The sequence below is a fragment of the Grus americana genome, chromosome 4, assembly GCF_028858705.1.
Source record: "Grus americana isolate bGruAme1 chromosome 4, bGruAme1.mat, whole genome shotgun sequence".
Lineage (NCBI taxonomy): Eukaryota > Metazoa > Chordata > Aves > Gruiformes > Gruidae > Grus > Grus americana.
The window spans coordinates 80,635,766-80,840,129 of NC_072855.1; the positions used below are offsets into that span (position 1 = coordinate 80,635,766).

Sequence of the window (204,364 nt, forward strand, 5' to 3'; positions counted from 1 at the left end):
GGGTTTTTTTTTTTTGCGTTTCAGTCCTAAAAATTCATTTAGTGCTAAACCAAATATGAATGAAAGAAGTGCTGCTGGGTTTTCTCGTTTCTCTCGAAGGCTGTTTGCTCACACAGCAACCCTAGCAGAAAGGCATGGTCTCAAGCTGCAAATCACAGAGGAAAAAGCTGCCTGGCTCATACTATTTTTTTTTTTTTTTTTTTTTTACAGTGTAGAGGAACATTAACCCTTTTTTCTAATCCCACATCCTAATCTGGGCAGAGCTCTGCTGACACCCCCACATAGCCCAGCTGAGGGTGCTGAGCCCAGCCAGCTCCAGCTTTCCGCCATCTTGCAATACGCAAGGAGACAGCAGCTTTTTGCAAGTTTTTTTTAGTGCTAAGGCACAGCAAGCTACGCAACAGCCAGAGCTACAGCTGGACAGGTGGTGTTACTGCATGCAGATAAGGAACAGCATAAACTGTATGCCTATAAGGGTCTGGCAAACACCTCAGGACTTCTTGACGCCCTGCATTCAGCCTGTTTCTGCGGTTTGTATTGAAAAGGAACAGCGGAGTCTGGTGAGAGCAGGCAGGAAAGGACTGTGTCCTCGGTTCTGGCCACGTAAATGCATTCAGTTGTACAATACAAGTGATGTTTGTCAGTAATGCATTGCTAGAAAAACCCTGTAACGCACAAGAGGTGTATGACACTTGGTTTCCGTGCGGAGGCACGAGCACCAGTCCTGTAGGAACACAGCCGTAATGCCGTGCCACGCTCAGCATACATCCCCTCTGGAGGGGATATAAAGGAAGAAACAGCTCTTGTGTGAATTAAGTGCAGATATAAACACCGGCTTGGTGGAGGGTTGAGTAAGGAATGGAGAAACCTGGGGGTCGGGTCTCTAGATATGCCCCTCGTTTGCTCATACCAATTTAAAGCGTGGGCTCTCCCGTGAAAAGCTCGCTCCGTTTGCCATTTTGCAAATGACAAGTTACTGCTCGTGTTAATATTCAGCATTTGTGTGGAGTGAGTATGAAAAACTATCCCGTTTGATTTGCTTGCTTCTCTTAATTAACAATCTAAATGATCACGACCGTGGCTGGCTTGTAGAGATGATGGATCGGGCCTGATGTGTAAACTGTTCTGGTGCTCTGCGTTTGACCGATTTTATAGGTACCCTTCACAAAATAACTTGTGTATAAGCTTACAAACAACAGACCCTAGCATGTAAACACTCTTTACTAGATTTAGTATTGAGGAGAGCATCTGACGTGAATTCCTTGTCACCATCGATTGCCCAAGGGCTCTGATAAAAAAAAAAAAAAAAAAGGGCAAATTCTAAGTCAGATGACTAGATTTTCACGGCTCTTACATCACAGGGCATCACGGGCAGAGCCGACTGTAGGCGCAGCACGTTGCTAAAAGCATGTGAGGACTTACTGAGAGTTTAAAAGACCTGCTTTGATATCCCGCGCAATAGACAGCGTCACGGTGCAAGCGCATGCCTCCATCTTTTTCTGTTCCCCCGTGCTGGGTCTGGGTGCAATGACAGTGATGCAGCTTGATTCCTTTCAAAGCCCAGGAAAAGCGCACCCCGGCTCTCTAGTCCCAAGGCTACAGGCCGAGCAGGAGGCTGTGGAACGATGATTTATATCCGCCTTTTTCCTGAGAGGTCCCTCAGAAACTGGCTGAACGTGGAAGATAAGAATTTAAGGAATGCTGACTCAGGAAAAAATACAGTCCCACTCTCTTCCCTGTGCCTTTTCTGACTGGCCTCAAAGACAGAAGCCAGTAGCACTGGGTAAACTGGAAGTTTTCTCTGCAAGTGAGCTGTTGTTAACTAAGAGTGAGAATGGACATTGTGAGAAGACAGATAACACAGTAATATCCTTTAGTTGCAGAGGTGTGCAGAGAAAAGAAATAAGCAGAATAGAGATCCAGGTTCCCAAGCAAGTGAGAGAGTACTGGGAAAATGCTAAGTTCCCAACTGTACTGTGCAAACTCAGCGTAACACAGAAGGCAACGAGGCACCGCGTTGCTGTTGTACAACTGTTTTTCACTTTGAACTGGCAATGTATCTCAAAAGTGTAACTAACTGCTTTGTCCTTACTAGGATTTTTCCTCACACACTTCAGCCTGCGCTAGGCATCGACTGTGGCCAGCTGAACGGACCAGGTAGCTGTCGCAGCATCCTTTGACAGTCGATGGGACTTCTCTGGAGACCGCTTTGGAGAAGGTACTTGACTCAGGTACTCTGTACTGACGTGGGGAGGAGGTTCATCCGCTGTCGCCTACAGAGAGAGGCCACACAGGCTGGCCGGCAAACTCAGCGAGTGCCGCTGAGGGTGGGAGGTAGGGTATTCCATTCCTGTATCCCAAACAGATGTTTCACTTATAAAAATAAGGCTCATTTTTAGCAAAAATTCTCACCAGTTGAGAACCACTGTTTGTTGCAAGAGGTGTTTTGAGTAATTTGTTTTTGATGTGCTGTAATGTTTAGCCCCTGCTGCAGTTGTAAGGGGAAATACCCCAGCTCTGGGAGGCACAAGGCACTGGATTTTGAGGAAGGGGTAGCAATGCAAATCACGCTTGCTCTGTCCAGCTTAATGGCTTTCTCCACTGCAGCCACATAACTACAGGTTCAGATCTAAAAATATCATGTAGCCAGACCCTAAATTCAGATTTGTTTCAGTGAGTTTACAAGGATTAGACAGTAAGTGTAAAATGCTCTCCATGGTATTCCTGTCCCGTGAAATCATGTCATCGCTCTGGGAAATGAGTTTCCATTATACTCTAGTTTTAAAAACACAAGAGAAAAGCAAGGTGGGATAAGGAGCAATGAATAGGTTCCCCTTTTTGCCAAAGGCATCAAGAAGTAAATCTACTGGCTTGGCCAATGTTTTAATTACCTTTAACCTCATGTCAAGATGTGCTTCTACCAAACTCAGCAAACCTTGCGGTTAAGAGAGCAATTTTGGAACAAAGTAAATTGTGCAAAGACAGTTTCCCTAATGATAAACCTACCAGTGCTTACAACAGAAATATGGGCTTTAACTCATTTTTCACCTCAAGATCTAAGCGGTTATAAAAATGTAAGTAACTATTGCTTGCCTCATTAGCTGATGCTTGTGTGTACAGTGGGAGCACACGTAGGACTTTCATCATCAACCCCCAAACTTGCTGGACCGCAGAGCCGTGCCAAACATTTGAATTTCCTGGAAACCACCAGGAACCCTTAACCTCAAAACTTTTAGCTGGAAATCCGGCAAAAGAAACTGTTTTACACACTGTTTAATAAAGCCTTGTATACCACAAGGCTGGCAGACTGCCCGCCACTTGGAATCACTTGACTTGCAGCGTAACGCCAGCACGCAGAGTGACGATGGCCGTCAGTCGCGCATCCCGCCTCGGTGAAGGCAGCTGGACCTCGCAGCGCGCGCAGCCCGAGGCGCTCCTCCCGAAGTCAGTGCTGGTTCCTGGAGCAAACGGGCAGACCCCGCTTGGATGGGAGGCTCTTCCTGGCCTGAGGGAATGCCGCAGGACTTTCTTTTCCAGGAAAGAACTTACTAAATGGCAAGATCTCGAGCTGTTCACAAAAGCCTACCAGATTTGCCAAGTCTTTCTGATTTATTTTGGAAAGTGGAGGATGGAAGGGTGGCTGTAAAAAAAAAATCTAAATGAAAACAACTTTTAAATATGATAAACTCAAGTACTGTGTAGGATTATTTTTTTTTAGGACAAATTAAATGTTTTGATTGGCTTGAAACAGCTCCCCCCGCTGTTTTTCCTGAAACTCCACTCAAACAAATAATTATTCTTGAGTGACCCCAAAAATACTTCTCCCTCCAATGTTGTTTTTGATTCAAATATTAAGATATAAAAATCAGTTCCCCTGCTTAGGGTTCTCAGGAAACGGTCTACATGCCTAAGCAGCATTCAGGCTCAGAAGTAATGAAAAGGATACGTTCACTGTCATCACACGTAATTGGCTGGCTGCTTCAAAAAACATTACGAAACCGGGTAGATTTTTCTTTTGAGTATGGAGAATTGATGCTTGATATGACAGAAGGGCATTGGCGTTTTCTTTAGTCTGCCAAGCTGCCTGTGGAAGAGCTATGATGTGAGCTATTAAAAAAGAAAAGGGGCTTCAAAATGAGCACTGAAAGCAATGAATGTTGTAATTTTCAGTCACATGCTAGAGGTGAAATTCAAAACGAATGGACTTAAAATGGACATGACTAAAATCTCGGCTCTGGTCCTGGTGGCAAGATAGGATGGGATGAACCCTGGAGAAAGGAGAAGCTTGAATCAGAAGCTGCTGCAGCAGGAAATCTCTCCAAGGTTAGAAAAGAGATGACCCGAATCTGGCTCATCAGCCGTGATGGTGATGCGTGCAGCTTCTAGCCGTTTCATTTAAACGGCAATGCGGCTCGTTAGAGAGGAAAGCAGGTTCCATACAGAATAAATGAGTCTGCCCCAGTCTGCTGACTGCAAACTGGCAGCTATCCTCCAGCACTTGGTAAGTTGATACGGTAAAGTTCAGTCAGGGAAATTTAGTGATTCCAGGTTGCCCTGACTAGGAAATAATCCAACAGTCTGCACGGTAGGCTCTTGTCTATCTAACCAGGGTGCACAACATTATGATTACGTGTGCATGATTTCTGTGGGTAGGGAGAGAATATCACATTTCAAGCTAATGCCTCTTCTAGCCTGTAAAATAATTTCTGATGAAGTGGGTTCAGACAAATGAGGTAGTGCTGTAAGAAAAAAGTCCTAGCGTACATCATCCCTTCAGAGAAACCGGCCTGTAAATAACGTCATTAGAGATCCCTCTCACATCTCACGGAAATGCATTCAGGCTGCAGCGGTAACACGGATCACGAGATAGATTATTCAAAACAAAGACAGACTCCCCCCACGCTCCCGCAGAGCCCAGAACTGAGTTTGTTATTTCATGCTAACTTGGACTCCTCAGATGCAGGTTCTCACAGAAGTGTGTTTAAACTCCAGAATCAGAGGATCGCGAGATCCAGAAGAGGAAAGATTGTATTTTCCTGGCCAAAATCTCCTTCGCTAGGCCACTTAATTAGCGTGTGTTGGAACGGGTTGAAGCTTCTTCTGGTAGCCCTTTATTATATTAAAAAACAACAACAGCAACAAAACCACGAAGAGATGTTCCAAGCTAATGCATGACTATCTTTGGGGTTCCCTCTTTTTGTTAAGGTTTTCACAAATACAAAATTAAATGTCTTTTCTACATACAGAACAAAGTAGAATCAAGTAACTGATTAGAGTATGTACAAAAACTTACACATTCTGTCTTGTTCTTTAAAAATATAAATATCAATAATGTTCAGTAGAATGGGTTGGTTTTATTTTTAAGGCTTCATTCTTTTAGATCCTTCATTATTTAATGAGGTGCCAGGGAGGCAGGAAAGAGAGGGAAGGGAGGAGGTCATGTTTTTTATTAAAGGTAATGTGTTTAATTCTCGTGAGACTCTTCCTCATCTCTGGCAGGAGGAGATTTCCCTCTACATTGATTTCAGTTTCCAAGAAGCAGAGGTGGAAGGAAAGGAAAATAAAACCTTTATTATTGCTATTTTTTTCCTTCATTAAAATCTTGTTTTAAACCTGTCTCTGTTCATTGTCTTTGTAGACAACCATCTGCCAAGTACTTGGATTAGACTTGAGCAGCAGGACTGTACCCCGGGTCCACCTGGGAAAAGTTAGAGTGAGGAGGAGACTGCTGGAGGTGTTTTACCACCGGCACCGGCGGAGGTAGCAAGTGCTGCAGCTAGGGCAGCTGCTGCTGTTGCATCCCTGGGTGTGAAGTCTGTGGGGAGGCTTTCCATCAGGCACTTGAGCTGCTCCTGACCCAGTTTGATTTTATCGTCTAGCTCTCGCTGCTCTATGAGGAGCGCGGACTTCATCTTTACAAAGTGCTGGTAGTCCTGGAGCTGTTCCTCAGAGAGGTAGTTGCCCAGGATCTCCAAGACCACCCGTTCTCGACGGTCAAGGTTTTCCTTCAGTTCCCGGGCATCTTCGTGCTGGCCAGCCAGCAGTTTCCTCTTCTCGTTCAGTGAACTCTGCACACACCAGAGAGAGTGCTTCAGTATCAGCAGCACCAAACTCACTGATTCCCCCCCTCTCCTTCCCCCCGACACCATGTTTGCCACCTCTGGGGGAGGCGGGATGGCTGCTAAGCTCCCAGCCACACAGTCAAAAGCCTGGGGAAGGAGGACAGACTCCTCGTCGTGGATTGAACGTGAATCCCACTGAATCAGACTGCGAACGTTCTAGTCAATATGGGGCGGAAAGTGCTCCAAGAAAGTCAGTAAAACTGGCTCGAAAGCAACAACTACCAGGAATATCTGGCTTTCTCTTTCACAACCACCCAAAGAATGTTAAAAAGCGGCTTCAACTGTGGTAAAAGGCAGCGGGTTATTCCCCGATGCGCAACGCCATACGGCCTTTCCTCCAGCCGCAGGTGACAGACAGGCTGTCCCAAACACGGCCGTTCTGTTTCGAGACAAAAGCTGCAGGATCTGAGACGTTTATACAAACCGGGACCAAGATTCCCAGGGACAGAACTGCGTTTGCTACTGCTTATACGTAAGCGCTAAGAAATCTGCCTTCCTGTGAGCCTTTGGAGGTCCTAGCTCATACAGGCGTGTTCTTGTGACTGCTGCTGCCCCGCATACCAAAAAAGGATCTGAGACGCTATGGCTGTGCAGATACGTACCCGCTCTTCACTGTTGGCGTTTTCCCCCAGACTACTTAGAACGTTCTCTACGCGGGCCAGGCGTCCCGAGAGGGAGAGCAAGAGGTTCACCACCTTATCCAAATCGCCAATGAACATCTTGTACTTGTCAAACTCGTTAGGTTTGCATAGCTTGCTGATCAACAGCTCCACCTCCTCTCCAAGAGCATTGTTCATCTTAATGTCTGCAAGCAGGCCTTCCTTGGCTTCCTTCAGGATTTCCAGTTTGTGGGTCAAGCTCCCGATGAGCTCAGCCTGTCAGAAGGGAAACACATTGCCACATCGGTCATTACCATGATCACCCCGGTCATATGGATGACGACAACAACAGGATATGGCTACGGTTCCTGAGGAGCAGGGTCAATTCAGCAACAGCTGACAAAGACGACGTTAAGGAGGAAACAGAGAAAACACTGAAATTCCACATCTGGGTGATAATCTGAATACCTGATCAGGTCGCATGAAGATATATTTGTTCTGCTATCAACAAGGACTGAGAGCGCCATCTCATTTGGTGTACTACATTCTGATTCCCTGCTACCTACATCTGATAGATGGAGGTTCTTTAAAGTCTCCGAGTGAAAAGAGCTACAGCCACGTCTCCTGCCACGTATTGCCCACTCCCTGCCCCAGCCTGAGGTCTCTTGTTTGGATGCTGTATTTTTTATGACCCAGAACTGTACAAAACAACTGGCAGAAAAATGAATTTAAGCTGCATTAATGGCATGACAGGAGGCTGAGCTGACACTTACTAATTACATATGGCTTAGCAAGAAAGAAGGAATTGCTACATATTTCCCCCTCCTGTATTACCCCGAAACTACTGACTGCTCCTTGCTTGGCCGCCTCAGCGTTGAGGTGCAAGCCTCAAATTCGACTGTTAACCAAAACTCCCTGCCTGTGCAGGCACTGCCTCAGGCAGAGCGGCATCAAGCATTTACACCAAAGATGCTCTAAATTTACTTAGTGACTGAGCAAAGCCGTGGAGAGAACACACCCATTTTGTGAAAATGCTGGCAACTGTTCTCCTGCTGAAGAAAAGGAGGCCCCCGGGGTTCAAGTGACTCCAGAAACAGCAGTGCTGCACATGTGCCGCAGATCCTAATTTCTGTTAGGATTTAGGGGAAAGACATATGCAAAAGCAGCAGTCTATGGCCTGGGGCTTGCAATTCTTGCTTCCATTTACTCAGAACTGAGAGCACAGAGAGGAGGGAAAGCTCTTCGTAAGGGCTGGCTATTTTCAGTCTCCTCAGTTTATGCACCGCTGAGGCACCGTTACATGTACGTTAATCTACTCTGCATACAGATGCTGCAGGATCAAACAGAAGTAAAATACGAGGTTGCCTGAAAATACTCTCTCAAAGTCTTCTTTCCATTAAAACTGATGGTCATTTCAAGCAGGGAGGCAGTCTACTTCGAAGGAGAAAGGATCTTCCAAGCCAGGTCAGGCTGGGGGTTGCTCTGAATTGGCCCTTATCCCCCGGGGTGGCCTGCCAGAGCGGGGTTTCGCAGCAGGGAATTAACAGCACTGTTTAGCCAGACGCCACTAGATGGTACACTTTGCGTGCATCCTCTGGTCCGCGTGCTTTTGTGGCTGCACTACAGTCTGCTGTCAGCTTCCACGTATAGGCAAAGGCTGAATAAAATGCGAGTAATATTCCCTTAAAGCAAATGTCAGCTGGCAGGCTTATGCTGGAATGACTGCTAAGTCATGCTGTTTGTTAGCAGTGTAGTTCGGGAGGACAGGAGAGCAAAGGTGGTACCAAATCCCACCTGCTAGGGTAAGGGATAACCTAAACTCCTTTATGTGGACTCTCCCCTCAGTAGGGCAGGTAGCATCCAGAGACAAGAACCAACACTTGCCCTTCCCTGTGCCTATGATGCTAATGCCACCTTCAAAAGAAAAATCCGAGGTCCTTATCAGTTGATTGTTGGGCTAAATCCTGAGGAGCGAAAGAAGGAATCCATTTTCAATGATTATGATGCCGGTGGGAAGAACTATATAGCAGGACTGTACGGGCTGGACACAAAGTCTGGCATTAACCTCGACAGGTTTTCAGGAGGAGCGAGCTGCTCAGAACTGGCAGTTGTTCCTCCCTGCTCCGGGAGCTTTGCTCAAGGTGCACACCTGCCCTCCAACCGCAGCAGGAGGCTACGGGACTGCTGGGAGTGACGTACCTTTGTTCTGAAGGCACGGGAGCTGGACGGGGACTGTGAAATACTTGCTTTGTGTTCATTAGTCAGTGACTCTCCTGCGATCCCAAATGCCAACCAATATAGCTCCTTTGCATACTTACAATGGAAATGAGTTTGGTTTATCCAAATGACCTCTCAGAGTAGCTGCCTCCTCACATAATGCCTATGCAAATGTTCTTTGAGACAGACCATGAACAAACATGCCAGGCAGATCTTGCTGTCTTGGCCTGATCACTCCCCTCTATTTCTGTTTTTCCATGCAAATGTAACCTTTGAGGCCTGAGATTTGTCCTCCGTGGCAGGCTCACATCTACTTGCAAGCCTGTCAGATACTTGCAGCATGTCCCCCGACTCCTTGGAGCAGCACCCTTGTCCTGTTTAACCACTCCCTGCCTTTCACGTTGGTGTAAACAGGCAGCCGGGTTTGAAGTGAACAGCACCCCAAGAACCGATCGAATGCTACAGACGTGGCAGGGGCTGCGATCACCTTTGAAGCTGGGTGCTCTACAATCAATGGCTTGGGCCAGGAAATTAAAGCAGCAGACAAAGGCCTTAGGCAAATGCTTTTGATTAGCAACACACGCATGACCTGTCTGTGGAGACTTGCTACCCAGAATCTGTGTAGGACCACAGCAATAAGAGATGGCAGGCACAGCGAGTGTCTAACCCATTCCAGTGGCATGGTATGACAGCTCCTAAAGACTTGACGGGGTCCTGCCTGCGCCTCAAATGCTCCACAAAATAGGGCTCATCTACTCGCTTAGTACTTATAATCTGTGTTACAGAGCACTTCGATGGAGGTCCCATTCTAGCTGTCATCATATTAAAGCCTGGTGGGGAGCATATTTTGCTTAGCAGATAAAAGCTGAGAACAGAAACAGAAAGGCAATATGAAAAAGAGGGGTGACCTTTCAAAGTCAGGGCTGCAGGACAAATTGCATACTCGCAAACATCACTCAGCCTCGCATCTTCTCTCTGCTTTTTTACACTTGGTGTAGGGATGAGGACCCAGAGAGAAAATGTGAAGTCGTGCCAGAGACACAGGAATTCTCTGCGCTTTGACAGAGAGGCCGAGTTTGGGAGCCTTCCTTTAAATCCATGCCTGATTTCCGTGCAGGCAGAATTAAGTACGACATTTACAGCGTATGGGACTTGCACAAATATTTGTATCCTTCAGCATGTTTAAACTCTGCTGTTGTGCAAACAGCACGAAATATGGGCTGTGCTACTCTGTGCAGTGCAATGTAGGAAGTCTTAAATTTACAGGCAAGCAGGCACAGCTGCTTTTGACACGAAGGTAGGAGGTGTGTGAAGGGAGGCACAGACAGGCAAGTACCTGCCCGTGGCTCCTTGGGATTTGTGAGCTTTGCAACATGTCTGTAATTACCAGGTAACTGATGTCAGACAACCACAGGGGCAAATTAGAAGGCCCTGCAAAAGCCCTGGAAGACAGAGCACCCAAGCCTACAGCAAGAACTGCAGGGGCCATACCTTAGTGAAATGTAGCTGTAAGGAGAGAGGAATATGTTTCCTCCTCTCCCGCCCTGCTCTCCTCCCACCCAAGTCATTGCATCGAGGTTGTGCTGACTGAGCTGCTGAGGTCCACGTGGCTTTCGGCAGGTCAGTGAAACAATAAAGCGTGCGGGAAAAAGAGTAACTGATGTTTCTTTGGAGGCAGTGAGTGCAGACAGCAGGTAAAATGGGGAAATTGCCTTCACTGAAGCGGAGAATCCTAGGGCGAAACCTCACGTACCGAGACTGCACAGTCACCAGCTGGACTCTGTTCCTGTTTCTAACCCGAGCTGTCCTTGCTCCAGTCCCTTCACCTCTCCCTTTTCCTTCCGTGCTACGGGACAGGGACTGCCTCTTACAACCTGTACGCTCAGCGTTTGGCCTAATACAGGCCTGCCTCAGGGTCGTGCAAGATTTCTACTCACGTTTGCAGTGAGTACTCAGATTAGGGCTCTTGGTTCAATCTGGGTCGCCCTAACGAAGCTTCACAGGTGGCCTAAATGCACCTGGCCCCCATGCCAAAACCTGACATCAACTAGAAATGCACTTTACTTTAGGGGTTGTTACTACTGTTTGAGGAATGTAACCAGCAAATGGTGGTGTGTGCTGAATTTACCTTCTTCTCATTGATGTCCAGCAGCTCCTCTTCCTCACCTACTTCTTCTGGCAAGTCCTTGATTTTATTCAGCAGTTCTGCTTTGGGTGCCGAAACATTGTAATAAGCAGGACAGGTGACCAGGGTTACAGGAGCTTCCTTTTCTTCTCTCCTACACCACAGTGAAGAAAAAGGAGGAGTTCAGTCCGAGCCCGACTTTTTCCCATGCCCAGATGCACGGCTTTCCAGCAGGCCCTCTTTGGTACCTTCCCGGTGTTATTAACCATAAAGGAAAAGGCCGATTCCTGCCATCAGAGGGTGCATGTCAGCCGCTTTCCCATCTCTCCCCTGCGCAGAACAGCACAGCTGCTCTGGTAAAATGTTGACTGGTTAACAACTCTATAAGGATCAGATCCTGGCCGGAGGTAAATCAGCACAGCTCATATCTCTGTTACTGTGGATTACAAAGGTTAAGATAGCAAAATCAAGTAACATCTCCAGAGATGGTTTGTTCCCTGCCCTGTTACCAAGCTCAGCATCGTTTTCTACAGGGCCCAGAGAGGTGAGCTCCAAGACCGCACAGACAGCGGAGCTCATGAGAAAGGGCATTCAGAAATGCCCTGCCAGTCCTCATGCCTGGGAACTGAGAAACTTCCTATACAGATGCAGAAAAATTCAGCACAGGCTTGTCCTTAAAAGCAAGCAAGCAGCGAGTTCTGCTGCGACATAAGCCCACAACCCAAACAAGCAGTGCTTACGTGTCATCTTCAACTCCTGTCCTGCTAGCTTGCTTCTGCGTCATCTTCCTTTTCATGTTCTCCTTCAGCAAGCTGGCTCCACTGGGGAAAAGCCCTTCCATTAAGTCCATGGTTGTCTTCATTTTGGAATCGGGATCCAGGATATCAGCCAGAGACTTGTCTTTATGGACAATTTCTTTTGCTAGAGCTTCTGACTTAATATCCTCTGGGGTCTTTGTCTTTGTCTTCACTGGAGGTGCGGCGCTGAGCATCCCGGAGTCCAGGCTGCTGTTTTCTGACTCTCCGGTGATGACTGCTGGCTCTCTGTGGTCACCTTCGGGTGTAGTTACGGGATGTCTACCAGCACTGTGAGGCCCTTCAGAAGCAGCAGGTAACTGGTGCTGCTTATCCACAGCAGATGGAGAGCTAGTCCTCTTTGACGCAGGTGGCGAGAGGGGCAAATTATTTTCACCGATACTGGTGCCCAACCCTGTTATCTCCCTCTCGGCCAGGGCTTTGGGAAAGCTTTTGAAGCTGCTATGGACAGAAAAATTCCGTGAGATGAAGATAAACTTACCACACAGGACCATTGTGAACGCCACACGGGGAAGGCCTAAGACAAGTAAGTTTTCCTTCTCTCTGGCGTATTTTTGTGTCTTACTTCTCATTTCAACATGGAAAGGCCCACAGTATGAAGCTACTGGCACTAGAAGCGTATTGTCCCCTCAACCCAGACACTGCCGTTTTGTCATTCCAACACAGAAAGAACCAGTGAGCGACAACTCACTTTGTTTTCTGCTCACGGCTGGGGATGTTGCGTCTCACCACCTGGGAGTACCATCCTGAGCAGTCTGTACTCGCTTGTCCTTTTCATATTGGAAAGGTCAATCACTACGGCCAGATTCTTCCCAGATGGAAATCGGAGCAGCTCCTTGGGAGCAAGGGAAGCTGTGCCGAGTTAAACCAGCTGGGCACCTAGCCCAAAGTCCTATCCTTCAGGAAAAAATCACTATACAATGTGACCGTGACATATTTGTGTTGTCACTTCTTGGCAGATGGTCACTGTTTCATAACAGCATTATTTTGTGCCAGGTCTAAAATGTGTTCTGGGAAATTCTAACTGTTTGGAAAAACCATCGTGGATTTCCATAGTTCTCTCTCAAAAACCAGTAACTGGAAGGAGTCAGCAGCCATTTTAACTCTTCATGCTGGAGCGAGTAAGAAGCAACCCCATGGAAATCTATACGGTAACCGCAGGGAGAACGAGACCAGGACAGTTTCTCGCCCATAGCCCCCTTTGCCTTGCCGGCTAAGCACCTGTCAGCGCATCTGCCGATGGCCTGCAAAGCTTTTTGCCTTCTTGCTTTGTGCCCTGCCCTGCCCGCATCATTTGACAATCACGAGCGGCAGCGAGTCTGTCTGTCTGTCCCGCTCCCCGACAAGCCTCCCGCTCAGCTAGCAGCTGTGGGTGGGTCGTCGCGGCACGCGGGGCTGCGGAGGTCAGTCACATTTGTCTGGAGCCCCGCATATCTTACTGTATATGGCCCTACAACACCCGAGACGCTGCGTTACAGCCTCCCTTACCTCACTTTGGCCTCCTCTGCGAGCCTGGTGGATTTGTCTCCAGCTGCCCCGTTCCCCCCAAGCACCGCCGGTGGGGGAGGAGGTGGGAATTCTTCCGTGCTGTTCGCAGAAGTGCAAGAGCTCAGGTCAGGAAGAGGACGGGGTGGCAGTGGGGGTGAGAAGGGTGGAGCGACGACAGCGGGCTGGGAAGGCATGACAAAAACCTCGTCGTCTTCATCGTCCTGCAGCAATGTCGGGGGCGTGAGCTGCAGGCCCGACTCTGAGATCTGGAGATGGGTTGTCCCCTGGGGAGAAGGAGTCTCTGGGTCAGAAGAAGTGCTGCTCTGGGTCAGCAGGGACGGCCACCTCTGGGAGAACTTTGGCCCAGCTGCTGGAGGAGACACCATAGCCCTCGGGTAGCTGTTGTCTTTGACTGACTGAGCCCACACCACTTTGGGTGGGAGGGATCTGTGAAGCAGCCCGGCTTTCCTTTTCCACATCATTTCTTCTGTGGGAGTCTCGGGCGATCTATCCTGGATAGCATCCAAAGACTGTGCCTGAATATTACCATTGCCTTCAGGGGGAACAGCAGCTCGTTTGGTGTGGTGCTGTCTCAGAGCCTGGCCGTCACCTGCACTCTGGAAGTCTGAGGGAGTCTGGGTGGGCGTGTTAGAGGAGGACTGGCCAGATCCAGAAGGAGTAAGGTTAAGGAACAAGGGTTTAAAGCCTTGCATTTGCTCAGGATAGTGACTCCTTGCCTCTGTTGGCGACGGGACAAATGCAGAAGTCCTGCTATCTGGCCTGGAGAGTTCTGGGAGCTTGTGGTTCTCAGTCAGTGCGGTGGACCCGGTGACAACCTCGCTGCTGTGGAGAGGATGGGGATAATAACTTGTGAACGTCTTTTTTTCTGAGTGGCTTCTTTCTTTCTTGCTGCAAGACCTAAATACCAAGAGACAGACCATGGTAAGATTAATAATTAATCAATGAGCAAGAAAAGCTATTGTGTACCTCCTTAATGAGGAAATTATGCAACCGCATCAGAGGTCTGGGTCGGTGCCTGTTGATCTAGGTGAGATACAGTTGTACTTTGACATTGGGAATAAAATCCATTCTACAAATGCTAGGGACGCAGAGCCAGAACCATTCCCACCCACCCTCTCCCATCATTTCCAGTCTGTGCTAGACCACACACACATGTGCACACCTGTAGCAAGCATCACAGCAAAAACTTAATAGATAAAATTTTAGGAAAACTTAAGTGCCTGGCTTCCTTTCCAGCCTTGCTTTGGATTTTGTTTGTTACAGATGGGGCTAGTAGCAACTGCTCTAAGATAGACTACTTGACATTATCTACCATCAAACTCCATTCTCAATTGCTGATAATTTTAAGAATTTCAGCTTTATGGGCCAAAAATTCCCATAGCATTATCTGCTCCTTTTGGACAGGTGCCATTAAAATGATTCAACGGTCTCTGAGAACAAAGTGAGGCCAAAAAATGCACTATTTTGACTGCGGAGAAAAATAATAAAAAAAAAGAGTTCTTACAACCTTGGAATCCTGTTAGAAACAAGAGCTCCACTCAGACAGGCAGGTGTTACAAAACCCAAAGCCACTTCAACTGCAAATGGATGTTAAGGCTACAAAGCCAGCAGATTAAATTATTCCTTCCAGATCTTTTAAGATGTTCTCATGTGAGTCTGAGAAATAGTGTCTGGCCTTTGAAGCGAGGATCCTGCTCAGAATACATAGCCAAACCTACTTGCCTGTACGGCTGTTTAGCTGGAAAACAAAATGAGCGGTAATAATAGTGCTAGCAGATGCAAGAGAAGATGGCCTAAAAACATGAGGCCATACCATAAAACAATAAAATACAATAAAGCTCTACTGCCAGTATATTTTCTGTTCTTGAGGTGCGTTGTTCCAATAATCCAGTACTGCCAATATCTGTGATGTTTGAGACTTGGGCTCCAAATTTGCTCTCGGATGTACTGGTACAAATTAAGAATAACTCTGTGTCAAAGACATGGGTCGTTCTGGCTTTATTCTGGTGTAACTGAGAATAGAATTTGGCAGCCTTTGCCTGGGGGTGGGGAAACTTCCCAGACAGACTGCTCTTGATATTGTCTGTGGTTCCTGGACAGTAGCAATGTGTATTCTTTTCAGATGCTCAGTGTTTGTCAGAAACACCAGATGGTAATTCTCTAATTGAAAGATCTCTCCTACTGCGGAAGCAATTGTGGATTCTAAAACTGGTGGGACAACAACCGTTCCCAATGGCGCTTAGGAGACAGTTATTGTATGACACCTGGTCATATGTAAGAGCACGGAGCACATGTGACCGGGCCAAGTGATTGCTGGCCAGGGTTTCCCTAACTTCACCATTTGACAGTTTTCCTCCTTGAGCAAGCGGGGTGGTAGGGATGGTCCCATCTCCCCTCTAGCACATTAAGCAGCTGTGTCCCAAGGACAACTAGAAGCATAATTCCTACTGCTGTTGCCTTGCCTGAAGGGCCTGTGCGTGGAGTACGCTGCAGACAGCGATAGGATGGTGATGGTTAGACGTGAGAGGACCGGCTAGAAACCCGGCTGTTTTGGGCTGACTGTCACAGGACAGACAAAGACTGTGTCTCTTAAGGAATAGATTAAAGATGCTACAATAATCCCATACGAACCAGACTGTGAAACACTCACTCACACTGGGGCAGGGGAACATTCAACAGGATCCTAATAGTGGAACTCCTGTGAATCACTGACATGTGGGTAAGGTCCTAGTCTGCCTTTCAGTCTGTGGGGGATTCAGATCTCATTCTCACGGAGAGTTAAATGTAAAACTTCTGCCCGGTTCAGCAGTGCACGATCAGAACCCTCTGGCTTCCAAAACTGATGCCCATTCTCTTTCAGGTCATTTCAGCTGCAGTAACTTAAGAAAAAATCACTCTGCGGCTAACACTTGTAGGAAGCGATTTGCAGCCTGTCTAGTGGGACCCTGTGTCCTCAGAGCCAAGGGCTTTTTCCTGGCTTGTCCCATCCTTTCGTTCTATCTTTTGGGAAATCCAGCTCTGATCAAGAAGGGAAAGCAATCTCATCTCCCAGAAGAAATGTGCTTGCGAACATGCAGGATGCCTACGCAGCAGAAACATCATTAAACTGTTAAGTTAATACCAATAATCTTTGTGCAGTGAAGCATGAAAATGAGAAACCTACATTTCGTGCCCCAATAAACTTGTTTTCAGTCTGGGTGCTCAATCACATTACTTGGAAAATAGGTTGGGGAAACAAAAAAAAAAAAGGAGGCGGCCTCAAGTAGTTACAGAGAAGAATGATGAAATAGCATCTCTAGAAGAAACAAGGAGGCTGGATGAACTAAAACAGCTATACTGTTCTCTTAGGAAAAAAAATTGAAAAAGTTATTCCAAATCAAAGTAGATGGGTATGTTTTAAATAATCATAAAAGGATGTGCCTGAAGGCAGATTGAATCCCTCTAAAACAACATTTATGTCTTTTTAGGGGCAAAACCGGCAAGCCAGTCAGAAGTAAGATCCTGCTAGACTAGGAGCCTTCCTCTACTTCTAGCTGTTGCTCCCTGACTCAGAGCTGCATGGTGAAACCTTTGGAGACAGCAGTGTTAAATCCCACTGTGACAACAGAGTGGGTTGACATTTACTGGAGGTCTGTGAGAAACAGAGCTCCTTTGTGAATAATTCTTTTAGTGCCTCTTGATGGTTTTTACTGTAATATGAGTTAGCTGTTTGGGCACTCAGAGCTTAGGGCAAACATCTATTTATTATTTAAATGTAAATACAGCAAGATCAACTTCAGTTCTAGTTAACTTCAAAACAATCCACTGCTAAGGGGATAGTTACATAAGTCCTAACATTATGGGGTTTATGATTATACTTTTCTATTTTTAAAAACATATCTCTCTCCCCTGTTGCTGAGCAAAATATGCCGCCTGCACAAAGGAAAGCAGCCTAAACACAAGCTCCCAATTCAGCAAGATAAATGAAATCTCCTCGTTGGAGTCCACGCAAATGTTCACTTGCTTTTGGGGAGGCAGCATCCTGGACTGGAGAAAACCAGACAGAGTGGGACATCAAGGTATTTTTTCCTTTAGAATCTTTCAGTTATGATAGCATCTGAACGTGAGTTCTAGCAGCAGGTCAAATACATTTTGGAAGTTACGTAACTGGAAATTTGCTGCAGAGACATGCTCTGAGATGACACGAGGAGGACTTGATAGTGAATTAATGTCTATAGCGGGGAAAAAAAGCTCACAGCAACTTACTCATCCTCACTCTGCTGGGCAGAGCACACCCAGAACTGTGCCCATGCAGATGTTTTCTCTAGTTTGTCATGATCCATTGGTTTACACAGACAACGCGTGATAACTGCTGCTGGCAGCAGGATGGCAAGAGCTGATCCTGCAGTGACAAAGGGGACATTAACATACACCTACCTGGCTCCTGCGCTGACCACATAGAAAGGATCTCTCACCATGGGGCCAAATTCACTGCTTTCCCTTCTCAGCAGGTCCTGGAGTGCAGAGACAGAATTAGCAGCGAGCAGAAAGTAAAACAAAATAACAAAACGCTGATGCTTCCTATAAGAAGAGAGCACATTATGTTCCATGTACGGAAGGGAGGAAAACCCTAGCGGGGCGTACCTCTCTCCAGCACCCTACTCCTGTTTAGAGGACCTGTCTGCCTTTTTCTGGAGGGATTGTGGACCAACAAGCAGACTTAAAACATTTTTTTAAAGCCTCTCCTAAAAATATGCTCGGCCGTATCAGTGGGACCTAGGTGTTCACCTCTGTTTTACACGCAAGCAAGAAGCTGAGACATCACCGAAGCAGCCTTAACTGGGGAAGCTAGACAGCGAACGATCTGTGCCCAAGCCCAGTGCCAAAACAGGACTGAAACGCTCAGAGATGCTGAATGCCACAAAGGCTGGAAACTCCAGCCACAGGCAGAGGTGCTGAAAAACATCACAATGTCTGGCACTTGGTTCTTTTGAAAACCAAAGCTCAGGAATTACCTCCTCGTTAGGCATTTATGTCATCTAAAACCAGACACATTTTGCAGCTGACATACCTTTGTGAATCTGACTCTCTGCCCTAGAGCTCCCACTATAGGACACCGGGCTATTACAAGACATGAAGGCAAACGCTAAGCCTGCTTTTGAAGAGGTTGGTATTTTCTGCCGTACAATCTTTCCAGCAGAAAGCATTTCAGTGCCCTTTTCCCCACACCCTTAGTAATTTGCTTTTTTGGTCGGTGTTGCTGCAGAGGGAGAGCAAGTGCAGATCTTGATTTAGGAGTCTGGGAGCTGGGAGATATGCGGATTGAGACAGACTGAAAAAGCAGAGGAGAAGGAAGGCTGAGAATGCGTTCTGAGAGCTAGTAATTCCACACGGCTATCAATTTCTTCATATCTTTAAAGAAATTCCTGCAGTGACATTTCAATGTGATTTACATGCAGCCTGAAAGGAACATTAGACACTGTACACAAGGCCCTGAAAAACATACAGTGAGGCAGAGAAGTCTGCTGCTAAACTGGAAATAAACATTTCCCACAAAAAATCTGAAAAGGCCAAAAAAATTCTTACAGAAATCACCCTGTTGCTTTGGCTTTGTCCCCCACTTTTATAGCTGTGGTTTTGTATTGGAGACAGATCAGAAACAACCTAATTAAGAGAGCACTTAAACATAGACTTCCCTTTCAAACAGACACTTATGAATTGGTGCATATGTTGGAAGTCAACCATGCTTTCTTGAATTACAATTTAAGAACAGGATTTTCACAAGTGCCTTGCTGCCTCTGGGACTAAATCCTCATTCCAGAAGTGGATACAGCTAAATCTCTCTGGGAAACAGCAGCAAGGCCTGTCGCCTCTTCTACACTTGAACCAAGACCCTGTGAGCAGGTCTGCAGTGCTGTTGTCTTCCTCGAGTCACCTTCCAACAGGCAGAAACTCTGGTTTGGCTGCTGAACGTGTGCAAGATTAAAAATGAGCCAACAAGGGGGAAATAAAGATCTCAAGAACTACCCTGGATGTGCCCTGCCTGAGAGAACGGGCTGGGTAAAAACGAAGTAGGACTGCTTGTTGTCCAACCTGTCACTGAAAAGTACGTTTTAGTGATTTTTCTCTTTCTGGATGCCTGTTTTTGTTGCTGCTCTGAGTGTTCCGGGAAGCAGAGAAAGAGTCGCAGCTTGGCCTTCACCCTAACTCTTTCTTAAGGACCGTCCTCTTACTGAAGGCGAGACTTCATGATTGGCAAGTGTGACAAAATTGCACAGATGATCCTGATGCCTGGCTGGTGTGGAAAAATACCGATGATGAGATGAGACAGCAGTGGTTATGGAAATGCATTCCGGTCACTTGATATCCACAAGCTGCTTTTTTAATTCTCTCTATTTAAAAATGTAGCGTGGGATCTGAGGTCTGTCGAGGGAGAACATTTAGAATGAAGCACACAGCGAGTTTGGGAGGACGGCTCCTTCCCCTGCACCCCAGTTTGGCCTGTTTCCAAGATGCTGCCCAGCGTCCCTTTCGCCTCCTTTACGTTCCTTGACTCAGTACCACCTCGTGGTACCCAGATAATCTGTTCTGGGCCAGTAGCAAGTGCAAGAGTAGAAGGAGATGTCCTGGATCTCAGCTGCCCTATAAATATGCGAGACCGTGCAAACATTCAGACTATTTGGAGCAAGGAGCCTGTCCACACATTTTGGTTGTTTCCTCCCTCTCCCCGTGATGGAATGGAGCCTGGTGTGAAAGTGGGGATGGGGCAGCAGACCCACCACTGCTATAAATCCGCACGGCTCCATCAGTTGCCGTTACCCAAATAAGTCTGAACAAGCTTTCAGCCAGCTGAAGAGCTGGCCTGGGCAGTTGGTCTTTAAGAAGTTAGCCTGTTTCTACTATTTACCGTCATCAGAGTCAGTCAAATTCCCCATTTGTGACATCAGTGCAATGTTCCCAACCGCCAAGCAGGGGACATGGAAAGACTGGCCAGGGTCTCCGCTAAGTTTCCTCTGCAATGTTTCCCTCCAGGGCTGGAGGCAAAACATAATGGTTACTTGGCAGTGCCTCCGCCGAGCATTTCCCAGCACTGTCAGGCACAGTGGGAGCCAGGGCAATTTCGAGCAGCCTTTAATCTTCTCTACTTTGCAGCAGGAAAGCGGGCTAAGGCAGAACAGCAGCAACAGCGCATCATCGCCTTAATGGTACACCCCACCAGAAAGGTGCTCAGCGCTTCTCTGGCGATGCTGGCAGGTGAGAACAGGACACCTCAGATGGGATGTCAGGAGCAGCAAGAACACACGCACGCTGCCAGCATATGCACTGAAATCCCAGCATCTCTGAAATCCCTGAAGTAGCCCCAGCCGTAAGAAAGCTGAACAGAAGCAGTAAGCATTTAAAGCAGCATCCTGGTAATTTAAACACTATAAATAGTCTCTATCTCAACATGCGTTTAACCTCTCTCTAACCAACAGAGTAATTGCGAACACCGACTATCAGCTCGTACTCCGACATCCCCCTTCTTTCCCTGTTTCAGAGCACCCTGCTTGCCTGCACGCATGATCTCGTTTCCACATACCTGGTGTTTCTTATCGGCCGTGGGAGACGATCTGGAACGTATATGCACGGGGACTGTCTGATTGTCATACCTATCGAGCAAGTCTTCCACAGACACCGACTTCCCAGATTTCCTGGCAGAGGAGGGTGGTTCAAAGACCTGCTCCTGCTTCCCGTAGCAAGGCCGGCCCTGCGTGCCCAGAGGGTCTGTCTGCGTGCCTTTGGTGAGCTCTGTTTTGGCTCTGTAATCCCAGCACCTCTCTGTTTTCGATCGGCTCGTGACCGAGCTGTCCAGGCGCCCTTTCTTCTCATCTCCACTCGTGTCGAAGCAGCCCATCAGCCCAGGAGGAAGGGTAGAAGACATCTGCCCCGTCCTGGATATCCGCTCTACAGACTCTCTCCGGCGGTAAAGGTTCTGGTCCTGGAGGGAATTCATGCTGGAGGCGGAGGAAAGGCTCTGGCTGTCTGGGCCACCTGCCTGTAGGTAGGAGCTGTGAGAGCGCTCCTTCAGCAGTCCGACATCTTGCGAGGATGGCCGTCTCCCTGTTTTGCGTTCGATGTAGTCGGCGAGGGCGTTCTGCTGGAGTTGCTTGAGCTCTGGCTTGGAGAGGCTGGCTGTGGAAGAAGCTTTGCCATCCCTTTCGAAGATCTTACGCCGGTCAGCCACCGTATTCTCTGGGAAGACAAAGTGGATGCTCTTCTTCTGGAAGGAGAAGGGCGATGGCTCCCCATCAGAGATGCCCACCTCATTCATCTTCTCCGGCTCTGAGTAAGACCGCTTCTTCTGCTCTGCCGTCAGCCGCTTTCGGCCCCCGATGCGCAAGATGTGCTGTGTCTTGGCATAGTCCAGGGCAGAGAGGCTGCCTTCTGTTGGCGTGACGCTGTGCCTCTCCTTCGGGGTGTGGGGAGACGCTGCCGTGCTCCTCATGCCCACATGGGCTGAGGCAGGCCTCTGGGTTGCCCTCTTGGGCGTGCTGCCGAACGGGGGGCTGATGCGACGGAAGGAAGTGGCTCTCAGCACCCTGGACTGGGCATCTTTGATGCTGTTCCTGTAGGCCCTGTTAAACGGTGTGTCCAGCTGCGACCCGTGGGCATCCTGGACGTTATCCTTCCAGAGGATCTCCTTCTCGGGCTCACCTCCCAGCTGGAATGTGCTTTTACTCCTCGGTAGCTGAGCTGCCCTTATTTGCACCTCATTTTCAGGACACAGGCTGTAGTATTCGCTGAGTTTTGTCTGCTTCACCGAAGCCGCCATCTGCAGCTCTACAGGGCGCCAGTCAGCCTCTTCCAGCTTCCCGTTCCTGACGGAGGGGCTGGAGACCCTGCCTGGCTCGCTGGGCAGCTGGCCGGGCTCGCGGAGCTTGTTCCTCATGTCCTCCAGGTTGTTCACAGAGCACCTCGTGCTGGAGGGCTGGCTTGTCCTGCTCGGCCCGTAGTGCTGGCCGAAGCTGGGAATGCCAGCGCTCTGGGGCCGGTGAGTGCTTTGCTCCCGCTGCTCGAACTTGCTGACCTTCTCTAGCACTGAGCAGCGGGGCTTGCTGGCCTCTGGTTTGCCATAGGAAAAGCTTTGGGCGCTGCTAGAGCTGAGCCGGCTCCTCCCGAAATCAGAGGTCTTTGGGTGCTGCGGGGAAGAGGGCTCTTCGCACTTTGGCTCGGCAGCGTGGAAAGGAGTCACACTCGTGCTCTCCTCCTCCTCCTGCCTCGCAAAAGCCTGCGGATCCACATCACTCCACTGTTTGTGCCCCTGTCCCCTGTGATCCTTCTCTTTGCTGCTGCTGTTCAAGAAGGACAGTTTGCTGTTGGAATAACCCTCGCCTGGTTGCATCTCTTTTAGCTCGGAGCTGCTTTGCCTCCTGGAGCTCTCTGGGATGTTCTGCAAGGAGGAGAAGCCATACTGCTTGACCTTGCTGTGGCCCCAGTGGTGGTGAGCAGCAGCATCTCCTCTCTCGTTTATCTGTGCATTGCCATTTTTGTCCTCCTGGGATTCAGCCGTCCAGTCCTCTTTGGGCTGGTAATGGGTTTTTCTCTCACTAGCATCCCTCGGCTGAGGCTGTGGAGCTTGAAAACCGTGTTTGGAGGCCTGTGCAGTACTTGGGGTCTCTCGGTTGCCGTGTGCTACCTTGTAAGGGGGTGACAACTCCTCCTTCCTCGATGTGGTCAGGCAGACTTCTGGGCCTGCTGCACTAGGAGGTTTTTGCTGGAGAAGTTTTGCTGCAGCATCTTGTTTTCTCTCAGCTGCTGGGGGCTGGTAGAAGATGGTCGATCTGTTTGTAGTGCTTTGGTTTCCATTCTCATCAAAGCCCAGGGTGCTGCTGACTACGGCCTTGTCATAAGAGACTGGAAGAGGCGGAGAGTACCCACTTTCTTTGGCCAGAGCTGGATAAAGCATCCCATTATTGCTTGCAGAAGGCTGTGGCACCTGGGCATAGTGCGGCTCTGGGGAGGGTACTGGGTAGACACCAGTAGGCAGCAGGGGCTGTCCCGGCTGGGAATAGCTCTGCTTGGGCTTCATGGTGGGGCTGCTTTCTGGGCTCTTCTCCACCACAGTGTGCAGATGCCCTTCTCCAAAGGGGGTTTTCAGCGGCGGCCCCTGGGATAGGGTGCTGACAAGCAGAGGCCAGGTTCCTTTCAGCTGGGTTCGACCAGGCTTGTTCAGATCAAGGCCAGCGCATGAGCTGGGCCTCTCGTGATGCCGGATGGCTGCATAGCTGTCGCTGCGAGTGGGAGGCAAGGGAGGTCCCTTGGGGGGCTGGCTCTTGCTGTCCGAGGAGCCCTGGCCCGGCTGCGCCCAGGACGGAACTGCGTTGTGCCGGCTGAAGCTGTGGAACCTGCCGTGGCCGCGACCGTCCAGCGAGGCCCGGGCCTCGCAGCTTGGAAGCAAGGCGGAGGACTTCACCTCATACTCCTCCGAGATCCCTCGCTGGGCGTCGTAGACTGTCTTGACATACCTGATGTCAGCTTGCCTCATCCCCTCCTGCAGGCCGCCTCGGGAGTGCATGCTGTCCAGGGAGCAGGAGTGCTCCTTGCTGAACGGAGGAGCGGGATACTCAGGGATGCTAGAGTTGGTGGAGAAGGAGCTGTAGGCAGAGTCTCTCTTGCTGTGGAGGTGGGAGAGCTGGTCAATGCTGTTGGTGGATTTGGCCGAGGACAGGTGACAAGGGTGGTAGCCAGGGGAGGAGTGGTCCAAGCTCTCCATGCTGCCCCGGGAACTGTACTGGTCAGGACTTCTCCTCAGATAGCCATGCTCGTAGCCAGAGAGATCGCTGGTTGAGGAGCTGGGGAAGAGCGAGAGAAGAGTAAAAACCCACTGTCAGCAGAGGAGAGGCACAACAACTTATAAGTGAGCTCAGAAGCAAGATGTTTAGTTTTGAGAAGTGCAGATGAAAACCCATATTTGGGCCTTACTCCATCCCCTGTTTGCAGTCATCCCAGTTCACAAAGAGGAACTGCCTGACATTGCAACACATGGCTCTTATTTACCACAGAAGGGTGGGAGGGAAACGCAGACAGAAAGACAGTGCATCTCTGGAGCCAGGGAGGATCAACCCCACCCATCAAACCTATCCAAAGTACTTGGAAAGCTGAATGAGCACCGACGCCACTGAGGAGGAGGAGAGGAGCACGGGAGGCGTTCTGGGGGGGAATCTAATCTCTTTCCTTTTTTCCCATTTCATTTCTTTTTATGGAGACGAAGGCTATGTTCTGGCAGGCTGCCTGGAAATTCAGCTGTCCCGAGGCTAGTTTGTTTGCTGTGAGAAAACTAAACTGACAAGACAGAGAAGAGATGCATGTGTTTGTGCGTGGAGGCAAGTGGGGATGCAACAATAGAAGCAGTTTGAGAACGGTCCAGCAAGTCTTCACAGCCGCCTCCTCGTGTAGCTCAGCAGGTGCAGGTACACCGCAGCACCTGCTCCGAGATACGCGTGTGTCGAAAGAGGACTCGTGGCCGCCAGAAATGTCTTCAAAAAGAAGGATATTCAGAGACCTTTCTGTCAGCGGGAAGGGAGCTCCTTGTGCTGGCCACTGTTCTTTCTACACCTCACGAGGAGACATCACAAATTTATGTGGAGTTTCCCCTGGCTAATTTCTCCTCCCAGATTCAAGCAAATACACTGAGGATTTCACTTTTCTTCCCTCTGTTCCCAGCTCCCCTCCCTTAGATATCGCTTTCCCTCGTTCCCTGTGCAACTACATGCGCCGTCCTGGCAGAGCCACAGGAAAGCACCAGGAAAGGAAAGACTGCCGTCCCACGTGAAGGGCGGCAGGGCAAGGCTCAGAGCTGGAAACAGGAACAGAGAAGAGTCTGGGTTTGCCAGGGTGCAAGCCGCAGCCTCAACTTGCACAGGGAAAGGCAAGCTCCCTTTCTGCGTGCTGTGCTCCACTGGGATAACAAAACCAAACCATGCACTGGTGGAGCTGGGGATGCACAGCAACCCTGGGAATCAAGGAGGCAGCAGGTGTGTTTGGTAACCCTCTCCCTAACAAGCGTCTGCTGAAGAGCCTAAAGCTTGCTCCAGATCATATCACTTCCACCCTGCACGATTAACACTGACAAGCCTAAAGGACAGACAATGGGGGAAGAGGCTGCTAAGGATGGGGAAAGCAGAAGGAAGCCTGCCTGCAAGGGGAAAAAGCAGCAGGTCTGCAGAGAGATGCGGAGGAACACAGAGACAGGCAGGAAAGAGATACGGTAAATCTCAGGATAAAGCTGGTTTACTCATTTAAATGCACCACTCTATTTTAGTTTCAAATAAGTATCTCCCTGGCAATGCCCAGCCCTGGCCGGCTGGCCACTAGATGTTCCCCGTGCTCCTCTTCAAGCGCCCAGGAGACAGAGCCACGCTGCCAAAGGCTCTGCCAAGAGCTGCGGCTGGGAAGCAAAGCCCCTCGGTGGGAATGAATATGCTACGGCGTGACCTGTGCTGAAGGCCAGAGACAAACATACATTTTTTCTGCAACCACCTCCTCGTTTTTTTTAATGCTCTCTTTTCTTTCTCCTCAACTCTGCCAAGGCTCAGTCTTGCCTGTAGAAGAAATGATGTTTAAATCCTAGTAGGGCTATAAGGAGAGTTTCCTGCTCCTGAAACCCTTCTGCCTTTCCAGGGAAAATCCTCCAAGAGCAGAATTTAAACTTGTCCCCCCTCAAGCTGCCCCAGGGCTTACCACCAAGTACCTTTTGGGGTTGCTCAGGGTAGCTGAGGGGTACGTCTGCCCCGGGCAGCTCTCCTCCCCGTACTCACCACACCACGTGGCCTCACAGAAACAGCCCCAACTCGCTGGGACCACATGACTGCTTCCGATCTGCCTCGGCCACGGTCCGCGACCAAAACCAGAGGCGCCTCATACCACCTTCTTTTAACAGCGCTAAGGTTACTAGTTCAGTCTTTTGGGGACTGATAAACCACTGCACTAACTTCTTAGAGAAGCAGCCATGGACATACAGTTATGATAGAGCTGACCCCTGCAGAAAGTGATTGCCAAACCCAGGAAATCCCTTGCTGAACTTCTCACCCCGGGAGTATCATCGGCGACGCACCACTGTCGGCTGCTCCTCAGAGCGCCTCAGTTATGCTGATGGGCACAGTTGCCCTGCTACAGACACCCTTTTTGTCCTTATTTTTTAACAGGCTAATTTTGCTCTGGATTTCTTTTCCTTTGCTGGAGAACGATGCTGTGTTTCCACATGGGAGCACTCTGCAGGATGCAGAGCAGGACTCCAGCTCCTGCATCCTGATCCACAGAAAGCTGCGTTAACGTCCTGACAGTGGGCTCCCATCTTAGCGGGGCGGGGGATTTTTAAAGCAATTAATTTCCTAGCTGTTAATCACCTCACAGAGCACTTGAAGGAGGAAAACGTGGCCACTTTATCTGTGTAACCGAACAGGAACCGAAGCCTTCCTAACTCTAATCTTAACCCTGGCTGTTTGCAAACCTGTCCAGCTGTATGGAGGCAACTGGTAACGTTTTTCCACCACATCTTTTGTCCCCTTCCTTCACTCCTGTGCTGTAGATTTAGGCCTTGATCTTGCAGTCGGTACCATCAAGACACATCCTTGGGCATGAGGCAGAGCCTCCCTGAAGCCAGCATGACACAGAAAGGACACAGGACTGGGGGACGAGTTTAGAACCATGCTAGCTTGGGAGCCTGATTTCTCCACCCGTGGGAGACATGTGAAAACAGCGCAAATGATACTGAATTAAAAACGCACACAGCTTTACATCTCTGCCTACGCAGCACAGGACCACAGCTGTGTGGCGCTTACCTGGAGTGGTAGGACTGATGCCAAGGGGTGCCAAGTGTACCCTGAGATATTTGCATCATGCTGGGATCGGGTTGGTTCTCCGCAAGTTTGGTTGAATGCCAGGAGCGCGGTCGGCCTGCAGTTTCACTCCGCCTAGGTAAAAGCAGAAGGATTTTGCACATCAGCAACAGGCCAGCTCTTCCAAGGAAGATGTGAAGTAACACCAACAGCCACAGTTAAAATTGCTCGGGCTCACTTCTGTTTCGCAGCTATGTTCTTGTTTCTTCCAAGCAAATCCAGCAGTAATCACGCACCGTTCCTGACACTCACGCAACATGCTTCCCCCTCGTATTTGCAAGGCAACGGGCATGGGCAGACAAGCAGGTTATCACTGAATGCGGGGGGTCTTCCCCTCTACCTCCCAGCCAGAAGCCTTACCCCTCGGGGACGAGCCTGGGGCCCATTCACAGGGATCAGTTTACAGGCTGGGCTGCCTGTGGACTCCCACACGATGCACCGAGCAGGGCGGCTGCATGTGATTCTTACGGATGCTGAAGGAGCACTTTTCTCAAAAGGTTCCCTTCATTTTAAAGTGACGGCTGGCAAAGTCATCTAAAGAATCAAATACCGTGAGGGGGCGGAAGCCCGCACAATGCTGTTTTGATCTCTCCTCAGTGCTCATAAAAAAGCAGGAAGAGATGTGACAACCAAGTGCCAGCAATGTGCGTCCTTCGCATCCCCCGGGGCCTTGCAGCCGGCCAGCTGTCCCCCTGCAGCATGTGAGCCTGGGTGCGTCCCCAAGCACGGCACGGCTGGCCTTTGGGTGCTTCAGTCACCAACGCTAAGGAAGGTCTCCATCAGCTCTTAGGAGAAAAAAAACTCTGACAACCTTATTTCAAGCACATAATGGTGCAATGGAAAGTCAAAGCAGGCGATTAGCAATCAAGTAACAGCTACAGGCTGGGCGGACAGTACATTGAGAGCAGCCCTGAAAAGAAGGACTTGGGGGTGTTGGCTGATGAGAAGCTCAACGTGACCCAGCAATGTGCACTCGCACCCCAGAGAGCCAGCCGTGTCCTGGGCTGCATCCAAAGCAGCGTGACCGGCAGGTCACGGGAGGGGATTCTGCCCCTCTGCTCTCGTGAGACCCCCCCTGCAGTACTGCGTCCAGCTCGGGGGGTCCCCAGGACAAGAAGGACATGGAGCTGTTGGAGCGAGTCCAGAGGAGGCCACGGAGATGATCTGAGGGCTGGAGCACCTCTGCTATGGAGACCTCAGGCTGAGACAGTTGGGGTTGTTCAGCCTGGAGAAGAGAAGGCTCCGGGGAGACCTTAGAGCCCCTTCCAGTCCCTGAAGGGGCTCCAGGAAAGCTGGAGAGGGGCTGGTGCCAAGGGCAGGGAGTGACAGGACGAGGGGAAGGGCCTGAAGCTGCAGGAGGGGAGATGGAGATGGGATGTGAGGCAGAAATTCTTCCCTGTGAGGGTGCTGAGGCCCTGGCCCAGGTTGCCCAGAGAAGCTGTGGCTGCCCCTGGCTCCCTGGCAGTGTTCAAGGCCAGGTTGGATGGGGCTTTGGGCAACCTGGGCGAGTGGAGGGTGTCCCTGTCCGTGGCAGGGGTGGGACTGGATGGGCTTTGAGGTCCCTTCCAACCCAAACTGTTCTGTGATTCTATGTTTCTATGATTCTACGATTCTCAGTACCCAGAACATGCTGCACAGACTCTCCTTCACTTCAGTCTTTGGGCTTCTCCTTCATCCTGCCTCTGCTTTCCATGGAGGATCTCTCCCCCTGCTCTAGCACTAGTCTCCGCGGTTTCTAACTCTTCCTGTGAGAATGAGGAGCAGCACCGGACCTGTGTACCACTGAAGTCCCAAATGTGACAGCCTGCAGGACAACCTTGACTACATATAAAGCATAAATGCAAAAGAAGGATATCACGCATCTTTAAGTCTTAGTCTCTCTGAAAATTTCACAGCACAGCATGTGCTGAATAAGTTAGTATACAGATTAAAATGCCTCTGCAGATGTAAACTGGACACCGAAAGAGGACTCTCCTAGTTCTGCCTAAGATTGTAAAAAGAAACGATACAGGAAAATGTACAAGTAAAACATGATTGTTAGGATCAGATCCTTTACTAGCACAAGTTAACATTGGCACTGGCTGATGTTCCATGACATGGAAAAGCATTGGTAGAAAGTGAGAGGTAGAACCATTTCCCCGGTAGGTTTTCCATACAGACTTCAGAAGCACAGGTCATTCTCTCATCATCAGCTAAAAGAAGAAAGCAAAAGGGACATCCTTTTCCTACTAATATTTGTTGTGACGGGACTGTCTTAAGGAAAGCTGAACTGGAGGTTTACTGAGGGCGAGCTTAACCAAGCACCGTTTTACCATGACGTGTGTAGGTGTGTTTAAAACAGAGCTCTTTTGTTAAGCTGCTTGCCCAGAGAAACAAGGAAGCCGAACACTGCCGGATGGGAAGTTGACAAAAGTGTTTATTAAGAATAACCCGCATTCTTGCCTTTTCCGTTGCAGAGATTTAAAGACTCTCTTTGTACTTTCGAGTAGTACTAGCCCCCAGCATTAGTTTTTTGCTTGGGAAAGCACACTGAATGATCACAAGCAAAGCACCTTATCCCTTGATTCGATCAGTATAAAGCTGCAAGGGAGCTGCGTAGCCAATCTTCTGAGCCACAGGTATTTTAAACCCTTTTGGTTGATATCCTTGTAATAATACAACACGTGGACAACGAAGCTGTGAATTTAAGTCAGAAGACATGCCGTACCAGCTCAGTGCGGGATAACCTTGCATTGTTTCCACACCTACCTGATCCTGGAAATGTGGATTAAGGGTAACCGAATCTTAGCCGAGCTTAAGCCAAGAGAGGAAGCGCTGCGGTACACATGATCTCCAGCTCATGTTGCAGACTCACGCAGGTGATCTCCGAGGAGGCGGCAGGGTGGAAGTACGGAGGGTCTCTGCGCACACGCATGCACCAAAAGGCAAAGAACAGGGGGCCTGATCCAGTTCCCACTGAATCAACCAAAGACTCCTTGAGACAGAGCTCGACGGTTGTAAAAGACAGGCACAGCCGATGCTGCCTGTGCCTGCGTGTGGGCGTTCAGGGAACGCCAAGAAGTTCCTAGCTTCGTTCTTCTGTGACACCTGAAAATAGCACCTTGCTTCACCCTACTTCCTTAAGCTTAGTTTATAATTATTATTGCCTAATTAGGGAAAAGGACTGGAACTGGGGTGCAATATGACAGCGAGCACCACAGTGTCTACAGGAGAACAGCTATCTCCCATTACAGATGGAGGGGGAGCTGAACATGGTTAATCTGCAAATTTTGCAACAGCTTTTGGTTACACTTGCTTTTATTGCAGAGCACAACTTTCAGGAAGCAGTACAAAACAGTGCAAGATTAAACTCTCTGGGGCAAGTGTGGCAGAACTATTTTTGTAAAGCCCATGACATCAGATCCTGATTCATCCCAGACAAACTGGCTGAGTGATAAAACTTGCAAATGCAGCAGCTAATTCCTGACTTGAGTGAAGATAAAGAAATCATTAGATCTTTAACTTGTATAAATTTGGTGTAGCTCAGTTGCCTGGAACAAAACCTGGAGCAAGAGCTGATGCTTTGTTCCACAGGAAGTTGTAAGATTTCAAAATGCAGAACTGTAATAATAATAATAATAATAATAATAATAATAATAATAATAATAATAATACCAACAACAATAACAAGATGACCTCATCCCCTTATCCTTTATACTAGTTCCTCAAGGGCTGCACCTGGACCATACTTGTGAAAGCATCTGGACAATCTTATTAGTAAAAAATTCTCCACTTCAGATAATGGAGAAAGTGATCCCTCTGTTGTAAATGCCAAGGCTGGAAAAGAGACTCCCGGTTCCCCATGGACACCTCCAGTGATCAGATAACTTGGGCATCCAGGTCAGGCTCACATCACGACAAACGCCTCAGAGCAAAGATACCCGGAGAAGTCAGTGGACCTTGATGCAACGCTGGCATCTAAATAAGCTCCACGGCAGCTGTAACACCGATTGCATACCAGATACTGCCAAATTTACACTGTAAGCTGGAAAACCATAGGGAAAAGAATAGTCTTTAATCTTGTCCAGCTGCTGTTATCTGGGTGCTCCTTGTTGCTATACTAGTCACAGCATTTTCAGACAGAAACGTGAACAGCACGTTAGCAGTCTCCTCTAACGCAGTCTGGCGAAGGCTCGATGCAGTCTGGGCTGCGAGGAGCGTACCAACGTTTCTGAGGCCATTTACCATTAATAGCTCTGTAGCTCTCTCTTATTAGGAAAAGCTGAGCATGTTCTTCTTTGTAATCTCTGTAGATTATTTTTATGCTTTGTAGGCAAAACAGTAATGGAACTTTATAAAGATACCTTGGCACTAACTCTACAAATGAATCACCATCTAAAAAACAGCCATCCGACTCTTTCTTCACAGTATGACTGAAAGGTTGATATATCTTTTTCCCAGGTTACGAACTAAAACCATCGAGAACAACGTATTCAGTCTAATTTCCATTCTTTATGTACTATTCCTTACCGATGTCAGAGTACACGCACAACCTGAGCGCTTTGCATTTCAAATGTACTCCAGCCAGCGTCCTCCAAGAGTGCACAGATCCTTCTGTGTAAAAAGTCCCATCTTTAACCAAAGCAAACAACCTAGCTTCTTCAAATCGCCATTTTCTTTTTTTCTACATTACCCTAGAAAAGTTTCCCTCTTTCCTAAAACTCCAGGTGAAGCAGTTTTGGCAGAAAAGAAAAAGATGCTCAAATAACCCTGCAGACTCCTCTGCTCCAGGTTTCTGACAGCAGCCTCCCAGGTGCCAGCAGCACGCTTTGGCTGAGGTCAAGGACCACAGCAAACAGCAACACCGACCGCTGCTGCCGCGACAAGAACAACTGCAGGTGGATCCTTACACCCAACTTACAGGACCCTGGGATGCGAAGCAGGAAGGAAGCGGTTCCCTCCTCTCACACGCCACGTCCTGGTCTTTCACGGAGCAGGATCCTGGGGCACATCATGGGAGGAACTTGCTGTGCCGATTAGACGTAGCGTGAGAATATCAAAGCAAGCTGCTGAAGCTAGAAGAGAAGGATTTCGTAAGGAAAGCACCTTCTCTTAGGAAACGCAGAGTGAATTTTATCCTTGCAGATAGTAACAGGATGTAACTCAGCCTTTTAGAAAGCTAATGAGTGAAAGGCAGGGAGGGGATGTTCTGGCTGACCGATTAGCAACTCCGAGTCATCAATGCCCCGATAAACTGATCTATTTCTACTGCAACACCCCCACAGAGCTGGCGGGGAGTTAAGTTTTCATCAGCCTCGCATCCGGCAAACACATCATCCAAGATGGCTCAACAGAGACCAATTTGTGAACAGTTCTTTTACCACTGACCTTGTGCTCACTTTTTCTCTGTCCCAGCAAGCTTCAAAATCCTCCTCAGCAGAGACGGGGAACGCTGAACATAAAGGCAGCAAAACCTTTCAGGAAAAGCATCTCTCCCCAAGGAGCAGAATCCATCTGCTGACCCAGGCAGGAGCAGCAGTCACCGGGACACATTCTCCATGACCTGCAGGGATGGTTTTGACCAGCTGCTGGTGTTAATGTGCCCAAGAAAGATGGTTAGAAATAGAAGAGAGACCTAAGGCCAAGAGGGTCACTCTGTGCCATCGCAAACAACTGCAGTCCCTGTGGATCTGTTTTCCCCCTGCAGCCGTGTGGCCCAGGTGGCTGTGTGGGAGGGTGCTGGAGCTGGAAGGGATAGCCATGGCCTGGCCTGTTCCTCTGGGGAGGTGGAAAGGGATGGGGGCCCTGCAGCGGAGACCCTCCTCCCGCAGAAGAGAAGAAAGATTTGGATGCGAGTGCAAAGCTTGCGCCTCTCGGATCCAATCCCAGGCACTGAGTCCCAGGAGAGAAAGCCAAGGCGGCAGCTGCCCATCCTTACCACGTCATCCTCGCAGCGGGTAAGATTTCAAGCTAGCGATATTTCTAAACTAACAGAAAAGTATGTGGCAGAGGTAGTTCGTCCTGAGCCGTACCCCGCATGGTGCAGTAGGCCCTTTTTATACGGTGAGACTCCGATCATAGCGATCTGTGTGTACCCGCTCAGGGTGACTGCGTACCTGCATAAATGCGAAGCATAAAGAACAATTTCAATTTTCACCGCTGTGGACCTGTCTCCAAGATGCCCACATCTAAAAAGAGCGCTAGCGTAACATGGATACGTTCTACAGACATCCTAAAGCGCTGCTGCAGTCCCTGTGCCTAGCTATTAAGCAGGAGATGAAGGAAAAACTAAAGCACTCAGAAGCCTATTAGGATTTCGACAGAGCGAGGCCGCAATCTACTCAAAGCAATGTCGCTCTTAATTAAGGTTCAGTCATGGTTCTAAAAATAAGCATAACAGACGAGGCCAATTAGAAAGAAGTCGGACCATAATGGCGTCAGCTTGATGTGTCTTTCACTGAATCTGTCTTTTTAGGCTGACAGAGCCCTTCTGGTAAATTCTGGGGCAGGAGAGATCTGGAGTGAGCTCTGTCCCTTCACAATTTAGACTTAAAAGAAGGAGAACTCGTTAGAAAGACCTGAAGTATATGAAATGATACTTCATGTCACAGATCTCAGGCAAGAGTGTCTCCTCACCTATAAAGGAAAGGGCGAGTTGCACCCCCCACCCCACTTTATGCTCAGAGTAACACTTTCCCTAAGTAAAAAAAACACTGAAAAACCCCTCGCTTCAGAACACTTGGGTGAAATGTGTGAATAGTCTTATACCAGTACACAACCTTCTTTTCCACAATATGTTAATCTCTGCAACTTCTAGAGGACAACTCCCCACCCAGGGAATCCTGTCAGAGTATCTCACAGTTTTTAGCAGTCTAAGTCTTAAACAAAACAAAACAAAACCAAAAACAAAAAAAAAAGAAAAAACCTTGAGAAAAATACCCCAGCCGAGTTCAAGGCTCTGCCCCAGACCAGTCCAGCCTCCTTTCTCTCTCCGGCCCCTTTCCCAGCGGCACAGGCAGATGTCGTGCCTGTGAGTTGTTTCCAGTTGATATGTCAGACCCTATTTGTTTTCTCCCTTTGATGAGCATCACTTGGGATGTCTGGGTTGAATCAGACCAGGCCCTGAGTGCCACGTCGGAACTGGGACACAGGTACCTAAAGTCTCCCTGGGGTGAGGAAGCGGAGAATCAGAGGCTTTTGCTCAGATTTCCTACCATTACCATGGGCAACTCTGTGGGAAAAACTCCCCACCATACCACTGGAAAGAAAAGCCCTGCGTGAAAGCGGAGATGACAACCACGTACATGGATGTACATACAGATTTTTTTCTATCGTTCTTCTCAAGTCCACATGCAGGAAACAGCCTGTCTCTCCTCCTCCTCTTCTCTCCCTGGCACCAAAAGCAGGCAGAGAAAAATGGTGCAGAAAGATCATTTTGCGGATGGGAATGCCCAAGGGTGCCGCAATGTTCATCATGCTGCCTCTGGTTAAGGGACAAGGTGCGGATGGCTGAGGATACTTGAAAGCAGTCCCAGAGTTTGCAGGAGACCAAAGATGGCTTTTCTTGAAAGAAACGCTCTCCGCCCCAGGCTGCAGAAGGAAGTGCTGGGACCGCTGGGAGGTGATGGCAGCTGTGAGCAACGGTCGCTCCTTAGCTGAACTCAGGAACAGTCAAACATTGTAATTAATGATTATTGGTCTTGCATGTCACACCTCTGTGTTATCACATTTCTTTGGTAACCCCCAGGCTGTCTTATCCAAGAAAGGAGTATTTATCCATTCTCCAGAAAAGGAAACAAAGGCCTCAAGAGGTGAAGTGATGTACAGAAAATCACCCAACGGTCTACCGCAGAGTGCCGAGCTAGGAACTGAGCCGTGCGCCGCTGCTTCATCTTCCCTTTGCCCAAGCGTATGTCTGACAGGCAATATTTAGATTGAGGACTTTGCCCTACACAAAGAAAGGGTCCCACTGACATTCCCTGACACTAACCAGACAACAGGCTTGAATAGGAACAGCGGGGCTTTGGTTATTAGTGTGAGAGGGGATATACACAAGCTTCATTCTTGTTGATTACTGGATTCAAGGACTTTGTCCTACTGGGATCTTCTGACAGCTTCCTTTTTTAAAGAAAGCATTACCAAGCAACACGAGAAGTATGATTTAAATTGCAAAATAAGGAGTATTTCAGATCTCTATTTTGAGAAAGTACTTGCTGCCGGGATAGTGCGTCTGCACTGTTCACACAGGACTGTGGCTTAGACATGTGGAAGCCAAGACAGCCTCCTGCCTGGTACGTAGAGCGTGTGTATGGTAGAATGAGGAGCTGGTGAGCACTGGATTAAAGACCCTCTGCAACTTTCCTCTTCTTGCTACAATTTTACTCTGTTTCCTTTGCTGGCAAAATAGGAAAAAAAAACCCAGACATGGAAAAGAGACAGCTGACTAACTTAGAGTCTTTGAGAAGGACCCTTTTATTTCCTGTCTTCTCCAGGCTTTCACATCATCTCCCAGAGCACGGGCAGAAAATCTCAGCAGCCAGACCGTACAGTGGCTTACCCTGCCCGTGGCTTTGCAGAAGTCCCCGAGCTGCATTGATTTAACCGTATTGATGAATTGGCCCAACGGGCTTAATTCAAATAATTTTTCCTCATTCTTTTCCAGTCAGTAAATTAGTTAAAAAGACGGAAAAACAAGCATAGCTTAGATTCTTTCCCACCCTGGTATCAAACACACAGCAACTTGCAACAGGAGAGACTTAGAAACAATGGAAGGAATGTGTTTTCCCAGTCTCGTTCAGTGCTTAGGAGGAACTCGGTGGCTGGCAGCAGAAACGCTGCCCTGTGAGCCTGATTATCCAAACGTAACGTGGACAATGAGGCACGGCAGGTAACCAAGGGGATTTTCAGGGCAAGTGTTTCAGACAGTAGCCGGGTTCTCCTCTGAGTTACAGGGCTACAAATCACAGGCAACGCTAATAAACTCAACGCCAAAGTGCTAATGTAGAAATGACAGATGGGTGAGAAGAAGGTCCTTTAGGTGTGTGCGCTGAATGTATGTACATACATATATACACACACATACATTCATGTGTGTGGGGAAGGTATCTGTTCACAAACAGACTGCTTGCTGAGGTACTGCAAGGGGAAAAAAAAGGCATAGGGTACCAAGAGGAGTTTAAAATTTTAGCTAATCGGGTGAACTCATGATTTACTCTCAGCTGGGAATTCACCTTCCCACTGTTCCTGCAGGAGCGGGTGGGATACATGGCCGTCCTTGAGTATATCACTGGGACTCACACCGGTGGGGCGAGTGAAATAGCACATCTGCAGCGATCTAACACAATTCAAGCCACAGAACGGCTAACGAACCTGTCCTCTCCCTCGGGGGAACTTTAAATCGCTTTGGTAATAAACATTTTGTTGGTGAAAGACACCCCTGCATCTGGATTTCTAGACCTAATTCTTCCTTCCTCCTCATCTTAGATTGCCCTTTACTGACGGGTAGAGCTGTAGTAACGTGGCTGCACTGGCTGGCAACACCGCCCTGGCCTTGCTTACTTTGCACGGTGGAGGGAGCGAGGCAAGCTTCAGAGAGCAATCACGGGGCGTACGCTCAGGAGGGTGAACTGCAGACTGGTGCTGTGCTCCTCCTTTCCACACATGCTCGACTGCAACACCTGAGAAACCGGCCCTGAGCTCCGGATTTCCCCTTTGACTAAGGACATTCATTCATCACCCCAAATTTCAGAAACCGATGGGGACTGCTGACAGCCCGTCGCCTTGGTCGCCTAGGGTGAGTCTGCAGAAAGTAAACAAGCAGGGGAATTGCACCCAGTGCTCCAGCCAAAGCAGAGGTCGCCGAGTCTGAAATACCCTCCCACACTCAAATTCTTATACATTAAAGCAACTTCCTGTTTGTAACCAAAGCTTCAGCCCAGGTTAAATTGAGATATGCAGACACAACCTCCGACATTGCTGGAAAAGTGAAGCAAAACGTTGGCTCTGAAAGCCAAGAAAAATTAATCCGAGTGGAACACTAAACTTTGGAGCTTCTGCAAAGATCTGCTACTAGATTGACGGGCAAGCGGGATTTACAGAGGGCATATGCTGAATAACTCATTGCTGCAGGAAGGTGGTGGATCTATGGGAGCTTCTTTCACGAATGTGGGTCACATACCTCAGGAACTGCAGAGTCCCACACCCCAGTCAGAGATAAATCTCTCCCTGATAAAACTAGCTTGAGGAGAGATTCCAGTCTCTAAGATCTGCTCTATCCGAGAGAAATATAATTTATGGTGCAAATCCTCATCTGGAGGAAAGCAATACAAATTAGTGAGGTTACACACATGAACGCTGGCGGAAGAGCTGAGCCCTTTCTCCTCCTTTTGCAGCCACCCAGGCTGTGCAGGGTCGGCATCCGTAACTGTTTGCAGCGGCTAAAAGCTGGGGCAACTCCACTGAGGTCAGCGAGTTTGCTCCAGAAGTGCATCCTTGGCAGATGAGTTCAGAACGTGACTTCACGTGTCACATTCCCTTCTCAGCTGCTCAGTAACAGGCACCGGGCCACATTTCCTCCAGCTATAGGAAATCAGTGTAGCTTCTTGACTTTAAATAAGTCAAGGTCTGGCCTGAATGCAATGTTGCCAATAGAAGTCACTGCTTTGACTTCATGGTGCAAATCTCAGAAGACTGAGACACAAAAATCTATGAGGTCATCCAGATTACCATCTGACTGATGCAAGAGGCTCTTCTGATGCCAGCAAAAGCTTTGCCCGAGCGAACACTGTAGGATTTGGTCCTAAACTGCATGGACAAAGGAAGGAAATCAGGCTCTGCCACACCACTGGCTGATCCAGAGCAATTCAGGAAATTGACTGCTGAAGACGTTTAATCATTTAAAAACGCAGATAGGCACTCAGCAGGGTTCTCATGAATGCCAAATTCCCACTGAAACTCAGAGACTCAGAAGAAACGAGGTGGTTTTGGAAAGCCACGCACCTAAAACTGGGGAGCCACAGCAGGCTTACATCACTTCTGTGGAGATATTTTCGTCCAGCATCTCTGATGACCTTTACCACCACTGACAAAGTTTTTGAAGAGAAAGGACACCTCTTCCAGGACTCCTTCTCAGCGAGTCACCCTCAGGCAAACTGGCAGTCAAAGCAGTAAGCATTTTATACCCAGTCCTATGTATTACCAACATCCAGCAATGTTGATGCTTGACTCAAGGCCCGAAAGGTGAATTCATTTTCCTGGCACCAGGCTGAGTGCAAGGATGCCTTGGGAAAAGGTGGGCGTGAGGTTAAGAAACCGTCCTGGACCTCTTCCACCGCCTGATGCTGCAGACGCTGGGCATTCGTGCCGCTCTGCTCCAGCACTGCTGCCGCCCTCACTCCCACAGCAGGGAAGTGGAGCTTGCCAGCTGCTCTCCAAGAACAGCGGCCACAAAACACACGCGGCAGATGATAGGGACGCAGATACGCGCGTTCTCACCTGGTCTTCAGCCGTAACTTAACTCCTCCCGACCACGTGGTTTTGCTGGGCTGAAAGTCAGTGTTCACACAGTCTGGACTGAGCGGGTTGGGAGACAGGTCAGTGCATCCCTTCGCTGCGTGTGTGTCCCTGTCAAAAGAAACCAAGGCCATGTAAACACTGACACGCAAAAACCTCAGCCTTTGTATCCTACGTTTAACAAGGATTTTAGGAAAGAGGGCAGTAGACAGACCCAGGAGGCAAGGCAGGGGCATCAGTCTAGTTTTTTAGAAGTGGAAAGATGTCACAGAAAACCACGTGTGTCCCTTTCCTTCTCTACGTCGTTGCCCAAGCCGGCTAGAGGAGTGAGATTTTGCTCTCCTTTATACCTAGGCAGCGCTCAGCCCCTCTGAGTGCCCCTCACAAGCATTTTGGAAGAGCTGCACAATACCGCAGCGCTGCTTCTCAGCACGCAGGAGAGGGATCAGCTGCAGCATCCACGGCACAAAACCTCATTATCCTACATCTGCATTTTGGGACTCAAAATCCCCAAGCGTGGAGTTCAGGGGTTCCACTGCCTCTCCACACATGACCACCTTACGAGAGCTCAGGGAACGCTCTGAACACACGAGTAAAGCTAAGAGAAAGGTCCACATAGTGACAGCTAGAAAGAGAAGCCTGTCCCCCCCCCCCTACTGATATTTCCACAAAGTTAGCAAACAAATATTTACCCCGCTTCATCACACGCATGCAGAAGTCACACAAAACATGGTGTAACCATCACTTCAGCTCCTTCCTTCCCGCGGGCACAGGAGAGCCTGAAACGATCCGGTATTCCCACACGCTCCCATTTTTAGCACTGAAACGCGGGAGAGATTTGAAATTTCTGCTTGCTCAAGGAACCCCCACGCTGAATAAAAGCGCGTCTGAAAGGACCCCCTCCGTGCCTCCCTCGGCCTGCAGCGGGCCGTGGCCCGAGCTGTGCTGTAATTGCCTCTTGTTGTGTGCTTAGCAGGCTGCAGGCTGAGCGCACATGCCGGCATCTGGGGCTTTGGATAGCTGAGATGGCTTGGATGCCATTCCGGTGAGAGGCCAGCCGTCTTTGTGTCCGGCTGGGTCCTCCCCCACGCTCCCTCCCCAAGCCCCCACGTGCCAGGCAGGAATGTTAAGCCTCACATTGCGGATGAGATATACCAGGGAAGCGCAGCAGCACTTTCACCTAGATTAGGGAAAGCGACTGGTCCGGAACGGCCTTTTTGCTCGCCCTGCTTATCTCCATCCAAAGTTTACCCCAAATCCTGCCTTAGCTGCTTTTTCTTTCCGTGTGCCAAATCCCGTTCTGCTTTGTCTCTGCCAGCCCTCTCCTCTGAGATGATGTCAAGCCTCTCATCAGACTAGAAAGATCCCCCTCCCTGCTCCTGTACCAGCCTTGCTACATACTGGGAGCACAACCTCCTTTACTGCAGCCCTGGGAAGCGCCAATACCGCTAACTGCTACAATTCTCTTTGCTTACCAAGTGTACCATGAAAAATTACTAATTTTAAGAGGAGATTTCAATGCAAGCTAGAGAAAGGACAGAAGGCCTGCCCCAGATGAGGATTTAAAAGATTGTACATAAACAATTTATATATACAAATAGGTATGCAATTTTGTAAGCAAAATGTATTTACAGCTGTAGTGTTTAAAAAGTCCTCTGTTTAAAGCTTTGTATGGAAACACCGGAGAGATGGTCCCAGCCACAAAGAACTGTACTTCTGCCCCTATAGATTGCCCCCGAGAGATTTGTGTGACACGGGGCCCCACAAAGCCCCTGGGAGCGTTTAAGCACAGCTCAAACTCGTGGCGAGGCTTCTGAAGCCTAATGAGGTGTCTCGCTGGCAGGATCCCGTCAGAGGGGAAGGATCTCAGCAGCAGCACTTGTCTTAACTCTGGGGCAAATCCTGACCTCCCTACTCACGCTTCATTTCCCACACAGGGAACGACCATCCCTTATACCTCCTGGTTTGCTAACGGGGCTGTGAAGGGAAGATGCAGTTTACCTGAAGATCCTGCACAGGCGGTACCACGTAGGGGTGACACTACCTTAGTTTAAAGGGGAGAACAGGCACTGGGCTGTGACCGTACCTCACTGATTCGGGGTAACCCTTGTGCGAGTCAGAACTGGGGGGTCACTACTGGGGGCTGGCCTAGCAGCCTTAGTTGCAGAAGCACCGATGCTGGGGCTTCCGCTGATTTTGAGGGGCAATGCAGGTGCTGAGCCCTTTTGGAAAAGGCATCTGGATGTCCCAAAGTGCCGCCGACTGCCAGGGCGCTATAAACAATGCAACGCCGAAACACTTACAACGTCGAGGCGATTTCTTTGAGATACTTCTGAGAGTGGTGTTTCAACCTGTTTGAAAGCAGATACTGGCACAGTAGAAGATGGTCTTTGCCGTGTTCATAGGAGACGCCTTGGATCAGCAATGAACTTTCCCAACACACCTCCGGCAGTGCTCAGTTTTAACTTCCCTGTTCGTTTCCTAAACAGCAGATTTTGGCTCTCCCAGGCTACACAACAGCTGTACTCCTGCAGTGAGTAAAGCTGCTCATGTCTTCTCTCCGGTCAGCTATCTCCAAAGTAGCCAGTAACAATATTCAGGACTGGGAAATTGCCCCTGTGCCAAACACATTAAAAAGAGTAATCAGCAGCCTGAGAAACTGATATAAAGGAGTAAGTGCCTACAGCTTCCCAATCACCACAGCCTAGTGATCTTTCAGCACGTAAGGTCTTTTTTTTAAGAAAAAACAGCCTTCGAAACATGTGAAGAAAGGAAGAGACAACACAGACTCTAAACTCTGAGAGCAGAGCTTTCTGAGTAAGTAACTTCCAAGCGTTCCCATATGGATCCACACGGATCTGACCCTCACAATCAGCAGCTACAAGCAGTGGGAGGGTAAGCAGCTTGGGTGTTCCCCCTCACACAGTGAGAAACCCGTGCTTGCCAGCATGCATAACTTTGGGGTTTACCTCACAGAGACAAAGAAACGTTAATTAGTGTCTGCATGGGCTTGGGGGTTGTTGTTCGGGGTAAGAAGGAAATGCTACGGAGTTTTTCCCGAGCCTCTTAAAAAACTATAATTACTGAGCTCTGTGTGGAACGGCGGGCTCAATAAGACATTGAAAACTAATCAGCCAGTCTATAAATAACACCATTAATCAAGCCCAGTGGGGAACACAAGAGATGAGGATCCTTCCACCAGTGAAGCACACACACATCAGGGATGGAGCACAGCAGCTCTTCAGCAGCGGCCGTGGCCGAGTGCTTTGCCAGAGCGGAGGATGCCCATGCAGGGGTGCCTCCAGGAGAGCACAGCTGGCTGAGCAGGGAAATACCCGAGGCCAGCATCAGGGCTGCAGCTGCAGAGGTGGAGATCTCCCCAGACAGGACCCACCAACCCAGCACCTTTCCTCCTCTTGCAGCTTTCTGCCTCACGCTCAGTCAAGTGACCTGGCTGCTTATCCTGGAAGATTTTCTAAGGCATTTCTAAATCATTTTCTAAGGCAGCTCAGTCTAACGATCAGGAGCGTGCTAATCTCCATAAAGCTACTTCTTCAACCGCAACATGGAAACAGCCACCCTCGTGCAAAGATGTCAAGGGCCTACCGTGCATCTCGACTGTCGCCACTCACGCCTTCTCCTTAGAGTGACCGCTCTCCTAAAGCCCGAGCTGCCCCCAGGACGGCACGGCGTGATGGCTCTGCAACAGCACCCAGCCCGCTGGGATGCTCTTTAAGGTCGGGGCTGCATTTTATTTCGGGATGTTGCAAAGCGCCTCACAACTGCATAGCTAAAAAGTATCCCTGGCAAGGAGTGGCCTGCAGTTGTTCTTTTTGTTATCGTGCTGTTTCTAAAGCTCGCAAGTGGGAGACAGGAAACCTAGCGCAGTCTATTTAAAACTCCTTTACCTCCCACCTGAGGATGGCAGCTGCCTCTGAAATCTTTCCTTTTCTGCAAAGTTCGTGTTTAATTATGCATTGTTATTTATATTTGCTGCTTCCATGGTGCCTTTGGTATTTAATACCACACATGTGAATGAGTAGCTGTACAAAGACACTCTGCTCAGCTCTTCGCTCATCTAAAAATATAGCCTGCTAGGATTGTTTTCTTGATGCTTGCTCGACAGACAGCAAAAGAATACAGTACTACAGACTGAAGCCTTTTCCAAAGGAAAGCCTGCTCCTCAGAAGTTCCGTTGCCCCGCAGCTTGGCCGCCTCTGCCTTGCGCAGGGAGCGCCAGCTGCCAGAAGCAAGAGGCAGCGCCTCTCGACCCACGCGGCCGTATCTCCGCTGCGCATCCAGCACTGCCTTCTCTCAGGCAGACATCTGCGAAATGTTTCCCTATTTTTTACCACCCTCTTCAGAGCTCTTCAAGAAAGCATGGGTGGCCTTATTTTATATTAATCAACTCCCCACAAGACTGGTTTGCCTGTTGCTGCCATCTGATGTCTCATGTCCTTCCCAAGCCGCCACAATCCCTGCAGAACTCATTCACTGTTTTAGGGAGATCCCTTGCTTCTCACCATAGATGATTCTGACCTCCTCCGGCCGCCTTATCTGCCTCCTGCGCTGACCTCCCGTTACCTGCATACTTGAAATGTTTCATACCATTTATCGTAACCTTTTGGGCTCTTGGCTCTTCTTTCTCACTTTCTTCGGTCTTTGTTATCCTTATTTATAATCTTCACATTCCAGTACTGATTGGTTTCCTAAATCAAGCCTAGACAATAAGTGGGGGGTACGTGCCTCTGCCCAGCAGATCCCCCAACAATTACATCTGAACCAGCTGACCAATTTCAGCCAGGGTCTGCAGAGGTATTATTCTCAATGAATTAAACTCCACGTTTCATAAAAATAGTGCCCTGAGTAACGGAAGTAGCATAAATCATTGCTCTCATTGAGGAAACGCTGCGGTGTGAGCTCGGCTGCCTGGCTCCAACTCCCACAGAGGAGAGGGATTTTACACAGGGAAGCCATACAAAACCAAACTTCTGAAGTTTTGTCTGCTCAGAGCATTTGTTTCCCAGCACATCAGCCTTACACCTCTTCTGTCTGCGCTACCATCCTGTACGCTGCTTTTCTGCTTAGCTGTCTGTACTTCCAGGTATGAGTCTAGGATACAGCTGACATCATCCATAAACAGCACCTGGAACTATGTTTAAAAATGAATAAAGTTTTAAAAAAAAAATTTTCAAAATGGGTATTTTTCTAATGGTTCCACCTCTTGGAGTCATGAGTACTTACTTTAAACTAACGCCAGGTTTGCTGCTGTGGTAATAGAAGACCTAAGTCCCAGAGGATCAGACCCCCAAACGTTAATAGGTTTAGTAATTTTTAATGTCTCATTACTTCTAAGCCCAGTGTTACTCCTAGAAGAGAGGATGGAGCTTAAATTCTGATTTTTAAATCATTCAGGATCAACAGGAGTGTTTATAACCACTATCAGAATAAAAAGCTTCCCTAGAAAAATAACTGCTCGCACGTTGACGCTTCTGAAATTGAGATTAAAGCAAAGAACTCCCCTTCCAAGTTCTACAGCGATATGTAGGTGTGTCCTGCTATTTTTTGCCTTCATCTTAAATCAAAACTTAAGAGGCAACCCTTCTCCACTACAGAAACAGCCAACAGCACAGACACAAAAATAAGGAGAAGCACCAACAAAGCAGAACTTGGATCCGACAACCCTGCAAGGAGGGAGACGAAGGAGTTAAGGTTGCTGGTTTATCCTCATAGCACCCCCGCGTTATACAATGTCACAGGGCGTCCTGAGATCCCCAGGTCAGCCAAGTGACATAAGGAGAGTTGGGCAGCTTCACCTCTGGCTATCCTCATCCTGCAGGCTGCAGGCAAGCTCTCAGCAGCTGATGAGCTGGAATTATGTCTCCTTGTGAATGAAAACGTCCCCAATCTCTTGGCAAACAGTAAGCCTTCCTGCCTCCTCCATGCTCCGGGCTCCCCCCGGGCAGGGTTGCAGAAGAGGAGAGAGACCACGCTCATCCTGGGCACCGACCTTGCGCTCGCCAGTGGGCATGCTGCTTTGCAGATCCTCCCGCTGCGCCTGAAGTGAAAAGACTGGATTGCTTGCGTATTTCTTATTTTGTTACCTCCTGTGGCTGGTCCAGAAATAGCCCGTAATCCACATATCTGTCACGCTCACAGAATCTCCTTTAGCTGAAGTGGAAGTGCCCTGTGTGTCAGAGCACAAAGGCCCAGGTCCTCTCCTGGACAGAGCACATGTGGATCTCAGCTGGTAGCGGCGAGGTCTGCACAGGTTTGTTAGTCTGTGCTCACGGGACTCCCGAGCCAAACAAAGAGCCCGGACCAGCTGGAAATACGTGGACAAAACAATTTTTTCATCAGAACAATTCTCGTAAATTAAACTGAAACTGCTCCTTGGAGAGCATGCAGTTTGCACTAAAGCTTTTGCTGGGAAAAGTCTCTCAGTTCCTGGGTAAACTCTCAAGCCTGCCACTTAGGACACTCACCTGAGATGGGCAAGAGCAAGATTCAAGTCCACAGTCTAATAAGGCAGATAAGGAATTCAAGGCTGTTTCACAGACACCTCAAAATGCAACAGGTTCCACCTGTGAAACCCCCTGGGAGGGCTTTTTCATCCTAACACAGAGCAAGACAGGTTTTAAGATCTCAATAAGGCTCACTGAACACATGAATCTGGGGACCGAATTAGGTATTCTTCCCAGAGGTCTGCAGCAAGATCCAAGTCTCGAGTAGAAACAATAATATCCACATCTTGGATTCGGATGGGTCAGTAAAGCTCAGGGAAAAAAAACCACACAACCCAAAATAATTCAGAGTGCTGCTGGCTGCTGCTTCTAGGAAAAAGGACTATTTAATACAAATTTTTTTGTATGCATCACAGGCACATCCATGCTGATATCTGGTAAGACAGGATTACTAGCGCTGATCTTTGTGCCATAAGCCAATCACCAAAAGGGAAAAGAAGAAATTTTCCAGAAACAGTGCAGAGGCAGCTTGTGCTTTTCTAAATGCACAGGCCATTGCTTGAAGGCAAATCAAAGCGCTAAGAAATCATGGAGCTGTCTTGGGATGGCAAATTTTAGATGGATATATCTCACACTCAAGCATCCATCACACTCAATCTAATGGCTCCGACGCAGTCATGCCGAGCACGCAGTATTTCAGGGCAAAGAAACACAGAGGCCAAGAAGTCACTTGGAATTAATTCAGACTCACAGCTTTCCTTCTAGGAGGGTTCTTCACTTATACAACTCCAACTTAAACAACTTCAATGAGCACTGACCTTCAGGTCCACCGAGAAAAAATCTGGAGAAAGGAGACCGCATTTTGACTGTGCAATACCGCCTAGTCCTACTTGTCCAGTGTTTTTCTGGCTTTCCCTTTTCTCTGAGATTGGATGGGTTTTATTTGACCTGACCTCAATCCCACAATCTGGCTGCGCTGTGTTTGCACAATCCCACACAAACGCACAAACAAGCTGCTTCGGCGCCGTACCTGTTTGCAAGCAGAGATCTGAAAGCAGTATTCCCATTCATTTGGGTTCCTCACTTCATTTGGTATTGGCCAAAGGATCTTTGAGAAAATGAACTCCCTCTTTGTCTGTGAGAGAGACCTAATCCTCGTTTTGCCCTGGAGGATTACTGGGTACTTAGAAAGGCACTCACATGCACATTTTTGGTTTGTGCCAGCTGCATTTGGGTCCACAATATGTAGGGTTTGCTTTGGTCTTTAGGTTTGACAATAGGCATTCCACTGCACCCAGACCTCGACCCCAGAGACTGCCACCCTTTTAAAGACACCCTAAGTCGATGCTTTCTGAAATGTGGGCCTTCCCCTGCTTTGCATGAGTAGTTCGCCCACAGACAGCGCCTGTGAATTCAGCGTGCAGGCAGGCAGCTGGGCACGCAGCCCTGGAGACCAGAGTCTTTTCTTGTGCCGTCGAGCCAGTGGTTGGAGCGCACGGTTCCCTGCGTGGCCATGCCAGAAAGACCCGGACCCTAGCTGGAAGGAAGAACCCGTAGGTCTGAGAAATTAGCTTTTATCCCTAGTCGACTCCCGGCTTTTTGTAAGAGAAGTTTACAGTTATACTCAAATATAGCTTACTGTTTGTGACACGGTACCACCCAAAGAGCCTGTCTGTTCAGGCACTGGAGCCCACCATTCCTGGCTTGCACACACTGATATATAATAAAAGGTCATTCCTTTTATTACAGGAATAATAATTCCTATAATAATTCCATATGCTGCAGCACCAACTCTGTCCATAGCTGGGCTTTTACCTCTGTGTTGTTTGTGCACAAGGTGGGTTTGCTGCTGGCCATGATTTTGCTCTACCCATCAAGCTCAGGAGCCCTTACAGCCCACTGGTGTTCCCACACGGGTAAAGTGTGCTCTGTGTCGCTCTGGCCCAAATCTTTCTAGGATCGTGGCTTAATTCTGTAAAGTGGTAATTCAGGATGTAGTTCAATGGAAGTACAGGACTCTCATCTTCAGCTGGTGTAAATGAGTAGAGACTTGAGCAGCTCTCTGCCTGCTCAGGGGAGATCTCACCTTCTCAGGAGGTGAGACTCGAGAGGTTACAACTGTCTGGGTCTGGCAAATGGTACCGCCACAAAAAAGTGGAATGCAAGCCGCCCTACATCCCGACTCCACTTGTAAGTGAAATGCTTTCCTGCATCTTGTACCGAGAGAGTTTTAATCCCCTTAGAAAACAGGTCTACCTGCTTATTATGTCAAAACAAAAGTAAAAGTACAGAGAAATGACATTTTCATTCTGTTCTACCCCAGGACTAACAGGACTATCTACAGACTTGCTCTTGACCATCACTGAAAATCTCCTGAGGTCTTCCAGAGACATTAAGTCACACCAGCCTTTGGGGAAGCTGTGGGATTTGCTTGGGCAATCAGAGCGTCACCCTTCTTCGGGGGCTGTTCAGGACCAGGAAGTCACTAGGAACAATCTTTCAGACCTGGCCATAAAAGATTGGGATCAACTCTCTCTGAGGTGCAGAAGCACTCAGATCTGTCAGTCAGAGGTGCCTGAAATGAAGACGATGTAGCGCAGAGCTCACACAAGCAGAAGGACCATTAACATATCTGTCCCTTTAAGGACCATGATTGCCTCGCACAGGTAAAACAGTAACGTTATCTTTACAGGTTCTGGGTATCCCAACGCTGAATCATGCTGATCAAGAGTCATTCTGTATACATTACAAGATCTAACTGTTCTTACATAACACAAAAGAAAGCACAAGCTGGCTCCAAAGGACAAGTGTAAATGAAAAAAAAAAGTAACTGCAGCTCCTACAAAGGCAGGCAGGCATAAGAAGGAAGCAAAAGTCATACTCATATAAAATAATGACTGGTTTCCATCTCAGGATTACAGAATTAAAATGATTCCATAGGGAAAGACTACAAGCCTTCCAAGCTGAAAAAATAGTTATGTTCACAGAGAGAGATTCAATAAGCAGAAGATACTTTCCCAGAATTACTCTTTTTTACACTCACCCTTCAGACCAATGACATTTTCCAGACACAAAAGGGCCGTCCTAGGGAGAGGTCTGAATGTCAGGCAAGACGTGTCCCACCTGGGACCTGGCCACGGGGTGCAGACCCGAGACCTGAAAGGCAAGCCTAGCCCTCACCGGGAACCTTTTCCAACAGCACGTAGGAGCTGGGGCGAGACTCGATCTGCTGGTGCAGTGGTTTGCGTGAGCACTTCCTAATATGTTAAAGGCAAAACAAACTAGGTCAGTTCAGACCAACAATTTAAATGGTTTAAAGCTAAAGATTAAGGGAATGCTTACATGAACTGTTCCAGTGGCAGATGGATGAGGTCTCTGGCACTGATGAGCAAGCGAGGGCATTAATCTCTTCCGCCAGCACAGCTGGATCTCTCTGGCTTGCATACACACTGCACTTTAAGGAACACATCCTGAAATTTTACCCTAGCAGCTCTCCTTTGAAAATCTGGATGTTACTGAAGTGCTGGAACAGTAGCTCAGCTGTTTTTTGAAAAACTGGTCTCAGTGGTTGGTACTGAGCGAGTGACAATCTGAGCATCTGTTCAGAGGGGGCAGAAGAAAGCCTTATATTCACGTGTCACAGGCATGATGGACATTCAGCATCAAGAACCAACTCAAGTCTGCAGCTGAGCTCTCTCTCTGCTCTCTAACCTGATTATTTTGCAGTGTTTTCTGGCATGCCAGATTTTAATTGCAGTAACTTGATGGGTGGAGTGTATTTTACAAGCCTAAATCACCTTCATGGGTGTAGCAATGCCTAATCCCCAGAATATGAGCTACTTTGTATGAGCTGCTTCTCTATCCCAATTACCCACCTCTTCCTGGACAAATTCCTGAATCCCTTACTCAACACAGCATCCGTTTACTTCCTCAGGCCTTCAGCAAGAGACTTGCTCAAGTGAGAAATGAGTATAGACTGAGTAAAGAGATAAGGATTTTGTCAGCTGCTTTACAAAACACAGTCTCTGCAGCACCTGCAGCATCATTGTGCACAGAGTTCACAGACCTGTAGCTCTCAGGGACTGCAGTGTAGAAAAGCAAAGAGAAAATACTACAGTTGCTACGCCGGTTGTCCATCCATCCCTGAGGCAAGAAACGCTATCGTTGGTTCATCATACCTCCTCTGCACCACGTTCAAGGGACAGAACCAGTGGAAAACCAATGTACTGGTCCAGGGAGGGCACAAGAATAGCCTGGCAACAGCAGAAAGACTTGAGCTTTTCAGGTACCTACAGAGTCCACAGATAGGGTTATAAGCACAGAGCAAACAAAAGCCTGCTGAATACAGCAATCTGGCTGATCACCTCCTTGCATTTTTTTTTTTTAAAGAGTACAATGAGTTTGCTGTGGTTACTGTCCCCCTGCAGCAGTGATATCACAGCTTTTTTATAACATCAGCCATAAACACAGTTATAACTCAAAGTGGGCAGCAAAGCCCATTGATGTGAAGCCATTTAAGTTACAACAGCGTGCCCAAGCTAAGGCCCTGCCCTCTGAGCATTTTGTGATTCTCTGACTTTCGATGAGAGTGCCCAACGTGAGATATAGAAATGCTGGTTGCTAAGCTAAAAAATAAGTATCCGTTTGTCACTCAAATTATTTTTAGTATCTGCCAGTCCAGCAGAGATGCGAGCTACGTCTGACAAGAGTTTGGAAAAGGATGAGGACTGCAGCCATGACAAGACACATCAGATGAGAGACGGAACCCTTGGCCCCTCTCACCGGGCGCTATGCCTCAGTGCATCCCCACTGCGCTCACACAAACCACCTCAAAGGAGGAACCGGCCTTCCCGACTCCACTCCCTCCGGCAGCGATGGAGGCCCCCGGCACCTGCGGCTCCTCCAACAAAGGCAAGGGCCGGCCACCTACCCCTGCCCTGCCAAGCCAGCTGGAGTGCGGGGCGGTGGGGGGCCGGCCACCCCGAGCCCAGTGCCGGCGGTGAGGGAAAGGCGGCCCCGCCGCCCCACCGCACATTCCTGCTGCCAGCGGTAAGGGGCACGTTCGGGGAATGTGGACAAAGCAGCTAATTTTAAAAAAGAAGCAGGAGGGAGGTGAAGAATAGGGAGGACTGTAAGCGACAATAAAGCAATTATTCCAGTTTCAGCGGGCTGGGGAAGCTTTGTAAGGGTGGAAAAGACAAGTGGGCTCGAGTCTCATGATTAGCACTGAACAGAGATGGATGAGAAACTAACACCGGAGCCACAAAAACCTTCGCAGTTGCCAGCAGCCAGGTCTCATCTCGCGGTGGGACGCTGCCTGTCTTTGAATGGCACTGCTAAGTAAAGAGTTAACTTGTTGCCGTCTACATAATGAAGTCTTATACAGCCTACGTTAGAAACAGGATTAGTAACATCATCGCTGATATGTGAACAACTGCTAAGAGTAAAGAAGTCATGAACATTTTTCCTTCAATTGCAGGACTGGGGAACGTAGAAATTTCAGGCCATTTAGGACTAATCGCTATTGTTACGCAGCATAAATAGACCTCTACCTTCCTCCTGCTGAAAAGATACTACGAGCATCTTTCCTCTACGCAGCCTTATGTGTGGGAACTCTTCTGTGCACCCTGCCCACAGGAAAACTCTTCCCCATCACCCTGTCTACTGTGTTTTGATCCGACAAGCCTGAGTCCAGACACAAGTCATTCCTTGGGCTCAAAGCAAGGTCAAAGTTGGGACTTTGGATGTTCTACTGCATGAACTGCAGGGCTGGATTAGCACCCACGGAGGCTGGGGAAGCTCACACGCTCACCTGGATGAGGTCAGGGTCTTCCCCGGTGATGCTGTCCTTGAGTACCAATGGGGCAAAGCACCTCCAGGAACAGTTAAGGGAAATTACACTACAGATCAGCATATGGCTTTGATTTCTAGGGAAATGTCTCAAATCCTGCTGGGTTCCTGGGAACATGAAGGTGCTACTCTGTAGATAAAGAACCTTTCACAGCTCTTGGGAAACCCAGAAAACCCCACTTAGCCTAAATGCCTATCAGCTTTTAATGGGACACATCTTAAAAATCCACCCCAAACCACTCTATTTGAAACAGTATGAACTGCTTTTCATCAGAGCAGCTCCAAGCACATCAAGACAGCACGGAGGAGATGACCACCCACTGCAGTGCCAACCTGCAGTCTGACTTGAGGTCTTCCTCAGCTAAGCGGAAGACGACCATTTACGAGTTAACGAAAGACAGCTCACATGAAAAATTATTATTCCCCAGTGTGAACACCAGCACCCTCTCAAAGGAAGCCACATCTTTGCTAGGGGCACGCAGCAATCTGTTGTGACAGTCTGGAAATCTCTGCTCTGCAGTCAATAGGAAAAAGAGGAGCCCAATCTCAGCCTCTCCTCATACACAGGACATGCTGTGACCATCCTCGTTAAAAAAAAAACCCCTCCAAAATTAAGCGTTGGTGGAGCAAGTCCCAAACACAAATTGTCATTTCAGTCAGAAGTGCCAAACTCTTTCACAGAGCGAACAGCAAACCCAAATCCTATTAAGCAGCCATCAGTGTCAATATTTATTCCTCAGAAATCAGGGACAAGTAGCCTAATAAATGGTGTCAGACTGAGCCCGGTGAGATGGCAGCAGAAGGGGATAGCCTTGGGGAAAGGACATGACATTAATCAGCATCACCCCTGCAAAACCTTTGACAGAAACAAGGTAGTAAACTCATTAGCCACTTAGAAACTAAGCTCCTTTTTTGCTTTGCACAGTGATAGCCCACAGTTTCCAGCCTGAAGGTTTGGCATCCTTCACAACAAAGCCACCAGGCCCCATAAAACCTTTTCTTTTCAGTCTACCTCTCAGCACACACCTCTCTCTGGTCCGGAGAGGCTTTGCTGGCTTAACTGCTCTCTTCTCTGACACAGAGCAGCACCGTCCTGAGGTCTGGACTGCAGCGCATTAAGCACTCAAATTAGCACGGAGTTAGGAGAGCTCCCAGGCAAAAGATGTCTGCACAGGAAGACAAACAAACAGAGCGATGATTTCACAAGGCAAACTCCTCGGCCGCAAGAGCCACTTCAAATATCACAGCTTCTCCTTCTCCTCGCAGATCATTCCTACCCCTGGGTGGTGGCGTACGCTGTCTCGTCGGATGTGCTAACTGCACCATGCGTGCAGCCAAACTGCACATCAGGGAAGGGAACCAGCCCAGCTTAACTTCTGCCAGATGAGTCTGCTGAAGACGCCTGTGCCAGAGCCCGGAAAGAGACTCAGCTTTCCTCTGCATCATCCTCACTAAAAGGAGTTCACTTTGGGTGAAACACAATGATGGCACCAGGTCTTTTGACTGATGTAGCTCAGTGAAGATATTTGAATTTATATTTGCCTCTCGCTTGACACAGAGGCAAGATTTTGGTTTTGCTTATATGCTGTTGCTAGGCCTTCTCTTACCCCTGCATTTTCTTGTTACTCTTTAATGATTTCTACCCTATTCCCTGTCCTCTGCACCTGGGATCTAATAATCAGCCTGAGCAGTCAGGACCAATACATACCCTTAACAGACAAACTATTGGGAAATCTGCTTCGAAAGAACTTGTGAGCTGCGTAACAGTACGGTTTCCTTCTCCCTGCCTAGATGGGAAAACACAGTATAAAGACAAACCCACTCCAGGCTTGATCTTTCCATCAGGGCTGTAGCTGAGCTTTCAGAGCTGTGCCTTACAGCACATATTTGCTCCCATCTATCCAGGGAAACTTAAGCTGCCGTAGCACGATTAGGATGCAGCCATCTTGCACAGGGGGTCCTGTCCCCACTATAACTGTATGGTGCGCTGGCCATCAGTTATCATCACGTACTTTACTTAAATTAGTCTGAAATGGAGTCTGTCTCCAGCCTGGAGCCGGTTTGTAACTGCAAAGGAATCTGTGCCCTCCGTAACGCACGAGATGGGATCAGGGCACTGCTGGAGAGCACTTGGCCTGGCTATTTTTATTGTCTGCCCGAATATTTTTCTTCAACGCCGTTTTAAGTTGCTGAAAGAATAGTAAAGATGAGATTTTTTTTAAAAACAGAAACACTGGTAATCCATAGGAACTCTGCCCTTTTAACTTTTGCATGTTTCTCAAATTTTTGCCCTTGTTGCCAGGATGCTGAAGGTATTTTGAAGTCACAGCATGATGAAATCTAATCAGGGTGAAGTGGGTTGGTTTCATTTTCATCAGATTCCTCTTTCAAAGGCACAAATGTACGCTTCTCATCCTTCTCCCTACCACTAGAACTGAGCCGATACAGCAGTTACTGCTACATCAAAAAAAGCACCCAACCCTCTTCCATCAAGAACAACTGATGATTGAAATTCTTCATGTTTCTTTAAACCCAAAGGACAGTGACGCTAATTCAAGCACTGGTGCAACTAGAATGTAAAGGATTAGAGAAGGGGCTCTCATCTGAATACAGGCAAGCATGCATCACATCACGGTTAGCCAAGCTTTTCACTCAAGTTAAACTTGGCAACAGCCCTCCTAAATCATCGCTTTCAAACATACACAGTCTTTTCTTATGTCTCTCTTCTTTCCACTTGGGTATCACAAAATTTTAGATATTTATATCCTCTTGCAACTTTGGGTTCTTTGGAGTGAATCATCTATTTTCAACACAGCACATGCCAAGAAAAGGGAAATGCTTGCAAAGACGAGCATGCACATCGACGGTTTGCATCCTTCTCGGTCTCCTCCGCAGGACAGATCACCCTCGGGGAACATCCCTGTCGCATCCACAACAGGGAGAAGGACAGGAGAAGGATGACCCACCCTCTGCTTGATTGCCACTGTCAAAATGAGGGATGGTGCCATCCCGGAGGCTGTCAGACAGGATGGCTGAGACAGCGGGAAGCTGTGAAATCCTACTTTTGGAGTGGAGTCAGGGCTTCTCTAAAACCGGTACAAGAATTAGGGAAACACTGTCATTGTCTCTGCCCTGGTTTACAGGCATTTAGCCGAGCTCTAGGTATTGTTCCTTCAGGGCAATACAGTTTATCCCCACTGTGCGGCTTGCTTGTATGCCTGGTGATATAAAGGTCGTCTTTGTGTGGTGAGGCTCAAGATTCCCAACTGCACTCTTAGAAGAATCCCAAGCACAAATAAGCTTCCACTTGGGGACATTCATGAATAAGCATTTGTAATGGGCAATTAGTACTTAATTCCAAATGTCTGACCTGTCATAGATTTGGGCCTAGGTCTGCGGCGAGCAAAAATCAGCCTCGTTCCATTTCCAGGTCGATAACAGGTTTTCCTTACCAGCAACTCAAGCATCTGAAACGCCGATATCATACACAGTGTGGCCACAGCAGGCCTGATCCTGCTGACCATAAGCCATTCTCTCTACTCCCGCATCCATTAAAGTCAGCCACCTTGCCACTGTGAGCACAGAGAACTCATCACATTAGTTCTGCTGAAACCCGTGCTAAGAGTCAAGTCGGCCCACCCCAGGTTTAAAATTGAGTGTGTGTTGAATCGAGGCCCTCAAAACAGGGGTTCAGCCTTCACCCCTTCTCCTACGCCCATAACGCCATTCCAGAAGCAGAGGTACTGCAGTCTCCACCTGGATGTCCAAAGGCCGGACACTGAGCCACGGTTCCCAAACTCCAAGTGTCGACCATGATAACTCTTTGCCTAAACAAATGTTAGCCAAGCTAGAAATTCTGGTGGGAATCATGCAGGGCTAGGGAAGAGTGGCATTATAAAATACCCCGTTTGATATCACATCCTGCTTATTTATTTACTTATACCACCACTGAGGTGAGGAAGCCCAGGAATGGACCAGACCCCACCGTGCCAGATGGTCTGTAAACACCGCGGTGAAGGATGATTGCTCACCCAGAGGGTTTACCATTAAAGTAGGGTCCTCCCTAACTAAACAAACACGGGAAGGATGTTTTCCCCATCACTGCTGTTCCCTCAGCACCCATCTCAAGTCCATCTGCTCACTGACGCCAACTGCATCCTACTGCAAGGAGCACAGCTTTTCTCCCGTTGCTGCCAAGAGCTAGGCCATGACGCAGAGGGAGAAGGGCTCTCTTCACACCGCTTTTCTTCTCATAAAAACCCCAGGGTCTGTTTGTTTGCCATCTACTGAACACAGGGACATTTGACGAGGCTTTTGGCAGCTGCAGAATCACAGCTTGCCTATCTCCCAGGGGCAGAACTCCCACCTGCCGTGGTAGCAGCCATCTCCGCAGAGCGATGCCAAGGAGGCTGGAGCTGACTGGGTATGTAGTCATTGGCTTCTTAGCAATGTTTTATATCTAAACTTCTGGCCTGCTAATTTCTGGAAGAAAAGCCTCTGTGATTATTAATTGCAGCCTGAACTTTTCCATAAAAATTACAGTAATCCTTATTCCAGTCAAACCGAGCTTCCCTCTTCGATTTAAGAACCACAGGTGCCAAGCACCATTCAATATGGGCCAACAAGCTCTCAAACCTCTAAATGCCCATATTATGGACCTGCAGGAGCACCCCTCTCTCTCCCAAGTGTAAGCTGGCCTGGACTTCACCTTTCTTAGTCAAAGGAGTTTTAGGGCATTGATGTTCCCTAACATTGTTCCTGCTGGAGTTGAGGAAAACCTCGACAAGCACCTGGCAGGACCTGAGTCAGGCCTTCGCTGCTGAGAAAATACACCAGGCTGCTGAGATTCACCCCACTGCTTGCTGGGCAAAAGAGAGCAAAGCATGACTGAGGTTTGGGATGAAACATGCACGTGCTTCAACGGGTGCTGCTGGTGTCACCTAATGGGCAGGGAGCACTAAACCAGAACTTTAAGGCTGGGTGTAGGCTGATGAACATGCAGAGATCAGTCTTAAAAAGGCTTATAGCAGGGAATGAGAAAAACACATCTCTGGACCTTCTGGGCAGAAGAAACAGAGGAGAAAATTGGAATGAAGGCAAATGAGATCTGTGGGTCACATTCCTCCCAAATTTACAAAGAAAGATGCTGGCTGATAATGTTACATTTGAATACTTTTCTGTTCTGAGCCATTTTTAGAAGTCTGTGGGTCATTCCAACCTGGTGATAAAATTTCTCAGCTTCTGTCCCAGTATCTCATTGCAAGGTGCATGCCAGCAGAAGTACCTCCACGAACACTACACTACTTACTAAAACACGCGACAACCACACAGGGCGCACAGAGAAGAAACCTCCTGCTGTTCAGATGCCCACCAATTTCCTCTAGAGAAAGTGCTGTGAAGGGACGCTTCAAACACTGCAGCCCTCGCCCAGCTGCAGCGTGGACAGGACAGTTCATTGATGTGCTCCTGGGGGTGTGCGTGCAATCAGAGTAAAAAGGTGGTGTTTAAGTCACACCTGGAGGATCCCTCCGAGTAACGAGCTTTCACATGTGGACAGAGGGAAGCACGCCACGGCGGGGGCTGATCCTACACCCCTTCCCTCCCTGACGGCTCCATCCCTGCATCCAGATGCTCCAAAAAACACCAAACAAGAAGATAACACCTGGAACGGGAGGGGGCGGCCGGCCCCAACCGCCTTCTCCCGGGAGGCTCCGCCGGTGCCAGCCGGGCTCCGGGGCCGCCGCCCTTTGTTAGCCCGCCCTGCCCTGCCCTGCCCTGCCCTGCCCGCCCCCGGCGCCGGCTCCCCCTGCACCCCGGGCACCCCCTGCACGCCGGCTGCCGTGCAGCCCGGTCTCCGTCCGCCACACCGCCCCCACACCCCGCTCTCCGCTCACCGTGGCCGCCGTCCCCGTCCCCCGCCGCATCCCGGTCCCCGCGCATCCCCGGTCGCCGTGCAGCGCCCGTACCCCGGCTCGCCACGCACCCCGGCCGCCGTGCACCGCCCTCGCCACCGTGCATCCCCCGCCGCCAGCCCGGTGCCCCCACCCCGTCCCCCGCAGCCCGGTTCCCCGCCGGCAGCGGCCGCACTCACCGTGCCCCGGGGCGCCAACAGCTCCCGGCGGCGCCGCGCTCACAGCCCCGGGCGAGGGCGCCGGAGCCCGGCGACGGCGGCGGCGCCTGCGGCCGCCCCCGGCAGGTGCCGCGGCGGGCAGCCCGCCCCCAGCACCGCCCCGCCGGCCCGGGGGAGCCCGGCCGGTCCCGGGGCTACCCCGGGAGAAGCGGCCTTGCAGGGGAGGGTGGCAGAAAGGCTGCAGCCCGGAGCCCCCTGCAAGGTGTTGGTGCGGGGAGCCCCCCGCTGCTTCCCGCCTCCCCTCAGCACCCAGTGCGGGGTGCTGGGGCGAGGAACCAGGGCCGAAGGGCAGCCGGCGGCTCTGCCCGCCAAATCTTGCCACTGCACCCTACCACGGCTGCACAGCCCTGCCACCGGTCACCACAGCCTGTGCCAGATGCAGCCGAAACCCGCATCATCCCTCAATGGAGCGGTACCGACTCACGCTGCCTTGTGCTTTTTATGGCCGCGACAGCTGGGCAGAAAATCAGCAGTCGCACGCTGCAAAACTTGGCTGGGTACCGAGCTCTCCCTCCCCGCACAGCTCCGCTGGGGCTGTGCCACTAACGTGAACTCCGCCTGAGCTCCTGTCAGGCCGTGGTGTGAGACCTCGGAGAACCAAAGCACTGCCATCCTTTCCCTGACCTGTCCCAGTAAAAATCCAGTCCCACCATCCCATAAATCAGAGGCCGTTGGGCTGCATTGCAGGTGCTTCTGATGGCACGCTGATCCCGCTCTATCGCAACCCTGCGGTCCTTGAGAGCGAGTCTCACCAGCCACAGCAAGCCACATTAATGTAGGGATGGCTTTAACAGCATCTGCTGTCACCTACTAGGTTGGTTTGATACAAGACATTTAATCAGCAAATTAGCTATGTTAAATTAATTTAAAAGCTACACGAAGCTGAACTGTTGTATCTCATGAAGGAAGATGACAGGCAGAGACAAGATAAATAAAGCCTTCTCATTTCTCATATTTGCCGTGAATAATTTAAAAAAAACCAAAACCCTTTTGAGCCGTGGAATGATTTGTGTTAGGCACAGGGGAAGGAGTTAAGGTTTAAAGCAGGAATTTGTACTTCTAATGCCCTGTTCTTGGCTGGTATAAACCAAGCACAGTGCTATTACTGAGCCAAGCTGGTTTATGTGTAGGAATTAAAGTGGCCAGACTTCATGTCATGGGAGTCTTCCTGGCTGAAGACTGCAGGATTGCACTTTCCCTTTCCCCATGATGACAGATTTTGCAGGTGAGATGAAATCAGCTTCTGCTTTCCCTCCCTGCTACTCACCATCCACCTTCCTGTCCTTCTGATGCCTAACACCTTCCTCTCCCTTTCTGTCTTATATCCTCCTTTAGGACTCCTGGTTTTTTGTCTGATAGCTGTTTCCTCCCAAGAGGTTGCTCCACATTCACCCTCGTTCTTTGGTTTGGCACACAGATGCGAATACGGCAAGCGCTCCCGACACCACAGCCTTTAACACCAGAGAGCCGTGCAGAAGGACGGTGGCAAGTCCGCGGGGGAACGTGATGCATATGCGCTGAAGGAAAGAAAGTATCTTCTGACCCCAAAGAGGTGCCTGAAGGAGATGCTGGAAAAGCTGCTCTTCACAACATGAGCATCTGGCTGATAATAGATCTTTTATCCATTAATGTCCAAGGGCCATCCAAAAGTATCCATATTTTGTAGAGGAAGAAATTAATATTTTATAGAGGGAGGAAAAGGGATGTACCCTTAATTCGAGTGGGAAAGAATCCCACTCCTCAATGTGCTCTTCACAAGAAAGAGGCGCTGGCTTCCCTGAAGCCTTTTATTCACCCACCATTACGCTATCATAAAAGGTTTCATGGGTAATTTTATTTCAGTTCATAAGTAACTTACTCTGTCTTAGCTTAAAATGGTTCCTGTCGGTCTTACTTGAACTAAAATATTCTACTCCTCTAAAGGAATAAAAGCGGCTTAATGGCCTTTTGCACAGGTGCATCTATATCGGGTTAAATTATGCTCAGCCAGTACTACTTTTCATGCTGACATCTCTTTCTCTATTTACTAACTCATAATCACCAGCCTAAAATGCTTAATGTTTAACAAGATGCGTAAATCATGGAGCCTGTGATAAACTAGAATGCGAGATGTGGAACAAACAGTTAAGGTGACGTTATAAAGGCAGTAAGCATTATCTATGAGTCTTAATTATGAAACCCATCCTGAAGCAGCACCTCTCACAGCAGAGTAAGTACCATTTCCCATATTTTTTCCACTTGTGCTTCCTAGTGAAAAATACTTGTCTCTAAAATTTGGCCTGCTACCGCACACCTGGATACAGCCGCGATTTGTGACGACTTTGCGGACGCTACACAGTCAGCATAGCCATCACCGTCAGGTTTCCACTGGGGGACGACAATAACATACTCCTCCCGTGCACAAGCCTCAGAGCATGTGCCATCAAAACAGGTTAATCATTTCAACAGCTCTAAATCGCTGTCTTATGACATGAAAGGTCAGTTTTTGGAAACAGGATTGAACAGCCTGGTAATAATGGTGAGGATAGATCACTCAGGTGACGCCAGCCCTCCGGTTTGCTTTCCGGGCAAGGGTCTCTTTCTGAGCCGAACCAAACACACCCATCACCCAGCTAAAATCCCAATTGCTTTATCCAGAAGCAAGCGTGACTACTTGCTCCCAGCAGAGCTCCTGCTTGCAAACGTCATTCAGTTAAAGGCATGACTTTTGATATCACCTCTCCTGAGTGTTATTTCTTTCTCTGATTGGAAAGCTACGTGGAACGCTGTATTTTCCCACGCCAGCATGTGCAGTGTATGTCACCTGTTCAGGATCATTCCATTAGGAGCCAGATGGTGCCACAATAATTTGCTTCTTGAAATGATCCCAGATGGTTTTATTGAGAATTGAAAGACTCTGAAGTGTACTTTGCATCTTGGCCAGCAACTCTGACAGATACCGAGTGGTAAACAGTTTCTCAGAAGTTACCAGGCAATGAAACAAAGTCCTTTTTTGGGATGTGATCGTAAAAGCTCACGATCATTTGTCCTTCTGTGATAAAAACAACAAAAAAATTACCACCTGTAGCATGAACCTGAGGCTCCCCATAACCTTCGAGTATTTATTTAAGCATTATGTACTTACGATAGCACAGGTACTCACCCTGAGGCAGATGACAGGCAGCTAGTCCAAGTGGGAGTTACCTATGAGAGGTCATAACAAGCAGATACTGCTGACAAAAGGAAACCTTCAACAAAACTTCCAGCCATACTGCCCTGGAGCGATGACCACAGCTTCCCTTTAAACTAAACAGGCTTGAGTCCAGCAAACATCCATGCTGGGGAGTTGAGGTGGTGCAGGCAGCTCTGGTTGATGGACAGCCACATCTAGAAGGTGCTCAGTGTCCACAGCTCACCTTGTGTCTGTCCTGCATCAGCGAAACTACTCCTATTCTGGGTTAGACGGCAATATCTTTCTAAAACAGCTGGACCATTCTCCCACAGGATACAGCCAAGCTGTAGGGGAATGTGCTGACCCCCTGTACCATCATTTCTGGACCAGTACCCTGCTGGTGGTGGCGGCAGTGTCCTAGCTAGGATGCCTCACCAGCCTTACACAGCTAAACCCATTCTGCGCACATCTAAAGCCATGTTCACATCTTGCTGGATGATGCCTGATCGTCCTGCCAAGTGCCGGCTTGGAAAATTGCACTTTAGCCTTTGTGCAATTCTCCCCCGATCCTGCTTCAACAGAAAAGTGGTTTTTCACCGTTCGGCTGGAGCAGCCCTAGATGTCGTGCTGTCCTGTCTGTGCTTAAGCAGCTGCTGCGTTGTGCAGGCCAGCACACGGAGCAGGACCACCCTTCCAGCACAGCTTAGCTCCTACTCAGCTACCTCAGTAATTTTTTCCAGCAGGGACCAGGCTAAATGCTGAGCCTTTCAGTGCTTACTCTGGAAAGAAAAGCCCTTCCATGCAAAGAAATGAAAGAATATATATAACAAAGCATGATTCCTCCAAGGTATAACAAAGCATGATTTCCCCCCCAGATGACTCTTGACACCAGTATCAAATGATATATCCTGCAAGGAGTAAGAATCCAGGGGAGGACTCAGAGGGTTGTTTTTAAGATTTTTTGCAGAATTTAGGCTTCTTGCTTGGTGTTTGCTTCCTATGGCAGTTTAATCCTATTTAAGCGCAAGAGTAGAGGGCATATGTTCTCCCCCAATAAACTGCAGTCATCGATATAGCAGATTTTCCTCAGTACTTCTGGGGTTTTCATTGCCTTAGGAAATGTATGTCCTTTGACTTAAAAGAAAAGCTGAGGAAACTAGAGCCGGACTCTCCAGCACCCAGATGGCCTTCTGATGTGTTTCTCCCAACTGTTGCAAGTTGCATGAGAAGCTGAGTGAAATACAGCAGAGACAGATATGAATAAGGGTTCAACGGATGCAGTGAAGACCTTGCCCATCTCACTACCTGGCAACGGTGGGAGCCAGATCAAAAGCAGGCAGGCAATTTCATTTTAGCTCCCACGTCACAGCGAACAGCTAGTGTGTACGCTGCTGTCATCAGCCCTGGAGCCTGCCAGCTGGCTCGGGAGCAGGGGGAGATAGCCTAAGAAAAACGTGTGTACACACCACCTTGATGTGCATTTGTTATGTTTGCCTTTGGGAGTAGATGAAGACGCCCTAGGGCTACGTTTGCACCATTCTTGCAAATAATTGTTGCAAACCAGTTGCAGGAGCCACCACAACTAGAACTCTGGGCGGTAAGGGGAGAGCTGACCCGTGGCCGTGATGTTTTGAGGGTCAGGTTACAGCAGCCCACTTTGCGTGCCATAAATTTGTTCGCTCTCAGCGGCCACTTTGAAATAAAATCTAGCATTCTGGTCAGTGGACCACATAACACAAGCTGCACACCTTGTCAAATGCTGACTAGGGGCATTTCTGAGGGTCATGGGGGCTTTCAAGCTACTACCTGCTTCAGTTCACGTCACCGATGGACTTGGAAATGGAGTCAGAAGAATAAACACAGCATGTTTCCTCCATTGCATATTCCTGCGGCCATTGCATATTAGCAGGATCAATGCCTGTACCTGGTAAGTGGGTACAACTGCCCTAGACCTGCAAAGCACTCAAGCACATTTTTCAATTTGATGCCGTAACTCCCCATACCTCCCCTTCCCCATGTATTTCACCAGAGATGACAGGAATAACTGTGCTGTGGGGAAACAAAAGACTCATACTTTCATCTAGTTTTTTCTCCTTCGCTTTTTTCTAGTTGCCACAAAATTTCCTCCAAATCCCCAAGTGAACAGCAAAAAATCCAAAGGGAAATAAATATTAACAGATTCATCAGAGGACCAACAGCAAATTAAAGAAAGGTATAGGTTAACTGGCAGAATGAGAAAGCCCAGGTATCAGAGAGAACGTGAATGCTGGGTGCATTTTTAGGAGGCTGTATTCACCTTGATGCACCCAGGCCCTGCATCGCAGCAAGGGTCAACAGTGCCGGAGCCAGCGGGAGCCAGCGCTCCTGTTCTCCACCTCCCTGGCCCCAGGCTCCCTGGTGCCTGGATGCCAGGCACTGCCTTGCTTACGAACAGAACAGAGTGCTCCCAGGGCACTGGATAACCGAGAAAACTTCCTTCTTCCTGTTTAAATAAAGCTGCCATGTCTCCTGCGAGGTGGGGCAGCGCCGCATGCCTGTGCGCCCCCGGCGATGGCACTAGAAGAGCGGCATGGCATCGGAACGGCGCAGAGCCCCCGGATCCCTGTGCTCCCCCTCGTCTCGCACTCCCTTGCCTCCCTGTCTTCTTGTTTCTTGCAACACAAGCTGCTGGACACAGAGCCGGGCTACAGCTGGTTCACAGAAATGGAAAAAAGATCTTATTTGAAGGATGAAAGGACAACGTCAAACGCCCCAAAAGGAAACTGTCTTGTGCCTGTAATTTATGTCACTGGCTTGCTGGCCAATGCAGATGCCAGGCTACAGTAAGTTTGGACCGGTTTGTGCATTTGCTCAGGCAGCTGGTGTGAAATGCGAGACCTGTGTCACGTTTGCTGGTGGAGGAAGGGAAGGCGTGGGATGGACAGAGGAAATTAGTTTTTGAAATAAGACATGGGCTGCATCGAAGAAGGATGATTTCCTTTGAGGAGTTGTTTGCAACGCTGACCTATCCACAGACCATGAAGAGTGAGAGCAAGGAGGGGCTGGAGCCAGGGCTATCAATCAGAGGAGAGCAAAACTCCAGGGGAGGTTCAGATTTTGCAAAACACGCCCAGTCGCCTTTGGATTTTGCAAACCTGAACCACAAGTTGTTCAGAGCCAGGACCGTTTGAATCCAAGCCCATAAAGCTCAGGAAAGTTTAGAGAAACTCTCCATTTTGGTTCACCTCCAATCCAAATTAACTCCTGGAAGGTGAGGTGTTCAGCTCAATATCAGAAACCGCTCTCTGATGGGTTAAGGCCATTTTTTCCAGTGAACAAAAGTGATTTTTCTTGGCTCTCTCTTACACTGCATATGTCAGACTGAACTCAATTAAGAAAAAAAAAATTAAGAAGCGAGGAAGTCCAAACCCTGCAGCAATGAACAAAATAGATTATTAAATTTTCTCATGGAGACTTCTCCCAAATAAAACCAGTGAAAAATCGCTTTAAGATTGAAATGAATCTGAATGCAAGAGTTTTGTAAGGAAGTCTGCTGTTATGTCAAGAGGAATTCGGAAAGAAACTACATATTCACCTGAGCCAGCTCAGAAAAGTTAATTCTTAATGTTTTTATCCAGCTATCCCGTCCTCTGCACCAAATCTTTCTAGATTACGTCCCTAAGCTTTTCCCCGGTTCTTGGCACTGCAGTCACTGTGAGCACAACTCTGTGAGTGGAGATAACCCTAAGATATGAACGATGACAATGATGAATAGCATAAAGAGGAAATAGAGGAAGGCTCTTTAAACATAGCGAGGAGAGGAAAAGGGCAGAAAACAGATGTACGTCCACTTTAGCATCCTGGAGAGGTGAAGGGAAGACAGACAGAACGGCAGTTTTCTCTTGCTGTGAAAAAACCTCCTCTTTCCTTCTGAGCTACTGACAAGCAGATTTCGGGAAAAGAAGAGGAAAAAAGGACATTTGTACAGCGAAGAAAAAAGGAGGAGGCTTTGATGACCTAATTAACAGACTCTGTCCCAAGTCACTTCAGTTCAGCTGCATCACAAAAGTCTGACAGAGATCCACGGGACCACAACAACTTCCCTAAGAGAGTAAGACACTGTAAACAAAACCAGTCACTCCAAAAACTCACCCCCCTCCAAATTCGGGGGGCTGGGAAGGGGAGGAGGCTGCAACTGAAGGCCAGTTTTCCTGCTCACTAATAAATTTAGTTTACAGAACCTTTTGTGGGTCCCTTTTAAGGTTGTTTGTTGATTAAAGCGGCAAACAACAAACTTAGCTTTAATTTATGCTTCTTTTAACATTTCAAGCTTGGGGGGATGCTTTTTACAGGAGTTAATGAGGCAGAATAGGTTCTTTATGGGGAAGATATTTTCTCACCAAATTAAAACCTGTATTGAAAATAAAATAATGAGATGAAGGTGGCTTTTCTTTCAGAAGTAAATAAATCTCAGAGTAGGAAACTTCTCACGCACTTGGAACTGTCCTTATCGGAGAGATCTGAGAACAGCAGGTTCACAAGATGTTCTCTCTTTTTTCTTTTTTTTTTTTTATTTTTAATTTTGCCTTCCTCCTTTCACCAAGACAGTAATAAAGCATTATTTGCTGAAAACATGCTAACAGCCCCCACGCGTGAGAGCACAGAAGCACTGGGAGCTCAGCAAAAGAGAAAACACAAAGTTCCCCTTCGCTACAGCAGAGCCATGAAAGCCCACGGCAGGGACAACCACCCTAACCACAGGAGTGTCCCAGCCAGGGCAGAGAAATGGGCCACATCATGTCACCTTCCACACCCGTGCAAGTCTTAAAGTAGCAGAATCCCACGTAAGAGAGAATTTTCTAAATTAAAGCTTCCTTGTTGCCTCATATCTAGTACGTTCTGCCAGTTTGGTGTAGCAGCAAAATAAGCTACCTGAGTGGGCAGTACTGGAAGCTACTGTGTGACACCAGTAATCAGCACAGGATGTTATTAATTAGGGACAAAGAGCCAGAACAAGGTCCCTGTGTGATAGGAGAACATCAACCCTGGTTCCTCTTAGCAATGGGAAAGAAAGCCTTCCTTTCATTGCAGGCTACAAGCACACTCAAGATTGATAACCCTGTTTGTCTTCACCGGAAAGGCTGAATAAATGCAGGTCTCACGGCTGCAACGACGGGTTGGTGCAGGCTTTGCCATGTATGGTGCTGAACGTGCAACCACACTTTTGGGCTGTTCTGTTTTTAAATGAAATGTGAATATTTTCTCAGGAAAGAAGACCACCTTTTGGCTTATTTGTTACCAAAAGACATTTGGATTTTTTTTTTTTTTTTTTTTTTTGCTAAATCATCCCTACTTTATGGGTAAGAATGGGGCTAAGCCTGCTCTGGAGGGCAAATACTGTATTTTCCCTTCCATCTTTTTAAGTCTGTAGACGAGACACCCGTAAGAAGTCCGTAGTTTCCCCTAGGATGCCAGGAGCTTTGCAGCAGCGGCAGGAATGCTGTCCTTATCCTCCTGCCATTGGCAGGCTGGCCCAGGACAGATAAGTCCAGTGCACCTGCAGCCTGCGGAAAGCTGTGGCAGTGTCGGTTGCCTTATGCAATCGAGCAACAACCCACCTCAAATTTCAAAGCAGTTGAAAGACCGAGCACCGTCACAGAAGGGTATGAATGGGGCTGTTTTCATATCTCTTATGCAAATGTCTGTTAGCACAACAATGTTATCCGTTGTTACCCGCAAACAGCAGGATTTTATCCGGTGCTCAGTCTTAGTCCCTGATCATGGAAAATGTATACAAAGTATAGTCAAAGAAACTTGAGCTGACAGCCAGCCACTCCCTGTGAAACCGCACACTGCAGGAATGAGAGAAGGACCTGAACAGGCATCAAAAAGTCAACACCCAGGGAAATTCCAGCGTTTGGTAGTCGCTTGGGAAGATGAGCCCCTGCAAACCCAAAGGCTCTGTGTAGCTGAACTGCAAAGCAGCTGTGTGTGTGAGAGAGAAATCAGCCAGAGAATGAGAGCTGAAAAAATGATGCGCTCTCGGTCCATGAAAGCATAGCAATAGCGCACTGGCATTAGCTACAGACATGCAGCCACGAAGAGGCATGAAAGCACTTCAGAGGGAGGTGGGAAAGCAAGGAAAGCATCAGCGAATCTCTGCAGAGAAGTTCCCAAAGTCAGGCAGGGAGAAGACAGGGTATCAAAAGGGAACAGACTGGATTGAGCTGCGTAAGATGGCAGTATGTAAAATGTCCAGCAGAAAGATTTGCAGGCTGTGAGACCATACAAAGTGGCAGAGCAAGAGACGTGCAGGTGATGGAAAGATACTCCAAGGGCTAAAATCACATAAGCTGGACGAAGGCACATCTAGCAGTTTGGAGGGACAGGAGGCAAAGTTTCTTCATGAGTTTCCATCCTGCTCACTGTGCACACATCCACAAAGCGCAGTCTGAAATTCTCCAATACACCTGGAAATGTTTCCTGGGCTCTCCCGCTGGAAATGATCATCTAAATAAATGAAGATCCCTCTTCTCATGTGATGTGGACATGATGCCTGATCCAAGGCTGCTGAAATGAATGGAAGGCCTTATGCTGAGCACCTCTAGCTCCCCTCAGTTATGACTGCTCCAAAGAAGGATCCACAGCGCTTAGAATTTCCTTTCTAATTCAGAGCTATGAACTAGACTCCAAATCAGGCGGCATGAATCGGTGTAACTTCTTTTTATCCTCTATCTCTGGTGGTGCTGGAAGGGAAAAACCCTGTGCTGACCTTGCTGGGTAAAGTTCCAGTTGTCCCAGTCACAAGGGAGAGGCTGCACCTCATGGCAGATACAAACCGCAATAGCTGCGGCTGTGCTATGAGACAACAAAATTGGGCCCGCAGGCTTACCAGTTCATTCCTACTTCTCAAATAGACTCCCTTGCAGACACAGGTTCTTTGACCTTGAAATGGGATTGTAACTGTAGCTGGTCAAAAATTTACAACAGACACTGGTTCTGTTCAATGAAACGTCTGCAGGAAACGTCTACTGATTTACTTACAAGGTTAAAAATAAATTGAACTGTTTTCAGGTTTTTTGGAATGAAATCAGAATACTCCAGATCTCCCTCTCAGATGAAAATTTTTGTTGGTTTGTTTTTTGTCACTGAATCCTCTATTTCAGTCTTTCATTCACCGTCGGTTTTTTTTTACAACCCTCCACCTGTCACTTCCTCCAGCACATGTCCCAGTCTCTCCCAGTTCTCTCTTCTGTGGTCCTTCTAAACCCTCTCGTCTTCAAGAAAGGATGCAGCTTTTAAAATAAAAGATATTTTTATTTTTGGAATTGAAATGTAACATATTATCACCAGCGAATAAGGTGAAGCAAAATTGCTTTAACTTTTTCCTACCTGGGTTGGTTCTGCAGTGCTGAAAATTATTCAAAGAATTCATCATTTTATAATCTCTCATGCACAAGGCACACGCAGAAAGGTCACCGCACCGGCTCTGAGCTGCCACAATTCTGCTTCCAGGATAACTGCAGCTTTGCGTCTATGTGCCTTGGTATCTCTTGTGAAAAGGGAATCCCACCTTTAACCTACATCTTAAAAAGAGTGTTCTAAGCATCAGTCAGTATCTGGAATGAGGATGCAATCAGGTTGCTACAGGAGGAGAGAGGCTCTTGTTTTGGAGAGCAAGGAGCTGCTATTTAAATGAGAAACTGTAGTGCTGGAGGCCTCTAGTACAGCCCTCCACCTTGAGTAAATACCTGTTGTGTGTACAGTACTTTTGATTAGCTTAATAGGCCAATGGATGTCACTGTTGCTCTACATAAACCAAAATGGGAAAGCAAAAAAGATAATTAAAACAAAATAAGCTTATAGGGGAGAGTTCCCAAGGGCTTACATTTAATACTCTCCAACCTGGTGTGTGCCAGTTAGGTCAGACAACTTCTTCAGGGGCTTCCTAAGTGCCTGTCTAATGTATCATATTGTTAACTACAGAGATAAGGTCAGGCTAATAGCTATGTGTAAAAAGGAAGGCTATTAACCAAGGCTAACAAAGATGCAGAATGGAAATCGGAGACATCCGTGTACAGACAGACAGGGCTTGCATAGTAGGCAGGCTATCAACTTCTGCTCTACTCCACACTCCACCACTTCTGCAAGCTGCAGCCTAAGTGGGAGGAAACACTGAGAAATTGCCCCAAAGGCTAAAAAACAGGGTCCTTTTTAATTTGGATTTTGCGTCTTGAAAGCCAACAGTACACACTCCCTTGTAATATTTCTGTGGTTGGAAGAGCAACTGCAGAGCAGCTCTGGGATTAAACAACAGATACAAGGTCACATTTCCCAAAACATCCAGCAACTCGGGTGTTCACAATTTTAACGGGTCCTGTGCAATTTGGGCTGTGTCTGAAAACTGGGACTTGGTCATTCGAATCTGAAGCAGCTGTTCAGACATTTTGAACAACTTCACTCTCGACTGAATGATTCTTGCCTTTGAGGCTTATCTCAAGCCAGATTTTTCCAAGCAGTTAGAAGTTCCTCCCATTTTACCACTTCATTTGCAACCTCTCCAAAAGCTCAGTGGCAAGAAGCGTTTGTCGATTAGTTCACTAGGAAGGATTCACGCTTGTGCAGCATGATGCTCGCTGCTAGGAGAAACTAGGTCACCAAGAGGCTATTTTAGTGATTGCCAGAGATGCAGCTGCCCTATTTCTAGGTCAGTGGTCACTTCTACTTTAATGGCTTTATAAAGGTTTAAGAAACAAATGGAGTTTTTCCTTGCATTCTTATGTGCAAGTCAGTAGCCTAACATTTAATGAGAGGCGGCTTTCAGTTGATTCTCACTGTTTCAATGAGGGGTAATTTACACTGAATTACTGACAAAGCTCAGGGAAACCAATAGAGAAAGGCAGAGCCACCAGAGCACAGAGCATATGTCCCATCCTTATGCATTTGCCCTTAGAACATCTTCAAGGTGAGGAAGGATACAGGAAAGAAACAGCCCCCTCAAACACAGCACCCGGCCTCCAACTGTTTTAAGTTGCAGCTGCTTGTTTGGGGCAGTCACAGAGCGAGCTCCCGCAAGCAAAGCCGCCTCTTAAAAACCCTCTGCGAGTCCACGGCCTGCGTCCAGCTGCTGAAAACTTCTGAAACTTTAACCTATCTGCTACAGCCATCTTCTCAACTGCATCGCAACCTCTGTAGGCCGTTTCATATTTATTAGACACACCGTGTTGTGTTCCACCTGTAGCATGCCCTCTTGGTTTGCTCTGCCTAAGAGCTGTTCTACTTTATAAGCGTGTTTTTGCTGCTGCCACCTCTCCCGCCCTCTTCATCAAACTCACTGAGAGGTGTGTAATCTAACTTAAGAGCAAGTAAGGAGCACTGACTCTTATCACCTAGTAATTTGCAATTAAATACAGCTTGCGCAACTCTGATGTAAGCTCATGATGAGGTCCCCACCCCTGCTGTAGCTCTTGGCAGGATCCCAGCACCCTGACCACCAGGCCCGCTGGGTCACCATGAAGTCACCAAAAAACAGAGACGAAAGTTTTGAATGGTATGAGAGAAAACAAAGAAAAAGCCTTCGAAGGCTATCAGGAGTGTGAAGCTTCTGATCCAGATCTACTTCTGACAAAATGTGGGAGCTGGGATCTCAGTTGCCCCATGTCTACACAGACCCTACCTCTGCGACAAGGGCTCAAGTCAACTGGCGTTTGTTTCCTGAAAGGAAGAGTATTATTTAATCAAAAAGGGAAAGACAAGTGCCTGAGGCTTGCCCAAATTTAATAGGTCTGGATGCCAAAATAGACTTGGGATCCCTCAAAGTCTTGGTAAAAAGAATAATTCAATTTCTTTCACATGCTGTTTCACAAGTAACCACTATGCAAACCAGTAAAACCAAAAAGAGAACCTCAACTGCAAAATCATCACCAGGTTTGCAGGCCAAGTATATTTTTAAAAGAGATTTGACATGCCACTGGCCAACTGCACAGAACCACTGAAACACATTACTCCTGTCTGCTCTCCAGCAATTAACTTGGTCTCAGACATTTTCAAGATGTTGATGAAATTTACTCATTTGTTATCCTATGAGATCCCTTAGGGAAGTCTTCTTGCTCTGTCTCAGAATAGGCTGAGCTCATTTAAGTCTCTCCCAAGAACAGGAATCCTGTGGGTTGCCTATTTGTAATAAACAGGAACAAGCCTGTAGTAGAGACTGTGTCATGCTCTGCTGGTAGTTACTGTTTATGCCCACTCTGAGGACACCAGAGCTATTTCACAGAGCGATGACGCTGCTCTACCCTGTTATTAGTCCTCTATGAGACATCTTCCCAATTACTTCCTGAAACGAGAACTACACTTACCCTATATCTAAAGGCACACTTAATTAACCTTTTTTTTTTTTAATTTTCAAAACCTCCAGACTAAAATTTTAAGTCCCTACATTCCCTTTCACAGTTGGATAAAGTTTTGCTTCCCCTGTATGAGTCAAGTCACTATCTGCAAATCCACAGGTCTAAAAAACTTTCTCCTGTGCTTATGAATACCATAGCAGGTCTAAATCTTGTGGTTACACATTGGTGCTGAAAGTATGGAGAATTTGTTCAGCTGTTTCTCCAGACTGAGGGATGGAGAATTTTTCAAGTTCCACGTGTCACTTGCAACATATATATGTAAGGATCTATTTCTGCTCCTAATTAGGTCAGCAGTACTTGCCACAATGCTCACCTGCAATTAAGCTCCCAGTGTGATATGATGCTATTCTGATCTACTTGTCATCATCTGTAACAATACATTCAACAACGGAAACACACATTGTCGCAACATGGAGACCGTACAGAGCCTTTGCAGGGACTAAGTACGAGACAAATGAAGAAAGCAAACCAGCTCATTGATAGCACCATTTACAGGTTGCTGCTTGTGGCCCTGGGGTGAACTACTTCACAGAAAAATGCCATTTCCTACGCAGCGCTGGTTGTATCAGCACAACACATTCAACCGTGTTGACCTATATGCTTAAAAGAAGCCATGAAACAGAGTGAGAGGTGACAGCAAAATTCAGTGTCCCAGCTCACTGTGTCTCTGAGGGTCCAATCCATCACAAAACAAGACAGGCAAAACAAACAGCAGTGAATTGCCTTCAGCTGTCACCAAAGGGAGCAAAAGTTTTCACGATAGATGAGAAAGCCACAGCAAAAGGAATGCTTTGCAAAAGATCCGGTGTGCAATGCTTTGCAAAAGATCCGGTGTGCCCAAGTGGGGTGTAAAACGCCACATGGACTGTAAAAATCGCACAAGCTCATCAAACCCGCGGAGCTGGGGTACGCACCGTCGCGATGCGGTCCAGAAGGCCAGGATCTTCTTAAGTGCATGCAGATTGGAGTGCATCATGAGCTCTGCCAGGAGGCTATTCTCAGCGAGGAGGGTAAAGTACCTTCACCATCAGCGCTGCAGGTTGTGATGGGGAAGGCGAGGCAGCGCATGGGAAGGCAGGCCAGGGGCAGGAAGGGAGAAGGAGCCAGCCTTGCTCACCCTTTTAACAGGCAGGCAGTAATAATGACAGAGCTCCATTCGCCAGCAGTCAGCCAGCCATAGCTTGTTGTACGCTCACATTGCAGTAATTGCCGTTGCTGCAGGCACTGAGCTGATGAGACGACAGTAAAGGAGAGCAAGGTGACTAAAACAGGGAAGGAAAGGCTGAAGGGATGCAAGAGGGAGAAGCTGACTTGTTTGTTACCCCTTAGAAAAGCACTGCCATCTGCTACGAAGCTAATGGCAGGGCCCCATGTTCTAGGGATCCTGAGCTGACAAAGCCTAAACAGATCAGCGCTGCCTCAGAGACCTCCACAAAGGAGTGATGATTTATCCCAGCCCTATGCTGACACTTTCTTCAGAGCCTGAAATGTTCTTATAAATAACTATAAAAGCTCCTATTTCACAGAGGAGTCACGGCTCCTTGGGAAACGATAATAAAAAGAAAAAGAAGCAATACCAGCAGTTCTCATATCTTCCCTGGTTTTGATCAGTTACCCTGTGCGATCTCTAATACTCATGAAGAGAGATTAGAAACAAATTTTACTGCCAGTTTCACAACCACACCTACAGGTGCTCTCAACCCAGCCCTTACGTTGGGAACTAAAGCTGCGGTTGGGTAATAGCCTGGCCTTTCTCGGCTCAGGTACTGCCTCTTCCGATACTGCCTTTTCTCCTCTAGCAATGAGAACCAGTCCTGGGAACGTCCTTTGCTTCCCCAGACGGAGCGATACTGCAGGGCTGACGACTGGGGATAAGCTGTTGTCACACAGGTCCCTCTCCTCCTTCTCTGCTGCTGCTTCTCACCTGCCCCGGAGGGGAAGAGAAAGAGATGAAAAAGGCAGGGAGCGGTATGATGAAATTAATGAGGGAACCCAAAGAGAAATGACAGAGAAACCACACAGGAAAAGAAACCTAGAGGAAGGCAGACAAGGGAATCCTTATGAGAAAAGGAATCACACATGATAACATTTCTGTGCATATTTTGTACCATCCTATCAAATTAAAGCATTAACTTTCTCATAGAGGGTACTATAAAACATTTATGAAAAGGTTTTAATTGCTTATTATGTTCTGAAAGATAGTGGCTCAGGTCCATCACATACCCATCCACATTAAGTTAAACAAGATTTTCCTGTAAGATAAGGGCTTTCTTGCCCCACTCCCCCTGTTTCAGATCCTGAAGAAAGCAGGAATTATTTGACCTGTCATATAGATAGGGAAGCTGAAGCACTGCTAAATTTATAGATAAAGATCTTTAAAAAGCAGGTGCCTAAATTCATGGCCTGAGTTTCAATAGCACAGAGCGGTTTGCAGACCCCACTGACTTCAGAGAGTCCTGCTCAGCCATTCACAGTTTTGGAAAAGAAGGAAAAAGATAAGGAAAGATAAGGATCCCTTTTGATTGAAAGCTTTGGCTCGTAGGTCAAGGTTGGGATGGGAAACCGGGCTCAGCAAAATGAAGGCGCAAGCACGTTACAGGCCCATCGCAGGAGCTTGCTGTAATCCACCAGTTTATCAAAATCTTGCTCTAGGGGGAATGTGCTGATTTCCCAAGTGAGCTCTGCCCTGCCCTCTCGCTGGCCTGTACAGTGTGTATGTGCTAAATTTATGGTTATTTTCCTCTCCCCATACAAGGGGTCTGTGTCTTCTCACTATATCAGTAACAGGAGATCAGTCTACCTTGAGCTTCATTACTGATGTGCTGAAATTCAAAATGTTTTCTTTAAAGAGTACACAAGCAGCAGGGCAGTGCTCTCCTTTGATCTTCAACCTGCTCACATCGCTTCCTACTCTGCTCCTTCCCCAGTCACTTCTGATACTGAACTCCTCCGGATGTCCCAAAGAACATGCCACCATCAAACAGGAGGACCAGAAGCAAGTACCAATAATCTCACTCCAAACCCAATATATCCACTCAACATCTCTAATTACAGACAGCCAGGACAGATTCACAAGCCTTGTGCTGGAGACAGAAGTGTTTTTAATTACATTTGGTCACTAGACTGCCAGGTAGCCAATTGCTCTGGCAAATTATCCAAGTATGGTTCCTCCCTCCTCATCGTATACATCTCTGAAGCTGCTAATGCTGAAAGCAGCTACACCCTGGACTAAAAATCACCATGGGTGACAACCATGGCCTTGCTAATACTTTACAACAAGAAGGTTTGCTGGATGGGCTCGTCACACACTGTGGGTATTAAAAAGATTTTGCCTTAGAATTTGTCTCGATTGGATTCACATCGACCGTCCACGCACATGTGAGACCCCATAGGGTCTCTGTGTAGCACTCTAATTAAACAGTAAGACACGACGGGGCAGAAATGGAGGCGTATTCATTCATATCTCGTATCTTGAATATAAACCCTTGTCAACGGTACTCAGGACGGGGAAGTGAAATGTCCTCTAATTCTTGTTCTGTGGTCAGACTTTGCAAACTCCCATAAAATGTGGGAGGAAAAGCAAGATTTGTCTCTGCCGCTGGCTTCAGTTCAGGTAAACTGGCAGGGTGATGCTGATATCGGGCATTTCTGAGCACATGCCATTGTTCAAAATTCATCAACCCATCATTTCTATTACAGTAGAGAAACCCTTATGACATCAAGTAAGAAGCAGTTGCAAAGGTAACCGTGATGCTGAAAATAAAGTGTATATGCATCTTGATACACACGACATGACAAGGAAATGCATTGTGTGATTCCAAGGAATTAAATAAAGGCAGTTAATAATGACTGAAACAAAAGCACTCCAACGACAGGGAAGGCAGCAGAACATTTTAAGGCCATGTAAACTTCCTGTTACTGCAACATAAAAGCTGCATTTAGCTTCTTCGTCTGAATTATTCTGCCTGCAGAAAATATGGTCAGGCTCTGATTCAGACACTTCTCATGCTAAGAAAAAGAGACGATGCTCTCTTACAAATGTTGTGACATCTCTTTTTCAGAAGCACATCCTACTTAGGCACATGTATCAGTGAGCACCTTTATCGGTATTTTACACCCAGCTGAAACCTTTCTACTGCTTAATGGATAAAGCATTGGTTATTATAAATACTGATAGCATTGGAGTTACCTGACCAAACAGAAGACACAAATTGTTCAGAAACTCTGGCTAGCTGTGAAAAAGAAATCTGTGTTAATTAAAAAAACTTTTGGCCACCCCCTTACTTGTAATCCTAAAGCAAAAGGATTCTGAATACAGGGCAGACCACTGCCTGCAGACTGACAGCCAGCAGGTCTTGGGTGACCAGCTTCTTCCAGCTGGGCATAAGTCTGTCAGAAACGCCTTTCACCTTGGGCACATACATGGGACTCACCGCAGAAACGGCTCCTCTTGGAGGATTTCACCAAAGATACTGACTCAATGGCTTGATAAACAGAGAACTCGCAAGTAAACTCAAATTATGCAATTCGTGATAGTGGAGAACCTCCATATTTCTAAAGAAAAATGGGCATACTTATAACACAACTTTTCACTCAGTTATCCTACATGCAAAGTGGTTTACTCTCGACCAGCACTCAGGATCCTTGTGTAGATAAGTCCCATTTCTAATTTTGATGCAGCACAGAACAGGAGCATGATCTTTCTTATCAATCTCCTCTGACACCCTGTCACCCTGAACATGGAAAGAACTATCAGCGTCTACTTTCAAACCCTAATTCTGGAGGGTGCTTGAAGCCCGCGCTGGCTGTTGAGCACGTCCTTACATTCTGTGCACATGCTTAATTTGCAGCATGATCTGAAGTCCACTATAATAAGTCTCACACGCAGGCTCAGCATGACGGAGAGGCTTACGTGCTTTCCCAAATGAAGGCGGCTGAGGTGTCTGTCTGACTGAAAAGGACCGTGACCCAACTTTCTTTGTACAGGAATCCACTCAGCAAACTGGGTTCGGCAGCCTCACAAATCATAACCAGATGGAAAATTGTGTTTTTCCTTCCAAGAGAAAATTAAATGTTTGCTGAGAGGGCACAAAGATTCCCATCTAACATTCTACCTCCTTCCATCAGTGGCACAGAAAAATCCTGATTCTTTGGAGGCAAAATGACCTCTGAAAGGAGAGGATCTCAGTGGCAAGCAACTTGTTACTTCCAAAGATCAAAACCAGAGCTTTCCTTAGTCACTAGATCTGACAAAAATCTTTTCCGCTGCAGAACTGTCTACCTGGATGATGTATTTTGTTTAAAACAGTGATACTGATAGATCTCCGCAAGCTCCTTCAGCTCTTGGAGAGCTTTAATAATGAAATGTGAAGCTTCACAATGTCACATCACATAAGTTCTTCATCAGTTCATTGGATATCATAGTGTAAAACTCCTGCTAAGGTGGCTTTCTTCAGTCTGCCTTACTGCCATTGTGACAAAATTTATGCAGGAAAAGGTTCCAAGTTACCTGTCACAGCCAAGTTTTTTTATGCTTAAAGCAAGTTTGGGGAAAAATGAAGACAACTTGGCATTCATCACTTCCCAAACACAACAGAATAAAGCCCTTGTACTTATGTTAACCTGAAGTGCATGCCCAAGAGCTTTGCTTAAAGCAGTACCATGATTCCTTCTGCAAGTATTCATACATAACTGATGTTGCATTAAAATCCTGTCTCTTAATTTGGCATAATATTAGCTATGAAGCTTTCTGTTTCCTGACAGCAGAGATGCTACAGAATGGCCTTTGGCCACGCTGGCAGGAGCTACCAATGTGCCGGTAAGGTTCTCGAAAGGCAAAGTCAATGTGTATGACGGGGGCCTGGCTGCTAATTTATCCTGTTCCAAAGTTTTCATGTGTTTCTAAGAGGAAATGAATTTTCAAGCTGAAAAATAAATGCTTTGTTTTGAGCAGAAAATGATGATTACTTCCATGAAGAAAGCCAGTGCTATCCAACCACTGTCATGGGACTAGGAAATGACACCACACTGTCCTGTGAAGACTGCTATTCAGTTACCAGGTCTGGTCAGGCGACATCTCTCATGATGGCCTACCTCTTCTCTCCAGGCAGATAAACTGTGGTGAAAGGTGTGACATAGCATCCCATAATGAAGCCCAGGCTTCTAAGGAGAGTGGAAGAACGAGTCACCTAGAATGGGAATATTTTGGTTTTTAGTCATCAAAATTCCACATCTTTTTTTCTTTTTTTTTTTTTTCCCCTTCCAAAAAGGTTGAGGGGACATTTTTCACTAGGTCTGTCACAGAGATCCAGACAGGGTGTCTTGTTTTGCTGGCTGGGTTCTGGACTGCCAGACCCACCAATGTTACTCCTGATTTACAGTAGGTTCTAGGTAAATAATGCTTACAAAGATAAAGATGTGAAAATGCAAGTTCTCAGAGTCTCATCGAGGAAAACAGCCCATCTCCAAGTCTGAGGGTTTTCAGAACTAGGGCTTTGGTTCAGTTCCAGTATTTTATTTAAGCCGTTAAGGAAATGTTGGGGGTTTTTTTGAAAAGTTTGGACCTGTGACTATTTCCAAAGTTCAAAGCTGAAGCTTTTTCATTTCTACCAGAAGTGATGCTGGTCTTGTGAGCTGGGGCTGGGAGCGGAAATGCAGCACGTCATCACCGAAGCCGACGCCTCCATGCTAGCAGAAGATCCTTCTGCACAAGAAATGAGGTAAAAACTAGATAAAATGGCTGGAGCGTATTTGGAGTGGCCTGAATCTCTCTTTGCAAAGGCCAGACATTCAAGGTCTTACTGTTCCCTAGTATATACTATATAGACATGCGGTGCACACGATTATTTCCCATATACTACAGAATAAATGAGAACAGAATCAGACTCCAAAGTAGTTGCTTGAGGACTGTTAGTGAACTTTCTCTGTAAGTCTCTCTAAAGCTCTGAGCCACCCATCATGCATACAGTATTAATTTTAAGGGGATAAATAATGCAGAGCAAATTAAAAAAAATCCCATGCACTCAACCCGCAACATTCCAGAGCTATTTACTGGGTGGGGTTTTCTGTAATTTTATAGGGTTTTTAACAGTTTTAAGCACTGTCCTGCTTGATTCATTAGTTTGGTCTCCAGTGAATAATTGGAGGTTTTTACAAGTCTAGCAAACACTCCGCTATTATATTATTCTAACCCAAGATATAATAGTAGGGATCTGTGACAGTTTGATAGCTGCTATACATACAGAGCTGGGGCTTGGATTTTTTTCCTTTCCTCCTTTTTTTTCCTCTTTTTTCTTTTGGTGAGAGCCGGGGGAAGGCAGCGACAGCCAATCTTGTGACCTGCTGATTTGTTCTGCTGGTGTCTCTCACTCTCCAGCGTGTCAGATGTATTTTTCAGCATACACTAAAAAAACTAATCAAAACAATCCTGCGGCGTAAAAGGTGCAGGCAGCGACTTTCTGACACTTTTCAGGAATTGCCATCACTGGGAATTCTCATGCCCCACCACCCACCCTGAGTAACCTTCATAACAAAACAGGGCTGAATGCCTTCAGAAATTATTCAGGTCAGAGCAAATGTTGCTCATGTTTTATCACCCGGGAAACTCAGAAACTTTCCAAGAATGAAGTTATGGGAGCCGGGCAAGCCAGGGAGCTCTAATGTACTGTCTCTCGCAGACAACAAGGCCTCAGTGTCAAAGCAACAAGACCAAGGGCAGAGAAAGCGGTGAAGAAGGCTGCCCTGAGAACCTGCAGGACACTGGTTACAAACAGGTGGCTGAATACTAAGGAAAGAGACACAGAGAGAACAAGCAGCAAGACACAGGCATGAATGGAATATATTTTACAGCCTGGCATGAGGAATTTAAGGAATTAAGACAGTTCTTTTTTGTTTCCCAGCTTAGCAGAAATATTCAGGCTTTAATTATCACTCGTCTTGTTGATGGAACACAAATCCCCAAGAATCCCCTTCTGGGGCACTCTGCGGTCTTTGACTTACCTGACACCCAGAAAGAATTTGATTTTGTGCTTGACATCGCTGTCAGCAAATAAGAGAAACTGGTGTTAGAGGTTTTAGCCTCCTTTGTTGATCTCAGCTTGCACAGTTTGAGGACTTCAGGCAGATTGGCATTAAACAAAAAAAAGACCAATGTGCTTTTGCCCTAAATTCCAGGGTGCTACTCTGTGACAGGAGTGCCGGCAGTCACCTCGCTCCCTTCCCCCAGCACACGACCTCTCTATCCACGGGCTTGATCCTGCAAGGCTGTGCGTGCTGTCCTCACGCCAGTACGGGGGTAATCCAGATCATTTCAGTGGAACTACTCACATTCTTAAAGCTGATCATGATCTTAAAAGCTTTGCTGGATCAAACCAGAATATTTGGCAGTGCATGGGACTGAGTCACTCGGGAGCCACTTATTTTGGTGAACCTTCCTATCGGGTCTGCTGATCACCTTCACAGTAGCGCTGCATGCAAAAGGCATTTCTGCAGCGATCTGCCTGCACTTTGCATTGCAGGCAACTCCCGATTGCAGGCAACGTGCCCTTTTGCTCGAGCAGCCCGACAAACATCTCCAGTAAGTGACAAAGGCAATGAAATGATGAGTGCAGCAACTTCCAAACTCTGGGACAGGTCAGAGCCAGACTGAAGTGTAAATCATGCACTTTCGGCTTGCCTTTAGCTATGTCAGTACTTGTGAGTAAAGTGAGTAAAGAAAATTTCATGACCTCCAGGCCTGGAGCGCTCACTGAACTTACGGGGACTCACCATGAAAGGCATTTTGCGGGTCTGACCCCAAGGTGAGTATTAACATCTTTTTAAACTCAGGTTTCAAAGAAAATCTCTCTCTAATTCACCTTGTTTCTCGTAGAGCCCAAATGGGTTTAAAGACAATGTCAGGTGAAAGATCCGCAGGGAGTTAAAGCCCCTATTGTCTGGCAGCCTGACTTTAATCCCCCAGCCCTGCAGAATGTGTTTTGGTCTTTGCTCTGGAGCTCTTGCTATTCTAACCACATTGCACGGGCTGCATTCTGCCCCATTAGCTCAGCCAGTTTCCTCCACCGAGGTCACAGGAATGTGACTGAGAATAAATCTATCAGCTAGAGAGAAACCTCCTCTTTACAGCTCTAAGGCCTGATGCGCAGGATTTAAACGAATTCACTCCGTCGTTCCTGTGCCCTCTGGCAATCCACATTCAATGCAGGAGCCAGGTTTTATAGCATAAACACAGCAGGTTGCTAAATAATTGAGCTGACAAACTGGTTGGAATGGTTGTGGTTTCAATCTGGCAAAGAGGCAAGCTGGTCCCTTGACCTCAGGAACAAATGCTGCCCCTGCTTTTAGGGAACAGACATCACCACCGCCCTCGGTCCCACCAACTGTCAGGTGATAAAGGCAGGTGATCAGTATGTATGGCTCTTAGAGATTAGGCCCTGAGACATGAGGAATCCTGCTTGGCTTAACCTTAAAACATACAGGCTAGCAGTCAAGCAATTGCCTTTTTTGGGGGGGTTTGGTTTTGGTTTTTTATTCCTCTCTATTTCTCCAGAAGAATGAACTAGCAAGATGTTGGGTACCTGCCTAAAGGAGACGGAGGAGTCGCTAGAGCCAGTGGCGGAGCTCAGGAACTGGGAAGGGCACCACGGCTGCACACCATCACAGTGAAATCTTCCTAAAAGTAATCAGGGAATGCTTTTCCTCAAATACTCTTACAAACCTTACTCATTCCTGCCTTACAGAAACATAGCGATGTACGACCTCCCTCCAGCATGAACTATGACTGCTTTGTTCAGCCAGCAAGCAATCGCAGCAGCTATTATACTGTACTCTTCATTTCCCTCGAGGGAAGCTGAAATGGCAGCGACACTGAAAAATAAAAATCTTCTCATGAAGCAAATTTTATCCTTGCTGAATCCACCTTTGAAGGCTAGCCCCTAAGAGCAGACGTGGGTAAGGAACCTGAAATGCGACAGCATGAACTCAGAGTTGGCATAAGATTTACACTAGAGTCATTTTCATTAAAAAGATAAGATCCTTCAGAATTCTTAGGCAGCTTATGGTAACCATGAACCCTTATTCATTCTTTAAAAAAGCTGTTTGTTACAAACTCTCATAAGCCCCCAACCCCACCCCCGGGGTAAGTCAGATGAAAGATGTCTGCCTGTTAAGTTCCATGACAGAAAATATTTTAATGACTTTTTGAAATTAAACTGAGATCTTCTTACGTACACCTTAACTATGAAAAAATAATGCTTAGTTCTTAGGTCCTTTCTTTAGGAAAAGGTAAAGCCAAATCCAGTGCCACCCTGGAGATGAGTGGCAGAGCTGGCAGTGGAATGGGTCTCATGTGTCTGAACCTAATGGAAAGATGAATAATCACTGCATGGCAGAGGAAGGCTGCAAGGACGAGTACAGAACCACCTATGATAAGTACAGAACTGTAGCTACGGATGTTTGTCACCAAACAGCACACTTTTCGCAAAATTTCAATTTTCAGAACTGTTCTCAGTAACAGCTGCTGCTGTTTCAGGTCCTGCTGCTGGGAATGATTTCTCAAAAGGAATTACTGTTTTTCTGTAACACCAATCTGTTGATGCAGATGGGATTAAGAGAACGCAACTCAGTGCATAAATGCATAAGAAAGAAACCACATGACTTACTGCTACTCAGTGTGCTTTGAGAACTAACCTCACATACCTAATAGGCACAAATGACACCATACATTCAAAAAGAGCTGCACCCCTACTTAATGAGCTTGTTAAAATGGCATGTCTTCACTTATTTGTGAATTAGTTCTTTGGCAATGACATGAAAAGTGCAATCATCGCAAAAACATTCGAACATCACATTTGCTTCTTATCACGAAAGAGAAACAAGCAGGATGGAAAGCATTTGGCAAAGCTCATCTATTTCACAAGACAAATCTCTTGAAGAGTTCAAGACTGCAATGGCCTCTTTCAAAGCAGCTCTTGGACCAGCCACGCTGCCGTGCCACTCAGCGCTTGCCAAGCATAAAAACTTCATACCAAATGTCACTAATAAAACAAATGTGTTTGGGCCAAAGAACTCCACACTGTAACTTCATAGGCAATACGCTTCTGTCACAAATAAACGTGACCTGCCGAATCAGCCCTGCAGGTTGCAGTGCCAACGATGGCCGTAACACCCTTTGGGCTGATGAGGACTACCTGCTACCACAGGGCATGATTGGAGATTGCTGCCGCCCGAGGGCCTGACTCTGCCTTTCGCTCTGCCTTTATGGCAGCAAGCGCTGGTGCTTCCTAACCCGCAAGGAGGGCTCCTGTGAGATACAGCAATGTAGATAAGAATAACTAGATAGCAATAATTAGAAGCCCATGTCCTGATTCCAAGGCCAGCGCTGTATCAAGCATACCACACTGCCTCCAGCTCACATGTAGGGGACTGTTCGGTTATTTGAAAAATGTTTTGTCTTAATCCCCTCATTTCAGCTACCTCTTTTCAACAAAGCATTGCAGGACTAGACCTGATCCAAAGCATACACTGGATAGGAAGCAGGTTAGGAAGTTGACCGAGCCATTTATTAAAAAAAAAAAAAAAAAGATAAAGGACACTGCAAAGGAGCTGCTCCACCCTAGCATCTGCTAAAACAGAAATTCAGGATCAGTCATTAACGTCAAGTAAAGCCGACATTGCTGGACCTTCCTCCATTATCTGGATAGCACATTAGCTCCTCAGACTGTCCGTTCCTCAGATGCTGAGACAAAACTGGGACAAGGAACAAAGCACCTTTCACCCCAGAGCATGTTGAGGGTCAGAAGGTCGTAAGACAGCTCAAATTAACCTTGCAACTGCTGCTAAAAAGTTCAGGGCCCTGGAAAATACTCCTCTGCCCATCTCCCAGGGTGCAGTCAATGCTGGAAAGAACAAATGTGAGTGTGGGCAACACTTGGCAGTTCAGGTCTGCAAGCTTTTACTCACACGAGTAATCCTTATTGCCTGATTAGTCCCACTGCAGGTGCCCACGTAAACCTGCAGGAGGAGGAGAAGAGGCCTTCGCAATGGAAACTGTGCTGAGACATACATGGCGGTATTTTTGCAGCCCCTTCTTCTGTTGTGACTTTTCCACATTTCCCAGTCCATCCCTTTGTTTTTCCTCTTTCTTTTCCTTTAGTATTTGTCCTTGTCAGCGAGGCAAAAGCCCTTGAAAAGAACTGCCGGCGGTTTCCTGGTGGCCCACACACATCGCAGGCTGGATGCGCTGTGTAGCAATGTCATCATGTGGGATTGCGTCACATAGGTGCGCACATACATAGAAACACCCTTAGGAGAGGCTGGGAGCAACAATTATATTACAGGAAAACCTGTTTACAAGAGCTGTTCCAACTCAGTGCTGCAGATCCATCAGCTGCTCGGGCTGTTCAGTTCTGTTCAGCCCGTACAACTCCTCCAGCACTGGCTGCTCCCTCCTTAAACAAGCGTGTGTGGGAGAAGAGGTCCCGGCTTCACTACTTCCATCGAAGGACAAGTCTTCCCTGCAACCCTTCTTTAGTGACTAGCTGCACTTACGTATGTAAAGTACATAAAGAACAAAATATCCCAAAAGACATACGGACAATTTGCAGAGCAAAACTAAACTCCCTCTTGTTCCTCACCGTTTCTTTCCCAGCACGGTTCTCTTAAATGAGCGTGCAAAACAAATATGGCTTACTTTTGGTTTACTCTGAAGCAATGCGTGCGCCCACACCCACACACACCCATTCCCACACCATGAGCTGTAAAATGGCTTCCAGCCCTGTGGCTTGTGATTTATTTTCAACTTCAAACAAACAGAGATATACATAAAAGAAGGTACAATGCTGCGCTTTCCTGGGTTCTCCTCTGTTGCGCAACTGCTTTATGGTACCTCCTGTGCCTTGTCATGTGCTCTTCATTTCTAGTGAACCCTGTGAGAGCCGAAGCTCTACAGAATCCTCACGAGTAGGAAAATCTCAGAATTAGAAGCATAAAAGTGATTTTCAGCAGACATCCTGAGTTAGGAGGCAAGACTTTCAGCCAATATCATGACCTCCTGGGATGGCAGGGAGCAGACCACAGACGGTGTCAGCTTTACTTGTGAAATCCCATAGATTCTAACACTCTGGGAGAGCTACAGGTACCTGGGGTGCTCTGTTTATTACACATACTTTCAGAGGTACTGGAAGTACAAGCCAAGTTTGTAGCGCTCATGGCGCCAGCCCCTCCGCAAAGACAGAACGACCAGTTAGGCAATGGGGAAGAGGGGACGCAGAAAGGCAAAGGTCGTACACCGGCCCTGTGACCAGAGCCCCCATCTTCCAAGCGCTGGAGAGACATCACAGCTACCTGTCTGGTACTGCAATTGTGGCACCCTTCCAGCTACATGAAATTCAAATGCTCCTTCCCACCACCACCAGAAACATCCTGCCCGCCCTTCGCTGTAAACGGTGGATTCCTGCTCCTGGGCACGCGGGGCTGGATAGGCTTGGGGGTTCCCATAGGCTGGATGGGAGAATGATGAAGAATCTGTTTCTCTTTTTAGCTTCAAAAGGCTCATTCTTGGGTGATTGAGGCTGAGGAAGGCAATATTTTTCTTTTGCTAACAAGCAGTTCTCACCAGCTACTTAGCAGGAAAATCTCCTGGGCTGTGGTTACAGCAACCAAGTCAAAGTACAAAGACATTCTTCTGAAAATTAGAGAGAAAGACCTTATTTTTTTCCTTTCAATTGCCATTTCATACCTTCAGCGGTGCAATGTATTTTGCAAAGTGCTTTGCATGTAGTAATTAAGCCTCATAACATCCCTCACCTTAGGAAGGACTGTCACACACACTGCCCAGACAGAGAAATGCAAATACACAAAAGTAAACATCTTACCTCTCATCTCAGTGAACACGTGGCACAGGCAGAAATGAAACTCAGGCATCCTGGCCCCCTAATAATTGAGCTCATCTCTCCCCGACACCTCCAAATAAAGGGGAAAACTCTTCTCTGCTCAGCAGTGACAATCTGGTTCCTATTCTACTGCTCTCGTACCAGCCAGCGCTGCAAGCACAGAGGCTGAGAGCAGAGGACACCAAGACCAGACTGTCCCTTCAGCTCTGCAGGTGCTCCAGCCTAAACAAAGAGGATTCAGTAACACATTGCTAAAACATTCAGGCCGAGGTAAGACCTGTTCCATGGGGAGAAAGAGACTGTCAGTTTGCAGGCCAGCCAGCTCGCTGGGTAAGATACAGGTTTCTCTGCAACTCTAGGGCCCATTCATCATTAAAAGCCTGGTTATGTACTAAGCAATTGTTTTTCTGAGCAGTGGGTTCCTTTTCAGAGTAATGCAAGTTGACTGGGGCGTGATGGGAATTTTTACAGATCTCCTTCTTTCTTGAGGAGCCACCATTTATACTTGTCCCTCAGCAGTTTCACACACCCTGACAAAAAGACCAACAGGTAGTGCTTTCCTTCAGTGCTAAGCTTCTACGTTATTTTGATGAAAAACATGCGACAAAAGGGAGAACGCTGCCCAGCATTTTCTCTAGGTTAAATGGATATTGCTTCACCAAAGTCACAAGATTTCCATGCCATTTGCTACAGGGGGACCAGCCCAGTGGCATATCTTTGCATTGCTAATGTGTCTGTACTCCGTCTCTTTGCTTCTAGCCAATGCCTGCACAAAGCAAAACACCAAGTTGCACAAAATTGCCCCAAGAGGAAACAGTTACCCATCATTACAGCAATCCAACAAAAGCCTGAAATTGTACATCTAGTAATCAGACTTTATATAATCTAACTATAGGCCTTTATTTTAATGTTTTCTATGAGCAAAGAGGTATACTGGTGATTTTTTAGAGGTAGGTATTGGCTAATTATTCTTTCCTTAAGCTTCGAAGGGGATTAGAGCTGGGTAAACAGTAAAGAATAATACTAGCTAACTTACTCCCAAAATTAAAGTATGTATGTTCAGTGCTGACGGTTTGGGGTTTTGTTTGCCCCTAAACGGTCACATGAAGGTTTGCTCTCTCTTTGCAGAGCACCAGATATGCAAATATACTAAGACTGCTCCCAGGTCTTATTGAAGGGCTCGATTTCAGACACACCCAATGCTGGGGTAAGGTCACTCGCTGCCTTGACTCCAGGCCTGGAGCAACATCACTTGCTCTTGTCCTTAATGATATCACAAAGCTTGCGCCCTTAAAAGATTTCTTATCAGCAGCAGAAAAAAGAAATGCCTAGGAGGTTCCAAAAACTCATGTCTGAAGGCTTAATAGGTTGATTTATGAGTCTGGGTTCTCTCCCACTGTGGCTCAAAGTAAATGTTCAGTTACAATTTTGTCAAGGGCTGGCTGATCATTTCCTACTTTGTCAGCTTTACTAAAAGGAGCAGCCTCTCTTCCTCTTCCAGAAGCATAGCTTCTCTGATAAGAAAAACTTGAAAAAACAAGAGCAGTTCAAATTCCAAGAGCACTAATTCATCATTAGGCCCAAACTCCTTTTCATTAGACCATTTAAAAAGCCTATGCCAGGCAAGGCAGGGGACTTCTCAGGTATGCTAGCAGCTGAGGAAAAACATCAGGCACTTCTGAGGTTTTAGTACATGGAAGTGGCAAAATGCCTTGTGCTCTCTCTGAATTTCACAGCTCTATTTCCATGTGGTCATGCATGAATAGAATTTTTCCTACTCTCAGTTGGACACAATATATATGGGAGGCACGTCCTGGGATGGGACATTGATAGCAAACTAAAGGACAAGGCCACAAGCTCTAAATGGTTAAAGGGAGGTGTGGGAAGTGTCACCACGGCTGAGCCAGTACGTATTTTGCGCAAGATCTTTTAGCACAAAAGCTATGTTTTTAAAATGTCGCAGGGAACCTCAAGCATCCGTGAATTTACCAGCATCATCCAAGAGGCACTTAGACGTGTAAATAAAGTAGTTGGGCACTTAGTCCTGGCTCCCAGCATGTAACCCCTGTGCAGGAACAAACTTTGTCAGCTCTGATAAGGATACAGGCTGGTTACACAAAGGTGAGTGGCCCCACAGATGGCACGTTACGAACCAAAGAAACGCTTTAAATGCTTTAAGGGCACTAACCTTTTTGTACTAGATGGCAGATCTGAGGTGGGTAATCCAAGCCTAAAGCAACCCAAATCTACCATAATCCAAGGAGTTTTGGTCTGGATATGCTGGATGCACACATGGGTCTTTGGGGGGCACCTCATGTTGACTTTTAAGAATTCCTGCTAGTCAATACAGAAATGTCCTTAGAAATTGTTATGTTTAGTGCTCATCATGCAGAGAAGACCAGGCGAACATGTAGCCTCTGAAAAATAGAAGTGACATTGAACAAGTATTCCTTTAGGAATTACTGCAAAAACTGCATATCCCAACCAATTTAGGAACAAAAAACACAGCCAAAGTGATGCAAATAGAGCATGCTGAATACAAAAAGATGAATAAACTGAAGGACAAATGACCGCAGATAGAAGAGATGTGAAAGAGGCATGGAAAAAGGTACAGAGCAAGCTGGTATAGCTTTTGCTAACCTTTCCAAAGAGAAATCACTATAACTAAAATAAAATGGATGATGATATTGGGAAAACATCCTAAAAAATGCAAGACTGAAATAAGACTCAAAGTATCAGTGTCCAGGGTGTACTGTTTGCCAGGTACATTACTGAAAGGAGCGTATTCGATGTACTCTGAAGCTCCCTTTGTTAAGTGACACTAGAGACAAAACACTAGGTTAAAAGAAAGACTGATCTTCTTAGAAAGCGTCATTCATATGTTGCTAAAATACTATTAGCCTTCAAAATGGTTTGTATTTTAGAAGGTCTCTGTTATGCAAATTCAGCGAAGACATTTTTCAGGGCCAGGCCCAGTCCCAGGTTGTTTGAGATTAGTTAGTTGCTGTGTCGGGAAGAAACAAAGCCAGCAAGGGACGTGGGAAAGCAGGTACTAAGTGTTATCTGAAGGTGCCCCATGATAACTAACATCCAAGGTACCACAAAACCTGCTGTTCATCACCCGGGCTCCCCTACGAAGATAGGAGAAGTTCGGTGCAAACAGAGAACATGCCTTAGGGTGCCCGTACCTGTGGTGAGCACACCAAGGGGATGCCTGTGACCAGTGTGGTTGGTGCTCTGGAGAGCTGGGATCAGACACTGCATGGCTTCAGTGGCAAAGCTTAAATTGTTCCAGACGGTTAAAGTTATGAAGGTGAAAAAATCTCTAATCAATGCCATTGTATTCCCATTGACAGCCACTGCAGTATCTGACATAGACTGACAGCTTGAGGAGCAAGGACACGTTCCTTCAGCTCCCCTCCCAACAAAGAAGAGATGGTACCTAGGATCATGCTTTATATTTTTGCTAAATAGCATGCCATGAAATGTGCCATTTCCTGAGGCTACGCTCACCTCTTTAATGAAGTAATTTCACAAACAAATTTGTCCCCACATAGAAAATGTGGCACAATAAAAAGGGAACATTTACTCTGAGCCTACACCAACCTCAAATGATTCCTTGGAGTTGTGAGAGTGACTTGTCTGCTAATATCTTTCTTGGCGCATTAGAAAGATGAGGCTTCCAGAGCAGCAGTTTTTGTGAGCTACTTGTGCTTTGCTCTCTCAGGCTGCCCTCACTCACATGTTTGCATGTGTGCATCATGTTATTTTCTCTGGCCCAAAGATGCCTCCGGTGCAGGAGACACACTGCTAAGGTAGAACCTGCTGTGTTCCTTACTCCACACGGTCCTGCTGACCCTTACAGGAAAATATCATATGTTGCGCAATCACGCTAAGAAAGAGGATTAAAGATGCTACTGTGCAACTCCTGTGTCTCTGAAATTTGATCGGACATTTCTGCGAGCAGGTTTTGCTGGCCAGAACTGCTCACTCAGTCTACAGAAATCTGCAGAGTCATATGATCAAAGGGACCTTCCCCCCTAGAAGAATTTGGACTGCCAGAGCTGTCCTATTAAGGAAATACTAGTAAAAACAGAAAGTTGGGTGTGTCTGGGCAGCTATCTGCCTCTTTTCATGCTATCATGCCTGCACGTAAGTGAGAGACAAAGGGGAAATCTGCCAGTCCACAATGCAAGGATTAGACACTTTCTTTGCTAAGTCCAGAGCAGAAAAAAATTGGTGGAGAGACCGACTGCTGCTGATTGCTGAGTGCTGTACTGCCACAGGCTGCGCATGATCCATCTGTGTGGAATGAAATAGCAGCAGGGAGTAGAAAAGAGGGCAGAGAGGGAAAGAAGACATGCCACTTGTTAGCCTACAAGCTCTCACCCTTCTTAGTGATAACCGAGAACAAAATACACCTCTTTCCAAAACAGGTTAAAAATGAGATTTCTGCTGAAGCGTCAACATTTTTCCACATGGATAGCAGCTGGTTTTGCAGCACATTTTCTCTAAATGCTTCCTGCTCCTGTGGCGTGCGGGTAACTTCAAGCGTCACAGAGTTTGTATCGCTAACACACCTTCAGACAATGACATTTATTTCCCAGTGCGTTGTCTGATCCTGCCTAGGAGATGCCTAGACGCGTGGATAAAGACACTGGAGACTACTCCACGCTGCTAAGCTTACGGCAGGTAAACATTAGTTTTTTTGGAAAGGCTTGAGAAGAGTCCAGGCTAGCATATCTTACAGTGGCAGCTGTGAGCCCACAGCAACTTCACCTTGTTGGTTTTTATGCTCTCAAGGGACAGCTACAAAGACGAGAAAAGAGCTTACGAGCCCCAGGGCCCACGCCAAGATACCGCTCACTCTAGGATACAAAGAAACCAGCGTATGGTGCTCTCTCCCACTTCATCCTATGGGACATGGAATCACAGGCAATCTTCAAAAGCAGGCACTTGAGAAAACATTTTCAATTAAAGAGCACAAATGAATGGGCTCCCACAAAGATCAAGTCCCAGCGTTACTTGTCTGCTGTGTGTCAAAGCTCGTGCTGTACTCTGGAATTCTTTGTAATGCATAGAGCTGTTACAAGGGCATAATAAAACTGCAAGCAAGCTTATAATGCCAGATCCCAACTTTCATTAAAGCAGGAGTCGCCTACATTGATACTATGGGATGTAAGTCAGGCTGAAGAACTAGACCAATAGTGACACAGAGTGAGTTAATAGGTTTGGACACTAAAATTCACTTGGGGCTCACAGCAGCTCTCTAATATTCTTAGTTTGCCCCATCCCGCCAAATCTCAAAGCATCCATCATGCACTGGAAAAGCCAAGTTCTCGCTCGGGCTTTCCTGGCTGCAGCTGAAAGGGGAACATCACAGAGCTCTCCTCAAGGTGCTCCAGGGGAACTGGAAAAGCAGCAAAGAAATGGCAACATGAAATCAAAAGATGAGAATTATTCACACTAAATCGTCTCCCTTCAGTTGTCACCCCCAACCTCCTGCTCCAGCAAAGCAGAGTCAAAAACTGCACTGGAAACAAAGCCCTCCTTTTGTTCTCTAAAGACTAGAAGTCTTTTTATATTTAAATGAAAATCTGTCAAACTAATTAAGTGAATATGTAACGGTCTCATTTTGTACTCATTACAGAACATCGTAATGGCCATAAATTCCTCTGACGGAGCGTGTATGTGTGAACATGAATGTCTGGTAATGTCTCATAAACTTCAGGCTGGACTATGTCTTTTGTCTTTACGTTAGACCTTGTAAGACAAACAAAAGCCCCAGTATTGCTTAAATTAGATGCAAAGTGCTATGCTACAGCAATATTATAAGCATGATTCTTGTGCACACAAACCAGCCAGGGGACTGGAGTGATGGTTCCCACCGTGACTGCAATGTGGCCCTTGTGTAGGTCTGTAATGCCGTGCATTGTCCGAGATGATGTACAATTTTCTGCTTGAAGATATATGGGCAATACAGCTGTTGCCGTGGATTGCTCTGAATATACTGTCAGTATAACTTCAATGGGATGTGACATTCTTGGCATTTTTTGCTTTTTGATAGCCACAGATAAAAGGAAGAAAAAGAAATATGGACAAGCAGCACTGAAATAAATGTTTATATATTTTATCTCATTTATAATTCTCATTCTTTTTCACTTGTTTGTCTTTAGCAAATAAACTTTCCTCATGACTGATGATGGGTAACTTTTGAACTGGCAACTAACAGACCATGGTCCCCGATTGCTGAAACAATGTCTCTGGTCAGAAAGAAGAGACTAAAGATGAAGAGAGCATTGCAGAACCCACAAAAACACCCATACTGGCTCACTGAAGAAATAAGCACAACTAAAGACACCAAGTGCTTGATTTCAAGGACTGTTTTCTATGCCTTACTCCCCTAGTTCTTCTGCAGGTCATTTACTGTAAAGGAAAGGCTGCAAGAACATGGTTATGACCGAGTAAGCTCCTGATTAAAGCTAAAGCCCAAATCTCTTGTTGCAGAAGCATTGCCGTTTTCCCTGAATGAGATCAAAAGTAAAAGAAAAAACATAGGAGGAGGTGAAAGGCTAATGGCTCCTGAAAATAATTCGGTGGTGATAGGGCTGAGATTATTTCTTCAAACAACGTCCCTCTCATTAAAAGCAGGTAGGTATCAGATTTTAATGACTTGTTTTTTCCCATCTCAGTAGGACCAGAAAGACTTTACTTCCCTGTTCTCCACAGCAGTCTTGCAGAAGAAATGCTTTACCTGCCTTCTTATCACGGTTAAATGATACCTGCACTTGAAAGCAGGATTTTACCCTTCTCTACAACCTTAGGCAAATATACCTAGTTCTCAGAGAGCTGACAGGAAGGCAAATCACCTACTGCAAACTGACAGCTGTCAAGTGATAATAAATACCTGTAATGGGGAGAGTTTCATCCCCCTCAAGTACCTATCAGCTTTCACTGAAATGATACCCTCCTCCTTGTGATCAAGCTGCTATAGCTGTGTGCCCAGCTTCCAGCACAGCCTTGAGCACTGGGAGGGAGGTCTGCTGGTTTTCCTTCCCTCTCCTCTTGCATGACATCTCTTCGCAAATGGCATGAAACGTCTGAGACATTTGTTTTGGTTTGCAAGTTCCCTGACTCCCTTTTGTCTATGGGGGCTGCTCTTCAAATTTCTGTATTTATTGCAGGCATGGAAATACTAAAGAAATCAATATATTGTTTGGAAAAGTTAAATAGCCCTAAATTCTTAATGTCTGACCTCAAACCTCTTGAAACTCTCATGTAAAATTACAGCATACAATTCTTTGTCTTAAAGGCATTAGAACACTTGCTTAAAAACAATCTACTTTGCGGAGTCACAGCACGAGGTTGAGCAATTCGCAGGAATGAGGCCACAGTTACTTGACAGCAGGAAAAAAAGTTAAGGTGTGGGGAGAAAGGAAGTCTGCATTTCAGAAGTGAATTTCCAGGGGAAAGGAAGGAGTAAAATATTCACCCAGACAGACAGACAGTTCCTACTCCTGTTGCCTGAATAAAGGCTCTTTCAGCATTAACCCTTCCTGGCAGCATGCCGTCTCAACACTGCTGTCTGTAGGAGACAGAGTTCTTATGTGGCAAAATCTTCCCTGGCGTAAAAGTTTGCATCTCTCAGTAACACCAGTGATGCTGAGCTATCTATAACCTCCGAGAATCGGGTCCGAGAGGTGCTCAGGGGCCTGAGGACAACGATAGGCACAACAAGTCAATACATTGGGGTTATTTACACCAGTTATAACCTTGGCATCTGTAATAATAAGGCAGAAGTGGTCTCTGGTTTACCAAGAAGGACAACCGGGTGGCTACACATCCACTGGAGACTTTACTGAATATACCTCCTAGCAAATACAGATCCACTACTGATTTGAATAGAACGAGATTTTGGCAATTAACAATAAATTACACACATCGTCTCATGTTCCTAGAATGTCACAGCTCAGAAAGGAAAACGCCTCCCCAAACCAAATACAAGCTGAGCTCTAAAAGACCCTTTTCTCCTTTAGCACGCATCACTCTGTAGTGGGAATCCCAGCCCCGGTCCCGCTTATTCATGAGTATGCGTATGCAGGAGTGGGAAAGAGGGCAAGGAAGAATTTCTTTATGAAAAAAAAAAAAAAGCGGCAAAAAAGCAGCCCCATTCCTGAGACGCTGTTGCTATGGGCCTGCGGGGTTCACAACAGATGGCAGCGAGAGCCATCCCCGCGCCTCGCTCTGAAGCTGTCCACTCAAGCATACCATTCGCATTCCCTACATACCTCCGGCCCTGCAGCTTCGGCACAGGGCGGCCCGTCCCCCTCGACGCCCCACCGACCTCTCTCCTCGAGGTGCCCGCGCCGAGCCACAGGGCCGGGATGCAAGTGGCGGGCCGACATTCAGTCCTCCCACCCCCTCTGCCTTTTGCCATCCCTCTCCATCCCTACATTTTCCCACAACTGAGTTGTGATATGCAATTTCAATACTTTATACTTTGAGAGTTTGAATCACTGGGAGAAAGGAGTTTGTTAACTGGAGGCTCAGTCCTGGACACTGCCAATTCCTGCATCCTCACACTGGTCTGAATCAGGGTGAGAGATAAAACAGCCCCTTAGGGTCTGATCCAGACCAGGGCTGTGCATCTCCCTGATCCCTGGACAGAGGAGGCAGCAGCCTTCAGGATAACAGCTTGAGGTAAGGAAGGCTGGACCAAGGCAGAGACATCCTCTTTACTGCAGAGGATGTCATCACATCCAAAACACTTTAGAGGAGCACAGTTCAGAGCCAAGGTGATTGCCTAACGAGTGTTACTAACAGCTAAAAAGTGTGAGAGAAAGCGTGCAGAGGGAAAACAATGTAAAGATGGAGTAAGAAAAATACCAGGTGGGGAAAAGCATGATTTGAGCAGCAGAGATGTCCAGATCTATAGACACTAAAAGCAGCAAGCAACAAACTCCAGGCACAGCATTCTGCCTTGCTGGTCCATCTACTCTAGCGTAGGGCAAGATTACCTGCTAAAGCCCCTCAAATATGCAAAACCGTGTTGAGAAGTCCCCGCTGCTGGGGAGTTCATGGTCTCAGCCTTCCTCTCCGCACCCTGCAAAATCCTGCCTGGCAACCAAGGTATGCCTCCGACCCCACAGCAAAGCCTTCCCAGCCCCCAGGGCACAACTGGGCTAAAGAAAAGTCAATCCACCATCACTCCCGCACGCACGTTTGACACTTAATCGTACCGTTCTGGTCTCCTAAACCCAAACAACAGACATGTTGGCTCTGTAGTAAGGAATTTGAATGTGATTTGCCTGTTGCTTGCTGATCACACATAAGAGGTCTCTTTGGGGCTTATTTGCATTTGGCTGCTGGAGTCACTGGTTTTTTCTGTTTTTTTTTCAGGGAGGTTACAACAACGATGGAGACAAAGCAGCAGATGCTGTAGGCTAACCATGAAGAGCGGCACTGGAGGTGTGCAGCTGGCCATCTGCATTGTGCTGAGCTGCAGGGCTGCTTGGAGGCAGCCTGGGAAATGTGTTCGCTGCTTGTCAGCAGGTTCAACCAAAATCCTTCACCGCTCTTCTTTATGGCTGTGATTTGCCTGAATCTCCTAAATGTTGTCTTTCTAAAGGACTGGGGGATAAAGGTTTTTTCTGGTTTTTCTTCAGATGCCGACAAGGATCAAGCATTAAGTTTGAGAAAAGAGTATGACTTTTGCTAAAAGTTGGTTTGTGCGACTGCATGTGCAGTCTTTTCTGTGCAGGCATGCAGGAAATTTTCCCTCCCTCTCTCACACACAATGGTTTAGATTTGGTATTTATGAGCTTAAGTTAGAAATAAAGGAGGAATGAAGTTTCCAGGTGGCTCTTTCTTTCTTTAATCTTTCCTATGTTTCTCCCTTTCTCTCCCTCTCTTTTCTATCAGTCTTTAATCAAATTCCTGCTGTTACTTCTGTTGAACAAAGGAGATGCTGGCACAGCCTTGAAGTGCCTATGCACATGTGTTGCCCTATAACAGCCAAGTTGCTACGATTTATTGTTAAGTGGTCCCCACAGGCTGTAATTTCTAAAAAGCAAAAAGAAATGTCCAGGCTTTGGCAACTGAGGTAAATGTTAATATCTGGTATTTCTTCAGCCACTTGAGTTTCTATGAGATATTGCCTTTAAGCCCTTGGAGACTTCAGAAAGACTGTGACTATAAAACAGACCAGAGAAAACAGTAACATCACCCACAGATGACTTTTTCAATTCACTTGAAGGAGGTGATGATCAAATCTCTTTAATTCAGGCATCTCTTCAAATTTCAGATAATACATACATCACCTTTCTTCATATCATGTACTACAGAGCACTGAATCACTCTGCTCAAATTGTTCCCAGGAACAGAGAAGAAATATATGTCCGGCTCATCTGCAACTTGATATGAAGACCACAGGAGATGTCAGATCACTCAAGCAGGTACTGGATTAGGACCCAAGCTAATCCCTTGCCCGTATACAATTGTCCACACTAATTTATAGCTGAACGCTTCGTTTGCAATACTGCCTGCCTGCAGTCCCCCTCAGGAGAGAGTCACAGCACGCAAGAGATGCGAGCGGGGAAGAGCTGCTGTCGTCCTTTGCAGAGCTCCCTGCAGCCTCGCGGTGTATGTACGTGGGTCCTCCAGCAATGGACAGAAGGTTCCTCACATCACTGCAGCCTGGGAACATGCCCACCCATGCAGGCATCAGGCCATGCCTTAAGGCGATGGGATCTGTGCTGTAAAACAGCCTCTTCCTACATGCTGGGGATCTCTGTCAGCTCCACTGCCTCAGGAATCTCCAGGGCTACTCAACATGCCGAGTAGTTTTGCTCTTGATGACATGCTTAAGCAAATGCATGCTCCTGAGAGCAGGCAAATGTATGCAGGCAAGAGCATACACGTGCTCTCTGTGCACGTCTTCCTCAGATGGGAGAGGTGGCTTGTGAGAAGCCAGTGGCGTGCTCCAAGGACTGAAGCTGACCGCACATGGACAGTTTTCCCCGGCCAGATGCTTCTTTGAATTTGGTTTTAAAGAGCTGGCTCAGGCAAAGCAAAAGGAGGAAATATGGGGCAATCTAAAGTGACTGGGAATTTGCTACTGTAACCGGCTCTAGCTGTATTGTCAAAATCTCCCTGCTCTTTAAATTTTGGAATAATGAGTGCATATTAGGCAAGGCAGTGTGCTGCACTCACAAGTCATGGCTGCATCTGTACTTCAGAACAGGCTGTTTCAAGTTGATTTTCTTAAGCAGATAGTCCACAGCCAAAAAATACTTCATTTTACATAGACAGGGACACAGACCCCAATATTCCAGTAGCACCACTTCAACTTGCTTTCATGTGCACTGCTGACTTTCACTAAACGGACTGGATCACCGCATTGTAGAAAAAACAGTTACAACAATTTCAGCTGAAGTGCACGCAGCTAAAGGTTTGGCCCATATTCACAAAAAAACCCCCAAACACCCCAAAACAAAATGCAAACAAACCTAAAGTTAAAGATATCCTAATAGCAATGAAGCAGGGAATGAGTTTAAAGATTAGTTAATTGGCTTACTAAAGGAGTTGATGTCTCAGGAAATAATCAAAATCAAAGTTCAATGAACTTAGTTTTATGATTCACAACCGATCTGGCATATAGGTGTGTATAATATACGACAGGTCTTCAATGAATGTATATTAGTACATGCCCATACTGGAGCTATACTGATTGCCATCTCTTAAGAATCAGTCTCTTTCACATTCTCTACCTGCAATGTTATCGTATTAATCAAACAAGAATATATCCCAGCCTGTACGGCTAGCTCATCTGTATTAAACATCGATTACCAAGCGTTGGCCTGGTTTGACACCTACTTTAAACAACTCTCAACTTATAAAAGGTGAAGGCCAAAAAGAGTGCCACTTACTTGAGCAGAGACTCTTCCAGAGTATAAAACTGTAAAATACACCCAACACGTCATGGTGTGTACGTGAGTCAGATCCTTCACTCATGAGACTCAGTGTCCCAAGTGCATGACGTTATTATTAGCACCCTTTGACACCACGGGAGGGAATGGCCTTAAACATGCTGTACAACTCCGGAGGCTCTCAGAAGTTCACCTCTCCTGTGATCTTCTGGCACTTTTCTAGCCTAAAGCCCAACAGATTTGCTTACAGGGCTCAACAGCTTCACCAGTGACAGAACCTGAGCAGCGGTACAGCACTGGCTCCCTGTTTCCTGCAAGCTCACAACAGCAGCCGAAAAATCTCCCTTGGCACTGCCTGGACACTCATTTGCTCTGAAGTTTATGATGCTCGTGACATTTAGAACCAACACGGTCCTTAAGACTCCTGTCCTCCCTCTCCCAAAGCCCTGCCGCGAGGTCCGACAGCCGTGCCTGGGTTGCTTTGCTGTAGCTGGTGAGAGGCTGCTTACCTTTTGAGACACCAGACCAAGCCTCAGGTATTCCCATCCTTGCGGTGGAGGCAGCCTACCATTTGGCGAGCGCAGTCCTCGGAGGAGGGAATGGCATTACTGCCTCGGAAAGTGGAGAAACAGGAGCAGAGCAATTAAGATAACAAGTTGCAGATACAGGTGCTGTGCAGAGAGGCACCTCAGGACTAATCCCGCAGTAAAAAGCAGGAGGTTTGCTCCGCAGAGGCAGCTCAGATTACTGCCCTCCTACCAAGCAGTCGTCAGCAGGCCTGACAGACAGAAGCAGAGACCGTGAGGAAAGGGGAATTTTGCCGAGTGAAAGTGCCAGTCAGCTCTGTCTTGACCCCCAGGAGATCGGTGGTTGGCTCCCTCTTATAATTAACACTGGGATTTTGGGGGAGAGAGGAGAAAAGAAACGGAATTCAATAAAGAAGTGTTTTCAGCCAGCCAGGAATTATTTCTTGTTTCTCTTGAAACTCACCATTCAAAGTTCATTTGAAAAAAAGTATTTGGAAGTGAGAGTGGAGGATAAAAACCCACAGTGGCGGAGAGATGTAGCAGGGATATCAGTCTCTTTGCTCACTGGCCCACAAGTTAGGGCACAGTAATGTGACTGCAGGCTGAGGGTTGAAAAAAGAAGCCTGCAACAGTTCCCTTCTGCCAACCATCAGCTCTGTGGGTCCCGCTGCCTCTTTTCCTATGCCAAAGGACCAGGCCTGAGCCCTGGCAGAGGAGAAGGCTACGCGTACGTGGCTCTGTACGGAGTCCATGGAAATATCACAGAAAAGTATGTGGCCCTCAACACACTGGACCCATCCTGACACAGAGGATGTCAGTCTGATGCAACTAGGTAGGTTTAGTTACCCTCTACCCAGCCAGGCTGCCTCAGCATCCAAGTGAATGCTGAAAACATACATTAATTATATGTTACATATATTAAATTAGCCTGCTTTTCCTACAGGTAGCAAAATGTTTCATTTCAGGCCAAACGGAATACACAATTTCACTTCCATTTAACTCTAAATATTTTTTTTCCCAGTTTGGCTGTTAGACCAGAACATACGTTATTCACAATCTCACCCACACTTTTTACCATACGTTCTCCAATGTCAACATCCCCTTTACTTCAAGAGTCTGAATACATCATCCTCTTCAATGCAGTTAATTTCCCGACACCTTACTGGCAGGAGAGCTGTATCTCCTTTTTATAAGGGAGGCGGGTATAAGGAGTATTGGCACATAAAAATGTCTACCAGCAGGAGGAACTGAACCCAAGCCCCAGGCGCAACACCAGCGTACTGGAGGAGTTTCCTGTCTCCCCAAGACAGAGGATGGCACTTACTGCCTCTATTCTCCTCTTGCAATTTCATCTCACGATAGCAATAATTTTAAAAAGCCTGGTAAACACAGAAGACTAAGAGGTAACTCTGAGCTAACCGACTCTCTTCACTGTCTGAAAGATGTATTTTTTAACCAATATTTCTGATTCTAATGAGCTTAGGCATTCTTTAATAGGAAAAAAAAAAAAGTTACGGTGTACTTATGCAGGTATAACCTCCATGAAAACATTTTACATACATGTACTGAAGACCGACCCTGTCTCCCTTCTAATGACAAAGTCAAAGCAGGCAGAAAGCTGAGGAAAGGGGTATTGGGGAAAAAAAAAGTTCTATATTCTAGAGCTATTGGTGTAGCCAGTGTTTTGGCCAGGTGCATACACGTAAATACTCTTTGTCCACCTACATTTGTGTGAGTGAGTCAGGCTGCCTTTCGCTACAGACAGGAAGATTTGTGCATATAAAAGATCATTTGATACTGTCTGTGCAGTTTCTGCTCTTCATTATTCTTTTGACTGAGATATTCCATTTACCCAGCCACAGGGGAGAAACAATACCATGGCATTTGGATGACCCATAGAAGCCCATTCATGGAAAAATGTAAAGTAGTTACAGTGACCGCTTCGCCCTAACATCTGTTTTATTGAAGTAAATCAAGCAAACTCCATTTATATCAGGAGGATTACATTAGCATTCGTTAGCCTTTCCTGACCCCACCTCCCTTCCAAAGGACATCAAGCAGGAAAAGCACGGAAAAGTTTTTGAGAAATTGTTTTATATTCCTGGGTAACTACTGTATCTGAGTAAAATTAATATTTAACCCGGCCAAGGATATGTGTACATCAGCATATATTGACACCACACAGCTTCTGACCCCCTTATAAATCAATATTTATAGTCAGCTCTTGAAATTAAGGTAATGCAACTGGAGCTTCTTACAATAAAGATGACGTAATTCAGTTATTGCCAGTGCTCCCCCTGCAGCTGCCCCGTGAAGCTGCCATTCTGCAGTCCTTTGCACCTGTACAGGTAACCAGAACCTCGCGCAAGTCCAGGTATTTGCCCTATCGACTAAAGGTCAGCCGAAACACAATCACAGATAGAGAAGCAAGGCACAGATCACTCGGAGAACACATGCTTGTTTGTTCGAGTTTTCATACTATTGTGATCTGATCCAGCTCCAACTTAATCCTCAGGAAATTCCAAAAAGAAGGAGATTCACACCCTAAAAAGCACTTTGTATGGCACTGGCAGAGATTTCCCAGCTTTTCCAGTGTCACTTTCTGAAAAATCAAACCCCAGTTTGATTACTGCCCGAAGAAGGCAAACTAATCCAAATGCACTCGGTGAAAGAAGCAGCTAATGCAGAGTGGCAGTGGCTAGAAATCGCTGTGTTTCGAATGCAGTTTCAGGTGAGGGGTCAGTCTTTAATGTCTTATATAGGATAACACATTACGGTGGCTGGCATTTTTTTTTTCCAAGGCATTTTCCCACTGTCACCATCAGTGGCCTAATTTTTTTTTTTCCCTCAAAAACTGTATCTAGATTTTCTTCACATTTACTACTCACTGTGGGAAATTTCTTAAAAGCCTGGCAGTCCTAAGCTGTAGCTAATTAAATCCTAGACAGTAAGCCTGTTGCCAGTGATTTCAAAATTAAATTCTGTTCACCTCTTAGCTGTCTGCTGTCTTTCGCATTGACCCTTCCTAACAAGATAAGGAACTGCAAACATTTTGATGAATGCACAGAAAACTCCTCTAATGAAAATATTGATGCTTGAGATAGTTAAAGACCTAGCAGTTTGATCCAACATGCAAGCAAATTGTAAAGCCTTTACTTACCTGGAAACGGGCTGTAGAGACCTCGGAAATACTGTACAAACAATGGGTCGGACCCTGATGGGCTTTGGCTGGTCGCACCCGTTTGCATCAGCTGAGGAGCTGCCTCTTCGTGCAAGACTCCGACTGAAGGCTCATTTTTTTAGAGTGTTAAAGAGATACACTTTAAAAGACCCTCTCGTTGTCACAAGATCTCACGCAACAGAGCATCAGTGACACCTGGCAGACAGGGAGCTGAGAGCTGAGAAACAAGGAGGCATGACAAGGGCACACTGGGAAGCTGTAGAGGAGTTTACAACCGAACGTACAACAGTGCTAGTCACAAGACCACCCTGGAGCCCTCTGCCAGTGTTAATGCCAGCTTTCACCTCTCGGCTGTCAGTCTTAAAACTTCCATGTGCACGAAGCCTTCCTTTCTCCTGCTCCCCCCAGTCATCATCACCGAACAAAAAAATAACCGCACCACATAGCAGCTCTTTGGAAACATGCTCCTGCAGTACTACAGAGTGGAGTGTGAGTCAATGCCTATTCTAATTAATTTCATTCACAAAACTTGGATTTATTTGATGCAATTTTTTGGCACGCTGTCAAATACGACACAAAATTACATTAGTGTCATAAGAGGAAAGGATTAGCCAACAGAGTTCTTTGAAGAATTGTGTTGGCACTTGGCTTTTTGTAAAAATGCCAGCAGCTTCCCCTCTCTCTAGGAACAGCCCATTTTCTCCAGGTCAATGAGGGAAATCACTGCTCAGTGAGGGTCTGAGCCAAAGCCTTTCTGAGTCTGTGGGAATCTTTCCACCAATTTCCATGGGCTCGAATCAGCTCTGAGCCTCAGATGTCACCCGTACTGACATCTTCCTCCCACACTTTGACACTTCGATTGGGTCATTTATCAGGTAGAATGGAAGATATTTTTTTTCCTTTTTTTTTTAAAGCCTTAGTTATAGCAATTTGCTGTCGAAAGGACAACTTTGTAGCTATGGCATAGGTGTAAGTATTCAGGATGTCCGGGTTTAATTCCTGATCTTGCCACAGAGGTCTTTAAATGAGTTGCTTAGAACCAGATTTGCCTGAGAACATAACACTGGCCATGCTGTGGCAGAGCGGAGGCCCACGTAGCCCAGCATCTTCTCCCTGACAGCACCTCAAAGCAGACATGTCAAGAAGAGGCTAAGAGCAGAACTAATATACTCGCATGTCCAACATCTTCCCAGCCCCGGCAGTTTGCAGTGCAGCGCCCACGTAAGCGTGAGATGGCCCCTGGCACTTCGCATCAGGTTTTTGTCTGCCATGGGACTGGTGTTTCCAGGGGGTGTATCCCTTGGTGAATTCTCAGCCCGCTCAGCACCTGAATTGGCCAGCTTCTCTCTGACAGTGCTGGTCTCAGGACTGTAGCATAGTTCTCCTAGCATCTCCCCAGGTCTCATCGTTCAGACAAGGGGGCCTGGGGACAGGGATGTGCCAAGAGAATAAGCCGAATAACCCAAGTGACACAGGGAATCTGTAGGGAAGCATGAAAACAAACATGCAGATTACGGTTATAGCCAAGGATAAGCTTAATCCTTTCTTTTTGTACAGTTTTTAGCACAACAGGAAAATGAGGATAATGTTTTCTATCCCCACTCCTCCTTTATTTGACTTGTATTTTTAGGCCAAGGCTCTTTGAGATGGAAAAGAATTGCAGGCACTGCTAAGCTTGAGGCAGACCAACCACCAACACTGAAAACAGAAAATCAGCCGCCTTGAATGCTGATCTTTGCTATGTTTGTATCTATCTGCTTACTTACACCTCACTACGGAGCTGCCCCAGAAAGTGAGCGATGATACAGTCAAATATCCTTCGCTCTACATAAAACATACTATGAGAACTGGGCAACCACACACCTTTGGACAGGTAAAGCTGTTAGTAAAGCTGTAGTTGGTATCAGGAGCAGCAGTAGCCACGTACTTTAATTGCAGCATCTATCTAACGGTGATGGCTAGCACCAAGCGCAAAACATCAGATCCTCATTCAAGCTACTGCTGATTTGTACGAGTGGAGGATTCGCTCATGGGCGGCTTTGGAGAAGAACGAGGCTGAGGGGTGGCTTTTACTGCCATGGTCTCGGAAGCACTAAGCTTCTGTGCCTTGAGCTTCAAGAGTGCAACAAGATGTTAGGGCAACTATATGCTATCTGAACTGAATGTACTTCATCTTTGATATAATATTGTATATACCACATAAATAATACTTGAACAGGCTTCCTATGGTCACTCGTATCTGTATGATTGGATATATGCTAAGAACACACATGTTGCACGTCTTAGAGGTATGCAGTTTTGCTGTAAAACACAGGTCTTTTGAGAATCATACTCCATGCAGTCTCACTGGCTCTGCAAATGCAAGTGTCACCATCGGAGTCCCTCACATCCCAAGTCAGAAGCTATGTGCTGGCCTCAACCCTAAAAACAACAGCCCAGAAGAGCTCTGCAGGACATCTGCATGTCAGCGTGTACAGAGTAAGGGCCTAAACCATCAGTAATTCACTCCAGAAAATTTTTACTTGCTGTTCCACTAGCAAATTTTAATAGAGCTTTGCATTCATTAACCAAGACTGACGTTGGATCCAAGAGTTTAAAGAATCAAAGGACCAAATTCTGGCCTGAGGTAACTCATGTGAACTCCATTCAAGTCAACGGAGCTGCTTTCCACCCACCAAGAACATGGACCAAACTGCCCGTGGCAAGCTCACTGCACAACATACTGTCGCCTCAACAGGAATGACTTCATGTTTTCACCTCTGCCCTCCCTGCACCAGGCAACAGTGAATGCCACAGCAACTCTGAGGAATGGCTTGTAGGAGGCCTTAGTTCAAACAGTGTTTGTGTTAGAAAGGGTGTCTGAGAGTTGTTGTCCCTGTGACTGTGGTTCCCTTCAGCATGATATTCGCAGAACAGCTACATTTGCCATCATGCCTCAGTGATCTAATTGCTGCTGTTACCAACATGTTGAATGTAAAACTATGTAAACAGTGTGACGCTTTGACAACCATTCTTGCTTATTGACCTGTGGAAAAGTCTATTTTTGGCAACTGCTGTAGGCCAGTGTGGTTGCTGTAAAGCAGACAAGGCAATGCCCACACTTTGAGCCTTATCTTCAGCTGATACAATCATGCATAACACAATTAGATCGAACTGATACCACTGAAAAGGCCTGGCTCTTTTTTCAACTGCACTCAAGTCTGCTTAGATGCTGAAGTTGGAGAGGAAGAACGGAAAAAAACAAGTTGGAAAAAATAACCCATCTTTCACAATTAAACAACTAAGCTTCATTGCTGTGGCTTGTAGCTTTAGCTTTCAAACACTCAGTTTCCTCCAGCTGGTTAAAGATCAACTGAGTACCAAAAACTATGTAAGGTAGTTTGCTGAGGACAGTAGGCAAGCATCCCGCTACAAGGTGAAACAAACTGGTCTCTCCAGTTTCCCACAGTGATTCACACCTACTGTTCCCAAATTGGCAAATCGTGAGCAAAAATATCTCCTCAGCATCAGCCCGTGGATTCCTCAGACTTGATGGAACTGGTTCAGCTCATACCCACAGTGAGAGACATTTGTCACCAGCAGTGATACAGACACACTGAAGACTATCATGGGAAATACTTGTGGACACCTCTCTTCTGAGAGCCTAGCTTCTTGGCTCACTCCCATCGCCTGACACCAGTGGAGCAATACTTGTTTGTTCTTCCCTGTAGCGCAATGGTATCTTGTCTCTTTGCTCAGTGATAATTTTAAAGGCTCGCTCTCCTTACCTGTGGCAATTTGATCTGGCTAGCAGGACTGAACACTCAAGTAGCGGTGTGCTTTTTGCCTGATTGCTCAGGTATGAAATAAATCAGAATGAAATGAATGTGCTTTCCTCTGGGCCAGCAGAGGAAAGTGTCCTGAAAAGCCCTGTATTAAAAAGCAGGGGAGAAGAAAACAGGTAATTTTGTTGTACAATTCTAAATGTCTTAAGAATCAGATGGCAGAAAGAGCGCTAGAATGGACCACCAAGCTAAATCCACCTTGCCAGCAGCAAGCACACAAAAGACAGTAGCAGCAAGGTATGCGAGGCAGGAAATCGTAACTCAATTTAGCAGAGAGTGGAAAGTGCACCTAAGTAAGGTACGCTCAATAAGGCTTTGTAATTCCCTGACATAGAGAGCAGCTCTTTCTTTGGCTTGTTCTGGCTTCAGCACAATGAAGTGTGAAGTATCAGCAAGCTTCCTCATAGCACACCAGCTGCAGACCTGAGGTCTACAGGAATGAACAAATACATACATGTCTGAGTCTATTGTCCCAGAAATGAATGGGCAAAACCAGTACGGGGAGGAATGAGCAGAAAGAAAGGAAGTGGCTTTAGAAACAGCCTTTTAAACAGGTCAGATATGAGCGGCCCTGTTAAAGAAGCAGAGAAAGCTGAACATTTGAGCCATTCAGGGCTCCTGAGCTGAGGATGAGACAAACAAAATGCAGCTAGAAAGCATCCATGAAAAATCATTATCTCCCAAATAAGGATCGTCTTAGGGACTGGGCTCAGTATTTACTCAACGCTAGGGCTCATATGGTCATTCTCTGCCTCTGCCCTACTTTAAGTCCATGAGCAAGGAAGCAGAAAGCGTATAAATACACAACTTTACATGTCTCTCCTACTGCAAGTTCCTCCCTGATGTCAGCAGGACATTCGCACGGGAATGAACAGCAGACTGTGGTCCTCGTGTACTAACTGCTGTGGTACTGGTTATTTATTTATAACCATTCCTAATTATTAATCCTCGTGAGACAGGTAATTTTTCCCATCTCTATGTATTTTAGTCTTTCCTCTTATACTGAATTTTCTCTGATTTTCCCTTCACATTCCCTTCAGTGAAACTATTTCCACTTTTTTCCTCCATTAAACTGACAAATATCAGACTGATGAAGACTGACAATGATGCATCAGTACTGAGCTTTGCAGACAGCATTCCAAGGGAAATAACACATCACTGCATCAGCCTGTCTACAGACCTAGCAAGGTGCTGTAACATCAGTTTTTGCTTAGTACCACAAGTAGAGGATCACTCTGCTGCCACTGGTACTAAAAGCATACCTTTGTCCTACAATAAAAAACAAGATTAAATAGCAATCTGAGTATGCTACATGAGCTACACGAGTGTACAGAGCTGGTCGAATGTATTCTGTTGGTCCTCTGTTCGATGGTCTCACTACAATACATCTGAATAAAAAAATCTGCGCTTTCTGTCCATTGTGATGTCTGGTGTCACCATCACACTGCTATAGAGAGCTCCTGAGTTTTTAACTTGAAAAACAAACAAGCAAACCGTCAAAAACATGCTGACCTTGAATATGCTTTGGAAAGAACCAAAACCACATACACCAAGCAGACTTTGCTATTGTTTGCATATGACTTTTAAGGGGTAAAGTCCATGTCAGTGTGAATTTGTGTCACTCCTAAGCAAGAGCCCTCATGAATACTGAAATCACGGAGTAAAAATTCAGGTCACAAATTACTAGTCAGTGGGTTTTCAGACTGCTGGTATTTGCAGCAACCAACCCTAATCCACTTCAATTAAATCATTATGGCCAATTTACAAAAATCAGCAACTCAAGCACACCAAAAATAATTTATTTTCAGATGATGTAGTACTGCAAAACATCATCATCTTGTCCACACAACAAAGAACAACACTAGTGCTTCCTTTACCGGTCTTAATGGCTAAATTCATTACGTCTGGGGTAAAGATAATCGGCACATCCTTGGTGCTGTAGCTTTACCTCAAGGCTGACTTGCAAACCTTTGTTTGTTCACATTTCATCACACAGATATGCTGCCTGCCCAGCAGCATTCCCCTAACTGAGATGAAGGCTCCACATTGCTCAGGTTCTGTACCGAGCTGCTTTCCTTAATTTGTTTCTTTTACATCTTGCCTCATTTCATTTCATTTTGTTCATAATGTAAAAACTCACTTTCCCCTCGCTGCTTTCCTCTTTCTCACCATTCTCCTCTGGGATCCTTCTTTTATCCCTTCTCATCCACTTTCCCTCTAGCATGGGAGACAAAATCTTTGTCTTCTACCTTGTCACCAGCTGGCCAGAGTGCTGAGTCTTGCCACCTTTGGTGACGGAGAGAATTCAGAAAAGACTTGTGACCAACTGCCCACAAAGCAGTCAGGACCTCACATTTTGTTCTTTTGCTGCTTTCATGCCAGCACGGCAGGGTCAGCTGGGACTGTGTCAAATTACCTGAACCGAAGGCTGGGCTCTTAGCTCTTAATTGCAATTTTTCAGTTCTAAGTTTATGCATTGTCAGTGAGCTTTCAATGTGCACGAAGGGCTTAAAATACCTTGGCAAGGGAATAGTAGGTGAATGTAATACCTCTTAAAGTTAACATGCTTGATCTTTCTAGTGATGATGAAATGAAACCGTGAAAGGCTCAGAACCAAATTTTCTTCAAGTTCACTATAGTATTCCAAAGCAGGAAAACATCAAATACCCTTGCATACTCATTAAAAGGAAGAAGAAAAGGTGAAAAGGTCTTGGGAACTTAAAAATAATGGAAAGAGAAACTATTACGTTACACTGTGAAGTGTAATTTCGAAACATAAAACACTGCTGTCTGATTTTTGCAGAGGTGGATCACCTCCTCTTTCAATAGCTCATCATGGTAACGAGAACCATGTGATCGATGCCCACTGGGATTGCTCTGCCTCTCACGATTCCTACTGCATGGGAAAAACTAGTCAAGGAAATTAAAAAGTTGCTCATTTTCTCTTTTAGCTTGAAGAAAGAGGCCTCAAAGCTTTCTAAGAGACGTGGTCCTGTGATTCAGGCATCTCCCAGGAAAATAATAGGAACTGCTGAATTTTGGCCTGGCTATGACACTGCTGACCTTGAGTACATCACTTCTCCGTCTATAAAGACATATATACATACATACATATATACGCATGTATGCACATATGTATGTGTGTGCGCGCATACATATCCAGGCAGAAAGAGAGTGCTTATTCACTCCTGGTGTCCGGTTTGACACACACAGGAACCAATCTTCCCAACATACTTTTTCCACTCTGTAGGCTGCAAAAGGGCTTCTTACAACACGGGCAGGTTTTAGTCTCCACCAGAGAAATGCTGCTAATGAAAATATCTAAGGGAAGTGGAGAGGAAGAAGTTTGGAATGAAGCAACTGCAAGGGGACTCCAGGCTTTGCTTGTCTTTCCTTTTCTCTTTTCTTTTCTTCTTACCTGTTAGGTGGACAGATCAAACGCCAGAAACAATTCTCGATTTACACCAAACAGAACCAGTTATTTTACTAGTTCATCCCAGCAAAATGAAATTAAACTGTGACAAAAGGTTTCTATTTTCACAATTTTGCTAAGTTAGTTTGAATTAAACATTTTGTTCAGTCAATACAGTTGGACTACAACCTACATGGGCCTTAAATAAAAACCATTTATTTTTGGAAAAAGCTCAAATTGCAATGAACTACTTCTGCAAATATCCTCCCAAATGCCACACAAACCATCTAACAGTTCTGTATATGAATATTCAGAATTTGTTGTAAGGTCATTGTCAGTACCTAGAGGTGCTTTAGGTAAAACAACAGAATATAGCCAGCAAAAGCACAAAATATTCTCCAGAGAGCAGGAGGGTGACTGAGCTGTTCATATCTGCCCTACTCGGACATCCCCGCTCAGATGTTAGTCAGTTGTTCCAACTTAGGACCCAAGCTGACCTTCTGTTTGGCTAATGACAGCTCCTCAGCTGTGCTGATCTTGACCCAGATTCCTTTCTGGCTAAGTGTGGAAATTCAGGACAGAGCGCTCCATGAAGTGATACCAGCTATCACCTAACTGGCATAGAAAAAACTGTTTGGACATGCCCACAGTAAAAAACATACAGGAAGCATCTCTATTAAGGTCTTAACCCCCGCCTCAAATTCTAAACCCAAACATCTCTGATTCCAAACACGTATCAAGATTCAAGTTCTGCATCCTGACCCTAAGACAAACATATTTATTATTCATGTCACCAAAGAGGATCGGCAGAATTTGCTTAGCTGAGTTGTGCTCAGCACACCACCAAACCCAGCACGCTGGCATCATTATTCATTACTATTTACAAGGCCTTTAACAAACAGTGACATAGAACACGTGAGAGATCACTCATTCGGTGATAGCACGGGGGCTGTTGCTTAAAAGATGCAGGTGAAGTGGCTGCTCTTCCCCCTAGATTACACCCTGAGTACAATATTGGTCAGACTGCTCTCGGTCAGCACAGCCACTCTGTCTCACCTGCAGAACATGAAACAGCTCCAAATCTTGCTGAGGCCAGTGGAAATCTTTCTGCTGTCACAGCAACAGTGATAACATGCAGCAAATGAGGCAAGAGCTATGTACAGAACTGCCACCCCTTCACAGGGAGCCCCAAGCACTTTGAAGGAAGACGGGACGGCTTGTAAATCTCTGAACAGGAGTCCTGGATTGCCACGTGGCAGGGGAGCAGTGGAAGAGTATGTGTACTGTGGGTAAGGATTTCACATACTTGGATGAATCAGTGACAAACGAGTCATAGAAATGTTGGCTGAAAAGAACAAACATTTGCCCTTGGGCTCATGCCTGTGTGCTTCAAACCAGGCTTTTGCCAAGATCAGGCCGAGTCATAAGCTTTCAGCTGGAGATGTGAGGGGAATGGCTGTCACACCCTGCAGGGCGGGAGAGAGGGAGGGAAGGAGTGTTGAATCTTGCCTACCTGCGGACGACTAGCTTCAGTTTCTTGTAGGACCCTTTAACCAGGGAGATGGCCTCTCTCCTGGAGCTGCTCAGTTCCACCTCATTGATGTTCACCACTTCGTCACCAGCCTGCAGCTTGGAAGGCAGGGAGTCCGCTTTACCGCCTTCTTCGATCTGCACAGGAAAGAGAGGAGAAAGAAACGGTGAGGCGTGCCTACCACAGTTTGGCTATCACAGGCAGAGCTGAGCATGCATTTCTGTTGAAGGAATTAGGCCTACCAGCCCCAAATTCAGCTCTTCGACTAAGAAAGGTTGTCTCCCTTTGCCAGCCAGCTTCCTCAAAGGTCTGTGCTTGCCTCCCCTATATTTCACATGGATGGAAGCTGGAGATTGGCAGCCAAATTAATTCTGCCAAGAAGCATTGCTTTGAATAAGCCTGCAAAGTCTTTGGTATTTGGAAGCAGTAAATGCCAGCAAAACGGCCATGGAATGCCTCCTGATAAGAGCAGCCAGGCACAAGCCCAAGGGCAAAGCCAGGATTAGAAGAGCTTGGATGTGATTTTTTTGTTCAAGCTCCTCTACATGATCTAGCTGGCTGATTAACAACAGCTTCTTGCTTACTGGCCAGCAACAAAGCAGATGCACATAGGTGTGTGTAGCACCTCTGTAGCATTTTGCAGCTAGGGATTTAAAGAAAATAGACAATTATTTTAATTTTATGAGAAAGCAAGCAGCCTGCTCAAGGCTATGTAGTGGCAAAGCTAGAAGGAGAATCCTAGGCCACTCTCCTCTGGTTTGTATGGTCCATGCACATTGATTCTCCATCAGTGTGCCAGCAGAAGTACGCCAAGTCTGCAAAGAAGTAAGTGACAAGGCAGAGGACAAGAAAATTTGGCCCAGAATCTCTGAATCTCAGCCTTGTGAACTAATGCACTAACTCTCTGCAAAGGCATACTAGAGTAGCAGAGGGCAAGGTTATATACGGGTTAATGCACTGCAAATCCTGAGTTTCTGGAGACTGAAGAGTACCACTGGTTCAGAGTGCAACCGAAATAGCTTTTATTACAAAATTTGCCACTAGAAAATCTGATATTTAAAGCACCTGGTAGTCCCTGTTCAACAGAAGCTGTGACCTGTGTTAGCAATTGTCATGTGGCCCACACTTACCTTTAACATCTCATGGCACATTAGAAGTATAATCTCTTCCTTCAGGCCTTCACCTTCCCAGACATCGTATTGAGGCAAAGAAATGTATCTATATCGGATTAAGACTCTGATCCGGCCAGCGAAAGGGCTGCTATTTGCAGGGGTACCATTTTCTGAGCAGTGAAATGGCACGCACACTTCTGGAAGTTACCTTTATTTCAAGTCAGGCCAGGCAAAGTGTAATTGAGCCATAACCCAGACATGTAACTCAGCACATGTATAAGTATTACCCAGATTTTTACCAGAACATTAGTTTCAGTGTTGAATGGTGACTTCTCACAAGCAAAGCTGGTCTGTTCTTCTGAACAATAGTATTCCAGCTCATGTGCCTTCTAAAACTTAAAATCTGACTTCCACAAACATTAGCTAATAAATTCTCTGAACCCTCTACAAAGGTAGGTAAAAATTGTTGTCATTCATCCTACCAGGAAGTCATTCCACTGATGAATGACTTTTTTCTTTTCCTCTTAAGAATGGATAAAACCACAGGAATTAGACTTCATATAAAGAGCCTTGTATCACAATTACCAGGAAGGGTGAGAGATGAAACATTAGACCTTGCTGCCAGCATAAATAAATAAATAACAAACTAAAAATGCAGTATTGCTCCAGTTTGTTGCTGCTGTAAAGGAAAACAGGTGTGTATCATTTCAATGAAATACAATAGAGTGGGATCCTATGGGTTAGATTAACTTGTGATATAGTCAACAGATGGGATTTGTTTGGTTTTGTTTTGTTATGTTAGATCACATATAATGGAGAAAAGGCATTCTTGGAAAAATATCTTCTGTAACAAATACCAACTACTTCAAAAGCTGAGATACTCATCAGAAGCATTTGTATTAACTTTGCCTTGATGAACCCTGACCTTAAAAAATTAACAAAATCGTGATCTGTGCTTTATCCTCTAATAATCCAAATTGTATTTATATATTCCACATTTTTTCACTCTACAAGATCACTGTTTTAAGGTTCTCTTTGCAACCACGTGGGCTAGACATTTCTTTTTCTCCTCTTTTTTTTAGTGAAAATGGAAATTTGGATTCTTCCATAATCACCTTTACAAATAATGTGAAATCAAAGACTTTAAGGAAAGACTAAACCCCACAATACTTCTGATAAGGTTGCTAACATCATGCACAGCTCTGACAGAAATCTTTCTTCAAATCCTGATGTGTTCCAGCTTATGCTTACGCCAAGGACTCTTAAACTGCAACTTGCAAAGCCACGTAGCCAGCCACAGTACCAAAGTAAAGAATGCCTTAAAGGAAAGCTTGCTAGCATGAGTACAGAGCCATCTGCAAGTAATTCCAGAGGCTGAGAATGATCTGCTTTGCTCTGGTGTAGTTAAACTATCCACGAGCAAGACCTAAAACAAGACCCACTTTTTATGATTAGAAGCTTTTGATGATGGCAGCATTGAAATCGTATTACTTAGGTACCTAGAGAGAATGTAAATGGAGATATGGTTTGATCTTTTGTTGTTTACATAGTTATCTCATCTATTAATAATGTGTTAGCCTTCTCATCTGTCTATTGCTTAGGTACACTTGTGTCATCTATTTGGCTGGGGTTTCCCTGGATGCAAATTCCTTAAAGTTCCTGGAGGAAAATATTCACCACAGGCCTGTGAGCTGGCACCACCACTCAGAGAGTCAAAAGAGGCAAAAAGGCTTCCAGGTTCCCACCAAAAGTCCAGAAACAAGACACCGTCTCCCAAAGGAAGGCTCAGATGCTCCACATTCATTTCTTCTCTCTGAATGCCTCTGAAAATATTTGTGTTTAAGGTGTGGTGATATTTCAAGGAAAGGACTGAATAATTCAAACAAAACAAGCTGCACTATAAACACAAAGCTCTATCTCTACCCAGTGTAACAATTATCAACAAAGCAAACAAACCTCAGCCTACGTGTAACCTATTTAAATGAACACCTGCTTCACTGGACAAGGCTGAACAGAGTCAGGGATGGGAATCCACCAGGTCTGCGACACATTGAGCAGTTAAGGATGAAAGATGCTTGCAAAGCTATGCGCGCCACAGCAGACAAATAATACGCAGGCAGGCCACTTCTGCATGTGGTTACCTTCTCTGAACAACACTGTGGACCCCAAGTGACAGGAAATGAGAAGGCAAGTCTTCAAATGTTCCTCAGATCTCAAGTGGTTCTAAGCGCTGTCAGTCAGCAAGGACAGAGCCAGCAATACAGTCTATTGTTTTAAGTGTGCAAGTTGTGCTGGAGTAGTTTGAGCAGCCACAGCATTGTCAAAATCACCCTCAACAGTCATTTGCGCCAAAAATGTAATCATTGTGAGCCACAGGACCTAGTGTAAGAAGTCAATCAATAGCCAGTAAGACCTCTTATAGTTTGTTTAAGCTGCGAAAAACAAGGTGGTATGCAGCCAGCAAACCTTCTGGGGGTAAGGTTGTCGCTCATCCATCAGGAGCAGGAGGAGCCAGCGGCAGCCGGCCAGGGACTGAAGTTTTTTCCTTTTGGCTGGATTGAGCCAACTGTTTGTTCTGCCAAGTCTAGTTATGAGAGGTGACTCTGATGAGCACAGGGTGGAGGAATAGTTTTGAACTTCATGTGCTAGGCTAAACCTTACGGGGCTGGATTCAACGGCTGGTCTTACTGCAGGTGCTGTGAGTAGAGCCAGCTGCCCAGGCACTGCCATGTGGGGAGAAGAACCCTGCTCCTTGAAATCAGCAGGAGCATCTGGACGGCAAAACATTCATCAATAGCATAAAGACTCCTGGACTCTGTGCCTCAGTTTCCCACCTGTAAAATGGACACAAACATTACTGCCTTTGTCTGTCCTGTCCATTTAACGTGCGAGCTCTCTGTGGGTGGCGATGATCCAAATCTTGGCTCTCATTCCAGGGGCTGTCTCTGTGAATCCCTAGCTCACAGGCCCTGACCCTGGGGAGAGTCTGTGCCGGTTGGAACCAGGCCACAGGAAAGCATCCCCTTCCAGAGGGTATTCCACCAACCATCTACAAGATGGTTCCTACTTCCTGTGAAGTCCCATCAAACTTCTGTTATTTCAGCATCTCCCCCACACCTCTTTCTTTCTTCTGTGTTCCACAAGCATATCTAGCCAATCCTTTCAGGTTCTTTCAGGAGAGAACAAGATCTTCCCTGCCAAGCTGGCCTCTCCTGAAATACACCCGCTTCAAAATGCCTCAATAGTCTCCTCGGGCTGACACAAACTCAAGTCCCTTCAGTTGTCTTGACTGCAGTAAAACCTCCCAAGCCCACTGCCCTTGCCTGAAAATCCCAAAGGCCACCCCTGGTTCTGCTTTGCATTAACACTCCAGTCCGTTTTCTTCCATTAGAGGAAGCTTCTTGTCATTCAATAGATCCTGCAGCAGACTTTGAACTCATCTGTTCTCCCTTTTTTTGGCTTACTGTAAAAGCAAGAAGTTGCTTAAGCAGATCACCAAGGATACATAAGACTTATTACTACTGTCTTTTGTTTGGTTCGCTATGGTTACTGTAGGTTCAGAGAATGCTGTCTAACTGAGATCCTTTCTTGATTATTTTAAAGAAGTTTTCTTTATTTATTCCTCTTTTCTCTTCCTTTTCTTTGAGGAGCTTTTGTAACAACAAATTCTCTGTAGCTTTTAAGATGGATTATTCCATCTTTGTGTCCTTTATACTATGAATGGTGCATGTGATTCCTAAACTGTAAACTTACTCGCTGAAGTTTCTCAATAAAAAAAGAGAAGCAAGCAAGCAAATACATAGGCGCACTGTATGCAGTTACACAAGTGAGAGCTGTACCGCGCAGCAGGTTAGCACAACTGCTGAGCGATACCGGGAGATGCTCTGGAAAAAAACCAGTAAACCAGCATAGCTGGGTGTTGACAGAAGCAGCAGCAATGGCAATGACAAACTACTGCCCTTTTCGTGTCAGATATAGTATAATGATGGGAAGGGAAGCATCACAAATGAACTGCTGGAGATGGCTGTCCAGAATTCCTGAGCTGCTGAAAAAGATTTTATAGGAACCGACAAGGTGAGAGAGGAAGAAATTTTGCTCCATGAAGGAATTGAGAGAGGTAGCTTCCTCTGCTGCAAGGAGTCTGTGACTTGCCCAGCAAGAACATTACAGAAAAATGTTCTCTGCTTTAGACCTCTTGTTTTCAAATATCTTACTGGAACCGTTTTCATTCTTTCTGGTGGAATGATGCATTTCCAGTCAATATGGGGTTCATCTCTTCCTTGTCCCTTACAAGGTCATTAGCACTGGTGCAACTTGGGGGAACGGGTTAAACCAGCTGCATGTTTGAGAGAAAACACAGGAAAACCGTTTCCAAATTCAACAGTCAAGGTTTTAATAATTTCTCAGTGCCCAGACTGGAATGCCAAACAGGTAAGACCGGGGTCTTTCTTTTACCTGCCCACTATTAGGCATAATACAGCTACACCATACCAGTCACGTATTGCACCAGCACAGAGCAGTGGCCCACTGGGCCAAATTTGGCTTGCTCAGTAAACTCATTAAGTAGCTGATTGATTTAGGCTTCATGTTGGAGATGGAGATTTTTAAGCCCCTGTGGAGTTCAGAGATGGTTCTCAAACCTAAAACAAAGTTGCAGAGCTGCTGAATGACTCCAAAGAATATGCTGCTCCCCTCATTCAGACTTAATGCCATGTCACAACTTGGGGGCAGTGAGTGTTTCCCATGCAGGAGACAGACAGAAATTCTTCCCCATTGTCCCCAACCTCTGTGTCAGCATGACAGAGTAGTTAAGACAATTCAATCAAAAAATAGTTAAGTCAAAGGTCTCCCCCTGGAGCCGTGTCTCTGCTGGATTTCCCCATCCCTGATGCAGACATGCATCTCGAGAGAATTTAGCTATTGACATTTACTCCAAGCCAAAGAAAGTGTTTCCAAATTAGTTATTGTTTTATTCTGCAGGGAAGCAAGGAAGGGATTTTTTTCTCATAGTGCTCTGGATTGTTCTACAGTAACATTTCTGTTCCCAAGTACAACGCATATTAGTGGGCAGACTAATTTATTCCAGGTGGTCATATGAGGTTCACATAGAATGAATTCACCTTGAGAGGCTGAACTTTATTCAGTAGAAGAACAAGTTAAACTACACGGTTTTGAAGGGTTAGCAGTGCTATGAAATCTTTCTGACACTTCCCCCCCCCTCCCCCCACAAAAAATCTGTTAACACAGGCAAACCAACTATTTTCTCCCACACTCAGCCTGAAAAATGTTAATGAATATACTTACTTGGCTTGGAGCAAGACACCTAGCAAGGAGAACTACCAGTCACAACTCTAACACTACTGGCCTCCCCAGGCTTATTTTCCAGAAACCACATCAGAGAGGCACCACTGTAAATCTAAAGGGACATCTACTCATCATGTTGGCAGTGACGGTCACCAGCTCTGACTTCAGCATTGTGGCTGATATCAGAGAAACTCAGCAGTATTTGACCCCATACAGAGAGGAGTCACGAGCTCAGGGCCGCACCAGACTGTCCACAGACAGCTCACGGCTTCTTTGCAGCATGTGTGTATGTATGTGTCTCTGGGGACAGACAGATTCATTTATTTCCCACCTGTCAGGACAAAACCAGCTCACCTTCCTCTCCACTGAATTCATCAGCTCATGCTCTAAGGATATATATAATATGCTGCCTCAATTCTCAGAAGTGGCAAAATCCAGTGTCAAGGCTGTGGCAGAGAGCTTCCCCCAGTGCTATGCCCTCCCCAGGTAGTTGAAGAGACCAAGACAGCAAGAGCTCAGCATCCCCTCTCAGCTCTTTTGCCAGCACCAGGAGCACTTGGCTTCAGATAAAGTGCTGCAGGTAGCTCTGAGGAAAGTGGGGTACCAAGGAGCACAGCCAGTTCCCAGCCCCTGCCCTCTCCCCTCCCCACTGCTGGGGTGCACTTCTCCTGTCAAAGCTGCTTTCCCTGCTTCCAGGTGGCCAAAGGTAGGTGCAGCTCAGAGAGAAAGGCCATCCATCCCTCACTGGGGCAGAGGAGCTTCCTTCAAGACATGTCTGGAGAAATCACTCCTAGTCCCTGTGGCTTTACTCCTCTCCTGTTCCCCTGCTCTGCTGCCTGAGGCAATCTATCTTATGTCTGTGCCTAAGGCCGGACCTGATGAAAGCTGAAATGAGCAGGAACCGCTCATGTTTTTCTCAGAGCGGGGATTTCAGGTGAGCAAGTTGTATTTACCCAAGCTGGAATCTGTCCAGGATGCTGAGTGAAAATGGTACAGAGCCTCTGATACAAAGGGGACCAGGATCTCGCCTGTTACTGGTATTCCCAAAAGCCAGCATGAAGCACATGCAGCAGCAGCAAAGTGTTGCCTGTTCCCCACCAAGTGCTACAGATCCAGATAGAAACTTGCTACCCGTTGATGATTGAGTACTAGCCCCTTCTCTCCCCACCTGCACCTGCACTACCCCAGGACAGCAGGGAGCATCACTGACCCTGTGCCATTTAGGGCGTCTGGCTGCACACCCGACTGTCCCCACTTCAGGGGAAAACCCAGCACGGGAGCAAAGGAGTAACCAGACTGCCTTCCTGTAGTCCCCAAACCTGGATGATCTGGAAACCAGGAGTGAAGGCAATATATTGGAGTGCCCCTGCGTCAGTGCAGAGGCTCCCTGAAAGACCAAGATCTTTTCCAGTATAATTTACTGAGGGCAGACACCAAAGCAAAGTGGCTGTGGGCACCAAAGCAGCAATCCAGCTGCAGAAATGCCACTGTGATCCATACAGCGTGGATGCAAGTTACTGACAAGTGGTGAGGATTCAAGGTCATTCCTAGGACTACCCTGCAGGCTCCAACACTTCCACACCTTTCCATTTCCTGCGTGATTGTTTCCTGTCCTGGGAGCAAGGTTAATCTCAGCAGTCAGCCCCTCAGCAAAAAGTGGCAAGAAGTGAATGGAAAACAGATTGCTGGCTTCAGCTACAAGAGATAAGAAGACATGCTTGGATGAGTTTGTGTCTGACTCCTCTTGGTGACTCTAAATTCCTAAGCCAGTGGAGGAAAGAAGGCTTAGCTCTTAAGATAATTTTCCACCTTCTTATGCACAGAACTGTTAGGCTCCCACAGAGATTTTTACATTTAAAAGTGGAAAGGGTAGGGAAAATCAAGTCTTCTTTCAACTAATGCCCAAAGATGGACCTACACTACAGCTTTGATTCAGGCCTTCAAGAAGCCTCCAGGATCTTTTCTGTAACGAGGCAAAACTAACAATAAATTTTCTCCACCCCTCTCAATATATATAAGACAAGGAACTAATCTGTGTTTGCTTTATGGTAACACCTAGAGCCGTATCAGGTCCCTCTTTTAGAGGCATGGCACAAACACATTATCATGGACAGTTCCTGCCTCACAGTGTAAATGGGCAGGTTAGACAGACAGAGGGACAGGCAACAGAGATGTGGAAAAGCTGTGACAACAGCAAGCAGAAAGACAGCGGCAAAGCCAACTCTCAGCTACACGGTGACATTTGCAACATATGGACTGAAGCTAGAGGCAAGGAGAAGCAAAAGCACCTGCAGGATAGGGAAAAAATCAGCTTGTTTTCAGCCAGCATAAAGCCAGCTGTGACATGCCCAGGGACTGACTGTACAATCACATTCTGACGTGCTTTGCAGTGGCAGCAAACAGTCCTTCTCCTGCTAGCCCAGAGGCTAGAGGAAAAGGTGGCTAGAGGACAGGAGATGGCTTCTTTCCTGGCTCTCCCAGCACTTGTCTGCCTGCTGCTCTGTGTCAGGGTGTTCGGGAAGCCAATATCTCAAACGTCATTATTGCTTCTTCCTACCTTTCCCTCCTGTTGTTCACAGCACACAGCACAGGGCAAGGCAAGGAAAAAAAGCACCAATGTGCACCTGAGTCACAGAGCAACTACGGAAAAGCGATGCCTGTGCAGGTGCAGAGTAATGCTCGCCCTTTTGCAGCGTTAAAACTTGAGGGATCACTTTCTCCTGCTCTTTCTCTGTTTCCTGCATGAGGCCACCTTTTATCCCAGCAGAGCCTTGCCTGCAGAACACACCCTACCCGTGCATGTGGGAATCAGAGAGCCTCACTCCTTTGTTCGCTCTTTGGTTTTTGCAAACAATCCATTCCATGCATGCCACAGAGGGTATATTACCAGGTGATACAAATACTGGGGCCTAGAGCACGTTAACTTGATCCTGTTTGGTCTGCAGCGATTACCAGGGCGATATCAGCTCAAGGGGCTACAAGAACTCATTCCCTGTTACTCTGTTGTATCTGATACAGCTCACCCCTCTCCAGAGCACACAAAGCCAGTGACTGCACATGTCTGAGAGTTAATATTTGCTTTGCAATGTGAGAGTTAAAAATAGCTGTTTGTCAAAGAGGCTGCTGGAAAGGTCTGCTCTGCCCCAAACACACCCAAGGTTTCTGCACTCAGGACTCCTTTTTTCACCCTGCTTTGCCATCCTGCCCCCAACTTTGCAGCCCTTTCTCACATTTCTCACAAGGTTTCAATAATTAAAAACCCAGTTCCTATGACATTTAGACAGTGAGCCCATTACAGTCTAGGCGGGGGGCTATCAAACATGTGGCCACCCAACACATGAGAGGGCACTGCTTCAAAGCTACTGCACGGCTACCGAGTCCATCGCAGCGGTGCAGCTTGGAAGAGTGCGGCAGCTGAGGATCACTGGGAAATCCAGGTCTTCTCACACACTCCCATTTCCCAGCCACTCCTATTCCTATTGCGTTCCCGGTACGCAGGGTGCCACTCATCATCCTCGTCACCATCTCCATCCTGATCGTTGTGCAGGAGCCAACGCAGCATGCACCAGCTTTACTCAGAGATGAACTGAGCCTAGCGCTTAATGTTGCTCACCCAGTGCCATGTTCCAGAGAAAGATGGAGATGGGCCCATGGTAACGATTGTAATTATTAAAACTGAGGTAAGGTACTGTTAAGGCACCACCTGAACCCTACAAACCCTAAGATTTTCAGTCAGTGACATCGACTGCTCCCTAATCCTTTCCACGTGTACACACGTACAGACCCCCCTACCATCTCCAAAGAGTCCTTCTCGGTGGTTGCAGCATATCCCTCAAACTGTGGGATGTCATGGACCAACATTCGCTCACAAACCAAAATGTAAAATGTGCAAGGACCACATCAAGAAATGTCACCTTGTGCACTGAGTGCAAATGGATAGGCACGGGAACATGTTATTATTTCTTTGCTGTTGGCAGTTTCTTTTGCTTTGCATACTCTCTTCTCACAGCATGACCTTACATACCCTTCCTCCTCCTTTCCTTGCCATCTAGGAAAACAAATCAGTTGGAGATGCGTCTGCAAAATTATATTTGTTACCTACTCCAAGGACAATTTTTCAAGCCTGGGGAAAGCCAAACCTAGCATCACAGGAACCGCCACAGTAGGAAATCTAGTTAGTCCTTTAATCTCCCTCCTGTCTGTTCTAAAACCAAGAAGCAAATGACAACATTTGGAACTTGCCTTTCAATCCTTGTTACAAGCACTCCCTTGTGCCCTTTTTTACAGGATGCTTTACAGTCTTCCCAGACTTTTGTATTACTTTCCTACACTTGCTTTTACGACCTATGTTGCCATAATCCCTAGAGGTTGTAGCTTGACAGGGTGACCAACTACCAGGAGACTTTCTCTGGATTGTGTCTTTCTGGGTAACCAGAAAATATTTCCACATAAGAAAATACAGCTTAGATGTACGCACCTGTGATCGGTTCGCAGAAGAAAGAAGACAACCAGCAGGCTCTCAAAGTACAGTTGTTGAGAGTTTTTTCACCACGATTAGCCAGTGAACTTCCTGCCTTGGCATATTGCTCATATGAATTCAAAACAGAAATGTCAAGAAAATCTGCCCTGCAATCAGGTAATTCCATAAATTAGGTAAACCTGAAACTATGGGATTTTCTGGCTACTGGAACAGGTAGTACTTATCTCTCCTGGAGACGGATATTTGGCCCCAGCATGGCCAGTTACTGCTTTTGATGTTTGCCACTTCTCTTTCCCTTATTTCCCTTCCCCAATATTACACTGCCATTATATTATTAATAATAATAGTAATGACAACAGTAGTAATGATCCTCAAGAACTTTCCTTCCATTAGCTAATTTCACCTTTCAACAGCACAGGAAGACAGCAGGAAGTATTGTCCCTAAATAAGAGAGGAATAAAAACAGAAGCAATGTTTATGCCACTTTTCCAGGGTCACAGAAAGAATCACACATCAGCGCGGGAGCTGCACTCTCTGCTCTGACTGCCGGGTCACGCTGTACCGATGCCAAATGAGACTCCCCCCCTTTAATATTTCTACCATGTCTGCAGCATTGAGCCATTTTCTCTCACAGCAATTTTCCCTTTTCTACAACCAACAGGAACTGCTTTTGGATGTCCTTCCATCTACCCACTTGTCTCCATAGTTTTCATTCTTCTCTAGTTGCTGTGGTTGTCCTCTCCCTCATTGTGCTATCATTTCCCTTTCTTTCATCCTATGCTCCCTTCTTCATCATGCTCCTCCTTCCTCCCTGAGCCTACTAATACAAACTAACAACCACTAAATGGTCTATATCTGAGAGGAAAAAACCCAGATGATGCAGCAGAGACATGCTTGATGAACTGACTGAAGCTCTTGCCAGGCATTCAATAGCTGCCTAAGGGATTTAGGTATTCACTTCTCACTCATTTTAATGAGAATCAGACATCAAAATTTTTAGGGACTCTTTGAACATAGAAGCTTAGAGCAGCGAACAGCAATTAAAACACAGCTCAACATCGAGAGATGTGTCCTTTAGGGCAAGAGAGTACTGCTGGCATCCCTAGATAATGAGAAGGAAATGCTAACGGACTCTCCAGAAGTAGCTGGGCCGGTTCATCACAGCACGGTGGCTCGATGCTTTTTGACTCACTGCCAGGTCACACACACTCCACAATAACACAGCGAGAACTCCCCTCGGACCAGATAATGGCAACAGTGCGCGGCTTAGAGTGACAGTGCCAGTACAAAAGAGGAATTTTACGGTCCAAGCCATTGTCATCACATCACACTTGGCAAACCCTTGCTTTATTTCCCCAGTCTTCTACAATTATTAAAAAGTCTTCTCAAGTGAATTTAGTGCCATGAAAGATGCCAGGCTCACAGCCCTGGAGATTCATTTTCCTTGCCCACAGATCAGCTTGTCACCCTTTCTTCCTGCCCCCTTCTCCCCACTACACCTCCACTGTGTTTTAGCACTTTCTTGAAGGAAAACCCTCCTAGAGACAAAAGGAAGACTATTTCGCTGAGATCCTCAGTGCTGCTGCTGAGATGGTCAGCTCCACAGATCCAAGTACAGCAGCTATTTTTTAAAAAAGGGCATTTGTGCAGCAGAACATATTGTTTCTGGTCCCCCATGCACCGGAGCATGGGAGCACATTGTACAAAGGCATGGCTATCTGCAGGACCAGTGTCCATGTGAAGAGCACTTCAGGACACCATCTATGAGAGTCTTCTCGCCCCAAATCCACCCATGAAAAGAATTCCGTGGCAGCATGTTCTGTGACACCACCATAACCCCCAAATAGTAAAGAATCACAATCGAATACTTGGAAATGATCAAAAGCACAGGAGGGAGCTGAGCAATCAGTTTCAATTTCATACAGGACAAATGAATATGTTAAAGATCAAAATGTCCATGTACTTCTAACAACCATCCACCTACTGCTGTGCATACCCATCTGTACACGCACACGAGCCCGTGACTTTGTGCCAGGACAGGCTGGCCGAGCATTTGAGAATCTAGTCATCACTGACCCACGCGAAAGTGCGCAGTCTTAGCTGTGCACGAGTGTTTTCCTAAACAGGGTCCTACGAGGCTATCCAAATGCAAAAGAGCATGGAAAACTGAAAAGCCTATCCTTGCTCAGGCCTTGTGGATGTCTTGCAGGGCTTCGTGGTCTTACTGGGAGCAGCAGGAAGATGGAGCAATAAACTTTGCGAGGGAGATGATACACAGTTTTGGTCGGTTCGTTCGGATCCCACACCCTGCAGCCACTCTCCTTGACCTCTGCTGCCATCCTGCGGCAGTTCGAAATTCAAGGGACAGCGCCTTTTCTCTGCGCTACTATCTCGTTTGTAGGTGGCAGGACTCAGCCGTGAGGGATGCTTTTCCCATGATGGGCTAAAAGAGCAGCTCATGCAGTGTTAATGAGAAGAGGAATGAAACCCTGTCAGCTCAATCCTAAATCTGAATTTCACCCTTGAAACCTATGGGTAGTTCTGTTTTCAGTAACATGAGTTATGCACGAGCAGCAATTAAACTGAAAGGCCATTCAGTTATTACTGTTGCTGCGAAAACAGAGAACTGCCGCATTTAAGCCAGAGTTAATATCTCAAAGACTCAAAGAGAGATACATGAATAAATTTTATCGTGTGGACAAGCAAGAATAAACTGTTAAACAGCAGCATTTACCTTATTTCTTAATTCAGATACTGAAAACCCAGTCAGACTCACCAGGGAATGCTGCAGTCCTGTGTCTAATTACAAAAGGAGAGGAAAGGGGTCCTCACCTCCTCAGCCTGTCTGGCTGATATTTTTCAATCCTTCCCACTCCACCAGCCATGATCTCTGTGGTCTCTTTGCTCTGCAGCTCTCCAACATTTTTGCTGATAGTACCGTTAACCTTGCAGTTCAGAACACATTCCCCATCAGTTTGTCCTACAAGCACCTTTGGCTACTAAACACGGGATAACTGAATTCATTTTGTTTGTGCTCCCTGTCAATTCTTTAACCAGTGCCCAAGAGGCCAAGCGCACTCCCGAATGCCCTGCCCACATGTCAGCCTAAATGTCTTCAACCTGCGCGGGGGGGGGGTTTTCACCAGCTCAGGAAAATGCTGGAGCAATTTTGAAAGTAAGATACTAAGAGCGGGCTTAGCTAGTGATTAGCAAGGCATTTCATAGCAATCCAGGAACTTTCTTGTTAATTTTACACTGCACATGTGGACACAAATAATGCAAAAACTGCTATGGTTTTGCCTTAAACAAATCCCTTCGGATGTGGGTGACAGGGGAAGGTACTCCCTAAAGCCACTCTCACAATAGTAAGAGCAAAGGTGCTAGTGCCAGGTCTTTGTGGGTTTTTTAAGGTATCCTCACAGATGATGCATGGGAATAGCTCCTAGTCCTGATAAAGTACGATGCCTGTTTTCCTAAGGTCCAGCCTTTATGATCCTCTCTAGAGGGCGGGAATTTTTATCTCCAGCTTAAGAGTACTCTCAGTAGAAAGAAGTTTCCCAAACTGCTGCAGCTCATACAGCTTGCAGGGGTGACTTTGAACTTGGCTAGCTCAGGATCATCATCATCAGGCCTGAGCACAGAGCTCAGATTCCAGAATATGCCCCAGAAAAATCAAGTTAACAGCTCAGGCAGTAAGGCTCGGCTCTGCTTTGTCCTGTCCCAGCTGTACTAGCAGCACTGAAGGTTGTGAAGATGCGTGCACAGCACCTATCCCTCTCCCTGCTTGAATCCTCTGAAGTAGCCACATCTTCCTTGGAACTGTCTTATCAAGCCCTTCTTTTAGGGAAGGGGATTTATAGCTGCATTTCCAAGCTTATTCATCTATTAAGCCAAAACCTTTTTTGGCAAAACTATTTTTAGCTGCCGTAGACACACAAATGAATTTAGCTGCAGTTCAGGTTGAGGCAGGTCCAATTTTTCAGAGCCAGTGCTGCTGTCAGGTGCCATGGAGATGGATGAAGTAAACATACCTGTAAAAACACCAGGGACATTGCCCACTGTCTTCCTCCTTCCTCCATGCCAGAGAGTTCTTGCTCTTAAGCTTGTCTTTTGAAACTGCTTTCTGTGTGAAGACAAACCTCAGTATTCAGCCCAGATGGCTGCTAACTTTGTGGAAGCTTGTATTTACACCTTGCCCTGATGCAGGGCTTATACCCACCAGCATGACATGTAAATGCCTTTCGAGAGTAAAGGTTTCAAATTCTTATTCTGCCATGTGAGCCAGGGAAAAGTCCACTGCAAGCGTCTCAAGTACAAACTGAAAACGTGCATTCCCTTCCTGCCTTCTCCTCCACTTGGTACCCATTTCCTGGTTTCTCACAGTTCTCTCATATTTTTTGCTGCTCTTCTGTTTCCAAAAATGTCATTGAAAATAAACTGACAGAACAAACAACTGTGAGATTCTCACTAACAAGGGCAATGTGAAATGACCTGTTTGGCTATCGGCAGCAAAAGGCCCTTGATCTCAGGAAAGAATTGGATTACAAAGGCATGTTTTCCATGAGTGCTGCTAGGCTTACTTCAGTTTTATATCTAAACTAGAGCAGCACACAAAACGTGACCCAACTCCTGCATCATGAGAAGGCCCATTTGACTTGTTGGTCTCCTCTCTTCTTGCATGTAGTGCTGGGTCCCGGAGGTATCAGCGTTAAAGACACAATGCATTTGGGCTTAGCTGGACTGGGTACAAGGAGCACTTTATATCCAAATATTGCACAATCTTTTCCATCTTCTTAGCTTCAGTCTTAAGCACTGAAAAAATCATATTCCTGCTTCATGCATGATGGGAGCAGTCAAGAGCACCCATGGGGCCCTCATTTCCTGGCAGAAGGTAAGTCAGTCTGACTGCCAGGATCAGGCCTTCTCAGAGATGGCTCCCCTCCGACACCCATTCGATTGATTTTGCAGAGCACACTTCTGTGACCATGCAGCTATGTCAAGACTGTACGCTCAGAATGCTACCTGAATGGGGCACACGTGTCCTGTTCACGCGATGCACTGGACACTTTACTCTTGCATCTTGGGGATGGGGAGGAGAAAGAAGGGAAAGGGAGCAGAAATAGCTAGAAAGGAAGGGAACATGCCTGCTAAAGCCAGTCGTTACACACTGGCTAAATAGCATTTCTTTAACTGCCATAGCTCCAGGGGCTAAGGCAGCAGGCACATGTTTTTATAAGCTGAGTCGTACATTAATGAAAATCCCAGGACATTCCAGTAAGAGCAGAGGCATTAGTGGTAGCTGGGACACTGGCCAAATTCCACCGAAGGTAACTACATTCTGTTTCCCTATGGTCTCCCTGCCACTTCAATGAATATGGTCAATTGTTTCAGCTCCAAGTCACTCCGCAGCGTCCCTAAGATCAGCTGCCATACCCACAGCATCCTGTACAGTTCTCTGGGATATCATTCTCACTTAGGCAATCTTTGCAGAATTTAAAAATAGGTCCTGTGAGTGATGAAAATGTCCGTTCTGGCAAACAAATATGCAACAACAGCTTTGAGTCAAACAAGCTGCAGAAAACTTTAAGATTGCGTAAAAGTTCTAAGAGGAAAGAACAAAAAGTACGCTTGAAACCTCAAGGCAGAAACATTGTGGCAGACACTGCTTGGGCTGTTTGGAATTAGTTTAACTAATATCCTTCTGGGGACTTGACCAAGCATAGCTAAACTCAGTATATGTCTTTTCCATTTAATGGGGTTTGGATGAAGCCTATACAGAAGTTTTCTTCAGAGAAAAAGTCCTCCCAGTGTAAGAGGGCTTGGAATGGGTATTTCACTGTGCTATGAATAAAGATGGCCAGTAGCAACCCTTCCTCAAGGCTTCCAAATCCAAAGCAAACCCCCACTTTGAACCCAGAAATTTGCAGCTTCCTCTCTACAACAGCCCGATCCACCACCTCAGAAAGCAACCCTTGTCCATGCTAGGCCTGGCTTAATCCAAGAAGTAGCGAGCAGTGATTCACAAGACTAACTCTTGCCGTGCCACTGACCCTCTGTATTAAAAACCTCCAGAACCTAAATTATGATCTAAATCTTTGGCAAGGTTTTCCCCAGCTATTTTCACACCAAGCACTACACATACTGCATAGAGTGAGAGCAGCAAGGCCTGTGACATGATCCTGGACCCACATCCACTAGGTCGACGGCAAGGTATCTCCTGGAAGGGATAATTTTTAAAGATATCCTCTCTCTCAGAGGCAGTGTCTTTAACCTAGTAAGTTAAAAACAAGCACTGTCTAGTCTGTATTGAAGCAGACTGTGTTGAACATGTGAAAAGCTTGAATGAGCTTTAAAGACTTGAGGTCACATTCAAAGGGCCTGGCAGGAGAAGAACAAAATCACAGGGAAATGGGACAACAAACCTTAGGGCTGCAAGTCTGACTTTCCAGCTGTCCCAGCAGAGACTTTTGTGAACGCAAATATTGAATCGCTGCTCTTTACTCTCACTCTTGCCAACACAATAATTAAAAATCTACAGCACTGGCCCTTTGAAAAGCTGCACAGAGCAACAGTTACAGTAAAAATCCCAGCATCTGTTCCTCAAGCTGAATTAGAACCAGAGCCAGCTGACCCTCTTTTTGTTGAATCTCCCTTTTGCCGACAGGACAGACCCCCCGTTTTGAACAGCGGCTTAGCAGTTTGATTCTCTCCTGCATTTTGGCCCTTACCGGGGCAAGCATTAATGCCTTAATCACACGGATAGCCAAAATACAGAGTTTCTCACTATGTATGAAAACAGCACAGTGATGGTGGTGGCTTCTTGACTGTTACTGTTGGGAGAATAGTGGATCCTAGAGACCTCTACCAAAATTACAGCTGCAACAGTATGCTTGTGTATGTCTTCACAGAGCTAAAAACCATGCCAAGCATAGATAGGTATGGAGTCTTACGCTGTCCATTTCACAGGTGAAAGCGTGAGCTTTACCGACTGCATAAAACAGCCTGCAACTAACCCCAAAGCTGAAGCAAGACGTTTCTCAGTCCTAGCCCAATGTTTAGCTTCCCGGTGTCCCTTCTGCTTATCTTTCCTTTGCCTTAGAAATTCACTCAGGAAGCCCTGTCTAGGTGAATCAGAAGCTAGATACGATAAAGCTGCCCTGCCCTCTTCCTTACTAGAATTCCTCCCCAAATCTGTAAGACAAAGAGATGCATTTTAGTAGGCCTTGTTGCACCAGAGTCAGGCTTGCTTAACTAGCAGCTCTGGGGGCAAGGAATTAAGTTTCTTACAGTGCTCGTGCTCTCCACTGCCGCTAGCTCACGATCACTGCAATGGGATAGCTGGCGCAGCTGCACAGCGATGTTTACCTGAATGCCTAACAAAGGCACGTGACAGCGTGTGCCACAGCGCTCAGCTTTGTGCAATCCAAGTACTGAAGGAGCCCACATTTGTGAATGCTTTTGCTGCACCCCGAGGGACCAAACCTGTTCCTGGTTGCTCACTCCAAGTTGCCTTTCAGGAAACACTTCCTTTTTCCCCACTCTTTTAATAAGGGTCCTTTTAAGTGACTGCATTTCAGCACCGAGCATGCTGCTATCAGTCTCCCCCAGGCAGCACCTCAGCTGGCATAAACCGCTGAGACACCCCTTACTTCACAGGACTTACGATGGCTACAGAGCTCTCGCAAAACCGGTCCTCTATACTTGCCACTTGTACTGTCACGAGAACTGCCTTCATTCTGGATGTCCACCTATTGGGAAGGTGGTTTCAATGATTGATAAAATGTATGCATATAACCATCATAACCCAGACGTGGCTTTCAGAGGAGCCCAGGTGATTCTGGCCAGTGTATGATCTCAGCCTGCCTGTCAGAGGAAGAGATGCTTTTCACTCAGCCGTCCGCCTGAAATACGTATTGTCACTCAGTGTCCTGATTGATTAACTAAGTGCGGGCTGAAGGAACAGCATTTAGTACTTAGCTAATTACACTGGCCGTGATCTTTTGTTCTGCTACCGCCGGATCGCCTCAATTGATTCTTTCAGTCCCTAAACAGCTTTGTGGGCTGTATGCCTGAGCAGAATAAGGTCTTTTGTCATACTTTAATGAACAAAAATGTTTTAAATCCTCTCCTTCTCCCTCCACTCCAAGTAGCAGCAAGGGTAACCTTGGTACAAGGACAGCTGTACGTGGCTGATCAGTATTTGTCAACTGCTTTCTTGGATGTGATTGCAAATGCACCGCTCTCCCCACATGAACATACTCCTCCTACTAGGCTGTGGGAATTTACACACTTCACAGCATCGGCGATCTGGTCCATCAGTCTATCGAGGACATCTATTGCTGCCTCCATCTCCGTGGGCTACATGAGATTTAAGTCTTGAAGACTTCTTCTGAAACTCAGATAGGCTCTGACAGCTAAAAACATGTTAAAAGCAATCATAGCTATTTCTATTGGCGCTCAAAGAAATAAGTCTCCGATATCTGCAAACCAACAGTCCAGCTGTTAAAACCTTCAGCAACTTTGTCTAGCCCAGACTCCTGAATACACGTACCTTTTGTAAGAAACTGAATCATCTAGAGGCTAACACTATGGAATCGGTATCAAATGAGTTCTGTTACAAACCAAACAGCACCACTGCCTCTGTCTGCATTTCTCTTCCATCCCTTCGGCTAAGTGATATATTCTTTGTGATCAGGATTGTATCTTGCTGTGTGCTTTGGTCATGCCTAGAGCAAGATGCTCCTGAGAGCAAATCACGTTCCCTTCTGCTTTCCTGAGAGCTAACATTCTCTTGGCACTAACGCAGTCATAGCACTAAATAGAACCCCCTTGACACTGGACTGGTAGTTTATAAATTAAATGTGAGTGTGCAATAAAAATTTTTTTTAAACGTTTCTGATTTCACCTCTCAAACAGATGAACAGTTTGATTCCTGATCTTACCTTCCCTTCTCTCCAAGATACTAAGAGCAGACATTATCACTCCCAAGATAGCTAGAGGGATGGTAGGAAGCCAGAAGAGAATCTGATTCAGTTTCTATGAACAAATACTTTACAACAGGTTTTGTCAGAAAAAGTCCAACCATACCTGGCAGTGCTCAACACTGAATCCTGGTGCTGAATTCTCACAAGTAATCACCTTCCTGCCCAGAAGTACTAGTAAGGTGGGTGCTGAGCAACTCTTAGAAAATCTTGCAAGCACAAATCACATGTGAGTGCAAATCACTCAAAAATTTGTCCACAGAAAGTCTTTGCAGTATCACCTTTCTAAGATTTTAAGATCTGTGACCCTGAGAAAGTAGTTATAGGCTTATCCCATTTGCTTTGTGAGCTCGTAACAATTTCTGCAAGGATGTAAATGAATCTTACAATTTTCCTGTAGTCTGTTAGTCACGTTTGTAAACCCTATAAACCCCATGTGATAAATGTCTAGATTATGCTGCCAGAAAAAGCAGTTGCGAACATTCAGCATAATAACACAGGTTCATGATTAATTAATTCCTGCATAAACAAACCTGAAACTTATTTTTGGGGAAAAAAAAAAATTAAAATAATCCCACCTTCAGTTTAAAATTTCCAGGGATTCAGAAGCTGCTGTGGTAGATGCTTGACAAATTGTTCGACTGAAAAATAGCCCTTCACAAATAAAAAGCTACCCCTTGTTTCTAATCACATCTTTTAAGCTTCAGCATCCAGCCACTGGCGATGTATTTTTTGTGGTTAAACTGAAAATACTTAATATACAATTTAAAACGTCACGTATCAGGATTGGCAGTCTCTCACTGAAGTTTGTCACAAAATGTCTCCTAGTCAGTTAATCTAATAAAATTCCACATATAACGAACATTTTCTCAGCATTGTCCAGAATCATTATCCTCCTAAAGTACAAGCAGTAAAATGCAGATGTCCAGACCAAGCTATGACCGTGTTTTGTTCTATGTGCCCATTCTCCAGAGCTGATTATTTTTCAGCTGGCTGAGTTTCAGATGTGAACTAAAGTGAGTAATAAATGAAAAGGCTCTTATCATCCATTCCTGTGCTCACAGTCCCTAAACAATTTTGCCCTGACACTTGCCAATGAAGCTGTAATAGCTCATAACACATGCTTCATCACTGAAATTTATGATCAAAACGCTTAATTTGGGCAATAAGGGCAAAATCCATTTCTTTTCCAAAGTAATGGACTTGGGGAAGGAGAGAACACCTTGGGACTAACAAGCAGTTGTTGTTAACCTACCGTGATCGGAAAATAAAGGCATACTGCTCTTTTGTAGCTGCTATTTACACTGAATGGTCTCCATGTCAGATTTGTTCCCTTTGAGTTAGGGTAAGTTGGTTTGAGTGCCAGCTTGGCGTGTCTGAAACGCTAATTGTCTTGTTTCTATTTCGCACATCATCATCACAGTAACATTTCTGGAAGTGGAACAGAAATGCCGGTTTGCCTGATAAGGCAGACTGAAATACAGCCAGATAATCTGCAGGTTTATTACAACTTCAAATACAGCTTTTCCCTGGCCCAATAAAAAATTAAGACTCTGGTAAAACTGCAACCCTACTGCTTTGGTTTAAAAACTATTGTTTGAAACAATGGCTTTCGCCCAAATGCTCACAATATGTCTAGGTGTCAGCTGCCTTTTGAGATACTCTAGTATCTCATATTCTCATAGCCTCATAAATACTTCTTTCATTCAGGAAGTACAGAGAAGAAATCAATGCAGAGCACTATAGAGGCCCAGGTCCCCAAATGCATGCAAGTGAAATCACTTTGGAGTTAGGCACCAAAATACTACGTGTATATATAATTCCTTGCAGATTTTAAAGTACTATGAGAGCAGAACACATTTCTAAATTCAAAATTTGACTATCTGATTGACGAGGAAGAAATAAATGCATCCAGATCACCTAATGTGATAGGAAAATGCGTTAAAACCAGTTAACACAACATTTTCCTTATCAGTCCAAAACCACAGACCACATTTTAAAATCTAGTGGTTCTTGCATTGACTAGCTCCATTACCTCAGCAGAAGGTTTAGAAGTTGGCCATAGGATTCACTGTATTCAGATGGTTCACTGGGTTCGGGGAACTAAAGCCATGTAGCATATGTAGATTTGAGCTCCCCAGGTCACATTAACTGGACTTTAAAGGCAATGGAGTTATTCTGGTTCCCTTAGGCCGGAAACGTATCTGTATGTGACCACCCAGCTCCTTCTCTTGGCACGTTTGAACCTCATACATAAAAAGAAACTGCAAGTACTTTCAGCAGATTAGGTTTTTCCATGCCTACAGAGACCGAAGACTATGCCAGAAGAGCAAACTTCACAACAGCATTTTACATCCTTGCTGGCTGGCAATCACCAAAGAACAAATCCATACCTGCCAAGTTGGTACAAAGCTCAGAAAAAGAACCAGAAGAGAACTTGCCAGTTCCAGTGATCTTAGTTACCCAGCAAACCACCTCCTTCTCTCATCAGAAAGCACAAGCTCCTGCTGGCTTCATTCTCCCTCTGTTATTCTCTGGGCACCATGAGATCACAACTTAGAAGCACCTTTTCTGGAACCCAGATTCTGCTTCTCCCGGATATTTACTCAGTGGCTTTCACAAATGCTCCAGGACAAAGACAAAGTGCTAAGGAACATCTCACAACTGCTATTTCACCCCCACACTCACCCTCATCCCTGACTATCCGCTCTCTGCACATCTCCACCAGCTGCCCTTCCAGCACTTAAAGGCCTCGGGAGAAGGCTGATGCATTTGGCAATTCTATCTTTTTGTCTGAAGTGTCAGGCTAAGATGTACAGTAGATGCGATAAACGGTAATGCTGATACTTGACAATGCTTGTTCACGTTCTGGCAAGGAGGAGAAAGAATCACAGAGGAATACTGTCTGCTAATAAAACAGACCACAAGCAGTTATTACAATCGGGTTTCAAATACTCTATTAAGCATCCTGCAAGTTTACATATACACAAATCCTGAGAGAAACGATTTAAGACACGCAAGCATATGCAAATGTGAGATTTATATGGTCAAATTGTCCTCTCTTAAGAATAAATTAGATGCAAGCAGAAGCGAGAGGCTGAAAGTCCCTATAAATTATCTAGGCATTCTGAATTTAAGGTCCTTTCCAACCGAAAGCATTCTATGATTCCATGATTCTATGATTCTATAATCGACACAGCAGAAAAGAGGATAGAGTTGAAATATATAACCTATTATATTTTACCCTCAACGTTAAGAATAGAAAGCACATGAAACAGCAAGAGCTGAAAAACACAGACATTGACTTTAGTTTAATTACCACATTTCATTATATGCACCAGAATCTCAGACCATTCGACAGCACTGGATCTTACAAAATATTCTTGTCTATTACCATTCATTACAGCAGCTTTTTATATAGTATAGCACCCCATCCATAGTACAGTGTAAGAAACTTACGGTTTTGGAACCATTTTTCCAACATTGTAAGTATCCACGCTGTTGCTTAATCAGATTCTTTTGTGATCCCTTCCAATCTCACAAGCAAACATGGAAGTGGCTGATCTTTAAGCAAATGTCAGCCAACAGATATTTCTTCTCACTTGGGACAATGATGAGAAGTGCTCCTTGCCAAACGGGCCTTTTCAAAGGAAAGACTCCTCTCTGAATAAAACCTGTGTGGCTCTTTATTCGGGTAGCAAAAGAACTCACTCAATGGAATGACCTGATGCATTTATTAAGTTTTCCTGCATTTTTTTTCCTATCTCCTCCTCTTTGAAATGTCAGTTCAGAGGTTGAATGTACTGATGAAGCAGTACATGAGATTCTGTTACAAGATGGTGTCACTTGTACTCTTGCTTTCCTGCTGAATTTCTATCCCAAAAGCCAGCTTTCTAAGAACAAATATAACAGAGCATCCTACTCCGATCTTACTGGCATCCTTCCTCAAAGAACAGGGCAAGGCAGGAAAATCCCACTGCAACTATTGCAAGTGATTTTTCCAAAAGAAAAAAGAGAGTTGGAAAAATATTGTCTCTCAAAATTTTGCTGAATATTGTGCCTGAGTTTTACGCCTAGGACTGCCTACCTGAATTTCTGAGTCTTTCCTTTGTGAGAGAGCAATATGCCTACAGTAATTAGTTTTGTACCTTAGGGACACATTATTTACTCCAGTGGAAAAAAAGGGTGAAAGAAAAACACAGGCCAATTTCTCAGCTGAGATCCTGGTGTCGTTCCAGTAGGATCAATGTGTTGATTTACATCAGCTAAAGCACTGGCCTCTGGAAATCGTTCCTACATGCATTATATTTGATGAATTTGAGAAATCAGGTAGCCTTCATAGGAGTGATGGAGGAGGCAAAATTGAGCCAGGATCTAAGAAAAAAGTCACATGGCTATTCAGTATCATATACGTTTTTCTTCAGAACTCAAAAGAAAAGGCCATCATATTTTATTTCTGTAGCAGTAATGAATTCTACTTTATTCACAGAATTCCTCCCTCTTTTTTTTGTTTTTCCCCAGACAGCATGATCCTGTGAGCATGCCCTTTCACTGGCTGTGAACCAGCCCAGCCGACGCGATACTCCATAATTTTCTGTGTTTCCAGCCTTCACCACTTTGCTCAAGTTCCTGTCTGCCCATTCAGGACTCAGTCATTGTCTTCATCTGGGGAAAGAGAAGCCTCAGCATGCTGAAATAAGCTCAAACCAGCTCCTTTTAACTCAAAGAGGGAGTAGGATCATTTAAATCGCATCCCAGAGTGAGACAGACCTTTTCCAAAGGTCTGACCTCCCTATTGTATGAAAAGTCCCCTCTTCATAGCTCAGGCACAGCTCCCACTTCTCTTTCTCCCATCAACAGCTAATTCGAAGTCAGGTTGTGGCCTGGAAAAGACAGGGGAGGCATGAAGCAAAGGTGTATCAGACAGGAAAGAGGTTATTTCCCCCCGCTGCTGGGAGAGAAGCAGCTCAGATGAAAAAATGCTGTCTTTTGATGCCATAGTGCAGATTTGGGATATTGGCCAACTCTCGAGGGCTGTCCTTGGATGACTTTGCCGTCATCTCTCAGTTTCTCCAGGCAGATAATAATGCTCATCCATCACACTTAAATAGCTACAACCAAATTCTGCTTCAGTTATGTCAGTGCACAGCAGAAGAAATACTACTGACATTTCACTGACTCTTTCCAGGTTTACCACAGGACAATTTCAAGAGCAGATTTCCATCCTGAAGGTTCATCATGCTCCTCACAAATACCCTCAGCAGTCTTACTTTAAAGCCCTTGTTGTGCAACTCTTCAAAAAGCCCTTTGTGTCCATTTTAGTCTCATTTTAGGCTCATCACCTACAACTATTACTTTGTCACTTCCTACCACTGAAAGCATCTGCCCTTGCCATGCATCTTCCATGTGTCAGTGGGTAGAGCTCAAGCATGAGTATTTTCGTACTGCGTTTTTGTCTTGAGCTGGTAATATACATGTTGCTGATCCAAATCCTCAGCCTGAAAACTGTATGCTGTCCCACAGCAGGTTGTTCTAGTGGTGTGATATTTGGGGAGGGTTCAGCAGTGTTTTGCCTCATGAAAAATGACTATACAAACCACAGGTTATTGAAAAAAAAAAAACACCTTACCGTGGCAGGCACTGCACAAAGCCATTGTTAAAGACAGAAAGTTTGTCATGGCACAGTTGAAAATTTTATTTCACCCTCAACAGACTGCTGAGTCTCTTTGGCTCCAAAGCAAAAGCAATACAAAAGATAGTGTGAGTGGGGACCAGAGGTGGAATCAGATTGTGAGCAGAAGCTCCTTGGTTCTCCTGTAGGGCCCCTTCTCTTGAACCATACTGCTTTCCTCACTGCTCAGGAATTAAACTGCACAAAACCACAGTGGAGAAAGGATCAGGCCTGCAATCTGGTTTCACTTTTATTATTTGTTCCTAATCTCCCTTCAGTTCCCACGCAGTTTTTGAAGTATCGATCACCCCACAGAAAAAGCTTAAAATGAACAATGGATTCATGGTTAATGAGTTTCAGTAACTCCGTTCACCTCACTTGAGCCCTTGGGGTGAGGAAGTTAAGTGCTACTGTACAAGCTCAAGTGACTCCTCGCAATTTCCTTAATATTTCATCTCTTTGTATTTTGTAGTTTGCCTTCTTCTGAGCTAATGTTTATTTTTCAGAGAGCGGTTATTGTGGTAAACTGATAGCACACTAGCAGTGTGGGAAATGAGATTTCAGTGCATTCATCTTCTGTACTTCAATACTTCATTCAGGAGGGCCATGCGGACAAAAAAAGAGTCAATCTAAGTGGTTTTTTTGCTTTTAGAAGAATGACACCTTGTTGCTAGTGCAACGATGACGTCCCCAGAATCAGGGAACTACTTAACCCCAGCAGCATTTCTGTTGAAGCTAAGGAATGGACAGTACTGAGAGGCAATGTGAGTTGTGAGATTGTTTTAAGAAGTAGGAAGAGGTGATGTACTCAAGGGTGAGCCTCCTGATGATGCAGATTTACGTGAGCTCAAAACTGACACAGCATGTTCATCCCACCTGACTGAGATGGAAGTCTGAGCAGTTTTGCTTTTTGGTTTCTCTTCTTCTTTAGCATCATCCTGATGTCTCTTCATTCCCAGGCCCCATTGCTTTCCATTGTCCCTCCTTGATGCTTACTGAGTCTCTCTCACCAGTGATTTTCTATAGCAAGAATGATTTAGATTCCAGCATTTTTTTAATGGAGAAGATATCGCATTACTCCCATTTCAGTGTGAGCACCCCTTAAGCACATCAGCATTTTCTGGAGTTGTCAGGGTATCTGGACACCAAGATCTCTAAGAACATGATTCTTTTCTGTTTGCTCATCTTATTCACACCCTTAAACATATTTTACTCTACCCAGATAAGTAATGTTAGAGAAAATAATGGGATTTCTGAGCTGAGAAGGGACTAGGCCCAATTTGTGTCTTTGTAGAACTCTACCATCCAAAACTGTAGAAGAAGAATCTCCTTTACTTTTTCAGTTGTGGAAAGCAGATGGTTTCTTATGGTTAATATAACTCTCTAAGAATGCTTTCTATTCTAATCTTGCTGACTAATCTTTCTTCTTCTAAAGTTTTAATCTTGATTAAGGAATAAATGTGTGATATTGTGTTAGAAAAGCCAATCAACCGCTCAGGCTCTAGCTGGGAAGCAATGTGAGTTCCCCTTTGTACAGGCTCTTCTCAAATGTGATTGTTTCCCCAGTGTCAAATTCCATGGATTTTAGCATCTGAATGGGTACAAAATTTGACATGGTCAGAAACGTGTGCTTATAAAAACTTATTATTGTTGAATAGCTGGCACATTCTTGGTGCACTCATGTGCAAACTACACTTTGAGACAGCTGGCTGGCATCACCTCTGGGCCTCATTAGCACACACACGCACAGATCCCAGAGAGGTTTGGCTTGTGCTCCCATCTTCCTCTCAAGTACCGTTCTGACTGTTCCCATAGTTCACGTGGGGAGGAAATGCATGAGGCAGGCGTGGAGCAAGCCAGCATCTTGCATTCAACAGATGTCCTCAGTTAACCTTAGAGCTGGCTGGGTCGGTTAATGCCATGACTCCTCAGCCAAGGCAAGCCCTGGGGAGTTAGGCAGCCCTTGAGGGTGGTAACTCATGTGCCAGGAATTGCAACCATCTCAATATTTAACTGAGAGTAAGGTTGGGCAGAAACACCAAGTCTCATGACCTTCTGGCTGACATTGCTGTGGGCTGCTAGAGAGTTCTGTTGAGCACCAGCATCTAGGTAGCTCCTGCTCCCGTAGCATGCTCCACCAGGCTGATAAAAACCAGCAACACGTAGTTAAGATGCCAAACATGAAGTTCATAGTGCAGCCAGAGACAGAGCTAAGTGGCTAAGGTCATGCAAAACTGAGCAAAGAATAGCAAAACACGTGACAAAGTGTCAGTTGTCTAACCTTCAGTCTCAGCCATGGGAGAGCTACAGGCCTGTTTGGGCTAGGGAAGTCCGCACCACTCTAACACATGCGTATGGTGCCAATGCAAATGGAGCCTACCTGGGTGAATCTAGTGCAAAGTCAACAGCTTACACCGGCACGGAAGCACTAGACTGGTGTATATACACCAGCTTTGAGAAAAGCTGCTTCACTCTCACAAGCTGCTCTACTGACAAGGCCTTACACTACCAAAACCTCTTTCCCTGGATTAGTGCTACCCCTAGATTTAAAGACAAATCTCAGAAGTTATTTGGAATAGTTGAAATGACAAGGTTTTGGCAGCTGGGGCCATGGGGGGAGGTTAAGCATTAATGTTGAGCACACAGTGTCTCCTTATTGGCCTTATCCAGTTCTTCACAACCTTCTGCTTGGAGCTAAGCTTTTTAGCTCAGGCAGTGGGAACTTCTGTTCTCCCACGGAGGTCCCCTCACCAGTCCTGGGGATGATCGTCATCATTGCGGAGTAACCTCACAGTACTCTCTCTCCCTGCCTCTCTCCACTGCAGTATTCATGGGCAAAGGGCCACGGTATCCCCTCTGCGTGGAAAGACACCATGGGTGAGAGCTTCTGAGTATTAACAAATAAAAGCAGTAGCCAGCAGGGAACTTGAGTGAGAAAGTCAGATTTTTTAAGAGTACTCAGTCCTACAATTAAGGACCAGGGAAACCTCCCTGGACACTAAGTGTTCCTGCAAACCTAGTTCTCATCTCTTCAAAGAATGCTCATCGACTTTTCTAATGCCTAAGTGACTTAGGTAATTAAGTCCAACTGGTGACATGTTAGTGGTGGGAACATTTTCCGAACACATACTGATTTTGATAAGATATTAATTAAAGAGAAAACAGCCTGAAGTTCACTATTTTTAAAACAAAAAGTTTCAATTTTTCAGTTTAAATTAAAATTTCAGTATTTGATTTGATTTTAGCAGTTGAAGTTATTTCTGGAAAGTGTCAAAACTAAAGCTGTTATTGAAACAAACCATCTGGATCAAGTCCAAATATTTTTCGAACATCCAGTGACCTGAAAATCCATTTTTCACTCAGCTCCAGTTACCAATAATAATAATAATAAAAAGAAATATCTTTCTCCCCTACCTTCCCTGCAGATTTTTGGCAGTGCTATTTACTGGCAATGCAACATATGGACAGGATAGATGTTACATCTGGCCAGCGTTTTACAGACAGCCAAGGAGAGCCTCGGATGACTATGCTACAGAAATAATTTAATGGATGTGTCTCTGACAGATAAGGGCTGCTAAAAATGCCTTTCATACACAAGGAAGTGGAATAAGAACACAGTTGTTTTGCAGTCTTGCGTTTGCTTAGTCTTTCCCAAGCATGCCTTGACAATGTCACACTGTTTACAGCCAAAAGATATAGATAGCTGAGTATAAGACGGTGTATGTTTATCTTCCTTACTCAGGATACAGGAAGAAAAGAGAACAGGATGCACATATTTTTGCTCCAGTATGTGCCCAGGAGATGTAAAAAACAACCACCTTTAGGTATGATAAGACTAAGGTATGAAGACTGTAGACCTTTGCTAGCAAGAGTATCATGCAGCAACAAAATCTCTGTTGACTTCAAATAGATGAGGGAGCACGGAAAATTTATTTTCATAAGTAATCTTCCTTTTTCCGTACCTGTGGTTCATCTAAGACTTCACACAATAGATACTATGCCAATAGGAAGCATAAGAAATCCCAGAGAGAGTTGACTAGATTCATCAGTTTGGATCAGAAAAAGAGATTAGACAATAACATCAACTCTATTCAACTCACCAAGCAGCCAAAAATGCCCAATGCACAAAGACTGAAAGTACATAAATCCTGCACTTAGGTGACCATGCACTTTTGGGATGCGTAACATCATTTTGTGCATCCCACTACCTATTGCACTCCTCTCCACTGGAGATTGTCATAGTCTCCAAAAATGCATTTATTCATTTGTGCCATTGCTCAGTGTTATTTTCAGAGATTTTTCCTGGGTACACTTGAAGGGAAAATTGCAAGCCAGTGGTGCTTGATAAAAGACAAATATAACTATATCTCCTGCATTAAGTGCTGACTCTCTAAACAGGGGTTGGGTGCATGGATCTCTGCCAGCAAGTATTCAATCGCGAATATGTCTAGGGATTAGAGAAGGTGACACTGACCCTTTGACATCAAACAAGCCATTTCCACTCCTTGGCTTGCAATGTGTACATCAGTCAGAGAAGATAATGGCTTTCTGGTGTAGAATGTTTTTCTAAGCAGCACACAGCATATACAGACCAAATGTAAATCAATAAATATTTATCCTGTGAATATTATTATTTATCAATAACATCTGATCATGAGGCCAGTACTCATGGGGATATGCCTTCTCTTTCAAATAACGTGCCACGCAGAAGAGCTCAGACTGCCTTTTTCAGAATCACTGGTAATTGAAAAATATTAAAGTTTTGTTTCTCCTTACTGTGAGTGGTACCTCAACTTCACAGTTGTGAGAATAACAAAGGATTCATTCACGTGCATCCCTGACCTGCTGACCAACCCCTACTTGATTCACATTACTCCATAGGCTGCAGTGGATCAAGGGGCCCATAAAACATTTTTTTGTTATCCATTGTAAAATTGTGTGAGTAGCCAAGGATGAAATGAATTGGTATTTCTTGCAAGCAGAAATATGAAGCTTTTAGAGAAAAAAATAGCTCTTTGTATGAAAACTGTGTGTGAAAGTAACCCGCAGTTCTGAATCGCTCTGTGTTTTGGGATTCTTTGCTGACACCTCTCACGCTGGGTAACACTAGCAACACCGCATAACAAAACCAAGTCTACATTTGTCAGCTAGTATTGCTTTTCCTGACTGCCGCTCCCTCTCCTATTACTAATTTTATACAGCCTTTAGCCACAGGCCCTGCGTCTCATCGCCAGCCAGTGTGTGACTGTTCGTTATGGGCCCGCTGCGATGCCATGCTCAGAGAGGAGATACGGGGAGCTGTAAGAGGAGCAGAATACCATTGTGTGCTGGTGCATTGTGCCAGCTCTTGATGCGTTTATGAACGTGTTTGAGAACTGCTGATCTGAGACATGCTTCCTCTAGCTCCTGTCTCGGCAATTACTATTGCTCAGACTATACAGCACAGCGTGATCCATCTTTATTGCTCCTATACACAAGAGGAAAAAGAGGAACGGCGCAAATTGGTGGATATCATTGCCTACTCCTATAGAAGATGTGTTTTGACGCATCATAATTGCATTAGAAATATGAAATGCACAGGAATAATATCCAGGGATATTACCACATCCATTCCTTCATGAAAATTCTTGCTCTATACCTAAATTTTTCTAGAGGCTTAATATATCCCTTGTACTATTAAGTAAAGGTCTTAAAGGAGGATTCTGGCAAGTTTCAGCCCTATTTCACCAGGAGACAAAAGGTCAAAATAAGCCACAAAGATAATAAGCAACATCATTCACAGGTTGTATGAAGTCTAAATTGCTCCATGTTCAAGCAGAGGTTTATTTTGAAAGATGTATTTTGACAAGAGCGGGGCATCGTTACTTAGCTATAGTTTGCTTCTGAGTGGCAAGAACAAGGCTGCTTCCACATGCAGGTTAAATGCAGTAAATGGTGTTGATCCCCAAAAGGCAGGGAAGAAAGAATAACTTAAAATGGTAGAAACTTTTACCTTTGACATGTTTAAAGCAGAATAGTTTGGGTTTTCTGTCAATTATAATTTTCATTTCAAAGTTCACCTGCATTTATTTTACAAGGTCAAACAAAACTTTTCAGTTCAATACAAACTCCTATTTTTTTTCTACTCTTTTTGTCTTGCCACAATTTTGGTTCAGGGTCCACAAGAACTAGCCTCTTTATACAGGCCACCAAACCAAGAATATTTCATAGTTTCGTGTTCTTTAAGCTTTCCATGTATTTCCATGTATTTCCATGTAAATCCAAGTGAACAACCAAACTCCTGACACCATCTGCTCCAAGTGCACATCACCTCCTACACTCCCCGCAACGCAGCAACACACATATACAGATATACAAAAAGATAAAAGGAATTTCAAAGTCCCCAGGCCAACGGAATTCCTCCTCTGGTCTTCTCCTGACCAAGGTCTTTGGGTTTCCAGCATTTTTCTTCCTGGCTGCTGTTGGTTTTGGCAAGAGCAGTAATACCACTAAGAACTTACAGACTTGTTCTATTCCAAAACCGATTTAGCTAACTTAAATGAGAAAAAAAACCCCCCACACCTCCTTGTCAGCTGGAATTTCCACTAGTGCCTGAGGGGCAGAGGAAACCAGAGAGCACACTACAACCCAGCAGGAAATATTTCTGACCATGATTAATGCTTCCCTTAGCAGTACAACAGAATCTTTGCAGATCTTTGTGGATCCTTGGAAGAGCTCCATTAACTACTCTCCAGGCCATATTTTGCTGTGAAAACCTTATTACATAACAGAAGCATTAACAGATTCAGGGTAAAATAAGAAAAGATGCATTATCCTTAAGATTTGGAGAACGGGGGGGAAAAGTTAAGAAAGGCACACACGGTTTTCCTTTCATTCCATGTGATTATGTTGTGATAATGCCCTCTACAGACCTGTCCATCACTTGCGGACTCAGGTCAGAGAAGCTCTCTGACCCGACCAGCTGGGTGACACAAGCCAAACAATGACAAATTCAGCTTCAGTTGATCTTGCCAGAAGGATCTCAGAGTTGCCTGTTGAGCAGCTATGAGGCAACCACACTTTCCTTTTGTCCATCTTTTTTTTTTCTTTCCTGTTTTTTTTTTTCTTTTTGTTTTTTTGGGGGGGAGTGTTGATAGGGATTTTGCAGGGATAAATGCAGAGTTTGGAAAGGCACAGTCTCTCACATGCAGAGAGGTGTCTTTCTAACTTTGGCTGCCTTACCTAGCTCCCACATTTCCAACTTTTAGAATGTGTATTCATTCAGACTTGAATTACTTTGTTCGGAGATACTTTACACCCCAACTCTGGCACAGGAAACTTGCCTTGCAGATTTATAGGTATTGCTACTGAAGATGCTCAACGATATCCCACAGCTGTAGAGAGCCTCGTGACATTGGCAGTCAGATTCAACTGCTGTTGCAGTCATTTGTGCCCTTTAGGTCATTTGTGAATGCCACAGCCATGGGCATGATGGAAGATAATGCTTTTATTGGAAATGGCAGGTTACTACCACCATTTTCAAATTACCCTAAAGAAAACCAATTGTATTGGTTTTGTATTTACTTCTTTCCCCCAACTCTATTTTCTGTGCTAATGGCTAGTTCTCTCTGTCTATAAAACACTGGTTTAAGCCAAGAAAAGAGTATGCAACTGGTGTGCAGGGACCCCTCCAAATCCACTTATGTATTACCTTTCAGTTCTATATTCCAGCCTATATTCTGACTCAGCTCAAAAGCATGATTTTTTTTTCATCCTGGTACTTTATTAAAGTATTAAAAACTATAAGCACTCTCAGTTGACACACACACAGATATACATATATATACATGCATATACACATATATATGTGTGTGTGCGTATATATATATATAGAAATACAACCATTTCACTGCAGGCACTGCCATCTGCTACCAAAGCATCTCACAACAGCTACCTGCAACCCTTAGCTGCTCTAGAACAAGAAAAAAAAAAAGATGGTGCTGGTGTTGGTATGCAATTTATCCCAAACAGAATTTGGCTCATGGGATCACTTTTTTTTTTTCTCGTAAAATATGCCACCGAATGACCTTCTATAATATCTCATCAGCAAAGCCAGAACATCTCATAGAGCAGTGCTATCACACTCTCTCCACCTCCAACTCTGCTGGGTCAGTGATTCAGCACTGACTCAGAGGGAGCAGGGTTATGGACTGAACCACTTTGTGTCATTTCTCATTGCGTTTCAAAATCTCCCATCCAAGGAGTGACACGGTCCAATCTGTTAAGCTAACGAGAGATGACAAGATCACAGCCTGAGAATAATAAAACATATAGGACAATAGATGCTCACCCTGGTTCTCTTCAGCTCCAACCAGCAGAGGAACCTTTTGTTTTAGTAGCTGATGAGATACACAAGAAGTTGGACAGACACAGGGTCACTCAACTGCACTTAGTTTTGTTTCTACTTACTCCTTTCTCCTAACCTCCAATTTCTATTAACGTGCTAGTGGCTCACTCTCTATTAATCTCCATTAAACGCTGATATAAGCCATAGAAACATCATGTCATTGGTAGACAGGGAAACCTCTAAATGCAGTTCGTTATTAACATCTGATGATTGATTAAATAACAGCCATTCTTAAGGAAAGGACAGATTAAGGTTCTCCCTAGACATTTTTCTGTATACCACCAGTTTCTCAGAAAACCATTACATGTACAAGTTTCTCAACTTCTGCAGTAAGTAGCACAGTCTCCTCACAGTCTTGCCGCATTTCAACATGGGCCACAGGGAAATAGAGAATGAAGCACTTCCAGTTCTTGTGTCTGATGTTTACAGTTTGCTACCCCGAAAGACTGGACTGCGTCTTAGTCTTAATGTAGGTCATGAAGAGAAATGAGGTTGACTTCCTAGCTTTACTGAAAACACTGCAGAAAAACAGTTATGATATGCCAAGGAAGAGCAATTTTTAGAACTACCCCATCATGAAGAGGTGAAGCCATAGGTGCTGTCTGGTAGGCCAACATCCGTTGCTAAATTAGAGACAGATTTGGGAAGAAGCGCAAGGCCTCCTTTTCTCAAAGTAGAAGGAACTGTAAATAAATTGGAAATATGAAGTTTCCTGGCAAGTAGGATTGAATTGCTGTGAGCGGCCCCTGCAGAACAGCACGGAGGGGTGCGTGGGCCCCTGGGCCAAACCCAATTGCCATTGACTAAAGCAGGAGCAAGAAGGGAGCCTTGGGCTGGAAAAAGTGGCTGCTTTGCATTTTTGGGCAAGGGTGGGCGCGGATACTCCTCCCTGTGTCTGTGGCTGTCTTTCTGGGCTGCTAAAAAGAGTAAGTTGCCTCTGATGAAGCTGTGATGGAAACCTAATCCTCTACAACAATAGCCCAGTGCTAAGAAACATCCATGGGTCCAGGCATGAGAGAAGCAAGGACTCCTTCTAAGGGCATTTGTTTCTACATCAGTCTTTTGTTGTCTTTCCCCCTCACCCACCTCCTCCCCTGCTTGGTTATTGCAGCATTAGTTTGCATGGGCTGTTTGCAGAGACAGAACAACAACAGAGGTCTACTTGGAAAGCCAGCAGAAACCTCTTAGCTTGAAATAAGAAATGTGCAGAATCCCAAAAGAATAAAAATGTTTGAACTTGCCTCCCCAAAAGTGTTGTATTCATTGACTTGCAAGCAGGGGGAACAGTAGTAGTAATTTAACCTAGGGAAGAGTGCCAACAACTTATTTAATTGCAGAGTTTGTGCCAACACCACCACAATACAACTATTAATACAAGTCTGCAGTACAAGACTAATTCTGCTAACCTTTTGCTGCTGCCTTATAGTCAGGTCAGTGGCTGCATCCCTTCTGTGCTGACACTATTCAACAAACACTGGCAACTGCTTTTAAGCAAACATGAAATGGAGCAGGGCTGGAGGGAGGGGAGTGGGATCATTGATAAAATGAAGATTCCCCCCTCTCTGTCCAAATGATTCGTGTTTCTTTCTCCATTTCAAGCCTTTCTCTTGAAACTGAAAATGCATCTTGCCATGTATTGCTTCTGGAAAACAGCCAGATCTTTGGTCTGAATTCCATCAGCTCATTTCCCAGTTTCTACGAGACTGCATTTGAGAAATGTGGATCTCCCTCAGACCACTGGCAAGATTGGTCATCAATCAATGCATAAAAACATGAGGTCTGACATTAGGGCCCAATACACTTTTCTAAATTAAACCTTCATTTAAATAATGCGCATTTTTACAGAAAAATTAAAAAATAGTAATAATGTATCCAGCACTACTGCACGTTTTCAAGGACACGATTATTCCGGCGATTACGTGCCATTGTAAACATTTTAAAATCCAACATTAAATAAAGCATAAACTCCAAGCAACATCATTATTATATGAGGTAGTAAATTCACGAGTGCATTTGCAGACGTACCCTTGCTTCACTCTTCCCCCATTGCCATATTTGTTTTTTTATATCTGCATCTTGTGACTGTATCACTATAAATTCTGAACGCCCGGAAGCAAATTTTTTTATTACACTCATAAACAGCATAAAGGGGTCATAGTTTTCAACTGTGACCTGCTGGCACTACCATGATAGAAAAATAAATACTGATTACAAGCTGAAGAGAAAACCGAGAAAAACACTTCCATATGACTATAGTTAACACTCTTTATCAGGAAGTCACTAGTTTTCTATAGGTGTTAGGAAATTTTCTGCAACATGCAGTGGACTGTATGGTCTTTCAATTCTTCTGAAATAAACACCTCTTGCCACATCATTGTGTATCTTCTTCAGGGATCCCGGAGACCCTTCTGGCTTCCTTCTGCCCCATGAAACTGTTTCCACTTTTTGAAATGAATCTGTTTGTCATTTCTTTGGCAAATATTTCTGTAATACTTTAATTTCCATTTTTATGTGAATTAACATTTGACATTTATCCATGCCTTTAAAAGGAAAAAAAGTCATGAAAACTCTTATAAGTAATGGCAAATGTGAAGATTTGGCATATTTTCAAAAAGTTGCCTTCAATAAAAAGGCGAAAACCCTCTAACGGTGCTAATAAAAACTGACCCTGCTGACAATACAAACCAATTCCTGGAAGACTTCAGCATCACAAATTGTACTTGTATATGGCAAGTCATGTACAGAAAATGACCCACTACTGATAATGGCTATTCAAAACTAGTATCTCTTCCATCTCTGTTGGCTGGTGTTTAAAACATTTTAACTGCTGAAACGGACAGGGCAAAACTGCTTACAGCATCATTGCAGAATGTGTGACTGAATCTCAGTAGAACATGGAGCTATGACATTTGTCAGCCAAACTCGTCATTCATCCGTGCATTGGAAAATCCCCATTCTTGAGTTAGAATAGGGAATTGCTTTCAGGCTGGCAGATTATCTGGAGAGGTCTGTGGGAACTGCAAAACATTGCACCTGCCTGAAAAATGGCACCAACTCAGCACAAGACGTTTCCAGAGGGGAAAGTTAATATATGGGAGGAATGCACATAAATCCTGTTATTTCTTAATGGGATTTGGGAGCTTATTTCTCACCCTGTGCTTTGAAATGTATCCCACAGCCTATTCCATTAATGAATTTAAGCACAGTGATTTTCTTATCAGCAGGAATCACTCTTCACTGGGGGTTGAATTTATTTTTTTGTGGGATTTTTTAATGCAAGTGTGAAAAATTAATATTATGCTTGAATACCAGTTAGGATGTTAACAAGCTGTGTCCTGGATAAGCTGGTCTTGTCTGTTCCTCTTGCCCTTTTCCTAATTTCAGTTGACCAAGAAACCTAGAATAATTTAGTTGTTTGCGTTTTTTTAAGTTCATGGCAAAGCAACAAAAGTTTTGGAAATAGATTTAGGTGGTGTCTGGCTGAAAATGGGAAGTTCACAACTCTGTTTCCAACTCAGCCATAGGAATGAACCTACACAAACCCTTTCTTAAAACAAACTTGCAACATTTAGGAAGACATTTTTTCACTGGGAGCGCTAAGTGTAATATACAGACACAGACTGTATTTCCACAGGGGAAAGATGCTTTCTGGAATTTAACAACTTCTGACCTGAGTCTCTTTAAAGAGCTAGGGTTCTGGCAAGTCCATCTGAAGTATACAGTCCACATCTCCCTCAGAAACAAGGATTTAGTAAGTGAACCAAAGCTGAGGGTTTTAAGTGGACCTACAAAGAAGGAAGGAACCCTTTGGGTGAGACATGAACACAGATATGGCAGCCTATGGGAGATGAGATTATAAGGAAAAGGAGAAATATATTCAGTGCACTTAAAACCTAAACTTTCTAAATTATATTCATCTGACACACAGCAATGACCAATATCCTGTTCCAGCCAAGGCACGTTTTCAGGGAATGTCCAAAAATCTAGCAATCCCCGCTCCATCACTGGTGTAGGATGGTCAGGGCTACCCAAAGGTCTGATTTCCACACCTCACATGTACTACGCAGGCTTGGTCCTGTTCGGCACCCACGCTGGCAGGCATTCATAATGCACACCACACTGTTGACTTCACAGAAAGAAATCCAAGATGTGAGGTTGATGTGGCTGGGTGCTAGACAGCTAGAGGATGCCAAATCTTCCTGCAGACAAGCTAGTTCTGATGCTGAATTGTATTTTTCTATTATTAACTGGATATTCCCTGTTCCAAGCATAAGGGCAGGTTTGTGTCAGACACTGAAAGAAAGCCCCTCCTAGGCAGGATCAGAAATGCAGCCTGAAGACTCCAGAATGATGTCTGAACGTCCATCAGTTTCTGTTGTTCACGCTCAAAGGCAAAGTCTACTCTCTCAACTCTCAAGTGGGGGAGAGAATTGCCTCCTGGGCTGGTGGATACTAATACATTCAGGGGTTTCTGACGCTGATCTTGCGTGCTCTCTGCTGCCACCAGATGGTGGTCCACTCAAGGCTTTGGAAATACACAAGTAAACGACAAAGATGTTGTGGTTTAGCAGTCTATTTTCGAAGGCCTCCAGACATTTTTTCTTTGACTACCAATATTTGCTGGCAAACAAATTACAGTTCAGCTCATTTTCACTTTCAAAGATCCCTCCCAAAGTCTGAGTAGTTCATGCACAATGCATCCATGCTGGATCCATGCTCCACAGTTTTGAGCTTCATCAAAAGATCCTGAAGGCAAATCCTGATGAAATTTGAGATGAGATTAGATCACCTCCAGCTCTATTATCGATGATAGTTTCTCTTCCTATGCCTTGGGCTCCCAAGAAGCGTGGGAAAGGTTGAACATAGTAGAGCCTTTCACAAGGAATCATCTATTCTGCACAAACACTGATTTAAAGAGTGCATTCTCTGATTCTCGTTCTAGGATCAGTGTAAATCTTAACTCTGTGGTTATACCTGCTACAGCCAAGCGAACAAGGATACATGGCATTTTTCTGTCTAATCTCCTTCGCGTAAGCTAAAGCCAGGGCAGGATTTACGAAGGCTCCATTTATTGATCCTAAGGATTATGTGTTGTGTTTAATAACACAGGATTCCTCTCTGTCCAAGAACCTGAGAAGAAAATATTTCTTCTATTACACCTTTTGTGACTTTGAAGGGTATTACACTGCATACGGTCCTCTGTAACTCGTATGGCTGCAATGCAGCGGTGGAGATCTGATCTTTCAGACCAGCTATTTCTATGGATTTGGACCAAAACTTCGCAGCTTGCGTTAATCTCTGGTAAGGAGGTAACTAAAGCACGACTGGTCAGCTGGAGATAAACACCTGTCAGTTATCATCCTCATCCTGTGTCAGCATAGAGGTATGACTTTTTTCAAGGGTAATTTCCTTCCACATGCACGTTCATAAATGTTGCATCACTGAGTTGTCTCTGCACCTTGGGACTCATCTGTGCCAATCTTTGTTAATAAGGACAACCGAGGTATTCCCGGTAGATGGGCTCATTGTGATGCATCACAGACCAACTGGCACTACCCCTTCAGGCAGCCTCTCTACAGTCTGAAAAGCTCCTACTGGCTTTGCTGGTGCAGCAGCAATGCCCAGCAAGTCACTGCTCACGTCAGTCAGTCAGTTTGTCTGCAATTGCTAATTCAGTGCTGTGGAAGTGAACAGAAGTCTTTTTGTGCTACAGAACGATCGGCAGCCTAATGGAGGGGGCTGACAATAGAAGCCTTTTCATCAAGCAGCTCCCTAGCTTTAAGAAAAGGTAGATGATCCTGTCCCTTGTGCTGGCATCAGCAGTCTTTCGTGAGGCCCTAATCTGAGCCCTGAGAAACAAGGAAGAGTGGTGAAGAACAGCCCCTCTGCTTTCTGAAACAATTACAGCATCAGTTCCCTCCTGCTTCTCTGAAAGCAAAGGTCTGCATCACCCAGATTCCCTTGTTGTCTGGCACCAGGCATCTGCCTTGTGTGTTGCCACAGTCTAGCAACAGAAGTCAGATGTGCAGGCAGATTACTTTGCACAGCAAACCCCTTAGGCAGACAGAGCACGCACCCTTCTCCAGTGCCAAACCTAAAACAAGTACTGGGGGGCAGGGAGAGGGGAATCAGGAATAAATCATTTCTGTTGACCAGGCTGATTTGATCCTTGATCTTTTTACTATAACCCACACTGGGTGCTGGTGAGTGCAGGTCTGTACTTCTTTTTCCTCACGGGACCACTTTTTCGCCTGCCGTGGGACTGAGACCAAGCGCAAGCAATTACCTTATGGTTTAGTCCCACACAAATTACTGCCTGCTTACTGTTCACTTACAGCTTACACACACAGGGATATGGGGAATGGATGCAAAGAAACTTTGCCTGTCAGTGCAAAAGCTAATTTAATTTTGTTTATAGGGACTCCGGGCATTCAAGTGGGGAAAGCAATGGGCTCCTGGTACTGATCTAACGGGAGAAGACTGACTCCAAGTGTTTTAATCAGAGGCAGAGACAGGGATAAGCATCTGAGGGCCAGCTGGGGTCCAGAATGGCCTTTTGGGTTTTGTTTTGTCAAGAATGGTGGAACAATTCTCATTACATGTCACTAACTAATTGCTCTATGAGCTCACTCAAGTGAGGTGAACAAGGCATTATAACCAAAAAGACAAATTGCATAGGCATGGGAGCCTCGTGGAAGACAGCCTGATCCAGCTCCTGTAAGCACCACTTGCTGGAGGGCTCTTCATTTCATCAGAAGTTGGATCAGGCTCCTAACAAGGTTTAAACACCTTACAAGAATTCAGGCTTATTTCTCAGGCTCTGTCCCAAGCTATTCCTATTATTATTAAACTTTTATTGCTTCCTACATCCCTGCTGAGTAGTAAACCTCTGAGTTTATGTCATGCTTCTGGCATGAGGTCCCTGTAAATGACCTACCCCTTTGAGTTAAGGGAACCGATGAACTACAGCACAGCATGTGAAAAGTGTTCCCATATAGCCGCTATCCGAGAAAAAATGCTTTAGATGCTTTAATTCTCAGGCAAGAGAAACAACTCTTTTGTTAGTATCATCAACATGGAGCTCAAAATAAAAGGGCGTTTCAGAGGCCTGCAACCGCTAAAACTATTCCAAAGTTTTATGTTGTAGTTTGCTAGAAATAGTTTGCCTGGCTCCGAAATGGTTGAGACTGAATAATGTTAATTACCTTAAATCAAAAAATTCTTGCAGGAAATCAAGAGGGAATGAACACTTCTGTTACCAGTTTGCCTTTACTGCCTAGATCAGTCAGGGCTTTCATTTATGCAATATTGATCTTACAGCTTAGGATGAGGCAAAAAAGTAACATGCAAAGGGAAATCTGGGTTTGCTTCTAGGTATTATCATGGTTTTGATGCCAAAGGAAATCAGGTTCCAATTAACATTCAGTATCACCTGCAATCACTTTTGCATTTCTCATGAAATTTCTATTTCCACATGAAGAAAGCACTTGTTTAATGAGATTTCCACTGTGAGCTAATCTCCCCAAATACAGGCCAGAATTACATGGTTCTAAATTACTAACCAAGTATAATAGAAAAATGGAAGCTGAACTACTTCTAGGTAGGAATTGTCAGGATACCTGCACAGTTTTTCATTTGCCCTGTGTCTGCCTTGTATGAATGGAGGTGATTGGGAATTTCCTAGTTAAAGAAATTTGATCTAATTCCGATTCGTAAAAAATCTTCCTGACCACCCTTTGGGTGGGTAGAAGAGAAGAGGAGAGGAAGGTTCTGCTGTCAAATAGCAAGTAACACCATTATGGAAGCTCCTACCAGGAAGCTGAGGCTCAGCCTGAGGTTGCTGTCTGTCCTGCATGACCGCAGGGTGTCCCCCAGCTACCAGCTGTCCAGGCAGGGTCTCTTGCTCTATTTATACAAAAGGAAATAGCTTCAACAGAGCTGGAGGTACTTTCCCCAAAATAACCGGTCATCAAGTTACAGCTTTGGGATCCTGGAGACCAAGGTTTGAACCACCTTCCTGAATCGCCAAGAAGAATTCACTTTTGGAAGAGCTTGAACAGAAAGGATTCTCTGCCACGTAAAATCCCACATCAAGCAAATCAGATGTGTAAGTCTGTATCTCAGATGGCCAGGAGATGTGCCCTGAGAGCTAGGGTATTCTGAAGTGAATCTGAGTCCCTAACTGGGAATGAATGACAAACTTTGAAAGCCGTCAGTTTCCATACTGATGGGATTTTGCTCTTGTTTAAATCTTGATGCCCCATCCCTGGAAACATTCAAGGTTAGGTTGGACGGGGCTCTGAGCAACCTGATCCAGTTGAAGATATCGCTGCTCGCTGCAGGGGGGTTGGATTAGATGACCTTTAGAGGTCCTTTCCAACCCAAACTATTCTATAATTCTATATGAGCCAAGATCTGAAAACAGAGAAGTGGAAGTCACTACAGGGGATTTGACTTGTACTGTTTCTGAAGTACCAGTGACACATTTATGACACCAAGTTACCTTTTAAACACTACTGGACAGAATAAGAAAACTGTCACGTTTAAAAAAAAGAAAGTAATTAAAACCTTGAGAACTTTCTTGCCAAAGGAGTATTTGATAACCATGAGTAGCACGTTTCTGGAGACGTAGGCTGGATTCTTTGAGGTTTACAAACTTGCAAAGTTCTCTCAGCTGTGAAAAAATTAGCATAACATGCTCGTTCTAGAGGGACCCTTTACTCCTGCCACCAACCTCTTTTTCCTCTTCACCTCCAGAAGACATTTATTTATTTGAAGACACGGGGAGAAACTGTGAACAGTTCTAAGTAAATAATTTGATTGACCGCTATTCTCTAAGCTCATATAAATGAGAAATTCTTCCCCAGGAAGTATGTTACGACCATAGCTCCCTTTCAAACTCTCACCTACACCCCTCATTTACAACAGGTTTATACCATAGAATCAAGACAAAAGGGAAAATACATTTTGTTAATTTGCAGGCTATGATTCATCTTTTTTGGACACTGTCCCATTGCTAACCAGTGACATTCTGGTGCTAATTTAGGTACTGATTTTTGGACTTCCCTTGAGGTGCAGCAGAAAAGGAACGTGCAACTGACTACTTTTTGCCCATTCTTCCATTCCTTTCCTTCTGGTATAACAAAAATTAATGTTGGGAAGATTCCACAAAGCTTATTTCTGAGGCTTCCTCACAAGCTTGTGCTTAGGTGGCAGACCAGGACAATCCTAAAGTGCTGTGGCCCAACAGGCAGCTCCAGAAGACAAGATGTCTAAGTACTGCTCTGGGACAGTCAACACACCAACTTTCCATTTTGCTGACACACTGTCAGCATTTCCAAATTTCTTTTCATTGAAAATCAGTATGTTCTTTTAAATGTCCTCTACAGCCTTCATGTGATGAGTTGTATACAGTCAGTCCAGAAAGAAGATAGAAAAAAGTTGACTAGAGGGAATGTCAAAGCAGCTTCCTTTGTGGAGAGGGAAAAATGTGGGTTGGATGTAATAAACCTGTTTACGGTCTGTCCTCACCTCCAGCAAAACATTATGAAGAGACCTGTGTTGAAGACTTTGAATTAGCTGTCATGGAACTGCTTCAGCATAGGTTTGTCTTTCCACAGGAAAAAAGAACAGCGTTAGCATAAAAAAATCTGTTTTAACTACCTAAATTCATGTTAGCTGCACAACCAACATTTCTGACAAGTTGATTTAGACTTGGTTGCGTGATGTGCTGAGCATCATGGCTGATTCAGCAAAGCATTTACAAGTGTGTTTCACTGTAAGTGTGCCTATCTGTGCACTCAATCACACACACACTGAGAAATCAGTGTGTCTTGTTGCACCAGAAGCACAGCGATATGTCTATACAGCAAAGGGACATTTGCTGAAAGGCAGTAACTAACTTGTTCTTATTTTGAAGGCGATATTAACACTATGGTAATCAGATCTCTAAAACAGCACCTTCTACCAGCTGAGAATATAGGTCTGGTTTTTGCAGTTTACACTCCCAAGTGGTGCTCCCATTGCTTTGGGGTAACTTCCTGGCATATTATTGGTGAGAAAATCTGTCTTTCCAAAGGACTGCACAGGGCTGCGAGAACCAGTTTTCGTGCATCTGAGCCTTTTGTAAATTAACTCAGCTTGGTTTTTAACTTCTATCACAGCCTTTGGTCTGAAGCCGAGACAAGCCAATCCTTGTGGGTCCCAAGTGACCATCAGTTCCTCATGGCTAGAAAGAACTATTGCATTCAAACAGATTTTGCTATCTGTCTAGTATGCTGTAACAATACATCAATGTTACTTAGACTGTTTCAAGCCACGTCGCAAGCTTTCATGGGTACCAGCTTAAATATTTGCAGAAATCTACATTTTTATTTACACTAAGGCCATTTAACACCACTCTGTCAATGCAAACAGACAGTTACGTGGACATAAATATAATGTATTTGCCAAAACAGAATAGGGAGCCGCAACAGAAATAAAACTCCTACCTTAATTATGAATAATCAGAAAAGAAAGCCTGACACCCATGTTTTCTGTATTTATAGGTAATATTATTTAGAACTGTTATTGATCATTCCTAGTGCGTACCTGCATGAGTAGTGCGATCTTTAATGGTGTCTTGCAACCCAAACCATTTTATGATTCTGTAAGCACTCTTGTGCAAGTACAGAATTTAACCTGTAACATGATTCAGTTTATCATTTCCCTCCAGTTCCTCATTACTTCACAATATAATCAGAAGAAGAATACTGAATTAGCTAAATGACTAATATGCAATTAATTATGAAGAGCACATAGTGAATTGAAACACAAGGAATTTCTCAGCTGAAACTGGAAACCAGGAAGCAACTATAGGTGCTGCATGAATTAAAAAAAGCAGCTTTCACATGCAAGCTGTTCTCCAGCTCTGCATCACTGATGCACGAGCAAAGCAATGAAATACCAACATTGATAGCACAAACCACACAGTAGCTGCAATTTAAAAAAAAACCCAACCCAACCAAAAAAACCCCGCCACATTTTTGCAGTGTTGTTTCACAGAAGGCAGGCACAAGTCATACAGCTCCCAGTGGCGCTCTGCACACTCCAGGCATGTTTGACATTAAGGGGCCTGGTTGTTGTGGAAACCAAATCCCATAGATTAATTAATGTTCAGCAGCCAGAGCCATCTCTCTTCCTCTCTGCCTCCCTGCCCCCAATTAAAAAAAAAAAAAAAAGAAAAGAAAAAGGGAGGGTGGTGCTTTTTACCTCACAGAAGAATGTCAAAGCAAAAAGAAACTTTTTCCTCACAAATGCAGAAAACTACCAATAAAAGTGAACAACCCGACTGAAGTGTTAGTCCCTCATGTTTATAAAATGAAAAAATATAACACCATTTTGGTGAGGCTAGTTTTGCTTTATGTGGCAAAGCCAAACTATCCCCAAGAAGGGATAGAGGATTATGTGAAATTCCGAAAATTCCTTTATGATGAAAGAACTTTTAGGGAAGTCCCCCTTTTTTACTTTCAACATGTAGCTGCGCTAATTACAAATAATTTCTTTCAGGTGACCTATTCAAGTGACTGACAGTCTTCATGTGAATGTGTTTGCACAGTGAGTTGCAGGATTTGAATAACATTGATTTGGAGTATCAGCATTTTCTTTTAGCCGACATTGGTTCTGATCCTTTGAATTCCCCATATACATCCCAGTTTACATGAAGGAGTAAGATTAGACATAAGTACGTATATGCACCGAGCAGCTCGCTATATAAATGCATACTATAAACAAGCAGAACGCACCAGACAGATGACGCAGAAGAGAAATATGGTTAAGAGACACTACAGGTAAAATTTCAGAATTATGTAAATCCTATTTTCAAACCAGTTTTAGGGCCATAGGTCAAACATATTTTAGATATTCATAGATTAAATTTGATCCTTTTGAAAATCTGTTGTCTTTAGCATTTGCATCTTGAGGTACCTGGGTACTTTTAATAGCCCAGTTCTGATGAGAGTGAGGAACTCCTTCTCCCATTTTTTCCCCCTCAAAATATCCTTGTAAGCTATGCTACTAGTTCCCTCAATCATGAATAATTAAAATAACAAAGAACTTCAAGGCGTACCATACTTAATAGATATTTAGTAAGGAGTATGTAGGGTGAGAAAACCGCTAACGTAGCATAATATATATACATACCAAATAGGTACAAGTATTTATTATTCTGTTTCCCTGCACACACTTCTAATTAGCTAACATCACATCATGTGACTTAAAGCACTTTCTTTTCTCTACAGAAGAGGTAGTGATGAATTACTGAACATGCTCAAATATGCTATGACTTCATGACACAAGATCACCTCATGAGAGTCCCCTGCTCGCTCCAATTCATAGTGGTGAAGTAAATAGGGCCAATTTCTGCAAGCCAAGATACTTCCTGTGGGACAAAACCTGCACTTTGATAGTTAAACAATGCCGAGAGCTCTCATGTATTGCTCAAATACGTAGCTCCTGAGCAAACCTACTGACTTGAATAGGTGCTCAACCGTTTTCAAAACCAAGCCAAATACAGCGTCAAATGTAACATTTCAGTTTTATTTTACAACTCTTGCCCTTTAAATCAGGCACCACTCCTAACTTGTTTGCATTTCATTTAAAATGAGAAAAATACCTTTGAGATGATTAATGGCTCCCCGTGCTCCAGTCCGCCTTTCAGTGTGAATCCCCATGGAGCGCCTCCTTGAAGCAGTGCCTCCAGGTAGATATATCTTCCTTTATGGGTAATGCTGGACTCTGAAGATGATATGCTGGTGTTAATATTGTCTAACATCCTCATCTGTCCTATCACATACTCAGACAAATACAAAACCCACTCGGGCAATCACAGAACAACGAAGCTGCAAATTAAACTCCCCGGAAGCCCACCACAAGTCATCCCTGAACATGTGAAACGAGAAGAGTCTGAGACGGAAATTTTTTCTTCAGAGCTGGAGTCCAAGGTGATGGGTTAAAAATGTTTCCCACCAACATTTCAGCATGCTGTTTCTCCTTCAGAACTTTGAGGTTTTACTGGCGTTTCAGGACTGTGCTTTCCCCATTCCCAGGTATTCTGGCCATGATAGCTTTGTAGAGATTTATCTTCCTGTCTTTGGCATATCAAACTTGTGCTTTTAAAGATGTGGGCAAAAAAAAAGAAAAAAAAAGTTTATAGATTTAAAAGCCCCTGGCCAGCAAATTGCCAAAATCCAAACGAATGCTTCATTTGTGATTGATTATCAGTCTTTTCTTCCTTTCTGCATACGATTTACCATTACAATGGCCTTTTTGCCTCAGCCCACTGCACTAAAAGAATGGAAGCGTCTTCTCCCTCTCGCGTTCTCAGTTACTCTGTCCGCTTACTTCACAATTTTCTGACTTGTCAAAAAAAAAAAAAAAAGGCTGGGGGGAGGAGGGGAGAGAAAGTCCATTCCTAAAACTATTTAGAGGGCTTTAAAATGTGAAATAACTCCATACTTATTGGATTTAAAAGCACAAAAAAGTCTATCAGGAGAACTGGAGAAGCAGCTGAAATTAATCCTTTGGGAAAAATGTTAAGACGATAGCTGAGCTCTTTTAATTTTCTGTGCTCTCCCCGATGATCTGCCAAAGCTGCAGCAGCTACTGCTGCTATGAGGGTGGGTGAGGAAGTGAGAGAGAGAGAGAGAGAGATGGATTAAGGCAAGTAAGGCAGTGCTGCCCAATTGTGCACATCAAGCATACAATTATAAAATGCAGTGTGCAAGAGCTGGTGCTCACCCTTTTATTATGCCCCGGGAAGCCACCATCTTTCTATTGTACTTGGTAAGGAATTGTAACAATCCAAACTGCCAGTTGCTGAAAGTACAATGGACCTGTGCCAAATCAGCCCAGTGGAGCACTGCTAATAATTTTGCTCTCATAAAGTGCTTTTCCTCTGCGTGGAGCCTACCAGCTTCCCTGGACATATTTCTTTCCCCCATTTACTTTGTCATAAAAGTTCAATGCTTTCCCAATAAATGGAATAATAAATAGCACTAAGAACTTAGGATACTTTTATTAATGTGGGCAGTCACCAATGACTATTGTAGAGCTTATCGATGTGGGTGCATCTGTTCTTGCATATATAAATGTAGGCTTAGCCATTTGACTCACCGCTTAAACAGGTGTCGAGAGCATATATCACGGAAGGTGTTTAAAAAAAATTCTGGTTTTTATCGGCCCTTGAACAGGATGAGAGAGAACATAGCCCACAGACCACTCCCTTTCCTGCTGGCATAGCTGAATAAACAAATAGTAGTGCCTGCACCTCTAAGGTGCTTGCAGTTTTGATCTTGTAGTGCCTGGGATGTGCATTTTTTCTCCTTCAGGCTTTGAAAGTTCTGAAGGTCTTGTGTTAAGAAACCCATAGTGAACGGTGGGGGAAAAGCTTTGGAGCTACAAGACTAAAACCAGAAAACTTTGCATTTGTTCATGCCCACTCCTTTTAAGATGCTAGAGTTTCCCCAGAGCCTTCTATTTGCCCCATGTGCCCCAGCTCTCATTACCAATAGCCATGAAGAGGAATGCAGAAAAGAGGCCCCTCCCTTTATTTTTCATGGTAGATGATCCTCAATCCTTGCTTATATTGAGCTTTGTCCCCTCTGCTTCCCTCCCAGGGGCTGAGTTTTCATTAGCTTCACATCCTGGTCAGGCTCACAGGTTGCTTTTATCCAGAGTTCACCCTTTAGCCTGACTCAAATCAGATTTCTGTAGTTTCAGACTCCTAATGTTTCACTGTAAAACCCCTCATTCCAAGTCACCACAAAGAGCAATTAATTTCTGTCCCTACACAGGCCTTCTAGAGACAGGCTAAGGCTCCGGGAGCTGTCTCTTGGCGTCATACATCCTCCTATCCATAGCCATTGGGACCATTTAAGACTGTGTAAGAACATGCCAGTCTGGTTAACGAGCCAAAGGCACTTCTTTGGATTATATCAACTTCCAATACAAAATGTTGGTCACTACACCTAATGTCTGCAGACACTAGAATTTCAGTGAGAGCTATGTTTCTCATTGTGCCGACAGTCGTTGTTGATTAACAGTTATCAACATAATTTCTGAGGTGCGGTTTTCCTTCTACTCCAGCACTGCAGTTCATTTCAGGTGCTGAATCCAACATAATTTTTGCCAATAACTCCATTAAATTTGTCACCATTGCAAGCACATAATTTTCTCCCTGTACTACATCCAGATTTGCTAGTCCTTCATACTGTTAATCCAGCTCTTAAAAGGTCACATATAGGTGCCTGCATATATCAGAGACCCGTGACCAGCTAAGAAAAAAAGTTTGATCAATCACCCAAAAAGGGCTGCCAGGTACTGTGCTGCTTTCCCAGCAGACTCTTATTCCACAGGAGTTAAAAATCTGCCAGGTGCTCATAGAACCAAGTTCCTGTGTGTGTTACTCAGACATTTCTCATCGAGAAAACTGTCTGGGCCATCCTCGCAATGCTAACCTCTTGGCGGTGCCCACAGAAATCAAAGGCTTTTCGGAACACTAGAGATAGCAGCAACTCCAGCCCACACACGTGGGATTTAACTTCCTGCCAGACGCAATGCAAACAAAACCAGTGAAAGATAACTTAATAACATACAGCAACTATTGATGAAGAAAGTGGGATTAACAACATGCAGATGAGCGTTGCTGTGCTTCAGCTGTGAACTAATTCTTCTGAGAATTTTAGATTTCAGTGCTGAAATCTGAAATACAATTAAAGCAATATTCGCCATTCACCTACATATAAACATTTCAAAGTATTAAATGCAAACCTTTTTTTCTCATCTTGCCTCTGGCAAGAACCTCAGCACAAGTATCTCAGCACTGTTTGCTACAAGAAAGGAATTCTTCCACAAGGAGTTCCTCTCAGGACAGAGCTGAGATACTCTCTGTTGGGGTGCAGTAGAACAGACCTGGGTTCAGAAAAGTGCTGTCCACACAGAATAATATATTTGAATTAAAATTTTGCATGGTTTCAGTGTAAGAGAAAATAGATTTGGAATACAGCCATGTCAGAACTCTTTCCCTCAATTGTCAAGTACTACACTGCAAAAGCAGGAAAAATTACCATTTATTTCACTTTTCAGAGTTCACAATCAAACTCTACATTTATCATCAATAAAGGCACTGCCTCCTTGCTGGCGGCTGCTCTAACTTTTCCTAAATTCCTTCAAATACTCCAAGTTTCTTTTGCAAATGAAGTTCATCAGAGCAATACTGCCCCCATCTGATTGATTTAAATGCAAACATGTCACAGTTGAGTGAATAGGCATTTGCTATGCTTTTCCCAGAAGCAGAATCTTTACTAAGTATTCAGAGTGGTGTTACTGATCTTACCTGGGTCCCAGAGCTGGCAAGTCATTAGGTCAGATTAAAGGTAAACCTAGAAATCAAAGAAAGGAAAGTCAGCTCCTGAATTTTGTACACATCTGTTACTGCCTTTTTGGCTGGGGAATTAAACATTGTGTTTCGTTCAAATCTACCTGCTGTTTAGTTATATCCTGTAAGTTCAGAGGGAGCAAATTCACAACTTATCTCTAAAGAGAAGTTTTATAAAATAAAGCAGACCTCATCTGTACCGAAGGGACTTCTGAGGAGGAGTAACGTGCCAAAATGACTCAGAGTTGGACGTCAGAAGAGCAGAAGTGCAACTTATTACCCAGTGTGTCGTGTTTGGCAGAAAATTGTCATTACAAGCAGTTCAACAGAAAGTTCAGGATGAGGAGGGGGCACTGATCACCCAACATTTGCTCCTGCAGTCTTTTGTATTTCTAGTTGTGCACAAACTGAGCGAGGAAAACGCTTGCAACAGGCCTGTTCAAGAGAATTTATATTTTAAATTGGCAAGGTGGACAAAAGAGTATATAAATGTGGGTCTTGCTACCTTGCACAGATACAGAGGGAATGGGTGACTCGCTCATGGTCATACACGAAGCATGAAAAGGCTGAAAAATGAAAGTCGTGCTTCTTTTCCCTAGCTCACTGGTTTTATCACAGAACAACTTCTCTTTTTCTTCCAAACAGGGCTCTGCATAAGCTGAAGAGCTTCAGGAATTTTAAATAATAATAGATGGCTTTCAAGCACCAGTGGCTGTCCCAGCTTCTTCCTCTCCCCCTGAGTCCTGAAGCCATTCACCTAAATCCGCAGTAGGACGGAACAAAACACAAGTGTCAAAAGACACAAGCCTCTTGAATCAGCCCAGGATCCTTTAAGAAGTTAATCATTCCTTCTTGGCGTAACAATTCCCCTGAACGTTTATTATATAAAAAATTGAAACAAGTAAATAGAAAATATGGCTTTTCTATACTTACCTCCAATCAGCTTGAGCTGCCTGTAACATATCCATCCACTCAACTCTGTAAAATGTTAGTCTTGCATCTAAAGGAAGAAATTACAGGAAAGAACACACGTTAAGACTCTGTGTGGCCTCAAAGGGATTGCAATCAACTACCAATGTTCAAAATTTGTTTCTAGAGGGACATTCCTAGGGCTACACAGGGAAGCTCTGCTCAGATTCCAGGCTGGCTTTGAGTTCATCTTCCTTCCAGGCCACAGAATAAGCCTGCTTTTCCGCACAGGACTGAGGTAAAATAAGAAAATCAGACAGAGAAAGGGAAAGATAGAGATCTGAGAGTGAAAGTACAAAGCTGAGAAACAGAAGTAAGCTGCAAAATCCGTGAATCTGTGTCCTTTTTGTGTTGGAAAAGGCACTTGTTCTTGAAGTCTGAAAAGAAAGAATTTTCTTTGGTGAACATAAAAAAGCCTCTCCATGTAATATTGCCTCTGGCACAAAATAGCTCTGGGTCCCTCCGTTACTCAAAGCAAACTGAAAAGCAACAAGCCAAGGTGAAGAACAGATTCGTCCCTCTAAGGAGAGCACAAGTGCTGTCACAACTGAGGAGGTGAATTCAGGATATCTGAATTCAGAATTGCAGATTTTCTCTCTGCATCTGAATTTTCACCTATCTGATGTAATGCATGGAGAATCACCCTTCTGAAACAAGAGTCCAAATCAGGAATCGGGAATCAAAAACATCAGAACCTTACAACATATCAGTTGTTGTTATACAGGCATTATAACTGTAACAATGTTGAGGCCACGTCAGCAATAACAATCCTTTATTTTCTATATATTACAATAAGCCCTTCCAGAGAAACGGCCATTTTGCACTCTGAATGGAGTAACTTATCAAGATGCATAAAATCAGGGACATCAAAGACAAGTCCTCATTCTAACACTAAATTAATAAAAGATTCCATGATTACCTGCAATTAGCCAGTAGTATTATGCAATAGCTAAAGGGGTTTCCCTTATTGGGACCTAGTTACACACTTTAAAAAAAAAGGGAAGCACAAAATGCTCAGGGCAGCCATCACCTCATTTAATTGAACAGTTGTGTAGTATTTATCTCTATCTTATCTGGCTACGTACACGATTGGACAGCTTTTAGACGTACTCTACTTATCTGCTGAGATCGGAGGTTTCTGTACCAAGCTATTTCTTGCAATTGTTTCTTGCAAGATGGATTACAGCTGAAGTCACCTGAGGCAGATGTTCTTATTGTAAGGCCGGACATCGCGGCAAGCTGTGATGACACAGCCCTGTGTCTGAGTTCATCCCGTAAAGAGCAGGGCAAATTCTGTAGACATTTATGTTTAATATGTGGCATATGAAGAAACACAGGAGGTTCAGACAGATTAATTTCCTGTGGGGTTTTTTTTTTCCCCTAAAAAATAAGACGATTATTTAACAGTTAAAGCCATTATTAAGGCCTTTAACTAAATCTGAAATGGCTGGTGTGTATGGCCCAGGTATTTTAGAAGTAGAGCCTCTGCTGGCATAAATTACTCTATTGCCTTCCTTTCAAGGCAATATATCCCCTTGAACAAGCTCATATCCCCTGGAACAGCTCATACTCCTCTCTGCAGGAGGAATTATTTTAAACACAAGAATAATTGCATCTTGCTGGTGAACCAGAGATATTCGTTCCCAAAATAGGAGAAAAGTTATTCAGGAATTACATCCTAAGAATCATTCTGTCCTTAGGTTGTAATTGATGTTTCAGGAGTGGCAGTGGGAAGCAGCAAAGAGGCCGGGGTGCTCAGGACCCGAGCTCCCACAAAACACCAGACAAAAAAGGTACCTGCTGCCAGGAAAGGTAATGCTCCGTAGAAAGCACCCAGCCACAGCCCTGATGGGAAAAAGCTATCAAGTTTCCCGCTGAAACCGGTCTTTGAATGACATTTTGCAGAGAAATCAAACACTGGATGCGGCGTTTACTGGCTCCCCCTCATGCACATGATCGGCTCCAGAGGAGGAGTTTGTTCCCAAGGCTACCGAGTCGGGCCAAGGCACTGGGGTCAGGGGCAGGTGGCTCCCAACGGCTTTGGCGGCGGGATGGGCAGCCCGCAGCACAGCAAAGGCAGGAGCGAATGTGAAACGATCCACATCCCCCTCCTTTCCCGGCCCCACAGCGAGGAGATACCGTCCAAAATACAGGAGAAACAAACCTCACCGGTGTCTGTCAGAGGTAGGTGCAGGCTGCCTCCCAGATGAGTTTTCATGCTTTGTTTGAGACTGTTCGAGCATTGAAATCTGGCTTCAGGATATTGCATAGCATATTTACCTATAAACTCCTTTGCCTCTTTTCTCTGTGGATAGAAGAAAAATACATCTTTTCAGTGCTGCAATAGAAAGTCTCTCTTTCCTCGAGCTGTTTTCTATCCTCTGCATGTGTTTTTTGCTGCTGATGCACTGACAGCTCTGGAGCGGGGTGCAGGCAGGAGAGTGGAGGCCAGAGATCTGTTTTCAGCTGGTTAATTCTTACTTTTCTTCCCTCAGTCTGAAGTAGTCCACGTAAAACCACTTTTCTTCCTTTGTCTTCAGGTTTGTCTTTAGCACTAGATGAACGGGGTTTTTCCTCTTGTAAATTAAAATGGTGTGTGCTCCATTGAGGAATGGTTATGTGTTTTTCTTCTCAGTCAGGTATTTAAATATATAAACATATTTGTCTGTCTCCTGAGTTTGCTCCGACTTAAGTTCTCCAGCTCCCTGATGATTTTGTTTTGGGCCCAGTTCACACCCCTGTTCCTGGAAACTTGTAACATGGGATGTCTGGTATAAGCTGTTGGCTGTTATTTTGAATAACTGGAAAAGATGGACAGCCTGTTGATGTCTGTGTGTTCACTCCTGAAATCAAGATCCAAAATGGGAGAGTCAGCCACATCATTTTCTTTGCTGAAATAAAGCGATTTTCTCTTTGACTCTGCACCCACTCTCTCACTGAAAATTGAAAATATCAGTCAGACCTTTGGGAATTCAGAACTATTTCATCTCTGAAGAGACTGCTGTTAAAAATCAAAATATTGTAATTTTTATTTCTGAACTGGATTTTTGGGAATATGCTTTTGGCCCTCTGGCCTTTTCTCTGGCAGGAGGAAGCCTCCTCGCCCCAATTTCTGCCCTCAGTCAGCTCACGGTCACTCCTCCAAATGTGCTACTTTGCTGGCCACATACCGTGAGGACCTAGGCCCTCCCCTACCCCGTATGAGAGGATTTTTATCTCCAGTCTCAAACACGACATCATTCTATCACCTGCCATCGTAATCCAGCGGCCGTGAGGCCGCCTTAACTCCTGTCCCCACAGCCTGAGGGGGGCACACGTGAGCGGCCATTTTGGGGCTGAGCGCCGGCGGGGGTACGGAGCGGGGACGGCTCCCGGGCTGTCTTCCACACCGCAGCTTCCCCGAGCCCGCACTGAGATGAGGCGGGCGGCTCCCGGAGGATCGGGTCGCAGCCGCGGGAAGGCCCCTTCCCGGGTAGGAGGCCGGAGAAGGGGCGAGGCGGTTCTCACCGTGAGGGAGCAGCCTTTCTAGAGAGGCAATAGCGAGTGCGCACCCTGATGAGGTAAAAAGTCCCTCGCAGTGGAGCTGTGGAGGGTTTATAGAGGGACTTCGGCGCAGACTTGCGCAGTCGCTAGAGGTCGGTCGAGGCGCTCAGGGTCTCCCTCGTTTCTCGCCACGGAGAGGCAGGTGGCCGCATGCGGCGGACGTTGTGTGGGCTCTCGGCCGGGCCCGCGCCATTGTCGCCGCCGGGGAGATCCGCCGGACGCAGCCGTCGCCGGGCTCGCCCTCCTTTGCCGCACGGAAAACGCGGCCGGGGGAGTGACGGGGTCCGTCGCGGTTTGGGAAAAATGGTCCTGTCGTCGTGGTGCTGTTGAACTTTCAAAGGCTGCAATAGGAGGGTTGGAGGCAGTGTTTTCATCTTAAGGAAGTGTTGTTTCTGGTACTCGGGATTGTGGTCTGGGATAAAGGGCTCCACTTTTCTCCATTACATGCCCTTAGGAGGCACACAGGTTCACAGACTTGTCCCCCAAGGACTATTCATAGCAATCACGCTCCCAAAAGTTAAGATGTACAAGTTTAGACTTGCCCACTGTGGGCTCACTCCAGATTTCAATTTTTCTTTTCTTTAGGGAGTACCTCCAAAAGAACATTTGTAAGGAAAAAGTCCATTTGGCTTTAATCAAGCAGGTGGGATAGATAACATTTGTATATGAGATCAAGGCAGATGTTTATAGAAATCTCGTCTTCAGTGTTTCTTCTAGAAGAATTCTGTATCTGGAAACATTGTGGGAAAGTGGTAGTGTGTATGATTTGCCACTTAATTGTTGTTGCAAAACTAACAAGTGATGCTAGCAAGTACTTACAGAAGCCTGCATCTGTGTTCATCGTGACAAAACAAAGTGTAAGACTTCAAAAAGGAGGGAAACTGTCTTCCTCAATATCCTTTAATTCCTCCTGCAACATTAAAATTAGATGGGCAAAATTCATTTTTTATTACATAAAGTTGATTCTTAATATATTAAAAATAAGGACAGATTTTTTTTTCACAGGTGCTGTTACAATGAGCAAGAATATCCAGGAATTAAGGTAAGACACAGTTTTTGTTATTAGAGGAATTCCTGTACCTGCTATCTGTCATTACAGTGAATAGCACACTCACTGAAAATGGAAGCCAAGACATTCCCGAGGTGTAGTCTGTTATACTAATGTGCCAGGAAAGACGTGAACACAAAAGTTAAGGCTATGGGTGCCCAAGGCACTCTACGGTGAAGGATAAATTACACTTGTAATTTGTGTGTCAAAATAATAGCTTCAGTTCTGTCCACTGTGGAATGAGTTCTTCCTGCTGCCAATGAGATTTCTGCACAAATAGCAGGATATAGAACTGTCCTTTGATAATGAACTTGCAGGAGTCCAAGATTCTGCGTACTAATAGATTCAGAATCATTCAGCATTGGAAAAGTGATACTTGTGAAATTCAGTGATTTTACTGTTTTGAGTGATTTTTCTTTTTTTCCCAGAAGGTGGTGCTTGGATTGAATGATTTTTATATACAGTCGTGTATCTAGTATTTGAAAGTTGCTCCCAAACAAAGAATGGGGATGATATTTTTCTTTCTAAAGCTTTGATTTACTCAGACTCTGATGGATCAAGGTGAAGTATCGTCTCACCACTGTGCTTATTGCAACAGTGTTTAGTGGCAGATGCATAGAAAAATGGTCAGGAAAAAGTGATATTTTTGCTTAGTATACCTCAGTGTCTCAGTGTCCAGGGAATTAGAATGTAAAAACTTCATGAATCTGAATGTCTGTCCCAGCTGTCAAATTTATTAGTCCTGGGGATTTGTCTAGTCATTATTTTAATATTTTTATGCAATTAGGTTATACTCTGCAATCACAGGGCAGTGTTGATAGAACCTCCACCCTTGCCTGTAGCCGATGCCCCTTCTTCCCACTTTCAGCGTAACAGACGCCTCAGGATGCTTTCCCCCCTGCTCTGCAGCTGTGTTTGCATCTGTGTCCTCTAATGTTTTTTTATCAGTAATGTTACAGAATGAAAAGCCAGGTTTATCAGGGTGCTTTAATACAAATGCAGAGAGGCAGCATAACAAGTGCATTGCTGTGTCGACACAAATCAGCTGCGTGTGTTCGCATTTGTAATGTCACAGTCCTGCTATGCACACACAACAGTACTGACGCTAAATGACAGGGAGCTGCTCTCCTTGCTGATCTCATATTCCTCCCTCACCTGTAGACTTGCACTTAAAATATTTTTTCCATAATTTCCAATTCCTCTTTGTCCCTCAACTATTTTTTCTTCATGTTTCCTCTTAGCTTTCTTCCGTTTACAGCTTAGTAGGTGAACTGCCAAAACTTGCCTATTACTCTCACTTAGACTGGATTTCTTCTCTTTTGGTCAGAAAAATTCCTCTTGCCTTTTATTTTTTTCCTTATCTGTCTACTTTCTTTGCACACACACATTCTCCCCCTGCCCCAGGAATGTATGAAATGATCTGTTGCCTGATCAATTCCAGTAAAATAAGATGATGTGAATCTGCACAGGTTTCCTTTCTTCTGTGCTCGAGGTTTTATATAAGCAAACACTTCCATGATTCTACAAGTTTTCTGAGGTGTTTCTTATTATACCTGCAAATGAAGTATTTGGCAGATTTCTGTGGGTTCGACTGACCATAGAGTTGGAGTTTGCTGTCAGGTAGCATTTTATTGGCCAGCTAGGAGAAAAAATGTGGAAATAAAAGGAAATCCCTTTTCAGAAGACAAACCAATTTAGTTTTGTTTGTTAGATGAAGTGTTACTTTACTTGTTTGGACTTTTATACATTGTGCCTGCTAGTGGCAAAACACAATAGTTTAGGTGACTACACTGGAGCTGCAGGAGTTGAAGATGTGGAACTGTGTTGCCAAATATAAGTGCAAACCAGTAAAATACAACACTGTTACCAAAGAAATTGTTTGATTTTGCTTCTTTAGGTCATTCAAGTTGCATTTGTGATGCAGTGCAGTTGGATACTCTTCTGTATTCAGTCCTGCCTTTTCAGCAAATGTTTCTATGTGCTATTCTGCAGGGAGGCACTGGAAAGACAAACAAAAGAGGCTCTGAAACTCCACGAAGAAGCCACCAAATTTCCAGTGGAATCAGTGATACGTTCTTTGAGTCATGAGGAATCTTTACCAAGTGCCAATATGCCTAGCGTAGGCAAGTATTAAACAGATTTCAGAACAAGATTTGGGAGTAAATGTAAACATTGCAGGCTATTATGTGATTTAGAAGGGTGCTCATAAGTTCGTGTTTCATGTTTCAAGTTGAATCCTTTTTAGGCCCTGCATCTTGAACAGCTCTTGTTATTGCAAGCCCAAGGTAAAGGCAGAGCCATTTTGAAGTGTTCTCCTCTGAACACGGTGGCATTCCCCACCCAGTGTGCAACCCTAGAATTGACTGGATGTGTTGTGCTTAGAAAAGACAATTCCTTGGTTTGACTATCTATAGATAGGCCCTGAGATGCACTGATGCCCAGTTTGTACAGATGACTCTCTATTCTCGTTTCCACACTTAAATTTATCTGCTTTTCAGGTGCTGCTAGCCCGTTTCTCAGCAACCAGGATGTTTTGGCTTCTTCCATTTTCAGCACAGTGATGGAAAACTCAGCCTTTTCTAGTACTGGTAGCAGTCCACCCAATAGCGTCTTCTGTTCCAAATATGAAATACATACTGATTCTGAGAAAAAAATCATGAGTGGTGCTGGCAAAGACCATGTGGAAAACATTCTGGAAGAATACTTGCGGAAAGGTAGAGATGTGCAGAAGAGGCTGAATGAAGTGAGTTGCAAATTTGGGGCAGCTTCTTAAGTATAGATAAGCTTTTGTTGGTTTTGTTATTGCTGAGTCTTTGGACAGTTTCGCCAGTGCTATTTTGAGCAGCCTCTTGGCTGCTGTAAAGTGTACTTGGCCGTCATGATTCCTGCATGTCATTTGAGAGACAGAAATAGACCATGGGTAATAATCCTGCTGGCATGATCCTTGTAACGGTGTTCCATGCGTAGTCAGTCCACCGCAGCACGGTGCGAGTAGCTGGTTAACTAAGAAATATTAAAAAAAAAAAAAAAGAAAGAGAAAAGAAACAAAAATAACCTCTGAATTCTCATACCCACGTTGCTCTCAGCCTCATATTTTTTAGGTTATGTATTCCGTATTTTGGTTGGTTTAGCTTGGTTGGTTGGTTTTTTCCTCCTTTAGACCACTGAGCTACATGAGCCACAGAAGATCAATTTAAGACTGATCATTGCTGATCTGCAAACCAAACTGATGGAAGTGCAATTGGAAAGAGATGTGCTCCAGGAGACCAGGTACGAAGGCCAAGACAGTTGTATCATGGAAAGCGTATATATGGGCTTTGAGAGCAGATCACTGGATCTCTTAAGTGAGAAACTTGCCCTCAGGAATGAAGACGATGAGATGCGGCACCTTGGTTTAGAAAATGGCTTATTCTGTAGTTGTAAAAACCAGCAGTTAATCAACTAAGTATTACACCTATTAGTCAGGATAAAAATCCATGTTGTTAATGGTGGTTTTTAACTTATTTCTTTGGTTTCCAAATTCAGGCAACAAGAATCTCAGAGCCAAGAGAATGTAAAAATACAGCTAAAAAATACTATTCAAGAGCTGGAAGCTGCCAACCAGCTGCAGGAAGAGATGCTGAGGGAAGCTGACAGCCAAACTGAGCATCTGAAAAAGATGGTACACAGCCACGAGGAAGTACTTCTGGAACTACGTGGCATCCTAATGGACTACGAAGACAGCACAGGCAAGAAGCTCTATGAGCATGAGAATATTACTAGCCTACATATCCACAACCTGAGCACAGCATTTGCTGACGTCTTGCAAGATTTAGACTCAGAGGTGTCATACCTCAAAGAAAAGCTTGTCCTGGTATGTGAAGAAAGTGCTGCTTTTCCTTCCAACACTCTGTTCTAGTTTTTTAGAAAATATTTTTTAAAACTCCATGAGCTCCCATCTACACTGGCCTAACGAAATGGTTATGGCATAAACAGGTACAAATGGTACTTTGCAGTTAAATGGCAGGGGCTCGATATGCCCAATTTGAGATTGGGTTTATTGCTGGAATTTAACCTGTATTGTGCACATTTTCACAGTTCAAGGTGGAAGCAAAAGGAAGGAAATTACGCTTTGAAAACTACTTTTTAGAGTGTCTTTTCTTTAGGGATTAGCATTGTCATCTGTTTACAATAGGTGGAAGAAGAACTTGAGTTACTGAAAAAAGATTCACAGACCCAAAAACAACTTCTGCTTCAGCAACATCAAAATAGGTACCTGTTCTCCATTTATTTATTCATAAAACATAAATAGACATTTTTTCGTGTTCCACAGATAATTCAATTCTGATGATGATATGGAGGGGGGAGTAGCTGGGGGGGAGCAAGTGATGTTTTTGAGGACTTAATCATTGTTCTATTCCAGATGTTTATTTGCTCTTGACTTTCTGCTACTTTTTCCTTTCATGCTGACAATATACTGTTTTATTCACTGCCTCAGAAATGTTATTTTGGAAGAATCTGTACACCTTCCTTTTGTAATTGTGATTGGTCACTTAGGTGGATGTCTAGAATTTGTTGGGAGACTAGTTCCACCGTTAAAAGACTGAAACATAAAAAAAAAGTAATCACTTCAGTTGTTACATCAGCTTTTTCTTACTAATTTTACCAAGAGCTTTGTCCTTCCTTGTACAAGAAGTCCTAATTTCCCCAGCTATCCTCCTGAATTACACAGTAACCAATTCAAAATGAAAGGGTCAATAACTCTATACAGAATATTTCATTCACAATAGAACATCAAAATGATTGTGCTTCTGACTACAGAAAAAATACCATTACCTCTTCAGTGGAGAAGTTATTATTTGATAAGACTAAAATTATAACCGCTATTTTCTTTTTGAAACAGGATTGAGCAGCTAATATGTGAGCATGAACAGGAGGTGGCAGCACTAACTGATAAAGCTAACAGTGCACGCAGCTATGCAAATAGTATCCAAAGCCAGATGGAGATCATTCAGTATGTTTTTCGATTATAGTATAGAAAATGTTAAGAGTAACCGTAATTTGAGAGAAAGCTTATGCTGCTAGTAGACTCTGCTCTCAGCCCTATGCTTGTGGTTTCTTAGTGTCTTTGTTTAAAGAGTTAAGCAGTCCTCGCATAAATTAAGGAGTGAAGAAAAAAAAAGGAAAACAACAAAAAACCCTCATTAAACCATGCTATATTGAGGAGAGGCAAAATAGCCATGCATTAGGTGAACTCTGAGAATTGGGAGACTCAGGCTGGTTCTCTTCTCAGACTGCTGTGGTTCAGAGGAAGAGTAAGGCCAGAAAAGTCAGTGGAAGTTCAGCCATCAGCTCTGTTCTTGCCACCAGCTTTTGGAATGATGAATCTCTGTTATCTGAGTTGTGAACAGGGTCTGCAAGTACGTGGCTGGACTTAAGGGATGAAAGAGTGTGTAAGCTAAGAGCTGTGGCTGAGTGCAGTTTTAGGTGGCTATATTGCACCATGACCATTGCCTTCTAAATGTTCTAGGGATTCTGATACAAAATTAATTTCCAGCAGCATTATCAGTTGAATTGTAAACAAGAATGGGTAAACAGTTGGCTTGTGTGCATACATGTATAAATGGTAATGAATGGTAATTTTAAAGAAAGGGTAATTTTCATTTGGGATTTATAGTTATGTTGGTACTGTTGACTTTGATAACAATTGAGTGAGAATAAGACAACACTAATTCTCACTGGCCCCTTGATCACTCAGAAGTTAGTGCTCAATATAATGAGGACATGCCACGCAGCGTTGCAAACTTAAGAGGAGATTGAAGTATCAGTATGCATTAATATCTGACTTGCATAGTGGAGACTGAATGGCTGATAGCAACACGCTTTTCAGTTCTGCTTGTAGAATAGTTAGGGTGCATCTGAAAGCAGACTTAGCTTCCTTAGGACTTGCTTGAGAATAAATGAGTTATCATCAGGAATAAAAAGCATCAAGATTTCAATTTGTGTAATTTTATGTAAGATGGATATCAAGAGAGCAAATCTAACCAGTAAGAAGGTGTAATTTTTATGTGATCCCACTGTGAATGATAATCATACTTCAAAGTAGTAAGTTTCAGTGGTCATACTGATTGCAGTGAAAACAACCGCAAATGTTTCACACTTTCATGATTCTTACAGTTTCCAATTTCTCCACATAAAACTTTTCTTAGAGAGCAAACAAGAAACCAAAATTCAGTGCATGCACATCAAGTGAGTCACCTGGAATCTACAGTTTCTCAGCTGCGTTCTGAATTACGAGAAGCTAAGAGGATGTATGAAGACAAGGTGTGTATCTATTTGTGTGTTAGCATTAGCGCCGATGAAACTGGCTATGTGGATATCTGAAATGTTTGAGATCCATAAGGAAAGTCTTTTCATAAGGGATTGCTTCAGAAAAAGCGTGTGGACAATACGATAAATTAAATTATCCCTAACTCTGTTTGTATTCTTTTTAAGAACAAGTTATCTTTCTCTTACACAAAATAGCTTTGCAGAACTCACATTTGGCAAAACTATTTTGTGTTCGGTATTGAGAACATACCATAAATGATGCCTTCTGGAAATACATAAAATGATTCTGGGCTAAAAACATCACTTGCACATGCAGGATGAGAACATTGTTCCACTATACTACGAGTGAACGTGTCAGCAAAAACCAGGCAGCAAAAATAGCTTCTTATGTAGGTCATACTGTCCAGAAAAATGCTTTGGTGACTTTGTCGTGGTGTAAGTGCAAGGATGAGAGAACGTAGAGATTACAGCAGCGCGTGAGAAGCATTCAAGTGCCCAGAGATGCCTCACTGTGAGTTAAAAATCTTTAGCGTTCATTGAAATCCAAAGGCTTCTTATCAGCAGGATATAACATAGGTAAAAAAGACAGGCTGGCCAGCACCTGTGTGTTCAAACCATTTCTTAACCCCATTAGAAAACATCAGTCTCGACAAACTTTTCTTAACCACACCTCTCCCCAAAGACCAGAGACTTTTTCCCAGGTAATACAGCAGGGAATTACTGCAAACAAACGGAGAAAACTTCTTAGAGTCCCACCACAGAATCTCTGCCATATCACTAAGTGCAGCATTTTATATCCATTTGTTTCCATATCACGTCTGCTGTGTCTTTCACCTGTTTCACTGCTTTGGATTCCAGTTTTATAAACAATTGCAATATCTTTAAATTCTTTCTTATTTTTGGTGAAAGATAATTCATGTTTTCCTTAGAAAATGACCTGAAAACAGTTGCTCTCCACTCCCTTTAAAAATTAGTGGAGCTGACCCATGCAGAAATGCTTGACGGATCCACATCCAGCTTAGATTACAAGTCATGAGGATTCAGGCAACCTTCTCCTACATACTGTTGGAAAGGGAAAGTTCAGGTCACAGGAATGCCGTGAAGTTTGGCAGAGCTGATAGTCTGTGATCCAAAAAGGTCTGAGAATGGAATGGCAGGGATGTGCCCGTCAGGCCTGGGGAGCCATGGTGTATGTGTACTTGAACTATAAAGCAGAGCAGGAAGGACATTATGTTTTATTATTTCTGTAGGTTTCCACTTTTATCAATTCCATTGATTCACGTGTATCAAACCTCACACTAGTCAGTTCCAAAAGTGACTTTTCACATCATTCTAACTGAGCTATGGAGAATTTGTAAATTAATCTCCATTACTATATTTCATCCTCAAGGAAGAGTACAATGTACAGTATGCTATTCATGTTAGGTCTGTTTACCTGAATTCTTTTGATTTAAATCATGCGGTGCACAGCAAAGGTCATACCACATATATAGCTAGAACTGTACTGTATATTCCTTAGGCATGTTCCCTTTCATAATGTTTACCTTGTAACAGATGTAAAATTGGAAACTGGGAATCAATTCAAGGCTATTTTTCACAGTTTACCAACTCCAGAAAATGTTGGTTTTGTTTATCTATAAAAGATACCACTTGGTCCAATAAAAATTGCTTTTGAATAGGAAGTGTAATACACTGAATTGCTAAGGTAGACTTTAGTGAGAGACAGGTTGGTAGCTGGAGATCATTTGATCATTCCTGGGAAGGTGTGAGAGAGAATCTAAATAAAGCTTTTACAACTGTACATCGCGCTTTTACAACAAGCATGTCTCGCTTTTACAACAAGCATTTCTCTGCAGCTTCTGTGGTAGGAAAACACCTTAGCAAATAAATTTTCAAGGCGGTAGGTGAAAACTAAAGCCACTGTAAGTTGTTGATACCAGATGGCTTCAGCAGTCAGAAAATCTGGTACTGGATATAAATGTAAATATGTAAATGTTCCGTTTGGATATGCCTATGTTAATATCTTTATTAAAAAATGTTGTAGAGTGGTCCATCATCTCATACACTGCCAGAAGTCACATCCTTTCAGAGAAAGTGACTACCACTTGGAGCAAAACATGTTTGCCTGTAGGTTTCTTAAAGCGTTAATAGTGAAGGAATATACGTCCCGGCCTTAGCTACATAAAACCTGCTGTTGGGCCTTGGTGCATCTGAAGAACTTCACACAAAGTGAAGATGGCTGAATATATGCTTGGGACCAAATTCTCCCTAACTTAATTGTGTAGGAAAGGCCCTGTTGATAATGTCGTACGCAGTCATTGAGCTCTGTAGAGGGTGTACTTCAGGCTTAGATCCTGTGTGGCAATACGGTGTAGTTGCATGAGGAGAGTTTCAGGGAGGAATAACCTGAGATTTACTGAGATTCCTCCTTCTGATGGAGGGCTTCACAGGATGCAAGAAACCCTTTTCAAAAAGGACCTGGGGCAATTACGGGAAGGAAAGGTCCTGACAATGTCCTGCTGCTACTTAGGCTTTGGAGCTCTAGAAAGAGAAGGTTACTGATCTTGTCTGATTTTGTGGAAGAAAAACTTCCTAAGAAGGTCTTCAGAGCTTTCCTTGACAAAATCCTCTCATATCATCCTGATGTTCCCAGCCCTCATTTGGTGAAGGACATGAGGTTTTGGGACTAGCCCTGCATAAATGGTCCATTATTAATTGGAAAGAATTATGGTGTCATTATTATTGGATGAGTGAAAGAGGGGGCGGGGGGCAGAAGAGAAAGAGAAGAGATTATCGCTTTGGTCACAAGCTGAAGAAACGTTTTTAAGGAAGTAGAAAGGAAATGCCCAGATTTTGGTGTTAGCCAAAAGAGATATTGCAGATCCTAAAGTGTTTGTTAGAAGAGCACTGTAGGAGATTTTGTGTATTTTCTCATTGAATGATTCCATATAAATTGTGTTTTACTTATGCTTGCATTATATTGACTTTTCTAACTAGTAATACTGCAAATCAAGCAAGGAGCTTGAACTTTTTTTCTAAACTGGCTCTTTTCCCATTCCATTCCATGTTTACAGTGTAGGTAAGGAATTTTTGAAGAGCTGTGGATCAGAGTGGAAGCCAGTTCATTCTCAGGAACCTCAATTAACTCTGCAATGAAATTGAGCTTAATCACTAAAAGAAGACAACACAACTCTGAACATATTTAGGGAGTAACTCTGCTGAGCCAAAAGATGACATTTGGACTTCTTTGGAGTAGAACTTAGAAGAAAACTAGAAAAAATCCAATGTACTATTGAAAATAGAGTATATTAAGATAATTCTTGATGAGTATTTGTCTTTATTCTAGGTCAAAGATCTTGAGAAGCAGTTGCACCTAGCTCATTCTGAGATAGCAGAAGCTCAGACAGAACAGGATCAACGCAACCAAGAATCTGAAAATCTGAATGACCGGATTCATCAATTGTTGGTAAGAACAAGTGGTAGTATTGAGAAAAATCTTGCTTTCTAAAAGCATCTCCTTACCGCGGTGTTCAGATTTGCACTTTGCTTGTTTCCAAAGTGCAACAGCCCCCTCATAATTAAGTTTGAGGATCGTTTTTTACTAGAGATTTGAATTAGCTGTGAAGAAAGTTTCCCAAAGGCCTTTGCCATTCGCAATGCAGGACATTCAGATTTAACTTTGTCATAAATTCAAAATCCTTGAATCCTCTACAAACCACATTAAAGATGCTGAGCCATCTCCAATTTAACCTCATGGTTTAGATCCCTCTGTTAAGGAACCGTGGTCCCTTAACACATATTTTGCAAGACGTATCTGGGATTTTCCTAACGACACTAAACGTTCCTTTGTAACTGATTGAGAATATTCACAAAATGAACATACAGTATAAAAAAAATTTTGCCACATAGGGTTGGTTTCATCACAGCTGGCTTCATGTACTATAATTAGCCTTGCTTTTCTTCTTACATAAGATTATTCCTTAGTGACTGAATTTTGGGATGTGAGTTTGTGTTCTTTCATTAGGTTTGTTTGCCCAGTTAGTGTCACAGTGCTTCTGAAAGAGATGTTGAAATTATTTCATTCCCTACGGTGTTCTCCTATTCAAGAATATGTTAGTATAAATCTTTTCCTACAGATTGTACATAGCCATAGAGAGTCAAAATAATGATTGTATAATTGAAGGTTAGGAATCTAATTTTAGGATTCCCTTTGTTTCCGTGTCTTCAGCTCATGTTTTCATTCTGCCATTCTCTGAGCTTCCTGCTTAGCTCTCTACTTAAGCTTTAACAATATGCAGATAGTTAAGAATAGCAAAATTTATGATTAGCAGAAATGCCTATTGATAATTGAATTTGGGCACATTTAAAATTCATATTTCTGAAATTAGTAGCTCTGAAATGCATATGTCAGTTTTTAATACTATTTACATTTTAAATTGCCATTTATAATTTCAATTACCTACTGTTAGGATTATGTCTGAGGTGGAAAAGGTTTAAGCTCTGGAGAACGTGACAAATTACTGCGTGAAATGAAGCAAGCAATGAACAATTCTTATTAGTGGTAAAGATGGTTATTTATCAAGAGCAGCCTTCCTTGGCATGTAACCTAGTGCTTCATTGTTTTTCGTTTGATGTTGACACAGTATAATCTTGTTTCATTCTGTAGCTTATACTATTTTTCGGATAGATATAAATGACATGAAAGACTTCAGCGTTGAGGTGTTACATGCTTCAAAATAATTATAGCAGCAGTATATAAAGTTGAAAGTTACTGCTTTGTTGGAAGAAAACGTGTAGGAGGTGTCAGACTAGTTTAACCAATATTCCTGTCTTCTGCTCAGTGTAAATCCATGCATAGTCCCTATGCAGATACGTAACCGTGTAATTGAATGTTGCTAATGTTAAGAGATAGAACAAAAAAATCCTAAGTGTGATTCAAGGAGGGAGATGACTTTTAATTTCTTGTAGACTGAACTTCATAAAAAAGAGATAGAACTAAGTCTAGAAAAAGAGCAGAACAAGCGATTTTGGGATCGGAACACAGACAACAGCGTCACCATTGACCATCTAAGGAGAGAACTCGACAACAAAAACATGCAATTGGAGCGCATGGAAAACTCAGTGAAAGAAATGAGGACTGAATGTCACAGACAAATGGAGCACCAGGTTGGTGAGCAACTGTGGCGTGATAGTGTTGAGGATGGAAAGTGCACCGGCTGGGGGCTGTACTTCAGATAGAAGTACTCTAGCTCTGGATACTGTGGTTGGGAGGCCTCTGGAGCTCATGTGCCAAAATATTTCTTTCAAAGATGCGGATACATGACAGTCTGAAGTTGCATTTTTTTTTCTATTAATCTGACATGTCCAGCCTTCATTTTTCTTTACTGATGAGGAAGTAGAAGCATTATTTTTCATTCTGTTTTTTGACGTACAAGTCTTAGGAGGAGATGAATGTTCTGCTGATAGTGTGTTTGATTTTGGCTGTAAACCTCCGAAACAACATTTTGTAAATTTCCAGAAAGTTTGATGCTGCCAGACGTAACAAACAATTGAAGGTAGTATTTTTGGTAGTGAGCACTTGTGTAAGAATAATTAGTAAATTCAAGGCCTTCGTAATGCCTTACTTTTGTGTTTTCATTCAGCACTACATGATGAAGTTTGTGTTTATAACCCTAAGCTGAATGCAGTGCTATGTCAGAAGAATTACTTCTGACAAAGTAGATTCCTAGACACTGACTTGTGGTACATTCCCCTTTCTTCAAGTCTTCAGCCCCTCAAAAATGAGCTGTAATTAGGTAACCCGCTCTGCATTATGAGTAAAGATTGAGTTCCTTTATTTTCTACCAGCCACAGGCTTGTGATACCTCACACATCGTTCTATGTTTTCTCAATCCATTAGTTTTCCTTTAAAATCCTCCCACCAGGAAGTTCATTCTTTTCTTGTGTTGTTATTTTGTTCTATTATCAGTTCCAGAGTCACAGTACTTTATGCTTTAAGTGGTGCACATTGCTGCCTGCAGGAATAAAATCAGTAATAAATTATTCATGTGCATACTTTTTTTTTTTTTCCAACTTACAGTGCAGTCAATTGAGTTTTAACACTTGAAAGTTCTTTAGACCCAACTATTCTTAATTTTATACTAACATTTCTGGTTTGGTTTTATTTTTTACACCAGTTTAACATTTTTCATTTTCTGTGATTAAACCCCCAATATTCTAAGCAGTACATCATTTATTAAATGGAGAAAGAGGAAAGAAAACCAGAAGAATCACATAGTCATTGTAGACCAGACCATGCTGGCCTAATTTTCTGTAAAACTGAAAAACTTAAGATGAACTATAGAAAAGCAGAAATGTGACAGGAAAGTCTACAGGTAGAAATAAACTTTTCCCTTGGTCGATCCTTATATTGCTATTATTCAGGTGGCTGCAATTAAGGAAAAAAATGAAAGCATTGGAAGAATCTCCTCTTTGACTGTCCAACTGGAGTCAACCAAGGAAGTGCTCCGTAAAGTTAAAGATGATCTTACAGCCAAACAGATCGATTTGGAGACTGCTGAGAAAACAGTGTCAAATCTGACAGCCCGTCTGCAGGAGAAAGAGAGAGTCCTTGAGGTTACCGATAAGGAAATGAAGAAGCTACATTCACAACTTGGCAATAGGATGCAGGAGCTCCAGCATCTAAAGAACGAAGAGGACTGTTTACACAACGTGCAGGCTGAGTGTGAAACACTGAAACTGCAGCTGTTAGAGAAGGAAAGGATTGTTGAGATCTTCCAAAAGCAAATTGGTAACATGACCCAGATTGTGGACCAGCACAGTCGAACTGCTGGAGCAATGGAAGTTGAGAAATCTCAGCTTACAAAAGAAATAAATGACTGGAAACTTAAAGCAGAACAGCTTAAGGTGTGCAAATGATGCTGTATTTATGTCTCTGTAAGGCAGTGAATGTTTTCTAGTTTTAAATATGTACCTTAACGTGCTAAAACTGTGGTTTTAAAGCAGGTTAGACAATGCACCTCAAATCCTAACAGCACTAGAAGAGTTAGTGGGCAGAGAAGAAGAATAATATCATATTACCGCCAAAAATAAATAATGCACTGGTGCAAAGCAGTTGCCAAAAGTTTTGTGAAAGCTGGCATATAACACGTTGTCCTCAGCAATACAATTGTCCGCACCAGTAACAGAACCAGAAATACAAAGTGTTCCTGAGAAATAACAGAGAGTGAGCACTCAGAATTCCAGACGGAGGACACTGTTGGTAACTGGTTATTTCTCAGACAAGAATTACAGCGTATGGTAGTCTTATGCAGGTCAGCATCTTCAGGAAAAAATCACTCCAGATAGGGATTTTCATCCTCTTTTATTAGAAGGCAGTTGAGCATTAGGAGTGAAGATGGAAGGAGTGATACAGGAGGATGGAAATAGGTTTCATATACACCTGGTAAGGTTAAACATGCTGTGAAGCCATCACATCAGATTCTGTTGTACCCTTTTTGCCTGGATTATCAGTTTTCACGGAAGTAATTTGTCTATTTTATTCTGTTTTTCTTTCTTGCCCCAAACTGTACTTTGACAACTGAGATTTAAAGTAATGATGATGTCTGCACATCTTTGTGGTTATTTTATATCATTATGTATATGACACATAATTACTACTGTTTTTTATGTAAGTAGATTGCAAAGGATGAGAAAGAAGCCAGAATACATGAAATGGAGGCCAGACTGAGTGAGCTGGAACGGGAAAAGGTTAAACTGGTAAACACATGCAGTGAGAGGCTCCATGCATTTAACGATATGAAGCTGGAAAAGGACCAGCTAATGAATGAACTCCAAGCCGGTCGGAGTGAGCTAGCTGGCCTTGCAGGTAGGGAGCCTCGACTTAGCTCAGCTCCGATAGCTGCTAAATTGGGCTGATGTTAAAAATAGAAGAGCAGCTTGCTTGCTGAATCCAAATATGGCTGCTGGTACAGCAGAAGGTTCCCTGCCAGCATGGGATGGTCACATTGCTGCAGAGAGCTAAGTCATGGTTTGGGATTCTGGCACACAATGATGGGAATACGGTTTTTATGGCAGTCTCTCACTACTCTGAGCAAAAATACTTAAACCGCCTGACTCTGGAGTCCAAAGAAGCAGATCTAGTAAATGACAGGGTAGAAATTTGACCACTTTTTCCTGAATTGAAGAGCGCTAGTGGATCCCATTAACCATCTATGGTCAAATTACAGTGGAACTTTGTTTTGTTGTCATTTTGGTACAAAGTTATTTAAAAGTTTATGTTCTAACTCCAAACACTGTTTTCACTACTGATGTGTGGGGAAGGTGATCAAGATAATATTTTTCAAAAAATAAAAAATAGAGACTAGACCCAAGGCAGCCACCAGAATTCACGGAGACGATCTGTTAAATCTGTACTGCCACCAGCCAAATGATACTGTTTACATGCTTTGCTTTGGTACCATTTATTTCTTTACAACTCAGCTATACTCCTAAACTCATTAAGTTTTGTAAGAATGAAACAGATGCTGTGAATTTACATGGAAGGTCTGCTGTAGGTTTGTATAGTACTATTGGCGTGAATGAGGTATAAGAAGGGCTTAGCGGAGTGAATGACCACAGAGGAATTAGGGCCAAGCTGTTGATGGAGTCTGAGCACACAACTGGCTGGCTTGTAGTGAGTGCTACAGGTGACATAAGAGGAGTTGAAGAGAGATACAAGGAACAGAGCTGAGAAGCAGAGTTGCGGAGGAATACTTGACAAATTAGATCAGTTCAGACCTAAGTCTGGTTATAAGCGTGGCTGGCGAGAGGAATGACGAGGGCAAAATGCTGTCTCACTGATACCCTTAACTTTCACAATATGCGGTTGATTCTAGCAGCAGGAACTCAGAAATGTGGATTTATATCACGGTCTTGAACTGTTGCTTTGGAGAGCAACCAAAGAATGCATTTGCTTCTGGTGAAACAAAAGCTTTTGTTGACATGCAGGACAATGAACTACTAGTTGTGCATTTGTTAGCAGTGGATGTTATTTGCTTTATGTCTTAGTTACCTGCACATCTAATGCTCCTTTAAAGAGAGTAGGCAACAGATCAGTAATCTTAGTCTAGAAGAATGATAATTTCTGTCATTATAATTTCAATCTTTACTTCCTCTCACCAGAAGGATTTGAAGATTTGAAGAGGGATTACCGGGATAAAATCAAGGAGATGGAAAATACTGCAAACAGACTGAAAATGCAGGTGAAATCTGCCCAAGGTGAACTGGAGCGCACCAGGACTGCTCTAAAGACTGTGGAGGGATCTGATGGCCATGGTAACTATGGATTGAACTTGCCAAAAATCACACACGTTTGTCTTTTTAACGAGGATTTTTTTAAGTATTGATCCCTCAGTAGATATTATAATAATATTCCAGATACTTCGTGAAATAAATAAACAATATTGCAGATGACAACTTTTTTTTTATTTTACCATTTACTACATACTGTAAAATTTAAACCATGAGTTGGGTTTTCTCAGGTGATCTTTATGGAGATTTCCAGGGCATGCTGTCGTCTTGTCTTGTGTGTGTGCTGTGGGTCTGGTGCCACTACCTTGGACAATACTCCGTCTGATTCTAATGGGTGGTTTGCACACATAAGTGACTATAGGATCCTGGTTCAGCTTATTTATTCTGACATACTCCTGATAAATAACTTCCAGAGTCTTTTGTCAGAACTCAGAATGCATTATCAACATTATTCATTGAGAATTAACCTTGTCTTTTACAGCTGTGAAAGTTGCAGTGGGAATGCAGAAGCAGATCACAGCCAAGAGAGGACAGATAGATGCATTACAAAGCAAGATTAAATTCTTGGAAGAGGCAATGACAAATGCAGCTAAGGTCACAAGAGTTCCGTGTAAAAGTATTTAACTGTATCTAGAGTATCTTTGGAGAAATGCATGACCAAAAGCACAACTGGCTGAAGAAGGACCAAAAAGAATTTTACTTGATGTAATGGGCATCTTCCCTGTCCTCCTGCTAGCATATATCAGGGAGTACTTCCACCACATAAATTAGCCTTCTGCATAGAGACAGGTTTTAATTTATATTTGTTCTCCGTGAAAGAACAGTACTAGTTTCAATGACAATCAAGCTCTTAGATTTCAGTTCTTTTTAAAAATGTCAACTAATGCATTCTGTATCCGTCTGAATTTGGCCCACAGCGCTTCCACTCTTTGTTTTCTGAGGTGGTTCATTACAGTGTTGGTTGTAAACTCCGTATGTGAAGGTCTGCCTAGAATATTGAGGTCTTTCTAGCATTTTCTGTGACAAATCATTTGGTTACCAATAGCTGGAGTTTACTGAATGATCATTTATATCTGTTCATTCTAACCTCCTCCTTTACTGGCTTTGGATCCTGGGGAATCCTGAAGCTTAAAATCCCAGTGTCAAAATGGATCTAAAATTCGAGATGTTACTTCATCAGGAGCAGTCCAATTGTACTTTTCTTATAAGACCTATCTTCTTGTTGAAAAACCTCATCTTTCTGCAAGATGCAATCGCTGAGTTTCTGAAAGGGTTAATTCAGATCTTCAAACAGAAAAAAATGCCAAAACCAAGTATGTGTGATGTAGGTAGTTACAAATTCTTGACTCATACTTTGTTGTCCGTATCTTAAATTTAGGAGAAGCGTTACCTCAAAGAAGAAAATAGTAATCTAAGTCAAGAGTTGAGCTATATTACAGCAGAAAATACCAAGATTGCTGGGGAACTGGAGATCCTGAGGTCACAAGACAAACGTCTGAAAGAAAAAATACCTAAGATGGAAACAGCCCTTGATAAGGTAATCTTAGGTAGCTTTAAGTTTGGTGAGACTTCTTGGTGTTTTCCTCTATAGTCACTTGGGAAGAGAAAATGTCTTGACCTAGGTTGTATTTAGTATGTCCTATTCACGTGTACTGTAAGATACTTTCCTGAAAAGATGTCTATAGTTAAGACTATCTGCTGGTTTTTTTAATGGTAAAAGGCTTCTATTTTAATTAATAGAATTCTTGATTTACTCCTTACTAGCTCAGGGAAATACAAACTGCAGGGAATTTAAAGCATATTGACCTTCCAGGCAGTAGATTGACCTTCCAGACCTTCCACGGGCTCTTGGCACAGCTCCTTTCCCTGGCGAGAGAGACTCTTATTCGGTATAACAGGGGCTCCGCTGGAACCGAGTGTGGGCACACACTGGCTCAACATGCTTGTCCATGCTCAGCCCTTTCTGGGACCTTAGTTAGCCAGCTGTGGGTCCCTGAGGGTGAGGGAAATTTTTAAGAACATCGTGTTGTTTCATTTGTCTTTTTAGTTGAGGTTTCTGTTGCTGACATACCTGACTTTTAAGGCAAGGTTCTAGATTTTGGTCTGACTAGCACATAAATCCCAGGTCCCCTACAGGTAAGGTAAGCTGCTGCTCTTCCAGAAAGAAGAGTCCTTTTCAGTTGCTCAGAATTCTAGCTTTTCAGGATGTAAATTTCCATGTAAGGTGTCATTCTCAAATTGCCACTGAAAACTAGCACATATGGTACACCAAATAACAATTCTTAGAAATTCTTAGGTTGTACTGTGTCATCTCACGGGATGTTAACACAGAGCATCCATTGTATAAACATCATAAAGTGTAATTGGCCATATTGCTCATCATTAATGATTCAGAGTTAAATGTTCAAAAAGCTGCTGCTTGTAACCATACATCCACAGCGCCTCAGGGAGCCTGCCCATGGTAGTCATAAAGAAGCACAGAAAGAGCGCCAGGTTTTATTTTAAAACCAAAGCGGGAACTCTGCTAGAGTGATAAAAGCAGTCTGGTTCATAAAGATCTATCTCTTTTTGTGCTTTGGCTTAGAGCTTCCTCTCCTCTTCTTGGTATCCTGGTAAGTACTCAATGAAAAATAGCTACGTTATTAGATCTTCTCACACCTTTTCAGAGTAAACTTTTTAAAGAAGAAAGAGTATGTAACAACTTAACAAAGACAGGTCAGCAAAGTTATCAGACAGCCACTTTAAAACCTTGAGCATAGTTTTACCTCATTAGCACAGAATTTTCTAATCCCAGAGGTCTTCAGTAGGTCTAGGACTGTCCCTGACAGGATTAGCTCTCTTCTGTGATGCTATGGTGTGCATATTATGGCTACTAGGATCATATAACCAGTCAGTTGCTTTTGTAAGCGTATCAAGAAAGGCATCTGGTCAGCTTGCAGTATTTCTATACTGATAGCAGTAGATAAATACAGCATCTGTGTGGGTACCTTGTTGTTTCTTCATCAGAAAGAAAACATGAAAGAGTGTAATCCACAGAAAGTTAGCAAAATTAATTTATGCCTCTTCTATCCTCTCTTACAGGCATCCATGCAATTTGCAGAATGTCAGTGCATAATCCAGTGTCAGGAACAAGAAGCTATGCGCTTCAGACTGCAGCATACTTTAGATGTAAAAGTAAGCATGTCACTGAGAAGCATGGGTATAAAGTTAGATGCGTTTACTTTGTGGCCTAACTTGAGGTTTAACCCTGTTTATTGCAAATACTCTAAAAAGTTTGTGTTCTGAAACCCTTCTTTATGATGTGGAATGTCTCCTTGCTGCACAAGTCATGTCCGTAATTTCAGTTACTTTGAAGTGTTATTTACAGTAAGAGCAACAAAAAAAATTAAACAGCTACAGGAATATGCTGGACCATATGCTTCAGCTGCTAAGCTTTGGTTTCAGTGACACTTCAGCATTTTCATGCGGCCCTTGGCAAAGACAAGCTAGAAGTGTTGATGGCGTTATTATGAAAAATGATTTAGAGAGACGAGGTCTGTAGGGATGCCTTTTACTAGTGTAACTGTTAGAGATAGAAAGCACTAACAAGCTTTTGGGCACCCGCTTCCTCCTTCAGGCCTGAAATAAAACCAGCAACTGTAAAGCTACATACAGGCTGGAGACAAGGGCTCTCAGTTTAATTTGATTTTGCTAATGAGTTAGGCAGCACACAAAAAAATCATTAATTTTTAAGAAGCAAAGAGACATGTTGGCAGTGGGAAAGGAAATGAGGCATCTGGGACAGAAAAAGGAAGACATAATTGTCATTTCTGGAGCTCTACAGCATTAGTGAAAGATAGGGTGTAGGGAAAATCGTGCAATCATGTAAAGCTAGTATCTATTATAGAGCAGAATTTTTATTGCCCAATAGATTTATTTATTCCAATCTCTATCTTTACTAATGAATTTAATAGAGAATATTTTTTACCTTTGCTGTAGTTATTTTATAACCATAGGCTATTAAGGCTGCAGTGAAACTACTACTGTAAACAAATGCTACACTTGGAACAGTAGTTGTCGTAAGAAATTATCGCTAATATTAGTGACCTATCCCAGTTGCTAGTTTTGAGTGAGAAATGAAATGTTTTATCCAAAATACAAATCTACATAAGCAATACAAAAAGTACTTCATATGAACAATGGCAAAGGTGGGGGATCTCGTATTCCAATGAAAGAAATTCTCACCCAAGTGCGGGGAAAAAGGTACAAGAACTGTGGGACAGTTTAGTTTTGTGGTGGTCCTGAGATGTCCTTCACTTGAATGGCTCCAGAGCATATGTTAAAATTCTGAAAATAAACGAAACAGCCACTCTTGAACCCAGTTCAGTCACTAAAAGGGTTATGTCTGAGCACACCTAATAAATGCTAGGAAGTGTTTTGAGAATTGAGTGCTGCATAATATAAAAGATTTGACTAAAAGAGATGCCCTGTTACAGAGGACGTGCTGTCTATACTCATTTCTTCTGCTTATTCTGCTTGGCTCATGTTTTCCCGCAGGAGCTGCAGGGCCCAGGCTACTCCTCAGCTTCTGCTTCAGGCAAGCTGCGGCACATGGCCCCTCTTTCCCACCTGCACTCTGCTGTCCTACCACCTTCCCTGAATTTGCCCAGCTGCGCCCCTCACGTGAGTACCTGCCTCAAAATGGGAAACTGCACGGGAAACGGGCGTGTTCCAAAGAGTAAAAATGACACTGAATTTATCAATGGGAGAGCATCTCATTTAGTAGTATCCAAAAGTGAATTCTTACCACCAAAGGTGAAGTCATTTTCTGTAGCTTCTCATACATTATGGCATTTCAGATTTTCTTTTTACCGTTTGCGAAATGTATGTAAAAACCAATCGGACAATAAAAAATTCTATAGATTGTGATAGGAGTCTGTCTTACCACTATCATCAGTAACATTTATAAACTCTTAAAATTGAAGGTACCAATCTGTAAGCAGTTTGGTTTTCACTTTTTTTTTTTTTTTTTTTGCTAGTACTTTACTGGCTGTAAATCACTTACATTTGGCGGTGAAAATAGACTTACACATAGCTCCTGATACATTTCATCATCTGATTGACTTATAGTAGTTTTTAATATTAAATCTTTCTCCAAGCTGGCCTTCACTGATTTTGACCAGTTTTATCCTAAAAGACACATCATTGCCCTTCCTTCCTTTTGTTTTTGTACATCTACGTTTAAATTTAAATTAGATGCTAGCGTTCTAATTTTTTCAAGGAACAAAAGGTAGTTAATGCTGTGAAATCCCTGCAGCTTCAGGCACTCCCACTCTCTTTGTTTTGAGTTAATCAGTGTATACTTCTGAAGATGGAGAAGGAAAAAGGACCGATTTTTAATGTAGTACCATGGTGAGAACCTAACAGGTTCTAGGAGAACTTGATTCAAGGTCTACTTGCATCTTCTTGGTTCCTGCATGATTCATTACTGTACAAAATGAAGCAGCTCCGGCACTTAAGACAGAGACCCTCCCTAGTCAAACCTAGCCTGGTTTCTCAGCCAGAATGTGGGAAAGAAGGATTTGGTCTGATGGAGAATCACATTGACCCATTATGAAGCTGAGGCTTTGTTCTCCATATAAGCTCTGCTGAAACTAGTGTGTTCCTATTGAAAATGACATTTTTTTCAACAAAAAGACGTTAGCAAGATGTTTCTGCCAGTCCCATCCACAGATGAAGCGTAAGTCAGTGGAAGCAGTGCTTTGAATATGTGAAGTGCTGAGTAGTCTGAGGAATCCAGTTCTTCACAGAAAGAATGATTCTTTGAACCAGACCTTTGCCTCAAGTCTTCATCAGTAAAATGAGAATAATATTGCACTTCGTTTCAGAGTATGGCTGTGACAATAAAGTGGTTTATATTTGCTGACAACTCAGCTGTTATAGAAATGAGTGCCTGATATACTAGTATTTCTGTCTTCAGAGCTGTGTTTGTGTACTGTACAGTAATACCTGGGATCACAGGTTAAAAATGAGAAAACACAGTTGTCACATAAGCAAAACTTACTGGTTCCGAGTACTTTGAAAGGTAATGGTTGTATTGGGGAGGAAGGGGAGAAGCTTTCGTAATTAAAGGCTTATTTTAATGTTTTTGACCTTGAAACAGTTTACAACATTTATTCAAAATGCCGATGTTAGCTGTGTTCTCCCTCAGTCACATGTAGTTGCTTTACACATGTCTGTCAGATAACTTTCCAGATAAAGAGTGCAATCATATTCAGAGTATTTTGACAGTCTTCAAGTTATCATGATCTATCCTCCACCACTCAACTAGAATTACAAAAAATCCACCCTGTTTCTAAATGGTAAGACAAGAGTAGAGGGGGGAAAGACACATGACTTTGGACGAGTATAGGTAAGAATTGAAAAAGAGAGTGCCTTTACAAATCCTTTGTAACTGAATTATTTTTATTTCAGATGCCTTCCAAGCCAGGCATTTTGAAGGAGGAACCACTGCAGGATCTAAAGAGGATTCTTGAAGAATTAACAAGCTCAGACAATGACATTCCCGCTGTGGATCTTGGCAAGGATGACAGCAGTGGTCGTAGAAAATCACCTTTAGCAACCATGAGGAATACAGTGTAAGAGTAATATACTGTTATTTCTGTTGTGTGCTATGTACTCGTATTGCCTTCTAAAACTAGGATCTGGCCATTCATGTGCTTCGGGAGCAGTATAGGATGCCTTTTTGCAAGAAAGTTGAGTTTATGAGTAAGCTTGAGATAATCTGAAAGCTTCCAAAGCTTCTGTTGTTTGCCAGGTTCTTCAGATGCTGTAGGTGGTAGGGAAATAGAAGGTGACTATCCCATTTGCCTTTATTGCTTGCTTTTCAGCATTTCTGCTTTTATTTTCATGTAAAGCTCCTTTCTTCTTTTTCTGCCTTAGGTGAATATTCCTTCTCTCATTGTTGAAGAAGGCAATTATTTTTTTACCTAAAAAATTATAATGACAGTGGTAGAGTATCCTATGTATTCTGGGGTTTTCTGCTTTTCCCAGATATTTTTATTGAACAAAAAATCTGCCTGTTATCAACATGCAAATTTTTGACCGCTTAAATATAGAACCTTCTGTTTCACAACTAGAAAAATGATTCATGCACAGAAGTTGGTCTGTCTGTCTGATTTTTTAGGTAGTAAACGTACTACCTCTTCCTACCTTGACTTTGCCTATCATAGATAGAGTCCTTTGCCAGCCTCTACTATATGATTATTGCCTAGGTTCTGTGTTTATGGTGGCAGTGGGAAAAACTCTTCTACTTATGGTTGCAAGCTTTTATGGTTCGGACCACGTGGATTTTATGAGAATTTTTCTCCCTTGCAACAGTGTTCTCTTGCAGAGCTGAAACGAGGATGGAAGAATCCTACCCCTAATCATCCCTCAATATACAAAGCCGTCTGTCAAAGTACATGACTATCTTGGTGCTGTCGATAGTACTAGTTCTGATGATGTCTTTCTACATCCTACTGGCATGGCTTTTGCTGTGATTTTGACAGCGATATGTTTTTCCATGCAGGGAGACTGCAGCTAGAGACTCTGCTACCGAAAGCATCACGGAAAAGGATACTTTCAGATGGTGAGAAGGGCTTTCGCTTAGCTGAGTAACCTGCTTCTTAAAGTACTCATTTGAGATTCAGTTTCTAAGGCTTTTTTAATACAGCATCACTCCTGAGCTTGTTTGTATTGTTTTATTCATAATGCTCAAAGCTTCCTGGGAATTAGAAAACAAAGCTATGATGTTACTTTGATCCCTCTAAGAAAGAGCTCTCGAACTTATTTACATTGTTTGCTTTTAATTTACATGCATAAGATCTGGAGATTACGTATGAGAGCCTCACATTCCCACTGTGGAGGCTAGCTAGCATTACCAAAACTTAGCATAATACTTCCAGAATGCAAGTTTTGCCATCGTTTTGCTTGCAGGCATCCATCTGGCTTACGTACTGCAGATCTTCAGTCCCAAGACGTTACCCTGCCCTTTACATCCCTTGGTAAGTTTTCATTGGCCACATTTGAGGATGAATGTGTCATATCAATGTCGAACTGGAACGTTACAGAATACTACAACATAGTCCAAATACGGTGTATTTTCTTAGTTGATTTACCTCTTAGCAGGTGCTATTACAAAGTCTTTATTGCACTTACTACAAAATCTGGATCTTGTTGCAAACCAGCTCCATGGAGGCTGATACCGACACACCTAAAATGGGTATCTTCCGTGGTAGTTACTCATGAATAGCAATAGTCTTGTGTAATTAGCATGGATAATATTGTCAGATTTTTGGTGCCTGAATTTAGGCTCTTGAATTCTGTATTCAGGTATATAAATATAGATGTGATTTTGAGAGGAATCAGGTCATTGCAGATTCTGTTGATTTCCTTCCAAGTACTGCGTGGTCAGTACCTTTTCACATGTGGTGAGACGAATTCAGTAGCCTAAACAGAAATATAAGGATATGGTTTTGAGCATCAAGGTTTGAAGATACTCGTCTTAGCCACCTTCTGTTTTCTTGCCCATAGATTATCCATTCTGTGAATTTTCGGTGAAAATTGCCTGCAGATGCCGATAGAGTTAATTGTTCTCTATTAGTATTTAAGCCACTGTGCTTCAGAGAGAGGCTAGAACTCCTCTGTTTGTCTTGAGGAGTAACTGCTATGGGTCCTCTTTTTGTATTTCTGAGTATTAAAGAAAATCTGGGTAGTTACTGTCAGCCTTCTAGCAAACCTACTAAAACATCCAGGGAATTTTCCTAGCTTCCAAAACGGTTGCCAGTAGCGTTTTTTTACACAGAAGACTCGAGAAGTAGTTGAACAAGGGGAGTTTGTTAGAAGCCTCTGAATTATTTTCAAGACATCCCAGGAGGGGTGTTAGGAGTAAAGAAACAGGCTATGGGAAAAACAGAGAAGAATTGTCATAAATCTTCCCCTCCTTAGTTGCAAGCAACCTTTTCTTTTTTTAGTCACACACAGTGTGCCATACACATGAAAATATGTTACATGATCTGTTGATTGCATGTTTCTGTGCATATCTTGTCTCTTTTCCTTATGACTCTCTCTCTGCCAGGAATTCAAAGCATATCAAACAGTTAATGGAAAGGAGGGCAATGGCAGACCTGCGTAAGCAACGTCGTTTTTCTGCTTCTTATACCTAAGTAACGAGATCTAAGTCAGCAGTAACGTACGGGGAGTCTTGGGTTGTTAGCAGCTAGGATGCTCCCGTCAGACTGTTTTGGATGTAGACGTAAAGTGGATAGCCAGCAGAAAAAAGCAGGCTCTGCTTTCTCCTAGGCAGGTGTACTGGCTGTTCTTCACATGACAATCACTTTAACAGAAACAAACATGTTTTGGCTGTAGTCTCCTGCTACCTTTGCTACTAATAAGGAATGGAAAGGATGAAAGAGTGCACTGAAGGGAACCCAACCCTGTAATTGTTACAGATAGAATGTCAAAGCTGGTATGGAGGTTTCTCTTCAGGTGTGTGCTCACTGTTCTTTGCTTGGGTATCTCCTAGGAAGTACATCCATGTTCTCAGCATCCTCCCCCAAGAAGGTCTCTCAGGAGGAGAGATACAGAGGAAGGTCTCCAGTACACTTACTGTTAACTGCTCTGCCCGCTGACCTCGCAGCTGGCCCCAGCATCTCACCAGAGCATGGCCTGTCCGCAAGGAAGGTTGACTCTCCAGAGGGTGCAGCCACAGTCCCCCAGATAAGTAAGTCTGGTCCCATTTACTGATCGAAAGAGCTTGGCTGGGTCTCTGCCAGTTGTGTTTTTGGTTTTGTGGTTTGTTTATTAATTTGATCAGCCAGTGACCTCCATGTCTGGCTCTTTTTTTTTTTTCCCTCCTCTCTTTATTTGAGGATTGATGACATCAGCAAAGATGAAACAGTCCAAGTTCTGGTCAGAAGAGGCTTCAGGGGACTGTAATTTGTAAAGTACTGATGTGAGCATGTCAGTCTGTGGGTGTTAGTGTTCCGTCAGACAGGTGCTATGCCTATTGAATTCTGCACTGGTCTGAATCTTCAAAGACTTGGAATTTCTGGGTTTATTCCGGGCTTTAGTAAGTGACATCTCTCTGTACCTTAGTTTGCCATCTGTAAAATGCAACCGACACTGCTGCTGTCCTTTGTGCAACCCTTGCAGTTTTACTGGCAAAGAGGGACTTACAACTCGTGGGCATAAATACTATTTTAATAACATAAATCCCTTTTTCTTAATTCCCCAAATGGGGTAATTTATAGGCAAAATAGAAATGTGGTTGTATTTTCACTTGAACAGAAATACCACCAAGTATAAATTTCTGTTAACAACCTTGTCTTCTTACTCATTTTCTTTGCTACTGGAAGTTTTATTGTTTGAAATTTTATTTTCTAAAAACTTTGCTTTAGATGGAATGTTTAAGTAATTTATAATGACCTTTATTTTTTTTTTTATCTGTGATAACATATTGATGAATAATTTTCTCACTAGCGTCTCAGCCCCTGGAAACTAGTGACAATACACATAGGAGGCTACAGAACAAGATGGGAAGCCTGCAAAACCTGGCGGAATCATTACAGATGAAAACACAAGGTGCCGGAATTTACCGAAAATATTCCTATTTTATTTAAAATACCCACACTCTCCGGAAACTGTTCTTGTTACCTGCCAAAGCACTACCTGGGTTTTTGCATGAGGTCAATTTAGATGTGCCTGGTTTACTAGCAGTAGCCACTTCTACATTATCCTGCTCCTAGGAGAGTAATTAGATTAACTCCACAATGCACTGTCGCTCAGCCCCTTAACTCTAATAAGCTTCAAGATCCTTAACATTTCAAACATGGCAGCTGGTCAAGGGTGCCCTCATGTGCTGTCATGTCCAATTAAATGAAATTTTTAACAAGCTGATGACTTTTTCATGGAAACTGAAAGACAGCAGTAGACTCCAAAACCAGTTTCCCAGCAGTGGCCTCAGAAGCATATCCTTTCCTCCTCAACTTTTTTTAAATCTGGGATGACAACAGTGACGATGGAGAACTTTTCCGCTTCTCTTCTTGCTCCCTTTGAAGTCACTGGTAAAATGCTCATGAATTCCTGTGATGGCAGGATGCCAAGTGAGATGGAATTTATTTTCTCTGCACTTTTTCTTACTGCACATTCCAATTGCTTCCCCTTTTAAGTCTCGCTGCATAGATTTGGGAAATTATTATTTCCCCACATCATACTGTGCACAGGTGTCGGGGACATACAAGTGACAAGTGATTTAGGTAAAACTAATCAATTACTTATATAAAGTATAATCTAAGTGTTCTCATTTTATTCTTTGCCATCCATTAACATTTTCAGTTTGCCTGTTTTCTATATCCACATAAAAATATATATTCATATCTGTAATGTATCAAGAGTTCTTATATAAAAGGTGGAGGGGAAGCCTTTTATGTATCCACTAAGTTAACCTGTTTCCATGAGCGTTGCACCAAAGGTATTAATTTCACACCATCCCATAAGAGATTCTGAAATCGATAGCATTTCACCACTACTCCAGCATTTGGTGCTTTGGCTGCACAAAGCAGATGAGGTGGTGCCTCTTTATAACTAGGTTTATCTTTCCTGTTAAGGCCCTCCATATAAAGAATTGCAAACTAAAGTTGCATTTGTGAGGGCTTGATAAGTACAGTTTAACGTGTGGGAAGATATTACAAAGCTTCAGGTGTCTGCGCCTGAGGCCTCAATCATTTTAACGTAGGCTATGTTCAGATAATCCATTCTTGCTGCTATTTTCAGCCATGTCATCAATGGTCAGAACTCAGGAAAGGAAGGCAGTGAAAGCAAAAGAAAAGGAGAAAAAGCTATCGAAGTGAAGACGCTGTACGCATTAGCAATTACCCTCACGTATGTACATTGTGTCTAAAATATGTTATATTTTTAAAGATTAATAATAAAAGTTCTTACAGTTTTGTAATTCTTGCCTTGAAATAGGATACTCTTTACAGTTTTTACTTTTAAATGAGTGGGAAATACAGAGGAGTAGAAATACATCTAAATACAGCCTCTTTCACTGGCACACATTTTCAATAGCTGCGTGTGGGGAGGGACACTGGCCACAGGCACTACCGACTGTTTCAAGTTCCAGTATTTCTTCTATGTGTTGTGGATCTTGCACAGCATTTCAGGTCCTCTTTTTTAGAAAGTTAGTTTCGAAATGGTTTGTCGGGCATTTTTTTCATTCTAAAATAAATTGGTTTCCCGTCCCTCTGTACTTCATGTTATTAGTTCAATAAATTCTGATTCATCTGGATGTCCCAGAACTGCCAAGTATTTCCAAAAAACACGGGAAACCTGCCCATGGCTCCTGTTCATGTTGAGATAAAGTGTTGAACCACAGCTGCAAGACTGCACAGATTTCATCTTATACACCATGACTCCTTTAAGCAGAATGGACCCACCAAGTGGTATTTTTTTATGTAATTTTCACTGCTTGTTGGGATATTTGGCTTGATTCATAGCACAAATGGAGAGTCCGCAGTCTCCCTTGGGATTAGCTTTGTAAGCATAGTACTTGTATTTTGACTTAGAGCTGAGGGGGTGTATGTTCCTAGTCTGGGACTTTTTGTTCTTCTTCAATCAGTGTCCCTCAATAAAAACTAAAATAGGTGAAGTTTTGGCAGAAAAAAAATACTTTTTTTCTTACAACAGTCTAGTACAACTAGTATACCAGGCTCCACCACCCATATTAAGAAGTTTGCTAAAATAGCATATTACTTTCCATTGGTCTCCAAAATGCTCATCAGTTGAGTCACCAATACAGACAACTTTCCCTTAATATGAGTTCCTAAGAATAACGTTTTCAAAGGCCATTCCTTGTGTAAGATTGTAAATAAGCAGGAAGGAATGCTGAGCACACGTGGCATACATGAATTTATTTTAAAACCTCCTTTTGTCTTCTGACATTTGAGGATTTTGCAGCAGTGGGCAAATGACTTAGTGCACTTAAAAGAGTTAAGACTATCCAATGCTAAAAACAATTTCAAAGTAATAAGATGAACAAGATCACTAAAGTATCAAATTGATGTTTAAAGCCTCATTGGTGTTTGACAGTATCTCAGGGAACAAGATGGTGGTTGTGAAAAAGGGGAGGAAGAACTTTGTACTCATCCCAAACGGAGTACTTTCCCAGAATTTGCCGTTTGATTTTTGTCTGGGGCCTGTTTGTGAAGAGCAGGTTAATAGTGCTGCCCCTTCAGAGTCTAGCAAGGCTGCCTGAGAAGTTGGTCGTGGAAGCTGCTGGCCTGGTAGCTATAAATGGTACTAACAAGACAAGGGGCAAGATGCCCCTCTGCAATAAATCGGTACCCAAGCACAGAATAAGTGGATCATACCCAGGGTCAGCAGGAGGTGCCAGTGGGGCAGCTTCACTAGCATTAGTGTTTTTCCTTGTTATCTGCTTTCTGAAAAGCAATTACTGCCTTAGATTTGTGGCAGCATGGAACATCATGCTTGAATTCAAGGGCCTTACCTCGTGATTTTGTCCAAACCAAATGATTTGTAGCTACGGCTCAGCAAAAGCAGTTTCAAGCCGTGCAGATACAAGCTTGGTTTTGTTGACTTGAAAGCTAGAGAACTGTATTCAGAACAGATGTCTGAGGTTTTTTTAGTGTGAGGTTCTTGTGTGGGAAGAAGAGATCACTGAGATGTTCCTAAGCTGTCCTTGCTTATTGTCAACAACAGTATTTTTATTTAATTCAGGTAATTTTCTGTATTTCCTAATAATTTTTTTCCACTGATTCTGCCATTTTTTGCAACAGTGTTGCAAGCTTAGTCAAAAATGTTAATAAAGGCATCTCCCCTCTCCTAGGAATCGGTTGCACTGAAAATGAAAGGATCATTTTAGATGGCTTGTGTATCATACTTTGGATTCGTTATACATATTTGGCAGATCTTCCAGAGTTTTTGTAAGAAAAGGATGTAGAGAATGAGAGCATGCATTCACCCCTTAGCCCAGCAGGTTGGAAAAGGTCAATGAAAAGTGGACTTTCAGTTGTGTTCAAAGAGCCATGCTAGAAAGAGTTTTAAAAGACTGCAGCCCTGTGAGAATGGAAGGGAGCAGGTGGAGAGTTACAAATAGCCAGAGAGAAGGGAGATCTGCCAAGTAAAAACGCAGCTTAACATCCTTGTGCTGGAATCCAGTGGATTTGGGAACAGGTCTGGGCTTCCTGCCTGCCACCAGCAGAAGGAAAAGAATCGGCCTGGGGAGGCAAAAGGGTCATAGGCTCATGGGCCCAAGAGCAGCTATAAACGTCCTGGACTTTGCAGCACGAATAGCACTTTGTTATTCCATATCATACAGGTGGATGACAGGAGGAGTTAGGCAAATCTTGACCACAACAGGACACCACAGACGGCAGCCAACCCCCTAGAGAGAAAACCTAATGCCAGTCTAATGTTTTTGAATGGATCATTTGGAGAGACTCCAAACAGTAAGTTTAACTCCCAGAGTGGGGTGGGCGTAAGTTTTCTGCAAAGGCACCTGCAAAGCGAATAGGAAGCACACAAGTTGAAATGCAAGTCTCTGTACGTGACTTTAAACTGGTTTATGCCCAGTGCCCATTCCAGCCTCAGGCATTCTGCTCAGCTTACCATCCAGGTGCAGCATTTAGCATTTGTACACCAAACTACTTCACAAGTAGGAGTAGATTGCATTTTACCTAAAAGTAATCAAATTGTCTATAATTTGTCAGAAGCTTGTTGTCAGCAGTATAAGCAGGTGACCTTAAAATGCAGATCTTTGGTTACAGTCTTTCTGGCTTTGCTAAGCTGCGAGTGAGACAGTTTATTATTTGCTTTTCGATATCCTGAGCCCTTGGCTGCTAGGCTGTTACATCCACGTAGGAATGTCAACAAGAAGTTGTTTTTCACATGCAGCTTCCCTAGTCTCACAGCCAGGACATTGTATTAGACAGGTACCAGCCCGTTCTAGCATAACGATTTTTATGCATTAAGGCAACTTTGTTTAAATTTACTTTCACGCTTGAGTGAATAGATTGTTCAATAATGAGAAATCACCTCTGTAAACTTGTAGAAAATATTAATCAGTTCCTCCTATAATACTGAAATGCAGAGTTCTTTTTTTTCACCATACAAATGACATTTAATTTACATAGCATAGGCCCTGCTGGGCAAGCAGCGATGTGAATGGCATAATAATTTAGAGGTTACAGTAAAAGTGCAGTGCAGGTCTTTGTAGAAGATGATGCAATCTTGAGGACTATATGCATTGTCTGTGGGAATCAAAGTGCAGGGTGTTTAATTAAAAAAAAAAATTGTCCTTAATTTGAGAGACTTCTGAGGGTTAGTCTGTTTGAAACATGTTCATCATTGCGTTAGAGAATCTATTCTAGTGTAGGTTAAGTGGCTTTCTAGTGAGTATCTTAATCTAATACCACAGTTAATCTTCTCAGACAAGCCTCCGATGTACATATAAATACACTCAAATGGCAGTGGCTGTTGGACAAGTGCTTTTTAAGTTGACAGTATCTCACTGTTTAAGGAGCTTGCATTAATGGGGAGAAGAATTTTAAACAGCTTGAAATAACATGTTTTGCTTTGACTTCAGTAATTTCTGAAGATCAACTTTTATTTCAACTCTACCTCTGTATATTAGGTATATTGTTCCTTTAAATGTATTGTTAGAAAAGCTAAGTGCAAAAAAATGCAGTTAAGGTACCAAGCCATTAGTTCCAGCAGAATTTTACCTACTCAGTTAAAGCTGTAAGTTACTGGCTGAAACCCACAAAAAGTTTTGTGTACTCAGTGGGGGTGCACATGGACAGAACTTAAGAGCTTTCTGTTCATACACAGTAAGCATAGGCATATTAAACAGTAAAAATATTTGTTACAGTGAAGCAGTGGCCCCTAAAATGAAGTGAGCCTCACATTAATATTTATTTTTCAACCCAGGGCATGCTAACGATGTCCTATTTTCCTTTGAGGTTCTTGTAGTAACTTAAGTTCCACATTAGTTCCCTTTTGAGGGAGTTGAGGACTAGTGTGTGCAGACACACATGTGTTTAAGACCACTGAAGCAGCATCAACCACCTGCTGTCAGCTCCATCCTCTTCCTTTTGACTCTGTTCCCAGAAATGATAGCACATTCCTGCCAGACCTGCAGTAATAGTTACGGGGATACTTTTCATCCTGGACAAGCAAAAAGCTTACAGTCAGTCTTGAGTTTAGCTCCCACCCACATTTCCTACCTTGTTCTCTTCTCTAAAAGGTCTCTTGAAGGATATGAAGCTTATCCGCTTGAATCTTTAGGTTGCTCGAGACAACAGAAAGCAAAGCTCTACCTGGAGAAGTGACTGACCCACAGAACAAGTTGCTCTGTCATGTAGGAACAGCGGGGAGGGGCTTGTTGTACATGAGAACACAAAAACTCAGCAGTTTTTCTTTTGCCTTGGTCTCTCTCCCTGTTGACCCTCCCCTCAACTCCCCCCCCTCCAAGGTTTTCTTGAGCTGTTCTGTGGCTATGGCTGCAGGAGCAGGCAGCCCAGCCCACTCTCGATGGATTTGCTTCATCAAAGAACTGGTACTGAAGTCTGAAGTCCCAATAACATTTCAGACACTTGTTCTTCACAGCAGCTCTATATGGTCCCACCAACTGCTTGTCCATTAACCATTAGAAGCAGGAAGTAAGCCCCTGAAGCCGATATTCCAGTCTATGACCAAAATCCATTCTATTTCACATACTCACCATGCAAAGCAGGAAAGAATTATCAGAGACAATTAGATCAGCAGTGTGTTTTTGAAGTAAATGTTCCAAACCAAAGTGCTAATTTATGCACTTCAGAACTCCTGCAAAACTATGCTCTTCAGACAAAGGTCACTCTAGGGAAGCATTATTTGCAAGCTAGGTTCCTCATTATGGAAAGAAGAGCTTGTTAAAGTGGCATCATGTATTTGTAACCAAAAATACAAAAAAGCAGGCCAGCAGAGCAGCTTTCTGCTTCTGGCATACAAAAAATAGTAACTGATTGAAGCCGGATGTATTCTACATTGTCTGGCTTACGAGAAGGCCACAACTTAGAATAGGTCTGTGTTGAAAAGCCTAGTCTTGGAAAAAACCATCCAAGTTTAAGCTAAGTGGTTGCTAATAATACTGTAATGTAGTTCCTAGGTAGGCAGAATATGCCACCTAATTCTTGTTTCAGGAAGAATCCTATTCCCTAGCCATCACAGCAGTCCTGGTCTTTTTAAAGCCTGCTCCCACCCTGACAAAGTAACTCATTAAGCCCGGACAGTCCTTTCTGACCTTTGCTCTCCCCTCAGCAGGATGGTCTGACTAAAAGGGACCTACCTGCCAAGCCGCCATTTGAGCTGAGGTGCTTTCTGGAGAGTAGGGACAATGAAGTACTTGGGGCTTAAACCTTTTTTACTCCAAAGAGTGCCAGCCACTTGCCAGTAAATCTTTAGCACTAAGATTTCAGGTCAAGTAACTCGCTTTTACCAGAGTTATTAAGAGTCAATTCACTGGTCAAGTTTGAAAGGACTGTCAGTCTGAAAGTGTTTATTGCTTGCTTAATACATTACATAAGTTAAAACACTTAAGTTCCTACTACAGTGTAGGTACCCACACTTCCTAGTATGCTTCAAAAGCCCTAAGCAGTCGGTACAAAGATGCATCCCATAGCCCCACTCAAAGCAACACAAACTCAAGTCCAGGGTCCAGATTCACCCGGACAAGCAGCTGCTTGGAATGCTGCTCATGCCTTCATAGCCTACCCTGCACACCTTCAGAACGCATTTGAAGTTTATTTTTCAGGTTGCCAAAAGATTTCCTAAAGGGGACGGCAGAGATCACGCAGTTTAACCAGGTTTGATAGGGGATTTAGAGAGCTCTGCATTTGAGGTCTCCTACTGAAGAAAGGGTAAAGTTTAGGGGCTCTGATTAATCTAAGCAGGTTTGCCATTTGATAAGCAGCTTCCAGAATCCCATTAATGGTATCCCCACCACTGATGAACAATTTGATCTTCATGTTCAGTCACTAGGGTCCTATTACCGCATTCTTCCCAACGTCTGACCTTCCCGTTCTCCACCAAGATAAATTTCCACTCTACTTTGGTGTCTACTGGCATAACAACAGATTCAGACCAGAAGCCATCCTTGTCGTACTTGAGGGGAACATAGCTGTGCCACTGGCCAAGACACTCGTGGTCACCAGTAACACCAATCAGCTGAGCATCAGAGTGCGTGATGTAGTGTATGCGGAAAGTCACGTGAATATTTTGAAACATCGGGGGCACAGCTGCAACTCTCTTTGCTTTCAGGTCCCCATCAGGGCAGTCTCCTTGTTCCCATTCCTTGCCATCGGAGTCTTCCACGCTGCCATCCTCCCCCCAGGCCAGGTGCTCAGAAAGAACTTCCCACTCTTCATGGTCCAAGTCCCTACTCTCAGCTGGCCGCTCCTCACTTCTGTCCTTACCAACATCATCGGAGGCTCCTGCCGAGTTCATCACACACCATCCATCACTTGCCTCTCCCATCTGGGGTCTCAATTCACCTGCCTGGCCGCCATCCGTATCAGCTGGATGCTCGCTGGCGTTGGTGGCACCCTGCTTGAGGAGCAGTTGCTCCATCTCCAGAGGTTCACCGGGAACTCCACCACTTTGAACATGGTTAAGCTCTTCCCTTGGTGCAGTTGCCAGATCCTCTCCTGGCTTCCGAGAGCTGGACAGGGCAGCAGCCTTGGCGTCCAGCAGCACTTGCTCACCGCTTGCCAGACGAGCCTCTAGAAGTGACATTTGATTAAAACGGGAATGGTTTAAGCAATGCAGTTAAGCTTAGCAGCAGCAAACCCAAGTCCTCGGTGGCAGGCTTTGGCAGACCGAGACACACCGAGCACCATCGGCTCCCCCAGCAGCGCTCCCCGCAGCACCCCCGCCCGGTACCTGTGGCCGCCGCCGCCTCGCCCCTCGCCTGCGGGGGCTCCTCGCCGCCGCCCCGCAGCTGGGCCGCTCCGGCCGCCGCCGCCTCGCCGCCCTCCTCGCCTCGCCCGTCACCGGCGCCGTACCACAGCCAGGCGACCAGGGCGGCCAGCAGCCCCACCACCAGCGCCGGCCACAGCCCCACGCCCAGCCAGCCCCAGCCGCGGGCCTCGGCGGGGAGGGCGGCGGCAGCGGCGGGGAAGCGCGGCACGGCGGCGGGCTGCCGCAACACGGGCGGGCCGCGGTCACGGGCCATGGCCGGGCGCTGGCAGCGGGGCCGCCACCGCCCCCCCGGCGCCGCTTTAAGCCGGGCTCCGTCCCTGGGGAGGAGCCGCCCCCGGGGCGGGAGCAGGCTCCCCTCGGCGCCTGGCGGGGCCGTCGGGCCGCCCCTGGGGCGGGCGGTGGCGGCTGAAGGGGGGGAGAAGGCAGGTCAGGGTGAAAAAGGCACAAGTTAGGTGAGAAAAAGTTGAAAGGCTTGCTTTCTCTCCCCGCTTCCCCCCCGCCTTTTCTGTCATCTCTCCCCTTTTTTCCCTTCTCTTTCCTCATTTTGTCTCAGCCACGCTGCAAGTGTTTTAATCCACAGATAATGCAAAAGTGAAGGGAGATGACATGCAAACGTTGAGGACTGAATGCTTGAGTTTCTTTCCTATTTTTGCATGAAAGAAAGCTTTGGAGCTGTAGCAATTGCAGAGGTTTATGAAGTTGAATTCTAGCAGTACGGGTGAGCTTACGAGCTCTAACAGGGAGGGGTGTGCTGAGGGTGACAGATTTGCTTGTACTTTTAACGGTCGTACTGATGAAAATCCAGGCTTTCTCTGGTATCCCTGAGAAGCGAGATGAATTCCCTACTAATTTTGTAACTTCTGCATCATACTCTAATGACTGCAATTGGATTTCTTAACGCTGTCCTGCTCTCCTGTCTTCCGTGTAATGCTCAGGAAGCTTTTTTGGACTACCAGGACTTCAGAGTCCATTAGTGCAGCAGATATTTGATGTTTATTTTATTTTGCCTTCACTTTACTACCCCATTTTTGTCTTGAAGTGATGATGTCAAGTTTTATTTCGAAATTACAAAGTTATACAAATCTTACTAGGAACCCAAAAAATATAGTAAATGCAACTTATGACTTTGTTTTGATTTGCTAATTCTGGAGTGACAAACTGTAAAAGCGTTTATCGGTGCAGACTATTAACACCAAAGATTAACATCAAAGAAGGAGTTAGGGGAGGCAGTTCCATTCAGTTTTGACTGCTGTTTTTTACAATCCATTCTCTTTATCTGAACAAAGGTGTTGTCATTACTTGATTTCTAAATCCCACTGATGAGATTTTATCCTCTATCTCATTAGAAAAGAGAGTGGCTAAGTGGATGTCCCAATAAGTCTATTTCCAGTGTGTGAACTTCTTAATCTTTCACTGTCATTTAGAGCAGCACTACCACAGCTTAATAGGACAGTAAATGTCATTCGAATTTATAGAAGCACAAGTGTGCAGTCTTTGCGGTGAAGTTCCCTGGCTGATATGGTATATGGCCTGTGTGAATACACAGAATTCATGATCTAAATATTTTTCCTTTCTTTGCTTACCACAAGTAGCTGAGACACCTTCTCTGAAGCCCTCCTCCAACAAACTGCTGAGCCTGTGCTTAAGTCAAAATATCTATTTTGGTACTTTGATGTGCAGGATGCGTTCGGGCATGTGCTAAACGTGCACTGCTCAGATCTTCTGCTCAATAATACAGAGAAAGAAAAGAATTGAGAAGCTAGGACCTGCCTGGGCATTTTCTCAGTGAATGTGGTTTTGGGTGCACTCTCTTTTACCGCTGTTGATGCTTCAGGGTGCAGCTTAACCATGCTACTTAAAACAGATGCTTGACTGTAATGAGTTGTGTCAACTACTGAAACTCCTTGCATAGTAGATGATATTTTCGCAGTTTACTTAGATTCCTTTTTTCTATTCTTCGAAACAGAGACGGTCCCATGCTCTGTATTTGTACACCACCTTGCTCAGCTGGGATTATCAGTTAGGGTACCTACATACTGCTGTTCTTCAGATATTATGTGTGTACTGCAATTTAAAATTCCTAGTCATCTCCCTGAAGCAGAGCAGACAAAAATAATTTATTATTGTATCATTACACTAAAAGAATATCCTTCTGCCAGCCTTCAGCACGGATGAAGAGGTAGTGTTCTGCACTGCTAACCCCAGTATTTCTTTTCTTAAATATATTTGATAAAACAGCTTAGGAAGGAAGAGACACCAAACTAACACAGCATAGAAGTGACTATTACAGAAATCTTTAAGGAACAGGTTATTTTGAAGACACAGAAATGCATGTGATGAAAGGCAGGGTGCTGCTTTAATGAGCAAGAGAAGAGCAAAGGTCTCCTCTGGTTCTGTTCATCTTCCATGCTCGTACAAGTCTCTTCTGTTGCCAGACTCTTTTTGATCCAGTATCTGCAGAAGAAACTAAAGCAAAGCATACGAATTGAGTAATTGTTGTTGCTAGTAATGCATTTGAATGATTACAAAAAGAGGGAGTCACAAAGGACCCAGGTGCCACCGGAGACAAGCTTGCCGCACAGCCAGGCAGGGAAGGACAGTCCTGTAACCCAGATCCCACATTCCCACCCAAGTCCTACGTAGGAGGAGGGGCACCGGCTATTTTTGCCCAGTCGCTTCCGGGTGCCATCAGCACCCACTGATGCAAATGCACTTTGAGTGCTGTGGTCTCCTAGACCTTGTAATCTGCTCCGGAACAGCCACAGTTCAGAGGTGAGGGTGGTTTCGGTGAGCAAGGGGTTCAGCTTTATCGATGATTACTTGCTTACGGGGGCTGCAGTGGGTGGCAGGGCCTCAAAAGGCTTCATAATTTGCAAACCTCCTGGCAGGATTGCCCTTTAGTCCAGTATGAGTCCACACTGTTGCAGAAAAGTTGTGTGACCCTTCGGCTCCCTTGTCCTCACTGCCTGGTTTGTGCAGGCCTTTGCTTTCATGTGACCGTTGAAGTGGGTCAGATTAGGTAACTGATCCAGCTGAAAATTAACGCAGAAAATTAAAAAAATGTTTCTTTTCATCCACACAAATACTTGTGCCAACAGAGGGGAGAAAACAAGAATGGGTGGCTAAAGGAAAGGCAGACCTTTCCTTTTCAGAGGCAATGTGGATTTATGCTGGATATAACTAGTTTTAGGTGGTTCAGTTATGGTTGTAACAATGATGCAGGTAGGTCCCAAAGCACAAATTCACTGCTACCTCTTAGAGTGTCTATAATTCATTTTCTATTTCCTTTTTTAAAAACAGGGTTTCTTGGCGAATACTAAGGCTGAAGTTCCTGGGTCATGGATCACTTACCAAGTGTTAGAAGCAGAGATGCTGAACAGAAGTGAAGTGAGAAGAGTCATGGCCCAAGAGCTCACAAGGTTCCTGTTGTGAAGCAAATGCACAGATCGCTGCAGACGGTAACTGACCCTGTTTTTTGGTAGCCTTTCCTCTCTAGGAATTCTCGAAATGCTCACATCCCATAGAACAGGGAGTCCTCCGCCTCCTAAGAGAATTTCCAAAGCAGATTAACAGAAATGCTCCAAAATGTATCTTGTATTTTTTTAAAGCTTTCATTGGAACCAAAGAAAGTGACAGTACAATAAAGGGGCAAGGAAATAGTTTCTCGAAGTCTCAGGGACACTACCGATTCTGTTTCTAATTAATTCAAGATTTTAGTTTGTTCATGCAATCATTTCTGATGTGGCATTAGTTTGGAAGTTAGTGTTCTGTGAACACTGAGGCTTCATTGCACCATTGTTTATTCAGTAAAGGTGATAGAAGTTGCTGGAGCATATTTTGAAAAGCTACACGTGACTTTGCAGAATTACCAGCCAGCTGACTGGCCCATGTTCGGGAGCCTCAAACCAGCCACATTTTCACATTTCAAAACCAAAACAGTAGGGTGGATATTTACTATTACAATTCCGTAAACAGCTCTATAGCCATAGCTGTGGAAGTCCTTGTTCACGTGTACTGTCTCAAATGAACTTTCTGAATTTTATTCTGTAAGCTGTGCCATCTAGTGTGGTGACAGCGAATCTCAGCTGTAGCTTAAGAGCGAGTGAGAAATGCTCTGCTGAATCAGACCCGCGGTGCCTCTGTCCCACTATTTGGCTCTGACAGCAGCAGCAGGAGGGGAGGCTCTTTAGGGAGCGCTTTTGAGCCTGGCCAGCGTCCGATCCCATGGTATCTACAGTTGCTGTATTAAGGATGTTGGGGAGTACTGCTCTTAAACAAGCCTTGTGTGTGTACAGCGCATCTTCCAGTTTTACTTTTATAATACAACAAAATGGAAACATGAACAAGTACAAAAGAAATGCAAATTAAGGAGACCTGTTACTCCCTGTGGCTGTACTATCGGCGCATTTGGAAGTTCCACAGACAACTTGAGAGTGAGAGTTTGGCAAGGGAAGCTTTATGGAGGTTTGCAGAGAGCTCTTCCTGAGCCTAAGGGTGGGAGGTGTAGAAAACCCAGTAGTGCTTGTGTGAAGCTCTGTTGAGGAGGGAAAGGAGAGCAGGTCACAGGTGAGGTTGGGAGCAGGTAGCAACTTTCTTGTAATAAGAGCTGTCAGTGTTTGTTCGTTGCCAGGTCTTATACTGTGGATTCTTGCTGTCACAGAGTGAAAAACCAAGCAGTCATTGTCACCAGTCCAGTGAATAGGAAGAGTCATTACGCCTCTTATTCTCGCTGAAAGTGGTGCACAGGCATGTTCCCATAGCCTACATGCCCTGTAGTCATTAGCTCCACTGAGCTCGCTGTCAGTGGTACACGGTGCTTATGTTACCTTCTTAATGGGTGGTGTCATAAAATTGTG

General features: G+C 44.6%; 3 protein-coding genes across 9 annotated transcripts; 1 reads left to right on the forward strand and 2 right to left on the reverse strand.

The window, feature by feature from the left end:
- Positions 1-4,643: 4,643 nt before the first annotated feature.
- On the reverse strand, positions 4,644-156,183 carry SHROOM3 (shroom family member 3). 7 transcript variants are annotated; one of them, XM_054824665.1, is made up of 11 exons: positions 155,594-156,183; positions 108,990-109,144; positions 38,716-38,844; positions 27,187-27,318; positions 20,946-24,198; positions 17,804-17,880; positions 13,367-14,284; positions 11,804-12,316; positions 11,067-11,217; positions 6,725-6,997; positions 4,644-6,068 (listed from the first exon to the last, which is right to left on the reverse strand). In XM_054824665.1, exons 1-11 carry the CDS (start codon positions 155,756-155,758, stop codon positions 5,709-5,711), a joined length of 6,126 nt encoding a protein of 2,041 aa, XP_054680640.1. In that variant the 5' UTR covers positions 155,759-156,183; the 3' UTR covers positions 4,644-5,708. The 7 variants fall into 7 exon arrangements, with proteins under 7 accessions (XP_054680640.1, XP_054680639.1, XP_054680641.1 ...); XM_054824664.1 differs by having other exon boundaries at positions 11,804-12,319; XM_054824666.1 differs by lacking the exons at positions 108,990-109,144; positions 155,594-156,183 and adding an exon at positions 97,042-97,229 and having other exon boundaries at positions 11,804-12,319.
- An 11,240-nt stretch (positions 156,184-167,423) lies between these two features.
- Positions 167,424-194,966, forward strand: CCDC158 (coiled-coil domain containing 158). Its single transcript, XM_054824589.1, is given in 22 exon segments — positions 167,424-167,658; positions 168,076-168,185; positions 168,441-168,768; positions 169,090-169,166; positions 169,798-169,849; positions 169,851-169,912; positions 171,104-171,218; positions 174,571-174,690; positions 176,193-176,390; positions 177,648-178,130; positions 178,902-179,091; positions 180,387-180,539; positions 180,997-181,109; positions 181,894-182,052; positions 183,597-183,689; positions 185,052-185,177; positions 186,969-187,132; positions 188,472-188,539; positions 190,060-190,257; positions 191,016-191,117; positions 192,309-192,416; positions 194,872-194,966. Coding segments are annotated over 21 exon segments (3,171 nt in total). The 5' UTR covers positions 167,424-167,475; the 3' UTR covers positions 192,386-192,416; positions 194,872-194,966.
- Positions 194,967-198,054: 3,088 nt separating this feature from the next.
- STBD1 (starch binding domain 1) lies at positions 198,055-199,816 on the reverse strand. The gene is made up of 2 exons (XM_054823479.1): positions 199,470-199,816; positions 198,055-199,309 (listed from the first exon to the last, which is right to left on the reverse strand). Exons 1-2 carry the CDS (start codon positions 199,759-199,761, stop codon positions 198,516-198,518), a joined length of 1,086 nt encoding a protein of 361 aa, XP_054679454.1. The 5' UTR covers positions 199,762-199,816; the 3' UTR covers positions 198,055-198,515.
- Positions 199,817-204,364: the final 4,548 nt, after the last annotated feature.

Excerpts from the sequence above, each read along its gene's own strand:
- SHROOM3 (XM_054824664.1), bottom strand. The coding sequence starts at position 155,758 with ATGAGGATGTTAGACAATATTAACACCAGCATATCATCTTCAGAGTCC. Across the intron at positions 109,145-155,593 it reads AGCCATTAATCATCTCAAAG|ATCGAAGAAGGCGGTAAAGC; the intron begins GTATTTTTCTCA and ends TTTCCTGTGCAG. Across the intron at positions 11,218-11,803 it reads ACAGGAGTTGAAGATGACAC|GAGAGAAGAAAAGGAAGCTC; the intron begins GTAAGCACTGCT and ends ACTGTGGTGTAG.
- STBD1 (XM_054823479.1), bottom strand. The coding sequence starts at position 199,761 with ATGGCCCGTGACCGCGGCCCGCCCGTGTTGCGGCAGCCCGCCGCCGTG. Across the intron at positions 199,310-199,469 it reads CGAGGCGGCGGCGGCCACAG|AGGCTCGTCTGGCAAGCGGT; the intron begins GTACCGGGCGGG and ends TGTCACTTCTAG.